The sequence below is a fragment of the Centroberyx gerrardi genome, chromosome 9, assembly GCF_048128805.1.
Source record: "Centroberyx gerrardi isolate f3 chromosome 9, fCenGer3.hap1.cur.20231027, whole genome shotgun sequence".
NCBI lineage: Eukaryota > Metazoa > Chordata > Actinopteri > Beryciformes > Berycidae > Centroberyx > Centroberyx gerrardi.
In genome coordinates, this window is record NC_136005.1 from 14,742,800 (window position 1) to 14,945,924 (window position 203,125).

Below are 203,125 nucleotides of genomic sequence, written 5' to 3' on the forward strand. Positions count from 1 at the left end.
TTTTGACGATAGAGAAAATCCTGATGTGGGTCAGACGAACCGTCCTGTGGCAAAGTTCCATTTATTATTCAGAACCTCTGGCACGACGTTGTCAGGTCACACTAATTAAGGATTGTTTATTGACACTTTGTTATGTAACAAGAAATTCTACACACTGAGAGATGTAAGTAATGCTGTGCACCAAACTCATCACAGACACTATGGTTAATTAATGTGACCTTTTGAGGTGAGACATTTCAGTTCATTCTGTATATAGCAGACATATATATATATATATATATAAATATATATATATATATATATATATATATATATATATATATACATCAGACATACTGAGTACTTTAAAAGTAGTAGGAGGCAGCAATTTGAATTAGCTTTCCAATTCAATCCAATCTGATAAATTGTTTTGAGTTTTGATTAGTTCAGTTATCTGGTCCAATGTGTCTTTAACTTTTTCAGACCCAAATGTGAAGTTTAGCCTTTAAACTCATTATAACATTACACTACTCTTGTCACCTACCAGAAGTAGGCCAGTGACCGATTTTGGGGCCCAGACCATAGTTTAAGAAACCAGGAGCTACTCTGCTGTAATATGTGCTAGTATTGAAGGGAGACTTACCACTGTAGTATTTTTTTTTTTTCCAGGCCATAGCATCAAAAGAGCTTTGATGTTTCTAAGGTAACTTGGGTGAGAAAGACAACAAAGTGTCACTCAGATCCAATCTCTCTATATTGAATCTGGACGGGGATTAGATTAAAGCTCCCAGGTTACATATCTGATGATTACTGGAGGGTTTTTGAGCAGGAAATTGTATATCCATGGCTAAATCCCTCCAGCAATCCAATTTAGGCAATCGACAGTCGACTGTACTGTGTATAGAATAACTGTGTTGTTGCTACAGTGTATCTCAGTGATTTCACATGTAATAATGAAAGGAAAGAATCATTGATATGATAATTGATAACTTAAGAAAGATTAGAGTCATGCTAAATGCCATGCTTTAAGCCTTGAGTTATCTCTAGGAAACTAATGAAGTGCGCACAGTTGTTATTGTCAAACGTTAAAAGAGATATTGACATTGCAAGTAGTTTTTACAGCAATAAGAGGCTTGTTGAATGTTTTATTGCTGTAGAAGGTAATGGTTTTGTGTATGATCATAAATATACATCTGTAGGATGTGTTGAGGGTGAGGGGGTGGCTGCGTTGTGAAGCTGTTCAGTAAGTTTCCTCTCAGCACTGAGCTGTAAGTAGGTCAGAACAGATAGCTCCCCCTCCCTCCCTGCTCTCCCTCTCTCTCCCTCTCTCTCTCTCCCCCCTCCTTCCTGTGTTCCCCTCTCCCCTTTCCTCCCTCCTCCCCTCCAGAAGGGCTCCTCTCCACTCTCCTTCTCACTTGCCTTCAATCTTTTATCCCCTCCTGTATCTCCTACCTATCAGTGCAAAAACCTTATCACCTATACTCATGCATGATTGCAACATAATGTCAACTTTTCCTCTTCCACGCAAACAGGACTGTTTGGACTATTTAAGGTTTGTCTGTGTTTTTCCCAGTCTGACTGACTAACGATTTCCTGCCATATCTCCCATTTACTCTTAAGGAGGAAAGACGGGATTCACTAACTGCTTGATTCATTGATTGACTGGTTTTGCTGACAGAAGGTTTGGAAATAAGGCCTGTTTCAAACAAAATAAAGTCTTGTTTCCAAAACCTGTTTTGGAGTTGGGAAAATGTAAGCTCTTGCCTCCAAACGTAACACTAAGACTGAATGACAAAGATGCATCTGGGCACAAAAACAACTTTAAAGCTGTGCACCAAGGCTTCTCCGCCAGAGGGGTTGCATAATAGGAGGTACTTTAATCGTGTGTGTTCATCTGATTAATCTGGCTTAGAGAGGACATTAATTCCCTGAGTTCCAAACACACATGAACAGAATTATAATGTTCTCATTATAATCATCGAGCTCTATGAGATCTCATTTACATCTGATGCTGTGCGCAGGGAGCAGCTGTGCCAGAGGGCTCGGCTTGTCTATTATGTAAGGAGCCTGAGGTGCAATGGCAATTCTTAACACCAGGGGTCGTTGTTTCCCTGTGGTTGGTTATTAATCAAAACAATCCCTGCCACATGACTCAAATAAAACCAGAGTGGGAGAGGCAGACATACATAAACAAAGGCATGTTGCTCCCACAGAGAGAAAAGACCGTTTTAAACTGACCGCAGTAACCAAATAAAATAATCTAATAATCTGCACCTATTAGGCCTGCAGAGACTCAGCATGTTTGTCTTTATTCCAGAGAACTGAAGAAAAGCACTGAGGCACTGAGGCACAGGAGAGGTTGTCCGGTGCAAAGCAATAATTGTGACTCAAAGAATGCAGTTTATTGTGCTCACATATACTGTACATGTACATGCAAACACACACGCATATACTGCACAGAAGTCACATGAGAGTGAGCACATGCCATAACTTACACAAGCAGCATCTTACAGGCTAATTAATTCGTCACAGAAACATCCATGGAGGGCCAGTAAGTAGAAACTCTACCTTGGAGATGAGAAAGGAGATGGAAAAAATCAACTGAGCAAAATGGAGGATGATTTCTGAGAGAGATGGGATATGTGGAAATGCAGAGAGGAGAAGCGGAAAGAGTGAGCGGATGAATGGATGGATAGAGTTCGCCCGGCCTGACCCCGTGCTGCCTCAAGGCAAGAGGCTGGAGGAGAAAGGAGGGACTGATGGGTAGAGATAGGGGTAGAGAGAAGTAGGCCAGCAGGCCAGAGAGAAATGAAGGCATGAGGGGAGAGAGGTACGGTGACATGAAAGTGAAAAGTGCTCATTTTTCTTTTTATCTTTCTTCTCTCCCTTATGACATTGGAAACAAACATGCATTTCATTTCTGTGTGTGTGTGTGTGTGTGTGTGTGTGTGTGGGTGCGGAAGATGTAGAGAGAGTGAGACATAGAGAGAAAGGTAGAAAATGAAAGAGAGGCAGAGAGAGAGGGGGAGGGATGGGGGAACAGAGGATTTCATGTGTCAACAAGACCATGCAGTAACTAATACTGGACTTGGACTGAGATCGAGACTGTAACATTGCTTTACAGGAGCAACGAGGGCAACAAGGGTGTGTCAGTGCATCGGTTTTAATTTGTTCAGCGACTGCATACAGTACATACCTGGCTGTGGGTTCATGTGTGCATGGGTGTAGCTTTGGTAAATAGGTCAGCAACACATGGCATATCATGCTGATTCATCAGGGATAATTAAATCCTCATCACCATAATAGTGGCCCATGTAAACCTCATCTTTATCATTGGAATTCATCATCTAACAATACAAGAGAAATTTGGAGCTCAGCACTCACATATACACAACAGGGCATCATCAGAATGAATCGCTTTGTTTTTGGGGGTCACAAACTGAAAGGGTTGAGAAATACTGAACTCAATGACACAATGCTAAACAACTCCTACAGCCTGGACACACTGTACTGTACGTTCGCCAAGTCAGTCACCCAATTTATCATCTCAAGGCTTATAGAATTTCATAATGGTTTTCAGTGGCGTGAGTCGTTACCAGGGTATCTGGCTGACGCAGTGTGCCTGTTCACTATGTATGATCCATAATTTATGTATACAATGAATCATGAACACTTAGTGTAGCTGCTTGTTTTGCTTCATTTTTTTTTTTGTTATTTCTCAGTTCCCTAGTTGTTCACAGCAGTGGAGAGGAAGACAAATGGCTTTCCGGACAGAGCAGCTGGACAGGCAGCCTGAGATGTGGACAGAGAGGGAAAGGGAGAGAGAGGGAGAGAGAAGGAGAGAGAGGGAGAGAGAGAGAGAGAGAGCAGGGGGCCCCAGGTCGGCCCTGAACAGCCACTTCAGTAATAGATGGTTTGTCAAACATTCTGGTTGCCACAGGCTAAAGCAGGCAGTGCAGCCTTGGGTATAATTTAAGATCTTTCAAGCATGTGTGGAATTTGAGACTTTCCTCCTTTTGATCGTTTGGACCAAAACACCTGTCGACCATTACAAATTCAAAGGCCAACATTTTCCAAATTTAACATTAGCACGGCATCGCAGGTAGTGCTCCCTCTGCACTGGTCCTGCTTGAAAGGTGTGACTGACTGTCGCCACATGTGTTCACTCTCCTTCTCTAAACCAGTCCTGGGGACCAAATGGATCACACATTTTTGCCTGAGGTCTGGACTCAAGACACATACAAGCGTGCCTGTGTTACACCAGTGTACCCCGACATATGAACACACACACACACATACACACAAACACACACATGTACACATATATATGCACACACACATACAATCTCTCTCTTTCTCTCTCTTTCTCACACACACACACACACACACACACACACAGGTCCAGGTGTGGCTCAGAACTAGTAATCATCAGCGCTGGTCATTTATCAGTTGGTGTCAGAGTTGGTGTGCTAGCTGCTCTCGTGGTTAAACATGGTTCCCACTTCTCTATTGGTTCCTCAGGCTGTGGTTGAAAAACAACCCTCTTGATGTAAACAAGTATGTTTCTCTCTCGGCTCCAGTGCTGTGAGAGGTAAACAGGCAGAATCTGAAAGGCAATCTGGCCTAAGAAGAGAACAAACATGACCGTGTGAGTGTGCGTGTGTGTGGACACGTACATATGTGCATGTATGTGCGTGTGATATCCTCACAATGTGTGTGTTGCCACGCGCCGCCTGTGTGTGAGTGTTTGCATGCACATATGTATGTATGTGTGGGTGTAACCTCCAGGACAGATGATTCATTACAGACAAGCCATGGGGTCGGGGGCCCGGCGCTGCTGTTGTCATGGAAGCAAGTGTTGAGAACAGCAGATCTCCTTTCAGTATCATCTTCAGATTGTTGGGACATCGACTTGGCTCTCTCTCTCTCTCTCTCTCTCTCTCTCTCTCTCTCTCTCCGTTTCTCTTTATTGTTTCTCTTGCTGACCTCTCTGTGCGTCCCGCTGCGTCTCTCTTGCTTTCTCCTTTGCTCATGCTCTGTCATTGTCTTTTTGCTTCTCTTTGAGAGTATGTGTTTTTATCGCATGCACACATAAAGACACATACATATACACAAACAAAGGCATAAATTTAGCTCCTTTGTCCACTGGGCAAATCTTTTTTTAGCTACTATCGCTAAGCAGGTGCTTGTAGGAGGCACTGGTCACGACTACTGCTGCTGTACTGACTGCTGAAACCTGCTTGAAGGGCAGTGCGCTTTTGCTAATAGCTGGAATATTTTTAACTTCCATGACTAAACACACACTAAGCGCTCAGTGCTGCTGGAAACATACAACCTAGCATTTTTCCATTACAAACAAGAAGGAGAAGCCAGCGTTGTTAAGATGGTTCCCCATTCGACACACAGCAGGTCCTGCTCATACAGACTCACAGGCACAACACATCTGTTTTTTTCTTAGACTCTGAGAATCTGCAGTGAATTTCAACACCATATGCACACACACCGCATACACTGACCCCATTTGTATGGTCGACATATTTCTGGTACTTGTACATTGATGTTCTTTCAGCATGGCCTCTCTCCTCACCTCTCCTCTTTTTGATGTGGAGATGGACGGTTGCCTTGGTAAGCTGAGTTTGAAGAGGAAATCCAGAGGAGCAAGCTGTAAAGAGAATAGCAAATAAAAGAGACACAAATAAAAGAGACACTTTTGTGACTGATTGTGTGTTTGATTATTTTTAACAAATATTGTGTTAGATAATTTTAAACTAATATTGTGCAACCCTTTTGATTGTTCCCAGTTGTCAGGAAATATTTGCGTAGTAAGATGAAGGTATGTGACCGTTTCATACACTGTTCAAACACACAGGCCTATTATAAGCAAGTAAAGACATGTACAAATATTGGATGACTATGACAAAGCCCAATTTTCTCTTGAGACATGCATTGTTAAAGGCCCAGTGCAATGAGAATTGCATTTCTCAATTCCATGGTATAATTTAACAAAGGACCTGTTACTGTAACTGTCAGCGTTGCGGAAATTTGACAAACACCCTCTGGCCGTCAACAGGATCAAACAAATTCCAATCTACTTCCTGGTGTAAATAATGTCACCTACGCCCAGGCTTTACTGTGGTCTGTCCACCAGCCAGCTACTTGCCAAACTAGCCAAAGTTTCCCCGCCTCCATTGTTGCTGGTTGCCAAAGTTCCAACACTGGATATTTGTTCCCCAACGATAGATATATTGGCTGCAGTGGAGGCACAATCAGGTGTGGCTCAATCAGGTTTGGCTCTCACTCAGTCCTACAAGCTTTGTTCCATCTAACCATCAAAAACTGAAAAAATGATGCTCATTGTGATAGAAATCAACATCAAATTTTTATATAATACATTTCTTCTGTTGCACAGGGGGCTACTAGAGTGTGCAATGACATATTTTTTAAGACATGCGTTGTAACCATGGGAATGAGGATATCATTAACAGTTTATTAGCCAAAAAAAAATGAAGGGGGAAAAAAAACAGCAGATGGGAGGGATGAGATAATGGAACTTTGAAGGCTTCCAGACTGAACCACACCAGCGCCTCCGGCTCTTCGTGCCTCTTCGTCACCACAGCAGAAGAGCCCAGTCAGTCAAAGGAGGCTGTGGAAAAGAAAGGGACTTATTCACAGCCAAGTCTGGAGTCACTTTATGGTTGGAGAACAAGACAAAGGCCTGTGACTGGAATCATGTGTTTCAGAGTGGAAGTGCTGACCTAGGATTAGTTTTGCTTATGTATTATACTGAATGAGAAGTCTAAGGGGGGGTAGCTAGTGAGCTTGTTTAACTCGCCTCATGTTCTTGTGAGACTCACTCTATATGTCACAACTTGGCATTAACTTGATTGGCATAATCTACTTCCCAGCATTTTATATCACGCTGTCTATGCTGATGTTTATTCCCCTATCCCTTTATCAAATCCGTCTATCTCACAACTGATGTGAATGCCTGTGGTTGTTCCCTTCCTATCATGACTGTCAGACACGATATTATCTAGATGGAGGCAGAGCGATATCGACTGACAACATGACACGCACAAAATGGGTCTGCAAAGGAAACAGCATGGACAGATACACCGTGGTAAATGTCAGTTTTAATTGGATGCTTATCGTTTAAATATGCCTGTCAAGACGGAGTAAACAGCATGAATCATAATGACAGGTTGTGAAGCCAGCGTGGACCTGAGGGTGATGAATCCGGCTCTATCTCTGGTATCAACAGCTGCTGAGGGACGACGGACGCCAAGTCGCAAATGAACCGAAGGACACTCCAGCTTGCTCCTCTTGTTTGTTTACTTCTTTTTCACTCATCAGTAGTAGGCTACACTCCCCATGTCACATCTGAGCTAAACCCTGCCTCGAGCGACACAACTACGCCTCCCATACTTGATAAGGTTTCCTCAGGTGAGCTCTGACCAGGGGTGGAAGGATAACTGAAAACTGTTTTACTCAAGCAGCAGAAGTACTGACTGTTTCAGTTTAATAGTTAATATTCAGAGTAAGAGCGTTTGTCTGGAAAACCACTTAAAATAAGAGCAAAAGAGCAGCACACCGAAGCATACTCATGTAATCATTTTTGAGTGAGAATCATTAAGCATTTGTCAATGTTCCAAAATCTATTCTTTTTATGATGAAAGGAAGAGTGGCCACTTGGCAGTCCACCTCCACCTCTGCAATTACGGTCCTTTGTTTAACAGTCCGTGGATGAAAATGAGAGAGAGGGCAACAGACAAAATTGAATTGAACAGTAGAGCCAAATGATGAAAACCCTTTTCACTCATGACGTGTTCTGTCAGGACTATAGGGTTAGACAGATATATCGGATTGCCGATATATCATGCTGATATCGTCCTTTTATAAAATAGGCCTACTGGATATCGGTCATGTAATCCACTGTGAATATGATGGAGGCTCTTCCCTGACCACAGCGACAAAGCCTGCAATGAAATTTCATTTTGTTTGCACATTTATTTTATTCATTTCATTATTGAATTATGTTTTTTGTAAATACATTTTTCATTTAAAGTCACAATGAAATGAAAAATGACTTTTTCACCTTGTTAGCTAATTCTCTCTGTCATAATTTATACCATTTTAACAATAAATTCCAAACATTTTACACAATTTTTATTTTCCTGTATTTTTATATCAAAATCCCATTACTTTTACTTGCTGGAAAACAGTGTATCTTTCATGGTGACCTCATTGTGTACCAGTAGTCGTACATAAACATTCCAACCAATAAAACCATCACAGATTTTTTAACAATCCCGCCCCTCCGCCTCTCACATCAAATAAAACTTCCTTTCTCTCTCTAATATCCCATTGGTTTATACTTTTAAATGATCCCTCCCCACATTATATCCCGTCCCAACATCCTGTTTCAACCGGAAATACATCTCATTAAGGAAGCAAGATGTTCTCAAAATGCTGTTTAATTGGGGCTTTCAAGGCCGGGTCACCCTGCCTTCAGGAGCGGCTAACCCTAAAAGAATTTAATTTGTATGGGTTTTGATGGAGAATTTCAGTATTGCATAATCTAAATGTTGTTTCAGAGCTTTTCCACCCTTCCAAGATTAAAATTCTGAGGGAAACAATGAATACTTGTGATTTCTTGGTTCCAAGATAATGACTATCGGCACAAAATAACGGCCATCATCCGTTACCAGTACCAGTATCGGTACCGGTGTCGGCCTTCAAAAGCCCATATCGGTTGAACAGTAGTCAGGACAACCCTCAGGCTGTGGAGAAGAGGGGAGTGATGACAACTAAGTGTAAGAAGAGGAGTAGCACAGAGCATCCTGCAGTATGGCACACTGACCTATTGATGTGAACCTGGTGCAGGTGAAAGATAGGTACAAACCAGATTACAGCCCCATACAGACTCAGAGAGAGAGATTAGTGGGCATTTGAAAGAGGAGAGGAGAGAGGGTTTAGCAGGATGAGGGAGAGGAGAGGAGAGAGGATTATGGAAGCCAGAGCTGGATCCTAAAATAATCCTCTCAGTATACCGGGCTTTATCCTCCGTAGGGCAGAGGCTTCTCGTCGCTGCCTTCGTGCACCGTACTTTGCCTGAGCATGCACTCGGCCTCTCCTCATGTGTCATCGCCCGCTGCCACTGTTTTGGCAATCTCTCTGTTTGCATCTGATGTCTTCCTTAGTTTCTGTCTGTCTGTCACTCTTTCTCTACCCCACACACACACACACACAAACACACTCACGCACACACAAACACACGCGCGTGCTCGTTCTATCTGCCTTAATCTGGAAAGCTGGATGGGGCCTACGTGCCTGTATGTGAAGTTAAGCCCCACCCTCTTTCCATTCTCCATGTTCTAATTTGGGTATTGCCATGGTTACATAAGATTCGGGGTCAGGGGGTCAGTGACGTCGTATGCGGACGCCGGATAGATGTGTGGCTGCTATACACAGCGGGCCGCGATATAACCCAAGAAAGATGGCAGATGAGGATCAGGAAGGAAATCATCAGACTGACAAAACCGGCTAAATGGGAGGAAGGGGAAGTTTACAGCAGGGAATATAATAAAACAGGAATTCTTTCAGCACTTTTTCCCAGGACGGTATTTTTAAACTGTGCATTCAGGAAGAAGCAATGTGTTATTGCTTTGTCTTTAGGGTTTAATGGGTTTTGTAGTGTTAGGGAGGGAGAAGCAGGACCGAAAGAGAAGTATAGAGAGAAAAGAGAGAGAGGGAGAGAGAGAGAGAGAGAGAATTTGAATTTGAATTTGTTGACTTTGCTTTGGCAATAAGTACATTTGTATTTCATGCCAATAAAGCACCTTGAATTGAATTGAATTGGATTGAGAGAGAGAGAGAGAGAGAGAGAGAGAGAGAGAGAGAGAGAGAGAGAGAGCTACACAAGAAGGCTCAGAGGAAAACAGAAGCGGAGAGAGGAGGGGTGTGAAAGCTCTGTCAGACCTAGTGTTGCTCTACTAACCTACTTACCATAATCTCTCTCCGCTCCTCATTTCATAACAGCCTACGTTACATCATACACTCTTCATCTTACCCACGCTTATAAATCAACTATTTTCATCAGCGCAGCGCTATTATTATTGGTTTTGGCTAGCGTTGCAGGCAGCTCTGTGCCAATGTCAGTGGGTTTGTCTGCTCTCTCTCTCCTTCACTTCCTCACACATTATTTCAGCTCCGCAAAGACAATCAAGTTCTCCCCAATGCACTATAATAACTTTTAAAGAGTATTTTGGGGAGTCAGTTGTTTGGATTATACTGTGAAAGAGATTTGCAGCAAGCATTCCTTTAATTTACCACATGCAATTTGGTTTAAAGAGCTTTTCTCTCTGATTCAAGAGCTGTAAACATAAGCTGAAATACAACACAACAGGCCACCAAACACAACACAGTAACACAATACACCTCCTCCACCAGGTTTAGGGTTTGCTAATGCAGTGATATAATCTAGTGCTCTTACAATGTTGCATCTACCTCATCCATCCAGAGGAAAGCTGAATACAAGTTGGTTCCTCTTCTCAGAGAAGTGGCTATTTAATTCATGATATATTACTCCTGAGAAACACAATATAACTTAGCCTATGTTTTATTTCATAAGGAAAAAGTCTATTTGTTTTGCTTGTAATCTATAATGAATGAGCCAACTAGGTTTCTGCCTCTGATGTATGGATGCTTCTATTTATTTATTTTGCTTCCTTGTTTGTCCAGTGCACCACAGCAATATACTGACGACAAAATACTTAATATTTATTATTGAAAATGACAGAAATATGTGGTTCTTTTTCCCCCATATGGAGCAAAAAGAAAAATCTAAATGCACATTCTGGTATATCTCTCCTCCCTAACGAAAATCACTAGAATATTCCCATAATATTCCTATAGGGAGGTACAGTGGTGTCTGTGGTAGGCTACTGAATAATTGCACTTAATGGCATTTTATTTATTTTATTTTATTATCTCAGTATCACTATATTCTTACAATATAGCAATAGGGACTATTGCTATGAGGAATGTTTTGACTAGTTTTACTGTGATATTTGTATAGTAGGCTATCCTAAAATGTATCGTACGTTTATGGTTCTTTTTAATAAGGGCTGTTAGAAACAGCGGGAAAAAAACATCACAAATCTTAATTATTGCAGGAAAAGAAGCTCTCTCGCTAAAATTAAAGCAGTGCGCTCGGTGAGAATAATTCCCACGCTGTGGTCTGAACTGACACACTGCCACACTTTCCCACGCACGCGAGAGCCCCCGCGAGCCTCCTTAAGCGCGCGGAAGGTGAGGCGCGCGTCAGCTCAGGGGGCACGAGGCGGGCCAGTGGAGAGAGGATCATGTGTAGTCCACGCGCCGAAACTAGGTTACAGAGAGCCGGAGTCCAGGAAAGAGCTGGGAGACAAGGAACTGCTACATGATTTTTTTTATTGCTTTTACCACAACAGCCCCTCTGGGATTGCGCGGAATTGGAAAAAAAAAGTAAATAAGGAAGCAAACCCCACACTTAAGGGGCTTATTGTTTTGCGTTTTATACCGGTTTTTGATTGGTATATGCAGGACAACCGGTAGAAAAAACATATGAGGATTTGTTGTTTTTACAGTTTTCAACGGCTCCTGTTTGGAGCTAAAAAGTGTGCATCGTATTCAGTATTTCTTAGCTTTACTTCCATTTGGAGTTGTATGACTCGAAGATAGTAGCATTCAACGTCAACATGAGAGGTAAGTTTGTGATGTTATAATTTATTTTTGACATCTGGACCTGTTTGGTTCATTTAAAGAATAACTTTTTTTTGCCTTGCATGTGTTATTATGCTGGAGGGACACGGCTACTTTGAAACAGAGTCCGAAGTGCGTAGGAGTCCCATGTCGACTGCATGAGCGCACGGGAATAAACAGCCAGATTGCAAACAACTGAGTTAGCAATACTCTTCCATGAGATAAAAATGATCGTTACCTTTAATTTACGTACGACGGAATACCTTACAGAACCTAAAAGTTATTTAGAAATTGTTAAATCGAAATAAGAATGTGATATCGAAAAGTAGCTTATTTTTATGTTCTTATTAGTATGCATGTTGCCATATACTCAGCCTATAGCTTTTAGCATCGGTCTGCTATTTATATGTGCAAAGTGTAAAGGCTGTTTGCGCACTCATTAATTTGTTTTGCCTGACAAGAGGAATGCGTTGCAGCTGTAGTTACTTTATTTCGCCGGTGAGCGACTCGGGTTATGTAAGAGGGAGGACGTGCAGGGAGGGAGGGAGCGGAGTGATTTAAGAGCTGTCAAACCACACGAAAATGTGGCTTAACCTAGGACTGCTACAGGATTTACTGCGTTCAACTTCACTATGAATAGTCCTTATTTTACTGCCCCCCTTTAGTTGTGTTTTGCAACAATCACTTTGAGGAATCCATTGGTCATATACTTTCACCTCGGTTTATTTCGTTTTGCTCTGTTTGTGTGTATGTTATTTTTTGTGTGTGTGTGTGTATGCCGGTGTTACTGTGGGTTGAGTGCACCGGCGTGTTTTTGTTTTCAGCATCTCAGCATGGCTGCCAGAGAGAGAGAGAGAGAGACAGAGACAGAGAGAGAGAGAAGGAAGAGGGGAGTCCGGTGTTCCATTGACCTGGTTCTGTCATTGAGGATTACACAGCATTCAATGGGGAAGGGGGGGTGGAGGGGGGGAGGAGGAGGAGGAGGAAGGGAGAGGGGCGGGGGGTGACGAGGAGGTCCTTGAGGTCTGTCGTCATTACTGAGACAATTAATTGTAAAAAAAAAAAATTAAATCAGTTGTCAGGGGAGGATACTTCTTGGCAAGATGGATCTGAGCTGAACTGGAAGATCCTGATTTCAATCTGATACAAGTTGCATCTTAGTACTGGTGTGGCAAAAAAAAAAAAAAAAAATCAAACATTAGGCTGCTAGTGGAATCCATGCATTTACTTTTTAAGTTCTGTTGTGACTGAACATATATTTTTAAAGATTTAATAATAATTATCTAAAACTATACTATAACTATTTAACTATATCTGTTTTTACTTTTAGGTTTAAAATAGAAATGAGATTTAATAGTTTTGTGGTGTAGTAATGTCAGAGCAAGGCGCCGCTCTCAGACAGGAGCAGGATATGGGCACAGCAAGCCCACATTCACCCTGAAGCACAGCAGGGCACCATTAAGCTCAGTTTCCTCTGTCAGCTAAGGTTGCTTACATCAACCAGAATGTATGTCGCCCCGTTTTCTACTCAGCCACGGCCTGCCAATCTGATTTTGTAACAATATGACATCATTCTAAGCCATCTTCCTTGGTGACCCCCAAACCTTTAATGAATAATGGGTAGGAAGACATAGGAGACATAAGTAGCAAGACCTGCCGCCAAATTTGCAATTTGAAAAACACAGAAATAAGCTTTGGTGCAGAATATCAGTGCATTTCACAAACATTTCATTTTCCTTAATGACTTTCACTCCTGATGGATTGCAATTAACAATGTTCTGCTGCACATGTTTATCCATGTCCATTATTTTGCAAAGTATTGCACAAACACACGTTGGGCGGGTATGATGCAACACTCTGAAATAAATAAACATCAATAAACCAGTCAAATTTTATACCGTCTATAATTGGATCATGAGCGGCAGCGTCTCGCTGATGGTCTGCAGTGCTGCAGCCATAAAGTCTGAGATGGTGATGGAGCACGGTTCGCCCATGCAGGATCAAAGGTGGCTGTATTGCAGTAGAGAGACGGCTCTCTACTCTCCAAGGACACTGCTGTGCTGAGCTCAGGCTCAAAGCCACTATCTGTGTGTGAGTCCCTGGGGAAGTTCACAGTGAGCTACAGTATGTGTCAAGGTGCCCCTTCTATCTGACAACTGGACGCTAAGATTCTTCTCCCCCTAATAAAGTCTTAACTCTTGGCATTGCCCCACACATTACAGTGCAAGCAAAGTGTTATATGGATCTGTGCCCTTGTGAGTATTATGACTACTTGGGACTCAATTCATTTTGGAGTGCAATAATATACACAACGATTACATAAAGATAATATTTTGTTTCTTTAACAGTTGTTTGGCCTTAATAGCAGTTTAAGGCGAAGACAGAATGATAGGCCATATCTATTTGCCCAAGGATGCATGAGGCAAAGAGAGAGCTAAATAGACATAAAGAGATTGTGTTTGATTTAAGGTGACTGTGATTGCTGTTGCATATTCCTAAATTTGTTCTTGCGGTTCGGAGCAGCACACAAAATTACATGCTGTGAACTGAATTCCTGAGTCTGCTTGTGCTTGTGTTGCAGAGGCCCTGTTGGGTTTGGGCAAGGAACGACATACACAGCAGGATCAAGTCAATGCACTTTATCTTGTTTGATCAATGGTAGGGGATTACGGAGGCACAGAATTTGAGGCCTAGTTTCTTGGCAGGCGTAGCAGTTGTTGTTGAGCATGGTTTTTATTGGAAAAGAGGGAATAGGAGGAACGTTGTATGCAGAATATTAAATCTTGTTCACAGGAACGACCATAGCTTGTGATAACTATGTAGAGTTCACTAGGTATAGTTTGATGTCAAGTCACCTAATTAATCATTATTCATTATCAATAGTATAATAATTCAATTCTAATTATTAGTTATATAACTAAAAGAAAATGAAAATTCCTAGTACTAATATTAAAAATTCTGGACTTAGCAGGCTTGAACTCCTAATCATTGACATAAGGGCATTAAGTAGGAGGCAAAACAAAGAAGATACAATCGTATCCTATAGCAAACTTAAACTCAATTGGCATATAAACTTGTTGTTATTCTAAATGTCCTCTTTTGCATCAGTGTGTGATAAGGACACACAGTTGGAACAAAACAATAGACAGAAGGGTGTGAAAGGCAAAACAACAGAATAGCAGATCAGTATCTCTGAGTGTTCTGCACATGATGTGCCAGTAGTTGCTCTTCAAGTTACTTTTCATTGACAGATATTAATCTGGAAGGCATAAGACATGCAACCAGTGTCAGCATCTTCCCCTGGCTGGGCCGACAGCTATGCTGCTGCACTCCTTTTCAGGGTGTGTGAAGATGGACTCGAGTGGAACTTCAGGGAATACTGAATATGCTGTATTTCTAGACTGTTAGGAAAATGTCAGATTATTACATTAGTCTAAACGATATACTGCATCACAGGAAAAAAAAGAGTAAAAAAAAAAACCTCAGAATCTCACAAATGCTCCATCTACATAAAAATGAATCCTATGATCTAAAAAAATATCATTTTGAGGGAAGTTGAAAACAGGCATTTGATAGATAGTCCCCAGGCTCCCAATTACAGATGTAGGCAAGTCTGAGTTTTTACTGCAGACCTCCTGCGCTTTATCTTCTTTGTTGAAGACAAATTGTTTGGAATTAAAAGAAAAACAACTTTTGCAACACACTGTTCCTATTTCAAAACAAAATAAACTTCAGCAACTCCTGCAGTACAAATGCAAGATAGATGCGTGATAGACTTCTGCTATGGCTACCACTGTACTCTTATGCCACTCATTCCACTACTGTTATCTCATCCACTATTGTGCATATTTAAAGAGTTTGACATGAGTGTCACCCCCATATCTGAATTCTCTAGGCAGGTCAACCTCAAGTGAGGACACAAAGAAACAGACGTTATCACTGTCCATAAAGCTGTTTAGAAAACAGGTGCTAGTTGTCTTAGGAAAGAGACAGAGAGCATTATATTTAACAAACTAACTGCCAACTTTGAGGTATCCTAATAGTACATTGCACAATATACTATATACATTACACCCCTCCAGCCTTCAGAAACCCATTCTAATGTAGGTTAAGCATACAGTATGGCAGGTAAATGTGAAGTGCAAGGCAAATAGGACCTTGGGACTGTTTGATTAGGTGGGATGAGAGGGCAAAGTCTCCCTATAGGCAAGGGCTTTACAGCAGTGTTGAAGAAAGTGCTGACCAACAGAGAGTGACTGACTGACACATTGACTGACTGACTGACACGGAGAAGAGTATCAAATCACCATATATGTATATATGAGTTGGAGGGCACCGAGTGTCACGTACTTACAACACAGCTTTACTGCGCTGAAACGCCAGACTGAGTTCATACAGCAATCAAACGCATTTTCTTACAAATTCTGATAGCATGGGAATAAAACTTTCTAATGACGGCATAGATACAGCATCAAAGCCCTTATAAAGTGTATTGATTTACTGATTTGTCAAGCACATTCTTTATGCTTCAGTTACACAGATAAGCTGGTATTTTCACCGACCTGCTGGTATCCAAGTTACATAGCTATAACTTTTCAAAAGAAATGTGATTGCATTCTCTCTAAAAAGAGGCAAATGGATTTCAAACATTCTCTATATGCTTTCTGCAGATGGGAACGGCACACACGCAAAAAGGCTGTTTTTCTTGCTTGTGTAAGAACTTAAAGAAACAAATTCTCTCAGAACAAAGCCCAATGGTGCTGCTCTAAACATAGCCGATGGGAATAAAGGAACCATTGTTTACACCCATGCAGTGAAATGACATGACTTCACACCAACCAAAACAAACATCACTGACCCACTGACCAAATCGCCTAAAGGTCAAAAGAACACAAAATTCCCCAAATAAATGTTTAAAGACTTGACTTTATTTCACATCAGCTACTTCAATAACTGCTCTACACACTGTACGTTTATTAGCTTCATGTGAGAAACATTCTTTTGAAATTGATTTGTCATCCAATTTATATGCGTCACAGCCCTGTCATGTGATTAACTGTTACGTGATGATTTATGTAACTTTGACTTTGTGTTCATGATAGACCAGAAGCTGCAGAACGGATCCCTGGCCAACCGACTGCAGCGGAGTATAAATAGATTTATGGTCTAGCTCTAAACACAGCTGAAATTTCACTCAAATACTTGACATGCTGCAACAAGTTGAGAGCTCCTATTAGTTACTTCTACGTGTCCTTCTGCAGCTTACTGTACTGGGAGTTTTTTGAAAGTATTCCCAGATGTTATGCAAGTTGTAAAATATATAGTGGAGCAATGTTACCCTACCAGCCTAAAGTAGTCATCAATCTTTCAGTGATCAAACCTTGGATTGTTTTTCACCACACCAAGAAAGAGCTCCTCCCTTCACTGAGAGACTGAGTCAGATTTGGTTCCACCTTAAAACCCACAAGAAATCAGATTGCGTCCCTTGCGCGGCTGCCACCTGAAGCGCCGCCCCCCTTTGCTGAATGGGAAACTGTGTCAGTGGAACAGCTCCTGCTCTCAGCCTGACTGTGCCACTCAGCTGACTGGCAGGTGAGACGGCGAGTCAGAGACAAAGCCGCTCGCCCGGCAGCCAATGGGAGCGGAGGAAGGCGAGGGAGGATTGTCACGGTGTTGCCGAGGCAACCTCCTTTGAATGAGTGTGTTCATGGAATGCAGCCAGACGGCAGTTATATAACAGGGTGAGGGGAGGGGGAGAGGCGCTGGCGAGGGAGCGACGAAGGGAGTGACAGAGAGAGGGTTTTTTCCATTGCCCTTTATTTATTTATTTCCCTTAGTTGCTTTTCGTAGGTCAGTAGAAATTCTATCCAGCAGAAACACTCAAATATGTCACGCACACTGCACAAGAAGACTAATATTCATTTCCTAGTGGAAGGAAAATGGGCCCTCTTCCCTCCTCTGTCTCCTTTTATTCCCCAAATCGTAATTTTCAGAGTTATGTCAGTCACTAACCTCATTTGCTTCGCCTCAGCGTGTGACGCATGTCGGCTCACCCATAGAGTGACTCGTGTGATTGGTTGGTTGTGAGTAGTTTATAAAAGAGCTTTTATGAAACAGTAATTTTCTGAAGAGCTGTGAAGGCCGGTTAATGCCGCTGCTGCAGTTTACCGGTTACCTAATACCCTGTTCCACCCAGCTAAAGTAGTTTAGGAATTGTTTGGCAAAGCCTGCGGCCTGAGACAAATCAAATCCTGCAGAAAAACGGCAACGATCAGTCGCAGCCGTTATTGAGAGTTGCCATCGGGAGACCAGATATAGAGAACTTGGAGGCCTCAAGAGGCGGTGGGCCTTTGTTAACCTGTTAACATTTAGTTCACCCTGGAGGAGGAGGGACAGAAAGAGAGAGCGAGAGAGAGAGCCGGTGAAACTTTATAACCCCAGGCCTCAGCTAATGCAATTGACCTGCTATTCTGGGCTTGAGGAGGCCCTGCTACTTAGATAAACAACATAATGAAAAGAACAGGCTGTTCCTGGATAAGAAGGCTCAGGCATTCACACTAAAGAGAAGGTGTATAATATATAGGTTTGTTTGTTTCCTTTATCAGTTATGGGATGCACTGTGTTCTTGCCCCTTTACTCCTTTCTCCATGATCCTATAACTTTAATACAAATATACTGTATCTTGATATTAGATACATTTCTTGTAGTGCGCAGATGGAGTTAGTCTTAAATGAAAAAACATGAATTTGTTTGAAATCTAATTGCACCATGTAGTATCACATCCAAGGTTGTGGTTGCCTTGTTTGGGTTCATGAATCTTCAAAATCAGAGCTGTTTAGAGTAAATATTGATTTATTACAGGCTGCCCTTTTCATTTGATATGGCTGAGGTGTTTTATTGGCTACAACTACAGTCGACATGATAGGCCTAGAAAACAAATGTTGAATGTTCCCTTAAATGGCACAAAAATGCTTCTTTATTATAATACTACTGAACTGTGGCCAAAGTAATGTTTCTTTTCACACATTGTTGGCAACACTGTAGTTTGCTGCCTATTTGGAGCCGTTTTCTTTATATATTTATGTGTGTGGCAAGAATGTGGGAACAGCAGTTGACAATAATTTCATCACAGTGTTGCATCACCTGACTCGCAGTGGAGAATTGTGGCATATGACAAAAAATCCACAGTGTTATGACTACCAGTATGCACTTACCCAGCAATTATTATTTCATCATGTGCTTTCTCGATAAATTAATGCATATAACTGACTCTAAAACTACCCGCAGAGTTTTAAAACATTCTACCTTTCAGGTTTAATGTCTAATGTCAAAACTAGCTCACTACCTCACTTTTTGCGCCCCTTAGTGATAAATACATTAACATCTGTTTTTTCTCTCTCTCTCTCTCTTATTATCCCCAGCTCAAATAGAGGTGATTCCCTGTAAGATCTGTGGGGACAAATCATCAGGGATCCACTATGGTGTCATCACCTGTGAAGGCTGCAAGGTGAGCTATCACCCGTCTACTTCATCATTCTTAGAAATTATGGCATATTGGTTTTTTTCTGGTAAAAATTGGTGCAGTCACCACTAGGCTCATTCAGTGTCTTACTCAGTTTAATGAATGTATTCTGTTAATGCACTCTCAGAGCCCAGCAGCATTTAGACGCCCACACTGCTGATCCTGTATTCTATTAGTGAGTATTTTGTGCGTGTGTCTCTGTATCTAGGGTTTCTTTCGACGCAGCCAGCAGAACAACGCTATGTACTCCTGCTCACGACAGAGGAACTGTCTAATTGACCGGACCAACCGTAACCGCTGTCAACACTGCCGGCTGCAGAAGTGCCTAGCACTGGGCATGAGCCGCGACGGTGAGTTCATAAGGGGCAGCATCATCTATTTATATCTGACTTACTCAGTCTGTCCACCTCTCAGTTTTCATTTATCACAACAGACGGTTATCTAATCCTTGTTTGACTCATAACATATAAGCTGCTTGATTGTTAAACTGTCATTACACCCTCCTGTTACAGCGGTGAAGTTTGGTCGCATGTCCAAAAAGCAGCGTGACAGCCTGTACGCCGAGGTCCAGAAGCACCAGCAGTCCCAGGAGCGCGCGGGGGCCGGCGCCCGCGAGGAAAGCAGCGAGATGGCGGTCCACGGCCGCGCCTACAGCCGAGGCTCCAGCGCCGCGCTCAGCGATCTGGACGACATCACCACGCTGCCGGAAGGCCTGCTGTTCGACCTGCCGCTGACCCCAGAGGGGGCGGGCGGAGAGTACTGTAACCTGGAGATGCTGGGCGGCAGCGCAGGCAGCAGCTCGTCCTCTCAGAGTTCACCAGAACAGACCAACCTGGACTTCGTAGACGGAAACCACAACATCAAGCATGAGTACCAGCTGCTGCACGACTCTGGACTCTTCTCACATGCCATTATCAACCCCCTGCCCGAAGGCTGCTCCCTTCTGGAGATAGGTCAGCAGAAATCCAATACTGCATTACTATGATTGCTAGTGGAAGGTCACACTGTTATAATTACTGTTCTCTTTTTGAACCTTAAATCAGTCTCAAATATAACATGGATCTCACATAACATACTTTAAAGGTGAAAAAATATAATGTCTTTGTCATAGAAGAAGTTGAGAAGTGATTTTGATAGAGAACTAATAAATGTTTCCCCCTGTGCAGAGCGTATAACCCAGAGTGTGGTGAAGTCCCATATTGAGACCAGCCAGTACAGCACAGAGGAGCTGAAGAGAATGGCGTGGACGCTGTACAGCCCTGAAGAGACTCGCTCGTACCAGACCAAGGTACAGGTGGCTTTCATCCGCACATTATTTTAATATTGCATTGCACAGATATGGCAGAAGAACCTCATTTGTACAAATGCTCAAGAATGGAGGTTGCTTGGGAGAATGACATGCTCAGAAATTCATTGAAATTCTTGCCCACCATAATTCGAAATATGACACATTCAATCACTGTGAATTGCTCTGTGCAGTTTAAATTTATCAACAGGGAATCACACCAATCACACACAGTCCATAAAACATAAAATATATTTTCGCATTAATGAATCTTGGGTCATCTTGCCCTGTTAGCTGTTCTCTTGTACAAGGTTCAGAAAGGAATGTTTTCAAAATTTTACACTGAACAAAAATCAGTTCCAGAAAGTCTAGAACAAGTTTCCAAAAACAAAATAAAAGTGTGACCTTCTTTTACACCATAATGCATTCTTGCAATGGGGTTTATGAATCCAATCCAATATCATTATCATTTGCTTCTAGGCTTTCTGTCTCGCCAGTCGCCTCCCAAGGTTGTAGGTCATATCTCTAAGAGAGATGTAGCAAATATATCTAACATTGTTCGGTTTAGCAAGTCTTTGTTATCCCTAGAAGGAAATCAACTCGCACAACAAGACAATCAGCATTGCCAAGTCAGCATACAGTCAATAGAGAACAATAGAATACAATGTGTACTGAGCTGATGAAAAAAATCTCATAACAGCCTCTAAACAGTATTTTTCTGTCTCTCTGCTTCCTCTCAGTCTGCTGAGGTGATGTGGCAACAATGTGCCATTCACATCACCAATGCTATCCAGTATGTGGTGGAGTTTGCCAAGCGCATCACCGGCTTCATGGATCTCTGTCAGAATGATCAGATTATCCTCCTCAAAGCAGGTCAGTGTTCCACTGTGGCAACACATCACACTACAGATGTTGAATCTGCCTTGATGTTACACCACACTCACTTTGCCTGCTTGCTTTATTCACTTTTTGGTACCCGAAAATGCTAATGTCTTGTATTTGTCAGCTCAATTAGTGCATGACACAAGCATGCATACACCTTGAGGGTTAACTATAAAATCAATTATGCACATTGTGTTTAGTCATATGACAATCAGTCAATAGCTCTTTTTACAAGAGACACGCCTCCAGCAAGACAGCTATCCTGCAAGACAACTATCTTTGTATGTTTAATGATTTGCAAACAGTTCCAGCTGGGAACAATAACAGCTCTTGTATGAAAGTGCATTAAAAATGCCCTCAGGTTGCAGCTGAGGTCACAGAGGTTAAATATCACATGCATAGAGTATGACTTAAAAAGGTGCTTGGTTGTTCTACTTTCAAACAGTGGCTCACCCTGTTTTTCCACTCACTCAGCTTCTTTCATGTTGTTTTCTCTGATCATCATCCTTTGCCTGTGCCGCTTTCAATATTTCTGGTGTTTTTCTGGTCCTCAGGCTGCATGGATGTTCTCCTGATCCGTATGTGTCGGGCCTACAACCCCATCAATAATACACTGCTCTTCGATGGAAAGTTCGCCAGTGCTCAGCTCTTCAAAGCTCTCGGTGAGTCCACACATTCACTTCTTCCATTACTCAATCTCTCTCTCTCTCTCTCTCTCTCTCTCTCTCTCTCTCTCTCACACACACACCAAATTAGTGAAAGGGATTTTCAACTTTTCATCTGTTTCCATATTCAGTGTCAAAATCAACACAGTTGCTGTTTTGTTGATGGTCTTGTTTGTCCCCCTCCCTCCCTCCCTCTAGGCTGTGATGACCTTGTGAATGCAGTGTTTGACTTGGCGAAAAGCCTGAGCCGCATACAACTCTCTGAAGAGGAGATGGCTCTCTTCAGCGCCGCTGTGCTGCTCTCACCAGGTGAGATGATGTTCCAAGTCAACTGGACGAATCCCAGTACTGAATAAACTCGGAAATAATAATATTTCCGTGACTGAATGGTATAACCATTAGCAGGGAGATTGACATCTGGAATTCTGCCTCAAACTTGCGAGGGGCTTCACTCCTCCTCCCTTAAGTATTTTCACTCTAACTAAATTGATGCAACACACCTCTACTGGCCACCAGAGTGGATACACTTGGTCCCTTAAAAGTTCAGGACCTTGTGTTAATGCTTCACTAATTCCCTCTTCTCCTCATAGACATTTAAACACTGTAAAGCTTATCAGAGTTAGTTCCAACTCTGTAACATGACGTGAAAATGAATATTCATTGAGCGGTATCAAGTGAATGACACAATGATGTCACCGCCCCCTCCTTGCAGATCGACCCTGGTTGACAGACGTCCAGAAGATCCAGAAGCTGCAGGAGAAGGTGTACGTGGCTCTGCAGCGCTGCCTACAGAGGGACGGCTCATCAGAGGAGAAACTGGCTAAGGTACAGAGCCTGCAGTGCTGCTGTACCAATTCGCTGAATTTAAGTGACATGATGTTTTGTTGCACTAAATAATGGTGCTGCCTACTTAAACGTAATGCTTCTCATCTCAATTTTGTCATTTTGTTCAGTGGCCCTCAGTCTTTCTATAAAAAGTATCCTATTTTCTCTCATTATGCCGTAATGCTTTATAATAAACTTGGAACCTGAGGCAGTTCTAACTTTTTCTCAATAGATTATGGCTATTAAGCAAGTTTTTCTTCCTCATCCTGCAAATGAAAACAGAAATATTCAGAAAAATACTAAAAAATGAACACACGCTTATTTGGTATCTCTTTCTCCTTTTCATTCTTCTTCTACTTTCCTATCTTTCCTTCTCAGATGGTGTCTAAGCTTCCCATAATGAAGTCCATTTGCAACCTCCACATCGACAAACTGGAGTTTTTCCGTCTGGTTCACCCTGAGACGGCGTACACCTTCCCCCCTCTGTACAGGGAGGTCTTTGGCAGTGAAATCACCTTCCCAGACTCCACCGAGGGCTAACGCTGTTTCGGCAGAAGAGAGTGATTCAAATAGAGACGTTGAGGTTTAGGGAGGGAGAGAGAAATGTGGCAACCAGCAGAAGCAAAACCAACCAGCAGCTCAGTGACAATCCTGCACGCTACACTTTATTTTACACTGCCCTACAAGCCAGTCCATTTAACTTCACCTTAACACTAGGTGCTGCTGGGGTACTCAGTGCATGCTACCTAATTATTTTTATAGGGAGTTAGAAGAAATGATTATATAGTAGCCTACATAATTTGTATTGTCAAAAATATTTTTCTATGAGGCGGACCTTAAACCTCCCCATCGAGTTGAATTCCTCTCTAGAATAAGTTTGACTTCTTTCCCAGTTCTCACAGTTCCTGTAAGCTATTTGTTGAATGTACCCCTTCTCCCCTTAACCGTTCAGCACAGCCCTAGGCTTGATATAGAATGTACATACTTATAATCCTGACCCATTTTGTGGAGATGTGCTGTAATGATGCCTGTTTCAAATCTCATTGTAATAACAGTGCATTTTCTTTTTTCATTTCATATTTTTTGGTAGCGCCCATACTTTGCAGTTTTGTATCTCGTGAACAAACTGTTTAAAGGGACCATGATCAAACTCACAAGCAGGCAGGGTTTTTAAGCGAATCGTGGGCAAACACCCAAAGTGTCTGCCCCCATGCACCTACAAACTCTTGCACACCTAGCACAAAGCATAGCACTTATGCTGATGTTTATAAGTATTTTTACCAGCACACCCTCAGACACTGATATTTGTGAGCTCTTTATTTTTTTAATGCAATCAACGACCTCAATCCTAATACCCTTTCCCTTTGCAAATGCCACTTAGAAAGAGAGAATGAGAGAGTGAAGAATCACAGAAGTATTGTGAAAGTATTTTCAGATGTTCCTTTTTTATATACACACACCTATATAATCATGTAAGATAAGAGTAGTCATGAGTTCACGTAGAGAGCAAGGGGGAGAGAGAGAAACAAACAATGGCAATGTAGTAATTGTTCTCAGGTCTCTCAAACAGATACTGCCTGACCGTACCGTGGGGTTCTGGGATGAAATGATTGATCTCGCTTAAAAGAAAATCCAGTGGATGATTAGCACTTATTACGAGTCCTTGTTAGAATCCAAAACGAACGCTCGCTCGGCACAAGACTTTACGGGTTCGCACTCAAAGACAGCCGTCTGTGAAACTTCAGAAACGGGAGATACATCCTCCGGCTTCAGATAAGCTGCATGAACAAGGTGCTGGGAAGCTGAACCACTGTGGGGTTACGTGTTCACTTTGGAGGAGCTGCTGGAACTTTCTCGCCTCAAGACCCCCCCCCCCCCCCCCCCCCCGCCCCTCCTCACAAGGGTGCCATCATCCAAACCTTTGGCACTGTGAGAACCAGTGGGTCCAAGAGGTTTTGGGAGTACTGAAAGGCATGCAGGGAGGAACTGGAGAGTTGATGTTAAGACGCGAGAGCAACTACACAGACAAAAACACTACCAAACTCCCAATCTACATGGATGAGAGGCAAAGAATGGAGGGCGGACAGGTGGATGACGGTATTATTTAAGCTCCTTAGACCATCATTGACAGGGGATTTACTGTCTTCCCCACTCCCACTGCTTTGGGCTCATGCAGCCTGCGCTCTCGCAGACGGCGAAGGTGTTCTGATTAGCGAACTAGGTCCTCTATTCCTAACCCCACTCCCTTACTACCTCACCCTCTTTAAACACTACATGGCACAGCAAAGGGTTGACAGAGCCATCAGCTACCCCCCTGAGTTAGTATCCCTACATTCATATTAGAGTGCTTCTTCAAAATAACAATTTGCGGTGAACGTTGAAGGATAGTGAACTTAAATGCATTATTCCCCTCTTTTAAACCAGGACAGACTCAGATCGCAGGCTCCTCTTTCCGTTGATCTGCTTAATATTGAGAACACTACATGGTTTCTGGCGACTAAGAGAACAGCTTTCCAGTGAGTTCATTCCTTAAGATCCAGGAAGCCCTACATAGATAGAGATCTATCACAAGTCAGGTCTCTGGAGAGGCAGGCAAGGGTGTGTCCGGATGAAACTTTTTCATCAGTTCTACAAAGTGAGGGGGACATATTGGATTTCTAAAATGTCATTCTACCGGTATCTTAAACAAGCTACTGGAAATGAATAGTTTTATCAGAGAAAACACTATTATTATCATTACTACCTTTAGCATAAAGAGACAATCACATTACAGACCTTGGATGTCTAGTTCTATTTAATATATCATAGCCAGGTTTGACTTTGCACTGCTGGAACAGTGCTTTCTCCATACTCTATATGTTCTTACATAGTATGAAGCGGGATAAACCTTTTTCTGGGTGCTTAAGATAGTGGCATGGTGGGACTGTGCAATAATGTCTTTCCCATTCTTCTCAGTTTAGTGGGCCCTCGTTGCCCTGTATGATGGTTTATTAGTTTTCATAAGCACTCCAGCACAGATGTACAGTTAAGTGTGCAGCACAAGAGATGATGCGACTCTCAGCATAACAAATACACAGCCAACGTCTACACAGATCAAGTATTAACTGACACGAGGGGATGACAGTTTCTACGGCAGAAGAAGATTGTAACAAAGTGTAACGCTTTGTGTTTAGCGTCCTAGAATGTTAAACGTGTTGATTTCAAAAGAAATAATATGTAATTTTGCAGAGCTAAAAGCTGTCCACAAAGTGTCCCTACTAACGCATGTTTTGGGAGCAGTTCTTTAGATTTGCACGGACATTTCCGCTTAGAGTTACTCAGGGAGATAGCTGGGCTCTCGGTCCTACGGTGTCTTCAGATAGTCTAGCAAGACACCTTGCACCAAGATAGAAGACCTTAAAACCTTGATCACTGTGTACAGTACATGTTCTTGTGAATGTTTGATCACAGAAGTATCAAAGATTTTACCCCTGTCTAATATCATTATCGCAAGACTTTTGAGTTTGAGTCATAGAAGAAATAGGATCTAAAAAAAAAAAAAAAAAAAAGTATAATGAATATAAAAGATGGATTTTAATCTCTGAATCTTGTGTTGGTTTTGTTGTGATCTTTTGTTTCTTCATTTTTATCCTTATCTGTACTGTTTTTCTCATCAGTTTAGTGTCCTTTTTGTCTTGGAGAGATGTAATTCTATTTTTTTTAAAAAGCATTTTTAAAGATGTCTCCCTAAAAGTTTCTCTTTTGTCATGATCCTTCTGTTTATGATATTTTCACTCTATTTTAAGATTATTATTATTGAATCAATATAGATTTTAATAAGAAATAATTTATGATATGTTATGGATATAAAGCCTAAGAGGCTATTAACACAGTAAAGTGTTATTGTTGTACAATGGGGATACAATATGTGGATTTAAGAATGTAATAAAGGTCTTTTTACAATAAAACTGTTTTCTTGTGTTATTTCCTTATGCTCTATGAAACACAATACCCTCCGTAAGTGTTGGCACATTTGGTGTACGATGAACCACAAATGCTGAAATTAACAACACGAGCATGAGCTATATTCCATACTGAGATAAAATAATACATTTCTAATATTACTCTAATCAGCAGTATTATGCACATACATATATATATATATATATATATATATATATATATCCTTTTTCTGTTAAATAACCCTTATTCAAGCTATGGTTGTGAGTAACACTAAATTAGTTCTAAAATTCTATTCACCAATTTGTTCTAGGCTTGTTTGTCAAGTGACATTTTGTCTCAGTTAACACAACCTGTTTTTTTGAACAAGTTTTACCCTTGTTATTTGCAGACCCCAATTTCTCCCTGTACTGGCTACTATACAAATAAACCAGTACATGGTGTGGTCATGGTGTGGTCAATAATACACAAATCACAAATGAACTATATTCAACATCCTCCCACTACCCACCTCCATCTTCTTTATGTGTGCTCTCCTGCATAAACTGCATTTTCAACAAATTAGATTTGAATTTATATGTTTTGAGTCAGTCTCATGATCCAGATGGGTCATGAAGAAAGCTGTTATACTGTATTACCAGATAATTAACTTCTTTTAGCTTCCTTACAGGCATTCAAAAATGGATGTTTTTCATGTGATAGTGTACTGTCAATGACATTACAGACCTAGATTATATTATGTTATTTCCTGTCTTTTGACCGGACTCAACCCATCTCATATTACACTGTATTTTGTGCTGCAACACATATCAAAACAAGCAGCAGGGCCTATCTAAAATCTTTGTATTTTAAACTGGGTTGCCTTGCCTGCCTCAGGGCCTGTGTGTTTGTCATTCCAGGCCCCATAAAAGGAGGGGATGACGATGCAGTACTTTATTGCCACCCTATGGTAGCTAGTAGGACTGTTCCCAAACTGGGGTCCAGAGATCCCCAGGGAGGGGTCCTTGACCTCATTCGTGGGGTCCCCAGCCAGATGAGGAATAGTTTATTTAATTTCATTCTTATTTAATTCACATAGCAAAATGAGCAAATGAGAGAAAATGACTAGGCTACTCTGATCAGAGGTTTCAATCTCCCCTGTGTCATCTCCCCATCCTACAGTGCAGACAGACCTATTCTCAGATTAAGGTAACTGGGACAAATGGCCATCTACCAGGGGGTCCTTGTCATGAAAAGGGTTGGGAACCACAGAAGTATTATATTGTATTATTTTGTATTATATGCCAAGGGGACCTTGGCGGACAGATGGGTGACAGATGGGTGTATGCCAGCTATATCCACCAGGAGGCAGTGTGCCCTTACTTATGAATCCAGAATCTGTAAACTGGGGAATGTGATTTCTTGAAAGTGGCTAGTGCAGCTTTAGTGGTTTACAACGTATGGTTTTACTCCAGAGTGTTTATGCTTGAGTTACTAGGTGTTGTTCCGTGAGGTAGCGTTTTAGATTCGCTTGGATTTGTGAATCTGCTCTGTTTACGGCTGTGATAGTGGGAGCCATCCTCGACGTAGACGTGGTCAGTTGAGAATCACTTGGCGTGTCCCGACCTGGAGCGACGGCTGTGCAGTCCTATGATTCCTCTTCAACTATTTCTGCACTGGCCCCTTTTCTAACAAACTGTATCGCTCACAAGCTAACTGTAATTATATCGTAACTCATTTACGCCGTTGTTGGAAGTTTAAGGCAGTCCGGCTTCAAGATGTCTGTAGCGGGCTTGAAGAAGCAGTTTTATAAAGCCAGCCAGGTTTGCAAAAACTTTTCTTCTACCAACTCTCAGCTATCGTTAGCCAGCTAACCCCATTTAGCAACATTAGCTAATGGTTGGTAGCTTGCTAACGTTACTAGCCTGCTGATAATGTGATTACGTGTTGTTAGTTTCAGATGCATAGGTAACAAGCAGCAAGCTACTTTACTCATCGTGCCTGTTTGTTAAATGCAAATAGCTAGTTTAGTTAATGATCGTTATTTAGTAAAATGTAACTACGATATTTTTAGTTAACTAACGTTAACACAACAATCTCAGTATGTTTTTTTCCAGCTGCTAAAGTTATCAAAATAAGGCATCTTTCTTCGGCAACGTTAGTAGGTTATGTCAGTGTTGACTACCGTTAGTTAAACTAGTTACGATTAGTGTAATGTACCTGTTTGGCATGTAGAGTGGCATTCAACATTATCTGCTTTTAGCATGTTAGCTAACCGTTACTTTTTTAGCTAACGTAACCAGCTGTGCAAGTTTCAGATTCAGTAACTTGGCTACACACCCTGGGGTAACATTTTAGGTATGTTTGCCTTAGAAACTCCGTGTGTGAATCAGGGTTCCCACAGACAAAACACACAAAAGAGTCATGTAATATGAACTGGTCAAGTTTAGAAAAATTCCCGTAATGGTTTTGAAAATTCATGGAAATTTCTTTAGAATTTCCTTTTTTTATCGGTTAGGCGTTCAACGTCAAGATGTAACGTTACTCGTTACCCATTTTCTTCCTGTGTTTTGGTGTTAATCTTTTGTTTAGCATGGCAAATCAACACCTGGGACATTAACATAAGTTTAACATTGGGTCGGGAATGTGGCTATTCATCACGGAAATATAAAAGTCATATAATTTAACGTTACAGAAGTCAGACCGTTGGTGAATGTTTTTAATTCTCAGCCAAAGGCCTGCTCTCAGTCAGGGGGTGGACGATTAAAAGACTTTTGAGTCTCTTTCTTCCTGTCCCTGCTGATCTCAGCAGGAAAGACATTTGGTTACTGCCCCGGCTTCCTGTCAGGAACAGGCTCAGATCCCTGTTGGTTAGGAAGGGGGAAAAAAACAAGATTGAGAAGCTGTCATGTCAGTACTGCTGGTAGTGACTGTTGGGGAAATTTTTTAATGATCATTGAAGGTGTGTGAGGGAGATAAAGAGCATACTGCGTGTGAGAGAGCGGGTTAAAGAGTGATGCAGAGAAGGAGATGGACGGAGAGAGCAGTGCTTTCCCTCTATTTCACTGCAATGCAGTTGCTGTTCTTGCCAGAACTCAATAACACTTGACACAGAAGAAATATGATGTCCCACCCTCTGCAAGACACTTCGGCTCATTACTGAGAGTACGCTTGCTGTGGTGCAGGACTTCGACAATGTATGAGCACATGGCAGCTCAGCCAAATTACAGGAATTATTTTGCTTATGTCCTACTGCTGCACATTGCTCAGATTTTCTCCTGTTGAGGTATGCAGGAAGTTGGCTGTAGCATGGATATCTGTGCTCCGTACCCCACACATCCTTATTTTCCTCTCTTACTGTCCCTCCTTTCCTTTTCTCTGTTTTTCAGAGAATTCCCCTCACAATAAATCTTAAAAACCTGAAATGTCTGGCACAAAGGGCCTACCCCTACAGGCGCACACACTCAAAACCTCAAAATGAGGTCTAGGTATGCTAATGGGAATGGATGTTCATGCTGAGTGGGGGAGACGCATGTCTGATATTCCCCTGACTCATCTCATATGGGATGGCCAATACAGGGATTATACAGTATGTAGATGTAGTTTAAGTAAACATTTACCCTAGCATGGCCACTTCTACCTGCTCATGTAGCCTAGATGTGAGGGAAAACCAGGGTGTTGTCTGTTTATACCTTTGACTAATAACCTTATCTGGTGATTGAGTTGATTACAAATGCCTTTTAGCCAATACCCAAGTAGAATAATTGTGCAGTTTATGAAGTTTGTTTTATTTATGAACCTTAAGCTAGATAATGATGTGATATAGGTTTTATTTCCCTTTTTTAGACTATTTGACATTATTAATAACTGGAGGAAGCCTTGAGACTGACTGTAATTCACAGAAGATGTAATTTATCACAGACATTCTAAATATGATAATGTAGTATATATTATTTAATCTATAAATTACATGATCTCCTGGTGGGACCGACCCGCAGGTTGAGAACCACTGCACCAGCCTCGCTAAAACTTCTCTCGTCTCTGGGGGCTCAGGGTTTAAAAACTGACATTTTGTGGCCTTTGGTGCTCATTGTATCGGCTGTTTAGATAATGTTATATGTAACAGCATGCCTGTCGACATCTTATGTATTGTTGAATCACCATCCTACCTTCCGTTTCTATGGAAGATTAGTCAGCTAATTTCCTCTGGAAATTGATGTCACAGCTTTCTGTAACTAGCTTGAAGCTCGTAATGTATGACCTAGTTTGCATGTCTCACAGCCATCTTAACTATGATGTGATTCATTTTCGCTTAACAAGGATTTCAAACAGAACATTGTTGTCTATTTGTAGCACAGGATTTATTTTTCTCTTCATTTTGCTCTCAGATCTTTCAGCTGTATAGTTCAGGCTTATGACCAGTAGCTTTAATCATACCCAACATTTACATTACAGCTAATAGACAAATGTTCTTTTTTGTGGGAGCAAGACATAACAGAATGAACATCACATGGCTTTCCCCACCAGTTGATTCTCACCAACTGATTTCCATGTACCACCATAGGACACAACATGCATCTACATTAGGCCGTTACTTTCCCTCTCTCTCTCTCGCCACCGATTTCCTAATGTCAGTCCTCTGTTTGAGTCATCTTCCTGAGCCTTTTCCTCCTCAAGCCATCAAAAGCAGAACATGAGCTTGGGCTAGGCTTTGGTTAGCTTACATGTAATAATGATACAGTTGATTCAGGGATTTTTTAACTAATAGCCTACCCGTTGTCATTATATTAAAAAAAGATAGTTGGTTTGATACTGATCCAGTATGTAGGCGTGAATGTGCAGTTTTTTTCAACACCAAAATGCTTGTTTCCAAATATAACATTTCCTAGAAGTTTTTTGACTGCATTCAGTTGATACTGTATGTAAGTAAATGAGATGTTACACTGATGTGATACTTTGATACTACAGTTCACTTTTTCTGCTTCACAAAATCAGAACAGACTAGCATCCCAAATTTAGTGACTCACAACACACATGGTAAAATTACAATTTAAATTTGATTAAGTTTAAATTAAATTCATTCCTTAGCCCCTGTCTTGTGTTGCAAGACAGTGTCAATATAGGTTAAAATGGCCAAAAAAAAAAAAGACTGGAAGCTTATTTTGTCTCCGAGTTCTGTTGGCAGATATTGAGCAGGCTGAGAGTTGAAGCTGTATCTTTACTTGTGACCTCAATCCCCTAAAGGTCTGTCATGTGTTTTTCCCCATACGACACAAATTCAACATTGAAGATAGCAGTCTGTTCACCAAACCTCTATAGACTACTGCTGTTCCCAAACGCAGATGCCAGCTTAACTGTGATACGATTTATTTTGTCTCTGTGGGGTTTGTATGTGGAACCTCCAGGTGGTAGACAAGAAAGTTCTAATAAATAATCTGCACACTTCATGTCCTGATGTCATACTGAATGACTACACATCAGACTCATCTACTGGTCTCTCAGTTATCATGCTATTCTTATGCATTGATCTATTGATCCAGCTCGGAATTTCTCGATAATTCCAACAATTCTCAAACGTGTTCAGTCATGTTAGAGACATGAAAACTACTCAAATTGCTGTTGTTCTGTCATGGATGAGTGGGTTTGTTGAATCCACAGGGATGTGATCAGGAACAGGAAAAAAAGCAGGAAAACAGTAATATTTTAACAGAAGTGATTAGGATATGTCTGTCTAATATTACTGAAATGACAAGGAAGGAATGGATGGGGGAAAAAATGTTTCTGCAGCTTGATGTGAGTGATCGGTTCAGTATCACTCCACACACTCCGCTTGAAAAGATCTTATAGCCAAACTACAAAGATTTTATGATAGTAGGATCTTGGTCCACCTATATTTATTTAAAAAGACTTACATTTCTTTTTGCTTTTTGTTGTCTTTTGTTTATCAATAATTATGACCCATAGGCCTAGGTCTAATAATATCAGGACCAAATTATACATGCCTATACATGTAGGTTAGATCCTACAAATATAGCCTTAAACCTAATTTAGTCCAGTCAAAACTGTTTTAGGAGTCCCAGGCTGTTCAGCTGTATGATGGTATTTCTGGAAAGTCTTAATGTCACCCAAGGTACCGTACCTCAAAAGGTTCAGGAACAATTAGTGTACTACAGAACAAAATTCAGATCTTAAAATACAATGCTTAATCATTTATCCATTTCCCAGTACTCTTGCACTTTTTTTTCAAAGTGTCCAGTGACAGTTTGAATTGCTCTCTCTGTTAAAGCTGTGGGATTAACTAATGAAGGCTTAACATCAGGATTGTTAATAGCTCTACAAGTTATTCTGCAACCGAGGACTATTGTTTCATGCCATGGAGATGGGAGTCGTTTTTCTGCCCATTCCACTTGGAGAGAGACAAAGTGACTGAACCATGTAGCTTAAAGACACAGCAATTCAAGATTTTAATCAGCTTGATGTTACAGCAGTACAAACTCATTACACAGCCAGAATAGCAATCCAACTAATTCTACTTCTATGTGACTGACGAGTCTAGGCCTGGACACAGGGAAGCCAGAGTGGGCTAAATGTTGTGCCTTGTTATTGACTGACTGACCAGCAGAGCGTCTGTTGCTGTGCTGTAGAAATGTGCATTTGCCCGCTGCTGTTGTTGCCGTTGTTTGTGTAACTTAGTTTAAAACCTCTGCTCCCCTCACATGGTCACAATTGACAAGGAATGAGGCTGTGCAATGGATGCCACAAATTGGGCAACAACAACAAAAGGAATTTGTTTGCATGTTTTCATACTAAGCAGAGGTTTCCCCAACCTATTAAACTCTAAGGCTGCCACCTTTTTTAAGTTTCAATTTTCAGAATATGATGTGTATCTTCTTCCTTTCCTAGAATGTCTGAATGAGTGCCTGTAGTGACTTATCCTTACACAGCAGTCTTGAGCGGGTTTAAAGAGCTTAATTTTCTTACATTGAAATTTCCTTTATGGGTTTTAAATCCTCCTCCACCACGAGCGATGTTGCCACCCAAGCCTCTCTAAAATGCCAGCGGAAACCCTGCTGAGAATTAAATGAATTAGCCTGTAAGGATGCCGAAAAAATATTTTGCACATGCACAAAAATGAAACGGTTGGCCATTCTTAGGCTGTGACCTAAAAACATGCTGAGTGATCTCACATGGAAATACATATGCTTTCAATTAACATGTTTTAGTCTACTTCAGTTGTGGAATATCGTCTTTAATGAAATATCCCCCTCCAGAAAGGGATCGTAGAAGTAATGGAGCAGGCTGGTCCAACATTTTTGCATCCAGCAAAGTGCAAACAGAAAAGGGTTGCGTAACGCCATTCTTGTTGTTGTTCTTTGTGTCATTTCTAGGCCGTTAACTACACCGTGTCTGTTACTGTAATTTCCAGCTTGAACATTTGAGATATTCAGTCTCACTTGGTCAAAGCTGAGTAATGTAGGCAAATTCACTGGTAACACAAGTAAACTTAAAGGTAGAGGAAAACTGTCAGAAAGTAGATGAGACATTTACACTGCTAAAGGGAAGGGCCGTATTGTTTACACCTAGTGATCTTCTACATGGAGTGTATGGTGGCAGAGCAGGGGGTGAATGTGTAAATTATGAGCTTAGGCTTGTTTGCTGTTGCAATGTTAACCAGCATTGTTGTTGCTCAGATCAGGATCTTATGAGAAGCATTAAAGTTTGATCATTTGCTCTCTCTTTCTCTCTCCCTCCCCCTCTCTCTAGATGGTAAGTGAGAAAGTTGGAGGTGCAGAAGGAACTAAACTAGATGAAGACTTCAAAGATTTGGAACGGGTAAGAAAAGGATCTTTCTGTGGTCCTTACAGAGAAGCACCTGTGGCTGAAGCTATAAGCTAGGTTTTACATTGTAGAACATTATGTAGCCTATACACTACACAGCTAGTCTCAGCCTGCAGGTTGGATCATGTCGGCATGTCAAAGTACATGTCACTACTAAATACAATATGTACTCTGCAGTGCAGTGGGACCTTGCTAATCCGAACTCGCTGGGAATGAAAATGAAAACACTCTAAAGTGTATTCTCAAAATGCTTTTAATTGTGTTTGAACAAGGAAATGCGAGCAGTTAGTGTTTTTTTGTTTTGTTTTATTCACATTTGGTACACATTTCAGAACTCTGAAGTTTAGATAAATACATTTCTGATGATGTTTGGACACCAGAGCTTGTTTTATGGTGGTTCTGTATTTGTATTAGCTCTGTTGTACACTGGTGATGTGTGTGTGCTCCCTGTGTTTTGTAGAAAGTAGATGTGACCAGTAAAGCAGTAGTGGAGGTTATCTCCAAAACGTCAGAGTATCTTCAGCCCAACCCAGGTGAGAAGACAACCTGTTTTCACACACGTACTGAAATTACATTCAGACTTTTTGATGGAAATTTGTGGTGCCGTTTCATAAAGTGGTGTGGTGTTCATCACTACGACGGAAAGCTCTACTGTATATAACCTGAAACCTCCTTGCCGGGATCTCATTTCCTCTATGACTTTCTCTCTGTTGTCCTTTATCTGTTCCCTTTTCTTCTGTATTCCCATTCTCATATTCTCTCGTTTCCTTTCTCTCTCGTTTCACTGCCCTTTCCCTCACCTCCCCAGCATCACGAGCAAAGCTGTCCATGTTAAACACCATGTCCAAGATCCGTGGTCAAGTGAAGAATCCAGGCTACCCCCAGGCCGAGGGCCTGCTAGGGGAGTGTATGGCCAAGTATGGCCGGGAACTGGGAGAGGACACTAACTTTGGTAGGCTGTGTGTGTGTGTGTGTGTATTAGGGTTTAGGGTTGTTAATTCCTGGCCGAGGAATGTTGGGGTATGTTATTATGGGTTTGGAGTGTGCGTGGTTGTGCTTGTCTGTCTATCTGCGGTATAATGGTGATGTTTAGTGGTAGCTTATGACAGATTACAGTAGAACGCTTTGCAGAGTGCCTATGAAATGACTCTCTCAGTTTTGTGCTTCTATCTATGTGTCTTTGCCCATTGTTTTGTGTCACTTTCTCTGTGTATTTATGGTTGTGGTTTGATAGTTGTATGGCACTGTGGTACTATTGACCTTAGTCACATGGCGGCCATTTTGAACACTCGGGGTGGAAAGCTGTACCTGGAAGAGCAAGTCCAGCCCAGCTCCGTCCTACAGTTGTGTACTAAGATGCGTCATACAAACATTAATCATTTGACATATTCCCCACTGAAAAACATTAGAAACAAATGGATCTCAAGAATCATAGGGATATAGGCTCCCATTTTAATATATTTGGCCCATTCTTGCTAGCTACAGGAGGCTATCCTAGGTAGCTAGCTAATAGCTTACTAACTAGTAAGCTACTAGTGACCAATAAGGTCAACTGTGGTACCATACTATTAATCTATTGATTTAACTGAACTATTAATCCCTTTGTCTTTGTTGTTCAGGTGGAGCACTAGTAGATGCAGGAGAGACCATGAAGAGACTGGCAGAGGTGAAAGACTCTCTAGACATCGACGTCAAACAGAACTTCATTGACCCATTGCAAGGGCTCTGTGACAAGGACCTCAGAGAGATACAGGTATCTGGCACACATTATAAGCCAATAAAATGTATGTAAATTCGGCTGGTAATCTTTCTCATGCAGTGACGAGAGATAAGATGTTGGTCACACCCTACCAAATGAAGTCAAAGTAGCCAAGAGTTATTTAGTTGTGCTGATGGTCCTCTCTACTAGTTTCCCCTTTGATCATTTCTCCAAATTGTCAAATTTCAATTTATGCAAGATTATGATCCCTGCTCCCAGTATCACCCGTAGCAGGTGCAAAATGAATACAATGGAAAAGGGATATTTCTACAGCAGACTATCAAAGAACACTTAAACAGTCTTCTATCATTAGTAGCTCTCAGTTCCTTTGTTACTGCAAATAACCATTTTATAAATAACCAATCTTTCCTTTTAAGTATTTCTGTAGGACAGCCAGCAAGGACTCATCCTGTCACTCAGATTTCTGAATTTGCGTAAATTCTTCTCTGTTTTAACCTTTTTTTTTCTTTAAATGTTCAGTAAAATAGCATATCTTAAAAACGAACTATACCTTACCTCTTCAGCACCACCTGAAAAAGCTAGAAGGCCGTCGCCTGGACTACGACTACAAGAAGAAGCGCCAGGGCAAGATCCCAGATGAGGAGGTCCGACAGGCCCTGGAGAAGTTCCACGAGTCAAAGGAAGTGGCTGAGACCAGCATGTACAACCTGCTGGAGACTGATGTGAGGACCAGTTTATTTGTGCAGAGAAGTTATGGGCTCATATCTGTTTAGTGTTTGGTGTTGGTGTTCACATTTTGAGGAACAGGGAATGGGTGTATATTAGGGATGCACATTTTCAAAAAAAAAATCTTGATCGTTTTGCACTCAAGTTAACGATCAAATATTGATGTCCGTTAGGCCCAAACATGTTCCATTTTTCATGAACATCTCTAGTGTATATGCTAATGAGGAGCTTTGACGAAGGGGCTTATGTGTACAAAATTGGACAGCCCATATTTCTCAGTGCGTGTGTGTCTGTAACTTGTCATTGATTTATGTGTTTATTATACTGTATTAGTACAGCGGTCCAGAGGTTCGTTTCAGTATTGAGGAACTGATCTGTTGACATTGTTAGTAGGACCACAGCTACCTGGATGCTGAAAGTCTTTCAGTTCCATATTTCCTGTTGTTTGTTCTAGTTTCAGTCTCTTCTCTTTTATGTCATTCTGTACCACCATTTAAATAACCAAATTTGAAATATTAGCTATATTGAATCAAATATCAATATTCCTATTGAATTTGCTCCGTGGGAACATGCACACACGTTTTGAAGTTTGACCTACCCACAACTGTGCTGAGGCGGGGTTTGTGTAAACATTGTGCTCACACTGTTGGTCAGGTAATTTATTAACCACAATATGAAACTCTTTATCCACTGGAATGCCTCTCGGCTTACTCATAAGTGTAGCAAGGTGAAATGGGTATCTTGTATTTTTATTTGTGTGTGTGTGTGTGTGTGTGTGTGTGTTCAGATAGAGCAAGTGAGCCAGCTCTCATCTCTAGTGGAGTCCCAGCTGCAGTACCACAGACAGGCTGTCCAGGTCCTGGACGAGCTCTCTGACAAACTCAGAGACAGGTATGGTAACGAAGTCTCACTTACTAAAATATAAACACATGCTGCGCATATTACTTGGCAGCTTTCTGCTTGGGGTGGCAATTTCCTGTTTGAGTATGGGGCTGTTCAGTAACAGAGTATCATTTTGTATTTAGTGTGGGTGATTTAAAATGTAAGACTCAAATCAAATGGTCTTTTTGGATAGGATGAATGAAGCCCAGTCTCGACCAAGACGTGAATACACACCCAAACCCAAACCTATCTTTGACTTCGGAGACAGCGACCAATCAAACGGTGGCTACACAACCTCAGTTGCCCCTCCACCTTCACGCAATTCAGGTAAGAAACAGTAGCCGGCTCTAGGGACGGGTCATAAAAAATCAAATATAAAAAAATTTGTTCTCGTGGATCAGCGTCAACTTTTGTGATTTGGCCATTCATATTTTTTTTTAAATTGAGAAATAAAAATTGGTTTGTACTCCTTGGATAGCTACTTTCGGTAGCGATTATGTCACACAAAAGCCACACAAAAGCCCAGCATGGACAAATTTTAAGAAAAAAAGAACAATCTTGTTCAGTGTAAGGTGTGCGGAACAGAGTTGCCGTACCATGGCTCCACAACAACAAAGCATCCAGCTAGCCCAGTCATCTGGCTGCCCTTTCTCCTGTTGACCTTGCTCCTCTTTCCTGTGACATCATCAGAGCCATCTTTCCACTTCGCCAGATTGTCCTTTCGGAAACCCAGATTGTGTGAGTCACAGATTGTGTGTGTGGGCCATTTCTTTGTGTCATGGTTTATTCTTTGTGGTCCAGAAATGGCTCGGAGTGCTCGGAAAAACTACTGGTGTGAAGTGTGTGATGTGGGAGATGGGTTGTTTAACAAAATACTCTTGCTTCTTACAAACATTGCATAATTGGTGATTTATGATGCCTGTATATTTTAACAACATATGCGTGGAGGCATATGAAATCCACATCTTGTCCTCTAGAATCTATCCCAACTAAACAGTTAGTCCAAATATTTTAACAATTATAAACAGTTGTCTAACCGCTGGCTCAGTCCACACTTGTTTTAAACATGCTGTAATTCAGACACTCCTGAAATAATCTAATCTAGATCCTCTTATTTTTAGCAGTTATTGACTTAGGTTTTCAAAAAGGAAGTGGCCACACAGCTGATAAGTTTTATGAACAGTAATAACATCTTTGAGACATTTTAGTCAGGTTTTAGAGCTCTTCACAGCACAGAAACTACCGTACTGAAAGATACTAATGATCTCCTTCCGGCTGATGCTGTTGACTGCTTTATTTTAAACCTTTTAGATCTTAGCGCAGTTTTTGATTCTGTTGACCATGCTATTCTACTTGAACACCTCTTAAATGGTTCTAATCTTACTTGCCTAATAGAACTCTCCTCCTCAGCTCATCTTTTGTGTGGTGTCCCCCAGGGGTCATTTCATGGCCCCTTGTTGTTTTCATTGTATATGCTTCCCCTAGCTAATATTTGTAAACACATTTCTTTCCGTTGCTACGCAGATGACACCTAAATCTATGTTCCAGTAAAAGCTATGTCCCAAAATGTCCTCCAGTTAATAAAAATATGTGACCTGCTCTATCATTTCCAGTCACATTGACCCCTCAAACCATTTTGAGTTTAATACACTGTTGGAAAGAGGAGAATTTAAGCTTTCTGGTGATATCAAAATTATCTTTGTACTCCAAAGATTGAGTGAGATGCACCCCTTGATGTCTTGACTGTTTCCAAACTATGTTTTTGAGAAAAAGGGCCTCAAAGTTTGAAGTCAATTCTGAGACATTTATTCAAATAAAGAAATCATTCAAACATAACATAACATACTAACATTACATTTGCAGTCTTGAGTGCCCATACATACACAGACACGCTACACACACACACACACACACTCTCAAGCAGATATGCGTGTGTGCACGTACACACACACACACACATACACACACATTGACATTTTGAAATTCAACTTTTCACAAAGGCACAGCTCATGTGTATGTGGAGAAGCAAACTAATGTGCACATGGTTATTTATGCGTGCACACTCCACGTGCATTTACAGTGGCACCTATAGTCGCGGGCCTTTTGGATTTCATGGCCACAATCTTCGCTTACATAGGCACCTTCTACAGACTGGAGAGCCGCAGCCGCGGGTCTGCCATAAGCAAAATATCTTCCTCCTCATCTTCAGTCTCTCCGCCTGTAGCCTCAGGGCTCGTATTGTTGGTGTGTGGACTGTCCGACTCTGAGGAAGACGCACCGGTGTCACTCGCGACAGGTCGCGCATCCACCGGCACCGGAGTTAAAAAGTAGTCTGATATTATATCAGTCCATTGCACATCAGTCGCTGCTCCTGTTACAGAAATTGAGTTTAGTAATCTAGCAATTTCTTCCTCACAGGAATTCATTTCTATGTCTTTTAATAATATAAATTCAATTCAATCTCTCTCTGTCTCTGTCTCTCTCTCTCACTCTCACTCTCTCTCTCTCTCTCTCTCACTCACTCACTCACTCACTCACTCACTCACTCACTCACTCTCTCACACACACACACACACACACACACACATGTTGAGATGCCTGACAACTACGTTTTTTTTAGACAAAGAAAAAAGTGAACGATGGTCAACCTGTTACTATGCAGATGTTCATTCATAATTTTAAGGGACACATAGTAAGGGGAGAGAGGGACGGGGAGAAGTGTTGCCAGGTTCTTAGCTACAAAACCCTCCCAGTGCCAATTAAACCCAACCCATAAACAGCCCACTGATCAACGAAACTAGTCCAAAATAACAAACCAATAACAAATCTCCACAATACAACCCTGACAAACTTTATAAACAGCGTTTTAAGTCCTACAGCATTTATAACATTTCCAAGTACATTAAAAACTGTGAACCTGGCAACATGAGGAATGTGAGCTTTGTTGACAAACTAAGCTAGTAGTTCTGCTTGTCACCCTACCTTTATGAGCTTCAAAACTATATTTAGCGTTTGAATTTCACAATAATCTTTACACAGAATGAAAGCCAAGGCTTTATTTTATTAAAATCTGATGAAACCCCAAAACAGCCAAAAATCGATCTTTTCTCATAAAATCACGTTTATCCACACACGCGCCGTTGTGACTTCCGACTGAAAATGATAGAACACGTCACATATATCTGAGATTGTTTTGTTTGGTCCACCTAATTCCATCAAGCTGCTTCAATGTTATCTCGGTAGTCTGTCCACCTATGTAAAGCCTGCTGCTAGAAATCTGGGTGTAATTTTGATGATGACCAAGTTAAGAGGGTTGTTCAGTCGTGCCTCCTCCAATTGAATGAATAAAAAAGTATTTATTTTAGTCTTTGCTGACCTGAACAAGGTTATTCATGCCTTCCTCTCTTCTTGCTTAGAGTACTGTAACTCTCTCTACTCTGGTCTCAGCCAAAACTCCTTCAATCTTCTGCAATTAGTGCAATATGCAGCCGCTGCCTGTTCGTTGAAGAATGATTTTAAAAGTTTGTTGAGCACTGCATGGTCTGGCCCCCAGCTACATATCAGACATTTAAATTCCTTATGAGCCAGTGAGCAGCCTCAGATCTTCAGGCGATCTTCTGGCGTAAGGTGACAGGGCTTTTGAACCCCGGGGCTTTGGAACGCTCTGCCTGAGGAGATTAGGGAAGCAAAGTCAGTGTGGGACATTATGTTGTCATGGGTCTGTCTGTCTGTCTCTCTGTCTGTCTGTCTGTGTGTCTCTCTGTCTGTCTGTCTGTCTGTCTGTGTGTAGACACATTCTTGTGAACACAATAACTCAAGAACAATACATGATAGAAACTTCATACTTAAACCACAGGTATCCCCTATAAAGTAAGTGATCTGATTAGATTTTGGAGCACCTTGCTGCATAAATTTGCATATTGAGGAAAAATGGATTTTCTTGAAACTACTATAACTCCATAATGCTTTAACATATGGAGTATCAATACGGCTCCTGTGTTATGTGAGGACAAGTATGTTGCCATAGCAATATACTGCATTAATTAGCTTAATTAATGACCTCATTACAACTGTTTATGTTTAATATATCATCGTAATTATGGCGGGATATTAAGCATCTCAAATGCCTCTCGTTAATAATCCAGTCGTATAGTTTGACATTGAAGATATGTTGTAAAATACAGAGAGAGTGGCCAAAGCCTTTCCCATTTCTAGCCTGCCCTGAGCCAACAGCCTGTGGGGTAAAATTGATACAATGAGGAAATTGTTGGGAGACAAAAAGCCTAGTTTGTCTGTACATGGAGCCCTACTCTCCTCAGTTGATCTATGTGAGGTCACAGAGAAAGGGATGGGTGGAGAAAATGATGGATAGAGAGGGAGAAGAAAAGTGAAAGAGAAACTCGGTGTCAAGAGATGTCATGGTTTTTGGTTAAGTTCCCATCTGGGAATGATTCACCTAAGCACTCATTAACATGTATCTGCAATGCTGTGTTGAACTTGATCTGACTGTACCACATACTAATGTTACATACTAACATACTGTACATACATTAGTAATGTATGAACTCCGATATGGAAGGCATGCTTAAGGTGTGCAGTGTGACAACCTGTTCCAGAAACTGACACTGCTGTGGCTCTGCCATGTGTCGCAGCAAAGGAAGTTTGCTTAAATTTGAGATAACCTCATTCTCTTTCTCTCCCCATCTCCCTTATTCTCTCTCTCCTTATTTTCTACTTCTTCCTCAGCCCCAGAGCAGCCGAGCTGTAAGGCGCTGTACGATTTTGAGCCGGAGAACGAGGGAGAGTTAGGCTTCCGTGAGGGCGATATCATCACCCTGACCAATCAGATCGACGAGAACTGGTACGAGGGAATGCTGCACGGCCAATCAGGATTCTTCCCTCTCAACTATGTTGAGGTCATTGTTCCCTTGCCACACTAAAGATTGTTGTAAAGGGAGCAAGAGAGAGCGAGTAGGAGAGATAGACTGGTAGAGAGGAGGAAGAGGAGGAGAGAGGAAATGGAAATATGTAGGGAGGAAGGAAAGTGAAGCCAGGGATGGTTCATAGAATATTCATTTTCACCTTCAACACCAACATCATCATCATCACAGAGACGAGCACTTTTTTGTCATCTGGACTTTTGAAGGGAAATTCAGAAGATGGTGGCTTTTCACATTCCAGATCAGCAAATGGAAGAATATCAACGTGTTCCACTCAAAGGTAAAAGGATCTACACTAAGACGGACACGGAATGTCATTACCCATAATCTGAGATTCAAACGCATTTTGAGGACTAATTGATGTACTCTTAACATTGATAAGTAATGTTTTCCTTTAACCACAAGTAACTGATATAGAACAGAAAGAATTTGAAAGAAGCAAACCTGGTGGTTATGATGACTGTAGTGAGACATGACCTCTGTAGTTGTGATCTTGTAAAACTGCAGTCCATTTGAAAGTCAAATTGGTGACCAGCATACAATAAGTTCTGTAGGACTGGAGAGGCCAACTCAAACATTGCAGTAATTTTCATTTTTAACTGGACTGATTACTTTTCTCATTTCAAGTGCAAGGCATTCTAAAATGAAGTCACTTCATTGATTGTGCCATTAGAAGACTGGAGTTCATCTGTTGATGCCACCTGCTGGCCTGACTGAGAATTACACTGAGGTGACTCCAAATTACGCATGAGCAAAAATGTAGTTAAACAGGTTTAAAATACTGCATTTACGAGTTTTCTATTTAATGTGACACATGAACTGACATGAGCCTCAGATTTGTAATTTAGACATTTCATTTTTAGGCATGCCCCATTTTTAATGCTCTTTTTAAGATCTATAATGCAACTCCACTGTGCAGCTCCCCCTGTCCAGCGATCAGTGCTGTTGATAGCTTCAGGAGAAGATACCAGGCCTCATGCAGTCGGCTCTTTATATTGTTTCAGTATTTGATTTATGTTAGTCTCAACTTTGTACAGTAGTTTTAAGAGTAGTACTGCTTACTGAATATGTGAGAAAATGTTGTAATTGCACCTTGGTCCTCAAATGAGTGTGTGTGTGTGTGTGTGTGTGTGTGTGTGTGTGTATGACAGACTTATTCCACCATTACACACAGACCCAAAGTTAAATGCAAACGTTGCACCTTTTTTTCACTAAACTTTTTAGTCACCTGTTTGTTGTCCTCGTAATGCACAGTGTCATATCATTCAGTCATATTATTTAGTGATTGTCTGTTCAATAGAGGAGACACAGCCAAAAAGTCCTATAAAATGCAATAGAAACTATCATATAGTAGGCCTATGCACCATTTAGACCTATTATAGTTTTTAAACTGTTAAATATTCTGTAATATAGCCATATATTGTATGAATTTTGGGCCTGTTTTCCTTTGTTCAGTCTTTGGACCCCTGTGTTAAGCGCCTGTTTACTCCATGCAGTGCCTGAATAGACAACGCTGCTGGCAGCGTCTCCGTCTCTCATATGCACCACTAATTGTCCCATTGTTTTTATCTGCCCTTGTGTGTCTTGGAGAATGTGAAAATCTCGCCTCTGCTCTGCCGTGCAATTATCTTACACTTACTCTGACCCTGTGATTCTGATCATTCACAATGATGTGTTTGTTTTCTATTTGGTTGTTAGTAGGAGGGGCTGATGTAGACAGGTGTTGTTCCTGTAAGCCTGTCCAGTCATAGTATCTATTTAGACAAGGCTGGCTTCTTGTTTTGTATTTAGCTGTAGTCCATACCTGCAGATGGAGTCTAGTCCAACATACCCTGTATGAGGGAAAGACTTGGGGTGAAAGGGAGGACATAAAGGGAAAAGGAACAATACATTGTAAGCTGTTCTCCAGTTTAATGATTAATTTGGAGAGCCTCTCTTACCAAACATTAATCCTTACCAAACATTTATCTTCAATCCAGCTGAATCCAGTTGAATTGTCTGTAAAATAGATTTAATTATGGAGGTTTTGTGAATGACAAATGTGTGCTCTCTCACTTTATGCAGTGTGCGATGCCTCTGCACTTGTTTTGCTACTGTAGTTCCTGGCTACATTTAACAGTCCTGATCTTTCCCCTCCATTATCTCTTGTCTGTCCATCACTCCACTCTGCCAAACCACCTCCCCACTCCTGGGTTTGGTCCCCCTTTGATGTGTTTACATGTCCGATCTAAGTACATTTCAGCGGTCGTATAAAGTGCAGGGGTAAATCGAAAGCCAATATTTGGTGCTGACTGGATCACACTATCAGAAAAATGTCTTTGCTAGCTTTGTTTTAGTGCCTTTGGAAAAGGAAGGAGGGAAAATAACTAATACAACAACCAAAATAACCTAGCTACTTAAATGATCATGAATTTCTTTTCTACTTTTGATTTTATTTCTAGCCATTGGCACTTTCCTGTGTACAGACTTGGATGCATGTGTGCTTTATGCGCGTTTGTGACACTACAGGCGTTTTCCTGGACATGGGTTGAGTAGCTTACTCTAAAGTTTATCAGCAGACTCCACCAGTGGAAATTGTATTTGTTATTTGGTTTAATCCATGTTCAGAAAAGAGGCCCACTGATTTTTAAAAAGGGTTATGTATCCATTTAATCTGTCTTAAGTGCTCTTTTAAACAGCATTAAATCATCCTGGCTCTCTATAGTATTATTTTTTATATACAAGACCTTACAAACTTTTTAAATTAATCTTTGCATGTAGTCCTATATCATACCTTGTAAATGTATGTCTTAGTTTAAGTTGCCTTTTTACTTTTTGGTATGTCATGAGTACAGAATTTAACCGCAATATTTTGTCATTTATTATCAAAGTATTTGTACTTGCTTGTTTCTTGTCCCCCACCTTCCCCCTTCTTACAATAAATAAACAGGAAAAAGTGGTATTTTTGTGTTGTGTTTGATCAGTAATAGTGAGTTCTTGTTACACCAAAATATACCTAGCAAAGGATGACAAAGAACAAAATAAAGTAGTTATTCCTGTGGATTCATGCACAAAATGCACACAACTAATAACTGTATATTGCAGAATATAATTCTCCTTTTTCTCCAAGAATCAAAGTCAACAAAGAACAAATAGCCATGTTTAAATATTCCAGTGTGTATATTTTAATGGTTTGTGGATAATCATCAATCAGCAGGCTTAAGGCATTGCTCTGTCTTCATACTTGTACATCACACAATCCACAGTTATTAATAAATACAGTACAGGTAAAGAGGAAGCAAAATTACTGTCCCACCCAAGAGGACTGAAGTCTCACAAAGACCAGCAGGGAGACAGTAGAGGAGCACATTCACAACACAGCACACACACACACACACACACACACACACACACACACACACACACACACACACACACACACACACACACATACCCGGTTCATCAAACTACTAGATAAAAACTGAACCTGCTTGGCACGATGGAGTCAAATTACTTGTCCCGACCAATTCGACTTGAGGAACGCAAAAACTCTCAAAAGTTATTGAAGTAATGCGGATTAGAATTTGGGTCGAGCCTGACACACATACCTTTGCATTCTTAGTTAATGTAATAAGGAGTGATGGAAGGCCATAGAGGGAATGTCCCACTCGACCTTTTCTGTTGTTTTGTCTCGGACATCATGGAGGGAAAACAGTCCTGTATTTGAAATATTTTAAACCTTGAAAAGTATTGACATAATGCTGATTGAATAAAATATTCTAATCAGTTTCATTGTATTTTAAACTAACCATTTTCACTGTTTTCCCAACCACTGCACCATTGGTTTAGTCCATAAAGGCAATTGCTGCACATTCAGTTTTACACTGTACATATCTGGCAATATCTGCTCACACCACAGGATACTGACACAGATAGGCACATAGGTCCACATGTAAGAGGCCACTGTGCATGAACACACACACACACACACACAAGCACAGGCTGTTTCCTGGTCCATAGAACTATTCCATTTAGTGTCCTTAAAACAATGTTTAACTTTGGTATAACATTTAGTGTTTAATACTCATTAGCCTCATGTTTTCTGATCCAATGCTGCCTAGTATTTGGCATCAACTGTGAGTTTTTCTGTGTTTTTTCTCAGGAGATGGTCCACCTTTTCAAGAAGTAATTTTGCTTATTTTCAATTATAGATAAAGTGAGTGGAGGGGGGAAGAAAACTAATATCAGAGGTTTAATGCCTTCAAAGTAGGGCTGAACAATTAATCAAAATTTTATCGAAATCGCAATATGGCCTACTGCAATTTTCAAATCGCAGGAGGCGCAATATTTGTTAAAGGCGAAATGTGTGTCAAAATACCATTTTAAATTAAATATTGTCGTGCTGCAGAGATGTCCTGGTCTACACATCATATTCTACAGACTTAAGAAAACATCTTTGTTTGGTACAGATCCCCGCAAAAATCACACCATAATCATTTTAATACGTTTTTCAATGAAAATGAGAATAATGATGTAAAAATTATCATTCCCTCTAATATCGCAAATCATATATCGCAATTGCAATATCAGTCAAAATAATCACAATTAGATATTTTTTCAAAATCGTTCAGCCCTACTTCAAAGTGATAGCAATGTGTTTTAAACCACGATAATGTTGTACCAAAGTCAAATAGCACTCAAACCAAAGAGTATTCAAGGCATCTATACCTTGTTCAAGCAGTTTTCACATTGTGTCTTCGTAATGCCAGTCCTGTCAGATGTGTACAAAGGTATATGAAAAGGAACAACTCAAACTGGAAAGCAGCCGCACTCGCACACATGCAGGTCGGTCCGCTCAGTGCATGATGATCAGCTGGCTGTAGACATGCTCCAAGATCTGGGAGTAGGCCTGGTCTTTTGGGGCATGGCCACTCAAAGAGCCCTGAGGAAGAAGACAGAAAATCCAACAAGTTAGGTCGACCTCAGCCGGGACACCTGGAGGATGGGAGAGTGATGATGAAAAGTCCCGAAACACCCCGAGGATCCCGGGAGCATCACTGAATAAAGTCCAGGTCAGAGTGCAGCCATGTAGAAAGATTTTCTGTCAGCCAGCCTACCTTGATCTTGTCCATCATGGTCGTGTCAGGACACCAGTACTGGCTGAACTGGACGAGGTCAGGAGCTGCTCTGTAGTAATCAACCAGCAGCATCTGTGGAGGAATAACAGAGACAGACATTTTTACAGTATCTGCGAAAACACTTGAATTAAGGGCATCACTTTGTTTCCTTAATCCACTGTTGACTCCCAACAATGTATCAGGAGATATTCAACAGTGAATCAGCTGACTGTCAACAAGAATTGTTTCAACAGCTTGGAGTTTTCAGTTGACTATCAACAAATGTCCAACAAACTATCTAATTTATGTCAACAACCTACAAGTTCATTGTCAGGTATACCTGCTCAAATTACCATCAATAGACTGTTGGTAGACTGTCAACAATTTTGACTAAAGAAAATGGTTAAATTAGGATTAGGGTTAAGGTTAGGCACATAAACAAATTCAGTTGAAGTTAGTGTTATGGGACAGTAAGGCAATCATCCCATGAAACAACTTCATATGTAGGAATGTGTTTCTTCCTAGCTGATAATCAACAGAGACTCTGAACAGGTAGAGTCTGTTGAGTAGCACTTGAGATGCCACTTATAGTCTACTAGTTGGCTGATGTTGCTTCGTCTGTTGAGACAAATCTTGTTGACAGTAAACTGACATGTAGAGAGTCAACAGTGGACTATCAAAATAAAGTGTTACTGAGTTAAGAGCAGGGTGTGAACCCAGGGACACAGACTGTATGCTCTGGGACACTGCAACACAAGGTCATGTACACTATTTTATTTCTGTTAAGTGTTTTAGTCATTTTCAAAACGATATGTCTTTATACAACAGTTAGTTCCAGTTGAGTAATTTGACTGGACAGGAGGCATTCCATGAGTGCTGATATACAGTAGAACAGCACTGGGACGTTTTACTGTATCACTCCACTTTAACAGAAACAGTTTATGGCAACACTTGGTAGTGGAATCCTGTGGGAACTGTTTTTGTTGGCAAATTAAGGATAAAAATCATAATCTGTTGTCTCAAATTACCATTACTTGATAAATAGCTTTGTTTATAGAACTGTTGTATAAAATCAATATGACACTCGAGGTCATGCTTTTATACTGTGTATCAGCACGCAGTGATTATCTTCGGCACTCGACCTGCGGCCTCGTGCCTACGACCGAATCACAGCACTCCCTCTCGTATGATATTGCTGAAGTATATGCAGTGTTCACTACACTGATAACTGAAGCTACAGCATCAGTACCATCTCATTAAGGACATCACTGGTGAGGAAGTTGTCCTGTACGTAGGTGACCTCTACAGCCACTGGGATGCCGTAGTCATTGGGCCGTTGCTGCGGGAAGAGAGATGATGCTGGTGAGTAACTGGAAATAACTGAAAACTGAAAGATACTGTTCTTCATGAAACTATGAAATCAATCTCCATTTGTAGAGAGATAATGCCTGAAACTGGAGCGCTGACATCTGTTTAAATTAACACTGTCTAGGCCTGACAGGAGAAGGTTTAAGTGAGTAACACAGTGCATGAAGTCAAACAAAATCAGGAGCAGCAGAGTTTGAGTTCTATGTTAGTCAGTTATGCCTGTGTCCTCACCTCAGGTGGCGGTACCACCCAGAACGGTGTTATTGTGGATGCCACACCTTGATTGCCGTGATAATACGGGCCTGAAAAAGAAAAGAGGGTTGAAAGTTCAGTGGCTCCAAGCCCGTTCCTGCCTAGTGGTTAGAGAGACTGTCTTTGAACCAGACACCCAGGGTTCAAGCCCCATGCCAGCAAACAGCCACCATGATGAAGTGTCCTTCAGCAAGTCACTGCCTCCCTGCCAGCTGCTGGGCATTATTTTGTAGCTGACTGTGCTCTTAGCTCCCTGTGGAGGACGTAATCAAAAAAGAGAATTTCCCTACAGGAATCAATAAACTACCATGTCATTATTATTCGAGTCCTTGCCTAGACCGAGCCTGACGACTGCAGCAGCTACTGACCACAGATGATGCCCAAGCAGGGCTGGAAGCCATTGCTTGACCCCTGCAGCCTCAGCTGGTGATCCATCTGGGAGTCGATGTCCTGGAGGGACGGCAGGGCCGGACCTCGCGGGTGACTGTGGTACCAGCCGACCAGCGACAGGCCGCGCATGAACAGGTTCTGACAGATCTGCAACACAATAAACAGACACTGACTGAAATCCAGTCTAATCCAAACAAATTGATGGACTTACTTTGCTTTAATTTCACTTGTTTGAGTAAATAAATGTTTACTAAGAGAGTAATTATTACAGACACTGCAATGCCATCGCACAGCAGAACCTCAGTGATGTGAATCATTTGGAAATGGATATACAATCCTAATTATCGGGGCAATTCTTCTTCTTATTCAAAATCTGCAATGCATTCAGTAATATTCAGAAACGCCTTTCAGTCTAATTTGCAGTTGAAAGGATTCTAATTGCATGGGCCGACTACACACAAAATGAACAAAAGACATTTATACATTGCTTGCTCTGTTGTGACAAATCATGTACTGAAGGGGGAATGCCACCCATTTTAAGACTTCACAGTGTCTGTGAACTTGTGCCACTCTTTCCTAAAGCTAGAAATCAGAGAGAAAACCCTTTGTGATGTCACTGAAATCTGTCAAATCTGGGGCTGCTCCATAGACAATGAAAGAGGCGCTGACTTTGTGGAGCCAAAAGATGATAAGTCGAGTTCTCACACCAAAATTAAGTTTATATTCGAGCATTACTAACAGGCATGAACCAGAATCTAAACCTCATTTGGGTGCAAGAACTCACACAAAAATCTTATGGGTCAGCAAAGTCAACAAAGTAGACATGCATCCTTGTATTGTAGACTTTGTCGAGGTCTTACCTCTTCTTCAACAGCAGAAGCAGCGTCTCTGTCTCCCAGTCTGGTTCGACAAGGGAAGGCTCTTAAGACTGTCAGCACTGAAAGACAGGGACAGCAAACACATGAGAACAGCAAAGACCTGGACACTGTAATAATCCTTTAATGTGTTTCCATGTGCACAAAAATACATCATCACTGAGCTTGCTCAAGAAGTTTTATTTGCTGTACTTTCTTATTTCTATGTCTAAAGTCGTATGTCAAAATGTCTTCTATGTCTTAAGTCTGATGTCTAAAGTCTTATTTCTATGAGCATTTATACTGTAATCAGTTACACTCACATTGTGTGTTGGTGTCCCATCGTCCTCCGAGATATCCCACCACCTCACTGGTGGTCAGGTGACAGTGGAAGTCCTGATGAGGGCAGAAAGGCAGTAAACTGAGTCTCTAACGGTTCTTTGGCAATCATTCCTCTTTGAAATATAGTTGAAATATGGTTAGCACTTACCATTAGCAGCAGCACATTACTGGACACGGCTACATTGAAAGGCTGGAATCTGTTGATGGCTGAGAAGGCCGATAGCTCCACTAGTGTGTGTGGATCTCTGAGGATACAAGTCAGTGTAAATTATGAGCTAATCCACTCCATGCAAAATACAGTAAGCACATAAAATTGCACTGATCACTGCTTGAATAAAAGCCGGTACCTTGCAGCGTCCCTGGTGCCCAAGGTGCAGTATCTGACAGGAATCCTCTCTCTGTCAGTTCTCCGTGGCACCATGATGTCTGTCACGGCAAAGATCACTTTATCTGACACTTCTTTTACACACTTTTCTAGTTCACTAAAACCACAGAATTGTGAAACTACAGTAGATAAAACAAAGCAGATGTTCAATTTCTACAACTTTTCATGCAACTTTTTTTAGTGCTGAAAATAGTTGGTGAATGAAATCTAGACGGCACAGCAAGGTCAATTTTACATGAGTCTTTGTATTGTAGAATAGAATAGAATAGAATAGAATAGAACAGAATATGTCATACCGTGTAAACCAGGTTTGGCATTCTTGTTCTTCTCATCTGCCTGCACAGCTGTCTTTCCTTCCTCTTCATCCTCATCATCATCCTCTTCACTAACCAGGCTCTGCCATCACAGCAAATACAAACAATGAAATGGGATTTTTTTATTATTATTATAATGCATATCATTGATTTATAAATTTTACAGGTTATACTAATTCTTTTCCTTTACTCTGAAAATATACAAGACTCTAATTTCACACCAACCAAGTTCTCTTTTTTTTTCAATCTCTCTGTGTGCAACCTCCTCACGTTTTCCTCTTTCATAATCAGCTCTCACTTTGTTCCTCCTCCTCTGCTCTTCCTTTCTTCTCTCTGCATGTCAACAGTCATGTTCGACCAAAACCAAGAGCCCAACTGTCTCCGTCCTGATCTTTCACAGCCAATACGCACTAATTATCCTATGCTCTGGAAAATCGCCATTGTATATTGCTCTGGATAACGCTATTTGCTTCATAAAAAAAAAGAAAACGTTAATGTTACTAAATTCCATTGTTCCTCTCTCACCATGTCTGCACTGGGCTGGTACTTGTGCAGCCAGCTGGTTTTGTACTGGACCAGCTTCTGGCCCCGGTAGCGCACCGAGGCCCAGCCACAGCCGGACTTCTTGGCCGGGTTGACCAGGCGCTTGCAGTGTGTCGCCCAGGCGCTGGGAGAGTTGAAGATCTGGCCAGTCTCCACCCAGCGGATTTTCCCATCATTCAACAGGTCGCCCACAAACTTCTTACCCTTAGGGGGAAGAGAAGAAGGACAGTTGTAGGAAAAACAGAAGAGATGTGCGTTGGTTTACTTCTTTAAAACCACTGCCAGGTGCTCACACTTCATTATCATTGTACTGCAGCAGTGTGCCACATGTGCTTACCTTGTAGTACAAGTGCAATATTACATGATACCAGTTAACACAATATGTATTATGTCCAAAAAATAAAAACAAAATCTAAAAAAAAAAAACTACCTGGATGACTGGAATGAATCTACACAGAAATACTTATTATGATCACACAGCAGCTCCATCCTCGCTGCAGCAGAAGCAGCCGGTGTGATGTGTGTTATTACCAGGTAGTGTATGGACAGCACCCCGTCCCCCGGCTCCACCAGCCCGTCCTTCAGCAGCACCCGCAGGGTGATGCCCCTCCGGGTCAGCAGGGAGCCCCGGCCGGAGCTGGACCGCAGCTCTGCCTCCTCTCCTCCACTCAGCTCCTCCTCATCCTCCTCGCCTCCATCCTCCACCACCTGTGGAGAGCTGGGTGGCTCTGAGCCTGAGGACACAGACACACACACACATACACACATACACATACACACACACACACACACACACACACACACACAGGTATCTCAATGTGTTGCAAAGACATCTGTTAGAGAGCTAGGTGTCTACATTGTTATTCACTCATCTTCATGTTGAAAACCAAACCATAACCTTGATATGAATTGATGCATGCATTTCCATTTCAACTCCAGCACCTTGTGTGAAAGGCCATGTTATTCACACACCAAGCACTTCAATATTAGCCACACTTCACTTTCAGTTAAATATTTGTATGTTATATTAAAGTTACATCAGGAGGAATCTCATTGTAAATGCCCAATATTTCTACAATAATTTGTAATGACTTTAATGGAAGCTGCATTGTAATGGCAGCCACCGTCATTCATAATCGCTGTAACATGGAAAACAATCCTACCTTGGTGAAAGAAATCTCAAGGGGCCAAAATAGACAAAAGATAATCTAAATTGGCATTTCATTAATTGCCGTTATGCTATCACATGCGGCCGGCCTTTGTTTTCACGTCCCATTAGGCATGGCTGTCTCCGCAAGAAGAGGCCTGGTCCCCACTGTTAATTTCTCCCTGAATTACAATTAAAACCCCAGTTTCATTATTCTCACCCATGTCTCTGAAAGCGTCGGAGAGCGCCTTTAAATCCAACTCGGTCCAAAGCTGTTCCTTTTTAGGGCACCTAAAGGCTACCGGGGTGAGCTCACAGCAGATTTCACAGATACACTTCGCCACACTAGCTCCAGCTATTATTCAAAAACATAAAATGAAGGCGTCTGTGTCTCTGCAGTGTAGTTTCCTTGTTGTGTTGCTTTAATGTCAATTCCCCTCCCCTTTCTTTCTCCCTCTCTCCCCGTCCTTGTCACTCTCCCTGTGTTCTTCTAAACGGGTTTGTCTGACTCCGTGCCATGCCTGTCTATCTGCCATTATTCACACGCTCATTAGCCTTAAAATAATACACAATGTAAAAACAACGGATTCGTGTGGGGCTGTGGAAAAAAAATGACCTAATAATACTGATAGTCGGTGTACATTAATTTCTGTTTCCTCCGGAAAGATAAAGTGTCGGTCGCGTTTCAGCAGCGCTTGAACCATCCGCTATTTGGTGTTTTAGGCAGGTTAAAACATAAAACACAGTCCAAACAAGGGATTATTCAGTGTAATATAACACGACGAAGTGGCTAGGGCAAGTAATTAAGTTGGATGGTGTAAAGTGCATGTGCTTGTCCCATACTTGACTGTGTTATATTGTGGCTTTTCCTCGCTTCCCCCCTGATGTTCCTTCTTTATCTCGGAGGAGCAGCAGATTAGCGGGGCGCAGCCTGCGGAGGGCAGCAAACCACCAGCAGTTTGTCTGGGGTCCAGCCTCTTAACCTGCCTGGGAATGTTTACCTACAGCAGGCAAGTTAGCTACCAGGTTAGTGTCTGACCACTGGAGGCTGGTGGATTTGGCTCGGTAAATTCTGGTAAAAGGGTATGCCACAAAATGTAAGACTAATAAGTTTATTTCCCTCCAGACTAACTACACATCCCACATTGTAAGGAAAGAAGTCCTATATAGAGCAGCTTCCCATGTGTCATCTTATACTTTAGGCTATATCTACTTTGAAATGAAAAGGTAGCCTATAGGCATAAGGAAAAAATACTGTGTTTCAGAAGTAGGTAGCCTATACAATGTTTAATAATAATGAGAAATAATGCTGTATAATTGTAGTCCATTGTAATCCATCCTTCAAGATTCATTCCCTCTGCTCAGCTGTCAAACAAGACATGACTTTCCTGGAAACAGTAAAAATCGGCTACTATCAAATAGTGAGTATTAATAATGTAGCCTGTAAAATTGATCTACTTTTGAAACAGGCTGTAGGCTGTATTTCTCACTTCAGAATGATGTGAGATGAGATGTTTCAAAACAGGTTATAAAAAGCTGGACAAAAACATAGGCTACAGTAGTTGTATATGTAAACGACATACATTTGAAAAAAAATTTTTTTCAAAAAAGAAATTCCTAAGTATGTGTCAGATGTATTGGCATGATGGTATCAGCCTCACAGTGTTGGGGAGTAGTGAATTACATGTAATTAAACTAGTAGTTTAACTACATTTTGCAGTGGCTTGCTGGTAGTTCAACTGCATTCATATTTGCATAGTGATTCAAGTAGTTAAATTACTTTTTTGCCATTTTTTGTGTAGTTAACTACTGAAACTACAAACTACTATGGCACATTATGGCGGGTGGTGCAAAATTTGCCATAGTATTGATAATTCTTACTTGGTTACTTTCTACTGTAATTATTGTGTCTACATTACTTTTTACTTATTGTGAGAATCTGTTTAGAATTTATACTGCGGGAGCGAATGCGGAGTAAGCATTCCATTGTACTTGTTACCCATGGCAATCAGTGATTATTGCTACTTATTAACAAATGTTCAGAGAAGTTGTTGCATGCTATTTTAGAAGTTACCTGGCTGAGTAATCCTGCTTGCTGCAATACCCCCACCTGGACTCTAGTTTCTGGAAGGCAGGTGTCTGACTGATGGACATTGTATACAAAACCAAAGCTGACATTCCTCGCACTTTCCCATGAATAGTGGGGTATTTTATTTTTTGGTTTATGTATGACCTGTGAACAAGTGGGCACTTTTTGCAATAAACTCAATTGAGTGGCATTTTTTGCTGGCATGTGACTTTTTTGTATTATATTTTGTTATAATTTTGTATCACATGTACATTGTCAATTTGACCATTTTTTTTACAAAGTAGTTTGAACTACTTTTTCTAAGTAGCTTTAGTTAACCAAACTAGATTTCCCCCTAGGGTAGCTTTAGTTCAACTACTTCCAGTGTGAAGTAATTGGTAGCTTGTAAAGCTATGCTTTCAAAGTAGCTTCCCCAACACTGCAGCCTCAGTGGGTCCGGGTTCACCCTGGAAGGTGATTTCCATTTTTGCGAAACACGGAGCACTTTGCCACGTCATAAGCTCACCTGAAAGATTGAAAACGTCCGCCCACCCAACGAACCGACCAATCAGCGGAGAGGATGCCGCGGGCGCCCTGTCGTCACCGCGGTGACAGACAGGTGACGTACAGGTACTGTCCCCCTGCTCTGTCAGATCCGAGGAAGTCCAGTCAAACAGAGCCTGCAGCCTGGGTTGATGGGACATTCTGCCGCATAGGCTGTTTGAACTATCGGATATAATTAATTTACATTTTGACGGTTTCATCTCGTGATCAGATAATTCCTGTCCCCAGCTGACACTCATCAGGATGGCTAAGCGACCGGGGCGACAGAGGATACAACTCCCACACTGCTATTATGAAGGATACCTGGAGAAGAGGTCGTTCAAAGATAAGGTAACCCACTGGAGATGAGGAACTGGTTGTAGTTTTTAATAATATGCTACATTTTATTAAGGAAAACTGAGGCATATACAAATAGTATACAACAATAGTATACAGTATGCTCATAACAGACAAAAAAGAACATGAAAGTAAAGCCAGGGGGTATAGTGATTGTTTTTGCTGTCATTTTGCTGTGCAGACTGTTCATGACAAGACAGTCAGGTGATCCTTGACTGATCTTAACTGCAGCAGGTAAAGTTGAAAAAAGTTCCCTCCTTTCACGTTTCCATTGTAGGCTTATGTCATGTGTTCTGTATCTCAAGTGAAGTTATTCTTGTATCTGGAGCAACAGACAAATGTATCATAGGAATACAACAAATTCTTAAATTCCTTAGAGAAAAGTTTGTGGAAAAAAAAAAAAAAAAAAAACATGTTTCAAAAAAAATGTATGGTTGATATTTCAAATGACTTGTGGCAGACTACTTAAATTTGAAAGAGGGTTGTTGTTGTGGTGTGTGTGTGTGTGTGTGTGTGTGTGTGTGTGCGTGCGAATGGCTGCAGGTGTTTCCGCGTGAATGATTGGCATCTCACCAATGTGCAGATGATGCCGGGCCAATTTTAGGAATAGAATCCACTTCACACTCCAGTCTCAAGTCTAATAAGTTTTAATTGTCATGGCTGAAAGTGTGTAAACGCACCTGTCAGAAAACATCAAACCTGGCCCAACATGGGAGCACAGACAGCAAATGAAAGACAGAAATTTCCTTGTTTACAAGTGCAGTTTAATCTTTTGTTACATATGTTGGCATTCAAAACATATTTGAAAAAGTAAATGACACTGTGTGGTGTGCAGTGGAGCAGCACCTAGTTTATTTTCTGTCTCACAAAGGGCATCAACGTCATTCAGTAAGGGTGACCGGAAGTCTTTTAAGGAATAGCTTTATTTTGTTGGTAATATATGTACACTGGCCCTCGCTTATCAATGCGTGATTGCAGTATGATGAAAGGCTAATTGCTTTGATAAACATTGTGCAGTGGTGCAGCCACCGACCTGAGCTGGCTGGTTTAATGCTTAACTCCAGATAGCACAAGCATGTAGAGTGTCACTCTTGACTGCGTGGGTTAAGTGTTGTTTTCCATGGGCGGAGTAGCCCGACCTGATGAATAGTTTCTGGTAAGTATGAGGCTGTTGTATGGACTTTGTTTTTCCAGTACATCACTTTTCTCTCTCTAACTGGTCTGACTGCTTTTCTGCTTAAGGTGCCATAAAGAGGCAAGGCAGGCTATCCCATACAGACTGAACAGTATTATATGAGCTACACAAGTGTTTCAGTTCTATATATTAACAACTCTGAACACACAGCGGTGGCAGTGACTTTGGCCTGATAGTGATAATGGCCTTGAACAGACAATGGTGACACTCTCATACATGCAACTCACACTCCTAACACACAAACTAAGCTGCAGACACCAGAAAGTTGATAAAATGACTTTGGGAAATGCTGGTACCACATATAACATACAGTGTATCTGATTCCCTTCAGGTTAAAATCTATACCACCAATTCAGCTGCTAAGGTCACTGCCTCTAACACCACATTACTGTTTTCTAATGCGGTCACAACCTCTTGACTCATCAAGTCTAATCCTTGAGTTACAGGACTTATCACCTGCATTGTTCCACAAACACTTTATTTCCTTGATGGGTATCATGCATTTTTTTGTCTCTCTTTATCATTGTGTTTACTGCAAATTAAAATTAATGACATGCTATTTCTCTCCCTTCCTGTTCCTTCCTTATGTTTTCCTGTCTGTGTCTGGTGGGCTATTTGTCTTTCTGTGTGTGTGTGTGTGTGTGTGTGTGTGTGTGTGTGTGTGTGTGTGTGTGTGTGTGTTTGTGCAGACATCTCGGAATCTGTGGACCTGTCTGTGCGGAAACACACTTTTCTTCTTCAACAACAACAAAGACACTAATGTAAGTTACCTGGTAGAGGATTGAGTTGAGAAAAGGGAATGGGTTTGGATTGTTGTTTTGAAGCTGTTCTAGATGAAGCCAGCCATTTGGTTATTTTACGTCTTATGTGTGTGTGTGCGTGTGTGTGTGTGTGTGTGTGTTTGTGTTTCACCAGTACGTAGAGAAGCTGGACCTCAGTGGCTTCATCTCAATAACAGACGACTACAGCCGGGACCGCAAGTTAGATGCAGCCAGACTCAACCTGCGGCTGAAGGATGGAGATATCAAAATCACTGTAAGGGGAACTACGGCTAATCAGTTCTGTCCTCAGTTGTGAAAAATCCACCTATTTTGACAGAGAATTAATACTTTTCCTCTCCTCTATCCTTCCCGCAGGCCCCTAGCCTCGAGGCTCGGGAGCTGTGGAAGGCGTATATCCATTCTGTGCTCAAGGTCGGTGGCACATTGATGTTTATTATCTCTAACACATACTTTATTGAACACAAAACATTTCAGCTCTGGTTTCGTGCCTTTGTTATCAGCACAGAACAATAAAGAGTGTTTAAAGTACGATATCTTAAAGGGACTTTTCTCAAACAGGAAGATTGTAATAATTCATACTGACATCCTGTTAGGGGCATACAGAATTTTAGTATCATAAATAACAGTATGATTATACTTGCAATTAATATAACATCATGTAACAATCTTCTTCCTCTTCTACTCTTATTAAAAAAAAAAACTGATTCTACAAATGCTACTTATTCCTATTAAAGGCTTAGCTGATGAAGACTGTGATATACAGTTGGTTTGACTACTGTTGACAAAATGCACTTATTGTAAGTCGCTTTGGACAAAAGCGTCTGCTAAATGACATAATGTAATTTAATACAATGTAATGTAATGTAATGCAATTATTAATTGTTCACCAGAGTTTGATGAGACAATAACATCAGCCCAAATGTAGATAATTCCACTGAAAGATGAATTTAAAGCAAAACTCACTCAGTTGGCTGCGTGTCAGTTATTTGTGTCTGTGACTTGTGTCTGTTTGACCTCTGCCTGTGTGTCTCCCTGCAGCTGTCAGTCCCCTCCTCCCTCAACCTGCTGCCGGGCCAGATCAACATGCTAAAAGACGCGGTGGAGAAAGAAAAGGAAAGAATGAAGGCCCTCTCTCGTCCTGCTGCCCCACCTGCCAGCAGCTCCAGTCCCTACCTTAGCCTCCATGCGGACATGCCAGCGTGAGTACTGCTTACTTATCCTGCCTTGGAGCTCAGACAAGATGTTTGAGGGTTTTAATTCATACTTTCTCTTCTTGTTGTGATACGCTTGCCGCTCAAACGCCGGAAATGTACCTGTTCTCATGTTTGGCTTGAAACGTTAAGGAAGCAGTCTGCAAGGTCTAGGCGCATTACTCTCCACTGACTCACTAAACTAGTCTAGGTGAGTGGTAGCGGTGTTTCCTTCTGTCTCATCGGCGTCTCTGCTGACTTCCTGCAGGTGTTACCACCATGTGTCCCGTATGGAGGCGGTGCTGATGCTGGAGAGACAACCTGAGAGAGGAAACCTGCTGCTGAGGCCTGGCAGGGACGAAGGCTCCTTCGCTGTCACCACCCGACAGGACCTTGACGGGTACACACACACACACACACACACACACACACACACACACACACACACACACACGCAGGCTTAACACACATGCATACCCACATGAAAACACACGCACGCAGCGACCTTACAGCTCCAAACACATTGATGTCATTTTTATCAGAGCAATGAACATTTACTGCAACTCATAGATAACATAGTGAAGTCAGAGGAAAGACAAACCCATGGCTCAATAGCATGCAATATTTCCTTAACTTTGACAATACCCAGTAGATGACACAACTACAGTATTAATCTGCTTTTAGTGTGTTGACTTGTCATGTCATCTCTCTTTTCTCCATCAGACCTCTAGTCAGACACTACCTTGTGACTCGTAAGCATGAGGGGGGCTTCACCATCGCAGTGGACAATCCAGTGAGTATTAAAGAGACAAGCTCAAGGCTTGGTCAATATGTTATGTGCCACAGGAAGACACTGATCTCTGGTCTCCTTGAGCCAATTAAAACTATCAATAACGTCCCAGCAACACTTTGCAGTTCTTGGGTAATGTTGTGATGACCCAGGCAAGAGCCACCTATCATAAGGCCATGGGACCTTTATGTGCATATTTTGGCTACTTCACACAGCACACTGTCAACCTATATTTAGCATAAGGCCATGCAAATTTAATTAGGTGTTTAATAGATTCCTGTTTCAAAAAAGTGAGCGACCGAAAGAAAAAAGGACTTGTCATCAATCTCTATGGCACATTTTAAAGCAGCATACAGGTTTTCGCTCTTTGAATATTATCAGAACATGCAAATGGTGATGAAAACATAAATAAATTAAACACATGGAGGAGTCTTCCTTGTGACATTCTTTATTCTAACAACTTTTGGTCATGTAAAATATTGAATGTCTGCTTGTTTCAAACACATTGCATTTCAAGTGCTACAATAGGGAACAATGATAAAACAACTGAAACACTGTTAAGTCATAAATCAGATACAACAAATATGGAAGACCTACAAAGATAATAATCCATGGACAGTTGCACTGACTGGATGAACTGGATGTTTGTCACTGACAGACAGCGAATTGAAACGCGCCCAAGTGCATTTGATCAGTCCAATCACAATCTTCATATTTTTGAGCTGCGTCCAATCAAAGAATGGCATGTTGTTCAGTGTGACTGCGCAAAAACTGTCAGAAAGACAGTTGTTTTATTTTTGTTTGTTTTTTCAAGATGGGACAAAAGGGCATCCGTTAAACACCTTCTAAAATTTGTACGGCCTAACCTTAACATTTAGATTAAAACAGCCGATGTAACGAACCACAGCTGAATACTTTACACAAGAAAGTAAATTCACATTATTTGTACTGCTGGATGAAGAGACTTTGCTGTCAAAACTTATGTTGGGGGGTCACAAAGTCTACTTTCCCACATTATGAAACCTACTGTATGCGTCTGATTTGTGTAATGACCTCTGCCTGTATGAAGCTTGCATGACACCGACCACATGGCAGCAAAGAAAGCTAACACAAATCACTGTGTGGTAAAGAAGACATTGATTAAACACAGGAGGGCAATAAACCATGACATATATGCCTTTCTTGACATAAATTCAATCACCATAGTCATATTTCTCCTATATATTGGTGTTGTGTGACGGTGGTGGATGAGGCTTTACTTCTGCTTTAGCTGCCGCTGTGTACATGAGTCTCCATTCTGCTCTTTGTGATGAATTGCTGGCATAACCTGATGTGTGTGTGTGTGTGTATGTGTGTGTGTGTGTGTGTGTGCACTGGCAGGTGTGTTTGCACGTGCATGTGTGCGAGCCTATGTATAGTTGTACGTGATTTCCTAGCTGGCCCTATTGACACAGTAGTTCAGTAAACACATCTATTGAAAGGGTGACGAATGTTGATCAGATCTTTAATATCTATTTTGCGGCTGTTATGGTTGAGTCAGTCTGAACCCCGTGTTGCTATAAACTGTGAGAGAGTCAAAACGCAGCCCGTGGTATTCCATCACGTCTCTGTTGTTTCCTGTATTTCTTGGATTGTCCTCTAAAAGTGATGAAGTTGTTAAAAGCCGTTGTTGTGGGTGCAGATCCCCTGCGCCACGCTGCACGATGTGATCGACGCCCTGGTGGAGAAAACTGGAGGAGTTCTGACGCCTTTCATCATGGAGCGGATGTACGACACCAACATCAGTACGGAATCATATCACTCTCTCTATCTCTGCCTCTCTCTTTATTCTTCTCTCTTTTTACCTTTCTTTTGCTCGCTGGCTCATTCACTCTCTCACTTACTTCCTTCTTTAACCTTAGTTAACCTCTTACCCCGTGTAATTGTCTGCCTTAGGTTAAATATATAGTTGAAGTCTATTATTTTTGTCACTAATTCAAATCTCTCTACAGCATTTATTGAGTCCGATAAAGAAAATGGAGAGAAGAGTGTTCAGTGTGCCTCGTCAAACCCTCTCCCTGTGCCTCCCAAACCAGGTAGCTTGTCCATATGACACACACACACACACACACACACACACACACACACACACATGCCCGCACCCACTAAAGTATTTAGACTGTTTGCCAAACCTGTTTGCTTTGGGATGAGGGAATGCCATTTGTGAACTTCAGTGAGAGCAGGAAGAAATTCCTCCTCCTGCACTTCTTTGCTTTGGACTTTTTAAAGTCACAGTGAAATGAAAAATGACTTTTTCACCGTGTTATGGCTAATTCTCCATTCCATAACATACAGCTTAACAACACAAAATTAACAAGATTTTTATTAAATTTTGTTTACAAAGTGTGTTTTCAAAATCCTATTGCTTTTACTTCCTGGAAAATGGCAAATCTTTAGCGGTGACTTCACTGCGTGCCAGTAGGCGTACATAACACCCCCCCCCCCCCCCCCCATCATATAAAACCTGCAGCTGGCAAGTGGCAACAGGATGCAGCGGTGCGTTTTTCTGTTTCCTTACGCAAGACACCAGCGGCTAGAGTTTATTCATTTTGAAGAATCTGGAATTTGTGACAGCTCAATAATATACGGAAAACACCGAATCTCTTTTTCTCTATTTTTCTCTACATTTATTTTATTTTATTATTTGGTCATATTCCAAACTGCCCACTTTTGAACCATCCCTTCTTGCGTTATGTCTCACCCCAACATCCTGTTTCAATATGTCAAAATTAGGGAAGGAAGTCACCATCGAAATGCCGTATCCTTGTGACTTAAATGCAGCATGAAGCATTTAGTCTGAGTGAGCTAGACTAACAATGGAGCTATCCTGTGGAGTTACAACTACATTCAAATACACACACTCACTCGTTCATTTACATGGTTTGCCAATCCTGTTTGCTTTGGCTTGGAGAGTGCCGTCTTTGAGCCACAAAAGTATTTATCAGTTTTATTGACTGCAGGTAGAATTTCCCTCTCCTACAGCTGTGTTGTTTTGCTTTAGATGTTTTAACTCCAGCATTTTAGCAACAATGCTTCCTTTTTAGATCCTTGTTCAATGTTAAAAAATCTTTATTTTAATCTTCATTTATCCAGGGAGGGTTTTGCTGAGCATGAATGCTCCTTTTCAACGTCTCAAGCATTCAGTTACATGGATCTTGTATCTCCCACATAATAATAATGAAACGTTATGTCTCACAGAGTCTGTACCAGTCCGTGTACCGGAGTCGGACACAGGAGAGTGTCTGTACCTGAACGACATGCGTGAGTACCGCTCTGCGCCCATCAATCCATCCATCAGCATTCCTGCCATTCACACTTTTTGTCCGTGTTCAAACATAAGCAACAAGTGTGACTTCATTTTTTCCACGGCTGTTGCTTACCAATGTGTGTTTGCCCCAACAGCGGAGGAGAAAGAAATAGAAGCAGAAGAAGCAGCGCGTCCGTCCCCACGCCCTCGTCTGCAAAGTGAGTTGTTGAGTCCCTCTCTCTTCATGCCGCTCTTTTATTTTTATCTCAGGTATTTATTCTCAGGTATTAAGAATATTCTCTTTACCTGATGCTTGATTGAAATAATTAACTCATGTCCATCTTACAAACTTTAGAGCCTTTAATGTTTTAAAGAGCTATTTGAAACAGTGTAAGGTACAATGTGCTGTTCTGTGATCATATCATTTTAATAATCAACTGTGATTTCACGACAAAGTTCTCCGCCCAACTATTCTACACAAAGCTCCTATCTATCTATCTTAGGGCTGCAACTAATGATTATTTTCATTACCGATTAATCTATCAATTATTTTTTCAATTAATCGAATAATCACGTAGTCAATAAAATGTCAAAATTAATGCCAAATGCCCATCACAAGTTCCAGGGCCCCAAGTGATTCTTAAAATTGCTTATTTAGTCTGACCAGCAGCCAAGAAAACCCTTATTCAAGTTTCATTCATTCATTCATTTTGTAATGATATGAAACAGAAAAAACGTAGAAAAGCAGCAAAACGATTAATTATCAAAATTATAATAGATTAATTTCTGGCAGTCAGCTAATCGATTAATTGACTAATCGTTTCAGCACTGTTCTATCTATCTATTTATCTATCTATATATATTATACATCAAGACACTCATTCTTTTATTTATTTTATTTTATTTATTTATTCATCATGTGTTTTTCGGTGTCTCACAGGACCTGAGAAGAAACCTTCAAGGCAGGCAATGATGCCTCCTGTTCCTGCTCCTCGCCCCTCCGTTCTTTCCTCCTCCCTCCCCTCCTCCGCCTCCTCCGCTCTCCCTCCCTCCTCCACTGACAACCTGGACGGGAGGATGAGACGCCTCACTGTGTCTTCAGTCTCACCCGACCCTCTGGTGCAGAGTAAGTTACTTCTTCACTGCTTCATTGGGCCCAATGTATACGCATACAGTGCAACATGTGGCGTCTCTATCCATCTTTTTTGTTATCTATCATCTGTTTTATTCATTTGCCATTGCACTAAAGCAGTGGTTCCCAACCAGATAATTTTTTTTTTTTTTTGGGAGGGGGCCGAGATTTATGTGATAGGAAAAAAACATATTTCTACTATACAAATGTATTATTATGTGTAATTTTACTGTGTTGTTATTGACTGTTACTGACTGACTGGGGGTGGTAATTTTGGGGTGGTGTGAGATGATTTATGGCATAGAAGGAAACATATTTCTACTGTACTTATCATGTCTATTTTTTCAGATTTTTCTCTAATTTTTGCCTCTCTGCCTCCTCTGATAATCAAATGAAATGACCTGAAAAGGGAAAATCATTTCTGTTCACCACTCTGCATATGCAGCCTGTGATTTGGATCATGAGTCGGCATTGCTTTGTTTTAAGGAGTAACAAGCCAAAAAGTTTGAGAACCACTGATCTATCTATCTGTTTGACATTTCTCTAAAGGATATGGTCTGTCAAAGCTCGTGGTTTGATCCAGTCTTGTCTCGCCCTCAGATATAACAGAGGAGCTGAAACTGAAGTTCGAAAAGAGGCAAGTGTGTCAAGAGTGACCTCTCCTGGCGGGAACATCGTCTGTGAAGCTCGGCCACAGCGACGGCCTCAGGACAGCACAGGACCGCTCCCAGAAGCCCCGGTCTCTCCCTGGGGGACGAACCAGCACAGAATCACAATGCTGTCATGTTGTTAATACTTGTCTCTGTCAGATCCAGACTTGGCGAGGGGGAATCTCCTGATCCCTCTAGATGAATTAGAGTGAGGACTCGCTCTGTTTCCACTCACTGCCGCTTTCTGCCTCCTCTGCATGGAGGCTGCGTCGGCTGCCGGTCGTCAGCCGGCTGTCAGCAGCAAAGCCTCTCAGAAGATAAACACGTTATTGATTTCTCTCCGCCCTGGAAACTCACTAGTGAATTAACTGACTGTAAATAGGGGTGTACATGTCACATTATCCTCACCATGTTTCTCCTATACATTTTGCACTTTTACCTTGAAGACAGCTTGATTTTTTTGTAATCAGATTTTCTATACCTCTCAGTGTTGTTCTTTTCTATTGTTTGCAGTGTCATCAGCTGTTGTGTACATAATGTGTTACTGTCCCTGTTTTTACTGCAGTGTACCATGAAGGAAAGAAAATGAATCACAGGGAGTTGGCCTTTAGGTTCTTCTTTTCTTGTTTGCTTAATAACGTAAAAACAGAAATAGAAGAAATCAAGGAATGTTGTCAGAAATCAGTCATCCTAACAGTCTGTTTTGTTATTCTGTGCCAGCTGCTCTGCCTTTCATGTTACAACGCCCTTGTTTTTTATACTCTACAAATGACATACCAATTTCCTCTCACTCCGTCTCACTCGCTCACTCATGGGACCAGAAATCCATGAACAAAGTGCTCTTACTCCTTTATTACCTCAATGACTGATACATTATAGTGGAAAAATTAAACTAACTATTTACAATACATTGTGTAATTACTTTAGCATGTGAAATAAAGGTAAAATAACTCTCAACTGGAAGCTTCTTTAAAGCATTGCAGGCTATAGGTATTTAGGGGGGATGCATACAGAAAGAGCAACATGACAGATCAAGACTGTACCATACAGAGATCAGGCGGGGCACAAGTAGGGAGTTTATAACATCGGTAAACACTTTCCAGAGAATCACTTCTCACCCAGGTAGACCCCAAACCTGGTTAACAACTCTCAAAATACAGCTTGTGGGCTGAAGCTACTGGCTAGCTATTTTGTTATATTAGGACTACAGACAGCATCAGGCTAGTCCACTGTTCATAATGGCTTCTCTCTTCAGGAAATAAAACGCTGACGTTAGGTGGACACACACACATACATACAGGCAATAGAGTACAGTCGGATCTAGGGTGAATAGAATGTGTACAGTACAGACAGTCGTTTCCAAAGCCTTGAATAAACGTCCAACTCTGTAACTCCTAATACAAGCAGCTCTGTTGATGAAAACCAACAGTCAACACCGACTCTGATTTAAAAAACTAACAGAGCCTCAGTGGGAGGCTGCTGCACGCAGTAATATGGGACCGGACTACAAAGTGAACTGCAGCGCATACTGTTATTCTACATGGATCCTTGGCAAGTAAAGCAATACCACACCTCCAATATGTGTTACATTTCATCTCTTAACTTCTAACTTCACGATCCACTAGTTGCTGGCAAAGTAGAGTTTAATATATTCCTGATTCAGCAATGAACTACATTTTATACAGTAGCATCATCTACAAGCAGGTTGTTATTTGGGTTACATAGGTTTGAGTGGGTTGACTTTGTACTATATAAAAAAAGTTAGAGGCATAAGATTCAGTATGTGATGATTATTTCTACTGAGCTACATTACAACCAAGTTATATGGACACTGACACAATACATTGTTTTAAGTTGAAATGGGGAGACCATCTCCTGCACTGAAATATGAGCATGTTGCTATGGATCACCCGATTTGGCCTTGCAGTTTGGATATGAGATTAGGAAGGCACAGGGAGAGAGCAGAGTTAGACGAGGCAGGGCGTGACCCTACACCTGCAGCTGGCTGCATGACGGTATGGTAACAGTTTTGGTGATGGAATGGGAGGGCAGCGGCCAGCGCTAAATCATTGCTCTAGTAGCAGTGGGACAGAGCTAACCGAATGTGTAGAGAGCGGAAAACAAGTAAGACTACACTTAATGTGTCCCAAGCATCACAACAGCCAAGAGTCATAAAACTGAAGAATTCTGTCACTGAGGGGTCAGATGACTCACTCATTCCCCAAACCGTTTTTCCCGTCATGCAACACAGACATTGCATTTGGTACAGCCTAAGCCATCATATTCCAGTGATTTAACTCTTCCATGATATGGCTTTGGCCGCAGCCAGGGCAGAGAGGTAATGTTCTGCAGCAGGTGACTGTGGCTGGGCAGAGCTGGGCAGGCGTCCAGCTGGCTGGGTGGATGGGACTAAGTGAGGCTGGCGTTGGAGCTGCTGGTGCCACTGTTCTTCCTCTGGCCGCTGTTTACCACACTGGGAACCTGCAGGCCCGTCTGAACAGAGAAACTACCGTTCCACACCTGCAGGGGGCAGCAGATTATCAGTAAACATAACATAACATAACAGGGCATTCCTTTAGATAACATAGAAGTTATTTGAAAACATTTAGAATAATTTCTCACCATGAAGGCTGGTATGATTGGCTGCTGGAACTTGGCTCTGAAGGTGTGCATCAGCAGCTTGGTTTTGGCGTTGTAGAAGGACAGTGTGCCTGGAGGGAAATAAGGAGGCGAATCATACATATTTACTGTATATTCTGAGAATAAAACAAAACAGAACAAAAATATTCAAAAGTAGGCTTAACCACATCATTACTGCTCCACAAAGACTTATTAAAGACAAACAAACAAACAACATTTTGACCTTAACTGTCCCCTGACAAAAACCTACTCAAGTCGAAACATTGCTTGATCATCTGTAATACATTTTTGTCAAGTAATACTGTTCACAGGAACACTTTTGAATATCTGCAGTTTTGTCTTTGCCCAGAAAAAGTACCCAGAAAATTGGATGTGTGTGCAACTTTTGAGAAATACTGATGATTTCAGCCCCAATTCAAACATTACAAAGCTTTTCAATGGACCAAAACTGCTGATCTGTGATCATTCAAGCACTGACTCTATCCATCTTACCCTCCTCATAGTTGCAGTAGATTCCTATACGGTCTGGGATTGGGCAGTCCAGGGTTCGAGCCTTGTTGTTGTGCTTGGCTGTGAGGCTCTGCTGTAGCCAGTTGTTCAGATGGATGCACCAGGAAGCGCTGCTTTTCCCCAGCTGGTCAAATCGACCCAGGCTGCGCAGGGCTACGCCCACGGCGAAGGCCTTGCTCTCCTTGTCAAACCGCACCTCCCAGTACTGCTGGCCGGCGTCGATCATGGTGTCAGCTGGGGTTTTGCAAGGGAGAACACATTTTCCTCAAATATATATGTACGTGTCTGGAGTTACAATATTGCACCGTTTCTTGAAATGTTTGAGATACATGTCAGTGTGCAGATTGGAGTTTTAGCTACATAAACATTTATTTGAGGCAGACATACGGAGTTGAAGTGTAAGTTAACCAAGACTGCCCCACTGGCACTAGGTGGCTAGCACAATTTTCCATAGACATGGCGGGAACACATCTCACGTCTTACATCAACTAAACACAGCAATCGATTGTGTTGAAAATTGTCTTCTGGCACCTACAGGTACATAAGCAATTACAAGACGCACACATTTTTGTAGGGAAAAGGCTTAGGTACAAGACTGTGTACTACTAAGTGCAGTTACGGTACTACATTTCCCTCGTTTCACCATAAGCAGCGTACCAAAATTATTGCACCTTTGTTCTGGTGGGTGACAATATACACTAGCTAAAGACCATGACTATCGCTAGCTATAAAAGTTCCATGGTGCAACGTTAGCTGGTAGGGTTACTAGCAAGCTGAGTGATGTCTTGTTTTGCTTTATCGCCAAAGGATTTCAAATGAGCGATTGTCATTGACATGTTAGATTTGCATGGAAAGTTCTCCGCTACGTATTTGGGACATTCCAAACTAGAATGTTATGCCTTGTTCTTATCGAAAGGCTGCTGGGTAGTCTAGTGTGGTAAATGTAAATACATTTAATCATAAGTTCTATCGACTGAATTCCACTGAAATCAGGCCGAGGAACAAATATCACTTTAGTCATATTTCAGAATGGGAACCGTATAGTTTATTAGTTGGTTTATCATATAATCTGCAATGTATTGAATATAGACAGGAGTGAACCAGAGCTGGGTGGGGATGACGTCAACTCTGGCTTCCTATAATCTTATTGGTTGAATTATACATGAATAGGTGAAGCCAAAGAACCACAGTGTTAGCCATGGCATTCATGATCTTGGAAGATGAGCAGGCTAGCTAACTAGCTTACCTAGATAGCTACAGGCTAGCATGGCTAGTTTAAAGTTGGAAGGTCAGTTATGCTAACTAGATAACTAAGTATTACTAGACTGGATTTTTTTCAGTTAGTAGCAAGAGTGCTGGGTTTTGTAATATTAGCTTCCTCCTCTCTTACCCCTAAAGCTACTTTGCCACAAAAACAGTTTCTTTGGCTCTACCTGTTGAGGTCTTTAACTCAACCAATCTCCAGAGCAGCTCTGTTTTCGAGAAATGTTTATATAACTAAAACTCCAATCTGCACTGTGTGTATTAAGGTAGACTGTTTTTGGTAACAGTGTGTAACAGTGTGTATGCTCACCCAACACTGTGTAGGACTCGGCTGTAAACCGGTCTCTGCCGATCCGGGCAGTCGGCGCTCTCTTAGGCGACATCAGGGCTGACCTGGTAACAGATGAGATACATAGATGGTAGACAATGTCTGACTGTACAAAGATCCATATTATTAAAGACCACAGGCCTTATAAAGTGTTACAAAGACACCCCAGTTTACACTCATACAGACCTGGCCGGGGAGTGCAGAGGGGAGTTGGTTCTGTTCTTCTCCTTGCGGATGTCCTGTATCTTCCCTCCACTGCTGTCCCACTCCACACTCAGGTCCTCCACCTTCAGGTTCTGGTGGGATGAACCAGAGTCCAGTTTGAACAGGAAGGCTGCAGGCAGAAGAGGAGACAGGCTTTAGATTAACATACTGAAAACTGAGAAATATATGGCTGTTAATGTGAAAACCACATAACTCCAACGTTAGTCAGGTTAACTTGAATTTGAACGATTACATGCTCTTCTATGGGTTGAGAAAATTCTGTGTTCTTTTGAAACCTTTTCAGATCCCACTGGATAAAAATGCATTGAGGTCAATCTAAAAACAAGCCTGTTTTTCATAGTTCCTGAAAAATTGATATTTTGGAGATACAAGGTTTTCACCCGACAGCAACGTTCACAATAAAGTCACATACTTATGAACAAGGAACTCAAAAGACTTTCATGCATTGTTGTTCCTACTGTACTATTACAGCCTGATAATCCTGCTAGTAAACATCCTCAGTAATTATTTCCCCTATGAATGGTTCAGCCGTTATTCCACAGTATTCTCACCATGTGTTTCTAGTGTAACAGGCTCAGAAAACTCTCCTGCCACGGCCTTGTTACACGCCCTCACTCTGAACGTCATGTACCGGGTGTCAAAGCGCAGGCCTGATAATAAAGACACAAAAGTTAATTCAGCTTCATCATAGTTTTGCATCAACTGCCAAATCTCCCCTGACAGTTCTCTTCCTACCTGTGAGTGTGTGCTCCATTTCTCGTATCCCCTCCACCACCATCCAGGGATAGTCCTCCCTGATGCGCGGCGGACCCTCATGGTTTGTGCGTCGATGCTCCAGTATGTAGTGGTCTATCTTGCTGTCAAGCTCCGGTAAGGTCCAAAGTACAGAGATTGTATTGTCACACACCTGGCACTCCGAAAGTTGGATCTCTGGAGTGGCTGGCACTGGAGGAAAGAGAGGGGAGATGGTTTCTCAGCTTCTGCCGCAGCACTTCTGTCTGCTGCAAGCAGAGCCAAAATCAACTTTTTGGCTCAACTACCAAGGCCTGGTAAAGTAAAAAACAAAATTACCTGCCAAGAAATTTCTTTTAGCAGCCAAAATAATGAATATACAGTACATTCTTCATAGAAATATGTCACCCTACCCATTTTCAATACTAGCTCCTTATTAAATCAGGTACTGAGTGAAATATTCAATCAAGAGACGGGAGCAGATTGTTTTAATTTAAAAGTTGCTCACTCACTCACACAAAGTTTATATTTCATCATGAAGCGATTCACCACGTGGGAATAATGTTAATTTTCCACTAACATTTGCTAGTTAGGAGTTTGGTGTTTCAGTGAAACACGTAGCCAATCAGCAGCCTGTTTGATACAGAGCCACGGTTTTGCTCTGATTTGATTTACTGACAATCAGAGTGTTTAACCCAAACCCAAAGTTTGAGAACGGGCAATGGCTGTACAAACCAAGGCATTCAAATGTTATTGCCTCACAAAGTTAGCGGCCAGTGTGGCGGGTGACATTTACCGATTTATCCACCAAAGACAATATTTACTGGCATTTGGCGAGTGTTCATTTTGGACGCTGGTTGCAAGTACTGCAACACAGTCACAGCCTGCAACTCTCCCTTTCTAGCTCTGTTTCTTTATTTCGAAAGTGAACCAGACCTGGGAGAAACTTGATGCCCTGCAGCATCTCTCTCTCCTGGCTGAAATCCACCATCAAGTGACTCATGTTGTCACTGGCTTTGGCCTTCAGGGAGAGGCGGAAGGCTGGAGCCATTGTCACGCTGCAAACAAAAGAGACACACAAAAACACAAACACACAGGGTGGAAACGAGCATGATCCATTATTCAACTGAATCAGAGGCAGAACTGTGAAGGCAGCAGTTGGTACTTCTAATACTGTTCACTAGCTACAGGCCACTAGAGTCCACTAAGTACACTTATGTTACTACCACTCAACACGCCACCCTGATCAACACGTAAAAGCTGAGCTAGAGAGGGAACGGCATACAAACAGGGAAGGGTTGACACAGGATGGTACAGACTTGAGAAGACAGTGGGAAACACAAAGACAAAAGGCTCGAGTGGAAAACTTTCCATTGTGCTTTTTGTTTAAGAAACGGGTGCGGTGACTACTTGTTTGAAAGCATGCACGCTACATTATGAGATGGTTAAAAGGATGCTACAGGGAAAAAAAAAAAAGAGAAGCAATGGATAGCCGAGTACTATACCTATCCTTAATGTCTTTGGCCGCCTGGAGAGGAGAAGCAGAGGGGGAAAGGAAAAAGGAGAAAGGAGGAGAGAAGAGATACGGAGCGAAGAGAAAACTGAGTTGTGGCTCCATCATGTTGTAATTAAACACTTACAACGCAAAGCCGCTGGTGTTTGTGTTAAAATAATTGTGCTGGTAGTAAGACACCACAAGAAGGAACAATTAAAATCATATATATGGACACTGGAATCCACCGGCGTTCATCAAAACTTCGGTTACAAAACAGCGAGCAGGGGGAACGCTGCAGCAGCGTTACGAGCCGGCCGGTTACCTGTGTGAAACCGTCCGTCTCGGAGGAGCAGAGCGTCTGGTTGGCGAGCTCCATCAGCTCCTCTGAGCTCTCCAGGGCTTTGGAGCAGGCGCTCAGCTGACTCTGAGGAAAATACCAGGATGAGTAAGAGTCAAAAAGAGTCGATCTGGAACGTCTTACGTATTCGCCTGTAGCATAATGGGACTATTATGTTCTCTGTGGCGGCTGCGGAGCTTGCTGCATCATTTGAGAGTCATGGCTTGGTCCTGAGGCTTCGATGCATGTACCAAAGAGCAAGACAGTCATAAACAAAGATAGGTGGAATGGAGTACCTTGAGAATAAAATAGAGGTCACTGGTATTTGACCTGAACAGTACTAAAATAATACTGTATTTCAGTACAGCTGATTGGGAGCTGATTGCTGTAAAAACAAGTAACACAAATCACCTTGAAATCAACTATTTGGTGACATAACTTTAAAAGCAATGGCGACACAACTGAAAACAACACTCAATTCTGAGTTGTAAGCCTATTTGATGCCAGGAATATATTAAGAGTTAATTTCCAAACACTACATATCCATTTTGAGAAGAAAAAAAATCATTACATGAAGTTCATAATGAAGATCTCTGAAATACAGAGGACCTAGTCTATAAAAACGCATCATTTTGTCAGCCGTCAATCATTTAGTGAGAGTAAATACTTTCTTCCTCCAAATGGTGGATATCACATTTTTGAACCAATCTCTTCACTTATATAATTGCCATATTGGCAAAATACCAAGTACACATAAACACAGTGGGCACGACGAGTAATGCGTCTTGCAGAAATATGAAGCATGACATTTTGTGGTTATTGCAACAAAAATGCATCATTCATTCAGCGATAAAGATACTGTCACAATGACATTTTGACCTGAAACACCCCTACATTCCATATTATATACTGATAACATGTCAATGTCACTCCGACTTGCCTATCGACTTAAAATACCCACAACAGCTGGAATAGTTGAGGTTTAAAGGTTAGAAATTAGAGAAAATATGATGAAACGTGACAAAAATCTTGACTGGATGAATGTAAAAATCCTATCTTTAACGATTACAGTTGTTCAAGCTAAAATACATTTGCTGTCATTTTGCGGGTTAAAAGAGACGCTGAAGCAACAGCAGCTACCTGCAGCTCATATGTGCGGCTGGCCCTCTCCTGTTTGATGCGCGTCATCATGCTTTCCTTCAGCTCATCCAGCACAGAGTGGAGGGAACTGAACTCGGACTCCAGGTCCTCCTGGACTCGGCTCGAGTTCACCTGGCGTCAAACACAAAACTGAGTTAACACAGTAAACACCCCCAACACAGTTAGACGGGTTAGATGAATACACCCACAGAGGGGGAAATGAAGCTCATCTCATTTGCTGACTGGAATAAACCTAACAAGATTACATTTCAGCCACGTGTGCACATGTACCTCCAAGTTGTCGAGGCTCTGTTTGAGACTGCAGATGAAGTTTGTGATCTCGTCATTCTTCAAGGCCAGCGTGTTGGTGATTTTACGCAGAGATTCCTGGAACACACACACACACACACACACAAACACACAACATCTTACTTCTTTTATCCTGCTTTTGCTACACTTGAGTAGATTAAGACAACACCTGACACTTCTATACAGAATAAGCAAAGAGTAAACAGTATAATATTCTACATCAGTGACCTCAAACCATGTGTCATGCAGAGGTCAGAGTATGCCGGATTTCATTCAAACCAAAGATCACATCAGATGAGTTCATTGATTAACACACATTCAACCAGAGAGGAGGAACTAATCAGTGGAATCAGCTGGTGTTGTGTTTGGTTGCAGACTCTCAGCCCTCCATGGCACATGGCTGAACATTTGTCTTTAGACTGGATGGTTGTCTGCGAGGAAGCAAACTGATCTACTGCATCTCTGAGTTGGTTCAACCGGCCCTCTGAGTGCAGGGAGGGAGGACACTTCATGGGCGGAAGGATGCGCATGTATAATTTAATAATGCGGCTCCACCACCATGGAGACCCGTCCACAAAGACCATGACACACCAAGTCGCTTATTACACGAATCAAACCTCTGATACGACGCCAGTCCCGACATGTTTTGGCCTGACTATCCCACAGTGGAAGCCCACTAGTTCATACAGAGGGGTTGTAATGCTCCTTGAAGCGAGAGAAGCTGCGCCAAGGCCCCCGTCGGTGATAACCGGTCCATCCCCGATCCCGATAGCCAAGTCTGCCTCATCGAAAGCCTGCATTAGATAGACTGACTATCCCTTTAAAATAAAACCCTACTGTAGAGACCAGCTAGCCCGTTTCCAATCCGGACCAATCTTAATTGGGATCAGTCGAGGCCGGGCGCAGTTTTTATCGCTGTTGTAACCTGGACAACCGTCAAAATGGCAGGTTCCTTACACTCGAAGACGAGGACTTTTCAAGACTTCGCGCCATTATTTAATTCATTACCTCACCGCTAACAGGACAAACGACTTTGATATGAAACGACTTTGAAAGGCAAGTGTCCACGGCATCCACAAAGTCCCGTACTATTCCGCTACTACTCCCCTCCTTTCTTTGTATAGCTACGCCCCGAGACGGCGGTCCCCATCAGAGACACCTGTTCCCCCGGCCCGGGCTCACCTTCTGGTCTCCCATCCCGCCGCTCCGAAGCTCCAGCGCCGCACAAACTGGAAACACAGTCGCTATTTTCCTCCGTCGCCCGGTTTTGGCTTATTTGCACCACTGAGCTGGTACTGATGCTGCTGGAGTGCAATGCATCTTCGTACACCAACGCCTTGGGCCGTAGTGCGCTGTACGCATGCGGCAGAGGAGGATTGTGGGTGTTGATGTTTCTGTGTGTGTAATGGTGCCTTCAGGTGCCGTCGGAAGTATTGCAATTACGTGTTGGAGCACTCGAATGACCCATCAAAGTGGTAATTAGCCTACAACTGGGAAAGTAGATATTTTCTTTTGTTTTGTAAATGTAGTTTATTACATTATCCTGAACAGTAATATAAAATAGAAGGCCTTTGAGTACAAAAATAACAAATAACATGTTTTTATATCAAAAAGTTTCACTAAATCTGGAGGTCATAGTGTGTCAGATTGGAAGGAATAAGTACATTGTAACGTATCCCAGGCTAGAGAGAAATGTTTGGAGTATAATTGTGAATAAAAACAACAACACTGTTACACTATTATGAAAACCATCTCCCCCCCCCCCCCGGGCTTAAATATCTACACACGCTGGCAATGGGCTCATATAAACAACTTGGGAATATCTATAAAAATTGCCAAATTCCCGAAATGTGACATTTTGGGGGCAGAGAGACCATGGAAGCCATGTCAACAACAGACAATCCCCTGTCAGACTAAAGGGTGTAACATGATTGGCTCCAATTACATCTGAGGCTAACATTGACTATTTGCTTTAGAGGTTTCCACTATTATGGATTTCTTTACTTGTTAAGGTGAATTTTGATCAGTTTTGAAGCCACAAAGAAAATTGCTCATGCATTAGTGCATGACCCGAGTGTCCCCCTTTAACCGCATACACTGTCTCCTAGTTTGCTAGCTGTGAGTGAGATGGCAGGATCTATTTCTGACCCAACACCTTTCTTTTGAAAGTGCAGAACATCCTGTACTGGCTTTGTGCAGCACCATAGTTGTTAGCTATATATCTATATATATATATATCTATATAAAGATTAAGAATGATGAATTTGATTAGACATATGATAACTTCATCCTGTGCCATTTCTGTTAGCATGGCTTCACTTATTTGGGAGGGTGGAGCAACTGGTTAACATAGGTAGGATCAAAATGTCATGACAGCAACTCTATTCTGGTCTATTGATAGTAAAAAAAAAAAAAGTATGTATGTATGTATTATTATATGTTATTGATTTACAATTATATGTAACCACTGCAAATAGAATTTAGAGTTTATTCATATTAGGCTATGACAAAAGATGTATAAGAAAATGTTGTATGTATGCTAATGGCAACTGGCAAATTAGATTAGATTATTACTTGTAATTGTTGTTTAAATTAGATTAATTAAAACACACAATTACATGGATGCCTTTATTCTGTTGCTGCAGCACAAAGAAGCTCTGTGTCGCTTATGATTTCTAAAATAAAACAACAGCCACCAAAAAGCTAAGTTTGCTGCAGGGTCCAAATTGTTCTTCCGACCAAAAGCACTTGAATGTGCAACAAGTTACAGATACAACTGAACTCAAGACTCTTGAGCATTTGAAGGCAGCATAAGACCACATTTTTGTAGGGGCCATTGGCTCAATTTCTGTAGGCCTACATTTTATTTCACCAGTAGTGTAAGAAAGGAAAACTATGGTATCTTCAGTTTTAATAAAAAAAAAATGTAGATGTTTGCCAAACCTCCTTCTGTGCAAACCTCTGTCACAAAACCAAATTGAGGCTACACTTTTCTTCACCAACAGGTTGGCAGGACCTACTTCCGGTCTCAGTAGAATGAACAAGGTCCTAATCTTGGTTGAGGTTTCAGAAGTTACACAACCCCTGCTTATACCTTGTTTTTCTTTGTAACCTCTTTTCATTTGGTTCATTTTCATGAGTTGACAAGATGCAGAATGCTCTTCTCACTTACTACCATGTTGCATCCTTTTACTTAGAGTATGAATGCAGGTGTGAGTCTAGATTCAGTGTTTTGATTCAAACAGCTATACTGTAAAATGTCATGAACTCAAAACGGGAAGTTGTAGGCATTTGTGTTTTCACAGCATTTCTGTAAGCATTGCGGTTCTCTTCCATGACAAGACTTGCAACAATTCCTTTTATTGCTTTCGTTTTCTTTAAAGCAATTTTCTAGAAGATTGTGGTCGGAGATTGTAATGAGAAGGTTCATATGCCTGTTTAGACTTAGTTGTGTTTTGTCACAGGAAGCCAAACTCACATTCTAGTAGAGCGCTGTGGGAGCAAGGTGAAATGTGTTTTAGCACCCTTGCACCAAAACCCACAGAGGGCTCGGAAACCCCTATATTGTGCTTGTGTGCCACATTTTCTATTTGACCACACTCACTTCACCATGCCCACACACAGGGGATCACTGCTACTGTCTGCCATCAAAATACAGCACCAGTCAAAACTTTGGATACACACATTTTTCTTAATTTCTTACTATTTTTCACATTTTAGAATAATAGTAAAGACATCAGAACTATGAAATAACACAAATGGGAATTATGCAGTGACCAAAAAAGTGTCAAACAAATCAAAACTATCTTATATTTTAGATTCTTTAAAGGAGCCGCCCTTTGCCTTGATGGAAAGGCAAAGGCTTTGGAAAGAAATTCATACATAGGATCAACTTCACTATTTATATTTGTCTAAGAAACAAATTTCAAGCATTTTTAAGCATAAGACTTCAGATCGAAACAGCTTTAAGAGAATGAAAAACATAGTACATTCAATCCAAACTTTTGACTGGTAGTGTACATAAAGTGTCTACAACAACAAACATGTGCAGCACATGTTTAGAAACTAATTCTTATACAGGTAAAGCAGGTAAAGCATTTAGCAATCGACTTTGGGTTGTGCTCTGACCTCCTTATGTAGCACATACTGTACAGAAATGTATGAATCATTTCTGTGTGTGTGTGTGTGTGCAGGCAGGCAGGCAGGCGGGCAGGGAGGTTCTTTGTTTTTTTTTTGTTTTTTTTTTAGAGCATATTAATTTCCATCTTCAGTTGTTTTTGCAAACTCCACCATAGTCCCCTCGGTCGACCTGACTCTGTGCTTTTTCTCACAGTACATGGTAAACCCCTCCTCCCACCCCCACACAGTTTTTCCTCTAACTCTGTCACATCTTCAGAGAGGCAGGGAGGCAGCAGAGACAGAATGAGTATAAGCGTGCGACCACCTCTGACACGGTAGAATGGAAATGTGGCTGAAACTCTCAACTCTGGTGCTGCTGACAGGTAGGACGCTTACCTCGATATTGAGCTGAACAAAAGAAAGCGCTGCACTGGCTGTAAAGCCATACAGATTTTATATGATGTTGTTAGATAAAGTGAATGAATGAACAGACTGAAATGTCAACTGAGCCAGGCGGAAAGCAGAGGAAATGTATATGGAGCTATTTTGGAAAGAAAAGCATTTGTTTCTATGTAGTTACTGCTGAATAGATACTGCAAAATAAACAAAGTGTGAAATTCAATTTATCTTTTATAGTAATGTTTTGATTGTTGCTATGTAATATGTCTGTCAAGCATTTGAATTCACCTACGCCTCCGGCTTCATCTCTGCCTCTCTTTCTTTCTTTCTTTCTTTCTTTCTTTCTACAACGACAGTAACGGCCATGCCGATGTCAGCTCCACATCTGCTGATTCTGGATGAACCATCAGGGAGAGTGGAAGTTCCTCTTGGTTCCTCTCTGACTCTGGGCTGCAGTTTTAAGGCAGGGTCTAAAGTTAGGGTGAACTGGTGTTTTAACCCAAATGGATCCTCAGAAATCTGCTCTCACAAACTGTCCACTGAGGTCTATAACAAATCTGTGAAGCAGGATCAAGGGGGAGATGCTGAAATTACTTCCAATTTCACTTTATCAAACGTTGTATACAATAACAGTGGATGGTACTTTTGCGAAGTCACAATAGAGATTCCCATGTATAAACACGCTTTTAGCAATGGAACACAAGTAGTAGTTATTCGTAAGTATTACTTGTAACTTGTAAGCCTATTATGACTGTATAAATACTGTAAATATTATGGCTTTCTATGAATACAGGAATACTTCATAAAGCACTTTTTTTTGTCCATAACAGCGGAAAGCGAAATGCAGCGTACAACCAATGCTTTAGTGACAGCTACACAAGGTGTGTTTGTGTATGTGTGTATGCGCATATGTGTGTGTGTGTGTGTGTGTGTGAGAGAGAGAGTGTGTGTGTGTGTGTGTACGCATACCCAGTGCTCATGTGCAAGCATACACCATGCACTTTTAGGACCCAATGCAATCTGAAAGAACTTCTTAAATCCTAACTCAAAGCACACACAGCAAATTTTCCAGTGTTAATATGCGTTGATATCTCTTGATATTTCAATGACAGTTACTTGGAGTTGCCAAGTATTGATTGGAGAGTTGTTTGTCCACTCACAGAGCTGTGAAAGCGGTCAAAACTATGTAGAAGTGTTAAATGAACTCTGATGTGTGTGGACTTATACAAACACCGGCACAGCGTTGATTCTTACACTCTCAGAGGTCAATTAACACTGACGATGTTGCTGTGCATGTTTAAAATTACTACATAGTAAACTATCCAACAACACTTTATTTTACAATGGCCTTATTCATGTGCGTTAGTCTATGTATAACTTGTGGAGAAGTATTTTAAGTGCACATTAATGCTGTGTATGTACCTAAAATGAAATTAAATTGTGATAAAGTTTTGTGTAGTAAATAGCAGGCTGTACTAACACAGTACTAACACAGTATTATTGTGTATAACTGTGTGCATACAATACTTTTCCGTAGGTTAATACACAGGTTAGTAAACCATTGTAAAGTGTTACCAGTTCTTGATAACTAGAAGTCACATTTCAAGACAAACAAAGCTATTTTCTCTCTTCCACAGAACCTGTCCCTCCTACAGACGGAGGTCTGCTTCAGGACTGGAGGTTTTGGTTTGTGTTGGGGGTGTCAAGTCTCATCCTGATTGCACTAAAAGTGGCCATCTGTGTCACACTGAGAAGGAGAAGACGCAGGAGCAGAGGTACCAGTCTTTCTTTTCAGTTTGAAGGTTTAGACACTGTCAGTCTAATCCAGTGATTCTCTACCTTTTTCATATCATGGACCCATAATTTAGTCCACATTAGGGCCACGGACCCCCATTTGATGAGATCTTTCTTCTCTGACCCAAATCTGAGAATATTTTTATTGTTAGATATGATTTTGTCCAGAATTCAATGACTATCTGTATTGTAGGTAGAGAGATAACAGTGAAACTATGTAAACACTCTCTAATAGTTTTAGCTTCTTGTAAATGAAATAATAATGAAGTTTAACAATTCATCAATTTGCTGTGGGACCCCCTGGAACCCTCTCAAGGACCCCTGGTGGTCCCCGGACCCAACGTTTAGAACCACTGGTCTACTCTGCATACAAGAAAGGTATCTAGCTGAAAGAAAAGCGCAAAACTGTGATGAATTAGTTCAGAGAGAAAGAAAGCAAGGGACAAAAAAACATATTTGGCTGATTTCACAGACAATGTCATGGTCTAAAAGTCCCATCCAGTTCAAATCTGCATTGAAAGAAAGCTGTTAGTCTGAGACTGATTAGAATCAAATAGAAAAACAGAAAGAGGCAAAGCAAGACTAACAGATTTTGTGTGTGTGGGTGTGTGTGCGTGTGTGTGTGTGTGAGACAGCAAGATAAAGAGGGAGGAAGCAGTGTTCATGGGTTTGCAGGTACGCTTGCCCATCTCGTGGCCTGTGAATACATACTGAGAAAGCAAGTGGTGTGTGTGGTTTAACAACACAGCGGGGGAGCAGATGCGATGTAGGCCAAAAGACTGTCTGCGCTCGCTTTTGTATGGTTAAAGTCAAGATGTGCAAAGATCTTCATTTCGACAGCAGGCCCACAAGACAAGGAGACCATCATCCACACACCACAGGCAGCGTTGTGAGCTTTAGTCGCTAACCAAATTACTGTTTCATTTTTTTTCTACTTTTCAATTTAGGTATGGAGTGTCCTATCTATGCAAACACACATCCAGTGAGAGATGTCAGCAAACAGCCTTCGCCCCGTCCTGGGATGCAGCTGGACAACCTGAAGACCAATCCCCCTCCTAAAACCCTTCGCACCCCGAGTCCTGCCAGGAGACAGGAGGGCAAATGGAGCCCTAAACCATAAACAGTGTGTGGATCTCACCAGTCACTGAACTCAACGCCTCTCAGCTGCAGGGAAAACTGAGATAATATGACACATTCAAAAGAAAACTCAATTTAAAGTGTTTTTTTGTTCGTTTGTTTTTAGGACTGGGACTATGTTTGTGCTGGACATGCTGTTTCTTCTCTACACAGCAGTATCTTAGGCAATAGGCTTGTCAGTCTTGAAAGTTGCTTTACTCCATTTTGATCCACTAGATGGCATGTACTGTTCGAAAACTGGGGACAAAACTGTTTGACTGCATCTTTTAAACACCTGATAACATTTGAATATTCTACCCACTGTATAGAAGTATAGTAAAATGTGGCAAATTTGTTATTTTGTGTATGCTTGAATTTTGCTGGAATCTGAAATGTAGAAATTGTTTATCAGTGGTGTGCTTGCTCTTAAATTGTATATTAATTGTTACCATGTAGAATGTATAGTTTGTAGTTTTGCTGTACTATTTGTAGCCTGAAATATAATTGTAATTTTTTATACGATTACTACAGTTCTTTTTCTTTCTTTTTCTTTCTATCTAGGGATACTGTAATAACATCACAATTTGATTATGCATAAATAAAGCATGGGGAATCAATAGATACAAATTCAAAAAACAACAACAACAACAACAAAAAAACTGTCCAAACAGGAAAAATAAAATGGTTTTGTAGTTCCAGCTGCCTGATAACGGAAAGGAGGGCTTTTGAAGAATTGTCCAATCAAACGTCACATGATCGGCTCTCCCAGCCAGGTACTGCCTACTGCTGTGGAGCAGATTATAGCTCCCTGCAGGAATTAGATCTGTGGACGTTACAGGTGGAGCAGTAAACACCAAGCCGGACCCGAGACGGGGGGGGGAAAGTATATATATATGTCTATAATTTTTTTTATCGATTTCTAATGTAGACGCTGACGTTCCAACTCTCGGTAAGTAACAAGTTTGATCTCGACAGGAGGTGTTGTGGCTTGTGTTGTTTGTGCGGGATGAGCGCTTGTCCCACAGGCTTTACCACGGAGCTCAGGCTGTGGGGAATTGGATTGGCAACCTGTGGGGCTGATAGGCGCACAGACAGCCAACTGTAAATTCTCAGTCTTATCTAAGATTATAGGAGATCCTAATCTAATAATAGCAGCTGAGAGACTGGCTGAGCGCTGCTGTATATGCGTTGAGTCTGCATATTGCATATTCAGCAGTAGCCTATAACCTCTAACCACTGGAGATGGTGTTAATAACACTGGAGGAGATCTCGCTTATCTCCAATAATGCTCAGGCTTGAGCAGTGTGTACTTGCAAAAAAATAGTTTCAGGAGAGCTCTTAAGTTGTAAATATGTCGCCTAATATTTAGAATAACACAGTTGGACCGTATGAGCTAAACTGAATTTAAAAAGGGCAGGTTATACAGACAGGTTTCCTCCTTTGAAAACCAATGAACTTTTATGTTGAACGGGAGACTTCATACATGCCTGTGAAACTAAATGTTTAAAAATCTCTTATTAGATAAATTGACCACAAAAGTAAACAACCACCTATAAAAATATAGAATTGGCTTAGTTTTTCATTTTGTCTGAATTTAATGGAATTTTCTTTAACCAAACATTGCTAAAAAATCTCTTGCAACATAAATAGTCCACAAAAAGAAAACAATTGAAAATGTAGAATTGGCTTGTTTTTTCATTTTGTGTGTATTTTGGAGATGATTGTATTTAATGGGACTTTCTCTGACTAAGCATTGCAACATGTAATGGCGTACAGTTTTGAGGTACATGAGCACATGATGTGTGACTCTTAGGGAGTGGAGGCTCAGCGCTGTCACTGCACTTGCCCAGGGGATTGCCCAATTTTAGCTATGCTGCTCTTGCTCAGTGGGGTCACACAGTGTCAAGGCATGCTGCACAGTGCAAGGCCACAAATAAGACACTTGCATTCTGTGGTCTGAGCTGGTGTTGATGCACATTTCCTTTATGTTACGTAAATGAACATGGACCTTCTCTTCCCTTCGAATGAGGGGTTTGCTCGATGTTGCAAGAGCACCAATCATAAATCAGTTTTGTGTCTGAGGTCATGATCAAGTCAGCTTTAAAATTGATCAGTGGTTAACTTTGAGAGGCTTGATAAATTAAGAGTCTGCAGAATCAGAGCAGGAAACAAAATGGTGAATGGTCAGAGCAGAAAAGCTTTGTGTAGAAAATACATGACACCAACTGAGTAGTTTTATTCATTCAGAGCTTTTATGGCTATGTATGGTATATATAGGCTGTATGGTACTTTTAAGCTTCTGTATTCACATGCAGGCAACTATATAAGATTTGGTATATCCAGATGAGGCAAGAGACCTATTGCTCTGGTGTGGAGAAAAGCATCCAGCAGCCAATTACTGGATGAAAGTGTTTTGTATTATACACTGGTGGTCTTGGTATCAACTTTGCAAAGTTGAATGAAATGGCTTCAGTCAGTTTCAGGATCATTAATATGCCCACTTGTATTCAGCTTTAGTTGAAATGGTTTTCTGTTTTAATCAAAATCAAATTTAATCAAAGTCACTGTTTTGTTTTCTGAACACGCTCTGTTTCCAGCTTGGTGTTCCCATCTGTCAGCGAACTTGTCACAATCAGGAGGAGCCAGGCAGAGCAGGCTGATTTTAAGGTGTTCATATTTTCCCTTGAAATGGGCAAGTCCCAGCTCCTGCTGGGACTTGCCCATATGTGTGTGTATGTGTATGTGTATGTGTGTGTGTGTGTGTGCGTGTGTGTGTCACGTAACCAGACATGTCTCATCGATGACACTTAATTTGTCAGAGCAGGGTGTATGTATTCTCATTTGTAAAATGTCTTATCTTTATTTGCATTAATCGGTCATACTCCCAGTAGGTAATTAGATTAGCTGTAATGATACCTGCCTTAGCTGGCTTGAAAACCATACACACAGCATGTTTTGAAGTATTGTTTTCAGCTAATTACAACTCTCTTGCACATCAAAACAAAAGCTGGCAGGCCACTGTCATTATGATAAAAGAATGATTTGTTTTAGCCATCTGAGCTAGCAAAAACATAACCTGGTGCTGAACTGGGGTGTGTTTTCCAGCGACTGTTTCACAACAGTGTCTGTGACACAAGGAGTGTCAAAGGTGAACACCCTCCCACAACCGGTTTCCTGTTCAGGCCCCTGTGATGGAACACTGTGTCACAGCCGGCCGCCCCGCTCAGCGGCCGGCCGGCCGGCCAGAGTGCTGCTCAGCTTACGTCCCACAGACAGACAGGCAGGAAAACAGGCAGATACCATTCAGCCCACCAGCCAGGCACTCAATCAGTCATCCAACTAGCTGCCCAGTTAGTCAGCTCATTAACTCCTCTCAGTCTGCCACTCTGGTTAATCAGTTACAGAAGCAGGAGGCCTCGCCCGTTCCGCTGCACAGAGCGGTGCAGTCACACATTTTGGACTGGGTTCAGATGAAGAGGTAGCCTACATCGTAGCCCAGAGCCATACCACCCACTCCAGCTGTGTGGCTGTTCACACACTTTTTGGATTTGGATCTGCTGTGACTCATGCTGATGACAAAGCCGTGCTTGTCTGTGCAGGTTTTTTTTCAGATTTTTTTTTTTTGCTTTGTACGGTACACTAAGTTGTTGTGAGTAGCCAGTGCTGCTAGATATTGTCGAGGCACCAGTGCGGTCTATAAATATCTTCATGCTTCAAGAGGTTTAGGTGTCTACAGATATCGCCACAGAGCTTCTTCAGTGTATGATGCCAGAGCATGAGCAGCCTTTGGACACACTGTTTTAGTCCTCATTGTGCTGCTTAGCTGTAAACAAAAGCCGAGCCCCCTCAGTACTAACCTTTTAAGGATTTTTGCTTAGACTATCCTGATTAGATATGTGCATGAGAACTCAACTGTATCTACAACTGTGTGGAGATCTGTAGAAACTTCTTATTAAGTTATGAAGTGTAGTGTTGTTTCTGTTTTGGTTTTATGGAAGCTTTTCCTCTTTGCTGACACTGTATGTGTGATATTGTCATGGTTATATTTAAATGCAGCCGGTGCTTCAAACTTCAAGTTGACTTTGAAGAGAAACAAGTGTAGGCCAAAAGCAAAGTATTTAATAGTGTTTTTCATGGTATGCAGACCTTTACATTAATGTTTGTTTTTATTTTCATAAATCATTCATAAATAATTAATTTCTTTAATGATGTGTGGTTGATATAATTCTACAAAAGAACAATGTAAAGCTGTACAGAACTGTATAACTTGCTCAGTTGCGTGTTTAATGACCTGATCCTTAAGCAGGTTTTGCTGGCTGTACTGGAAAAAGCATTGGTCCCCTATAAAAGAAACGCACCATTGGATTTCACACCATTGTGCCTGTTACATACTTTCTGCCTCAGTGGAAAGCACACCTAAGGTGATGCTGGTTTATTATATTATGGAAACTAAGATTTCAAAGAAAGCAGTGATTCCAGCTGGAAGAAAGAGAAAACAGAGAGAGGGAGAGGGAGAGAGAGATTGAGATCCTAGAATTGAGAAGAAGTGAGAAACTTTGCTCTTATTTGAATAGAGTAGAGATTGCTGCACTATTTCATTATCTTACTCATACTGTAGGATTTTGAGTCCTTTGTGCAGTCAAATGTAAATAAGAAAACCTCTTTTATTTGTAGTTTCATTAAATGCAATTAACTTGACAGACCAAACATAAGGGTTCCAATATCCATAAGAAAAGCAGCTCCAACAAGACTAGCAACTCCTACTGCAGGCTGTACGCCGGGTAAAAACTTCAGCTATGCACACACACACCCCCACCCCCACCCCCCACTCCCACCCCAACCCCATGTGCACATGTCAGTGTGTGAGTGCGACCCTAGAAAAACAAAGGGAGAGAAAAGAGGGACAACTGCAGCGTCCTGTTCTATTATTGTAGCCATACCTGCCTGTCTGCACTGTTTGGAAATATCTGTCAAACACTGTGAATAACAGGCTGCAGTCATTCCAACCAGCTGTAGTGCTCAACCTACCCCCTCCCCCACCCCCACCCCAAAGCCTGAGGGGTAAAGCATGCAAGGTATCCCTGCTCTGCCAACAAATGAGCAATCCCATACATGCAGCAGCTCGTCCCACTGTGTCAAGTAACAAGGTGGGAGCATGGCAGTTAGTTGCAAAACGCACTTTCAAACCTGAGGTTGTTTAGAGGCAATTGGAGCAGCAACGGGGGAGTTAGCACCCAGCTGTCTCTCGGGAGATTTGGGATGCTGTCATTTGGACTCTATACCGACATGTGAGGACTCTGTGGTGTGTTTCAAAGAGTGCATCTCCATGTATTATGCTGTGTTTTGTTGTGCTAGCTGTGTGGTGGTGGCGGCGCTTTGGAGCTCAGCTGTGAATATCCTAAGAAGATAAGAGTGTAGCTTTTGCTTTGTGAGTCTGCTCTTAGGCACACTGTCTGTGTTATTCCAGGAGAGAGTAGCACTTAATGCATTTTGAATGAAGCTGCGGCGCTTGTGCAGTCAAAACAGAAAGAAACTCGCCGAATAACTGCAAAGTCTTGATTCAGCGTGAGTCCCAGGGGAGGGTTCGAGCGCTGAAGAAGTGTATTATCATCCTGATCTGTCTGCATGCCCAAACCTGAGCAGATCCCCTCTGCTGCTCGCACCCCGCTGAGCCCAGAGGAAGCAGGGTCTTATCGGGGAGGAGGACAGGAAGAGAGAGAGTTGAGGAGGAAGAGAGAGAGTTGAGGAGGAAGAGAGAGAGTGGGGGTGGCGGGCAGCATGGCACTCTTTCCTGAACTTTAACATTAGTTTCCTCTGTCAAGTTTACAGTTGTGACTTTAGTACGTGTCTTTGTTGCTAGATGTCTCTGTTGACGTTAACAATATGAGGTTATATTTGTCCCCTAGTTTGCATGTGTTTTTTACAAGCAAAAAGCATCAGCAGGCAAGCAAGGCTCACTCCTCTATGCTGCAATCCCATCCTCAGTTTCTCAGAGCCTTTGTTTTCTTCTCTCTGTCATTCTCGCTACATCTTTACATTTTAGGTATTTAGTTGTCTTGAGCTGCTTACAGTGAGCGCAACAGTAGAACAAGCTTAAATTTTTAGTTTACCAAGATTACAAGCAACCAATAATAAGGAGTTCAAGGGGCAGAGTCATATTGCCTTGGCAAAAGGTCTGACAGATCATCTAAGATCTCTTTATTCTTGTTCTCACTTGTGTTTCATACATATTTTCATATCCTTCCTAGAAGTGGACCAGCATGAAGAAGCTCTCCCCCATCATCCCTCGCCACTAGCTGTGGCAGCATGGCTTCTGCACCTCCGTCCAGAGAGGACACCAGCGGCTCATTAGCACTGCACTGGAGGCTAACACCAACATAGCCATCAGACACCACATTTCACATCGCTCAACCAAACTGAACTGACCTGAACTGAACCAAGCTGAGCTGCGCTGTACCGGCCTAGCTGAACATCCACCCTAATCTCATGAACTGTTCTTTGTAAACAACGATGCCCCGTGCCAGAGCGCTGCATGTCCAGGACAGCAGCATCACCACAGGGTGAAAAAGGACAACGGACAAAACTTCTGGACTGAATCGTCAAGCAGGGGCCTCGGACCATGTTCTGTCTCTGATCGGGTGCTGTGTTGGCGGAGCTGGACTGTGCAGCTCTTCCACACTTAGACACATCTGGACTCTAAGCCATGTCTCTTCTCTGCGCCCTGAGCATTTTCTGTGGATTGTTCCTCCCTTTTTCATTCAGCGCACTCAACGCTCACTACTGTGTTCCACGAAAGACCGTCTCCTACCAGAGTAAGTCGCCTGACTCTCACTGTTTCCTCACTGTTTGCGGGCGTATACATCATGACACATACTTCCTGCACTGTACCAGTTTTTCCTGTAGTGGTTTTTTTTTTTTTGTGGATGTGGGGGGTGGGGGTAATTTTGGTTCCTTCCTGGGCCCATGCCAGGATCAGTACAAGCAGGTGTTGCAGTTTAAGAATGGTTCTTTTTTGGATATTTATACCATAATATATAGACAAATATTCCATTTGTAATTGCTCTTGCTTTTTTGGGGCAGGCTGAGAAATAAGGCCAGATGATGAAATTTCATTGCATCTGCATTTTTCTGGCTGTGGGAGCAATTTTCCAGCGGTTGGGAGCCACTGCAGCTAAATCAATGTAAAAGAAACACGGCGTACTAATGCAGATGTGATGCGTCTCCTGTTTAGACGAGCTGAAGGTGTTCAGAGAGGAGGGGATCTGGAACTACTCCACCATGCTAATGCGAGAGGACCTGGGTGTGCTGCTGCTGGGGGCCAGAGAGGCCATCTACGCCCTGGACATCAACAACATCTCTGTCAGGAAGGCCGCAGTAAGAACAGTGTCATGTTTGCTATTGTAAAATACCTGATAAGCACACACACCTGTTATACTGTTAAATATTAATGTGCTAACTGAAAAGCAAACACACACACTGCTGCTAGAACTGTGTTGATTGGCAAAAGAACTATTAACTATCATTATTAATTATTATAGATTAAAATTAAATGATTTATTGACCATGTTCTTTTTTTTATTACAGTGGTGAGTTATAGCCATTTCATAAAGGGAATAAGCCACTCAAGGCCGTTCATGTCATGCCTAACAATGTCTCATAGCTGTTCTAAAATGTTGGCTTATTGCTTAAGTATCCAGCTGCTTAAGTATCAGTTGGTAGCTGAAATTCATCAGTCAATATTTCAACAACCACATATGATTTTAAATGTATAGCTAGTTTGTAAGCAAAGGTCTTGAGATGACTGGTAACTTTCATAGTAACCCATAACGTGCTTTAATTTCATGCCAGCAATCATTTATTTTGTTTGAGTTTTTGTAAAAATGGTGAATATGTGTTTACACCACCCAGCCTTTTACAACAGCTTTGATAAGACTAGAGAATAGTTGGCCAGTACACATTTGCATGAAGCATTTGGATGAATAGTGGCTCTGTTGGACTCTACTCAGTTGTCTGTTGATTCATTAGTAAATGTTGTCCCACAGGTAACGGTCCTAACTGAAAACAAACTAGTGTCGTAGCTAGGGTGCGCTCCCTTCTATAGTGGTCTGACAAGTCTTGGCGTTAAGTATACATGTTAGGCAAACAGCGAGTTGGGTGAGGGTAAACAGGCTACAGCTAGACTGTCCTCCAGTGGGGTGAGACACTAGTTCGGCATGCTTTGACAAGACACTTCTCCTCTGTTGATGCAGGCCTACTGGCGAGTTACCGAGGAGAAACAGAGAGAGTGCACATACAAGGGAAAACATGCTGAGGTTTGTGAAATAATAACAACGTTCACACACACACACACACTCCACCGTGCGTCAACCTCTACTTGTGGTGCGAGGATACAGAACAAGTGGATGACTGTTGACTGAAAGCAGTTTATCTCTGTACATTTGTAAATCATTTATATACGAGTGCTTTTTCCTGTTTAAGTCTTTACACAGAGTTCTCTTTGAAGTGCCTTGCTCACGGCTTCTTACCGAATGTCCAAATACAGGCATGAGAAGAAAAAGCATATACACAGCCTTGACCTGTGGTCAACAACTCGACTCCATGCAGCTAGTGCAGAGTATCTATCTCTATGTTTGTATTTTTGCGGCTGAACTAACAAAGCTCTGACCTTGGCACTCTCTCGGCTGTATCTTGTTGCAGGTGGAATGCCGTAACTACATTCGGACCCTGCACACGGTGAACGACACTAGAATGTATGTGTGTGGCACAAATGCTTTCAGCCCTACCTGTGATTATATGGTAAGTATAGCATACAGGCTAGTAGGGAGGACTTTGAATGCTATTTCTAGAGGCAGGAATGGCTGGGATGTTGGTGTTTGTCAGCTGCCAATTGTCTCTCTCTGAATATTTACTATGAAATAGTATTGAGGCATATTCCGTGGCACCTGCCCTCAGTCCCTCTGTTAGTGTCCTGTGTCTGAGGTGTTGTTCACATCATGTGCTAACATTTGCTGCACATTCACAGCTCCGATGCTACAAATGTTATTGTCCAAAACCAACATCTTGACAGGCAAGCTGTCTTCTGCGGTGTAATCTAGACATTTGCCCTTTTACATTTACTTTGGTAAATGACACGCCATTGGCTTGAATGATCTAGTTAAACTAATGTTATGTTGGTTTGTTCCAGTCCTGAATCCTAATAGGCTCGTTCTTTGATCTCTCTCCCTCAACAACTCTTTCTTCCTTTCTCTTGTTTCTTTCTTTTTCTTTCATTATTTATTTATTTTCTTTCTTTCTTTCTTTCTTTCTTGTTCCGTTTCTTTCTTGTTCAGACGTTTTCTGATGGACAGCTGAGTCTGGAGGGAAAGCAGGAGGAGGGAAAGGGGAAGTGTCCCTTTGATCCCTTCCAGAGATACTCCTCCCTCATGGTTGGTGAGTGCCTGATCCCAGCTCGCTGCCAAAGGAACAAGGAAACCATGCACAGAATACTGTTTAATGTGCAAAGTGCACCAACAGAAAAGATTAGTGCATGATAACTGTGTGCAGATTTGAACAGCCACAAGACCTGAGCACCAAATGCTTTAGAAACGTCACCAAGATACACTATTTGCTCTTGCTACTTACTTACTCAACGTATCTACTAATAAATCACAAGTAGAGTCAATTGCTTCACTCCATTGGTATTATTAATGGGATATTGTTCCAACATAATCTGAATAATGGAGTTCCAGTAATTTTACCTTATCCTTTGTTCCCATCCAACAGGAAATGACCTGTATTCTGCTACATCCATCAACTTCTTGGGCTCTGAGCCTGTGGTTCTCCGCAGCTCAGCCTTGGCTCTCCGCAGCGAGTTTAAGAGCTCTTGGCTCAATGGTGAGAGCTCCTGCTTCAAATGGAGGCAGTGCAGTGGGAACTGGCCATTTAACTTGGGTTTTGTGCTGTAATATGCCTAGTTAGTTCTACTTTACAACATCTGAGAGGGAATAGACTGCAGTGGCAGCAGCCGTACTAATGCAGGATACAGTAGATACCTGTAGATGCATGGGGGAATTATACAAATGCTGCTAATGTAGATAAAAGGGAGCATTTTGAATTGTCTGCACTTGTCCCATGTGTTTATTTCATGTTGTGTGATTTCAGAGCCAAACTTTGTCTACATGGACTTTGTGGGAGAGAGTGTCGATAGTCCTGATGGTGATGACGACAAGGTGTATTTGTTCTTCAGTGAGAATGCCATGGAGTATAACTTCTACAGCAAACTGGTGGTGTCACGAGTGGCCCGTGTCTGCAAGGTATTTGTAATAGATAAAAAGAATAAGAATAGAAGTAGCTAGTATCTAGCTACTATCTAGTAGCCACATTCTGTGCTACTAAATACTTTTAGTATCTCCAGAGACATTGAAACATTTTGTAAATTAATTGAGTTTTTCTGTTGTTTTCAAGGTTGAATATCTTGGCCAGACAAAGTGATTATTGTCTAAGAATGTGGAAATTTGTGTTTGGCCTCACTATCCCTGTCTGATACAGGTTTGGTTGTTGTGGTTTAGGGAACATGGGCAGCAGCTGAAATGCATATGACTGAGCAGTCTGTCTCTGTGTTTAGGGGGATATGGGCGGCCAGCGGACGCTGCAGAGGAAATGGACGTCGTTCCTGAAAGCTCGTCTGGATTGTTCCTTCCCTGAACCCAGCCTGCCCGCCATTGTCCAGGACGTCTTCCTGCTGAAGCACCAGGACTGGAGGAAGAGCGTCTTCTACGCTGTCTTCACTCCGCAGTCGTACGTACTTACAGTCGAATCCTGTGCTTTTATGGTTCAGGGGGATTGTTGACGCAGGGTGGCATAGGAAGTAAACTGAGCTGTCAATTTTACATGACAGCAAATGCATCTACATACAAACTTAATAGCTATTCAGTTACAAGGAACATTTATGCCCCCATATTGAGATGAAAAAGATACAAATATTGCTCAAAAAACGATTGATTCTGTACAAAAAGTTTGAAATAATGTCCATTTGTCTATTTCGTTGTGATGATCGCAATATAAGGTAGTATTTTACAGGCAATATTCTTATTTGATTGATAAGAATGATTGATCAATTCAAGACTTAAAAATGTATGCTCTAATAATACAAACAAAATGAAATAATTTGTCTGAGTGTATGACTGATTGATTTGATGTTACCAGGGGCTCATCTGACATGTCTGCAGTGTGTGCGTTCAGTGTGTCTGCCATTAGAGAGATTTTCAATGAGGGGAAGTTTAAGACACCTGTTGCCGTGGAGACATCTCATGTCAAGTGGGTGATGTACACTGGAGAACTGCCCGTCCCCAGACCAGGAACTGTGAGTCTAAAAAATACTTTACTGTGGTTTCTGCAGCACTACAGACAGAATTCATATTGGTTATCCACATACCTATGGTAAATACAAACACATTACCCTTGAAAAACTCACAGTTCAAAATTGTGGTCTTGTATTTCAGTGTATCAACGATGCGACACGTTCAATGGGGATGAGTCGCTCTCTGGACCTTCCTGACAAAACGCTCCAGTTCATCAGAGACCGCCCCCTCATGGACGAGGCTGTCCGGCCTCTGACAGGCGGGCCGCTGCTGGTCAAGAAGGGGGCCGTGTTGACTCGCATCGTAGTGGACAGTGTGTTGGCGCTGGACGGAGAGAGATATCCTGTCATGTTCATCGGCACTGGTAAATATTGTGATATCTGATGCAAAATAGGTGCAGTTTTACCAAGAAGGCCTGGTGAAAATAATGAGTAAACAGGGAAAGGAGACGCCTAACAGAACTGGTGGTGGAGATAAAATAAAATGAGCTTCTTCCTTAGCTTAGTTTGCTGTGTGTGTGTTCTGGTTAAATAAACTTATACCTAAGCTTTTAATAGCCACCACTAGCTTCATTTAATTAGTACCTTTTCATTTGCACACATATGAACTACAGTGTTCATAATGGTTAATGAGGGGGTATATATCAAGGCTGTGATCATGTGTTTGTGTAATGCGTTTATTATATGATTATTAGATCGAAACTGTACTTTTTGTTGCCCCTTGATAGAAAACGGTTATGTTCAGAAGGCCGTCAACTACGCTGGAGAAATGTTCATCATTGAGGAGATTCAGCTGTATGATAACTCTCAGCCTGTCAGCACCCTGCGCCTCTCATCCAGCAAGGTAATTATTGATAGGTGCAGTATGACATAATGGTTTGTTAACCCATCTTTATTCAGGTCAGATATGCTTATGACTGCCGTTCATACTGTATACATCACCATAATGATTTCCCTAGATCAAAGACAAGTTAAAGCATAAACACTTGCCAGTGTTATACTTGGCAAATATTTTATAATAAGCTTCAGTCTCAGTTTATGTCTCAATTTGAATATATTGTCACTTAATTGTCATTAACAGGCAGTAAAGAGGGTTCATTGTTAATACAGGTGAGACTCATTTGGTGTATTTCCTTGTGTGTGTGTGTGTGTGTGTGCGGATATAGGGCCAACTGTATGCAGGTTCAGAGTTCGGTGCTGTCCAGATGCCGGTCAGCAACTGTAGCCGCTATGCCACTTGTGCGGACTGTATCCTGTCCCGGGACCCTTACTGTGCCTGGGACTTCTCCGCTGACCGGTGCTCCTCAGTCCACAGCTTAGCCTCCTCCTCAGAAAATGCAATCCAGAGTCTAAAGGAGGGCGATGTCTCACAATGTCCTCAACCAGGTAAATTCATTTACAGCATTCGCATGTAAATGAATCATTTATTTGTTTTACCTGGGTAGAGTTCTTATCCAAAACAGCCTTCCAACCCTCTTATCTATCAGTACTCGTTGAGACCAACCTTTGTGTGTGTGTGTGTGTGTGTGTGTTTCAGACCCAGTAGCAGCTGTAGACTTTACCCTAGTTCCGGAGAACAACATTCAGCTGCCTTGCCAGCCGGACTCCAACTTGGCGCAGGTCCACTGGCGTTTCTCTGACCAAACACTTCACTCCAACAACAAATACTACATCTACAGCGGCGGCCTCCTCATTCTGAACGCCTCGGAGTCAGACGCAGGCCTGTATACCTGCGACTCACTAGAGCAGGTCAGCAGCAGAATATACAACCGGACCTTGGCGGTTTATCGTTTACAGCCCCACACTGAGCCGGGAGCGGGGGACGTGCCGACCGTTGGCAATGAGGTGACAAATTCCTCAGACTCTATTCACAGTCAGCATACGGCTGCACCGGGGCTGATCCCAGACCCGGGGGGCGAGGACCCTCTGCCTCCGGAGAATCAAAGCGAGGCCAGCAGCATTGTGGGTTTAAAGGTGGCGGTGGTGCTGCTGTCGCTGCTGTCTCTCTCCCTGACCGCTGTTGTGCTGTGGAACTTGAGCAGAGGACGTTTTGTATGCTTTAAGATTCCGCAGAGCTCCAGCGAAAGCGAGGGGAAAAGGCACTCGGCTGAATACGTGCACATTCAGAACAGAACTTCAGAGATTAAGCTCCTGGGGCCTGAGTCCGGGAGACCTTGCAGTGCCAACAATAATCACTCTGCTGTGGACTTCAAAGGGAACGGGGAGCACCACTTCACACCCATGGCCAACATTTCAAGTCTGGATGGTCTGGGATACATAAATGATGAGTCAGAGATTTGACTCTGCTGAGACACGTAATTTAAACCGAGGCCTACGACGATGCACAAATTTTCTTCCTATAGGGAGCAGTGCCTCGAAAACTGGATGAGCCTGGTTCTCGCCTCATAAACTCCTTGAATGGTGTCATGCTTGTCCTTACCCTGTATAGTATAACACTGACAATTTCCTAGACTAGGGTCCACCACTTTCTATATCATTTCCTCACTCTCTAATCAGGCAGCTGATGTACTTTAAAGACTTTTTTTTAGAAGATTTCTGGTTGGATAGTCACTCCAGGAAATTGTGGAAAAGTCTGTTTTTTTATATACATGTTTTTTTGTATAGTACTTGTGTTATGAATATACTTTAATTTGTGTAATATATTCTGTACAGCCATGACATTTTTCAATTACTATTTATTTGACTTAATGTGAGGTTTTTATTTCAGCAATCAAGTACTTGTGATCAAAGTTTTGTAAATAGGCTCAGCAGCAATGAACAAGTGACACTTTGACCTCTAATTTCCAGGGACATTTCATTTTATGGACGGTTTATTGTAAGGCAACATTCATCAGTCATGGATTGCACATTGTTCAGTCTTTGACTGTGTTAATGATCAATAGCCCTTGCTAGTCTTTTTTCCTGGCGTCTGTTAAAAAAACGGATTACCAAGGTGCTCTGAAAAACTTTTGAATTTCACCATTTAAATGCCATTTCTAGTCCCAAGAGATTTATCTCTGTTAGTGAAAATTGACCTCTGTCTCCCATAACAAGAAATAAGAGAGAAGAGATCCTTCCACTCTTATGTGTTATGTCACTGATATACATTACCATAGAGAATGGACTGGAAAAGACTGCTAAGGTGACTGTGACAGTGTAACCAGGATGATCTTCCAGGTGTACAGCTACACTTCAGATTTCAGACATATAGCACTACTGTGAAATAGGCAAAAATTCATCTGGGTGTAGAAGTCTGGGAGTACAAGTCTGTTGATGAATCAACTCTGTGCATGAGAGAGACATCACGGATAAGAGTCTTGGCTCTGTGGTTTCTAGCTTTAGGAAATACTTTCCAAAATACCGATTGGAACGCCCAAGTCCACAAGAATAATAAGTGAAGCGAGTGTTATTCTCCTTCGAGATGAAAAGCATTATTGGGAGCTTGAGGAGTTTCTAGTGTTCAGTAATGATTAGCTTCTCTCTAGAACAGCCAGGAAAGTCATTTTTTAGTAATGTCAGAGGGCTACTGGGCATGCTCATTACCATGCTTTTTGGAGCAGATACTCCTCTGGTCTGTGTGGGTGATGCAACAACAAAAACACCCTAACTGTGCATTTACCTCAGACCTGTTTGTTTTTGTTGAAAAACTCTGCAGCTCTGAGACTAAACTAAATTACAGGAATGTGGCCTGAATCTCCTCTGTGTTTTTCACAAACTCTGTCATTACCAACAGCACTCAGTGCCGCCTTATATTTCATGTAAACTGAGCAGATATGGTGGGGTTAAAGTGGGTTTTCCCTCAATTTTTCCAACAGTGCAGTATTAAGTTATAAGTGTAGAGTTGTCAAGAACTAAAGTTGGGTTATGTATTGGTCTTGTCAGGTAAGCTAATAAAACATTGCAAGTAGAATAATTGCAAAGAATATGCTATTTGTAATTGCGTTCCAGCATACTGTACTTTGAAAAGTTAACTTTCATGTTCAGGATAAGCCTATTTACAGCGGGAAATTAACACCAGCCAACCTCTGTTTCCAGGTTCTTTGTTTCTAAAAAGGCAGTCGGCTAGTTAAACAGTGAAAGTGGCTGGTGAGTTTCAGAAGCCACCTGTCAATGTGTATGAACACTGTGGACAAAAAAAGTTTCCTGACCTGGGTACAATCATATTGAAGTTGAGCTTAATGTTCGTATATAATAGTATGGAAATTTATGCAAATCTAACCCTTAAAAATTCTGCCGTGCTACTGTGAAATGGGCTTCGCTGACACTGTAACTTGACTGGATAGTAATATGGACTGTCTGAAAAATGTTGCCTCTTTGGGTTTATAAATCTTGTCAAATATATCATTGAATTTTATACTGTTATGTTTGTGGCTTTTCTTTCTGAATTTGAACCCAGACTCTACGCTATTATACAAACAATCATTCCTGCTCATCAACCAGGCCAGACACACTGTGTGAATAAGAATGTTTACTGAAATGTTCGGTCATATTTAAAGGTTAGTTTGACATTTCATCCACATATCCATGAATATTTTGTCACTTATCAAATAACAAACATTAGAGAAAAGAAATCAAAATACTTGTATTGGCAGTCAGCCATGAAGGACACTTTTGTAGCAAGAAAAGAAAAATCACGGCAGGCACCTCAATGATCCAGCTTCGACTGGATCATTGAGCCGAAATGAAGATTAGATGACCTGTTGCATTACCTGCACAAAAAGTCACATTCACTGGTTTTACTACTGGTCACTCCTGTAAACAATCAAACCAGTGATTTTTAATAGGAGTGACCAGTAGTAAATCAACTCAGTTGATTTGTAATGAGAGTAAATTAGTCCTGTAAATTGAATATTAGGCTGCACTTAAACACAGTCTGTGACTACATTTACATGCAAGACACCACTGGATTCGCTATTAAATTGTATGTGGCATCACAATTTTTGGTAGTTTCAATCAGCCAATTGGGTTGTTCTAGTCTGTTTATAGTGATTACATGAGGTCAATTCATTTGGACTGAGAGAAAATGAATCCTAGTAAAATCTGCATGTAAGCATAGTCACTAAACACAATACTTCAGTCTATCTGGGGGGAAAGTGAAATGACTGGGACACTGACAAGAGATAAGTAGGTGCTTTCACGGCCGGGCACTGACCACCAAAAGCAAACAGAGGAGCTTTGAAAGTAGAGAAACTGTCAGTGTGCAGCGTGAGAAACACACTGAAGCAGCCAGAGCACCCAAAGCAACTGCTTTGGGTGTGACTTTTGGCAGAATTGAAATAATGGAAAGAGGCAAGTGTTTTGGCACATCAGTGCACAGAAATCAGGAGGAGGATTATGCACTATCTACTTTTGAAGTGTTCACACATTGCTTCACTGAAGCATAGTCCAGTTAAACAATAAAGCAGCATCTGTTAAGGCGAGTGTCAAGCAAGACATTTTCCACATGCAAAATCTGCACGCAATATTAAGGCGCATTTCAAGAAATAATAGCCAAAGCAGACAAGCATTGAGACATCAAGCATAAGGTATCAAAAATAAACTGAGGTGCCGCCATAGTATACATAATACACAGAAAAAAACTGTCACCAGATTAAAATCGTGCAGTTTACAGACTTTCCTTTCTCTAGCCGCAAAAGAAAACCCCTGGGCTTCAGCCTTTTTCAGCATACTACAATTCCTAGCATGCAGTTGTGGCAGTACATGAAGCACTGCTCTCCTATAAAGGTCCATAAGGCACACGCCTTTCACACACACACACTGGTATCCTCAAATAGTTGCTACTCTTTTTAATAGTTTCCAATTATAGTATATTTACAAAATAGTACATCTTCCTAAACAAATTTCTTCTTGGATAAAATTGTATTTCTCTCTGTGCCTCTTGTAAAAGTGAAAGAATGGGATTCATTTTGATGAGCTACATGTAAACGTAGGTGAAATGGAATGGCATATTTTGAAGATAACCCTCCTCCACAGTTGTAAGGCTTAAATGAGCTTCACTGAAGAAGCTCTTTGTTTCATTCTCTTCTTTCAGCACTCCTCTCTTTTATAAATCTTCTCACTCAAAAAAGTACAGCAATGCATTTTGTAAAATTATAGTGTAGCGAACAAGTGTTCAGCTCTCTTGTGCACCACAGAATTGGCCAGCTCTCTGTCTCCATCTGGAGGCGTTTCGCAGGTATCACCAGTGACTGTTGTCGGGGTAGCTGGGCACTGCGGCAGGGTACTGGGGCAGACTCGGGCCCTGGGCCGTTTGACCAACTGCATTGAACCCCGCTTCCCTCACGGGCGCACTCTTCCACGCTCCAGTGCTCCACTCCTCCTGAGCACGCTCAAAGCTCCCGCCGCCGCCACGGTACAGTCTGTGCACCTGCCGGATGCAGAGATTCATAGATCATTTTGTGTGTGTGTGTGTGTGTGTGTGTGTGTGGCAATATGCTTTCAAGTGTCTGCGTGTGTGTGTGCACGTTCATATGCGTGAGGGACAGAATTTAAGTGCGGGTGTGTGTGATTAAGTGCGTGCACTTTGCTGTGTGTGTGTTGGACTCACCCTGATGAGAATCAGTCCCATTAAAACAGTCACCAGAGTGAAGAGCAGAGTTGTGATAAGCATCACTATACCGGAGCCCACGTTGTAGCTGAAAAACCTCACTGTCGCAATCCAGCCACTTTAGCGTGTGGGTGAGAGTGGGGTGGGGTAGTAGGGGTTAGTGCACTGTATGCCATTAGCAAACTGGATTAAATACAAATATCCAAAGTTCTTTATGAAGTCATGAAGCAGTGCAGTGAGGAAACTGATGTAGTGACAAAATGCTTTACAGCGTATGATAAAAGTGTAACTTCTCTTATCATTCTTAACTTAACTTATGATGATCGGTGTTCTACAAGAAGGTAGAAAAGGTTGAGAAAGTAATACAAAACTCGTAAAGAAAACATGAACCTCTTGCACGACAATTAAGTTTGGATATTATTCCTACACAAATGTAAACATATTAGAATACATTTGTATCCCTTAACTTAATGTGTGTGCAGGGATAGTGGTTCTCTTCTGATTTAGCCGATGTAAAAGGCTGTAATCCCTGACAGAAAGCACCTACCACCGTGCAGAAACTCATCTCTTGTGCTATGAAACTAAAATGAGCGACACAGAAACCTGGCCTGGAAGTTAGAGGAATGGGAGATGAGGGAGAGCAGGCGTGTCAATGTGATTATTAGAGTTTCAGTGAATTAGACTCACTACCTCCAACAGTAATCTCTGGCATCCCAGAACCCCCCTCCTCTATATCCCTATTCAGCACCCATCAGACCTACACTACAATTTAAATTACATGGGTGCTGCACCTACACATAGAGCGCTGTGGACGGCGTATGACGACCAAATCCTGTTACCATTGCAATGCCATCATGTGATAAATTACGGGCTCTATCGGTTTCCATACTTTGGGTCTCAACTGGTGTCCTTTTCTTTCAGCCACTTGTTGCATTGTTTGGCTGTTTTTAGCACCTGACATAAACTGGAAGGCAACATGGCCACAAATTCAAAGTTGAATGTAGGTTTGGGGGAGGATCAACTCACCAAGTTCCCCAGTCAGAGATGCCTATAGTCTGGATGAGGGTCAAGATACACTGAAGGAAGAAGATGAAGAAGAAGGCCATGAAGTTGAAAGAGCTGTCAGCCCTATTAACAAAAAGAGAAAGTGAGAATACAAAGCGATAAAAAAAGAAAACAAACTTACAGTAGTGATTGCACAGGGTTTCTAACTGTGTCAGGAGCAATTTGCTTCCTCCCAACGGTTGCTAACATGTGGATACAAATTTGGGTCAAACTGGCAACACATCCACAACTGAACAAGATGAAGGCTACTCATATGATCAAACCACAGAAAACAATTTTCTGACTAACCAAGACAGATGCAAGCACAGATCATGGAACTAGAGGCCGCGGGACACAGAACAATCATTTTCCATTTCCTCTCCTCACATTCACAGTTTTTAAAACTGTTTTTTCATCTCTTTTCACCAACAGGACCAGTCATTCTACTGAGGCTGCATTTACAAGCGTTTGCACAGCTGTGCTCCCATAACAGCAAAGGTCAAACATGAATCAGAGCGATATGATGATATGAAACCAGGGAGGAGGCGGCGGGCTAGAACTTGAAAAGTTGAGGATATTGATGGCTGGAATTTGATTCTAAAATCTGAATTTAAAAAAAATAATAATAGTGATTACAGATAATACTAATTCTTTAGTTAAAAGTAACCTGAGCTGATATGAAATGATGGGTGGATAGTTTGTCACAGAACAGGCGTAATTAGATGTTTAGCTATCTGACAACCACACTCTACTACCATAAGCCTTAAGCAAACAAACGCTTAGAGTAATGAGATTAATTATTCTGGGTAACAAGATTAACTGTATTGTCATTCACCTGAAAGCCTTGTAGAGTGGTCTGAACCAGCAGGTGTAACTACAGGGGCTGAAGAGGATGAGCCAGAGCAGGGAGAAGCCAAAGTTGGTGGCGCTGCCGCCTCCAGCCCACCAGGCAATACATGAGATCACATTCATACACAGTGTGCCTGAATACACTGCAGAGGAGAGGAGAAAAGGTGAGAGATGAAAGGAAGAGGGAAGAGAGGGAAGATGAGAAGAGAAGAGAAGAGGAGAGAAGAGAAGAGTAGAGGAGATGAGAGGAGAGGAGAGGACAGGAGAGGAGAGGAGAGGAGAAGAGAGGAGTTCAATGGCAGTAATGAAAATTCTTTGAGACTTCACAGTGGAGAGGAAAAATGTGTCTTCTACACAGAAAATTCATAGACATCCAAAGCCAAAGGCAGAAAATGCATGGGAAATCACTCACTCATCCAAAGAATGTAGACTTTGCGCACCAACTGCTGGTGAGGTGCAGGAATTTCCTCCTCAATGTTCTGGTAAAAGCACGGCTTGATTCTCAGGAACTGAGGCAGCGGAGGGAAGTTATTCACCCGTTCTAAAAGAGGAAGAAAAATATTGCTTATCACTGCATGTCAAAGAGTTATCTCAAGACATAGTATTCATTTTTATTAATGATCAGAATATTTGTATTTACACAGAACCAAAAACGATTACAATGCACTTTACAGATGTAAAACTAAAATAAAATATCCATAAATTGAAAAATGAAGCAAAATGAAAGACTTTAATGATGACACTGTATTTCCTTTCTGGGGAGAGTTTATATTTCTAGGAGCCCTGATGCCAAAGGCCTGATCACTATAATGGACTTTATAATTGAAATAATTATAATTTCAAAGTAAACAATAATGCATGAATCAATCAAACAATCAATAAGCAATCCCCAATAAATACTGAATAAAGACATCAAAACTAGAGTGGTATGGTCTCTTATCTTTTAGCACCAGTTAATGATGTGGAGCAGTGAGTTTTTAACTAAATCAGATATAAGAAGTAACAAATTGGATAACTTTCTCCAGATCAATAGAAAAAAAATAGATGGAGCTTGACAGAAGATTGGGGTGCAAAGAGTGAGATGTAATGACAGCAGAGGGACTATAGGTACAAAGAAGAAAATGAGAATGAGTCTTGAAGCAATAAGTAACCAGTGTGATTAATGATTGGAAAAAAAAAGTAAGCCAACATGCACATTTTAACAGTACTGTTGCAAATTTTTAAACTTTTTTTGAAGTGACAAACCTGCCATTTTGAAATCCTACTTCTTTCCTGGAAATTAAGAGGAATACAGAGAAATAGAAATCAGCAGTTTTAAGCATTTCAACACCCATAACAATACTTCATACTTGTTTTGAGTTGAATACTCTGATCGTGTTGGATACCAAGGTTCATTCCAGATAACATCTTGTCTTATGCCTGGAGGGAACAGATTTCTATTCACTTTCACTGTAGTCTTCCCACTGCCTGTCTTTCACTGGGCTTAGAGTGTTTGGTGTCATATTAGCTTGGCAACACCGCCGAAGTTTACTTGCTTATACTGGAAACAACGCAGAAAAGCATATCATGACTACAATTAACATACCTATGGAGTGTCGACGCCTCCCCTTGAATTTTTAGTAGTGAGTCATGAACCCCGCAAACATTTTTTCTACAACTTAACGTTACTCGTTGCTCTCGACTGTTAAGATTGGTATTGGATGAATATCCCGAGAACAATCTGTTGTTAACATTATATTCAGCCTAATTCTTCAAATAAAAGACCACAGGCAGAAAGATAAAGGCAAAAGACACTAATTGTAAATAAACGGTTTACTTTCATGTCTTCCATGTACATGTCTGTTGCAACACACTAGCACAACCCGCCATCTCAATAGCTTGATTTTTGTAATGTAACTATCTAATGTTAGCACATGTTCACTTTAGCTATGTATGAAATGCCGTTATAGATAGTTTTTGTAATAACCGCAGCTAAAGCTAGCATGTTAGGCAGCTGGCCCGTCCAACAAACAAACGCAATGATGAACAGTTGACTAACGTTAGCGGATCTATCTGTTTCATTTGACTAACGTTAACTGGGTGGAAACTGACGGGGAGTAAACATTGCTACAGCTAACGTAATCACTGCAAAACAATGCTTGTAACTTTATAGATAGGCTAAGATTATTTTGATGATAATATTATCTGCTTACCTTGTCAGCGCCACTACGGGGGTTCCAGAGACATATATCCCCTGGTCCCGTGAAAGATAGCTGCGCTGCATAGTAGCACTTGTAGTTCCAAACCGTTTACCGCCTCATCATTTCAACGCGTTCAACCGAGTGTGGAACTACAACTCCCAGCATTCGTTAATAACGGGAAACGCGTGACAACTACAGATCGCTTTTACAGATTGGAGCGAAGGGGTGTAGAACCTCCTTGGGTGTAACCAAGGAGGTTCTATATGTCACCATGGAAGTATTATCGGGTGGAACCAATATTCAATGTATTTACTTTGATTTTGTTAATTTCCTACTCCTCCTCTCACTCTGATACCAACAAAACAGTGTGTAGTGAGAGTGAGTGAGAAAGGATATTTTTATCATTCACATGCTGGAAGGTGTAAAAGCAACAATTTAATGAACAATCTGTAAATGTTTCGGGAATATGCCATGCGCTGGGCTTAAATAATATAACTGTTGGGACGCAGCGAGTGATTAGTGATCCACAAAGCGGCGCTCTTTCTGGAAAGTGTACTTCTGTTGTTACCGGTTTCTGCTACTTTATTCCGTCCCGTTCATTTCAGTGACCCAACCATAAACATGGCAGCCCTGAAGGCTCTGACACCGCTGAAAGACAGTGGCCGTGGCCTATCATAAAGCCCGAAACATAATTCAGAAGGCGTGACCAGTGGGACAAATCTGGTGTCGCACGGTTTAAAGCGCAAGCGGGTCCGGGAATGTGCTGCATAGTATAGGCTATTTTGATTATTGAATACTGGAAAACAGAAAAAAACGTCTTTCTGAGTCATGATTATATATTATGGAACTTTGTGAACACTACTTTGAATAAAAGCTCCTTCAATATGCTTTATTCCATATCATAATATGAAGGGTGGTGCAAACGCGCAACGCTGCTTTACAAAACAAACGCCTCCACTGCTAAGCCTTGCCTTGACTCTGACCAATCAGCGGCGGTTATTGGTGCAACTGACACACTCCCGCCAATTCTGACTGAGGACTGAGGAGCGCGAGGCAGGCAGCGGGGGAATAGAGGGAGTGTGTGGGAGATGCGGAAAGAGCAGGCTTTTTACTTTAAGTTAAATAAATTATATATATAGTGTTTAAGTAGCACGATAATATTCGCTTCGTTATTGGGGGCATTCATCAGTCGTTATACGAACTCCTCCATTGTTTTGAATTGGTTTCGCTGAAGAATATCACTAGAGAGGGGAGCCTCGGATAGTGGTGGTGATGTTGGCGGCGGAAAACCCATCTGTGGACGGGCATTTGGCAGCATCTACCCCACGGAGAAGAGGTAACAATACCGAACAAGCTTTTAGCTAGTCCTAACTAACAATTTGCCAAAATGTTTAACACAATACTCTGGATGGAGTACATTTTCGTATGTAGTACTTAACGTTAACGAGCATAATACGAGGACAAATCAAACAACCCTGCGTTAAGTTGAATCTGTCAGTAATGGTTAGTCTTCCCTATTAGAAACGAATCAATGTATTGTCAACAGTGTATTGCAATAGTAACCGATATAACGTTGGCAAAGGTTAATGGGTTTTCTTATAAGAATCAAACGCTAGCCAACGTTAGCTGTGTAACATGTAAGATACCCAGCATCGCTAATGTTATTACCTAATGAGGAACATTGGTTTAACGTCAGTTGGAGAACAAAAACGTTTTTCTAACGCAGCTAACGTTAAGTTATCCTCAAAGTATTTTTCCATTCCAGCAATTGCAGGGAGCCTCAGCTAACGTAACGGAGTAGTGATTGGTAACATTAGCACAGCAAACTTCACTACACTACTCGCTATGTTACTGCTGCTTGGCTAACTCCACTAGTTGGCTAGCACAGTTGCTAGTAGTAACTGGATCTGCGCTAGCAGACAAGCTAGTTATGCTAGCAAGAGTCTCGGAGTTGGTTAGCACCACACATTAAAGCTGTTTTCTCCTAAATGTAGCTATACAGCTATCCAGTTAACTATTTTCGAACATGTGTTTGGTACTGGATATAACGTTAGTACATGCAACTCTTTTGTTGAATTCATTTTGTCGAGGTTTAAGTATTGTGGTCGGACAGCCATCTCTCCCCTGACAGCCCCAAGGTGTCTGCTTTGCGGACACGACCGGGCCTGCTGCACCGACTGATACACCGGTTGGCGGGAGAGCTAACCAAACACATCCATTAGGCTTATTATAATGGTTCACCAACGTTTCAACCAAGTTCGACATTTTATGCAGCTAAACAAAATTGGTTTTATCACAACGTGTATGTTATTCGATAGATAATCGGAGAGTTTAACGTTAAAGCCAGGCTAATTGGGATTTTTAACATTGCAGTAACATAAGCTAAACTACGACGCTGAAGTTGGCATTCGATTCGCAGCTTCTGATTGGAATTTTCTGGTCCACCTTAAAAGTGACATAACGCCTGTAGATGGAGTTGTTCAGTTATTTTCAAGCTAATTCATTAACTGAAAAACGCAACAAATAGGGGGAAAATGAAATGGTCTTTAATTGATTTACAATCCTGGATTTTGATCATTTTAACTGTAGCATTTTTTTTTCTTATTGCCCTTACTCATGGTAAACTGATTTTCAGTCTTATTGCTATTTCTTTTGCTGTAATCCTACCTGCTCAGTATTAAAAAGTCTCAAGAAACCAATACTCCAATATGACAGGGGACATCACAGGGTATCATAATCCTGAGTTTTATTCATTTTTACTGTAGCATTTTTTCTTGCTGACCTCGAAACCTTTATTCTATTTGTGAAAATGCTAAAAAGGGAGATTTCACTGATATTTCTCCATCCAGACCACATTAGACCAGGTCCAGATCAAAAACCACTATACTTAGACCTGTCAAATCTGGACTAGATTACCAAGGACACTCCAGAGACTCATTAAAACACAGTTTCAGATTTGTGAAACCTTTATTCTATTTGTGAAAATGCAAAAAAGGGCGATTTCACTGATATTTCTCCATCCAGATCACAGACCAGGTCCAGATTAAAAACCACTATACTTAGACCCTATCAAATCTGGACTAGATTACCAAGGAGACTCCAGAGACTCATTAAAACACAGTTTCAGATTTGTGAAACCTTTATTCTATTTGTGAAAATGCAAAAAAGGGAGATTTCACTGATATTTCTCCATCCAGACCACATTAGCCAGGTCCAGATTAAAAACCACTATACTTAGACTTGTCAAATCTCCTTTTGCATTTTCACAAATAGAATAAAGGTTTCGAGGTCAATAAGAAAAAAATGCTACAGTAAAAATGAATAAAACTCAGGATTATGATACCTTGTGAATGTCCCCTGTCATATTGGAGTATTGGTTTCTTGCGACTTTTTAATACTGAGCAGGTAGGACCACAGCAAAAGAAATGGCAATAAGACTGAAAATCAGTTTACCATGAGTAAGGGCAATAAGAAAAAAAAATGCTACAGTTAAAATGATCAAAATCCAGGATTGTAAATCAATTAAAGACCATTTCATTCTATAATTGATTCTCATTTCATCTTCCCCTTATTTGTTACGTTTTTCAGTTAATGAATTAGCTTGAAAATGACTGAACTACACCATCTACAGGCGTTATGCCACTTTTAAGGTGGACCGGAAAATTCCAATCAGAAGCTGCGAATCGGAAGCAAACTTCAGCGTCGTAGCTAAACTGGCATTTGATTACTGCCATGGCAAACTACTGCATGCGCAATCTTAACAAAAGATGAAGTGGTGTAGTCGAGTTGTTAAAGTTTAGTTAGAATCCAGTTTAGTTAAATAGTTTTGTATTGATTGTCAACTAATTTGGGATTATTTGTCGTTCACATTGGTTCTAGACTCCAATCTTCATTTGCAATGTTTGCCATTTTAAGACAGTTGATGCCATTTCATCTCGACAGAAAGATTCTACTTTACTACTGATATCAACACTTATGAGGAAGACGTTCATTATTACAAGCATTTGAGTTGAGTTTGGTATTAAGTGTTATTTTCTCATCTGGTGTTGTTGCTGGTCTTTTCAGGAATGGATTGCAAACCCAGTAACCATGCCAACAAGAAACTTGTTCAAGGTAAGGAAATAATGTTTTCTCTACACACTATAGCATGTTTATTATGAGAATGAGCCTTTATCAAGTAGTGTTGATGTTTATCTAGCACGGAGGGTTGCATGATTTTAATACCAATGCCAAACCCTTACAATACCCATGAAAGATTCTGAAGTATCATAGTTATCAACATGGTCTATATGGGACATATTTGTGTTATTCCAGTTTACCAACTTTTCTCTTCATTATTCCCTGTCTTGTTGTGTGTTCTTGACCAAATCCCCTTTTACTCATAATATTGTGATACTACTTGGTATAGTATCGATTGGTAAAGTTTGGAAATGGTGACAACCCTACCAATCAACATAGGAATTACATATAATTCAATCAGGTTGATATAATGGCCCCCTAGAGGTATGAATTAACACACTCTACGAACGATTAAAAATGACATCAATTATGACATCACTTTATTCACCTTGCTTAAAAACTTAAATATTGATTAGTTTGCTCAGTTTACAATTGCCATTTTGGTGAACAACTTTGTTATAGCCCCATTGTCTGTTATCTGGACAGATACAACTACCACTGATGGTGACTCAGTTTTCTATATTCTGTCCTCAGCTCGTCTCCCATTCAAGCGCCTGAACCCTGAACCTAAGGAGAATCAAAAGCCTAAACGTCCCCGCGCCCCCCCCTGCCCTGAACCAGGGATCTCAGACGGGGAGAATGAAACAGAGTCCTCCCCACTCCCTGTGCGCAACGGACCAGCCTTGGTTAACGGGCGCGGACCCCTCGATGGCTTCTTGAGTCGCAGCCGCCCTGCCCCCTCAGATGAGAACATGGTTATTGATCTCACTGAGGATGACCAAACAGCTCCCAAAAAGCGCCGTGCTCCACCTGTCTCTACCTCCCCCTGCCTCCCAACAAAAGACAAGCATCAGGGCAAAGACAAAAGGGCCTCCACTGGGAAATCCAGCAACAGTGATCGCACTCCTGAGACACATGCTTTAGACTGCAATGTAGTCGACGAAACAGAGAGTGATGAGGAGGTAGAGGAGATGGAGGAAAAAGATGAGGAGGAGGCTGCATCTATCTCACAGCTAGACACAACGCAGGATTTTGAAAGTGAGGAAGAGGAGCAGGAGGAGTCGGTAAATGCCGATGTTTCCAGTCTGGGGGACAGGTCCATGCTGTCGCCTTCATCAGCCAGCTCCACATCTGCTGCTGAGAGTTCACCAGAACAGGCCAAGACTGAGGGCATTACTACACCTACAGTAAGCACAGCTCCCATGTCTTGCTTTTACTGTCTCATAATCACACTTGGGGCTGGGCAGTATGGACAAAATTAATATTACAACAATCCTAAGAAATTATTTAGATATTGATGTATAATGATATCTGCTAATACATGCAAAATCACATTAAACCAAATTGATGTTTATCACATTGAACTGCATGGTAATATGAAGTATGATAAAACTAATTTTCAAATAATAATATTGAATTATTGCCCAGCCCTAATCACACTCACTTTAAAAGACAAGTAGAGCACAGATTGCTGAAGTGTTACTGTTTAAAACCATTATTTACATGTTAACTTTTAATGGAAGGTGCTTATTTTCAGTAAGGATTGATAAAATCTGAGATGAGGCTGGATGAATCTGTGTCTGTATCAAGCTCTTGTCAAACTCATCTGTATATTATATAGATCAAAGGCTTTGTGGAAAAGTCTATGAAACACAGCAGACAATATTCCTAATGCCACATTCTCATAACGACTGCCGGCTTTGTTCGTTTTTCTGCATAGGAGCCAAAGACGACCCCCAAGATACCAGCAGATGAGAAGGTGAAAAGACGCTCATTGAAGGTAAGGCTGTTTCTGTGTGCACTGCTGGCTGGGCTTGAAATTTGTTCCAAACATCCCACATTGTCAATCCAGAAGTCACCCACTGCATGGGTTCAAAACACAGCCTGTGCTCTAGTATCTTTTTTTTTTTTATTATCCCACTCAATAAAAGAAACTAATAGATTTTGTAGAAAGAAAAGACTGACACTGAACTTTTTGCAACTATAGAGTTTACAAGAACAAGAAGAGAGGCTTCGCCTGCGCCAGGAGAAGGAACGGCAGAGGGAAGAGGCTAAAGCCGCGAAAGAGAAAAAGAAAGAAGAGGCTCGCAAACAAAAGGAGGAGCGAGAAAGGGAAAAACGGGAGAAAAAGGAAAAAGATGAGCGAGAGAAACGGGAGAAAAAAGAAAAGGAGGAGAAAGAAAAGGCAGATCGGTTAAAGGCAAAAGAGGAGCAACGGAAATCAAAGCAAGAGTGAGTCATGCAATTTCTTTATACTGTGAGGTTTTCTCTCATCAAATTTGACTTTGACATACTTTCAGTGCCATAAGTCAGTGTTTGTCAAATAAAATGTGATTACAACAGACATTTTGTTTTGCTCAAACCTTGTCTCAGGGCTAAACTTGAAGAAAAACGGAAGAAAGAAGAGGAGAAGCGGGTGAAAGAAGAAGAGAAACGGTTGAAAGAAGAGAAGGATGTGAGTTTATGTGGAAAGGTGTCAGTTGACGCTGTGTGGATGCTATAACATTTTCCTCCCAGATTTGCAATGAGGAATTACACCGGCTAATGTCCCATCTTTTGTCCCATCTGTATCTTGTTTACAGCGTCTCAAAGCGGAGAAAGCAGAGATTACAAGGTTTCTACAGAAACCCAAGACCCAACAGGCTCCAAAGGTGGGAGATCTCACATGAAATGATGTGATGAAATTGTGAATTTACTGTGCCAATTGAAATTGTGTTTTCATTCAGTTGGGGTTATCCCTCCATGGCTAGTTTATCAAGGCTAAAACGTTCAGTGAAATACTGTTTTGTTTTTTTTTTTGTTCACAATTATACTGTCATCATAGTGCTATTCTGTTGCCTCAAAGCTGTAGTGGTTTAGTTAGCATCTCTTATCATTAGTGCATGATCTATATCATTACCCACAACGCAGTCCCATGTATGAGCGTGTTGCAAAACACACTCTGAACTCCTAGTGTGAAATAAGTTAACTGGATCAATAAGTACAAATATAGTAACTGTTACATCCCTCTTCCCCTCCAGACCCTTGCAGCTGCCTGTGGGAAGTTTGCTCCATTTGAGATCAAAGAAAACATGTGCCTGGCACCACTGTGCCGGGTCCAGTGTGAGGACTCTGTTCTGGAGGAGCTGGACCAGTACTTGTTGAAACCTGCTGATAACCTGAACGGTCTAGACGACTGGATTCGGAAAAAACCCCGCCGATCCGGCCCCACCAAACCCAGACAGACAGACCCACTCAGGTGAGACTAGCTGTAATGTCTGTCCCTGCCAATTACAGTTGCTTGGTGCTCTAAACCGGGTCCAGGAATGTCCCAAACATGATGTATAATACAAATAAAAAGAAAAAATAACAGTAAATGTCAAGTTTATAAGTGTCAGGTGTGTGGGATATGTTTTTTGGCATTATTATGGCTCACTGAAGTCCCCAAAACCATTGAGCGATCAAGTTCTTGCCATGATAAAGCATTTTCATGCATTAGGCTGGATAACTGTGCTCATCCACAGGCTGCAAATAGTCACTGAATGGTTGAGCACAGAATTGAAGTAGATCATATCTGTCTGTGGTTGTCTCAACCGACTTGGAACACTTACTGGGAGTTTGTGGAGCAGTGCATGAGATGGCATTTTCCACCATTATCCATAAAACTGAAGATGATTAAATGTGTTGTAGAGGAATGATGTTGCATCTCTAAAATATGTACCAGATCCTTGTACAATCCAGGAGTGCTGAAGATGCTCTATTGTCCTATGGAACTAAGATTCTTTTTTGCAGTTAATTGTAGTTTAACTTGTTCTAGTTCAGTTAATTTGTCAACATTCCTGTGTTGTTAACCATCTGTGCTCTCTTTCTGTTTCCACCTTGTGTGTTTCTCCTCAGGGAGTGTGCAATGGTGGAAGGGCCTAAACCAGACGGTGTGCCGGACCGTAAACGTTACGGACCCATGAAGCTGCTGCAGTTCCATCGGAACTACCGTCCAGCCTACTGGGGCACCTGGAGTAAGGAGAGCTCACACATCTCACCCCGCTGCCCCCTCAGACAGGACAAGGTAAGCAATAACGTAATTTTACAGTTGGTCCTACTATTGGCAGTCATCAATAACAGTAGGTGATAGTTGGGAGAAATATCATCAGTCAATTCAGTTTCATCTTCACTCCAGCAGTGAGAGGTCCTGAAGCCCCACTGCCATGTTTTGACTGAATAACTTTATCGTAATTCTATGTAGAATTTAGCCTGCGCAGACTGTGGAAACCAGCAGTAAACTAAGTTTCTCATAGCAGGGAGAAGAGCTTATTGTAAACAGGATGTGGCATTTAATGGTACCAGCTCATAAGTGGGTTACTTGAATATTCAGAATATTAATGGAATATTAGTGTACATGTAAAGGTAACCACTGATGGATATTTTCAGGCATACTCTCAGAACATGGCTGGGGTCAGTTGCCTACTTCTACATCAACTGGAGAACCCACATTACATAGTCATGCTTTCAAATCAGCTTTCAGATTTCAGCATTGCTTCATTTTGATAGATAGATAGATAGATATGCCAGTGGACCCACTTCTGCTCTCTATCACAGGCAGTTGCGATCGGTTCATACAACTTTTGTGGGAAACCCTGCACAAACACAAAGCATGTGCCTATCCTGAACTTTTACTCTCAATATCTGCTAGTGGTGTAACGGACCGTAGTTGATCCGTGATCCGTACGGATCCCCCCCCACGGTTTGGCACGCATGTGAACCGCGGATTAATTGCAAAGTTTAACCATCATAGTATGAAATACAGTTTTACTGCCGCTGTTACTTTTTAAAGTGATAATTCCCTAAATCTCGATGCAGAGTTGCAGTGAAAATATACAGACAAGACAGATGCGTGCTGTGTTTTACTCTGAAGCGCAATGATTGCGTTAGGGAAGAAAAAAAAAGGAAAAGCGACTGATTTAAAAGACGTCGCTTTCGCCTCCTTTTGAGTGAAATCCCGTAGGCTATGACTTCGGGCATTTTCAGTGGTGTAACTGGGAAACTGGGCATGCTTGTCATCATTGAAATAGATCACAAGATTGTGATGTTTATTGCAACTTTGGCAATATGCTGCCTTCCCTTCGACACACAGCTCCGCTCGGAGAAGCTCCAGTCTCTTTGCCTGTCTGTGGCATAGCCTTCAGTGTTGATAGGCCATTACTTGTGACGTGTAACCAATCAGATAGTGCTGTGGGCGGGACATTGAGCGAGACTATAGAGTGGTGACTACAGACAGAGAGAGGCGGCTGCATCAGAGCCAAAGTAGCACATTTTAAAATTAATTTAACCCTAACCCTTTTTTTTTTTTTTTTTGATCCGATCCGTGACTCAAAACCGTGATACGATTCGAACCGTGAGTTTTGTGATCCGTTGCACCCCTAATATCTGCTCTGTGTCCAAGATATTGATATTTTCATGTTGTAGCTGTGACACTAAAAGCTGTGCTGTCACCTCAGGATCTGTTGGACTATGAGGTGGACAGCGATGAGGAATGGGAGGAAGAGGAACCTGGAGAGTCCCTGTCACACAGTGAAGGGGTGAGTCTCACTGGAGGGTTAGGAAATGTGAATACTAGAGGTGTAAGATTTTCACACTTTGCCCAATGATGTTGTATCTGTACGTTGATGCCCAGTATCATAGTTTAATACACACTGTCTTCAAAATGGAAATTTAAATTGAAACGGTGTGGTCTAGTGATTCATGCATGGTGTTTTACTCATAAGTACTGTATTTTTGATTTACAATATACATTTGTTTGGCCGAAAGGGTGTGATTTAAACTTTATAGTGAGGTCAAATGAAATAAAATCTGATCAATCGAAGCATATCATGGTATCCAATATTATTGTATCGTATTGTGCTTTAGCTACTTGTAATTCAGCAAAAAAAAAACATGTACTTTTTTTTGTCAAACTAGTCTTGTCTATAAGGATTGTAGCATGACTGCAATTATATTTTCTTTTCAAACAAAATAGTCAGAACCTCATAGTTTGACCTGGTTATCATTTTCAGGAGGATGAGGAGGAGGGAGGTGACAATGACGATGATGACGACGACGGCTTCTTTGTTCCACATGGTTACCTCTCGGATGGGGAGGGGGCGTTGGAGGAAGAGGTATGAAGGCTGCTGCAGTCTCTTGGTTGTTTTTGTCGGTTAATTTCATTTTCTTCCAGAATAGAGGACTATATGTGCCAAACAGTGTCTGCTTCCTGTCTGTGCCTTCATTTACACATTTACACATGTGACCTCCCAGGAGGGTGGCGATCTGGAGAAGCAGAAAGTGCGTCAGAAGCTGAAAGCAAGGGAGTGGGACGAGCTGATGTCTACCAAGAAGAAGGTGAAGGTGCTGGAGGCGGTGGTGAGGGGCTGCGTCTGGGAGGGAGAAGGCACAACCTTGGAGTTCTTCCAGCCTTACGCTGTGTGTCTGGTCGAGCCTTTACCCAAGCCAGACAACAGCCCCAGCCCCGAGGAAACGTCACGGAAACGCCAGGGAGATGAACAATGTGAGTGTGTGTCACTTGATTTACTTGGATACATGGGTGAAAGTAGGATATTTTTAATTTTAGGCACAGTCCTGGAGGGTCTAATTGTCTCCTAACCACATACAGTTTATGTTCAGATCCTTGTTGCTTATATTCACATGCATTATCTGGTAGTATTTACTGTACTAACAGGATAACGTTCTGCAGATTTGAGTGTAAATACCATCGAGCATGTCTGGGTTATTTCTCTATAGTTGCACTGCCATCGCCCATTCTCCTATTGTGCAGCTGACCAGAAATATTTAGCAACATTATTTAAGTTAAACCTGCTTCCTTGAAAATGTATTTGGAGCCTCCATTTAGTCCAGGAGTAGGTCTAATAATTCTGAGCAGTTATTTGGGTCCAGAATAGATTAAATTTAGTGCTGTTTTAAGCTGTGTTAGTGAAAGCCTGTGTGAGTTGGTGTAGGATAGATGTAATCCATCCAAAGTGTTTGTACAGTTATTTTTTATCATTGCAATGAATCCTCCAGGGATATTTACGAATCATTGTGAATATCATGTTAAATAATGCATTTGAAGCATTAATTAGGCATGAGCAGTGTTGATTGTAATTATAGAAGTTGAATTCAATACACTTAGATTTATTGAGTAAACGTGTGATCAGCTTGCATTTTAGATTCAGGGAACATAAGATCAGTTTTCTTTTTCCAGCAAAACAAATACATATTTGAAATGAGAAAATCTGAATAAAACTAATCTACTTCAAAATGTAAAAGATGATTGTGAAGGCCATGATCTATTAACCGATGACTCGAACAACTCTGTAATGCTCTTTTTCTCCTGTCTCCCATAGTGCTGAGTCAGCTGCTGCCTCTGCTGCATGGCAATGTCAACAGCAACAAGGTGATCATCACAGAGTTTCAGGAGTTCTGTCGCCAGCAGACCTCCTCTTCTTCATCTTCATCATCTCCCAGCCTATCCAGCCCTTTGAACTCAGTAGACAACATTCCTACCAGGTGAAACAACAGTATTTGGTTATAGAGTCTGCGTGTGTGTATTTTTTAATCATGTTTTTTTTTTATATATATATATATATATATATAAATTAAAATATATAACGTCCTTCTGGCTCCGGACCATCAGGCAATCCTTGAGTTTGAACCCTGATTTATTTGTTGAGGTCTTAATTTAATATTTTGAAAATCTATGCCTGCAGCTACGCTAGACACTAATATTCTGCTATTCAGTGGTGAGAGTTTGTGTTGCAGATGCTGTTTTGACAGTTTTGCCTCAACTTAAGTGACTTTTTCCCCCCTCTTTCATCAGAATACGTCTGAGGCGCCTCATCAAGAACAGTGCTGTCTATGAGAAGCGCTCAGTCCACAGGCGTTGCTGCTGGTACGTGCACACAGACGTCCTGTCCCGTTTTAGCCAGGAGGCCCTCCCAGTGCCCTGCCAGTGGACCTACCTCACAACAGGAGCTCGGGAAGAGTCCCGTGAAGAGCCTCAGGCTGCCACCGGCTCACAGGGAAACTCTCCCACCACGCCCCAGACCTCCTCCACCACACCTTCATCCTCCAACAAAAGGAAGAGCACAGGCAGCATGTCAATCACCAGATTCATGAAGAAGTGTTCTGACCCTGAGCGGGTAGGAAAAGGCATTCAGACTGAATTAATCTGTCTTCTATTTGTTTACCAACTTTATAATTATTTTTTTAAGACCTCACTTTAGCATTTTATTTCTTCCTCTACCTGGCTTAGTCTGCCAACTACTCACTCATGGAAGAAAGTTTTTTCTGACCTGCACACAAACCCTTCCCTTAATCATAGCTTTTTTCCACAGATGGGTCTTTTCCATCTCTATCCAATTCCATTGCCTTCACATGCTTTTCAAAAGCTGATTTTTTTTTTTTTTTTGTAGTCTATTATTTGAATAGCTTTTTCTCAAATGGTCCTCTTCCCTGTCTTCCCCAGACGGAAGCGATGGAGACGGATGGTTTTCAAGCTGACACCGAGGATGACGATGAGGATGACTGCATCATCATCTCTACACAGAGCGGTGGGTTGGACAGGAGATTAAAAACAGTTATCCCAGTCAACTTTTTCTGAGGATTGGGCCCTCTTTACATTTGCATTAACATTTTTATACACATAAAAATATGTGTAAAAATGCAGCGGAGATGCATTTAGAAAAAAAAAAAAAGATAATTCAGTTACTCAGACCAACTCTGGTGATTGGGTAGGACATTGTGACCACGTATTCACCTTTCCCAACTTGCATATGTACTGCTTGGCTGTAATTCTTGTCTGTGTTGTAAAAATGTTTGCAGCTTACAGAAGAAATAGATATATACTGTATGTGGATACTATGCAACTTGAGATAGATTGAGATATGGAGGTGGATACAGCTACAGTCTTCAGCCGGTCATATGTTAAGTAATAAAGTTGGCTTCAGGGTGGAAAATTTGTTTGGTACATGAGCCACTGTGGCGGGTGAACAAAGTTTGCCCAAACTGGGGGGGGGGGGACGACACACCAGTTCACGGACCCTTTACGAAGCATGTTCCCACAGTTGCGCTTATGCATTGCCCTCGTCCATTGTTGTTGTTTTTTTTTTTTCTCGCCATGACCATTCCTGGGCACTGTACTTGGCAACATAGTTTCAAAACAAATTCTTTTGATATGAAATATTGTTACCAAGGAAAACATAAAATAGGGCAGCCTCAGCGCCCACTACGTGATTTTTAGCTTGTCTACCCTGAGGCTAGATCAGACTGTCAAACTGGAAGCAGAATGTGGCAACATATTGTTATATTTAGCCTTTATCATTGATTTTAAAAAACATAATGGCTATCAAAAAGTTAATTTTTCACCCTGGTTGGCTTCTGTCTATGTTTTGGGTGTATGCATCATACCCCTCCAAATACTTGCCAGATCTTGATAAAATGACAGATGGGAACAACAGTTGAACTGAGAATGCAAATTGGCATTTTACGTTCAAACGGGAAATCCAATATCAACATATTCCATGGATATGTTTTTTTTCTCTGTCAAATTTAAATGAGAACTAAACAAAAACAAAATGTTTACACTGCAGGCACAACCAGAGCGAACTCCTCCAGCAACCCCATCATCACCAGCGAGGGAGACGGCCAGATGGAAGTCACTCCCTCAGACACAGCTGCTCTCCCCTTGCCCAGCGCTGCTCCTACACTTGCCACTGCCTAAGGAAAGGACAAGCCCTCCTTCGTCCTCTCTGGGACCCTGCACCTTCCCTTACCACTGCCCAAGGGCGTCCCCTCTCCCTCGTACTTCCCCCTTTCCTGGGTCTGAACTCCATTGTGTCCAAGACAGAATCAGGTCTTCAAGCAAGATGAAGCACTGCACTCTGGTAGAGGTGGCTCACCGCAGGCCGCGTGGCATCTACACAGTATTATGTTCCTCCTCTCACCTCACTCTTAAAGTGTCCGGAGACATCTTACCTGCAAAATGTAGTAAAAGTGTCTGATTCTATTATTAAGGACAGGTTTGATCAAATGTTCATTAACTGTGTTGTTGATTTTTCCATTGGAGTTTCGGTCAGGCATGTTCAGTGTGGGTGTCTTTAAAGTGGAAGGTGGCAGTCTCTCTGGCACTGCCTTCGGCTACAGCAGATTGGGTTAAACAGATGGAGAAAGAGCAGAACGGATATGTCCAGTCGACGTGAGAACTAGCATCCAGAGTTTGAAGAATTGGCATTGAAGACAGTTGTTGAACTGTTATTATATTCATGACATTATTGGATTTCAGATTATCATGTCATGGTTTAAATGTGTATATAGTCTACCAGCAATTAAAGCAGGGAAATGAGAGGCTGAAAGTCCATCCAGACATTTCCCTTTGACTTCAATGGGTGCATTTATTCTGCGATTTCTAATTCTGAGAGCTCACTGGAGTAGTTGCTGTTTGCTAGATCTGTACTTGTACAGTTAGGCCCAGTGTCATACAATTTTATAAATATGTATTTGTTTTCTTTTCCCAATTTTTTTTTTTTCAAGAATACTTGAACAGGATGAACTCATTAAACATAATATGATTAAATGTACTGCACTTTTATATTCCTTTTGTTTTCCCCCTCTATCTGGGTGCCTTTGTCAACATGATGCTGCCACCATCACCACTGACAGTTGCTAATTATTGTTCTTATCAAGAGCCGTAGTGTTTTGGTAAAGGGTTTGATGTTTAAGGATACAGCAGATGCTGTAGTCTTTCAGGCTGCTCAACCGTGCTTATATTACTACTCTGGGCCTCCATTTTGTATGTTCTTTGATTATGGTTAGGTGGAGTAGTAAAATAGCCGTCCATTGTTAAGACATTACTGTTCTCGTTTCATTTTAAGTGGCAGAGACATTATGAATGCTCTGAGCCCTCAACTGTTTTGATCTGCAGGTGTTATAAAGGTCTCAATTTGTCTTTCAATAAAGCATTATTTAAAAAGATTTGCCTTTATGTGCAACACTAGAATAAAAAAAAACATTTCTCAGTGTATGGAGCTTTCTATGAAATACATGATATGGTTCTGACAGATGGATTTTGTATTTGAAGTTTTGAGTATTTCCTCCAGATGCAGATTGAGGTCCAGGACACTGGCTAACCTTGTAATCAGGTTTATTAAACAAAAGATGCAATGCAGTCTTTATTTTTGTTACAGGCAGGTTAAAAAGCAATAGAACACAACTGGACTTCATTGTATGGACAGATCACAACTGCTCTTCACTATTCATTCTAAATAAGGTTACACTGCCAATAAAACATTTACATCCTTGTATAGAAAGTCTATGGGCGACTGGTGGACAGGCTGAACAAGACAGCAGGTGAGCGCAGTGCAGTTTGTGTCCGAGCTGAGCGGGAATATTGATGTTATGGCTGACTGGGCCTCATGCACACTGGGGCTGTACATCAAATTATGCATGAAAATGATATTTGACACTTGACATTCACTTGTTTCTGAACACCCAGCAGTTGTAATGTGTTGCATTTTAAATAGCCAGCTAATTTTGGTTTTAATCTTAAGTGGTGGACATTGATTACCATTGTTTACAAAAATTAATGACACAACCCCAGGGCCTTCGAGGCCAGTGTCTGTGCTGTGTTTGTGTCTAACTCACTTGAGATGCACTGGAGAGATGAAATGAGTGATGAGAGGTAGGTCGTTGTCACCCTAGCCAACCACAAGCACGACAAACACAAAAAGACACTTTGCCCCATCTATAGAATTCATTTAGTGCATCGTTTTCACCTTTCACTGATTCACTAGAAAGTGCACATACACCCGACATGGATTTATGTATGGAAAATTTTTTCAAAATAAATGTGTGAACCTTCAAGGACACACCTCAGGGGAAAGGGTGGAGATAAAACACATTGCCCAGTAGAGAATAAAATGTGGGGCCAAGTACACCAAAGATGGTGCCGTTTGTTCCACAATTTCTCATTGAATTCAGTGGTCTGTTCTGTTCTATGAAATCCATTTCAATGCTCCCACCTTGCTGAATGTGAAATATAGACCCTTTTCTATCTCACAAGGAAATGTGTTTGATACAAACAAATACAAGACTAAAGTAAGCACAACCACCACTACAACAGTTTCCATGCTGCCAGATTTAACAAACATCAGAATTGTAATTCACGACAGCTTGCGTGCTACAGTAAGGTGGTTACATGAAGCTTTTGCAGCGAGCCTCTGCAGTTAAATCATTTTAGTATGGACAAAGCAATATAATCAAACTTTTGCCTCCAACTATTTCTTTCATTCTCCATTCAGGGGGCTCTGACTGTACACCAACAGTGCTTAATACATTAGGCCTATTTTAAATGCTTGCTCCTGAAAAGTGCTTCTTAAAACTGGAGAAATGCAATATTTAGTATTATATATTATATTATTATATTATAATAGCATCGCCATTACTTTGTCTGCACCTGGCTAGGACTCTTACAACAGAAAACCCTTACACCCAGTGGGATTGTACAACTCATTTGTGTGCGACTGATATTTTTTCCAGTCTTATTCTTTACATTCTCAAGTTGTGTTGAAAATGTTGCATCTCAAAGTCAAATCATATTATCAAACAATGCCTGTTTGACAGATTGATGGTTCAAAATTTGTGTACATGCCCATAATTGACATACTATTTTTTTCAATTACATATCGGGGTTTTATTTATTAGATGTAGATAAGAAAAACCTGTTGTACAACACCAGTGAGTACAAGGCCACTGCTCATGTTTACAGTAACTCTTATCACACTAAATCAGACCCGTCAACAACAAAACACTGACTTAACCTTGAGCACTGCCAAGCCAAACTCAAAGCCATCTAAGTCTTTGAAGTTTAACAAAAAAAAAATCTTACCCAAGATACTTAATACAAGTCAATAATTGTGTTTGGTCAGATTAATTGCCTTGCCTAATTCACCTCCACCAGTCTTCCTTCTCTTTTACATAACTGTACACCCAGGAGTGTATATCTCTGTTAATCCAACTGTTGTGTAAGCATTGTGCATGATTTACTTGGAGCAAGGAAAGAAGTGGCGACACAGTTAAAACAAGGTCTCTCCATATGCCATACATAACTGACTGATTGACTGTTGGGTAGAGTACAGAGGACTGCTTCCATAGTCAGTTTACTATACAGCATGTACATTCAGGATGCAACAAATAAAATTAAAAAAACACAACACTTGTCCCTTGCTTTTTCCTGACAACTGCTAGTAGCGCTTCCTTCAACAGAATAGTGTTTCAACAGTTTGCTGAGATAGGCTGCAGGGAGGATGATGTTATCCCCACAGTGGAAAGAGAGGATAATGAGGAAGATGAGGGGGGACTAGGGTGAAGTTGCCCCTAGTCTGTTTGGAAACACCGCTGCTAATGACTAGTGTTAGTATTTGTAAAGAGAAACGGAGCACTAGTCAATGGTAAGGGGCAATTTCACCCCAGCAGTGTCGGGGAGGGAGGTAGCGGGGAGAGTTCGGGGTCAGAGCGGTTCGGCTCAGCTGAGGGTCCGGATGGTTTCCAGCAGCTCCGGTTTGAGGAGAGCCGGGCTTTTTCCGCCAGCAGCTGCAATGTCCGCCTGCACAGCCGCATCCCAGGAAAACGTGAGCAGAGCTGCAGGGACCTGACGAAGGGAAACAGGTACACTTTGTTATTCAGTATCTGATTATCATACTAAAGGAAACTGTTGGGAATTTGCCCCACTGTTTCAACGAGATATTTCAACGAGATGTGCGTGCAGTAGGTACACAAATATTTCTCAAATGCACAGATACATTTGTAGTAGGGCTGGACAATAATTCAATATTTTTCATTGTTTCAGTGGAATCGTATCGTGATGATTTGGTGATTTTGGGATATCCTGACACAATTCTGCTGTCTAAATTGACGATAACAAGCAAGTTTTATTTAAAATATTTGACAAAATGAGGTATGAAACATTTTAAGGGATATTATTTGAACATTTTTGTTTTGTTTGACATCACACCTAACATTACAATTCGGTTCAATGGGATTTGATCATTTAATGTGATTTTGCATATGTGAGCCATATTATTATTGATGTATATCAACATCGAAAAAAAATCCTTATGATTAAGGTGATATTGATTTCAACCATATCGCCCAGCCCTAATTTGTAGAGTTGCAGTGTTACAAAGTGCTTTACAGACAATAAAGCAATACATAAAAGCCAATAGCATAAACAATAAAAGAACAAAGTTAGAAAGGAAAAAAACAGTCATATACAGCACAAAAAAGTTCAAACTGTGTATAAAAATGTTTCAAGAAGTCGTTTAAAAGATGATACCTTTTAATAGGGACTCTGCATTGTGTTGACAGATTCATTAGTGGGTTCTGGTTTCAACTCACCAAGTTACATTCTGCAAGGGCGACTTCTTCGGCCTCTTGTAGTTTTTGACCTCCAGGAGCGATGAGCTCAAAGGGCTGCCAGCCGTCCACCAGGGAGTCCCGAACAAACCCGAACAGCACAGGAACCCGGTCCCACGCATAAAAGGTTCCTGGGGTCACAGATCATTTTCATTTCCATTAACAATTTCATCAAAACAATGACAAAACTGCTTCTTGTTCTACTCAATATAGGCCTATTAAAGGAAATATACAAAAAAAGACAGTTTCTACTTTGTTTATGTTGACTGGATTTAGAAAACATGCAGATCCTGACCTTGCAGCAGGTTCCCATCAGGCAGTCTGATTCTCAGCAGAGTGTAGTTGTATTTCCTCCTCTCCCTCTGCTCCTCCTTCTCCCTCATGGCCTTGGTGCGCAGCATGGCGCTCTTCTCCACCAACTCGCTCCTGACAAACGCACACACAAGACAAGCTGCTCATTCCTGTGCTGGGTCTCTCAAAATGTTTGCATTCCCTGTGAGGTTTGACAAACACTACCAGAGTTTGTTAAGATTAAGTCCCACTTAAGAAGCTGTCCCACACAAATTAAAATCCATATTACAGCTTTGTTTTTAAGACTAGCACTCGCATTAAGAAAATGTGTCTATGACAGGAACTTTGTGCTGAACTAATTAACAGATTCTATAAGAAATCTTCTTTGTATTTTTCCTTCCATTCTATCTCTTCCCTGTTACACCTTTCACACCAGACTATTAACTGGGGAAGAATGCAGTTCAAAAGAAAGATTGAGACTGGGTTAAATGTTATATAAATGACACCCAATACAAGGGTGGTGTTTACAAGAGTTTTGTGTCATGTCGTCTGCTATTGGATACAGAATGCAAACATGTCTGCTTTGATGATGCTGTAAAGTGACAGCCTATAGAGAAGACACGATTGTGTATATGCGTGTGTGTGAAAGAGATATATAAATGTTGTTATTATAATTTAGGGTGGAACATGGAAAGCCAAAGAGTCTGTACTTCTGCTGCTGCTCCCGCTTGAGCTCCTCCGCTGTCAGGTTGTAGAACTCGGGCGGCAGCTCAAAGCGTGTGGCGTCGGGAGAGGATCTGAACACCTGAGGCTGCCGGTCCAGCTGAGCTCTGACCGGCTCTCCCCTCTGGAGGCGATCCCTCCTCTCCTTCATCAGCTCCAGGGCGTCTGCGTTCTGCTCCGGCAGCACCAGGAACTCCTCTTCCTCCTCTGATCTCCGGCAAAGGCGGGCGAGAGTGAGAGGAGGGAGCGACTCACTCAAAATTATTGTTTGCCATTTTTTTAACCGTCTGTTAACAGTGATATATTAAAGCTGCAATAAGCAATATTTTCTGACCACTAGAGGGCGACAGAAACTGCAACACATTTGTAAACAGCAAACTGCACTTCAGACATGTCTGAAGAAGAGCACAGGCCTACGCTCGAAATGTCACATGTGGTGGTAATAAACGCCATGGGAGCCATTTCTATTGTGCAGACTCTATCTTGTAATAACTGGATATTGGTTTATACCATTATGTCTCAATGAAATCGCCACATAGCACATATTAGGTTCAGGATTGGTTATAAGGTCTGATATTGCTTATTGCAGGTTTAAGAAAAACCTAACCCAGATGACCCATGAAGTGTGCAGAAAACAACGCTTTATCGAGAATCAATATATTTATACTGTATATACAATCAATTTGTGTATCTAAAGCATCAGGGAGAATTTACCTTGTCCCTCTACAGGGAACATGTTGCTCTGAAAGCCCAGGGCCTCCAGGAACTCTCTAGTACCTTCGACACTTCGCACTTTCTCCTGGAGAAGGACACAAAGGAGGGAATGATAATAAAAATGTTAAAGTCTTTTCTTATTTCCTCATTGTATTTCTTCTGAAAAGGCGCCATAAAATCTGTGATAAGCGTTCACAGTCCATGATTTAATATGACCGGGAAAGGGTCGAAGGCTACGAACTGAGAGAGAACTTTCTGCTTCATATTTAGTAGAGCTCAAGCAATATATCAGTGCACCAGCCTACACTGTGGTGCAATAATTTATGATTATTTAATGTACACAAGATCCACAAGAAGAAAGACGGATTCTAAACAAAATCCCCAAATAAATGTGTATCAAAATATGTATCTTCGAGTTGAGAATTTGGTTCAGACAGGGTTTATAATGATGAACCATGTTGAACAGAAATGATGCCACAAAAGTAAATCTCTATCAGCACATATATACTGTATGGTTGGGCACTAATAGAGAATCCAGTTTCAGACATACCTGGAACACCTTGTTGCTCAGTTTAATCTTCCTGTATTTCTCCTCTGTGGGATTCTTACATATATTTTCAACGTACCTGTTGGCAACACAATGAAGAAACATTAAATAATGGTATTTGTTTGTAAAATTTAAAATTAATGAAAATATTCAAGTCTATGAAGATAGTACAAAACAGGTTAAAGACAAAATCAAGATTTCTAAGTCAGGAACAGATGAAAGAAACGTATGAAACGTATGAAATTTGTATATGGGTCCGTCACTCTCCGTTCTTTATCCAACTGAAACACGAAACAAAGGCAGGGCGTTTTTGAAAAAAGTGGATAATCTGTAAGGGGGCTGCCTTCAACATCTCTGACAGGCCAGTGAACAGTTAACTGATAACTACGGACAACGCTGTGTAAAAAAGACGAACAGCCCTCCGTTCTCTCTGTCATCCGTCAGCGCATCAGCCCCATAGAGAATACAATATATCATTAGTATTATCATCATCTAGTGTCTTACTTGCTTATGATGTCCACAGCAGCCTTCACTTTCTCTCTGTCCTTGTTAAAGGTGTGGACCATCATAACTGAGGCCTCCACTGCATCCTCCTCAAACCGCTGACAGTAACAAGGACACATGTTTCATCAAAGCTACTCTAGAGCTTCCATCAATCCAATTCAGATCAGGTCACAAAAGGCTTACAGTGCATTATTGAGACGCGAAGATTTGCAAACAAATTCTAGTTTGAGCTAAAATTATAACGTGACAATATCTTTATTATCAGACCTACCATGAAAATGGCCTCTTTAATGTGTACCTCCCTCTCACTCTTAGTTAAAGTGGCTCCAGTTAGTGGACAGGTGAAATACACACCTGACACTGAGAGACAGGCAAGATCCTTCACTGGCACTTTGGATCCCTGGAAAGAGTTGTCAATCAAACCTAGTTTAATTTCACCATCATGTCATTAGCTTGTATGTACAATATTAAAGACTGGGTGATACAATGATAGGTTTCATCACCCCCTCTCCCCCATACGTACCTCGGCTGTGGCAGCCATTTCCTTTTCGGCCAGTGCAGCAGCCTCTGCCTCCAGCTCTCTTTTCACTACAAGCCAATATGGAAAATCAGACAATTACATGTCTTTTCCAGTAAGCCATTTCTTTAACACACCAACACAGTCATTACTGCTGCATCAATTTTTAAAGAGATGAGGAGCAATTGTGCACCTTTTACCAAGCACTTACCTTGGTGCTTAGACAATGCATATTATCAATGAACACATTCTGATGCCATGATCCCCTTACTATATACTTGGAGTATGCACAACAGCGTTATACACTTTCCATGCATTTCAAGTTATGGGAGATAAACAGCAAAGGGACAACTGCACAGAGAACCATGGCAGGTCTCATAGCAAATCTCTACTCTCTTCATGTATGTAGCAAGGTAGCAAACTAAAATTTGACTTGGTTGTACAACATGTGTTGATAAGCATTTACAACTTCAACACTATCAGGACTATGCCTCCTTCACCGCAAAACCAAAAGCCCTCATATTGACAGTGTGTATGTACTCTCAAATAAACAATTAAATATCAATGTGAAGATAGGGATGCATTTCAACTCAGTAAGTTTGTGTACAGGGGTTTATAGGTACCACACAAAACGAGCCACATTACAGACACTGCTGTGGCTGCAGAGTATTTCTAACCCTGGTTCCTGATGGCATCATGGGACGTGTGGACCTTTGGCCGATGCTGCTGCTCAATCCTGGCCAGGGCTGCGGCTCCTGCCCTCTGGGCCCCTTCAGTGGGAGCATAGCGAGGCTTGGCACTGACACTGCTCTGCCGCACATGAGGGTCTGGTCTACAATGTTGTGTACAGAGGACAGAAGGGGGATTGAGGAGACAGGCTGCGGCTTTATATTAGCCCAACAACCAAAGCACAAAAGTGTTGTCTGTCAAGCAGCTAGCTAAGTTAGCTCAGCTATTAAATACGCAAACGGTAGGGTTAGCTAGGACACTGTCAACTAACGTAAATGAGCTGGCAAGCCTCTGTTCTAGTGGGTGGGCGATTAACGGTACAATCACTTTAACGTTACTTTAGAGTGTTAACGTTATCTTCTTTAGGGATTATGCTGAAATCACAGGGCGCCTCCCGTTATGCGAGCTAACCTAAGTATTACATAACCTGCTGCTAACGGTAGCAAACAGCTAACTTAACCGCTAGCTACTGAACTAACTCTACATAACAGTACTGCCCTAGTTAGCTTCCTGACATGCTAACAGCCAACTACTAAACATTACTAGCTAGCTAGCTTAAATTAGCAAACGTTAGAAAGCTAAGTAGCTCTAGAGCGATTGAAGAAAGTTTGTTATTTGCCTGGTCTCTTCTGTAAGTTTCTTCCCGGGCCCTGCGGATTTGAATTTAATGTCTTTTTTAAAGTCATCAAAAAACTTCTTCATTTCTTTTAACTGTCACAGAAAATACCGCCCGCGAAAACACAAATGGGTGAAAAGCAGCTAGCTAGCGTTAGCAACAAGGAGGAGGACCAAAACAAAAATAATTCAGCTGACAGCAGACTCTGACACAGAAACCTGCTTCCGCCTCATAAGTGTCAAGTCGCCCCCTTGTGGTTGGGTTCAAAACTGAGTATGAAAACACCAAAATAGTGACTCCAGGGTCCCTAATGACTGATTACATTTTTAGATTCACTCACACATTAATTCACTCATTCACTCACTCACGCACCTTGTCCATTATGAGATTAATGCACTGGTTGGATCAAAGTTTAGTGTCTGTATTCTGTGATTAAGGATGTTCCCACCTTTATTTTCTCTGTTAGCCTGTTTGGCAAGTCTCCTCCAGGAACTGCTCACCTGTGATTCACTGGCCTGTAGCTCTGAAAATGCAGGGAAATCTTACTCCTGTAATTTATATATTATAAACAACATAACCCTTCTTGTAAGATACTGTAAAACTTGAACAGATTTCTGGCATTATTTAAGATAAAATTAGCATGTTAACATATTTGCATCATGACTCAATAATCATGGAAGACAGGTTTGGATACAATTCATTTGTAAATATTCAAGCATGCATGTTTTATGTTTCATCAGAACATTGTACCTGATCCATTCCATATCAGTTCCACATAATCCATATCATGTTAGATTGGTGTACAGATTATTATAGCATAGCAGTTTGTTTTCATCATGAATATTACTGAATCTGTAATTTACTGAAATTACTGAAACTGATTGTTTTCCCTCAGCAACACATAAATGCTCTCTCTTTCTCTTTCTGAACACCCACATAGTGCTTACAACACTCTCACCCACTTTCCCTGTGAGTTCAGTTCATGTAGTTGACTTTTATGCATTTTGTTGGTATTATAGCCTATTGTTATCATCCGTCTTGGGGTTTGTTGTCATGTAGTCTCAGTTATCTAGTTTTGTTGTGTCTTTGTCATCTTTCTTCTGAGGTGAGATGTTTTTAAAAGCCTCGTGAGATTTCTCTGTCTCACATATTTGATTTTTCTCTCTTATTTCTGTTTATAATTTAGTTGTGCAAACAATTAATCAATCTAAACTAGTAAGTTAGCTAAATCAATGAGTGCAAAAACAATTGATAAAGAATAGCCACCCATCATGAAGCTCATCTGTAATATTGGTAATACTGCTAATGCTGCCTTCAAGTGCTGACAGAAATATCGTAATTATGACAAACGCACATGAACTATTCAAATACTAGCAGACAAACGTATCAAAACGTTTTTTCTTTTGTACTTTTTGCACATTTTGGTGAGCAGAGCATGGCAAACTTTGTAACTGATGTCAGCATTGCATGACTGCTGACAACACTTGCAATGCAAGGTGTTACTGATACTAAAAAACATTTGACAAGGGTAATGACTGCTTGAGGAATGGTAGAGTCGATCAGTTGCAAGGATTTGTATTGATCAGAAGTTTTGCAACATCACTTCTCAGGGAAGTGGTTGGTGCAGTTGCTCTGGCTCTAAGGATTACACAATAGCATGTTGTGTGCACAAGTTATATTTTATTAGCATGAAGACGGCCTCTCTTAGGCTTTGGACTGTATGGAAAATGACAAGAATTTCTGACCGCAGGGCTGATGTTACCTTTCCCTTAGGTAATCTCAAACTCCTCCCACTGCGCACAATTGGTCTTTTGAGGTCTTGCTGCTACAAGCCCATGTCTGGTGATGTGATTGTGATAGTTTTTAGCTTTCTCCAACCATACATTAGACTTTGAACAGTGAACTACAAATTCAACAATTTTAATAGTTCTTGTCTGTGCCCAAGGTTGTCCCCATCACTTGAATATTTACGACTATTTTTCAGTTAAATTTTCTAATTTAAAATCGAAAATAGAACTCAACTGAAAATTGAGTCAAATTTTTATACAAAAAATACAAAATTCACTGGCAAAATTTACGAGCAGCACCTGAACGCAGCACTTCTGCTAACCGGAGGAGCGCGCTCAGTGGTGACGTCAGTGTCTCCTCCTTGTGTGTGTGTGTGTGTGTGTGTGTGTGTGTGTGTGTGTGAGCCTGGCCGTCCCCTCGCGCCGCTACTGCCACGTCAAACGTGACGAACCAGGAGGTGTAGTCCGGGGAGGAGGAGGCTCCGTGTCCAGCACTAGAAACTCAACATAGCGACAGGCATTAATGCTCATAAAGCCAAGGAAGGCGGTAGTGAAAGGTGAGCTTTTACTATTTCACTCATATTACCTTTATATCTTGTTTTTTTTTTTTAGGCAACTACGGCATAAAATGTATTTATTCCATCGTTAGCCGGGTAAATAAATGCTTGTATTGGCATTAGTGGTTGCCGCTTGTCACTCGTGTGCTGCTTCTGCTGGAGATAGCAACTAGCTGCATTGCTTGACAAATACTTTACACTATAAGCACGTTTATTGCGAATAGTTGAGTTTAGTAACACCAGTCTGTCTCATCCCATCCTGCTAATGCTGCCGTGCTACAAGTGAAGAGAGAGAGGCACCCATAAGGTGTTTTAGGATGATGATTCAGGGTGACAGGATACTATTTTGAGCTGTCAAGACGTCCAGCAGCCGGATAGTAACATCAAGTCAGAAACTTAACAACATTTAAACCACGAATCAGAGTTAAATCATGTTTATATTTGACAGACATCAAATTCCATGTAAATCTATGAGGAGGCGACTGATGGGCGTAGGTTACAGCATCCCATTCAGATGCTGTGAGATCACCTCATGTAATGTAATGAATTTCTTGTCCAGCAAGCCACTGTTTCTGGGTGTGGGCTCAAACAAAGAGAGCAATAAGCCCTCCAGTAATTACTTTCAGTGAAGGTTTACTTTACAATTCCATCCCTGAATGTGAATGCTGGTAATTGCCCAACAATGCTTCTTCATGTTGTCAAGCTGTTAACTGTAGTCTATCAATCATCACTCATCACAGTTGTTCATCTGTCTTTTTGCGGTTGTGTGGTTTCATTTTGACAGAGTAAACTGAAAGCCCCGGTGATCATGGAGCCAAGCAGCAGACTTGTCCAGAGGCTGGCTGAAGCCGGCCAGTCTCACCTCCTGCAGTTCTGGGGCGAGCTGAGCCCCGAGGAGCAGGCCAGCGTGACCCTCGACCTGGAGCCCATGGACTTCCAGGAGATAAACGGATTCTTCAAGAGCGCCATGGAGACGTCCAGCAGCAGCAAGCACGAGAAGATGGACGCCCGCATGGAGCCGGTGCCCAGAGAGGTGCTGGGCAGCGTCACGAGGGACAGGGACAGCCTCAAAGACTGGGAGGAAGCAGGTGATTGAATCCTAAAATTTACATCTTTATTTGACTGGGATACTACATGCTATAAGGAAGCAAAAAGGAGAGACATTTCTGGTATTATTGGGTTTTATTGGGTTCACTGTATTTGTTATAAAGCAGGAGAGAATGTGTGGACAGTTGTTAAACGACACTCACCTAGTTACTGCAAAGGCAATTTCCTCCAGAAAGACCGAAACCAAGCCACGCAATTATGTCTGTGTGTGTTGACCGACTTCAAATGTGCAACTGATAGCCTGCAGCTGAGGGGAGAGGAAGGATTAACCGGGATCAGATGGGGACAAATGGAAGCCCTAGAGGGGGTTAAAACATTACATGGCAACCCAGATGTTGTGACGCTGAAATGGGAAAGTGGGCTTCCAGATTAGTGTATTGTTGACATTTTTGGATGGCCGATTTCAAGAAGTAGGCGCACACAAGCAGTCTTTTTAATAAAACCTTATGTAATGGTTTATTGTAGTAGTTTATTGAGAAAGTATACAGCCCACCTAAATTATGGGCTGTTGAGAGCAGCCTATTAGCCTGCTGTGTGTTGTATGAATTCAAACCATTACCAGTTCCAGCCTCCTGCATAGATGTGTCATATGAACGAGTCAACTTGCCTTATTCATTATGCTTTTGCGCAATCCCCCCCGCAGCGGGGGCTCTGACCGTTTAGCGGGGTTGTTTAAGAAGTTTTAGCCCGAGGGAAGACGACCGCATCTGGTTTTGGTTTTGGGGCTGACGTAAATAGAGGTGCTGCTTGACCCTCACTGATGAGGTCACTCTGCTCTGTCGGGACTTACGCACAGGCGTGGGAGGGTGCACTAGGGTGGGTGAAGGGGGGGGTTAGTCAAAGTCTATCAGACCCACCCAGTCCACTGGTATTCTGTCTTTTGGCACACAGAGCGTTGCACTTTAGGTCACGTAGCAGCAGTTTATTTAAGATAAACTAGAGTCAACCATAATAAAGTTATCAAACTTGGGTTAGGGCTATTAGATTTCATCTCAGTGAGTCAGTGTGCTAATGTATTATGCCACATTGCCAAAGTCCTGTAGGTCTAGTCATAAAAGGTTTGGTGAGGTCTCGTTTGTTTGTTTATCTTAGGCGTCTTTCCAAAGGCAATAAGAACGCACTCTGGACATCATAAGAGATTAGATATTATGCTACTAAATCTGCATCTTGTATCAGCGTAAGAATATGTGCACCTAGATGTGTTTCACTATCTAAAATACAGTTTTTTACAACACATATTCTAAAGCAATCTAATCTGAACCCTGCTGTTTGTGATAAAATCTCGTGCTCTGTGCTCCCGTAGGTCTGCAGTGCATCTCTCAGAGTAAAGTGGCCGTCCTGCTGCTGGCCGGGGGCCAGGGGACCAGGCTGGGGGTCTCTTACCCCAAAGGCATGTACGACGTGGGGCTGCCCTCCCACAAAACGCTCTTTCAGACCCAGGCTGAACGCATCCTGAAGCTGCAACAGCTGGCTGAGCAGAAGCACAAGATCAAGTGCTGTATTCCCTGGTAAGGCTTCTTGGCTAAAGGTAAAATTACACTATAGAGGGTTATTTAGGAAGTAAACACTAATGCCTTTTTGGCTTGTGCGCCTATCAGCGGAATCTGAAACGTAGACAGGCACCAAATCTTGGCTGAATTTTTGATGAGGAGTACAACCATCGTGTCCCAGTTTTGTCTGTGTGATGATTAACTGGTTCAAATCACTGCCAGCATGAGAGAAACCTCAATCAAGGAAGTTGTTCTCCGGGAAGGGGATTAAAGTTCCCTGTGGATTAGATCTAAGGGTGCTCAGAACATTTTAAAGATGGAGATGCCAGGAAGGCAGTGGAGTGCATTAACTACTCAGGACAGGGTTGTTTGGGCTTACGGTTACTGGAGATTATGTAAAAAAAAAAATGGGATGATATCTAATTATATAAAGGAAATTGTTATGTTTTTATTGTCTGTCATATACTTTTACTTTATATCTCTCGGGCTTTGGTGATGTCAGTTATGTTGTCAGTGGAGTTCTTGAAAATAGGTATTGAAGAATAAGTTCTCTAGCATGTGAAGAGTTTATTGAAGGGTTTTCCTGAGTTTGCATGCTCTTTTTCACCAGCTCCCTTCTTCACATTCATACATTTGCACACTTCAGTCAAATGATAAAGAATTACAGAAATGCAGGCGAACAAACGACACATGAATCAACAACAGATTGCTCCTGTGTTCCCTTCAGGTACATCATGACCAGTGGCAGGACTATGGACTCCACCAAGGAGTTCTTCTCACGGTATAACTATTTCGGCTTGAGCAAGAACAACGTCATCTTCTTCCAGCAAGGCATGCTGCCAGCCATGGACTACAACGGCAAGATCATCCTGGAGAGCAAAGGCAAGCTCTCCATGGCGCCTGGTAAGCTCGCTCCGGTTTTTGGCTCCATTGACAATGCAGTTTGGTGTGTGAATATCCGACTTTACTGTACTCGCCAAATGGAGTTCTTGTATTTCAAGTGTGTGTGTGTGTGTGTGTGTGTGTGTGTTTGTGTGTCAGATGGCAATGGGGGCCTTTACAGAGCGCTGGGGAACCAGGGCATCATGGATGACATGGAGCGGAGGGGGATCGGGTTCATCCATGTCTACTGTGTAGACAACATCCTGGTCAAAGTGGCCGACCCGGCCTTTGTTGGTTTCTGTGTGCAGAAGGGAGCGGATTGTGGAGCGAAGGTGAGTCAATCTCACGGCTCTTCTCTCTTACTTCTTCTCTCTCTCGCTCTCTCTCTCTCTCTCTCTCTCTCTCTCTCTCTCTCTCGTCTTGTTGAAAGTTGAATTATTAATATATCTTAAACTGAATTATCTTAGTTTTAGGCTTAGATATGTTAGATACAGTCAAAAACTATATCTAAAACACAACTTAAATACAATTTCAGAGATCTTAATGTTGCTTTTGAATTGTTACTTTTTGTGACCTGGCATTAAAAAAGGTCCTGTGCTTTCTCCCCAATCACATGCCAGATTTTAAGGCTGAAGCAGCAGCAGGTTCAGCAGTAGCTCTGCCGTTCCTGTCATAAAATGATTCGATGATGACGATCCCTCAGTTGTGTGCAGCTGTGACACTGATATGAGCCCAGAGTTGTAATTTCATCACACCAGGAAGTAATGATATTATTGCAAGGATGCGTGTATGCAAAGATGATAGCTTATCAAACGGGGTCAAGAGTTTTTCATCCCAGTCATATTACAATATTGAAGTGTATGTGAGCTTTATATGCAAGTGAACAAACTACACTGTGAATCGAGCCATGAGGGCTGAATGATCCGGTCTGGTCAGGACGTCCTGTTGTGTGTCAGATATTGTTTTAGATATTTTGGGTGTGTGTGAATATTGTGTTTGAATGAATAGGTGTGGTCAGTGTGCTGTCAACACACTTTCTAGACAACTGCACTTACTGTAACGCACCACTGGGTGGGGATGTCGGCCGTTTTGTTTCCTATTGGAACGTTCAGTTCCATGATGGGCGTATCAACTGCAGTTTTGTGCATAAAATTCAATAAAGCTTTCTAGGAAATGTGAAGATTTTCCCCTTTAGGCAGACAATGTATTCAGTCACTCGCCTCGAAATAACTTTATATTAACCTAGTTAATTGATGGACAAGAGACAAAGGCTTGGCGGCTTTCGATGCAGAATCTGGGTTTGGTTTGTCACTTAAAATCTCTGCCCAGAGTCTCTCCTCAGCCAGGGAATGTTGGCCCACTTTGCCTCCTGGTGTCAGATAACATGAGTCTGATGTATAGATTCCCCCTTTTTCCTAAACAATTGCTTTGGACAGAGTGTACTTTTACTTCAAGGAGGAGAAAAAAAAGTTTAGCAGGGTACAGTGGTTGAATAGGAAACTTAACTGGTTTCTCTGAGCAAATAAATTGCCTTTATGGCACATCTTAAACTGCTGCGGCAGGGCAAGGCAGTTATTTATTTAACAATTAAACTGGGTTTTTCTTCTTTTCTCAAACCTTCCATTTTCATATGGATACTTTGTAATATGCATCAGCACAGCAAAGAGGAGACACCATTCTGAGCTGTACAAACAGGAACACACACACACACACATGCTCAAAATTGCAGGGACCCACTTCACAAAAAACAGGTCTGTCAGCTGGGAGTGAGTTTAGGAATCTGGATCTGCATGTGTAGCTTAAATCCTGCTTAGTCAGTTTTTGTCAGTTTTGTCCTTGATTGTTAAAGTGCTTATTAATTCTTACCAGAACATGTCTGTGTTCATTCAGCCTCTCTCACGTGTTTATTTATTTATTTAATAGACAAGGACCATGCATAACAAAGCACTGCACCAGCTGATAAGCTGATGCAAGCTAATTTCCATGTGGTCCCTGGGCCACAGGCCACAAAAACAGAAAGAAGAGACCAAAAACAGAAAGCATTAGAAATGTATCAATACATTCATTTTTTCTACAATATAAAAGCAATATTTAAAAGAAGTACTTCTGTGTGTATTGTTCAACAATCACAATTCACAACATGAAACTTTAAAAATGTGCCAGGGATATCTATAATATATCTAATGGTCACATGATTGTTTTTGCGTAAGCAAAACATTTGCTGGGAAGCTTGCCAAGGTACTGCATTGTCTGATATTGATCAGTAACGTATTCCACATGTGCCACGCTTTAACTGAGAAGGCCATTTGGCCAAATGTGGTTACCTTGTATTGAATGGAATAGTATTATGCCTAAGGTGGCTAAAAAGTGGCTTTAGATTTCCTTAATTCACTCACAACTTTGTCTCGCAGATCCTGGAAAATCCTCCTGCTGGTACTCTTAGGGCAAAATCTCTTTTCTTCATAAGGCTCCATAACTGTTCATCCAGGCAGGGTAGACTGTTTCTTTTATGGCACTTAACTTTTTTGTGAATTTTCCCTTAATTCCATTAAGGGCATCCATAAAGAAATCACATAAATTATGAATTATTTTGATCATCAGAGGCTAGGACGTAAATCCAGTGTATATGGTTTGATTCCTCCTCAAATTCAACCATAACTTTATGGAGTATTCTGAAAACAAAAGTTTTTTCTGTGTGCGTGTTTTTTTTTTTTTTTTTTTTTTTTTTTTTTGGGGGGGGGGGTTGTCTATATATATGAACTTTGCTTTTAGTTCGGTTCCTTGCAATAAGTTCACATTGCGATTGGAAATTCCTGTTACAAAATGTAACAATTTTGTGATGCAGTCTGGTTTGTTGGTAAAGATAAGTCTAAGTCTGCATTTTTGAATAAAGTTTGAATCTGGTTGGTCAATGATGGCAGTCATCGATGGGTGGAGATAAAGTTGAAAACACTATTTGCAGATTGTGCCAGGGGCATGAACCTGAAGCAACGAGCCGACTCACACTGACCTTGTCTAAGCTTGCCAGTTCTTTGCAATACCACACAGAAACAAATTTTAGCATGCTGAGTATATTATATTTTCCAACTGCTATAGAATCAAAGTGAAATGAAATATTTAACTGTGTGGAACTGAAGATCATCCAGAACCCACTCCTGCTTGACATTATGAGTGGTGCGGTGGAGCAGGGACGGTCGGATCAGAGGAGAGCAGAGACCCACCCTCCCATCATAAATTACTGAGCTCCGCTACAGTTCATGTGGCTTCACCCCCCCCTCCCCCTCCTCTTTCACCAACCCCCTCATCAGGACTACACTCTATCATTAGGAACCAACAGATGGGGAGAGGGTTTTTTTTTCATTCAGTGCAGACTTAACTTGCTGGATATACAAAGTGGAATACACTCTCTCGTGCAAATCCCATCCGTTCATAGCAGTTTTTGAATCTTACCTTAGTATAACTAGCACGGCCTGATGGAAAGTAACTCTATTGATAGATTAGTTTTCTTATCAAGCACACGAAGTAGACCTGCAGTGACCTTTTGCGGTAATTAAAAACAGCTCGTCCTAATCCTAATTCCAACTCCCGGATCAATTTGCCTGTATTTCTAGTAATAGAAAGAGACTTTAAACTTTCTTATTTTCTTCTTTTTTAATCTTTCTTAAGCGTGGATCTGCAATTCTCATGTACTTTCAGTATTTTATTTTTTTAAAGACACCTTTATTATCTTGTGTTCCTCTCCGCTGGAGGGACACGGAAGCTACTGCTGCTATTTATCTGTTTTCAAGACCGCACTGACACAAATCCTATTTTACTAGATTCATTATGACTTTCTGAACGTTAGCCAAGGTCTTTTGAAAGGTTTGACAGTGATTATAAATGTTGCTTTTCATACACATTGGTACTAAAGGTTGCTAAAGGTTTTTTGGTCATCACCACCATCAAAATGAGCAATCTCTGGTTTATAAGGTTTTACTTCTTGAAATGACATTGTACCAAAAAAAATGTTTTACAGGTGGTGGAGAAAACCAACCCGACAGAGGCGGTGGGTGTGGTGTGCAAGGTCGACGGCCGTTATCAGGTGGTGGAATACAGTGAGATCACCCTGACAACCGCTGAGAAGCGCAGCGCCGACGGCCGACTGATGTTCAACGCGGGAAACGTAGCCAATCACTTCTTCACCTCGTCCTTCCTCAAAGACATAGTACAGTAAGGCTGATAGACACTGAACAAATATACTTTACACTAAAAAGGCTTTTAGGCTTTTTACACACTTTCTCTTTTTCCTGGGAATTTGATTATTTGTCTTTTTGCGACGAAGTAAACGTAAACTATAAATATGCAGCGAGCAACCAGTTTCCTCTCTTTCTTTCCTCTTTCTTTCTGTCTCCATCAGGAAGTACGAGCCTCAGCTGCAGCACCATGTGGCCCAGAAGAAGATCCCATATGTGGACACACAGGGACGGCTAATCAAACCAGAGAAACCAAACGGGATTAAAATGGAAAAGTTTGTCTTTGACATCTTCCAGTTCTCCAAGTGAGTTGCAGTGTTTTTTTTTTGTGTTTTTTTTTCCATACAGGGCATTAGCGTGTGTGCTATTAGCAGACAGCACCTCACCTCTAATAAACTGAGAGGTGCTTGCTCAGGCATAAAAGTAAGACAAATGGAATGAGTATTTGTTGGCCCTATTTGAAAGGTGGCTGGATTGCATATGTTCTTTTGACAGGCCTCCCTCCCTGCGATCTGACCCATTCCCCCATCCATCCATCCTTCCATCCATTACGCAACCTCTTTTTCCGATCCCCATCCCCATCCCCATCCCCATCCACCAGCACTACCGTGGCTCCAAGGTCCAGGAGCCTCGGCCTGCCAAGCGCTCTGCGAGAGGATGCAGGTTTATGAGCTGTTCCCCCTCACTCCTCCTCCTCCTCCAGAGCTGCATGACATCACCTCTGAGTCACGCTCTTACTAATAGAACTTTACATCTAATGAAAGGATTCCTGCGCTGATTGACCGATGGAAAAACGCAGTAGACATGGCCAGCTTCCTTCTCGGTTTTGTTCAATGTATTCTGACAAATGCTTATTGCTATTGCTAAGGAACTGGATTACCGTCACGCCCGGACTGACTGTCTGGCAGTTATGGCAGAATCCAGATGGGCTGACTCACTTTTCAGCCACAGCACTAGGTGTTTTTGAAAAAATATCTATTCTATTCTATTCTATTCTATGCCTGTTTGTGGGTGTGTTCAGTGAGCAAATAACGGGAAGAGGATGAGAGACACGTTTCAAATAGGCATCGCACATGTGGTTGTTGTTTCACCGGCCTTAATGTAGATAATACATATTTTGCCTGGATCCAGTATGATGCATCATTTTTGACTAATTATTTTGTGAAGTAGGACTTGTGTGAGTAAGTAAGTTTGGATGCCGACTTCTGTATAGCTCATTTATTTGTTTATCGTAGGCTGTTGTTTCATGAAAGCCTGTAAATGCCGACGTCTTCTCTATAGCCCGTTTATTAACTGATCATATTTTTAACTTGTAAGTGTGCCCTTTTGTTGGTGCCAGCTGTAGGCTTTCACTTGATGTGTATCTTGTCTTGGTTATATTGACCATAGCTGATGCATTTGATTCATATTATAGTTCTCGGCATGCACAAAGAACATAGCTTTCTTTAATTGTTAAGCAGACAAAACAATGCTTGATTTTATTTTAGATATTCACAGCAGCAGCAGAAGTTTAATGATGAATGACAAATACAGCGTTGTTTTCTGTAAAAGCTTCATGCTGACCGTATGTTCCAAGTCAAATAGACAGACAAACAAACAACTGGGCCGCTCAAGGCAAAAAGTGCCATTTTCCTCCATAATAGTAAAAGCAATGTTGTCATACCGATCTCTACCAATGTCAGTTCTTTGTCAGCACATTGCGTGTTTGTCTGTGTGTGTGTTGTGTGAGCTCATGTGTTTGTGTGTGTCTCCAACAGGACGTTTGTTGTGTATGAGGTGCTGAGGGAGGACGAGTTCTCTCCCCTGAAGAACGCAGACAGCCAAGACGGTAAGGACACGCCCAGCACCGCCAGACACGCCCTCATGTCCCTGCACCACCGCTGGGTCCTCAACGCAGGGGGACACTTCATCGACGAGAACGGCACACGTGTGCCCGCCATACCCAGGTGAGTCACACAATGTTTTGCATGTCACATCACACACGAGGCACACGTCACGTCACACACACATCGGCATGAACACGCAAACATCATGTGTGCTGAGTGAAGTGGCTGTTTGTGTTCCCACTGGTTCCTCATAGCCATCCCCCTTTCCCAGCACTCTTCACACTTTGTCTGTGTACATACTGTATGTATTGGCTTTACTTGTTGTTTTTATGGACATTGAATTCTTTCAGCCTCACACTCTCACTCCCCCCTCTCTCATGCTTGGTCTTGCCCCTGTGTGTCCCGTGTAATGTTTCCAGAGACGGAGCAGCAGGCAGTGTCACAGATGATGGCAACATAAAGTAATTATCCCCCTGTGGTACTGAGTGCATGGTGATGGGGTTTTGGCTTTCTCTCACTCTCGCTCACTAGTGTCAACAGTATATCATTGCTTCCGATCCTTGCGTTCCCCTTTCCTTCATTTTCACTGAACAGAGGAGAGAATCTGGACGGGTGAATCCCGATCGCCCGGCAGTTTTCTATTTCTTTACAGTCAGTGCCAATGAAGGAAATGAGGATGTGAAGTGAGGATCACAGTTTTAGACTACTGGGAGACACAGTCCCCTTTAGAGTCCAGGTCAGATGACATACAGTCATGACCTGTTTTCCCCTCAGACGGTCGCTACTAATTCACAGAATGTATTGCATGCACAAGGCACGCTTTTTTTTTTTTTTTTTGCGAACAATGACGACTCTGCAATAGATGATGCACCTGTTGATCATTTTCTGTGTCCGATGTTGAAGACGAGGTAGACCATTCATCTTTACAGATCCGTTGCTTGCCAGTTTACCTTTGACTCTACTTGTTTAAATTCAACTGAGTATCCACTGCTTGTTTAAGAATGACTTAAATGAGCATGCGATCCAATAACATTCATGGGTACCCATGGTACCCATGAATGTTATTCATGCTGTATTGCTCTGAAAGGGTGTAATAAGTTGTAGTAATGCTCTGTGTTCTCTTCCTCAATCACTTTTCCTTCATTCTCAGACTATTGACATGACATAGTTGTGTGCTGTGTGGGCGGAAGTGCTCAGCAGTATTTCTGAAGCAACTATTGTGTGATTAATGTCTTTTGTCTGTAATCAATATCTAGAAACAAACAAGTTGAGTGATGGCAATATGGTGGAAAGTTCTCCCAGTTAGTCAAAGGACTGGGCGGAGCTGCAACCACATTACCTCTCATTCATCTGTTTTCTTCTAGAGGAAGTCTCTCTGGGTCAGAGGTCTAATCACTGGTCATGTATGGGAATGATGAAGCCCTAATGCTTTGCCTTTGAACTCTAATCACAAGCCTCAGTAGAAGAACAGCTGGGTCAAGGATTTACAGCTGCTGCTTCTTTCAACTGCTGTCCCCCTGTCTTTCCATGAGACAATCACTCATCCTGTTTCTTTTTTTTTTTTCTGTTCCTCCCTAAACTCGTCCCGTTCAACACAGCCTGAAGGACGGAACAGACCTGCCAATCAAATGTGAGATTTCCCCGCTGGTGTCCTACGGAGGAGAGGTAAGGAGGCAGGGCTTGACTCATTGAATGGAAACTCCAGATGCTTTTTCTGTTCCTGTTTTCTACCCTTGAACTAATAGAAGCTATCGAGTGGAAACAATCAGCTTGGATGCCCGGTAACAATGTCCTGATTATGTAATATCCCTTCTTCTTTTTTTTTTTCCAGGGTCTGGAAGAGTTGGTGAAGGGACGAGAGTTTCGCCCCACGCTGATGATCGACGAGAATGGAGTCCATGAGCTGGTGAAGAATGGAGTGTAGAAAGAGAGAGAGAGAGAAAGAAAGAGAGAGAGAGAGAGAGAGAGAGAAAGGAAGAGAGAGAGAGAGACAGCCCAAAGATCAACCTCCCTTCGTCTCTCAAGTTTTTGTGGGGAGAAACTGTGATGTCATCGCTGTGCAATAATGCTGCGTCCATGTGTTCTTTTAAATAACTGATGAAAGGAGGCTCTCGTGTCCAAGATGAATGAAAGGCTGAAGCTGAAGTGTATTGTTTACATTTTTAGCGCCGAGTTTGCTTGCTTTGTATGTCGACGTCATACTTAACTCTTGTAGTTCATATTTGTTTTGAAGAGCACTTGAACACAGCATGAGATGAAGGACGAAATCCCTGTTGTGCCGACTGGATGAAGCGGTCTTCAGACGCATCTATTTATTTTGCTTATGAGACTTATTTTTATATGTACCGATAGATGCTGTATAGGTGGAAATGGCCACCTACTCATTTTACCTAGTGATTTTTATACATGGGGATAAAATAGCTGCAACATAGAACCGAGATCAGATGATCAGACAGATGTTTCTTACTAACATGTAATGAAGGTACATGGTACGGGCTGTGGGGGGTATTTATAATATCGGCTTCTTTTCTGCTTGTAATCAGTGAAAATAAGATACTGTTCAGCTTTAAGAGACACCATGATTTCTTTTCTATCATCTTTATTAAAGAAATTTCCTACTTGGAAGAGCTATACTGTTTGAGTCATCTGTGTATGCATGACTATTTATTTGTTGTGATTGTGTGTGTGCAGACACTTGTGCACAGAAACATTTGTTTTGTGAGAACGGGTATTAGTAATCTTTCCTGACAAATCGGCGTACAGTATGTGTCAGTTTCCCTTGGACTTGGTGCCTGCGGAGTGTGTTTTTTGCATTAGAGCTCCTGGTGACTTGAATCAGAGTTTCCAGCACATGGTTTATGTTTAAGATGGGCCAGCATGCTACACTGCTGCAGCTATTCAGGAAATATGCTTTGTGGCTCCTCTCAGTCTTCTCCTGACTCACTTTCCTTTCTTTCGCACTCTCCAACTCCATAACTGCATTATGATGTGGAAGACTGCAGTATAGTCAATTTCATGCAAAAACAAAAAGTCTTACACTGGTGTTTTTGTCAGTGTCCTCATCTTTTCACAGATTTTCATAACTGCAAGTATATGAAGTTACACTACATTCTACATCTTATATTCTGTGTCTGAATGTGACTGAAGGCAGCTGAAGGGAATATTTCCATGCAGGTGGACAATTGTCCTCCGTTCAATTGCAATAAATTCCTTCAAGTAATCATCCGCACAAAACCCGGAGTACATCGGCCCGGGCTGGAGGACAGTGTGGTTTCCTCATCAGGCAACACTATACTTTTCCACCTCAAGGACACAGGAATTTAAAGGCCAATTCAAACCTGTGATCATAATGTCACACGTTGAACCGAACCTTCACAGCTCTAAATGGCCCTTTGATTTCCTCTCAGTCTGAGTCACATGCTGCAGTCCACATCAGCAGTAACGCACTCGGTGTATGATGTCATTATGACCTCTCTCTGACACTTGACTCATGCTGTACATGCATCAGCTTTGACTGTTATGGCTGTTATGGCAAATTCTAGTGTTGGTGCCATTGAGTTTAATATAATGTTGCTTCTTCTACGTTTACAACAATCAAAGATCAACGTTTGTGTGTGACAAAAGCCTATTTTATATTAAATTAATGTAGTTATTCATGTTTTAAACGTATAACGCATATTTGATTTGATACCTTCTAAGACCAACAAACAATTTGAGTCTGACAAGTTTGCCATGATATGATACAAATACGCCAGCCTGCAGGTTCACAGCACAGCAGTACAAACATTACCTTGAATTAGAGTTGCTTCAGCCTCTAGCTGTCAAAAGAAAGGCTCTTTTCAAGAGGAAAAGGGCTTTCTGATTGGGCATTGGATTCTGACTTAATTGAAACCTTATGTGTGGCATGTGGAATTCTGGGACTTTGGCACGCTCCCAAGAATCCACAGAATGCGAAGGGTTTTTTCTCCCTCTCTCTGCCTCTTTCTCTCCTCTCCTCTCCCTCTCTTTTTTCCTATTTGCAGGGGTGTCTTACATCAGCCCAGTGAGACCTGGTGAAGGCGACTGACGGACAGAGAGAGAGGGAGAGAGAGACGGGCTCGGATTCTACCGTCCAGCCGTCTTACAAAGAGACTCTCACTGGAATACTCCACAGCCACATCTGAACAAATGGTCTGAAAGGAGAAACATCTTAGAAGTAAGTTGCCCTTTTTCTTAGTTCATCCACTATAACACTTTGTCCTTTTCTGTACGTTTTATTCCACTGTGAAGTTTGGACTTCTCCTGGATCAGAGGGATGCTTGTGCTTTCTTGAAACCTTTGTTCATACCTTAAGGTTTTCTTTTGAGATTTTCAACATGTTCGCACAAGTTACACATTTTGAACTCCATGTACCTTTTGTGTGAAGTAGCTGCTGTTTGCATGGCAGGCTAGAATAGAGGACAGCAGAGTGCAATGCCCTGCCAGCTCCACTCTGCTCTGCTGCAAATCCAGCTGTTTCACACAGAAGCCATTACATAGTGTTTGACTTTGCTGTGGTTGACTTAAAATGTGATTAATGCACATTCCTCCCTTTAAACAGCTTTTCACTTTAAATAATGGTTAGAGTTTAAGAAATAAAAAATAGGATGAAAGCTTCTCTTTCTCAATGTCCATAAAACTAAAGAATTCAAATTTGATCTCTTCAACTCCTGAACACTTAAGCAGTTTATTTTTATTCTATTCATACATAAAATTAAAAATCTTCCCTAATAAATTCAAATAATAGACTTGTCTGAGCTATAATGAAGCATTTGTATAACTGTGTTTTACAAATGCCTTCCTATTGTGCAGAATACAATAGAATAGAATAACTTTTATTTTCCCGGAAGGGAACTTAAAACAGTTGGAGCAGCCAGCAGTTGAATGACATAGACAGTAAAGCACAAACCAACAAATAAAAATGATCAAAAGTGACAATAGTGATAGATTAATACACAATAAGTTAAACAATAGACCATCTGAATAAAGCCTAGAAAAAATAAGTAAACATATTCTGCCAATGCTGTTTGAGTGTTTGTGTTTTTTCCTTGAATGACGCTGAGCAATCTCCTTACTCATCTACAGAAGAAGCGTAACTAATGTAGAAATTGTGTGACTCATTTTAGACTTGAGTCTTGCTTCACGTTCAGACGCAAATTTTGCTCGCTTTGTTGTGGCAACATAGTTAGTAGCGTGGTTTGGAAAAGTTAAGCAACTGTGGAAAAGCAATTCCTGGTTGCTCATTCTTGGCTGCTTGGATCCTCTTAAAGTTTGTTGTTATCAACTGAGCACATCAAATCAAATGGTGAATGTTCATGTGCAACAGCTTGAAAAAAAAGAAGAAGCTTGCTGAACAGATTTTCCTCTTGTGTCACGGAGGTAGTATGTATGTGCTTCAGTGTTATGTAGGTGTTACAGAGGTGGTATGTAGGTGGTATGCAGGTGTCTTCCTGTGGTATGTGGGTGATAGATATCCACACAGAGGCCTCTTTCAGCCTTGTTGGAGTGGTGACACTTTGATAATGTGGTCACTCACTAGACGGCTCTACACAAAGCAGTTATCTGAAGAGTTATTTAAGAGTCTGTGTGGACTCACAGCAACGACCTGAAACAGTCTAAAGAGCAGATTCATGAAAAATGGCGTTGAGTCAATGGAACAGTTGTTATGGAGAGGTGAAGGTGGTGAGCCTGTTATGTGACCCTAATGGATTCTGGGAAGTGTGTGTGTGTGTGTGTGTGTGTGTGTGTGTGCAGTATGCAGGCAACAGTGTTATATCTATGTATGTGCATTTATGTGTTTCTTAATGTATCTGTACACATGGATGCCCTATGTTTTCATTTGTCTTAAGGTTGTAACCTTACTCCCGATAATAGCTGATCCTGACCTCGATGACTTCTTCACATGTGCTTTAAGTTATCAGAGGAATGTACAGCAGGTAGTTCAGCTAAGGCCTGCTGAAGTTAAAGGTTTCAGAAAGGTTCACCACCAGTGACGATGAGAAAGACACTGGCTCCTGATGGCCAGACGAGCTGGAACTACAGATCAGTCAGTCTTTTGTCCCTGACATTCAAAGGAAAAATCCACCCGAAAACACTTTAACACTGTTAAAAACATCTATTGGTGATGTACATTTCAAAATGGGCATTTCTGTGCCCATTTTGTTGTTTGGTGGTGGATTTTTCTTATTCATAAGTGGCTGAACTTAGACAACATGACGTCACACTGAGATATTATACAGTATATACAATGAAGTTTAATGGCAGAAAAGGTTTCAGCTATCTAAAACAAAAATGGTAAACGTCAGGATTTGGTGTCAGTCCCTTAGAATCAAAGAGCAAGGGCTTTCTTTCTAGACTCACCATTTTGCAGCAACTTTCAACAATCATACAGAGAGGGGGAGATACAGATTTCTCCACCGACAGTAGCCTCAAAAGACCAGAATGCAATGCAGCCACAAGACATGTTGAGTTTTGAGTATGGGGTGCAACTCTTGCTTCTTCTCAACTGGAGAGACTCACTTTCTTGCTCTTACTACGCTCCCACTATTGCTCTCCTCACCTACACATACTGAATACAACAAGTTCAGGCCCGTTCTCTGGGGGTTGTTGAAAGGCATTCTGGGAAACATAGGAAATCACTAACTGAAGTAGAAGTAGATGAGGCAGGTTGGGGGAAAGTGGGTACACCAAAAAAGTAAATTACAACACTTCATCACAGAATAACTCCTGGAACGCACTGAACACCACAGATTTATGATATATGACAGTAATAAGGTTCAGAGGGTGGATTTTTCCTTTGAGGCTTTTCCACTGTTGTTGTGGTATTAGAGTTTGCTAAGCCGGATGGGTGGATAGGAAACTAGCTTGATCAATGTTAATAAGCTGTTTGTCAAAGCTCTGGAGTAATTATTGCTTATGAGAGGAAAATATATGAAATGCCTTGGGTGGAGAGTGGACAGTCGAGCCACATTTAATGTTTTTTTATTTGTTCAGACAGTTGGAAAGTAGGGATGAGACACAACAGAGTAAAGTTAAGGGAGGATTTGATCCCAGGCCATCAGGGTAGTAAAAAATTGATATTTGATACATAAGTATGTACACATAACACATAGAGAGAGAGAGAGAGAGAGAGAGAGAGAGAGTGGGAGAGAGAGAGAGAGAGAGTGAGAGAGAGAGAGAGAGAGAGAGAGAGAGACACTCCACCATTTAATTTACTGACTGAGAAAGAAAAGCTAAAAGGAGTTATTGGGAGAAAAGGAAAAAACTATCAATCTTGCTGCAAAGTTTGTGTCTAAATGTCACCAAATAAAAAGAAAATGTAAATAATGATTTTGTAAATTATGTTTGAGAGAGAGAGAGAGAGTGAGAGAGAGAGAGAGATAGACGTCTGTGGCGGTAGCTGGTGGATCCCAGAGTGGAACCACATTAGGAGTGTGTTATCACTGCGTCTCTCTCACATGTCATTTCAATTAGCCTCCCTGCCCTTCGGGGCTCGGAGCCTGACTGACATCCTCGCGCACAGACCGTACCGACCCTCATCACGCACCACAGCAAGGGCTGTAATTTCAACCCCACATTCAAAACACTGCAGCGGAGGCACCCGATGCTTACTTAGGTTAGCTGTAACTCCATGTTGGCCTTGTTTGATTGGAAGTGTTTTCAAATCAATGCTTCTGGCAGGAGAAAACCAGATGCACGCTCTGCAGCTGAGGTGCATGCTGTAATTTGGTATAAATAGCGTCATTTCAGAGAACATCATCCCTTAAATACCGTGCTGTTGACTTTGTATCCCGCACGTGCTTGAACTTCGACCCTGCCCTAACCAGCACCCCACCCTGCACCTACTCTTTGAGGCAGATTAGGTTACATGGAGCCTAAACGAGAGCGCACATTTGTCTCACTTTATTCTAGACTCGAACTGGATGTCTTCTTTGTCTCTCTCTGACTTGAAGTCTGTTTCCAAGGCCGGGGGGAGGGGGTGAGTAAGCTCTAGTGACAGTAAATATGACAGAAAGTTAAATTCTTCTGCGACATTTCCCAATATAGAATAGTACATGGCAGTAAAGGAATGGCGATGCTTTGATCTGGAGAGAGGCAGATGGTCAGCAGTCTTACTCCGAACAGAGACACATCATGGAGACCAAAGGACTGTAGAGGTGGCAAACAGACGGATGCACACACACACACACACACACACACACACACAGTAGTGAGCGCTTAAGGCCTTCTCTGTGTTTGCACATGTGGCCTCTGACAATTTTCCCCAATTATCAGCTATCTCTCATTACGATCATCACAGCGCTGTCACACGTCTTTCATCGTTCTATCCTGTTTACATGTGGCACTCTCTTCTTGCTCGTCTGTTTTTCCTGATGTTCGTTATCTCTCTCTCTTTCTCGCTCTGCCTCTCACTCCCCGTCTTTCCTAATTGCAGAGTGTCAGAGAAGATCTGAGGTCATATTTCAACATGAAACGAACCTCATGAGGCTCGGCAGCCCACCACTATGTTCTAATGATAGCCTGGGCTGTGAAGACAGAGTTGTCATTGCTGACGTACTCTCCCGCACCAGCGCTATTGTCTTGCAGCACCATTACTGTCTGTTCTTTTGTTTCAACCGATCTGCATCTGAATGTCCACAGAGAGACAGAGAGAGACGTTCTCTGTTATTTAGGTTAGTGACGCATATCTGTGCAGCTCAGGATCTTTCGCTTGGACAGCTCAACCTAAAATGCTTAACTCCTTATTTCTCACTCCTCATAGAATAGAATAGAATAGAATAGAATAGAATAGAATAGAATGTGTTATTGTCTATTACAAAGGTAATTTAAAAAGGCTTATTCCTCTCATTTAAATTGGAAAATGGTGAACGTATATTTATTACGGTGTGATAATTCAGTGCCGGTATTTGTACGGACATTGATATGTTTTGTTTTGGGTTTTTTTAGAATTTAAATGTATTTTTTCAGTTGAAATTTAAGAAAGTAAGCTCGGTCTTAGTTGAGTGGCTCTAAGAAGCGCATGCTCTTGATTTAAGCAGCGCACTGGGGATGGACTTCTGCTTTAATGGGGGGGAAATGGAAAAAAATAAGTTCTTGGCCTGGGCTGCTGTTTTTCCAGCGAGTAAAGTTGTGGTGCTTGATTTAACTCTGACAGTGTCGCTGTAAAGTTTAGGCCCTGGATATTCAATCAAAATGGATTTCCAGTCAAAGATTGTAGGTTGCTCCCCTTACATAACAAAGACAGCATTGAGTTTGGTTTCATTTCATTGCATGGTATTTACATTCAACAGTTACGAGTCTCTCATTGAAATATTTGGTACATTTTGCAGGTGTATAAAATATGGTGCTGAATTACAGGCCTGGATCTGTCTGTGAGCGTCTACAGGTGAAGTCAGCAGGTCCGCAGCCTCTCAGTTGCTTTCTCCCTCATGGCCAGTTAAGATCAGCTGGTAGTCTTTACGAGGGCCTGCATATTGGCTTGCACAGTAAATGTCCTCAGGTAACTATGGGTCCCTTATGGCACCACCAGTGGAGCAGATGTGCTCCAGCTTGAGATTGATGTCTATGTAAACAGAAGCAGTTCCAGTGTCAAACACGGCTCCCAAAACTGAATTTCTGCTTTATTATATGGGTGGGGGTGTGTCCTATAGACGCTCTACCAGGTTCCAGCCCCCATGTTGTCCTTGAGCAAGACAGATCTCTATCAGCTCTGGGTGTGCTGCTCTGTCACTGATCCTGACTTCTCACCTCCCTAGAAGGGGACAAGTCAGTTATTATACAGTTGAAAATGACACAAAAGAGGACAGAGAGAGAGAGAGAGAGAGAGAGAGAGGGGAGGGCAATGAGCGACAAATTTCATCAGCTGGATTTGAACCGATGAATTGCAAGCACATGGTATGCAACTGAGCCTGTGGAGCCAACAGACTGTCCCAGGGCCTCAGCTTTTGAGATGGTTTCATATTACTGTAAAACCATTGTTTATGTAACACAGTCTTGTTTTTATCCACTTCATCATAGAGCAACGCTCTAAATCTGCGTGGTGTATCATTGCCTGTGCATACGTGGTGTAAGATAGCCTACCCAAAAGTGAGTGTGTTGAATGAAACACTTCTCCCCAGGTGTCACACCCAGACAATAGAGCATTGTTGTCTGTGGTGTTTTCTCTTCCAGTCAAGAAAATGTAATTATAAGTGTGTGCACACACTTATGCACACAAAAGTAATGTAAGCCTGCATGCAAGCATGCATGTGAGTGTGTCACGTTCTCCGATTTTACTGCCATCTGTTTACATGACTCCACCTGGCTCTGATTTGGAAATTTGATTCAGATTTCATGCATTCCCATAAAAATAAAATATCTGTGATGCTATGCTACAGCCTTAAGGGAGAAACAAGAGGATATAATAGAAAGCGCATGTGGCTGGTTATGGTGCATAGCACATGGGCACACTGTATTGCAATCAGGCCCAGCACCAGCAGCATGCTCACACACGCGCGCACACACAAACACACACACACACACACACACACACACACACACACACTTTATAGCTACCAAGCCCTAAGCATGAGCGCTGGGTTTAAGTAGTAGATACAGGCCCAGTAAAATGTTGTTGGCATCATCTAGCTCTTTGCTAATTAGACCTGCCTTGATTTTAACAGCTCATATACCCAGTGCATTGTTCTTACTGCTAAGAAATACAAGCAACCATGTGGCATACTTTCCTACCCTTGCAGCAGCCAAGCATTTGTTCCCCAAATTGTCAAGTAGTGAAAATTGACGGATGGATTACATTTGATTTTCTAACCTTACGTATTATAGGGTTAGGGTGTTCGTTACAGAGATGTACACTTCCAGTGCTATGTAGCTAAATATCCTACATTGCAGTCGCTGTGTAAGCCTCCATTATATTGTATGTTCCTCTGCATTTGTAGCCAGATGACTTTACAGTATGCAATTTAGAGTTAGATTTAGATTTGATGATTTTGAGGAGGCTGTTGCAACGTTAGGCGAGGATAGATATGATGGGTTTAAAACACAAATTAATGCCTGCTAAACTGCAGTGATGACAGTGATGATAGACAGAATCTTGTATTTTCCTTGTTATTTTGCTGTGATTATAGTTTACATTAATCAACAGTCAACAAACATGAGTCATGTGGGAATCAAAAAACATGCATCAAACATCCAGCAGTTTGATGAACTTGCAAGGCAAATTAACTCATCAAAATGCTATTTTGATTATGTGAAAGTATCATGATTACATTTCACTTGCCTTTTATCAATATGAAATCATGCAGTTTGATAGAGATTGTGACCAGTGTTTGTGTTTGAGTGGTATGGCTATGAAACACATTATTTTAGAAACCCAGTAGCGCTCCAGCCTCAGACCTTTGCACCTCCCTCCTCTCTCCCTTTCCATTGGAGGCCTGTTGACAGTAGATCCATATGGGGTTAGATAAGTTTCATAATTAAATGAATACAGTGTGGCCTGGTAGTGAAGTGTTCAGTTGTTCTCTGCCCTCCGAGCCTCTGCTGAAGGAGCCCAGGTAAAGCTCCGGGTGTTGACACTGCCGTGTGTGTGTGTTTGTGTGTGTACATGAGAGAGACAGCCAGCGGGACAGAGACAGAGAGCAGAGCCAGGTGAAGCTGTGTGTTGTTGACTTTACGGGGTCTCCCAGGGTGCACGGCCCGCTGCTGCACCAACGCTCCTCTGTGTGCCGGGCCTGGAGCGGAGGAAGTCCTTCCAAGAAAACCTGATTGTTTCTGCAAACAAGAAAGCCTGGAAAAACAAAATAAAGCCACTATCCTGTTTGCCTTTGCAATGTGAGAACTTTGGAGGATCACATGGTAAGGCGCCTTTACTGAATGTGAGGGTTTGTTTCAGGTTTCTCTGGATTTGGGTTTTCTGGGGCTGGCAACCGTAGACTTGTATGTATGTGTGAGTGAATTCTCTATACTCATTAAAGTGGTTAGTATTGTTAGTTATGGCCTTTTCTATGGTCTGTGCAAAACACTGGAAACCCACCAATGATAGTGTCTCCCTTATTATTAATAAGTCTGTTGATCTGATTCTGAATTCTGCAGTACGCTAGGTGTTTCTCATGCTATCTGGAGCTGGACTGGGCGCCATGAGCTTGTGGTTTTCGGAGGGGAGTATCTGTCCTTCACCACTTCCTGAACTAGCCAACAGGGAACTGATATTTATGGGGAGCCGACTTTTTCCCAGCAGTAGAAATCCAAGTCAATAGTCGTCCTATTCAGGAACGGCCGGCTCTGAGTTGATACAATAAACTCTGCTTGCTGGCTATCAACATTTGGTGTTAGCTGTTTATGCAAACCTGTTTGAAATCAAACAAAGGTCCAGTCAGGGTGGATGAAGGTTGTGCTTTGTGAAATACTGTCTGTCTGGTCTGAATGGCTGCTATGATTGAGCTCTCTAGCCTAGCCTAACATATCTATGAATACATCTGGAGACAGATAGTCTAAGTGAGTACCTGACATTTTAGATATTGAGAAGATTTCTGATTATGTCATGAAATGACAAACCATATTTCCCACTCCTAGATAAAATATTTTGCCACCACAATCAGGAACCTTTGGCATGTATGGCTTTGTTTTCATTTGATTTTCTTTCTGTGGGAACATAACAGTATGTGTGAAATGGCTGCCATGCTGTAAGCGTACTGTAAGTTTTGAAAAGATGTTGAGATACAGAGAAATAGCTCTAAATATGAAGTATTGATGCATACATAAAGACCCTTGAAATGGTTCCTCTAAATTACTGACTTTCTGTAAACTGTAAAGATATTCTCACAGTCAGGATTGCTGTGTAATGCAGTGGCCCGAGTAGATAAGTCAGTTTAGTGTAAAAAGAGTATTTCCTAGCTTTGTGAGTTTTACTACAGTTTTACTGAAGGCCAGGTGGTGTGTTAGCGGTCACACCATCACCTGACAAAGTCACAAAGTCTATTTTACAGCCTGTAAGTCAGCCTATCAACCAGGTTTCTGTGGGGTGTGTGTGTGTGTGTGTGTGTGTGTGTGTGTGTGTGTAGGGGGGGATGCACATGCATACACATGCCACACATGCTTATATTCCCAGAAAGTTAGATAATACACACACACACACACACACACACACACACACACACACATATATTCTCCACGTGCTTTGCCTTCCTTTAATTAACCAGATGTGTCGCTGTTAACAATGAGCCATTGATGGAAAAAAATATTTCATCGAGGGACAGGAGAGTCTTCTGGAGTAGAAATATGTGAGGCTAACTTTACCCAGCTTATAACTCTGGAAGTGCAGGACAGCACAGCACAGTAAAGGTGGGACTTGCTGGGAACTCAGCAAGCTCTGAGTCAAACCTCCGGTCATTCTTTGTTGTTGAAGTAATGTTTTTTTTTAATTTACTTTCATTACTTTGAAGTGCATGAGTTTGGATCAGCTCTCATAACCAGTGACACTTAAAGTTGTGTTTCATGAGGAAACGCTCCGCTGGGCACCACTGAACATGTGACAAACATGTTACTTTTAGGGATTTTGTTTGATTTCTTTACACACTTTCAGTTTAGGTTATTTTTTTGTTCCTATTCTGAAAGATTTGAAAAGTGTCAGTGGACGTGACATTTGTTTGTTTTCCTAAATGTGACACTAATCCATGCTGACATACATTAGAAGCTTTCTGAAGACACACCAAACCCTGTACTGTGTGGTATTTTATACATACACTTTATTGAAGGTTTAGCCACCCAGTATTAAAGATGAGTTATTGTCATGCTGTAGTTTTACAACATAAAGGCAATATGACACAAAGCCATTTCAACAGTACAGGCTTTCACACCAGGCTGAAATGAAGATATATTGCACACCTTATGCCAGAGTAATTAACAGTGTTAATCAATGTTAATAACAGAGTTTAGCAAACCATTTTATTACAAAGACCCCCAAAATACTTTTGATGTCAATGATCCCTAAATAGAGACATATCAGACTAGGGACTCCCATTTTAGTGGATTTTTACAGAATTTAGTGTACAAATACAGACTGTTGCAAGGCAGAAATCTATTCAGTAAACAAATGATCATACATTCTCTCATTGTGCATTATCTAGTAAAAAATATTATTCTTACTAAAGCCCCCTTCAGAGATCCCTGGATGTCCCTAGACTTCACTTTAAGAACCACTAGGGTAAAATAGACATGAAATCCACTCCTGAGCCAAACACAGTCTTACAGTTCGCTCTCTGCTCCACTGCATCGGCTGTGTGAGCTGTGACCTGTAGTACAGTGTGTTGGACAGGCGCTGTCTATATCCAAACTGATGCCCCCACCCCACTCTAAAAGCCCCCCAGCTGAAGCCTGGAGGGGCCTCTTTACTCCCCCCCCCCCCCTGTGCCCCAAACTCCCACTCTCCCCGTCCATCTTTACCTCCTCACACCCTGCACTTCTCCCTCCCTCCCCTCCCCTCCTGTTTTCCCCCGTGACTCTCCTTGTACCTGTTTACGTTGGACGGCCTGCTGTGGTCCGTCGGTTAGAGGCTTGTGACAAACCGTTGATCTGGACTCTCCTGAGAAAAGTACATAGACCCAGTTTACCTGGGCGCCATGGTTACAGGCGCAGGAGAGAGCAGACTTTACCTCAGACCAATAATATCCAAACCAAACACTGCCTTTTGGCCTCTGCTGGCAGTTGCAGAATGTTGTTTAATCAGCGGGAAAATACCTGACATACCTGCGAGGAGATATTTTTGTCTCAGCGTCGTTTTTTTTGTTGTTGTTGTTGCTAGAGCTACTGATTCATGGTTAAGTCAATGTCTTTATTTTTTTCAATGAGAGGAGAATTTCGCAAAAGCTTTGAAGCATTACTCATTCATTAGCCCGTAGTGTGTGGCTTTTGAAACACACCGTTGTGAGCTGTTAACTGTATGTGTACAGCATGCTGAATGACAGAGGCCAGGAGGTCAAACCTATATCTCTCTGTTCTCTCCTCTGACACACAGACGGCACGATGACCTAGATCAGATCTCTTTCTTCTCTTTTCCTCCTCTCTCTTTCTCTCTCTCTCTCTCTCTCTCTCTCTCTCTCTCTCTCTCTCTCTCTCTCTCTCTCTCTCTCAGGAGCTCTGGGAATATATTCTCTGCTGAAGGGGGTTTGTGCAGCTGGTTCTCTTTGTGGGCTTCTGCTGCCCTCACTCCTTCTGTGTTTCATCTAACAAAAATGAGTGTTACTGCAAAACCTGACTGTTGCAATGAAAACATTCATTCTGAAGTGAGATGTCCACTGTTTGAAAAAAAGAAAAAAAGTGACATCTTGTTTTATTAAATTGTTGCTGGTATAAATTGTAATTCATCATGAAATGAGCTGGCTTAAGCTTTATTGTTTACAAAATAATAACATTTGAATTGATGGTTTGACAATGCTTTCATAATGTAGTGACATTTTTTTGCTTTTTCCTGCAATCTTTCCCTCAAAAGTTTCACATACGTCTTTGAAAGTTAAAAGGAAAAAACCCTATCTTGATTTTCTGGAAGAGATGCTTGTTGAAACTGAGATAGGACACGAATAAGTTTTTCCTGCTGTGTTCCTGTAAGACGAGAATGAAGAGAAGTTTCCAGAGCTGTGAACCTGTAACCCCAGCGTCGCTGACTGATCTGATGCTACCATAGGAAAGGCCAGTTTATGGAATAACAGCTGTTCGCTTGACACAGGTATGGAGAACACAGCTGTAACGGGAGGGGAGAGCAACACAACTGATACACAAGGAATCCACTTTAACATTTTATCAGTCACTGAAGGCTGCCCATCCAGAAGGTTTCCACTGTAAAACTGTGGAATAACTCAAGGTATGGGAGTATGAGATTTCCTTGGATCTCATTTTTGCAGCTTTCCCTGTGTGAAGAAGACAAAACAGCTAGACCCAGAGGAAAACATCTTAAACCTCGTGTCAATCGATACAGGGCCTGAAGTCTTAGAAAAGTTCTTTTAAGTTTGAAAATGGCTGAACACTGGGTTGAAAGAACTGCTCAACTCATTTCAGTTTCATGAGTCTCCATCCATAGAAGCAACACACAGCACAGGCAGCCTTTACATAAATGTTCTCCAGCACATGGTAAACACATTTGTGACTTTCAAACACACACACAAGCCATCAGCTGTTTGCGTTTCATTAACTCTGAAAAGCCGAGAGGAGTTAAGCTCGGTAAAGGAACTTGTGTCTTAGTGGGAAGTGGCTGTAACCTAATGCTATAGGGAATGGAAGTAAGAAAAGCAATAAGATTATGAGTGAAGGCACAATGGAAGACTGTGATTAGTGTCGCAAAATTCAATGGGAGGAGCATTAACGGCAGTCACACTAGGTTAGTTTGAGGTTGTTTTTTTGCTCTGCGACTGCTCGAAAGGTTTGCTTGAGCATTCGGCTCTTAATTGAAGAGGCAGAATCACTTTTGATCCACACCACTTAGGAAACGCAGCTGCGATCATCAAGCTGTAATTGTCAGGGACGTTGTTTACAAGTAATTTTCCCTATTTCCAAAAGCGGAGAATGTCTAATCCTAATAGCCAGGCAGTGTGGAGAGGAAATCGTTCTTTAATATCAGGTATCATGAAAAACCCAGCCTGCTGGGCAGAGAGAATGTGAATTTGGGCAGCAGCTCAAAATCAACAGATCTGGATTTGTTTCCCATAGTCAGAATGCAGCATATGTGAACCTGCACTTCATATATGTCAGAGGTTTGGATCGAGGTTAACTGGAGCTTTAGAGAACTTTGTCAACAAAGGTTGACAAAGTCACTGCCTGTGGAAATTCCCTATTGAATGTAAGCGATGAGAAAGGAGCATAGAGATGGTGTTTGTACAGGATAGTTATAGTAGGATACTGTACAGTCATGGACAGTAGACTGGCTTGTACAGTTCGGTCCAGTCTTGACCCACAGACTGGACTAGACTGCTGTAGCTCTGAGCTGCACACTGCTGATCCCTCTGTTATTCCAATGGTGAAACATCAGGGGAACGTTGTGTTTGGCCAGGGATGAAGACCAGGAAACGTCTGATACACACACTCGCACACACACACACACACACACACACACACACACTGGTGTTTCTCTGTGAAATGTCCCACAGTATACAGTGTAGTTCTGCTTTGTGCTTTGTTCTGGATATGTGTTTTTGTATTTTTATTTGAGCTGTGTATAAAGCCGATACAGCCTTTACGACAATAAAGATATAAAATCATCAGATAGCAGAAAAGCTTCCAAAACCTTTGAGACTCAAACTGTAGATTTTCCACATTAAGTGACATGAGAGATGTATAGCGTTTGTCCCGTTTCTCACTTGACGTGCCATTGTGTTACATAAGAAGCAATTAACACGGTGAACAATAAAAACCAACCTCACTTATGTAACGACGACTTAGAGGAGCAGTAAAGCGTTTATGTGCCTAAGACTGGTTTCTCCAAACACTTAACCAGGCCATGATGATGGTGTGAGATCAGATAACCGCCGAAGCAAAGCTGTCTGAGTGGAACGAACTAGAGAGTGGAAGCCTCTTCTGCTTTCTGATTTTTTAATGTGTGAGGAGTGTGAGTGCTCTGCTGAGTGGGATGTAAGAGCATTACTTCCACAGTGAAAAATGTGTTTGAGTAAACTCGTCCTTGTAAAACTCTGTGCACACGTAAACATTCGATAAGCACAGTGGTTAATGTGAAGTGACCTAGGATTCCCGTCTTGCCTTATTTGTCCATTTGTACTTCTACATTTTGTGTAGTCACATCATAACTGAAATGCAGACTGGTCTTAGTGTTTTTCTCTGCTGCTGGACTGAGCGGTCAGTTGGAGGCGGCTTGCTGGCGCTCCTTCTGTCCAGCTGAAGTCATGTCTGTGAGTCAGTCTCTCAACCTCTCTCTCTCTCTCTCTCTCTTCCTCTCCTCCCTTCCCTTGTTTATCCCTCATTCACCCCTCCATTTAGTCCTTCCTATACGGCGACAGTGTGGATGTATCACTTCAAACGTTAAAAAAAAGAAACCTCACATTTTTATCATAATACAATTAAAATTTTATGTAACATTATAAAATAAATACAATAAAAAGTGCCATTCATTTCTCTGCATATGAAATGAGATATGATTCTCAGTTGTAAAGCCAATATTGAACTATCCCCACAATTAGGATTTAATAGGCCTTCTCTCACAGAAAGTAAAAAAAAATGGAAATTCCACTGTTAGGTGGCAATTATTGTGTCTTTTATTGAGTGAATTAAAAACATGCTTCCAATAAAACTCCCATTTTCCCCCCATATATCCAAATAATTGTTTGGTTCCCATGAGCACAGAAGAGTAAATACTGAATAAAATGTGTTCATCGCCTAATACAAGCTTACATATTGACCTATTTTAGACTCTATTGTTTTAGCAGAGATTAAACTATGTGACACTTGTCTAACCTCTTGTCTCCACCGTGTCTTGCAGGTTGGAAGCCTGTCTCTGTGCATGTGTTTGGGATGAAGCGCCTGTGGGACGTTCACTTCCCCCTGCTCATCCTCCTCTACCTGTTAGGAGGCGTCACATCGCAGGTCAACCCAGGTCAGTGCTGACACATCTAAATCTTTTCTGTGCTAGGATTTGGATATCTGGACTGGGAGTTTCTTTCAGTGCACAGTTTGCACTGTTATTGATATGCTGAATTTGCACACATGATACTTGCCGCAGCTATTCCCACTTATTCATTTATTAGCCATGGCTGCTATTTTGGTTCGTTGTTTTTATTAATCATAGTTGCATTTTTAGTGATCTCAGGTAATGTTCGGTTTTTGCCCCACTGTCTGTCTTACTTTTTATCGTCTCTTACTGTTTTTTGTTTCTTCATTGTGTTTTATTGTTTTTCTAATGTGTCGGTTGGGTTTTTGTCTGGTCCTGACTGCAACCAAATTTCCCCTTTTGGGACAATAAAGCCTTGGCATGTGACGTATCTGGTCAGTTTGAGATATCTGGATTTAGTTTAGTTCAAACTGAGCCAAGTTGACTACTTTTTTTGCACTGAGACCACATTCAAGAGTTTGTTTTGTGCATAAAATGGCTTTATTGACATTGTGAGCTTTGGTTAGTGTTCTGCATGGCTTCACACTCCCAGGCCGCTCCAGCCGTATTCCAGTCCAGACTCCAACTGATTCTGATTTTGGATTAATGCTACTTTGTGGGAACCCTGTGGTCCCCTCTCTCTCTCTTGGCCTCTTTGATCCCAGCATGGCTACAGCATGCATGGCTTTCTCCAGCTCTCCCTCCACTGTACGGGTGGCTTTTTGGGGGGAAAGTGTGATGTCAATGAGAACGGACCAATTATGTTTTACAAGGAAAAAGAGTAGCAACATTTGGTGGGCAGAGACAGAGCCAGTGAGGAACCAGGGAGAAGTTTTGATTATTGTAGAAACAGTAGAAATACAGTGGATATTTGCCAGTAAAAACCTTGATCTGACTACTGTTTATCTTGTGACTTTATGATCATTTTTACGTTGTACTGCATTCTCACAGTCAACTTCACCAGTGCTGGTATCCACTTATCCTGTCTAGGTTTATTTATCTATAAACGATACAAAATCACGCTTATATCAACATCTCAAACATAAATTTTGAGGCTTTATCCAATCCGCACCCACTCAAAAACAAAACAAAACAAAAAAAAAAAACGCCCCATCACTTCCACATCCTCTTGCCTTACTCTACCCCCTTCCCCTTTCAAAATAAAAGTTTTGACATTATGTCCTACAGTATGAAAACATCATGAAGCTCCTCTCATTATGTGAATGTATGAAACCGAATGAAAAACGAGGCATAAAACAGGTCATGGCCATGGTCATGTGGAGGTTTTAGATGGAGATAATTGTGCTGAAGGCAAAATTACAAACATACATTTACATTTCTCACATTTCTCTTCAGAAGAACGTTACATTTGGTTTAAAGCTTGTTTTTACTTGCTTTTTTAACAGCAGCTGCTTCTAGTGGGTTTGCTCATACATTCAAACATAAACATCCTCACCATACTTACAAGAGTGAGCTACACACATATGCGGAAATACACTCTCATACACGCACAAATGCACACACAGACACACCACACACCCACGCACACACACACACACACACTCAAACGTGACTTAACCTTTTCATCATTCATTCATTATTTGTGCCAACTCTAACAGAATAAGAGGGCAGAGAGTTTTATAAGGAGGTTAAAGAAAGAGAGAGAGAGGAGAGAGACAGACAGAGAGGGAGGAAAGAGAGGAGAGACAGAGAGGAAAGAGAGAGAGAGACAAGAGGAGAGAGAGACACACAGATTATAGAGAGCGTTTATAGAGGGAGTTTCAAGTAAAATCGTGTGTGTGTATGCTGTGGTTGCTTTCAGGCCTATATTTCCTCATATCTATTGATAGCTACATGTCCACATGTAAAGGCTTTATTTCTGACCTATTTAACCAGATGTGAGCATAGCATACTATAGGATACTTAATACATTTCAAATATTCTATTAAATCTTAAACCTTGTACCATTTAGCACCATGAGATGAATCATTCCCAAAAATCAGGGCATGGATGTTAAGGCATCTTGCTTATCTCAACTCGACTCGTGCGAGGATTTGAGGGTTTGACCATGGTGGGACTTTCTCTCTTCTTTGTGTATTTTTGTCAGTGTGTGTGTGTGTGTGTGTTAGTGTGCCCGCACACACGCTGTGGATCCAGCTATCCCACTGGAGTCTGTGGCTAATGCATACCAGACATTCTGACAGCAGGAAAGTCCATTGAAATAGGCTCTGTCTTTCTCCCCAGCACTTGTGTGTGTGTGTGTGTGTGTGTGTGTGTGTGTGTGTGTGTGTGTGGTGTGTTTCCCAGTTTTTGACCACTCATAAGTCATGGAGAGGACTGTTTGTGCATCTGATCATGGTCAAAGTTCAACATGTTTACCATCCATGAAAAAGTGTTATATGTAAAATATGACCCCAGGGATTTCCCTGCTCAAAAACCACCAGCGAATTATGAAAAATCATTTCCAGGGTGACTAAATACTTAAATCCCGACCTGTTCTGAAAAATGGAAGCAGGATATATCTACCTATAATTCTGTCTAATGCTTTAGTTCTGCTTGCATTGAGAAGAGAGTCATTTTTCCACAGTCTGGAAATATTCATGGCTGAATTTAGTAGAGCTGAGATGTTGGGTGATGCCAACTTTCCCCTGTTTAAAATTCCCAAGCAATGGAGTTATACCATCCCTGTCTTTCCCATTTTACTCCTGAGTGGGCGAACTTCTTTTCACTGTAGTGGGGGAGGAGGCAAAGGCAAGGGCAGCGGATCCAAATATCATGCAGTATTCCCTTTTATTTACGCCGTGTGTGGACTTCTTCTCCATGTGAATGTCTAGAGTAAAGCCTGAGTGAATGAATCAAAACTTCCTCAACAGGTCTGAAGCGTACATTAGATTCATATATCAACACAATAACATTAAAATCTAATAATGTAAGAGTATACAGTACACTTATGAGGAAAGCATGAGCCCTATATGTGAGCGGTAGATAGCAAGGTCGATAGCATAATGTTTGTGTACATGTGTGATCGTGTGTGTGTGTGTGTGTGTGTGTGTGTGTGTGTGAGAGTGAGTGTATTTGGAGCCAGTGGTTAGACAGCAAACACTACAGAACAAGCCTGCCTTTCACTAGTCAGGGTGCGGTAAAAATCAAGAGGTGAGCGAGAGGGTTTGGGCAGTTACCCGCTCCTCTTTCTTCATCTCTCTCTCTCTCTCTCTCTCCCTCTCTCTCTCTCCCTCTCTCTACCCCTCTCTATTTCTCCACCACACAAGGCTGGTATTTTTCCACCTTTTCTGGGGTGATATTTTTAGATGCTGTGGCCGAAAGTGGAGCATGATATGGGGGATGTACTTCAACGTGTGTGTGTGTGTGTGTGTGTGTGTGTGTGTGTGCGTGTGTGTGTGTGTGTGTGTGTCAGCTGCCCCCACTGCTCACCCCAGGGGTCACCTCTGAGTGGGTCGGGTAGATAAATAAACATAGCAGAAACCAACATTTGGAAGAGTGGTCATGCATCCGGCACGACATACTGAAACTCGGTTCTCTCTCTCTCTCTCTCGCTCTCTCTCTCTCTCTGTCTCTCTCTCTCTCTCTCTCTTTCTCTCTCTTTCTGTAGGATGTGGTTGAACACTCTGATAATGACTCCTATTTTCATCAATTACGTCCCAGGCAATTACTCACTGTTTTCCCCAACTAGTGATATTGCATTGTCTGTGGTCTGTGTCACTGTATCTGTCTGGCGAGCGCTTATGGAAAAATTACATAAATTATGTTACCGCTTCATACCACGTGACACACACATAATGACCCTAGTATTTCCACAAGTTTATCGTGGGGTTTTATGTTTTTTTTCTGTCTTTTTGGTCTCATGTCACTGTTGAGGCTGTAAGCAGTGAAAAAGGAGATGCTACTCTGCGGTGATCTCTTCCTCCTCCTCCTCCTCCTCTTCTCTATCTGTTTACACTGTACACCTCTATGTGAATGAGACTCATGCGCTGCTCCGCTGACTCTCACAGACCGGTGCAGGAATGCCAACCACCTCAAACCCCTTAACCTCTGGAGCAGCGCGGCACTGATCTGACCGAAGACAGATACAAGAGTTTTCCTCTTTATTTTCAAACGATGACTGATCTTCGTCATCTTAATCCTTGGCCTGATTTGATTTGAAATCATTTTCCAGGTGGGGTTTTTTTTTGGGGGATCTCTGCTGTTGTTTTCTTGACACAGATTCTGAAGATTTATGCTTGCCTTAAGTTTTACTGTGGCTATCCTACGTGCCGTATGAGCACCGCACCTATCATTGAAACGACTGCTATTGCATTTACGTTGCCAAGGATCCCACTAATCGACTGAAAATATGAGAAGTGTGAGATGGTTTTGGTTGACGTGGTCCGCTCAGCCAAGGACCGCTAGGAGAGAAATAGAGGAAGGGAGGAGGAAGAGGAGGGGGGGGGGAGGGGGGGATTGGAGAGTAGATGGGGGTGTTAAGAAGTGGAGAATAGGGATGAATGATGAGGGCGAGAGGGATGGAGACCGGGCAAAGTGGAAAGAGGGTTAGAGAGGACAAGATGAAGGGAGGACAGAGGAGGAGAAGGCAGTCTGTGACATCTGGAAGAGTTTTTGTTTGTGAGTGCTTCAAGCTGTCACTGTGTCACTGCCAAGATGGAGCCTGCATGCGTGCGTGTGGTTGCATCTCAGCCTGCTTTTGTGTGTGTGTCTGTGTGTGTGTCTGTGTGTGTGTGTGTGTGTGTGTGTGTGTGGGGGAGTGTCTGTGTGTATGTGAGTATATCAAGTCGTCCGTCCTAGCACAGAGCCCTCAGAGGTTTCCACATCTTGACTTTTGAGCAAATATTTGGAGGAGATCAAGAAGAAGGAAGAGAGAATCATAGGGGGAGAGAAAGAGAGAGAGAGAGAGAGAGAGAGAGAGAGGGAGAAAGAGAAAGAGCAGGAACGGGACAGAGAAGGCCTTGAACCTCAAGCATTGCTGTTGCTGGCATCTTCTCAAAGGCTTTTCTGTGGGACGAGGGGCCAGGCTAGCTGGGACAGTCTGCCTACAACTTCCGCCTCCAGCTCTACTGACCCAGTGCTATCACACACACACAAACCTGTTCCCAAATCAAGTTTCTCTATGGGCCTTTCATCCGTAAACGAGTCTGCTGAGCGGTCATATCCTGTTAGGTGGAGATATCAACGTTAGGCCAAAACACTAGACCAACCCGACCCTGCAGATATAATATTGATGGAAAATCGCTTTCTATTTTTACCCCCAGAAACACCCATGAATCAGGAAATTCACTCTGAGGCTTGTAAACGTTAATAGATACCACGTCTTCTGTGTCACGCTCAGTTAGCCGCTAGCCCACTGAGCCTTAACGAAACACCGGGCGCTGAAAACTTTCAAAAGCACACTGTTAACTTTAATCGCCTCTCACCGCTGAAGGGGAGAGAGAGAGAGGGAGAGAGAGGGAGAGAGAGAGAGAGAGGGGGGAGAATGGTTGGTTTAGACCACACAGGAGGAGAGAGGAGAGAGAGAGAGAGAGAGAGAGGAGGGAGGAAGGAGAGAGGACAGAGTGAAGACAGAGAGGGAGGATGAGGGGGTGGATGGGCATGCAGGAAACAGAGGGCATATTGCTTCTATTGACCGCACAGTGGAGGCGTGATATGCTCTAACCAGCGGGCCTCACCACACACACACACACACACACACACACGTACACACACAGAGTAACTAACTACTGTACATCTGTTTGATACCAGCACTGTTTGGACTGGCAGAGACACTGAATGGATCCAGCTTATTATTTCAATAAAGCAACCGCACTCTGAGTGCAAGGAGAGTGGAGTTTCGTATGTGTGTGTGTGTGTGTGTGTGTGTGTGTGTGTGCATCGCCCTCACACCACCCACCACACCCCTTCATCCAATACTATCCGTCACATTTTGCAGTCTGATTTCTTGACAGAGGTTTGGGAATTAAATAGCTCTGTCTTAAAAATGTCTGAATGCGGCTTCAAATTCTTGACGCCAACCGACGCCGCGGTTGGTCTGAGAGAAGTGAGTGATAATCCAGGTAAATACAGGATTGAGTGTTTATGGCGGGGCAAACGTCGGGTTTACCCAGCGGTTTTCCACTGACATCCATCACAATTTCCACATTTATCTGTTTACTTATTGCAACAATCTGTATTTTTAGTGAAGGATGTTGTTGTGTCGCAGGTGTGTGTCGGTATCCTCTGGGCATGTCAGGAGGACAGATACAGGATGAGGACATCTCCGCCTCCAGCCAGTGGTCCGAGTCCACCGCCGCCAGATACGGCAGGTCGGTCACACACACACACACACACACACACACACTCACACACATTCACACACACAAGCTTCATTGTATGTTTACCCTGATAATGAGTGTGTGTGTGGGTGTCTTATTCTGTAAGGTACCTGCGCCTGTTTATTTGCAGTAAACCACAAACTGGAGTATCAGTTCTACTCACAGCCACATGATTAAGGGGGCTGCTGTGTGCACGTGTTGTGTGTGTGTGTGTGTGTGTGTGTGTGCAGCAGAACGTGGGTGGCCTTCAGTAAGTATCAGGATAATGATGTAATACTGTTCCTCCATCCAACCTGGCTGTGTTTTAAGTCTCGCCCAGCTCCCCCTCGCCCCTGCCAGCCCCCTAACCCAAAACGAACAGTTTAAAATGAATTTACGACGCAGAGCTTCACTGAGGTGTTTTCATAACGGGCTGTAAGAACTGAAATCCACCACCGCACTCACTTTTACTTTCCTCTCACCTTTCTTCTCTCCATCCTGTTCTAATTTTTCCTCTCACTTACTCTTTTCCTTTTCCTGCCGTAATTCTAATATGAACATCCACTCACCGTTAATTTCATCTCTCTCTCTCTCTCTCTGTCCCAGGTTGGACTTCGAGGAGGGCGATGGTGCGTGGTGTCCTGAGATAACAGTGGAGCCAGACAGCCTGAAGGAGTTCCTGCAGATTGACCTGCGCTCCCTCCACTTCATCACCCTGGTGGGCACCCAGGGGCGTCACGCGGGAGGCATTGGCAACGAGTTCGCCCAGATGTACAAGATCAAGTACAGCCGTGACGGAAGCCGCTGGATCTCCTGGAGAAACAGGCAGGGCAAGCAGGCAAGTCAATCTAGTTTATTTTATTTAACTTTTATTTAGCCAATTAAAGTCTGCTGGCCAGGACAGCAGCAATTAAACATACTGCACATAAAGTTACAGATAATTCAACAAAGGAAATAACTTAGAAAATAGAAACATAAAACTATATCATGTCAAATACAAATTAAAATTGAGTGCAATAAAATTTGGATTGGGGGTAAAAGAACTAACAATTTAGTCACAGTTCCTATTGAATGTGTCTCCAAGTCTATCAGTATAGCAACCAATTCAATGATCAATGGATAAAGTGAACCACTTTGAGCTGTTTTTGTTACACAGCAAGTATTCCACACTGTCTGGTCTGTATCCCAAGCTTGAATGGCTCAGATATGACTATAAAAAATAAAAAATAAGATACAACGCGCTCAACTCAAAAGTAGTTGATAATGAGAAAGGAAAACTAGGACAGCACTCCAAATTTGTTTTTTATTTGCCACATGGACGTTTCGGGCAAGACGCCCTTCTTCAGCGTGTGTATTGGCAATTTCATTTGAAATTGACAATTTGCTTTCAATTTGGAGTGCTGTCCTAGTTTTCCTTTCTCAGATATGACTATATAATCTATTTTGACCTTTACAACAGACTGCTGATAAAGATGCTCTGTCTAGTCAAACTCACCGTCTCTCCTCTTATCATACTGTTGTCCGGTCATTGATATTACCTGGTGCGATTATGGTTTTGGTGATAGAAGAGATGGTACATTGAACTGATTCATTAATTTCCATTATCTATAAGTGATAGGAGGAGGTTATGATTTTGTGATCGTTAATTAGTGATGACGACGTGTAGTTATTTCAAACATGATCTAGTTCACTGATCTTCTCGAGGTCAAGGGTCAAGGTGTATCTGTTGTGCGTGCAGGTGATCGAGGGGAACAGGAACGCCTACGACATCGTCCTCAAGGACCTGGAGCCGCCCATCATCGCTCGCTTCGTCCGCTTCATGCCCGTCACCGACCACTCCATGAACGTCTGCATGAGAGTGGAGCTCTACGGCTGCGAATGGCTCGGTGAGAGGGGGGAAAGACTGCAGAGAGAAAGGAGGCCTGTAAAGGACTGAGAGTGGATGAGCGAGGAAGTGCTGGACAAAGATTTTACAGCTGAAACGCAGAGACCTTACCTTTGAACTCATAAAGATAGAGAGGAGCAGCTCTGGTTCTCTGTGACCTGGCATGGGTCAGGCTTTTCATAACACTGTCACAAAATAAACGGTTAATACATGGAAGTACATAATGATCATATCAAAACACAATACAGCAAAATAGTTCAATTCAATTAAGTTAAAAAAAAAACTCTTGAGGCAATTATGAAGCCAGCATAGTAAAAAACAAACAAACAAACAAACATCCAAGCAATAAAAACAGATAAGACCAACAGTAGGCTACTAATTGTGGTAAAACAAATAATTGTTGATTAATTGATTACATAAATAGTTGGTGATGATAAAACTTTTATTTACTTTTATTTCTCCTTTTCTTTGCCTGCAGATGGTCTAGTGTCCTACAACGCTCCAGCAGGGGAACAGATGAACTTGCCCAGTTATCCTGTTTACCTCAACGACTCAGTCTACGATGGAGCTGTCATCTACAGGTGTGTGTCTCTCTCTCTGTGTGTGTGTGTGTGTGTGTGTAGGGGTCACTGTGTTTGTGCGTTTCCTTACTCCCTCTTCACCATCATAACTCTTCCTCATGTCCGGCCTCTTTTTTTATTTTTTCACCCACCTCTATATTCCTGCATCATTCCTCTCTGCCTTCGTCAGTACTTTTTACTTTTACCCAAACCTTGGAGCCAGAGATCCGCAGTGACCCTGTTGTTGCCTGGTCACCATGGTGAGAGCAGGAGACAGACGGCGGTGTGCGGGGGTCATGGTGGTTGACTCTTAAGTAACAACGGATGGGAGTGACTGAGTCAACCATGCTAACAAAGCTTCAAGACTAGGGAGAACCAATCGGAGTCCTTTGTCCTTGTTAGTGTTTGAATCATAGCAGGGTGAATAATGTCCTCCATGACACAGCCCTCCCCCTCTCTCTCTAGGAAACAGTGCAGAAGAAAAAGAAAATGGCCCATGTTCTGATACCAAAGCCAAAAGCAAAAGGGAGGAATCGGTTTCATAATGCTACCACCTAGTGGTGAATAGTTGTACCACAAAATCCTTTTGTCTGAGATGCTGATACTCTGAAAATACAGTATGTTGGTGAAAAGGCAATGCAAAATAAACATAATTGTAATCTAATTGTGTGCTTCTACTTTCTCTATCTGTCTTCTTCTCTTTCTTCCACTGTCGCTCTTCCTCTCTGTTTCTCAGTATGACGGAGGGCCTGGGCCAGCTGACGGATGGAGTGTGCGGTCTGGACGATTTTACCCACAGTCACGTCTACAATGTGTGGCCGGGATATGACTATGTGGGTTGGACCAATGAGAGTTTCCCCAGTGGATATGTTGAAATCATGTTTGAGTTTGACCGCACGCGCAACTTCACCACCATGAAGGTGAGGGTCATAATGATAAAATTGCATTCCCCCATTCTTCCATTTCCAAGTCTCTCTCTCTCTCTCTCTCTCTCTCTCTCTCTCTCTCTCTCTCTCTCTCTCTCTCTCTCTCTCTCTCTGGTCCCAGCGGTACTCTAAGACTCTCCATGTGTCTTCTTCTGTCTCCAGGTCCATTGCAACAACATGTTCTCGCGGCACATCAAGGCCTTCCGCCAGGTGGTGTGTCACTTCCGCTCCGAGTCCGACTGGGAGGCCACGCCCCTCTCCTTCACCCCTGTGGTGGACGAGAAGAACCCCAGCGCCCGATTCGTCACCGTCAACCTGGCCAATCACATGGCCAGCGCCATCAAGTGCCAGTTCTACTTCGCTGATGCCTGGATGATGTTCAGCGAGATCACCTTCCAGTCAGGTAGACCGAGGAACTGTGTGTTCAATCTGTAGCTGCTGTATGGCACCGCCTGGTAGAAACACTGTCGCCCCAGTGGAAACATTTTTTCACAGTTTTACATTATTACGTATTTATATATTTATTTTGAGACTTAAAAGGTTTGTTTATGTTTATTGTGTTTGTAAACACTGAAGTAAAACTGACCTTTATTTTGAGTTTGATGGGTTATGAAAGTTGGAGGATTTCTGCAAACCTATTTTCTATCAACTACTCAAACTCTTCAAGAATGCATGTGAATATACCTAAAAAATTATATTGCCAAATAATAACAAAACTCTATTAAAGTCAATTTAATGGCTCTGTAATTCAGAATTAACTGTCAAGTCCTGATCAGCGCTGTGTCTATTTCAGATACGGCCATGTACAATACAACACTGGCTCCGCCCAAGACTGGACCACCAACTAGCACACAACCAGGTCAGTGACCCCTACACACACACACACACACACACACACACACACACACACACACACACACAGAGTACAGTCTCAAAGCCAACTTCCTATCATATACTTTTCATCCAATCAAAAGGTGTCTCTCCCTATCCCCTCCCCAGGGGATGACCCCACCCACAAAGTAGATGACAGCAACACCCGAATTCTGATTGGTTGTTTAGTGGCCATCATCTTCATCCTCGTGGCCATCATCGTCATCATCTTGTGGAGGCAGGTGTGGCAGAAGATGCTGGAGAAGGTGAGCTTATCAGTGATTTTACAATACCGTAATTTCCATTGAGATTCCTGATGTTTTTTCCTCTGGGAGGCGGTCAGATGTGTTCCTTCACCCCCACTCCTTTATTCTAGGCCTCTCGCCGGATGCTGGATGATGAACTAACTGCTAGTCTGTCAATACAGAGCGAGACGTTCGCCTACAACCACAACAACCAGTCGACCGCCACCAGCGAACTGGAGTCCAGTTCCACCTACGAGCGTATCTTCCCCCTCGGCTCGGACTACCAGGAGCCTTCGCGACTCATATGCAAGCTGCCGGAGTTTGCCCAGAACTCCGAGGAGCCCGGTGGGTGGACAAAAAACCCCAAACACAACCAAAATCAACACAACCAGGCACAAACACACTTTCATCTCACTTATCACTTGTCGATATTCCCGGTTATGACCTCCCATAATCGTTTTCCAGCTTCTACTAGCACAGCTGCTTCCAAATCTACCGCAGCTACTGTGATCCAAGATGGCGCCCCTCACTACGCAGAGGCGGACATTGTCAACCTGCAGGGCGTGACGGGGAGCAACACATACGCCATCCCTGCATTAACTATGGACCTGTTGTCAGGGAAGGATGTTGCCGTGGAGGAGTTCCCACGGAAACTGCTCACCTTCAAAGAGAAGCTGGGAGAGGGCCAGTTTGGAGAGGTGTGTGTCCTGCAACTGCTTTACTTACAGCAGTGGATATTCTGTCAAATCATACACAGAACATGTCTTCATGTATGAAAAAGATGCAGCTGATGTAAAAAAAAAACTAATCACAGACTAGTTTTTTGAGTTTAGCATTGATGTAAAAATTGTTAAACTCTTCTCTTCTCTTCTTTTCTCTTCTCTTCTCTTCTCTTCTCTTCTCTTCTCTTCTCTTCTCTTCTCTTCTCTTCTCTCAGGTCCACCTGTGTGAGGCAGAGGGAATGCAGGAGTTCATGAACGAAGAGTTTTCGTTTGACGTCAGTGAGAACCAGCCAGTTCTAGTGGCTGTCAAGATGCTCCGTTCAGACGCCAACAAGAATGCAAGGTATCGACTGATCCACACCAAATACAGTACTTATAACCTGTACCCAGGGGTGGGTAGTAACGCATTACAAGTAACGCACATGAGTAAAAAAGTAGTTTTTTTTAAGGAACGAGTACTTTTAGTTCTTTTTTTTAAACTGTACTTCTACTCTTTACTTGAGTATATTTTTGAGCCAGTAATCTACTTTTTACTTACCTACATTTTCCATTTATACCTTTGTTACAACTAGTCTGCTCTAAATGCGGGGATTGAGTCTTTTGACCACGATGCGATGATGACGGAACAAAACCCAGAACAAGAGGCAGCTTCCAACAAATGGATATCCCCAAATGAAAAATGTGAATGGAAAGAAGTTTTCATTCTCTAGTTGATTGACTGCGGTCTTGGTACAGGGAGTAATACTACAGAACAGAAAATCTGAGTTTTAATTAATTGTATTGTATTCGGTATCTACTGCATTTTGGGGCTGTAATAGGTTTGGTTACTTTGATACTGTCTGTAAATACTAGAGTTAAACAGACTTATATTCTGTTTTATAAAGGGCTAAGAAAGTTTTATCAACAAGTGCTGTTTTTTCATTATTTTGCACTGGCCCGCACACCCTAAAAAATATTCAAATGGAAAGTAACTTGTACTTTGAGTAATTTATTAACCAGGTACTTTTTTACTTTTACTTGAGTAGGTTTCTCAAATGGTAATTTTCACTTTTACGTGAGTCATTTTTTATGGGAGTAATTGTACTTTTACTTGAGTATAGATTTTCGATACTCTACCCACCACTGCCTGTACCTGATCTTGAAATGTAAATGTTGAGTTCATATCATTCTGACCTCTTTTCAGTAAGTCACGTTTCTTTTTGTGTCGGTAGGAACGACTTCCTGAAAGAGATAAAGATCATGTCTCGTCTGAAGGACCCCAACATCATCCGTCTGCTAGCTGTGTGCATCTACAGCGACCCTCTCTGTATGATCACAGAGTACATGGAGAATGGAGACCTCAACCAGTTTCTGTCCCGCCACGAACCCGAGGGACAGCTTGCCCTGCTCAGCAATGCGCCTACTGTCAGGTGAGTGGTGAAGGAATGAGGGAGAAAGTGAATGAGTGAGTCAGTGGGTGTGTATGCTATTTACCTATTTCTTTCTTTTCCCCAACACATTGCGCTCTCTCTCCTCTCTCCTCTGCAGCTACAGTAATCTGTGCTACATGGCCATTCAGATAGCATCGGGGATGAAGTACCTCTCCTCCCTAAACTTCGTCCATCGAGACTTGGCCACGCGGAACTGCCTGGTGGGCAAGAACTACACTATAAAGATAGCTGACTTTGGCATGAGCAGGAACCTGTACAGCGGTGACTACTACCGCATCCAGGGCAGAGCGGTCCTGCCTATACGCTGGATGTCCTGGGAGAGCATCCTGCTGGTGAGGACCCCTACTGGACAGATATGGAATCATTTGTCTTGTATTATGATTAGGAGCCCATCCCCTAAAATACCAAATCCTCCCATTTTGTTGTTTTCTTGTTGTGATGTTGATAGTCTCTATCCCTGTAATATTTATTGAGGCCCCAGTGTTTGTATTGCCGTGGATCTAATAAAAGTATTTATAGGCTCAAATGATGTACGTCACTACACACGGAAAAATAAGGAGTGATGCCATAGAAGAACCATTTCTGGTTCCACAAAGAACCTTTCAGTTCTTTAAAGAACCATTTCTGCACTCCTTTGCTTAGACACCTTCATTGTGTTTTTGTTTATCTGCCCTTGTATAGCCTCATTTGCAATTGCACAATATATATGGAGGTGTTTGGTTATTTTCCACATTTATGCCATCACCTTCCATCCAATAACTAATAATTAACAACCTTTTAAAATCCCAAAGATATTAAAAGGTTCTTGAAAGGGTCTTTGTGGAACCAAAATGGTTCTTCTATGGCATAACTCCGAAGAACCATTTTCGGTTGCAATACGCATTTTTATTTTTCTGTGTGTATTTACGCCATCTTTCTCTCTCCAGGGAAAGTTCACCACAGCTAGTGATGTGTGGGCCTTTGGGGTCACCCTGTGGGAGACACTAACCTTCTGCAAGGAGCAACCCTACTCTCAGCTCACTGATGAGCAGGTGATAGAGAACACAGGGGAGTTCTTCAGGGACCAGAAAAGACAGGTTAGTGTTGTTATACACACATATTCAGCTCGCACATATCAACACCACCAAACCCCCCGTGGCTCATTTCTCGCTCCCTGTTGTGTAGATCTACCTGCCTCAGCCTGTGCTGTGTCCAGACTCGCTCTACAAGATCATGCTGAGCTGCTGGAGGAGGAACACAAAGGAGCGGCCTTCCTTCCAGGAAATACACCGAGCCCTCCTGGACAGTCAGCCTTAAGCCGAGGCAGCGTTGAGCACAGTGTTCCCAGTCCTCTCACCTCTAAAATAAATGGTGCATGACATAGAGTAGACCATGTTTCAAGTACAATCCAGGTTTAAGCTATCTTGGTTCAGCAGAGACAGGGTGAGACCCACCTGTGGGCTCCAAGCTACGATTTGGGAAACACTGTTTCATGGACTTACACACTACAAAGATGGACAACCAGAGACAATTGGTGTGTGTGTGCCAATTTGAGTTTGGTTAGCACAGTCACATTGGCTAAGATGTTTTATAGACATACAGGTATATTCTAACAAACACATTCACCTGCTCAAAACTCTATTCTGCTTATGCAAATAGAGCACACCAACCAAACCAAACACACACACACACACGCACACACGCACTCTATCTCATGTGCTTGTGTATAGACACACACACACACACGCGCACACACACACACACACACACACACACACACACACACACACACACACACACACACACTTAAGATCAATAATATGACCCTTGGTTGTATTGTACGTTGAAGAAGCCAAAATGAAATGTAGCAAGTAACATTTGGCACTTTTTTAAAAATGTGCTTTTTATTTCATTTTTTTTTAAATGAGTTTAAATTTCCCATGTTACAATGTTTGAAGTATTGATAGCAATGTTATGCAATATTTTTGAATTGAAGAACTTTCTTGTGTTTTCTTTTGGAAGACTGCTTGAATGTAGAAGGGAAAAAAGAGCGCAACAAACCATCACTGTTACGTTTATTTCAAACAAGTTTTTCATCTCAGCCTCTCAGACATTCTCCAAGCAATCTGAGTTACAAATTTCTATGTCATCTCCCCTGCAGTTTCCTTACAGTGATATTTGACCATCAGTGTATATGACTGTGTATTTTCAATAGATATTTCTAAATCTCAAATATCAATATTTTGTATTAATATTTATATGTCCATATTTGTTTGTTCTGTTTTGTTGATATATTTGTGCATTGATATGCTCTGTAAGATGAGCTTCTTTAGGCATTTGGAGTATCTTATTTCAATTCATTTTGGATCTTTACACACCAAACAAACTGCTTCAGAAGTGCCTTTTTTCCACTGCAAACTGTCATTGAACTACCATTGAATACAAGGTAAAATCAGCATGATACTTCATCAGAGGTTGCAAGGTGTTTACCAAGAATCCAGCCTGTTTTTTTTAGCCATGTGTGCTACGATGGATCAGCTGTATGTGTTTACTGTCTGTATCAGTGTAAAGATGTTACTGAGTGTGTTGTGGGTGAAGAACAAGTTAATGCAGAACTGCTTATAATTTGTTTCAGTTGAAAGAGAGAAATGAGTGATCTTTGAAATCAGGAATGTAGATGAAATGGGAATATGCAACCTGAATCATGTGTTTAGTTGGAATACCAGTTATGGCTGCTACAGATTTAATTAGTTGATGACATCTATTGATCTAACACAAGCACCGCCTCACCTGTGGGTTCCAGTTATTGACAGTCAATTTACTCTTTCTTTTAGAATTAATGTATGCTGGATTCTTTCTTGGTCTTTTGTATTCATTTCCCCCAAACTGACTTAACAATGTGCATGCTGTTTAAATCTCTGTTGCGTAAACTAAATATCACTGGTTCAACCATTACACATAGGTTCAGCTGTGTTCTTATCAGTGGCCTTTGCCCCACTTACCTTGTCCATGAAAGTCTCTTATAGCTGGCAGCCATAATGCGTTGTATTTTCAACTTTTGTGACGTGGAAGTCAGTGCCATTTCTGTCTTGCAATCTGTGGAATGCTTTACTACTTTAAATTCTCTGTTTCTTTCTTCCTTTTGCTTTGGGATCTATGCAAAATATCTGTACATATAAGTTAAATATGACAATTGGTTTGGAAATAAATTTGTGTATTTTAAACTGTCAATAGAGATGAGGCATGCAATGATTTTGATCGGTCAAAGAAACCTTTTTTATGGCATTTACGATCTTCTCAGTGTATGACTGCTTTATAATTAGTTATAAATGAATTGGTGGCAGATGTATAGTTGTAAAAATGTTATTGCACCCTTACAAATTCATGATTTGTTTAGTTTTATTAGATCTTTGTACTCAAATGTTTGTTTTTTAATGAGAATGTTTTTATATAAGTGTAAACAAAAGTTGAGTTGTGGTAATTGTACATTGTGATAGACAAAATAAAAATTAAATAAAATGGGGAATACTATTTCCATGACAACTCTTGCCTTATTTGTAGTCACTTTTTAATTTTTTATACTGTGTGGGTTGTCCTTGGAGCTGAGCTGACTGTAGTCGTAATATTATTGGTTAAGAGCTGCTGCAGCATCCAATCAGAACATGGAGGCGGGGCCAAGAATATGAGCTCAGGGAAGAAGACGGCACATTATCGATAGGACAGAGAAAACGGTTTTGAAAGAACTTGTTGCTGTAAATTTAGTAGATTCTATATACGGTTTCATGACAGTTTGGACCATTGAAGATGAATAAGGTGGTTTTGGTGACGGGAGCAAATAGGTAATTGCTGTATTTTTTGTTCTCGTTAGAAACTTGAAGTCCGCCTTCTTTGAGTCTGTAGAGATTCATGACAGAAAATACTTTCTCCAACACCTTTGATGAAAGCAACAGACAGTTCATACTGTACAAACTGTGTTGGTGAATAAATTCAGACATGGATGCTCTATTTTTCATATGATGTGTGGAGTTGCCTAAGCACAAGAATGTTTTGGTCAATTTTGCAGTCAATGGACATAGTGTTATCTTAAATTAGTGCCATCACTGATACCAATAGAAGGCAGCATTGCCATGTCTTTGGTCCAAAAGCCTTCTGTGTGTGTCTGTATGTGTGTGTGTGTGTGTGTGTGTGTGTGTGTGTGTGTGTGTTGAAAAGGACCAACATTTAGGCCTTAAGTAGCTAGGGTTAGGGAATACATGTTTAAATGTAGCCAGTGGCCAGTAATACAGGATTGAGTGTCTGTCCCTACAGTGGCATTGGCCTGGCTCTTTGTGAGCGTCTCCTCACAGAAGACTCGGGTCTCCAGCTCTGTCTGGCCTGCAGGAACCTGCGCCGGGCTCAGGCCGCTCGCTCCGCCCTCCTGACCTCTCACCCCACTGCCCAGGTGGCCTTGCTGCAGCTGGACACCAGCAGCATCACCTCAGTCCTCACTGCTGCACATGAGGTCAAACTCAGGTGGGAGGACATGCACAGCTGCTGTAGAAAGTCACAGTGGAAGTAAATACACACATTCAAATACCCAAGTCATCATTAACACAGAACACTTTCATGTCCCGCTGATGGCTGAGTAGGCAAGACTTCCATAATCACAAAGAGTCAAGTTGCGTTGCCAGATACCGGTGCTTTAATGTGCATCAGGGTTGGGGATAATTCATGAATGAACTCATCAATTCCAACTGAGGAATTGGAATTGGAATTTGAAAAAACCTACAGGAAACAGAACTGGAATTGAATTGGAATTTGAAGTTGAATTTAATTCAGTTAAATTCTGTGAAATTACATGTTTTTTTGGTTTTTCTTACCACTATCTGTGGAGATTACACGTAGTATTGTACAGTATATTGTCAATACTGAATATCATACAATGTTAAAGGGACCTTTCAGGTGGTATTTGATGCAGAACATACTGTATAATCGTAATACATACATTAAGATTGAATGTATTTGATTTGTTTAACTGTCTTTTATTTGACTCATAATGTTTTATTTATAATGTTTAGCAAGTCAAGACAAACTCTCTTAGAAGTGGAATTTCATAGAATTGAATGGAATTCAATTCTGTTTGCTGTCATTCCAATTCAATTCCAGTTCTGTTTCCTTAGAGCTGGGTGACATTCCAATTCCAATTCCAACTCCAGGAATTGAATACAATGCATTCTCAATTCAATTAATGAATGGCCCCAATCCTGGTGTGCATAGCAGGGTTTCCTTTAGAATGTTATCAGGCCCGGTGGGAGACCCAGACACTCCCCTCGGTTGATGGTGCAAGAGACTGCAACCAAAACTGGTGTGGCAGGTTGTTGGCAAATTTGTATTTCAGCGTTTCCATTGTTTAGTTTACCATTCAAGGCTTCAAACAAGTGATTAGCAGAGAACTTTATGTGCTGCATTTACAGCTAGATTTATTGCAGCAGCACTGAAATGAGGCCTGGAGCATAGAAAGTGAAAGTATCTCCAGATGTGGTTGTCATGTCTCCTACAGGTATAACCGACTGGACTACCTCTACCTCAATGCAGGCATCATGCCAAACCCCCAGTTTGATGTGAAAGCCTTTTTCAAAGGCCTCTTCTCCAGGTACAGTGCTGATTTTAGATTTTTTACATTTTATTTTTAGTACTGTAACGGGTGATATACAGTATATCCATCCATTCTAACATTGTTTATGTCAACCATCTATTTTCCATGCTGCCTTTGTAGAGTTCACATCTCTGTAATGTCTGTACCGCAGCAAAGTCGTCACCATGTTTGCCACTGGGGAGGGGATCCTGACGCAGAGGGACGCCGTCACCGCTGATGGAATGCAGGAAGTATTCGCCACCAACCTCTTCGGTCACTTCCTACTAGTGAGTCACTGATACTTTGGGTGCTGAAGTATCTCTCTGTCATCTGGTATGATGTCCACATACATGTAGAATGCAGTAGAAAATAATGTTCTCAACAGACTTCTTCAGGGAAAGTTATTTCTGCTGGCTGTTCACCCTTGAAGAAATGTAGGGGATACTGGATCCGCCCGTCACTTAGCAACAATGCTCATTAAAAATTAACACCTGATTTCTATGACTGCACACTGTCCTCTCCCAGCCTTAAGGTCACTGCTGACAGCTTACTTTAGATTCCCATCTAGTATTCTGCTTACTTCGGGTGTTTGCAGATGAATCCTGACTATGCTGACTTGTTTTAAGGCTTCACCACACAGAAACCTGCGCAGAGTTCCTGTTTAGACTTGCCGGAATCACTAATCCATCTGTATTCACACCATTTAGTGGAAGAGGTTGAGCAGGAATAAATTGGCATCCATAGACTCTTAACTCCAACTCTTTAGTTTAGAAAAATATTAGGGAGGAAAAACACTTTTACTGCAATTCCACTATCCTACACACACATTTAGAGGGTTGGAGGAAAATTCCCACCCATAATATTTTTGTAAGACCAATTAAAGGGTGTTTATCAGACCAAAACACCCCAATCAAGAATGTCTTGCTAGGATATAACTTTGTTACTTAGTTTATGGAGTCTGAGAGAAATTATGTGGTATTTATGCATGCTTTTGGATCCATGGAAAGTGTAGCATCGTTACCAGTACTAATTCTGAGGCTGTTTCACTGTGTCTCCCTGTGTTTCCCTGCGTCTCCCTGTTTCCCTGTGTCTCCCTGTGTCTCCTGTTTGTCTCCCTCTGTCTCCCTGTGTCTCCCTGTGTCTCCCTGTGTTTCCCTGCGTCTCCCTGTGTCTCCCTGTGTTGTCCTGGTTCAGGTCAGGGAGCTGGAGCCGGTCCTGTGCCAGGCGGGCCGGCCCTCCCAGGTGATCTGGACCTCCTCCAGTAATGCTCACCGCTCAGCTTTTAACCTTGAAGACATGCAGCACCAGAAAGGCACCCAGCCCTACAGCTCCTCTAAATACGCCTCCGACCTGCTCAGCCTGGCGCTCAACACACACTTCAACAAACAGGTCGGCTCCTACATACACACCTCGCTGCTGAGGTTAATCTAACACATAATCCAACACACTCCTGCAAGTTGAATAGATTTTTTTAACCTCATAATATGTTGCTGACCGTGATCCTATGGTCTTTATGCTCTGACTGTGCTTTCTAGGGTTTGTACTCATCGGTGATCTGTCCAGGTTTTGTGATGACCAACCTGACCTACGGCATCCTGCCCTCCTTCCCAGCCTTCCTCTGGACTGTGCTCCTGCCTGTCTTCTGGCTTGTGAGTCCATCTCACACAATATATTGATTAGGGCTGCGCAATTTATTGGAAAAAAAAAATCAAAAACTACTTAAATTTCTAAATTGCAAGAGGCTGCAATTATTTGGAGAGTGGTGGGTGCTCAAAATAGACTCCTAAATATGGTATATAAATTAGATTGCACATTATAAAAAAAACTTCAATTGTATTCAACCACAACAAATATTAAGCAACGTCTCAGTTTTTTTTTTATTAAACATGTTTCTTGTTTGCTGAAAAATGTAAAATATTGAAAAAATTGTCTGTATACTGTATTCTATATATTGCAAATCCAATATTCAGCAAAATAATCGCAATATGATTATTTGTCAATATCATGCAGCCCTAATATTGATATATATCTGTTTTATGGGTTCATTTTATTTGTGACCGGAAACTATGCATGCTGTGTTGGGTGTAAGAATTATAAAAAGTTTAAATTATTTGGTTGCATCTGAACACATCTTTCCTTCATAATCACAGATCAGAGTGTTCACCAACACGTTCACCCTGACACCTTACAATGGAGCTGAGGCCCTGGTAGGTAAAAATGCTCCCAAAGCACATTTCAACTTCTCATACACAACTCAGTGCAGAGTCATTCATGAATGCTCTCCTCCCTTGTAGTTCTGGCTGTTTAAGCAAAAGCCAGAGTCACTGGACCCTCAAGCCAAATACCACAGCTTAACGTCCGGGCTGGGCCACAACTACACACAGTCACGTAAGGTACAGTGTGGTGAGGAAAAAGCATGACTGACTGATACCAATCAACAGTATCTCCTCTATATTTTAAGTTTAAACTGTTTTGACAAAATTCTGAAATATTGTGCCATTATCTCTTCTGGCAGGTATCGCTTTTGCTCCTATCTGTGTCAAATCGGTGTCAGATATCAACTATCGCTCATGCGCCGATGTTGTTTTTTTCTGTAATATCTCAACTTTCTGTCCCATTTACAGATGGATGTTGATGAGGACATGTCAGAGGCCTTGTACGAGAAATTGCTGCAGGTGGAAGATAAAGTAAGGAAGAAACTGAAGGAAAAACAAAAGAGTATCCCAGCGTCTTCACAGTAGCCATGCAGTGCCTCATGATGCGTAGGCCTATTACTCACATCTAGGGTACTTTGAGTGTTTTATTCCTGCTTCACAGACCATACAGGTGCAGCCTACACATTTGCTGTCATAGATACATAGTACCTGCAACATGTAAGCCTGAATTTACAGCTTGGAGGAACACCAGGTCATATGGTGTGATGAAATGTTGCAATGACTCTATAAGCTATTTATGTTTGGTTTGCTGTTTCATCTGTATTGTCTGTATCTGGGCATAAAATAATGTCAGTTAGGCAGGTGAACCCCTGATGCATCATGCACGCTGTGATGGTTCAGGAGAAAGAACAAAACCTTTCAAATAAAACTGAGCACTGCCTATTATTCTTCCGTCGTTTCCTTCACTTCATCAATACTTCTTCTTTACACTCACTTTCACAGACTCAGTACAGCATGAATTATTTAGGGAGACAAATCGAGCTGTGGAATAAACACCTCGCTGTCTTAAAAACAACCAAACAGTGTCGATAGGTGAGCCAACAGCCTATTCAATCCATAAGGAACTACTCCCACTCTTGTTGTTTACGGTTCCATGATCCTCACAGCAGAATCCAGTGTAATCCGACAGCAGACTGTCAGTATCCCCCAAAAAGTTGATGTAAGTGGTCTGAGTGAGCCAGTCTCCGGTGTGTTGCGGTGCCGGTGGATGCGCACCTGCACAGCGGCAACTCTGTGGATGTTTTGGGGCGCAGACCCAGCAGCTGTCCCCGGGTGCCGCTGCCTCTTCCTCGGCCGCAGGTTCCTCCTCGGCTCCGCTCAGTTTCGGGTTGCAGAAAGCCCAGACCATGCCGCAGAAATAGATGAAAAACGTGCCCATGACCATAACCATGAGCGCGTAGGCTTCTATCATCGCTTTGGTGACCGGAGATGTCATCCTGGATGCGCGCTTATAATATTTCGGTTGATTTTTTCCAAAGTGTGTTTCTTCACTCAGCTGTAAACTGAGGTGTTGAGGAGGGACTGGTCCTGTCAGTGCGCTGTGATGGCTCTGTCCCGTCTGCGGCGGGACTGTGGTAGAGCAATATTATAAGCAATGTTGGGTGGTGATGTGTTGCTCAGTAATGCGTAACAGTAATGTAATTTTCCCAGTAACGAGCAGTGTAACGAATTATTATTCCAATTTCAGTGATATGTTACCAATCAAAAAGTAGGTCGTTACTGTTGTTATCATCCCTCTCTAAATATCAAATTAAAGTTGAATTATCCAAAAACCATGATGATCCCCATCTATCCCCATGAGTAGATTTGGTCACATGTCCTCTGACACTGCAAGCCTGGGTGAGAAATGGCAGAAAATGTTACTTTCTCTGGATGGAAATATTCCCACTTACTCCCGCTCCCTGGGAGTAATAGGCTAGTAAAGTAATGACATAAGTAAGTAAGTAATTTGTAATGGATTACTTTTTTGATTAAGGAGCCTGCCCAACACTGATGAAAGTGCGGCCACGGAGGCCTTGGTCTTTATCACAGAAACAGAAGCAATAAAGATTTTATGAACCATTCTATTTCTGTGGTCTTTCTCATTTTCATACAATAACCTATACTGCCATTCACCATAATGTTTAGCCTGTGTGACCCAGGGCCGGAGGATGACTCCCTGGGGCCCATGGGTCTCAACCCTGCAGGACTACCCCACCCCACCCCACCACCAATGCACTGTAACTCATAGTGCAGTTATGTGAAATCAATCAATCTTTTATTATATTTCATATAGGCCTATATGTACATATGTGTGCTAGTTATCAGCTTCAGGCCTTATAATCACAAGTTTGTCTAAAAGAACATCTTACCAAGCACTAAACTCAGCATAATAAAATTTACTAAGAAACATTGTCAGCTTATTAGCATACTTCCCAGGATGAATGGCCAACAACGGTGACATTTCATATTAAAAATTTGCAGATGATCTTCAATATGTATGGAGTCTCATGATTTAGTTTGGAGTTCTGTGATAGCCTATGGTCTATATGAAATGTAGCGTTTCTGCAAGAATGTATTCAAGAAAAGTGAAAGACCATCTGTTTGGCACTGTGGGTTTCAATGCCCCAAAGGAAATTGCCAAATTGCCCCAAAGTTTTTTTTTTCTTAAGTGTTGAGCCATGGCAGTTATACCTGGCTGAAACATTGTGGACTTAAAAACTGACTGTTGATTCTTGGCTGTGACATTCTTTGACAGACCTTGGAAAACACTCCCCTTTAACTTTTCCAGCAAGTGTAGGTGTGTGTGTGTGTGTGTGTGTGTGTGTGTGTGTGTGTGTGTGTGTGTGTGTGTGTGTGTGTGTGTGTGTATGTGTGTGTGTGTGTGTGTGTGGTGAATTCACAACATTCAGTTACTATTTTATCAAATTTGACATCAATTCTCTCAAAAATTTATAGGTCATTTGATTTCAAGAAATAACAGCAAACAGACATTTTTGTAATTTAGAGAACCAGATCATCATATTAAACTGAATGCAATTAGGAAATTGCAACTTTGCATAACAGGATGTAACCAGTACTAATGGGGGTACAGACTCATAAATACCCTTTCAAAGCATGTATTTTTAGAACGTGGGAAAACCAAAAGTGAACTTTTTTTTAGCCTGTCATGATGTTAACCATGCTGACCTTCGCATATTTGGTCATCTCCACTGACAGACTGTAAATAGTTAGAATTAATAACTTTGTAATGCTAACAGGCATGAAGGCATGACAACCTTGGCGGTGAGTTAGCTGTGCCATGCAAGTATCCAGGTTGGCCGGTGTGCATTTGTCCCCCTGAAACACAGAGACCAAACCCGATCCCTTAATGTCAGGCCAGGCATCCTGCTGTCCATTGCTGCTCCAGCAATGTTCCCTAACAAGCCCATCAGCTGGTAGGGTTCGAGTTTCCTTATAAGCTGATATGTGAACACCAGCACCCAGAACTCCCAAAATATCATCAATGATCAATGAGAAACTCGAGCTTGGGGTTTGTTCCTCTGTCTGAGCCGTCTAGGCTGCTTTTGGCTGACATGGCAATCTGATGTCGGTCAGTGTCGATATTATTTGCCCGGCTTTGTACTGAACATAGATCATATTCCAGTAATTATGACATTTAAGATTTCACTATAATGTCAATGCTCAGTTTGTGTCAGCTTGTACCATCTGTTGCTTTTTGGTGACCTTTCGTAACCCTTTGTCTTCCAAATTCAATGGACTACACCTATAACAGCTCTACTGACTTACACACCTGTCGCCCTTCCGAGGTTTACAAAGGTATGATGCAAGTATAAAATACAGCTGACAAAGCAGTTGTGTCCTCTTTCAACCATTACATTTTTCTGCACAAAGATTTGAAGGTGTGAACTGGTTTTCTGGGGAACTTTGAGTCAAACTGCAAGACAAAACAGAGCAGAGAAATATGTATGGGCACTCACGCTGCCCCAACCACAGAGGCTCACAATACTGTCAACACTGAATTATGGGAGGTGTAGTTTTTCAGCGGTCTGTCCCCTCGCCAAGCCTATTGCTTTTCATTATCAAAGAACTACACGCCCCACCCCGCGCCAACTCCGAGGTCCCGGATGTCTATCGCGCCGGAAGAGAAGAAGGTCCTTTTCCCAGCCATCTTGTGGCTTCATCTAGCGAAGTGTTCGCACCAAGCCTCGTAGAATCGGAGGAAAATCCTGCTGAAGGGGCGCCATCATGCCCGGACAAATGCAAGAAGGTTTTGGCTGTGCCATAACCAATCGGTTCGACCAGTTATTTGACGATGAGTCGGATCCGTTTGAGCTGTTGAAGCAGGCGGAGATAAAGAAGAAGGAGGCTCCTGTTCCTGGTGCCGCCAAGACTGCAGCCCAGGCTGCTAAGCAACAGAAAAAGGAGTCCCAGAAAGACAGAAAGAACCCCCTTGCTGATAAGAAGGAGGAGATCCAGGCACCTGTCCCCCTCAAGAAAGATGGTAAAATATATTCGTTCGTTTTATGTCATTATCACTGGTGTAACTGCAGCTAGGATATTGTAAGCTAGCAGGCTAAGTGTCTTGCTTACTAGCTAGCAACGGTTCATAAGCCCCCATGACATGAGGTCCACGCGATGCCTTTTGTGCGTCTGTTCGGGCTGTCAGTTGTTGGAACAATGGCGTTTTTTCCAAACGTGCATTACAACAGTAGGTGTGGGGCTAGAACTGTACAGTGCACGCCGTGATAAACACCTCGCAGGCCAACTTGTTTTGGCCTGTCTCCCTCGGCCCTGTTAAACAGGCAGAACCCGAAAGCCTGGCTACCTAATGTTAGCTAACCATTTCTTCAGCCAGTTAATGCTGTCAAGTCGTGGTAGCCGAAAAGGTCACGATGTTGGCTGTAAATAATTCGCTCAATGCAAGTGGCTACCTTTGACTAAAAACCCAACTATTGTGTAATTATAATCTTGGACTGGTTAGATGAGATTTGACGCTTGAAAACAACGTGATCCCTAAATTGAAGTCACAAAATTAAGATTAATAACTTGACACCACGTGAATAAACGTAACTTCAGCGAACATCATCGCCCATTTTCTGGTGGATTTGTCAATTGGTATCAGACATTGCGAGCGCTGCTGTTCTCATCGTGATAAACCTCGTGGCTGCAGTGTGGGGCAGCCTCAAAACTGCCACTTCCCACTGGCGCACAATGCACGCTCTTTGTACGCTGTCAACCTGCCTGACAGGATTTCTTTTAAATATCAGATTATGTTTAACTAGATTTGATTTATGTAAATTATTGAGCAAGTCTCAATAGTTATTTGGTTCACCATGCTTAGCCTGTAAACATAGCCCAAAGTCTCTTTACATCTCTATGTTGTCAACGTGAGTTTACTAAACACAAAATTGAAGCATCCAGTGTCAGGAAATGACCTTGAGATGAGATACCTAGTAATGGGAAGTTAGTTGGCAATTATCAGCATGTCAGTCGGTTAAGTGAACTCATATCTGGTTGCTTGAGAGAAGATGAGACAGGTGCACCCACTGTCGTGCACCCAGCTGCTGTAGTGTAGGGGAGGGTGTCTATTTTGGTAGCCGGTGATTGGGGCAGTGGGCGGGACGTGTCAGACTTGACCAGTGGTGGGCAACCATGTGCCACGGAAGGCCGAGAGCATGCAGGTTTTCACTCCAACCAAAAACTATACCGGGTGATTTCACTGATGATCATGGAGGATGAACTAATCGGTGAAATCAACCTGCGTACTCTCGGCCCTGCGTGGCACATGACCCACCACTGGAGTTCACACTTGGTAATCTTAAATACATGACATTTGTGGAAAGTCGATGCACTTCAATTTTCAAGCTCTTTAAAACACAATTTCTTCATCGTAATCGTCAGATTAATTTTCAAGCAGAAGAAAATTGCAGGATGTCGTACCAGCTGCCTTAAGTATTTTTTTTATTCAATTCTTAATGGCAGAATGAATTTCTTTTTTAATTGGAATCAGTTGAACGCTCCATTTAAACAGAATAATCATGTGACCGTCTTTCTCTTGTCTGGGTCTCAGCAGGGGGTCCTGATCTATTGATTCTATTGTTCCTCTAATCCTCCTCTTATGGTCTCTCCCAGGTGCCGGTATGAGGAGAATGGGTCGGAGGCCGGAGGGCGAAGGCTCCAGGCCCCAGGGCGGCCAGAGCGGCCAGGGCGGCCAGGGAGAGGGGCGCCCCCCCACAGACAGGCGGCCCGTGGACAGGCGGCCCCCTCGTCGTTTCGAGAGGCCTGCCGGTGAAGCCGGTGAGAAGACCGAGGGAGGAGAATTCTCAGTGGAGAAGTGAGTTCAACTACAGATCAGTAGACATTTTAATTGACCAATGACATTGAATCTATCTTTATTATATCTTGAGGGCGATTTGACTAAGTTCTGTCCGTCTCCATAGGCCTGTTGGTGATAGACCAATGAGGGGGCGCGGCGGTGCCCGGGGAGGCCGTGGAGGCAGAGGCCGCGGCATGGGTCGCAGTGATGGTTTCGATTCCCGAGGAAAACGTGAATTTGATAGACACAGTGGCAGTGACCGATCGTAAGTACTTTTCTGTCGTCTTTTCGTGTGACTGTTTATTTAGCAAATCCATAATTTACAGCAAACCTATAAAGTATCTTTGTATGTATGCATGCATGCAGTTCTCGTACCAAGCTCCTGGCTAAAGCAAATGTTGTTTCAGCAGCCTGAAGGGTGAGGAGAAGCGTGGTGGAAGTGGATCTCACAACTGGGGCACCGTCAAGGATGAACTGACGTAAGTGCTTATAGGCCGATATGCAGCACAATGGGAACCTTGCATGATGGGGGGCGGGGAGCTACCTGAGACCTGAAAATATTTCTAAGACATTTGCTCAGTGATAAGGTTTTTTACCATGATCAAATATTGTTTTTGAGAGAACACTCATAGAATTTTACACAATTTCCCATAGGACTGGGGTTTCATTAAGGGATGCATAGGTCAGGATCGGCTTAGCGAATGGGGAATATTAACATGTGGCTTTAATTGTCATTTTCTCTTCATAGCGAGCTTGACCAATCAAACGTCACTGAGGAGAACCCTGAGGGAGAGGAGCATCCACCTGCTGACTCTGAGAACAAGTAAGTTATTTTCTTTTTTTGTTTTGTTTTGTATGATGAGAGTAAATCTCAAGAGATTTTGGTTTGCTATAACTTGATAAAAGATACCTAACTTGGTAAGTCGTAACCTGAAATATATTATATATATATTGTTGGTGAATAATTGCTTAGGCCTTCTGAGCTATATTTAAATGCAACACAATCTGGCCTGATTGTAAAAATGAGGCCTAATGGAATCCAGGGACAATGATGTTTAGTTTATAGGACACTACTAACATTTTGTGTGTGTTGCAGGGAAAACGAGGTAGAGGAAGTGAAGGAAGAAGGCCCCAAGGAGATGACTCTGGATGAATGGAAGGCCATGCAGGACAAGGAGCGCGCCAAGGTGGAATTCAACATCCGCAAGGCCAATGAGGGAGCTGATTGGAACAAGGGATATGTGCTGCACAAGTCCAAGACGGAGGATGTGAGTCAACAACCTGGTTCTATCTTTATGCATATTTTGGTGGACAGATATGTGTTTGTATAAAGATTCAGTATCACGGAAAGTCCCACCACTCCAGAGTTATATTTTTTTCAATAATTTTGCAAGGCTTTGCGTTTCAGCCAAGCTCTTAAAAAGGGGTGTATCAATTTCCTGTGAAACACACTGCAATTCCATGGTTAGTTTGGTGTCAGTATGGTTGGAGGGCGGAGCTATAGATGGATGTACTGTGGGAAGCAGGAAATGGAGGGATTGATAGGGTGTGTTATGTTTTTTTTTTTTTTTTTTTTTTTTTTTTTTTTAACTGAATTGTAGTGTCTTTAAAACTTGCCAACAGCAACTTTTGGTGTTGGCACAAATATGTAATGTTTCTGTCGTCTTGTTGTTCCTCTTTCCAACACAGGAGAAGAAAGCTGCTCTGATTGAGACTGAGGGTGAAGAGCCCTCCAAGGTATATTCTTTACCCTTGTTGCACATACAGTAAATGACATGCATGTATATGAAGTAGCACAGTCCAAAGCTTTGTTTTTTTTACCTGTATGGCTAAGGAAAAGATAATAAATGTGGCCTTTTTTCCAATTTTCCCAATTCAGCCAGAGGATGAACACCACTTCCGGAAGCCAGCCAATGACATTACGTCCCAGCTGGAGATCAACTTCGGAGACCTGGGCCGTCCAGGCCGTGGCCGCGGGGGACCCCGTGGCGGCAGGGGGGGCCGCGGTCGGGGCGAGGGCCGTGAGGGCCGCGAGCCTCGTGAGCCTCGTGAGGGAGCCGCTCCCAGGCCGCCCCGTGGAGGAAGGACTGACAAGGTAACTAACGACATCTAGTCTTGCAGCACTGTCACTAGCTTTACCACTTATGGTGAATTGTGTCATAGTAAGTAAATCTTTATTTATATAGCACTTTTTTAGACACGCAGTTACAAAGTGCTTCACAGAGACTGACAAGAAATGGTAAAAATAAATAAAGATGAGAATACAAACAACATACCATGTTATTAGCACTTAAGTTTCTGCATTGGGAAAACAAGCAAGCTTTTGCCTCACTTTACTTTAACTCCATATACCATTGCCCTAAATTGGAACAAGTTATTGGTCAACTTGCCTGTTTATATGAGTGTTAATGATATAAACTCTTGGGTCCTCTGTACATAAAGTTTGCGTTTAGTTTTTTCCCGAACTTTCTTTTTCTTTGTTCCTTTGTGTTGCCATGACGCATCTCTTAATGGTCAGGTTTTCTAACCCCTACTTCATGTTCACTCTCCCTCCCAGCCGAGTGGTGTGTCTGTGCCCAACGTGGACGACCCCGAGGCCTTCCCAGCCCTGGCTTAAGCCCCGGCTGCTGTCCCTCAGGCCCACAGGAGCCCCCTAAGCACCTCCACTACGAGGCTTGCATGTTCCTGGATCCTTCAGCAAAGCGAATTGATGGAGAAGACTGTCATTACCTATGGCACTCAACTTGAGGACTGAATTTTACCCATTAAAAAAAAAAAAGAAGACAGAAAAAAAACAGAAATTAACAAAAAAAACAAAAAAGAAACGGACTTCTTGCTACTCTGGAGCAACTTATTGGTAGAGGTTTTGTACTTAGAAACAAAGTAGCAGGGATGTTTTCATACAGTATTTTTTTCAGAGGTTATGCATTGTCCATGGATAAATTTTTGTAATTGCTGCTTGAAAATATGCATTTCCAAATATAAGTATAAGAAGAGTATCCTTTAGCTTGGGGTGTCCCATTGCTTGCTTGACTGCTTCAAAACAGGCACTGCGGGGCTCCAACCTAAGCTCTACCACACCGGGTATTTCTGATCAAGTTACTGCTTCACTCATTGAGATTTAAGGAACTTTTCTTTAGAACTGGGGTATTATTTTATATTTTATAAAGGAGGGTCTATTCTTCTATGATCTTAGGCCTGTAAATCTTAACTATTTTCATAAGAAATCTCTTTGGGAGGCTATTTCAGATGGTGCAGATAGGACATACCATCGAGTGATGGCACCTACATCCGAACGCATCGATTAAATGGCACCTAATCCGTATTAAGGGTCTTTTGTATTGAAATGTTCTGAAGGAGGAACATTAGGTAATTGGTAGGAACACAAGGTGATTACTTTCCTAATTTCACATGGATCCTGTGACATTCGTCAAGTGGATTACGTTACAGGTGAAAGTTTCTCCTTGTGTTCTAATTTAGGCCTACTTGTATTTGGGGTGCTATTCATTGTCTAATGTCTCTTCCTCTTGCCCATTCCATCTGCTCCGATCACTAGCCAGTTAAACAATGCCTTACTGTTTATTTTAATTGAAGACGAGACATGGAGAGGAGGTGTCTTAACATAATTGAGATGCGGCTGTAGTCCTCTGGAATCCCTCAGACCTTCTCAGACTACTGTTTACACACTCCACTCCAGCATCCTGAGACAGATGTAAACTCAGCCCAGCTTCAGTTTGTTTCTGCAGTCTGTTCTGTGCTGATCATTTTTCCCACTGTTGACTTGCTCTTTAGCTTCCACAGTGGCACCTCTGCATAATCACTCTGAAAGAAATACAGTTGTTCATCGTTTGGAACAACTAAGTGCTCTACAAATGTGTGAATTCTAGCCCTGCTATTAGAGACCTCTGTCGGTAAATAAAGATGGTCGATTAAGTTTTTTGCATTGTCGCTTTATTATATTCTGCCCGCACACAAGCAAAAATGTATTCACCAAAATGTACAGGTATATAATATAGTTTGGTTAGGCTGCTACCTACATTTGCCCATTCACCAGATCTGGTGTCACTATCTTTTTTGCTATTTTGGGTGTATATAGAAATCTTTGGATGTTAGAGGAAGAATCTGGTGAGTGAGTATGTCATTGGGGATATCAAGTGGTCACCTCCCATCACAGATGTTTAGTTGAGTTAGGCCCAAAACACATAACAAGGCTAATCTCATTTCGGGCGTCCCAGAACCACACCCACTGTCAACACTGATCCGATCTACACCACACTGTATCTAACTGTTGGGCTTGCACACAGATGGCACTTGTGTTGCCAAGTACTGAGGATTAAATGACTCGTTTATTAACATTTACATTTTGACACAAAGGCAAATTACAAACTTTCCCATTAACTACTTACAAAACTAAGAAACAGCAATTTAACTTTTTCCTTTTCAACTAGAGCTGAGATTGAGGTAGCGTAAACGCACGGAGGCCAGTACACAGGTTGGCTAACAACACTATGCTACAAAACAGTATTTACATGTGAGATCATTAGATCTGCAATGCTGCAAGTATCTCATTATTTAGGATAATCTGAGAACACAAGAGTGAGGTTAGCATGCTGAGGCAGTCAGCAGCTGGAGAGAGCTTAAGTAGACATGTACGTCTCAGCAGTGATCATTAGAGAAATAAATCATAGTATCTGATAACTTCTGTTTTGCAGACTGTATTGTGTTTATTTTAGTTGTAGTATTGGTGTATCAAACACCGCAGATTATACTGGTAATGCATGATATTGAAAAAGTTAAAATAAGTAGGCCTACATTTTGAATCAAAAATTATTACTGCATATACATTGCTGTGAAAGTCTGTTCCAATGTGGACAGCAAAGAGGTAGTTTACCGGTATGCACATAAAACATCTTTACAGGTGTTTGATCCAAAAGGTGAAAAGAAATGATACCCACACACTGGATTAGTGGTTCATTCAGGAATGTCAAATGCTTATTAAGAGTTGATCATTAATCTAGTGTGCTGGTATTGTTCTTTTTCTTTTTCATTGTTAAAATGCAGACCCATCATTTCAGTTCATGGACACGTCGACCGGAAAAGGGCCAGCTCCAATTATTATTATTCTTCTTTCATCAATGTTCTTCCTCTAAAAATCTTCAGTTTTCGCTCAGCCTCGTTTCTCCAAAGATTTCCATTTTCAGGGTTTGACTAACCGTTCTCAAAGAAGCTACCGCAGTCGATCTTGACAGCGTCCAGAGTCAACTTCCCCCCGAACACCAGAGGGTCCATGAAGGCGTTATGGCTGGGGAAGAAACCCAGCACCTCCATACATTCTTCTCGCTCATCCTCCTCTTCCTCCTCATCCTCATCCTCTATTCCGTCCAATGGTCCGTGCGACGAGATGTAGTCGACGGTTGTGTTCGTGTCCAGAGAGGTGTGCGTGTGGTCGGAGCTGTCCGAGTCGTGGGAGAAGCTCTTGATGTATGAGGTCTGGGGGTAGAGCGGCGGGGCCGGCTGCGTCGCTCGGCTCAGGCCGGTCTGAGGGCAGAGCAGCGGCGAGGCGTCAGCGGCAGGAGTGGAGTTGTTCCTGCTCTCCTCATGCAGCTCCTCAACATCCACGATGATCGGCTCGTTCTCCTCCTCTGTTACACTGTCGCTCAGCTGGAGCTGCAGGTCCATCCTGCCCTGTTGGAAAGGAGATATGGAGGTAGGGAGTGAACAAGGAACGGTGAGGACCGTAAAAGAGCTTGATAGCAGGGTTGGGCCTTGAATTGAATTGAGAATGTATGGTGAATTCCAATTCAGTTCCTGGAGTTGGAATTGGAATGTCACCCAGCTCTATGGAAACAGAACTGGAATTGAATTGGAATGACAGGAAACAGAATTGAATTCCATGAAAATCCACTTCTAAGAGAGGTTGTCTTGACTTGCTAAACATTATAAATCAAACATTATGAAACAAATAAAAGACAGTTAAACAAATCAAATACATTCAATCATAATGTATGTATTATGATTACATTATGCATCAAATACCACCTTTTATGGTACCTTAAATATTTTATGATATTGAGTATTGATAATATATAACTATATATAATCTCAGATATATGGTAAGAAAAAACACAATTTCATTCAATTAACTTCCTGAAATTCCAATTCAATATCCATTTCTGTTTCCTATAGGTTTTTTCAAATTCCAGTTCCAATTCCTCTCTTGTTTTGGAATTGATGAGTTCATTCATGAATTGACCCCAACCCTGCTTGATAGTGATGTAAAAGCAGTTATTCGTAAATGAAAGATCATTCACAGATATGTAAATACCTTCTCTTTGGCACATTCCCTTGCCCATTTGCTGTTGGCAGGATCTGGCACGTCATTGAGCATGAGGCAATGGAAAAGCATGCAGAACCTATAGGGGGAAACCAGAGGATTGCTAAATGAGATGGCACACAAATATTTTGTGGCAACATGTTTTATCCAGCAACTGATTTCCTGATTTAACAGAAATGCAGTCAAGTTACCAGTTACAATGGTCTGAGATTAGAGACAGTTACAGTAGTCATTGTGAAACTTTTTTTTTTCAGTTTTCTTTTTATATGAAGAGAGACGTTATGAGTTATAAAGACAAGATGGCTGACTCATTGATAACCCATTACCTCTGCTGTACTGCTGAGCACTGGCACAGACACAGCAGAACCACGACCACCACCCCGACCACCGTGAGCACCAACAGGAGGAACACTTGGCTCTCCTCTGAAAAAGTGACAGTAAACAGGGACAAGATGTCAGGATGAAGCATTTCTACATTTCTTTTATGGTAAATCTGGTGTTATATAGTATAAGTGATAGTTCAGGCAGTAAAAGAAATGCCAGAAAAACGACAAGCAACTTTGTCCATATCCTGTAACCATGTGACCATCAAAGGAAAAAGTCAGCCTCTCCTACGTTTACTGTATTTCGTGTTCTACCTTTGTTCAGCAGTTGGTGTGAAACAAATTTAACCACCAATGCTAATTTCATCTGACATTAAAGTATCCTTGAAAGCTGCTTACGCTGGATGAAGAACTTGACCATTTCTCCAGCAGGACCTTCTTCTTTAGCAGTCGAAGCCGTCATCCACAGGCTGTAGGAGGCTGGAGGCAGGTCCTTGATGATGCACATCCTGTCTGACGCTGGTGTATCTGGAATACAAAGTCACAAACACACAGTAGAGGAGCCATTAACAGTACTGTACAATTAGCAAATTAATTCATCTGACTGCCTGCAGCCCAGGAGAACATATTACAAAAACTGTCATAAATTTGACGTAAGTAAAACTTTCTTCATATAGCGACTGTTTAAAACATACTATTTACAAAGCTCTTCACAACAAAAACAAAATAACACAATCATACACATATATAAAGTAAAAAGTAAAAAAAAAACATCAAGCAATTTACAAACCCCATTATGATAAAAAAGCCAAACCTATACAATACACACATAAAATCATACATACGCACAAATCATAACCAAATAAAAAGAAGAGACCCATGCAGCCACTTTTCATAGGAAGGCCAGCCTATAAACAAAGGGGTTTTTAGGTGTACAAGTTGTTCCAATCAAACAACAACCTCAGTGTGTACAAAGCCATATTGTTAGTGCAATAAGCGTTCCTGGATGGTATAACTGTACTCACAGAAACGCAGGAGTTCTGGGTTTGCGATGTTTTTTATGTAGATGGTGTACTTTCTGACACATCCTCTGCGTTGTTCTCTGGGAAGCTCGGTCCAGCTCACCGTCACTTTGTCTCCCTCAACCTGCTCTTTGACAGACGGACCCCCTGTCGGGGCTACAAACCACAAAAAGACAGATAGGATAGGATGGATGTCAAAAAATGTCATACTCCAGTAAATAACTGCATCACTGCATTTTGTACCAGTAATCTTTTAATGTTTGCTAGAGTTGGGATGCTTGTAATGGTATGTCAATTTCTGTTATACAACTTTAGATTAGGGAACACATATTAACTATGAATAAGTTGCTTGTTAACATGCATATTAGTAGTGTATTGGTCCATTATTAGTCATTACAAACTACTTATTAGCACCTTATTTTGCACTATTGTATTCTACAAGTATAGCCCATTAACTAGCCTCCTAATTAGTGCTTATAGCAGTCAGTGAATTAATCAGGCACTTAGTATGCTTTGCTCAGTTTGGTGTTTATAAGGTGCCAGTATCACATATTATTGAGAGAAATTATTGAACTATTGAGGGAAAACCCATAGTTAAGTGTGCGGCTCCTCTCAGGTCTTACCTGACTCCACAGTGCTGACACTCCTGAACCTGGCCCGGCCCACTGAGCTCTCATACAAGACAAACACCGCTCCCTCATAGCACTCAAATGGCTCGATGCCTGCAGAGGAAATACAGAGAGGAAGCCCAGGAGAAGGGCGGTACGTAACAGTAAAGGATTTGGGAGAACGGAGTGCAAAGGAAAAAAGAGATTCAGGTAGGGGGAGAGACAAAAAAGCTCTTAATGGTTACACTTCAGTCTGTTGACAGTGAAGATAAAAGTATGTAAAAAATGGTTAACATTTAATATTACTAAATTGGAAACAAGCAAAGCCACCGACTTGATGTTGTTATGCAACATCTTTAGTTAGAAGATGTTCTCATTGAGGTGGAATGTAGGCAGGCTTTATGCAATATGGCAATCATTTATAAACTGATTTAATAATACTGTACTTGTACTTACCTTAGAATTGGCCTGGTATGTACTAAAAGCAATGCATGTAAATCTGTGTCTCTTGTTTTAAAAAAAAAAAAAAAATTATTATCTTTTTGTTTATTTCTATATTTGGAGATATTCATACACTATTCCAATATTTTATGTGTGTATATATTTGTTTTTGTATTGGAGGAAATTTCTGGAGTTGGTGTATGTTTTGTACCAAAAACCCCAATAAAAAAGAGTTACAAAAAAAAAAGACATATGACAAAAACATTATGACATGTTAATAAAAATTGCTATTTTGATTTGGATCACTGACAATCTAAGAACAGCCTACATGGTTTGGATGTGAACCTGTACCCCGCTGGCTTGTTTTGTCACTCTTGTCTTTTTCCACATGTATCTATTATCTCTCCTCATAAAGTACCTGTAATGACTGCATGGTCCTCGTCCCTGCCCAGTCTGACCCACTGCAGCTCGTCCAGCTTCTGGCCCTCTGGGTGCCACTCCACCAGATACCCGGTGGGCAGCAATGTAGTTTCAGGCTTCCTCCAGCAGATGGTGACACTGCGGTTGCCTGCCTTCACACGCACATCCTGAGGGGGCGGGGCTGAGGAAGGGTGGAAAGAGGAGGATATTATCTTCTTACGTACTTTTCTTGAGTACTTTATCTTCTCACCTTTTCCTCATCAGAGAATCATATGCATACAATTACAAGATACTATCATGAATGAAGCTAGAAGGAAATGATGAAAAAATGCATTCATCTGTCTCTAACACATTGTGACTTGGAATTATATGGTTCTATAGTATATATCTATTATATGGGACTTTTTTTTTTGTCAAAACTGAGTTGGACACATAATATCTGTGAGCACCTATTAACGTCTGTGTGGTGTTATTTTTTGAAAAGAATGATTTTTGAGTCTGTAATTTCTAAAACAAAAGGCCCCATGTCCATTTAACTCAAATGGATTCAGAAATTTTGAAGCTCAGTATGTCAGAACTATCCTGAAGGCAGATGAAACCGTATAATTCGAAGATCAAGAGTATCAGTGCAGTTTATCATCATCTCAATGTAAGCATAACATACAATACACTGTATATATTGGGCCTAATCACTGGTAATGGTTCACTTATGTCTGACAGTCGGTAGTGAACTGACCCAAAGGAAAGGAAGCATCACTGATTTATCATAGAATAACACAGAGATAAATATTTCTTTGTGTAGAACCACTAGTCAAAACATATTGGTGAAAAAGTTCTGATCTGAGCGAGGCAAGATGCTCAGCTATAGAAAAGGAGTAAATGTTTTACCTGTTTTGTGAAGGGAGGGAACTGTGGCAGGAGGGGACAGGCCTTTGGAGTTGCGAGCAAACAGAGACACCGCACAGTTGGCGCAGGACGGGACTGAAGAACGACTGGCGTTGGCGCTGATGTTACTGATGGAGATCGATCCTGTCTGGAAGTTGTGAACTTTGACCCTGTACTCTATAATCTTCCCTCTGGCGTTGGAATCGTTCAGCCTCTGCAGTCAGACAAGCATTCTGTGTTAGTAAGTCCACCACCTTTTACTATGTTAGACATCTGAGACAATCCTTTGCACTTGTTGATCAGTAAAGGATACAGAATAGAGACTGAAGAGACATGGGACTGAACTAACTCCTATATGTGGCAGACTGCAGCGAGGATTTACCTGAGCCTGGGATTTCTCTCACAGCATGCTCACAGATGTACACACTGCAAGACCCACCATTTCTGCTCAGCTCCTCTTTTTCTTGTAAACTGAAACTGTGGTGTCTGGTCTAAGGTTTCAGTTATCTTTCACAGTTTTAATGTGACATTAGATGAGTGCGTGTGTGTGTGTGTATGTGTGTGTGCGGCGGGGTGTGTGTGTGTGTGTTTGGGGGGGGGGGGTGTAACTGCCTCTACTTCAGAAGTGGTCGAGGGTTTGACCTTTAGTTTGCACAAATAATACAATAGAAGAAACCACTGTAGAAACCAGACCAGAAGGTGTAACTATGGCGAAAAGACTACACACCCACACACAGACGCAGACTGAGAGACAGGAGACGGGGTGTGTGTGTGGGGGGGACACGGAGACGTCAAACACCGCGACAAAAACGTTCTAACAATAGAGTGGTGTTATTATCCTTCATCATCATTCATAATTTTCATTACAGAACAATGCTCACTACAGAGTGTAGTTTTACTGTATGTACTCTTTTCTCAGACTTGTGTGTATATGACTATGTTTGAAAAGCTTACCTTCCAGTAAACCGTCATGGAATTAAATTCAGAGGAGAGTTCAGCAAACCACACATCCAGTTCTTTGTCAGGGGCTGTAAAACAGTAGCACTCTGTCACCGGTTGCTTATATTGACATCATGTGTGAGAGGCTTAATATGTTTGAGTGAATGATACAATACAGTACTGACAGCACTTTTCTTTTAGGTCATTATTCAGAATCCATTGTGCTAATCCCTGATGTTATGCTTTGAATCCTTTGAAAGTGACAGACATCCACTTTGCGGCTCTGTTACATTTTCCTCTGAAAGCTCGAGCCTCGGACAGCTATGACTAATGATTCCAAGAAACCTCATACTTTCTGAATCAGTTTGTACATTGACATCTGATAGATACCTGAGTTAGATCCCTTCAAAATGAGCAAGAACCACACTGCAGCAAAGATAAATGGCTCGTCAGTGCGCCTTGTAGTAGTATGGTTGCCATGTTATGAGGACAAATGTCATGTCGTGTTATTTAGCACTATCTATAACAAATTAATGAATATTAAATCCTGGCTGAATTGGCTAATAGTTTGATGTGTACAGCATCTGATACAGGAAGGGGGGTGGGGAACTTTTCTACTTTTCTGCTTTTAACACCAACACAACACAGACACAGAGGCCACAGTAGGGACAGATGTATGGCAGACGTTTGATGACACAGTGGAAAAGGTCAGGTCACCATATAGTGTCTCCATGAAGGACAGAAGGAAAACAACAGCAAAGATCTTAACACTCTGTTTCCAGGTCTTAACAGTTCTGAAAACTGTTGCCACCTCTCCAAGCTGCTAGTTACAAGACTGACTGACAAAACAATGATGAGCAGAGTGAACACACAGAGGACATTCGGCCTCTACTCAAATACTGTACTTAAGTACAAGTTTGAGGTACTGGCACTTTACTTGAGTATTTCCATTTTGTGAGACTTTATACTGTACTTTTTACTCCATTTACTACATTTATCTGATGGCTGTAGTTACTAGTTACTTAGCAGAATAAGGTTTTACATGCAAAACATACAAAGCTCATAAAATATGTTGCATTGTTACAGTTTGAAGTATGGAGTAGTTAGACCTAACGCTACCTGGACCACCTACAATATTAAAATCATCAATCATAATATCAATGCTTTAACCCTCTGAAAGGGATCACTCTTCAGAATAAGTACATTTTACTGCTAATACTGCTATACTTTTACTTAAGTAAACTTTTGAATGCAGAACTTTTACTTTTCATGGAGTATTTTCCCATTATGGTATTGCTACTTTTGCTAAAGTAAAGGATTTGAGTACTTTCTCTACCACTGCTCTCCAGGTGGTAAACAGAGGTTCAATAGAAAAAACGCCTCTGTAGCATTTGAATATGTTTCATTAAAAAGGCCTCGGCCAGAGCGCTTCAGCTGTTCAAGTTCAGCCATAAGACATGAAGAGGGGCTTTATATGTGCTGATCCAGATAATGAGAAAGAAAGATTGACACAGACATAATGCTGCATGTACGCTCACATGCAGCATGTACATGCTTTAATGAAAGAAAATGTCTCAGAGATCGGCCGCTTTCAGCTAAAAACGTCTCTTCCGCTGTTTCTAATGCACCATCATTCTGACCACCGCTGCTAGGATTTAGTGGAAAGTTGGTCTCTGACGCACATTCTTTCAGTGACTACTCACTTACATCATGACATCATTACATAACTGTAAGAAGAGATGCATATCTGAAGAGATGCATATCTTTAGGAGAGATGTATATCTTTGCACCATCTGTACGATGCATGATGAAGTATGATACTTTCCCAGGCATCTCTCTAGCTCAGTGTCTAACTACAGACCAGGACTCAGATACAATATGCTGATTATAAACCATTCAGTGCAGTATAACACCATCTCAGTGTAAGAGATAACACACAATACATTGTACATGCTGTGTCTAATCACTGATATCGGTGTCAGATACAACCCAGCAGGGCTTCTTTCAGTGGGTTAGGTCTCCCGCAGAGGATCAGTGGTGAACTGATAATTATCTATGCAAGACCCAAAGGAAAGGAAGCATTACTGCTGCACCCTATTGTGTGTGCAGATAACATACCACAGAGATAAAGATCTGTGTGTAGACAGAACCAGCAGTGCTTTTGTTCAGCACAGATGAGTGCAGGGCTTTGAAGACGGTCTTGAAGAACAACAGGTTTGTTGTCCGGGTTCGCTTACCTTCCTCTTGAGTCCAGTTTGAGATGTTTGTGCTCCACTGGCTCCATAGCCCAGTACTGAATTTGGCTCTGGCTCTGAAGTAGTACAACCTATATGGCTCCAGAGAAGAGATGGACTGGACCCGTACTGAACCCGTCTGCACACCCTGCAAATCACAATACAGTCTGTTTTCCACCTATGCTCCTAATATACATTTTTACAGAAGCGATGTCTGAGCAGTGTATAATCTGAATTTATTTTTCTTCCAAGCTCCAGGCCTATTCACATTTTAAAAAAGATGTCTGCCTGTGATATTGTGCCAATTATGATCACATTGTAAAACAAACTAAAGAATAGAAGGCCAAATTTCAGCTTATGTTAGAGACTTCTGCCACATTGTGTGCCCATCCTCTGCACACAAAAGAGCCTGTCACTGTAAAACTCAGTCAAATCTGCCTTTGGCTTTGAATCAGTGAGGGGGCTTGTGGTCTGATCTTGCTGTGACTGCACGTCTTCAGAGGTTTGATGTTCCTTTCTGCAATCTCTCTTGCAAGGCTTCGCTGAAAGTCCCTGATTTTTCAGAACTCATAGAAAATAAAGGCCAGTGGTCCGGGCTACATTGTGTATATAATGCATGTATGTGCTGTATACGGCAGGGCTTTCTTACAGTATGTGGATGGGTCGTCCATGCCTGTTGTTCTGTTCTGTATTGGATCTCTAGGTGTTCAGTCCTCAGCGACTGTTCCACCTTGATCTCACAGCCCCGGGACGAGCAGTCGGCTTGGACAAGAACAGGCGGCGACGGCATCACTGTAGGAACAGAGGAAATGGAAAGGACATCAACACAGGCAACAGCACCGCAGAGCATGGTCACACACTTTAAAGAGAGATGGTTTGGTTTCTGCAGCTATCACAAGAAAGATAAACCACACAAGCACAAGCAGAGTTTTCACTGCCCCAAGATCACTTGCCAATCTGTTCTTTGCTAGAAAAGCTAGGATAGAATGGATAGCATTCGAGTGCAGAATTTTTTACAATCCACATAATCCAGTCAGCACCAATCAGTGGACAGGAGGATAGAAAAGCATTATCAATTAACAGCATAAACTATAAGATTACAGTAGCTAAAGAGCAGGAAGCATTTCGCTTTCAAATTCCAGTCACAATATTATTCATATGTCGTGCCTTACAAAGATCTTGAAACAGTCATTACAATAGAAATAGTGCAGCTTCTGTGCAATAACTCTCAAGCATCTCTCAAAGTGAAACCATAAATTGGTAAGTGGCCAAGCCATTGCACCCTTAAGCATGACAGTTTAGTGCTTTGAGGCTGATTGGTGATGTGCTGCTGTCTCACCGATGTCACTGAGTGTGTAGTTGAAGGTGCTGGACTCTGCGGCGCCCAGCGGATTGTTGGCTTTGACCCACACAGAGATCAGCTGCACAGAACTGGACACTTGGAAATTAACTGACAGCAAGTCAGATCCCTTTCTGGAGCCTGTGTAGAAATCTGTCTGATCTGTGCGGTTTCCAGAAGTAGTTCTCGCCCTGAAACACGTGAGGCACAAGTGTCATGTGACAGCAGGTAAAGGCTGCTTAATATTAAACCGGACCTCAAACTAAATATATTGATGTAACGCAGTTGATATTCAGCAAATAACTTGATACTCATGATTAACTTGCATGTTTCTGTGACTCCTTGCATCAGATCCTTCTAAAGGTTTTCCTTTCTCTTTCAAACTCACCACAGCTTTGAAGTATTCCTAAGATATGTTTCCCTTCCACTATTCCAAGTACAGACCACAACTTTCTTTTTGTCACTTATGACGTTCTGGATGCAGTTTATGTTTTTGGGAACATCTGGTGGGTCTAAAGGACAAAGAAGAATGGAATGAAACAAGAGATACAAGAGAGTAGAGAACTTAAAACTACTATTCAGGCCAAACAGACAGTTTTGAAAGCATTTGAGGCTGAGCTGTAATACGTAGCGTGCATGAACTTTCATTCCAAAATGCTATATATCCACTTCTGAAAAAAAAAAAAAGACAAATATAAATTCAAATACAAAGGTGTTTCTATCCTCAAAAACATATCTATTCTGTGAGTAAAGGTATTAAGATGACTAAATTTAATAGTAATCCATAATGTGCTTTGCTTTCATGCCATCAATCATTTTGCAAAAACTTTTTGAGCGATGGTAAAAGTGCATGTTCCAATGTACAGGCATGACATTATGTGTCAAAAAACCAAGCTCTTTTTTTTACTCCTTAAGTCGCACTGGGCTTTCACAGCCACAGCCCTGTGGTCACAATATGCAACTTATTTCAGTCAGCTTTGACACTTAGAGCTTGGTCTAAACTTTCTTCACACAGTGAAGAAGAGAAAGCAGAACCATCTATGCTTCTTTTTACTGCTCTTGAACAAGTATTCTTCTTGACAAATTACAGCCATTTGCCAACATGATTACTGCGTTGTGTGTTGTGAATCAGTGAATATCTGGATGCACCATGCACTGCAAAACATCCTGCACATCCAATGGATTTTCCCCTTCTGTTGCAATGCAGAATTTATTTAACAAACTAAATTTTGGGCATATTTACAATAGTTAAAAAGTTTACAAAAGTTCTCTAAGAGTTGAATTTGCAATTGGAAGTCGAGATACTGGCACATGTTAAACTTAGGCTATATTCAGGTGTCACATGCTGTTACTCATATATCTCCAATCCATCAAATCACTACGTAAACAAAGCCTGCAGTGGGGTGAGTGTCTCAGCAGGGGATGCCATGCTGCACATAGGGATTGGGCATTTAAAACAGAAATATAGATCATTCCACACTCACATCCAGCGGAGATGTCGAGTCCACACGGGTCAAGTGCTGATCGACAGTGATTACACTGACAGCTGTATGTCCTGCACTCTGTTATGTTCACCACTTTAAGACACAGGGTTGTAGAATTGAAATTTTCGTGCTTCTTTGGCTCGCGTACATTGTCTGCATACATAGATCCCTTGCACTTGCAGTTAAAAGTGCAGTACACCGTGAAATTGGAGCCTCGCTGCACCACAGTTCCAGCGCTGGACCATATAACGCATGATTTCTGACCTGTGAAAGGGACAACAAAGGCGTGGTGACTTACACATGGTGAGATTTTCATGGTGTTTGCTGGTTTGTTTTCTAGCCCTTTAACATGTGAAGGCAGATGCCACTGAAATTGATCATGAATTCTTGATTTGCTGAGTTTGTTGCAGGCGAAGAAATGTAATTCTTCAGACCTGACTTTGTGGTTGTAAATCTATAGTAGGTCTAATCTCATAGTAGGATACATTTTAGAGGGATATCATACAAATATGCAGCTAAATTATAGCCTATATCGAATAGGAATATTATAACAATATTATACTGATACCATAGGAACTACCATTGAATTCTATAATAAACTCTATTGAGCGCCACAAACATATCAGTCCCTATAGAATATTAGTTATATATTAGTTAATATTAGTTATTTTCCGACAAAATAGGGCCTATCATCTACATCCACTTCTTACAACTTTATAAAGTTATCTCTAATAATTACGTATATATATCTATAACCTATAGGCTACAGAATATCAGTACAGAAACGTCAGAATTTATTATATTTGGCCACAAAGGAGTCTGACCTTACCTATGCAAAACTGTACCGCCAGCACAGTGATGACAGTAAGGATGGACCATGGTTTGGGTATTGTAGCCATGAGTCATCCGTAGCTGCCTTTCTACGTGTCTCTCACATGGCCACAAGAGTTGATAATTTATCTTAAAAAAAAATAAATAAATAAAAAAAACAGCACAGAAACGAGCAAAAAATGCATAAGGAACAGTCACGTTAAGGAGAAAAACTTTTGAAAAGAGTAACATTTTGGAGAGTAAACATTCACTGTAGATTCAAACTTTATTCTGGGAAAACTGCTTAGTGCTTGATAATGAATTTCCTTCCTGATTGCAAGAGTTATTATCCCTATATATGATCTATTTGTCTCATCTTGCTCATCTTGTGAATTTTAAGCAGAGAACATAACAACATAAAAGTTTGGACAGAAAGCGCCAGGCGGCTGGAGTAGCCTATACGATGACGGACGGTGTGAACTAAGAGGGAAAAACCGTGAAGTACTCACCAAGACATCCCGGCATCATATTAATCGTTCTTGCCTGCTGCCCTTTTTGAAGCTTGGCCCATACCGTCGTCTCTCTCCCGGACATCTTTCTTTAGAGCAGTGCGTCCAGACCCTGATCAGTTCCGTGTGTGACTGCCGCTGCTCAAACACACTTCTGGTGTGATGACAAACTAAACTCTCAGTAAACCAGTGAAGCCACACAGCAGAGCAGGAGGACTGGACAGCTGTGCAGCTCCACAATATTGTGGGTTAGACCTATATACCTCTACAGTAATAAAGTTAATATATAGTGATATACAATGTATAGTTTCAAAAATAACACCCTTATAATATTCTTCTTTTAATGTGTCTAGTAGTGAGTTAAAGTTTATAGTGACATTATCATACTTGATGGCATTTTTTTTTTAAATTTCCTATGGTATCACTATGATTTTTCTATAATATTCCTATGGATTTCAGATTTTGCTGCGAGATTTGTATTGTATCCCTCTAAAATCTATTATAGGAGTGCTACAGTTGTTTTTTGTACTCTATCTTAATACAGAAGTTTATTTTCAATAGCTTCAACCTTAATTTAACTCACATTGTATCAAACTGTCTTAACTGTGTCCTAGGTTTAGCCGCTGCACTGTGCACATTCGACAAGACAATGTGGACACATGGTTTGATCACACATAGCCTCACATCACATAGAGGATGAAGGGACATGTTACATATTCTGAGGTATCTTAATTCATCTGTGGAAAGTCACCAGACAGATGTTCAGCCTGGGGTTCTGAATCTGTGACACCTGTGAAAGGGGCAGTTGTAGCTGAAGCAACCTCAGATTAATTTTCATCATCATATTGCCAACACAACCCAAACCCCTGTCACTCCCTCCAGCATGTGGTGCAGCCAGGGACTCTCCCCTGGCACACTGCTGTCTTCCTTCAGCGACACGTCACCTTTACATGTATAAGGACAGTAATGGGCTTGAAATTACTAAAATAATTGTGTTCAAAGAACTACAACAAGTTTCAACAAGTGGTGTGAAGTATTAGAT

General features: G+C 41.7%; 14 protein-coding genes and 1 long non-coding RNA gene across 29 annotated transcripts; 10 read left to right on the top strand and 5 right to left on the bottom strand.

The window, feature by feature from the left end:
- Positions 1-11,384: 11,384 nt before the first annotated feature.
- On the top strand, positions 11,385-26,824 carry rorca (RAR-related orphan receptor C a). The gene is made up of 10 exons (XM_071921934.2): positions 11,385-11,724; positions 19,143-19,228; positions 19,452-19,593; positions 19,756-20,196; positions 20,410-20,531; positions 21,269-21,401; positions 21,965-22,072; positions 22,274-22,384; positions 22,788-22,900; positions 23,279-26,824. The coding sequence occupies exons 1-10, from the start codon at positions 11,718-11,720 to the stop codon at positions 23,438-23,440; spliced, it is 1,425 nt and encodes a 474-aa protein (XP_071778035.1). The 5' UTR covers positions 11,385-11,717; the 3' UTR covers positions 23,441-26,824.
- Positions 26,825-28,282: 1,458 nt separating this feature from the next.
- Positions 28,283-45,866, top strand: sh3gl1b (SH3-domain GRB2-like 1b). Of its 2 annotated transcripts, none has more exons than XM_071921924.2 (9): positions 28,283-28,641; positions 34,583-34,651; positions 35,118-35,190; positions 35,466-35,609; positions 36,277-36,410; positions 36,941-37,099; positions 37,891-37,994; positions 38,179-38,312; positions 42,732-45,866. In XM_071921924.2, exons 1-9 carry the CDS (start codon positions 28,597-28,599, stop codon positions 42,923-42,925), a joined length of 1,056 nt encoding a protein of 351 aa, XP_071778025.1. In that variant the 5' UTR covers positions 28,283-28,596; the 3' UTR covers positions 42,926-45,866. The 2 variants fall into 2 exon arrangements, with proteins under 2 accessions (XP_071778025.1, XP_071778033.1); XM_071921932.2 differs by having other exon boundaries at positions 35,466-35,564; positions 36,283-36,410.
- Positions 45,867-46,065: 199 nt separating this feature from the next.
- mpnd (MPN domain containing) lies at positions 46,066-53,991 on the bottom strand. The gene is made up of 13 exons (XM_071921956.2): positions 53,837-53,991; positions 53,001-53,203; positions 52,452-52,673; positions 51,909-52,008; positions 51,575-51,653; positions 51,376-51,472; positions 51,209-51,281; positions 50,892-50,968; positions 50,010-50,178; positions 49,621-49,691; positions 49,271-49,360; positions 48,022-48,114; positions 46,066-47,846 (listed from the first exon to the last, which is right to left on the bottom strand). Exons 1-13 carry the CDS (start codon positions 53,838-53,840, stop codon positions 47,760-47,762), a joined length of 1,365 nt encoding a protein of 454 aa, XP_071778057.1. The 5' UTR covers positions 53,841-53,991; the 3' UTR covers positions 46,066-47,759.
- A 2,361-nt stretch (positions 53,992-56,352) lies between these two features.
- Positions 56,353-66,515, top strand: LOC139908898 (signal-transducing adaptor protein 1-like). The gene is made up of 13 exons (XM_078285686.1): positions 56,353-56,578; positions 58,469-58,540; positions 58,695-58,814; positions 58,916-58,972; positions 59,600-59,760; positions 60,020-60,151; positions 60,475-60,544; positions 62,223-62,325; positions 62,533-62,616; positions 63,779-63,841; positions 63,983-64,045; positions 64,768-64,953; positions 65,560-66,515. The coding sequence occupies exons 1-13, from the start codon at positions 56,492-56,494 to the stop codon at positions 65,613-65,615; spliced, it is 1,254 nt and encodes a 417-aa protein (XP_078141812.1). The 5' UTR covers positions 56,353-56,491; the 3' UTR covers positions 65,616-66,515.
- A 131-nt stretch (positions 66,516-66,646) lies between these two features.
- On the bottom strand, positions 66,647-75,888 carry fsd1 (fibronectin type III and SPRY domain containing 1). The gene is made up of 13 exons (XM_071895761.2): positions 75,771-75,888; positions 74,571-74,666; positions 74,280-74,411; positions 73,125-73,226; positions 72,813-72,835; positions 72,244-72,365; positions 71,311-71,520; positions 71,127-71,225; positions 70,537-70,684; positions 70,333-70,415; positions 68,742-68,993; positions 68,232-68,320; positions 66,647-68,129 (listed from the first exon to the last, which is right to left on the bottom strand). Exons 1-13 carry the CDS (start codon positions 75,783-75,785, stop codon positions 68,019-68,021), a joined length of 1,482 nt encoding a protein of 493 aa, XP_071751862.2. The 5' UTR covers positions 75,786-75,888; the 3' UTR covers positions 66,647-68,018.
- A 3,015-nt stretch (positions 75,889-78,903) lies between these two features.
- LOC139908909 (uncharacterized) lies at positions 78,904-82,506 on the top strand. Of its 2 annotated transcripts, XR_011784494.2 has the most exons (5): positions 78,904-79,090; positions 79,463-79,822; positions 79,937-79,987; positions 80,744-80,881; positions 81,848-82,506. It is a non-coding gene; the product is annotated as an uncharacterized LOC139908909 (long non-coding RNA). The 2 variants fall into 2 exon arrangements; XR_011784495.2 differs by lacking the exon at positions 79,937-79,987 and having other exon boundaries at positions 78,911-79,090.
- Positions 82,507-82,834: 328 nt separating this feature from the next.
- Positions 82,835-97,708, top strand: LOC139908896 (semaphorin-4E). 3 transcript variants are annotated; one of them, XM_071895757.2, is made up of 15 exons: positions 82,846-82,965; positions 84,614-84,683; positions 88,265-88,828; positions 89,248-89,390; positions 90,266-90,328; positions 90,714-90,812; positions 91,346-91,445; positions 91,779-91,889; positions 92,157-92,308; positions 92,620-92,792; positions 93,201-93,357; positions 93,497-93,719; positions 94,083-94,198; positions 94,521-94,740; positions 94,892-97,708. In XM_071895757.2, exons 3-15 carry the CDS (start codon positions 88,720-88,722, stop codon positions 95,653-95,655), a joined length of 2,430 nt encoding a protein of 809 aa, XP_071751858.2. In that variant the 5' UTR covers positions 82,846-82,965; positions 84,614-84,683; positions 88,265-88,719; the 3' UTR covers positions 95,656-97,708. The 3 variants fall into 3 exon arrangements, with proteins under 3 accessions (XP_071751857.2, XP_071751858.2, XP_071751859.2); XM_071895756.2 differs by lacking the exon at positions 84,614-84,683 and having other exon boundaries at positions 82,835-82,965; XM_071895758.2 differs by lacking the exons at positions 82,846-82,965; positions 84,614-84,683 and adding an exon at positions 87,225-87,318.
- A 99-nt stretch (positions 97,709-97,807) lies between these two features.
- On the bottom strand, positions 97,808-104,033 carry scamp4 (secretory carrier membrane protein 4). The gene is made up of 7 exons (XM_071895772.2): positions 103,987-104,033; positions 103,040-103,066; positions 102,207-102,335; positions 101,781-101,937; positions 100,928-101,029; positions 99,902-100,019; positions 97,808-99,721 (listed from the first exon to the last, which is right to left on the bottom strand). Exons 2-7 carry the CDS (start codon positions 103,044-103,046, stop codon positions 99,533-99,535), a joined length of 702 nt encoding a protein of 233 aa, XP_071751873.1. The 5' UTR covers positions 103,047-103,066; positions 103,987-104,033; the 3' UTR covers positions 97,808-99,532.
- Positions 104,034-105,044: 1,011 nt separating this feature from the next.
- chaf1a (chromatin assembly factor 1, subunit A (p150)) lies at positions 105,045-119,185 on the top strand. Of its 2 annotated transcripts, none has more exons than XM_071895770.2 (16): positions 105,045-105,310; positions 108,040-108,087; positions 108,688-109,340; positions 109,874-109,933; positions 110,141-110,385; positions 110,527-110,608; positions 110,736-110,804; positions 111,174-111,391; positions 112,030-112,198; positions 113,628-113,708; positions 114,183-114,284; positions 114,424-114,673; positions 115,509-115,671; positions 115,982-116,303; positions 116,630-116,714; positions 117,753-119,185. In XM_071895770.2, the coding sequence occupies exons 1-16, from the start codon at positions 105,247-105,249 to the stop codon at positions 117,881-117,883; spliced, it is 2,742 nt and encodes a 913-aa protein (XP_071751871.1). In that variant the 5' UTR covers positions 105,045-105,246; the 3' UTR covers positions 117,884-119,185. The 2 variants fall into 2 exon arrangements, with proteins under 2 accessions (XP_071751871.1, XP_071751872.1); XM_071895771.2 differs by having other exon boundaries at positions 114,427-114,673.
- A 100-nt stretch (positions 119,186-119,285) lies between these two features.
- ubxn6 (UBX domain protein 6) lies at positions 119,286-127,394 on the bottom strand. Of its 2 annotated transcripts, none has more exons than XM_071895766.2 (11): positions 127,216-127,394; positions 126,545-126,699; positions 125,874-125,938; positions 125,622-125,750; positions 125,351-125,448; positions 124,850-124,925; positions 124,300-124,384; positions 123,573-123,792; positions 122,867-122,997; positions 122,554-122,702; positions 119,286-121,807 (listed from the first exon to the last, which is right to left on the bottom strand). In XM_071895766.2, exons 1-11 carry the CDS (start codon positions 127,296-127,298, stop codon positions 121,682-121,684), a joined length of 1,317 nt encoding a protein of 438 aa, XP_071751867.1. In that variant the 5' UTR covers positions 127,299-127,394; the 3' UTR covers positions 119,286-121,681. The 2 variants fall into 2 exon arrangements, with proteins under 2 accessions (XP_071751867.1, XP_071751868.1); XM_071895767.2 differs by having other exon boundaries at positions 125,622-125,740; positions 125,870-125,938.
- A 2,060-nt stretch (positions 127,395-129,454) lies between these two features.
- On the top strand, positions 129,455-141,707 carry uap1 (UDP-N-acetylglucosamine pyrophosphorylase 1). 5 transcript variants are annotated; one of them, XM_078285447.1, is made up of 12 exons: positions 129,455-129,546; positions 130,343-130,644; positions 131,967-132,171; positions 132,881-133,056; positions 133,195-133,367; positions 137,051-137,244; positions 137,432-137,572; positions 139,025-139,213; positions 139,513-139,554; positions 140,692-140,758; positions 140,925-141,013; positions 141,044-141,707. In XM_078285447.1, the coding sequence occupies exons 2-12, from the start codon at positions 130,365-130,367 to the stop codon at positions 141,138-141,140; spliced, it is 1,653 nt and encodes a 550-aa protein (XP_078141573.1). In that variant the 5' UTR covers positions 129,455-129,546; positions 130,343-130,364; the 3' UTR covers positions 141,141-141,707. The 5 variants fall into 5 exon arrangements, with proteins under 5 accessions (XP_078141573.1, XP_071751863.1, XP_071751865.1 ...); XM_071895762.2 differs by having other exon boundaries at positions 141,048-141,707; XM_071895764.2 differs by having other exon boundaries at positions 140,925-141,707.
- A 1,448-nt stretch (positions 141,708-143,155) lies between these two features.
- On the top strand, positions 143,156-174,058 carry ddr2a (discoidin domain receptor tyrosine kinase 2a). 4 transcript variants are annotated; one of them, XM_078285531.1, is made up of 17 exons: positions 143,156-143,288; positions 157,584-157,697; positions 163,900-164,002; positions 164,597-164,828; positions 165,729-165,876; positions 166,354-166,456; positions 167,172-167,355; positions 167,524-167,764; positions 168,155-168,220; positions 168,361-168,497; positions 168,608-168,821; positions 168,942-169,174; positions 169,414-169,541; positions 170,410-170,607; positions 170,726-170,960; positions 171,555-171,704; positions 171,793-174,058. In XM_078285531.1, exons 2-17 carry the CDS (start codon positions 157,616-157,618, stop codon positions 171,922-171,924), a joined length of 2,586 nt encoding a protein of 861 aa, XP_078141657.1. In that variant the 5' UTR covers positions 143,156-143,288; positions 157,584-157,615; the 3' UTR covers positions 171,925-174,058. The 4 variants fall into 4 exon arrangements, with proteins under 4 accessions (XP_078141657.1, XP_078141659.1, XP_078141658.1 ...); XM_078285533.1 differs by having other exon boundaries at positions 168,659-168,821; XM_078285532.1 differs by having other exon boundaries at positions 168,385-168,497.
- Positions 174,059-174,344: 286 nt separating this feature from the next.
- hsd17b7 (hydroxysteroid (17-beta) dehydrogenase 7) lies at positions 174,345-179,274 on the top strand. Its single transcript, XM_071895777.2, has 9 exons — positions 174,345-174,446; positions 174,916-175,119; positions 176,147-176,239; positions 176,394-176,508; positions 177,416-177,610; positions 177,757-177,870; positions 178,372-178,428; positions 178,516-178,614; positions 178,846-179,274. The coding sequence occupies exons 1-9, from the start codon at positions 174,412-174,414 to the stop codon at positions 178,960-178,962; spliced, it is 1,029 nt and encodes a 342-aa protein (XP_071751878.1). The 5' UTR covers positions 174,345-174,411; the 3' UTR covers positions 178,963-179,274.
- A 3,290-nt stretch (positions 179,275-182,564) lies between these two features.
- Positions 182,565-188,668, top strand: serbp1a (SERPINE1 mRNA binding protein 1a). Of its 2 annotated transcripts, none has more exons than XM_071895775.2 (9): positions 182,565-182,920; positions 184,552-184,753; positions 184,860-185,000; positions 185,143-185,214; positions 185,484-185,558; positions 185,832-186,003; positions 186,425-186,472; positions 186,615-186,830; positions 187,293-188,668. In XM_071895775.2, exons 1-9 carry the CDS (start codon positions 182,665-182,667, stop codon positions 187,350-187,352), a joined length of 1,242 nt encoding a protein of 413 aa, XP_071751876.1. In that variant the 5' UTR covers positions 182,565-182,664; the 3' UTR covers positions 187,353-188,668. The 2 variants fall into 2 exon arrangements, with proteins under 2 accessions (XP_071751876.1, XP_071751877.1); XM_071895776.2 differs by having other exon boundaries at positions 185,146-185,214.
- A 394-nt stretch (positions 188,669-189,062) lies between these two features.
- Positions 189,063-202,201, bottom strand: il12rb2 (interleukin 12 receptor, beta 2a). Its single transcript, XM_071895759.2, has 16 exons — positions 202,084-202,201; positions 201,594-201,724; positions 200,765-201,028; positions 199,669-199,792; positions 199,281-199,471; positions 198,591-198,733; positions 197,945-198,089; positions 195,723-195,796; positions 194,772-194,982; positions 193,882-194,064; positions 193,038-193,136; positions 192,418-192,570; positions 191,792-191,920; positions 191,396-191,492; positions 191,061-191,148; positions 189,063-190,420 (listed from the first exon to the last, which is right to left on the bottom strand). The coding sequence occupies exons 2-16, from the start codon at positions 201,661-201,663 to the stop codon at positions 189,944-189,946; spliced, it is 2,448 nt and encodes an 815-aa protein (XP_071751860.2). The 5' UTR covers positions 201,664-201,724; positions 202,084-202,201; the 3' UTR covers positions 189,063-189,943.
- Between the last annotated feature and the right edge of the window lie 924 nt (positions 202,202-203,125).

Bases quoted from the DNA above. Each gene is read 5' to 3' on its own strand.
- ubxn6 (XM_071895766.2), bottom strand. From the start codon at position 127,298: ATGAAGAAGTTTTTTGATGACTTTAAAAAAGACATTAAATTCAAATCC. The intron at 125,939-126,544 runs GTTAGAAATACT...ATTGGCTTGTAG, and splicing joins TGATGCCATCAGGAACCAGG to TGAAAAGAGAGCTGGAGGCA. The intron at 124,385-124,849 runs GTATGTCTGAAA...GTCCTTCTCCAG, and splicing joins TGAGCAACAAGGTGTTCCAG to GAGAAAGTGCGAAGTGTCGA.
- serbp1a (XM_071895775.2), top strand. From the start codon at position 182,665: ATGCCCGGACAAATGCAAGAAGGTTTTGGCTGTGCCATAACCAATCGG. The intron at 185,215-185,483 runs GTAAGTGCTTAT...TTCTCTTCATAG, and splicing joins ACCGTCAAGGATGAACTGAC to CGAGCTTGACCAATCAAACG. The intron at 186,831-187,292 runs GTAACTAACGAC...TCTCCCTCCCAG, and splicing joins GTGGAGGAAGGACTGACAAG to CCGAGTGGTGTGTCTGTGCC.
- uap1 (XM_071895762.2), top strand. From the start codon at position 130,365: ATGGAGCCAAGCAGCAGACTTGTCCAGAGGCTGGCTGAAGCCGGCCAG. The intron at 137,245-137,431 runs GTAAGGCTGATA...TGTCTCCATCAG, and splicing joins TTCCTCAAAGACATAGTACA to GAAGTACGAGCCTCAGCTGC. The intron at 141,014-141,047 runs GTAGAAAGAGAG...AGAAAGAGAGAG, and splicing joins GAGCTGGTGAAGAATGGAGT to AGAGAGAGAGAGAGAGAAAG.
- fsd1 (XM_071895761.2), bottom strand. The intron at 74,412-74,570 runs GTACATGTGCAC...GTTTGACGCCAG, and splicing joins AGAGCCTCGACAACTTGGAG to GTGAACTCGAGCCGAGTCCA. The intron at 68,321-68,741 runs GTAAGATGGATA...ATTTCCCTCCAG, and splicing joins CTACTGCAACTATGAGGAGG to GCACACTGTCCTTCTACAAC.
- il12rb2 (XM_071895759.2), bottom strand. From the start codon at position 201,663: ATGGCTACAATACCCAAACCATGGTCCATCCTTACTGTCATCACTGTG. The intron at 198,734-199,280 runs GTGAGACAGCAG...CTGTTCCTACAG, and splicing joins CTACACACTCAGTGACATCG to TGATGCCGTCGCCGCCTGTT. The intron at 192,571-193,037 runs GTAAGACCTGAG...TGTGGTTTGTAG, and splicing joins TGTCAGCACTGTGGAGTCAG to CCCCGACAGGGGGTCCGTCT.
- ddr2a (XM_078285530.1), top strand. From the start codon at position 157,616: ATGAAGCGCCTGTGGGACGTTCACTTCCCCCTGCTCATCCTCCTCTAC. The intron at 164,003-164,596 runs GTCGGTCACACA...TCTCTGTCCCAG, and splicing joins ACCGCCGCCAGATACGGCAG to GTTGGACTTCGAGGAGGGCG. The intron at 168,221-168,360 runs GTCAGTGACCCC...TCCCCTCCCCAG, and splicing joins ACCAACTAGCACACAACCAG to GGGATGACCCCACCCACAAA.
- hsd17b7 (XM_071895777.2), top strand. From the start codon at position 174,412: ATGAATAAGGTGGTTTTGGTGACGGGAGCAAATAG. The intron at 174,447-174,915 runs GTAATTGCTGTA...CTGTCCCTACAG, and splicing joins TTGGTGACGGGAGCAAATAG to TGGCATTGGCCTGGCTCTTT. The intron at 177,611-177,756 runs GTCGGCTCCTAC...TGTGCTTTCTAG, and splicing joins ACACACACTTCAACAAACAG to GGTTTGTACTCATCGGTGAT.
- mpnd (XM_071921956.2), bottom strand. The intron at 51,282-51,375 runs GTAAGTGCTAAC...TGCCCTCATCAG, and splicing joins GTAATGTGCTGCTGCTAATG to GACTTCCACTGTCACCTGAC. The intron at 50,179-50,891 runs GTAAGACCTCGA...ATTGTGTTGCAG, and splicing joins CTTCTGCTGTTGAAGAAGAG to ATCTGTCAGAACCTGTTCAT.
- chaf1a (XM_071895770.2), top strand. From the start codon at position 105,247: ATGTTGGCGGCGGAAAACCCATCTGTGGACGGGCATTTGGCAGCATCT. The intron at 111,392-112,029 runs GTGAGACTAGCT...GTTTCTCCTCAG, and splicing joins AGACAGACAGACCCACTCAG to GGAGTGTGCAATGGTGGAAG. The intron at 112,199-113,627 runs GTAAGCAATAAC...CTGTCACCTCAG, and splicing joins GCCCCCTCAGACAGGACAAG to GATCTGTTGGACTATGAGGT.
- LOC139908896 (XM_071895756.2), top strand. From the start codon at position 88,720: ATGTCTCTTCTCTGCGCCCTGAGCATTTTCTGTGGATTGTTCCTCCCT. The intron at 88,829-89,247 runs GTAAGTCGCCTG...TCTCCTGTTTAG, and splicing joins AAAGACCGTCTCCTACCAGA to ACGAGCTGAAGGTGTTCAGA. The intron at 91,446-91,778 runs GTGAGTGCCTGA...CCCATCCAACAG, and splicing joins ATACTCCTCCCTCATGGTTG to GAAATGACCTGTATTCTGCT.
- scamp4 (XM_071895772.2), bottom strand. The intron at 101,030-101,780 runs GTGAATGACAAT...TTTTGTTAATAG, and splicing joins CCACTCTACAAGGCTTTCAG to GGCTGACAGCTCTTTCAACT. The intron at 99,722-99,901 runs GTGAGTCCAACA...TGCATCCGGCAG, and splicing joins TGGGACTGATTCTCATCAGG to GTGCACAGACTGTACCGTGG.
- LOC139908898 (XM_078285686.1), top strand. From the start codon at position 56,492: ATGGCTAAGCGACCGGGGCGACAGAGGATACAACTCCCACACTGCTAT. The intron at 62,326-62,532 runs GTACGGAATCAT...ATCTCTCTACAG, and splicing joins GATGTACGACACCAACATCA to CATTTATTGAGTCCGATAAA. The intron at 64,046-64,767 runs GTGAGTTGTTGA...GGTGTCTCACAG, and splicing joins CCCACGCCCTCGTCTGCAAA to GACCTGAGAAGAAACCTTCA.
- sh3gl1b (XM_071921924.2), top strand. From the start codon at position 28,597: ATGTCTGTAGCGGGCTTGAAGAAGCAGTTTTATAAAGCCAGCCAG. The intron at 37,100-37,890 runs GTGAGGACCAGT...GTGTGTGTTCAG, and splicing joins ACAACCTGCTGGAGACTGAT to ATAGAGCAAGTGAGCCAGCT. The intron at 38,313-42,731 runs GTAAGAAACAGT...CTTCTTCCTCAG, and splicing joins TCCACCTTCACGCAATTCAG to CCCCAGAGCAGCCGAGCTGT.
- rorca (XM_071921934.2), top strand. The intron at 19,229-19,451 runs GTGAGCTATCAC...CTCTGTATCTAG, and splicing joins TCACCTGTGAAGGCTGCAAG to GGTTTCTTTCGACGCAGCCA. The intron at 22,385-22,787 runs GTGAGATGATGT...CCCTCCTTGCAG, and splicing joins CGCTGTGCTGCTCTCACCAG to ATCGACCCTGGTTGACAGAC.